Below are 280,000 nucleotides of genomic sequence, written 5' to 3' on the forward strand. Positions count from 1 at the left end.
GAGGGAGATAGTGTGTGTGTCTTCCACATGTTTAGCCATGATGCAAAGCAGCTGATAAAAGCAGCCTGTACAAGGAAACAAAGACCAGGAGCATGATGCAGGGACAGACAGGAAAGATAAATGACACACACACACACACACACACAGATCTGGTTGTTTGTTTGCGTGTGTGTGTGTGCGCATGTGTGTTTCTCTGTCCGTCTGACAGCAAACGGCCAATTACTGTCGAAAGTGGCGGGATGAGTCCTGCCAGACCATAGCTTTCCATTAGTGCATGCCAGCTAAGCGTGTGTGTGTGTGTGAGCGTGTGGGTGTGTGTGTGTGTGTGTGTGTGTGTGTGTGTGTGTGTGTGTGTGTGTGATGGAGTGAATGAGGGGATAGAGGGAGACAGAAGGAACAAGAGTGGAAAAAAAGTGGGTGTGTCTGGTCCCAGTGTGTGTTTGTCTCTCTCCTCTTTGATAAAACACTTTGAAAACACATATTTTCCTCTCAGTTTTGGTCTTTTATCCACAATAACGCAACATTTTCCACTCTGAAAAACTGAGCTTATATTAACAAAATGCTCTCTGTGGAGAGTATGAAAACTCAGTTTGTATGAGAGATTTTTTTAAGAGTTATATTCACAAAGTAATAACATTAAAAAAGGACTTTAAGCAGCAGGAAACTGCTAGCTTCTATCAAGAAAAGGGGGAAAAAATATGAACTCAGCTGGAAATTTGTCTTCTTCTCCTGCTGCATTTTGTTAGCTAGCAGGCAACAGCCACCAATGCATCCAAGAATCACCCAACTGAAAATTAAATATCTGTTTCTTTATCTGCTGGATGCTCCACTTTGTTCACCATCTAGTCACTAACTGTGTGTGTCTGCTGTTCAGTGTTGGGCAGATAGTGTGTACAGCGGGTTATCACAGCTTATTTGCTGGAAACAGCTGCCTGCTGCTGCTGGAAACACTGAGACTGGACCACACAGTAAATGTCCCATAAAACCAAAACTACATCCTAAAAGAGGCTAAAACGCTTATTGAAACTCCAGAGTTGGTGATAATTGTCTGTAAACATTAGTACTTTCTTAATTATTAATACAAAACAATAGGAAGAAGGATATAAATACAAAAGACACAATTTGTAAACAGCTTTTAAGTCGGTGGCAGACAACGTTTGCCTTTTTAGTGCTAAGCTAAGATCAATCTCTATAATGGACATGCAGAGATGGAACTGATATACATCATCCGCATCTAATTACTGATAAGAACACAAATAAGCAAAAAATGCCCCTTCAAGAGAACAGCTTTCAATAGCCTCCAATGAACTTTCATTGCTACCCGTCAGTACCGACATGACAACAAATGGGGATCCAAGTAAACAACAAACTTGTTTGATTGGCCACATGACATTTTAGCAACTCCCACAAAAACAGGTATCATCCACTTTTGGGGCAAACAACTCCGGTGTTAGATGAGCATTGCCGTCAAATTTCAAATGGTATCTTACAGTGTACTCTCATTCTACGGTATTTGTATTAGGCTGAAACTGTTTTCTGCAAATACAAGTGCAGATGAATTGGAACTACTTTTTCCCCAGGTCTACATTCTTGTCTCTCGGCACCAATTTAAACAGCTTTTCCAGCCATTCTGTGGAAAATGAGACATGACATCAAAACCTGAAACTCTGTGAAACCTCTCAATCAGTTAACAATATGCTTACAGACAGAAAAATTTGGGTTACAGGGGATGAAACTATGTGCTATTTGGACTAAAAATAGGACGAGGCAGCGTGAATTTGTGTCAGTAAGACACAAGGAGAAAGGCAGTCTGGGCTTCACTCACGACTACCTAAACACACACGTGGTCTGACCCTTTGGAATACACACAATGGGCTGACCCATCTGAGGAGACGTTGTCCCATGCAGGGACCCTTTGGGAGACTATGGGTGTACTGGTTTACCAAACATTAAATAGCAAGTGGCAACACACTACAGCACACTCACACATGAGGCTGAAGATGGCTTCCAATTAACAGCTTCCATTTCTCAAGTTCAAGGGTGGAAACTTGAGGGAAAATATTTGTCACCTTAATTTGTAAAACATGTCATATATATCATATTTTTATTCATTTCTATATATAATACAATCTAAAACTATTTCAAATCCTCACTCTGATTCTGCAAGCTTTTACTCCATTTGTGAAAACAGAAAATGTTTTTCCTCCCCACGGACCACAGACAGCATGTGGTACACAGAAAATCCCCATCAACCTATTTTAATACAAATACAGTAAAGATTTACATCTCAGATAAAGACTGTCTGTGGGCTCTCATGCAGAGTCTTGTAAATGTTCTATAGTGGGTGATAATGCATAATTCAGCAGGATTATCTGCAAACAAACAGTGGCAGATGCGGATATATTATTTAAGGAGCAGTCACTAGCTATTAGGCATGTGTCCATCTTCCATGGCCTGTGTGTGTGTGTGTGTGTGTGTGTGTGTGTGTGCGTGCGTGACAATCCAAACATATCAGGGTGACAGACTGCTCCATCGATCAGATCAGTCAAACTAAAAACAGCATCCTCCATCATCAGGTCAGACTGAAAAGACAGAATCACTCTGCTTTCTCCTTCAATCAGCGCCCATTCAGAGTCTGAACTGTCTATTAAATACAGTAACATGATGAAGTCTCCTCCATTCAATATAACAGGACAAAAAAAACAAACGTTCAAATCAATGGTTTTTAAGCCCTACAAACCACCTAAACTTTTCATATTCAAATGAAGGACAAATGTGCTCCAGATAAGTAACTTAAAGGGGTAAAACAGCTGAATCGGATCCTCATCAGATCAAGAGGAGCCCTAAATGTTGCTCTATCTGTGCCTGGCAAAAACCCTCATATCGCCAAGTTTAAAGGAAAGCTGTGTGAAAAACAGCCTTTTCAGACCATCTGCATGTTAGAGTTGTATCCAACAGCATTACCTATAAAGGGAATATGCATGGGATAAGTAAGTGGCAAAACAGCTGAAGATGATCCTTTAACAGACCAAAGTGAAAACCTCTTATCTCCAAAACGTCGGTCTTTAAGGACAAGCTACATTTTCAGCACCTGCGTTTTGAGTTTTTTCCAGCTGCATTTAAAAGCTTTCAGTCAAAATCTGTACCACCATCACGGGGGATTTTCACAGGACAACAGCGCCATGCTCCAGCTTTTAGAGTACTGATTAAGGGGTTTAATTAACCCTTAAGTGCGTTTAAGGGACATTTAAGGAGGCATTCGTTCAGTAAGGGGCGTGTGCCAAAATGTAAAGATGGTCAGAATGTTTTTACGCATTTTAAAATGCAGTTTTTCCATTAGTGCCATTAGTGCGTAAAGCTCTGTTTGTATCCTCCCCCTTCTCACCCCACTTCCCCCGTGAGTGAGTGAGTGAGTATGTGTGTGTGTGTGTGTGTGTGTGTGTGAGTGTGTGTGTGTGTGTGTGTGTGTATGTGTGTGTGTGTGTTTTCTCCTGTCAGCGGACCTCGCCGTGCTCCATGTGAGCGAAAAAAAAAAAAAAAAAAAAAAAAAAAAAAAAAAAGACGCAACTACACGGGGCCGCTGCTGCCGCTCCGGAGCGCTCTAGTGATGCAAAACACTACAAACACACGCAGAAAACAGCAACCAGCGCACACATGATATTTCACCACAGTTTCTAACCCCTCCAAATTCCCCGGAAAAGAAGAGAAAACGCATCATCTCTGACCTGCTGCCAGTTCTCCTCCAGGGAAGGCATCGCAGAGAAATAACCAGTGTCATGAACGAGTTGGAGTTCCTGGAAAATACTGTAATTCGCCAGCACATCCATGCTTGACGCAAAAAAAGGAAAACTCAGTAAAGAAGTCCGGAATCCAAACGATTAAAAACGCACTTCTTCTTTGCTCCTCTCAGACTTGTCAAATTAAGAAACAAATTCTGGGGAGAAAAAAAAATCCCAGCTAGTGCAGATGAGCGCACCTGAGCACTTTAATTAAAAAAGAAAAAACAGCTCACAGGAAAGAAAGAGTTGATTATTTTATCTTTGTCAAAGCAATCCCCTCTCCTCTCTGCTCGCTCTGTCACGCCTCTCTCCTCAGTCCGGACTCGGGGGTGCCAGATCTATTTCCGCATTGCCAGATTGCCAAGCGGTCTCCGTACACGCTGCCAGGTTGCCAGGTTTGCTCCTCCAGCAGCAGACTGGACCCCGCTGCAAGCCAGGCGACCGGCGCGAGAGGGGAGGGAGGCAGGAGGAGGAGCCACCTGTCACTCAATTTCATGCGTGACCTAATAAGGTAAATAGGGTTGATGATGTCACTGACGTCCAATTAAGGAGGCGCTGAGACTGAGGGAGCGGGCGGAGCTATCGGGGATGCAGAGGCGCTATTGGCTGCAGGAGGCTGTCAGTCCGGCCCTAGATGGCAATGAGGGGTGAGTTATTTTTAGAGGCCTATATAAAACCAGCAGCATTCCTCTCTCAGTCATTACAGGCTGCACAGGCAGAGAGGAGAGAAACCACGAGAGCTGCTGCTGAGGAAATAGTGACTAAAACGCGTAAACAGTCGTATGAACGCGCAGAAAGAAGCAGCTGAGCGGTAGAAGCTGCAGCAGTGATGCTGGAGATAAGAGGCTGTGTTGTTTTTCTAAGGTGTGACAGCTTCACCGCAGAGACTCCTCCATGTGGTTTGCATGTGGTGATGTCTGTGCGGAGAGCAGGGACGCAGTGGAGGGAAGAGCTCAGCACAATCCTCCCACCTGTTCAGTTTACCAGAGTCTATCCCCCTTTTGGCCATTTTTGGAGCACAAATAAATCTGCATCCATTTTCATTTTCGTGCTGACACACAATTAATGTACACGTGCCAAATGGTACTGTATAAACTAATAAAGTGGCTATCGTGTACTAATGATCAGTGGCTAAAGAAGAGTTCAGATACTTAAAAAAGTAGCAAAGCACACTGCAAAAATACCTAATCACAAGTTCAAGTCATTAGTTACATTCCACCATAATAATGGTGACAGTGCACTATTATTATTATTCTAAAAAAATATAATAATAATGAAGTTATGAAACTGTGTGAACAGTAACAGCTGCCAGACTGAGATTTTAGAACGCACCTCATACTCTAAACAATATCATTTGCATTGTGTGTGTGTGTGTGTAGTAGCCAAAGAGTTGTTAGGTAGGTTTTTGAGACATACAGAGACTCAGATTATGTTTTGTCATTTATTATGAGAAGTTTAAAATTAGATGGTGACTCAGTGACCATAATTATTGTTGTGCAGTGAGACACTCAACATAGTGATGTGGTGAATAAGAAAAAAACAAATGTCAATATGTCAGTGACAGTGCTCCTTCATTATTACAAAAGCCTCTAACCTGCAAACAGAATGGGAGTCCAGTTTCACATTCAGTTATATAGTTTATATGTACACATGTGTATGGAACAACTCACTGTCTGCTAGTTCGATAACACACTTGGATGATGTTGTTGTAAGAGTTTGACTGTTGCAGATACAGTTCAACAGTGACCACACAGTTCTTACTAATCCGCCACTCATTGTTCAGTCATGGTGCACCAAACTTGCATGGTTTAGCTACCAATACCTTGACTCCGATACCGGTTCCTAAACGATATTAATTTCATAAAATGAACACTATACATTACAGTACAATTACTGATGAGGAAGCTGTTCACAGACCTCAGAGCCGCAGTTGGAGAAACCCTTACTCTGTGCACTTTACTCGACCTAGATAATTGGGATAAAATGATCAAATAAAACTGAATATATGAATAGTATTGGACTAATTGAAAACTATAAAGGACTGTCAAAGGAATATTAATACATGGTATGGCAGCAATATGTCTAATCTAACCCAAAGAAGAAGAAGAAGAAGGGAATGACTGTGTGGGGGACATTTATGGTACTGGGAAATAGTGGAAGAGTAAGACCTCTTAATGTGTCTTTGCCAGAGAGCAGCTACTTTGGGTCTGAGAACAATCCACTGTCATCAGCTTTGGTGTGTTTCTCTCCTTTTACCTGCTGGTCTGTAAGCGAACACCATGCTGTCTCTAACACTCCGAGAGGATGCGATGAGGTAAACAGGCTCACAGACGAGCAGATACAGGTAAGCTACAAGCAGCACACAGTTAACATAGTTGTCTGTGTATATAAGCAGCTTGGTTCAGTACCCAGCCCTAGATCAACAACGGACAACAACTGACCCAAAGTTTTCCAAGTGAAACTTGAACTTTAGAATTAGCACATGGTAAACACCAGTTGTGTGAGGCCTATTCAGCAGTAATTATTTGGTTCACGGGTGTCATGTGTCTGGACTGATTCCCCAAAAATCTGGCTGAATACACACACTGTTACAGCCCTATTATAAAATTAACTTGAACCTAATTTTACATCATCATACACCACTTTAAAAGTTACGTCCTAAAAATCTAATTTTCAGTGTCTTGAAATAAAATGATTTGTACTGGAAACAGTTTGAAGTAATCTCACCCAGTTTTCTGTTGTTACGATGTTTGGTTTGATGTTCTGGGACAAACTCAAAATACAATTGACGCTTCTGATAGTTTAGAGGTTCAGATATGTTCTGCAAATGTAGTGTCTTAAAGAGAACCAGCCTTCAATAATGCACTGAATGACTGTTAGTTTAGATGTTTCTGTATTGCCTGTTTATTGGTCACTAATATGATGGATCAGTGCTCAGCCTGATATGAACATAATGATCATTGAGCTTGACTGACTGAACCCAGAGGACAGACAGGCAGACAGACCAGGATGGTTACTCTGGTTTGTTATAGAGAATCATAAACCCTTTTAAAGGATCAGATGTCAGGAATAATTTCCAACAGGCTCTCTAAACGTTTGATGGGCTGCTGAGTTGTATTAAACCAGTTTTAGTAGATTTTTGCAAGAGGATCGAGTCTGTAGCTTCTCTGCTGCTCACACACTTTCTTCTTCTTCTTGCTCTGTTCCTATCTTTACTCATTTTCTCCTTCTTTTTCCTATTCTTCACCTCTTGTCATATTCTTCTTTCCTCTTTTCTTTCTCTTTCCTTTTGCTTTCATTCATTCTTTCCTTTCTGTTTTCATTTCTTCTTTTGTTCTCAGTACACTTTATACTGCAGTTTTATAGCTAAATCATCAGTAACTTTCTGCTCTGTGTGATCACACCTCATTTCCTGAAACCTGCCTCCACCTCTGACACTCTTAGTGTGACCGACACAGACACATCCAGCTTCGCTTACAAATGACATTAATTCGTTAACGAGGATGCAATAATAAAAGGTCAAAATTTGAAACTCAAATGTGATGTCCCAGACAACAATGGTCTAATTTTGACAAGAAACCTGGCGAGTGGTTGTTGTGCATTGAACAGAAAGGCTTGACTACTGATGGAGGTGGTGTTATTAAAGGTCAAAATGTCACCTGAGAGACATTAAAACATCTCCACCTGCAGTCCAAGTTCAGCAAAAGTTAAGGGAATCTAAATTCTGGTCTGACTACATGCAAAAGAAGAAGTTGTGAAATGGTAAATTAAGTTGCTGACTATCACACACACAGATGACTGAAGGACCAAATGTTCTTGAAATAAGCTTAAAACAGCGTTGACAGTAGTCTGTTTATCTTCTGTATGCTTCCACCTTTTTGTCTCTTATGTAACAGCCACGCGATGTGTAGCCCACACTGATGTACGTGTTATTGAGTTAACACTTGCTTTGTGTTGTTGTGTGCTTGGGCTTCTTCTCGCTCTTTCTCTCAGCTTCTTCTCTGTGTGTCTAGTCCCTGGGGGACATACTGCAGGTCTCTGAGGACAGCAAGGGCCAGATGGCTTCTAGATCTGCTGTTCCAGGACATTTTCCCCATTGATTTTTACAGCTCAGTCTGCCACTGGAGGAACACAGGAAGAAAGAGAGGAAGGAGGAGGGAGATGGAGTAAGGGAGGAGATGAAGGAAGTGTCAGTGTGTGTGTGTGTGTGTTGTGGGGGTGGGTGGTTGAAGGAGTATGGATCAATACTGCCACTGATTGCCTATAAGAGGCCCTTAACACATTCACATGCAACATCCGAGAGATTCAATATTAAACTATATAAATAACAATCGTTATCATGTTTTATTCTTATAAAGCCAGGCCAACCACTTCTTTAATTAACAGTACTTTATTACTCCTACTATATCTACAAATACCTTTACTTATATCTACTGCTACCCCCTCCATTACACATACTATTACTAGTTCTACTCCTTCTCCTTCCCTTTTATTACCTACTATTTTCCTGCTATGGCAATGACTGCAGATGTAGCGGCCACTCAAAATTGCTATACTTTTGTTTAATGTGTATTTTTTATGCTTTATTGCAGACTTTATTGAATGGTGTCTTATTGAGTTTGATTTGCAAACCAGAATTGTTCAAATCAACTGGACCAGGAGATGGCAACAGCTGTGCATCCAGAAGCTGAAGGTGATGTGTTTTTTCTTTTTGGAAAACTGTCCAAACTGAGTATTAAGAACACACCATGATATGCATAAAATCTCAGCTTTAAAAAAAGTTTTTTTGCAACCATAGAACAGTGCATACACTGCAACATCATAGCCCTTAGTTTACATTTACAACGCTGCTATCCAGTGGCTGTGGGTTTCTACACAAAAATCGATCGGGTGCTTTTGAGAATTGATAAAATATCATAAAACAAAATAACGCAATATGATATTTTTCAATATTTTCTGGCCTAGCTTGGACTTTAGGCTGCTCCTGGCTATTTTGTCAAATGGGAAATCAGAGACTGTTGTGCCCACATCTTTACAGAAACCTGCTCCATCAACATCCTGGATCAAGCACTGGGTGGATATTATCATCACAATCTTGTTGCTGTTTACATTCCCCCAAATGCAAAAGTGCACTGCAGAATAATTTCCAGGGTGTATATATGTATATAAATAAATGTATATATTATTTTATTGCATTTTATGTTATACTAACTTAATTATCGGTTATGTTCTATGTGTGTAGCATAAATGGACATAACATTTCTTCAAGCTTGTGTTGTATAATGACTAAATAAATTACCTTGTTCCTTGTACTAGTCCTCCTCCTCCTCCTCCTGGTCTTAGTCCTCCTCCTGCTCCTACAGTTCTACAACTCCTCCTACTACTACTTCATGTCTTCCTCCTACTTGTCCTTTTCTTCCTTCTCCTCCTCCTACAACTATTCATAGTTCTACTACTTGTCTTCCACCACATCCTACTACTTGTCCTCCTCCTGCTCTATGAGTCCTCCTTTTTGTTTTGTTTTTCACCACCAACTCAGCCTTTTTTCTTTCTTTGTCTCCTCTGTTGTTGCAAGTAAATATTGAGAGAAAGAGAAAACGAAAGAAATTATTTAAACAACACAAAGAGGATTAAGAGAAAAGAGAGTGAAAAAAAATTCACAGTAAAATGGATCACCAGTGTAATTCCATGTTTTCAGTTTCTGGCTTAAACCAACGAACGTAAGAGGAGAAGCTGTGTGTGTGTGTGTGTGTGTGTGTGTGTGTGTGTGCGTGTGTGTGCGTGTGTGTGCGTGTGTGTGTGTGTGTGTGTGTGTGTGTGTGTGCGCGTGTGTGTGTGTGTGTGTGTGTGTGTGTCTACCACACAACCTTTTAAAATTTGTGATTCGCTGTCCAGCTCCACACACACTCAGTATTGTAATCTCATTGTTGTGTTGTGTTGTTTTGGCACAGGGGAGGATTGGAGGAAGAGTAGGAGGAGAACTGTGGTTCCATCATTTAATCAGGGCTGCAACTTCAGGATGGTGTAATGGAAATTAGGATGACATGTCTACTTACTACTGAAGAATACTAATATTAAGTTTTCTTTTTTTATATGAAACTATTATATATTACACTCTTTATATGGAGGACCACATTAAAATATGAGCACAGGGTACACAATATAACCTTCTTGATGGCAGTGAAGTGAAACTGCGCATACATAAAGTATAACCTGCTACAAGTCCTGCTTTTAAGTCCTCTTAAAACCATCCTGGTTAGGATACATTGTTTAGAGAATACCATTTGTGTTCTCACATGTAATCATTATATCCTGGTTTTGAGAGATCTGCTGGCTCGGTAACTCAGAAACAAACAGGGAAACTGTGCTATGTAAACATCTTATCCAGGTTTCTGATCACTGTCTGCTGCAGTATCTGTGCAGGTGCTACTAGAATAGTTTATTTGATCTTCAAGACGTATCAGTGCGCATCCTTCTTCAGTTCCACTGGTTGGTGCAGAGCCCCGGGCTATGTGAATGTTTCATTTACAAATCTCCACACTCTATTTTAATTATTTCTATCTTCAGAAAACCAACAGAGGAAAGTGTGTTTAGATACAATATGTGAAAGGCTGACTGAAAAGATCTGAGGCTTGCAGTGTTTTGTAGTCAAGATGGTGGCAGGTTGAGAATATGTATTATTGAAACATAGACACTCCACACTTAACAGCTATTTCCATCAACATGTTTAGCCTTGACATTCAAAAGGAACACATATTGAGCGACTAGGACAACACACTGTCTGACAGGCCAAGAAATTATCCATCCACAGGATTTTATCCTGATTTAGGATGTGACAGATCAGATGAGATGGTGAATGGAAACACATGGGCAACAGGGGCTGCAGCAGAGAGATGTGGAGTTCTGCAGTGAAACCTGAATTATAAAATTGAAAAATCAGTTTTTTACCTGTTGGTAAAATAAATCTCTCTGGCTTTGTGATGTTGACTGTCCCTATTCTAGTTGTAAATTTTAAATAATCTTAATGTGAATAACAGTCAGCATCTGAATGAGAAGACCTACATTAAGCATTCTTTAACCAGGATTTTATCTGCACAAGAACAACAACTGGCCAAGACTGGACAAGTACACCTTGAGGTTCAAATCTCCCAGCTTCAAATTATAACAAAAATTACTATAATCATATTCAGAGACATAAATCTGTCATGTTTTACATTTTTCTGTGTCTGAACAACCGAGTATTGTTCCTGTCCTGTGGGCTTGTGAGGTTAGTACAGAATGCACACAAATATACCCAATAATGAGAGAAAATCAAGTCATAGTTTATGTAAGAGTGAGCCTAAAAAAGTTTTTAAGATATAAAAAGTGGGGTAACTGAGCTGAGTAATACCCTGAGGCCGGCCTCCTCCTGTCTTCAGAGAACATCACAAACTCAAAGTCCTCCTCAAGACAGACTGAAGTGATTGTAACCCCAAACTCCCTCTGTCTCTCTGGCACTGACAGAAAGAGGCGACACAGACACCATGTTCTGCTGTGTGAGTCACAGCTGGATCCCCGAACTGCACATCAGGTTGCAGCAGACAAGCAGAAAAAAAAAAGGTGAAACTACAAGCTGTGAACCATGAGCAACATGCTGGACCCATAGGTCCTGAAAATAACACAGGAACAACCCTGCAAACAGCCCAGTAACAGCAATGAAAAACAACAAAAATAGTGTTTAGTAGACCTGTTGTAATAATAAATTACATCCTTTTGCATGTGTTCTGACAGGATCTTGATTTTGAGGGCAAAAGTTTCATTACACCTCCACATATTAGTTAAATGAAGCCAGACTTCATTGAGTAGGTCCTTGGAAATCAGTGGAAAATGGTCTTTGGCCCATCTGACAATTTATTAAAACATTAAAGCACACAAGAAAACAGCATTTAAATATGTATCAACAAGTTTTACACAACTTAAAATGGCTTACAATATATCGACTATAAATTAAGCATATGTGTATTAGTTCTTCTACCTTCATAGTCAGAGCTGAAGTTGCAATATGCTAATAGAGCCAGTCAGTGAGGGACAGATGCTGTCATAATTCACACCACCTCCACAACATCAAGAACAATACTCTCACACAGCATATAGACAAAGATGCATTGGGTCGCCCGTTCACAAACACAAAGTAACACCTGCCTTCCTACCAATAAGCAGAACACATTTCCCAACCTCCACTTGCTAAACATGTAGCTGTGATATTTCCTGTCTGCTCCCCTCCTCCTCCTCTCATGTCTGTGATATTTTTAATAATGGAGAGGAAGAAGCAATATATCCTCGAGCTGAGGGAGCGATACAGGGTTAAGCATATTCTGCCGCTAATTGCGCTTTCTGGTTTTTAATAAAGAAAAACCACATGCCTGTAGGCCTGTGTGTGTGTGTGTGATGTGTTTTCAAACCAGCACAAGGCATGAGCAAATAGTTGAAAAGTGAAATATCTTTTGCATTTGTATGTGCAGAAACTGTACTTTTGTGTGTGTGTGTGTTGGATTAGTTCCATCACCTCCGGTCTATTGATGGTCTGTTAATCACCTCTCGTGCTCCACATGTTGGGAACCACTGATATTCTCTCTTTTGTGTGTTTACATAGAAAAAAATATGACTCAAATGTTTCAATTTTGCAAAAATGTTGCAAATGTAGTGGTCAGTAAAGGTCTATTGTGTAACATTTATGAGGATCTGTTGGCAGAAATAGAATATAATATTCATAGGTATGTTTTAAATAGTGTATAACCACCTGAATATAACAATAGTTGTGTTTTTGTTACCTTGAGCCGCTTTTATATGCTTCATGAATCTCACAAAATTCATCATTGGATGTGTGAACTCCATTTCTCCCCAGTCATTATTCATGTGCTAGAACACACAAGTCATTTAAGACTTCAATTGCAGAAATAAAAAATTGTGGGTCTTCATGCTAATATTTGTGTGGGTTGTAATGCAGCTGCAGTTTCACCTAAAGGGAATCCTGAGAAACAATAAGGGAGAGAGGCAAGTGTGGAAAAGGAAACGCCATGAAACTGAATGGTGGGTGGATGTTGGACGAGCCTATGGAGACATTATGCTCTTTATGAAGCCGTAAAACAAAAGGCTGCTGCCTTTCCCTTCATCCCGTCATCACAATGACCTTCGTTTGATGGCTGGCCCTTGTCACTGGAACTTTAAAGGTTCAGGTAATGGATGTTTATACATACCAGACATATACTACCACACATAACCACATCATCATCCTTACACGACCACGACGAGCTGGGCAATAATCTGCCTCGGGCTCCCGGGTTTTATGATTGATAGAACAGAATAAATCTTCTCATTTGGATATGCTGTGACAGGAATTAATTACCAGGCAATTGTGTCTAACATATTAATTTAGAGGAGATTATACAATGCATTAGCCCGGCACTTATTAAGCATGGTTATGTACGCCTGCGTTTGTGTATTGAAATCGCACAGGCGGAAAATTCAGTCCAATTTGCCATGCTTGGCTCCCGTTAACACACTGCTGTGTCTCTGAAACCCTCCCTCCTTCCTCTCATCCTCTTCCTTCTCTCCCTCTTCTCTGTTCTCTGTTCTATCATTGTCGTCTTTCATCTGACTGATATAAGTGTGGTGTAACCCTGGGCTCTAGCGCCATATGCAAAAAATACATTTTGGCAAGGCTTGTGAACAAATGGAAGGAACTACTTTTTTGTTTCTCCTTTCAAAGAAATAGCCAACATTTTAGTCTTTGGAGCTGTCATTATAGAAGGCAGACATCAGCCACACTAACCAGCTCTATATAGTCATGGTACCAAATAATTGTATGTAGATTAGATTAGATCATGCAGATCAGTTTCTTCTTAAATTATATTACGACCAGACACATGGAACAAAGGAAAACCTAGGCCTGGTCTAAGCTCTAATTAACCATATCATCACTCAAAACTGCACCCCAAAGTTGACAATCTTTTATTTAAAGCTCAAATGTTCTATTTTAAAATCACCTTCTGGATACACAAGGATACGCAGTATTTTATTTGCCAATTTGTAGTTTTTGTGACCACGTCAGAGGTTTAGGACTAAATTCTCACAATGTGACTACTACTATGACCCACAAACCCAAATGGCTAGAATATAGAATGAAGTGACAGAGATTGCACTGGCTGATGTGACATTGGTGGTGCCATATAAAAAAAACCCACAACAACTGAGTTGTGGCCAAAGCTTGTTTTTGTTTTTGTTTTTTTTGCATTTTCAAAGCATGAGAGCGATGCAGATGGATGATGCAAGCTGATGGCGTGTATTTTTATTCTATTTCCAATTTACTCACTGTACATACTTAACACAATGTGACACCCATTGTGACCAGGATCTATACTGGTCCCGCTGGCCTGAAGCCTTTTGTTCCAAAGTATAAAGCTACGTTGTATGATATCTGAAGAGTGGCGCTGAGGTCTGATGCTGTTGTAAACTGTAAACTATCGAGCTGCCTTTCTGCTGGTTTTTCATGTTGACTTCAAAACAACTGACAAACAAATGAAGGTATAATTGGAGGCTCTGCTCACGCTGAGAGACGACTGCTGCATCACTGAATAGATTAGCTGTTTGCAGGCTGTTGCTATGGTGTACTCTACTGGGATGTGTGTGAGGGTGTGTTTAGTGTTTGTGACTTGCCTATTATGGAACTGAATGCTTGTTTTTTTCCCAGAGTATTCATCTGTGTGTATGTGTTCTGATTTTGGGGCATTTCTGTCTGTTATCTTTATGCATGAATACGTGTGTGAGTTTTTCTGTCTGTCTGTGCGTTTGTGCGTGAGTTTTTCAGTGTGTGTCCCTGGTGTGCTGCTGGTAAAGCGTGGCGTGTTGCTCTAACAGGCTTGTCCTCCATTAGTGGCTCAGCGCTGGGCTTAAAACTGGGAGGGAGGAGAGAGGAGGGACGATGGAGACACACACGTACACACACACACACACACACACACACACACACACACACACACACACACACACACACACACACACACAAACGTACAGGCCTACTTTTTAAATTATACTTGGATAGAGCTTAAAAATGACACTTGGGAAATTGGACCTCACTGCAGTTGAGCTTTGCAGTTATCTTTTCTGTGTGTTGCAGGTGATGGACAACAAAGACTAAACAAATCTATCTACCATCCCTCATGAACCAGGGGCAACAATATGTCATAATATAAAGAGGTTTGTTAAGATTTAGACATCATTATATTAGGATAGGGTTACAAGTTTGTTTAGCCACAGACGAACAAAGTTATTAAGATCTTAAATACATAATTAAATATGAAGTAAAATGTATAAGTGTACACAAAAAAAGAACTGACTTAATCTTAATTGCTCCCCTTCTTTCCTCTCATAATCCTCCCTCCATCTTTTTCATAAACCATGAAATCTCCTTTGAAACACCACCAACCAGGAATGTAGAGACCTGGTTCCGATTGTATTTAGTTCCTTTTCTTAACTACAAGAAAAGGCAACCCACAAGTTATGTGAGTGCTACTCTACAGTGCAGGAAATGTTGCCTTGACATTAAAGGCACACTATGCAAGATTTTTACCTTAATATAACAGCTTCAAAATCATTTTAAACGAACTCGTAGTATAGCGAATCATCCCGATAGCAAAGCAGGAGAGGGACGCCGTTGGCAGAACCAGCAATGCAAGTCTGCAAGGTGGCGCCCCGCCAAATCGAGAATCACGAATTGCTTTACGGCGTGACGTCACATACATCGGCGACATAAGAAGCAGCCTCAATGGAAGACACTAGCAGGCATTCACTCAGACGTTACCTGGTCAGTAGACATCTTCGGAGTCTATCTTTGCCTGTTCGATGTCCAACGCTTCCATCCTACTGAACATGTACCGGTATACAGGGGGGAGGGGATCAGGCCATGAGTGCAGAGAAGCAGAGCCGTATATAGAGACGGCTCTGGTGAGTGGTATTTACAACAGTTAACGTTAAATACAAGTACTCCGCAGCGACTCTAGGGGTAGCTGTTTGACAAAACCGGAAAACTGCATAGTATGCCTTTAAGATATCACAAGGAAACAGATTAAGTTACATGTCTCCAACCGGAAAGCTGAATCATCTTGATTCTCTAGTATTTGAGTAATAAATAAATAAATGAATTGTTGTGTGTGCATGTCCACCAGCCTGAGCAGAATTAATGCCAAGATTATTAAGATTTACACCGTGTACAGAAGTGGGCTGTATAGTTCAAGTTGAAGCCAAATAAATGTGGAGTGGATGGGTTTGATGACAGCGAAATGTGTTCTTGCATGTGTTTATTGCAAAGTTCTAAATTTGTATTCACTAAACCAGCTTAACACACCCTGGACCTCTTTGTATATAAAGGACATGAAACTGATATCCATCATCATCTAAAACCAAGCATGTTTCCCAAATTAGTTGGCATGTTCCTTTAAATGCTTCCTCTTCTGTCACACTCTGCCTCTCCCTGCGGTCTAATCATCTGTAGCTGGTTGTACTGTAATCCAGTCAGTCCATAGCAGTCCATAATATGGGTAGCCAGAGTGTGAGGAAAGTAACACATAAATATATACAGTATACTGCAGTGCCTCAGGCCAGTTACTGCACTCCATAAATTCCCATATTTACTGACAGTGAGGAAGCTGTCAGTCAGACACACAAGGACAGTTCATCACACCAGTAGAGACACACTGACATCACCTGCTGAGTGTGTGTGTTTGTCAATGAATGGATGTACATGTATGAGACTGCGGTGTGACTTTAGTCTGAGTTTGATAATGGTAGGAACATGTAATTATAATCTCTATAGTTCCAATTCTAGCAGAGTGAAGTGAGACAAAGAACCAAAGAAAGACATATTTAGACCTTTGGCTGTGTGAGGTTTTGGTTGTTGCAGCTGTTCTGTTATGATACACTATATATACTGTAATGCCCACAGAAGGGATGAGCTAATCTTTGCCAGAGCCTCCTCTTATCCCTTTGCATAAGCTAACATGGCAATTCAAAGATGATATTTATTGATTGATTGATTGATTGATTGATTGATTTATTGATTCTTTTCCACATGTGATACCAAATAATATATTAGAATTATATGATCATTTTTAGGGAAGAAACTGCACACATAAATGCATCTCTGAAAAGAAAAACAGGGGAGAGAGTGCTTCTTGCTTTGTTTTTGGTGCCCGGAGACAGGTAAATGCTATAGAAGACAGACAGATGAATGAGGAGAAGGGGACAAAAATTATAGAGAAAGAGGAGTAAAGAGTTAGAGGGAGGGGAGAAAGAATTTGACCTGTTTCTCCTCTAACCCTTGCTCATACGCACTCTCTCTCTCTCTCTCTCTCTCTCTCTCTCCTCACTCACTCTCTCTCTCTCTCTCTCACACACACACACACACACACACACTTCCCAAAGGTTAATGTGATGCTAATGTGGCCTATATTGAGAGGGTGATCATTATTTTCAGACCTTTGCTGTGAACCTCACCTGTGTATAAAAACTGTTTGCAGAAGCTGAAAAGGCGTTCACATTCCTGACTGTAGTTATAGTTGGTCCGTCGGGTAGTTCAGTCAAAAAGCCAAAAAAGAATAAAAATAAAAAATAAAATCAACAATGAACTGATCCTGTGTAGCCAACAATTTTTGATAAAAATAGTAAAAACAAATGAAGGAGTCACGCTGCTGATATGGGGCCAAAGACTGCATGTTCTTTTGAAGAATAAACAGTACGAAAAGCTTGTTTCTGTAAGAACTACTGGCTTTGCAGTACTAAAAATGGCAAGGTCACTGCTTCTTTTATAGGCATCGTAATTTTAAAATATATTTATATGCTGCCACAAATTGATTTGCTCTTATACTGAAATTTTGTAGTAGGTTGACAATTGCCCTCCACCCTGCCCTACGGTGATTTCAGTGAAGTGAGTCCACACAGCACTATCCATAATATCAGAGTAATTTAACTGAGCAAATCAATGCAGTGCATTCAAGTAAAGTACTAATAATGAGAATTACGATAATATATCAAGTTAATTAGGGTTTGTACAAATTATGAAATGTGACGTGCAACACATTAGGACAGTGTGGGAAAACAAATAAACAACATGAATTCTTTCATCTGAAATAATTAAAATGTGGGAAGTAGGTTAGTCTAACAACAGCACAGGATGTTGTAACGCAATTTTTTTGTCCCTGTATTCGTTCTCTCTTTTTTGCCTCCCTGTGTGTGTATGCTTGTGTCGGTTGTGTTAAAAAAAGAAAGGACAACAAAGTCTGCAGGTCTGACATCTCAGCAGCTGGTTTAATCGAATCAATGAGTTTCTACCGGGACAGATTGTTGACTGTATAAAGACTGACGACATGAAAAAGTGAAGCCAAAACATCTCAATCGTCTCCTGGTGGTTGGCTGCAGTAAAGTTTATAAACCCGCCCCCTCCACGTTAGCTATTTCACTAAGAACGGATGACATGAAAGCAACACACAGAATAAAGCAATTTTCACTGGGATTGTCACATTTATGCACAACAATGCAACAAAGGCAGGACTGAAATGTCTTTACAGTTCATCATTATCACCACGTTGGAAAACAGAGAGTAAACAATGGAGAAAAAACATACAATTAGAGTAGTAAAACTGCAAATTTGCACCAAGAAAAAACAATTAGGTTAAGCATTTATAAGTGTTCTAATATGTACACTTCAATGTTCTTTATTGAACCAATTCAGATTTCTAGTATGTCTGAACTTCCCTCAATAATGAAAAAAATGGTGTCACCAAAAGAATCCAAAAAAAGTATTTTTGTATTTAATTCCTATAATAGCTGCACATGACAACTATATTAAAGTTAATGGCTGATTAAGGTGGGGCGACTAAAACATTTATATCATTGCAGCCTATATATATATATATACAAAAATGTATATACTTTATTATTAACAATATTTAGTATTCTGACACAGGACATGAACACCAATCTGTTGCATAATTATTTTCCCGCTCATTACATAAACAATACGCTGATCACTGGCTTAAGACTGCCTATAAAGCACAATAACCAAACCACAGTTTCCCTCATCACTTTATAAATACTTTTTTTTACCGACCTTAATACTTCATTGCTTGTGTGAAAGGAAGCTTTTTCACTGTGTCATATCCTGGGAGGTATTGATTTATCCTCCTGCTCTAATTGCTATGCAACTGCCAACTGCTTCAGTGTTTGAGTTTTGTACAGGAGGATAAAAAGACGGTGGCTCTTGATTTGGGATTTGTGCCTCTAGGCTGTGAATATGTTGACATTTTCCTTTCAGTTAACCAGCCTTTAAACCCTGTTATAACCAATAACTTTTATTTTTCATGTTTATTTTTAATGTTAACTCCATGTCTCTCTTGGCTGGGTGAGATCTGTTAGAGAGTTGGTGACTGGTGCGCATAAGGCAGTGCTGTCTGAAAACAACGTGGCCGATGGGATATTATAAGCAGTGTATATGTGTCTTCATCAGAATTTGAAAACACTTTGTGAAATTGCTTTTTCAGTCATTTTTACTCTTAGAAACACAGCAAAAAATCAAGTCCTTCCAAAAGAGGATTCTAAATACATAACCATTTGGAAAAAGTTGTTTATGATCAAATTCTTATTCAGAAACTATAATTCCACACTCACAAGTCCCAGCTAGTCTATACTATCCCAGGTCCACCTGGACTCTGCAGTGAGGCTTTTAACAATAGCAGCTGCTTCATTTATGCTCGCCATAGCGTTAAAAGACTTGCATGCCAATCGGCTTTTTTGTGTTGTCACATGTTGATAACGGCCTAAGTCTCGAAAATTACGCTTGTGATCTTTGGTTTCATATTACGTACATCAACCTACATAGACTGACCAGCACAAATACACAAACCATTACAGCTCTAAATTGCATCGTTAAAAACATAAAAAAAACAGCTCTATAAATGTTATATAAGGAATGAAATGCATTCAGCACACTAAGAAACACTGAATGTTAACATACATTCATACTCCAACTCTCAATAGGGAAGGGTACCTTATGGGCCCCGTCTTTATTCATATTTAATAATGCACTGTAACTCTCCCGAGTTAATAAGGTTATAGTTAACTCGGTGTTAACTCGGTATATTGGTAACTGTTGTGGCACTTACCAATATACTTAAAATTCGTAGTCAGCGCCCTCTCCTGGCAGATTCTTATGCAAATCCATAATGTTTCTAATTAACTCATCTGAGCTCAGTTGCTCATTGCATCCTCATTTGCTTAATATTATAATGTCTGATTTGTGTTTTGTGGGCATCTAATTGAATTGCTTTGATGTGTTTATGTATTTTATCAGATGGGAGAGAGAAGAGAGACCTGCAGTTATTACTGAAGCGTTTTATTGTGGGAAAGGACACTAATTGCTAACTAAGAGCCAGTTAGTGTTGGACGCTAATTGTGAAGAACACTAGAGTTAACTGGGGAATAGAAAACTAGGTTAAATCACGGCATAAATTGACTGAAGATAAATATGAGCCAGAAAAGAACGCAGGGTGATTTAGTTGAATTCAGAAACCTGAAATAACTAGGCAACAGTTATACAGCGCCATTTTAAACTGAAGAAATAGATTAAGTATGAACACTTTGGACATTAAAGATCGAACATACGTGCAGTAGATTATTGTGAACACACCTGAAAAGAGTGACTACCTTAGTAAAACTGAGAACCTGAACATAAGAGTCAGTGAAAAAGAGGGGACTACAATGACATACATTCACAGATTGAGGAGGAAATAACTGACAAGAAGTAAACTGTAGAAAGCCTAACAAAAACAATAAATACATAAAAAGTACAAAGAGGAAGCGACGGATTTAATATAAGCCCTCCTTTAGTTCAGTCTAGTGTGGTAGATCTGAGACTTGGACGATGTAAGTCATTGAGTGGTTCAGGTAAGGCCTGCAGCCTTTTTCTGACCTTGCAACCAAGGCATTCAGCATATGCTGGGACTTGTTTTTAGCTGGTATAGCTGGAAGGTTTAGTAGTAATTGAATCCCCTTGACCTAACAACAAATACTGCTACCAGTATACCTGTACTGTAACAGCACCATGAAGCCTACACAAAAGCACATAATCACTATGGCTTAAGTCATTGTTTTCCAATGCAGAGAGGAGACGCTTAGCATTGTGGGAGCAATACCTCAGCCTCTCAGACGTCACCCTTCGCCACTGCAGTTCAATCATCACCTTTGACCTTGTTTGTAGTTGAACTTTCACAAAAGAATCCGTGGGATGCAGCCTGAGTTTGACCCCTGATAAACAAAAGGTTTATTCCCTGTCACAGATTTCCCAGAACTATACAAAACCGCCATTAAATCTTACCATGATCTTTAAAATAGGGACTATACAAGCTTGAATGGCAGCAGTCAGACAGGGCTACCAGCTTTGTGATAAAAAAAATAGTAAACAACAGTGTTTTCCTGCTACTAACAGCTCATTGGTGACATAAACCTTCTCTACACCTACCTGCTCTGTGCTCTACACCCCACCGTGTAGTGAGCACTGCTCATATTGCTGATTATGTCTGGAGGGCCCAAGGTATGAACAGACGATGAATCCTCTGTTGACTGTAGAATTTGGGGGGATATGCAGGTTCCGCTCACTGACCTTCAGCCCTCTTAAGGACAGGCTGCATCCTTCGCAGGAGGAGGAGGAGCCTGAAGTAGGGCACAGCTGCAGCCACTCTGTATAAGAGCAGTCCTCATTATGAGCTGTCTCTCTTTCTCCCTGCAGCTTTGTGTCACTCCTCAGGTTTTCTTTAGAGGGGAAAATGGGGGGCTTTCCAGTGTTTCTGTCCCTAGGGTTTCCAGATGCTAATTTGGTGTTGACATGCTAGCTGAAGAATGCAGTCTCTCTAGTCGCTTCTGCAACAACTAGAAAGCTTAGCAACTCTTGGCATTCATCTTTGTTTTCCTTGAATACATTAATGGAGCCCTTCATTTGGAAAAAAACAACAACACTTTTTTGCTACCTTACCGCCCCCCCCAAACCTTCACCCTACCTGACTTCTCTGAAATGAGAATTCAGGACTGTTGGCACCTTGGCCTCTGTGAGCTGGCAGTGCAGAGGTGTTTTGAGTGTTCACCAGGTTGGGGAAGCGTCATTAGCATTGACATTAGCAGCTGCCGCCTCTGAACTATAAAGACGGCTGAGGTTCAAAGACTGCCTCCATAAACAGATCTTTGAGGAAGGGGGGAGAGTTGGAGAGAATATTTGAGAGAGATTAGGTGAAGGAGAAAAAGGGCAAAGCTGCAAAACAAAAAAGGAATCCCAATGGTAGCACAGGGGAGTGGCTGCGTTGCTTTTGTATCTCACATCCACTTATCCTTCCTTTTCTCTCTGCTTCTGTTACATCTCTACCAGTTTGACTAAACATTGTTTTCACCACATTTAAGAATTTTACTAGATGCTTGGGATGCTAAAAAACAACCAATTTCATCAAAATGAAAGAAGAGTAAATTGATTTAACAAACCTTATGGATTTTTAAAGACATTAAATCAGGCAACACACATTCATATCACAGATTTTCCATTTTCAGTACACACAAAGATTGGGATGTGTTTTGCGATGTTGTTGTATGTTCCTTTACCAGTGCCATGATGTGCAGTGCAGGTGTAGTTTGATATAGTATAGTTTGGTATAGTTCCCTTTTGCAGGCTACATTGATGTCAGTGATCTTGTTGGATTCTACCATCATGGCCAGAAGACTGTCTACATATATATATTTACATATATACATATACATACATATATAGGTTTCAAACAGTTTCCAATATAGATTAGTAGAAGACTGACACATAAGGATGTCTTATGAGAACTAGATACTGGATTCCAAGGTGGTTCCCATTCATTCCATGTTATACAGGCAACCCATGAGATTACACTTCACAGATAGAAAGTTAATCCAGGGTGCTTTAGGGGTTGATCATGAACCACAACATCAAATCTGGACCTTTTTTGTTTCCTGACATTGATCCTACAGTTTAGCTGAACAAGTCAAATTTTTTTGCTAACTTATGAGCTAGATCTTTGTCTTTGTTTCTTTCTTTTTCTTGGTCTTAAAAAGGTGACAGCCTAATGGTGTGGTCCCACCAACTGCGAAGCAAATTTTTGTTTCGTACTTTGTATGTAATCTACCACCATTAGATCTCAGTATCTTCCTAAATGTATAGAACATACATATATGTAGCTTATGAAATACACAACATTACCTTGCTTTAGATCTTAAGTCATTTGGAATTAATTAAATTTAACTTATAACTTAAAAGAAATTCAACTAAATTTACTGAATCAGCTATGACTCTGTATTCAGCAGTTATGGCCTTATCCGCTTGTGTTTTACTTTCTAAACGTTATTGTTAATGGACTCAATGTTTCTGAATCAATATCAGATCAATGTTCTAATCCGTCTACCTCTTTGCAAGCCAGCAAACAATCCTATTTTGAAAAATGTCCTTTGAAGCGAGCAGAAAACCCAGCCTGTGTACAGTGGTAGGAATGCTTGTATATGCCTGCATGAAGCCACAGCAGCTGTGAGAAGAAAGTGGGATTAACAAAGCTGATTTAAAAGGATTAGAGGGTCCAACAGAAAACAGAGGACCACCAGGACACCTTATGATCCACATAGGCATGCGCATAGACAGTCAGACACACGCACACACACACACACACACACACACACACACACACACACACACACACACACACACACACACACACACACACACAAATGTCAAGTATCCTATAATCCTTTTCAAGTGCATTGTCACAAATTGTTTGCCCCCATATTCATTGGGATTCAATCCATAAAAGCCAGTGTGGTTGACAGATATGAAAGTGAAGGAAGGAGAGGACAACACACATGGGGAGAGATTACTGAGGAGAATAAAAACAAAAATCAATGTGACCTGAAATGGTGCAAGATGATCACAGAGAAAACAAGTGCTGCTAATACAGCCTCTTCAAAGTAAATATGCTCTGCTATTAAACTGTCACAATACCTTTAGAATGACTACCGGAAATGTCTCAAGTGAAATATCTCAAATGTGAAATCACCCCTATGACTGACAAACCCAAAGCTCATGGCGCATTCGCTCCTCTGGAATCTTTCCATGTGGACACCCCTGCCCAGATGGCACTACACCCCTTAGTTGAAGGGAAATCTTAATGCTGGACCGTGTGCTTCTTTGCGTCAACAGTTGTGATCCCTTTCTTGCTTCAACATGGCAATGCCTCAATGCATAAAGCTAGGTCCATAAAGAGATAGTTTGTTGTGGAAGAACTTAACTAGCCTGAGCCCTGAACTCGACCCCATCCAACACCTTTGGGATGAACTGGAGGACTCACGGTGAGCCAGACCTTATCACCCAACATCAGTGTTAGACAACACTAATGCTCTTGTGGCTGCCTGGGAGAAAAATCCCTGCAGCCACGCCTGTAGCTCATGCTGTAGCTGCCAGTAGTTCCTCAAAGGATGCTGATTGGTCCGGTACCACTCCGACAGACACAGGTGCATAGCTTGAAGCCTGGCAAGATGGAGTGTGATTTTGTGATCTCAAATCCGGCTGCCTCAAAAAGTTAAGGCTGTTGTTCCTGCTCCCAAAAGTTTCTGCTCCTGAGGTTTAAGTTCACAATGATGGAAGGGCTCACTTGGTGTAGTCTACAGTGATGATCCCTGCTGAGTGATCAAACAGAAGCTTACAGACTGCAACAAAAGCAACAACACATGTTTCACTTGTGAAGTATTCTCTTTGTACCATGCAAAGCTTGCAGACCTCTCTCCCAGATTAAAGCAATCTTTTCATCTGACTCTGGGTAACCAAATTTCCCAAAATGCTGGAGTGTTTTATTGAAAGCTCAGAAAAGATTTTTATTTTAGGTGATTTTATATTTATTGATCAGCCACAGGAACAAAGCAAATGGTTCTATTTGTCATGTTTGTACTGCAAGATTCAATGGTGACACAATAGCTGTTTCAAGACCTTCACAATGAATGCAGCCACTTAGAAAAGCAACACACACACACACACACACACACACACACACACACACACACACACACACACACACACACACACACACACAGCAGCTTCACACCCAATTGTGCTGAGTGGCACTTAAGGTGTTCACAGTGCACAAACACATTTGTGGATATTATAGAAATTCAATTATTGAACAAAAACAGTGTTCAGGCACCTTCAGCTTTTCTAGGTTTTGTTGTGTTTAAACCCGATTACCATTATTCTCATTGAAATACTGAAAGATGCCAAATCTCTCATTGAAGACACTGAAGAGTCTTTTTCTCTATTATCTTTGCACTTCTTTTGTAGATTCTGCCTGTCTCATTCATCCTCAAAAATCCAGATGACAGTATTGTGGAGCGGTTGGCCTTAACCTCTGGTACAGACTCCAAAACCCAGACTTCTCACCTGAGTTTCCCATCAGCTTTCACACTTCATCAACCATGTCTCCTAAAAAGGACATATATTTATATTCTACTAATCTGCAACAGCAGACTAATGCATTTTTTTTTTTTTATGGTTTTTTACTTTGGAAAATCAATGCTCTTGGTTAAGGTTCAGGAAAGACTGTGGTCTGAAATACTGGAAGTTCATGCTGACTTAAGAGCACAAGACACTTTTGTCTGCTATTGATATATCAGTATTTAACCAAAATGACAATCTACCTCTCACTTTCACCAAGTGTTTAAGTAGCGTATACGTATCTATACACACAAATAGCTACATAGTGGCGACTGGTGATCATTTACCTGCGTGGAGCAGACATCTTTTGCTTTTGCTTGTTACACTAAGTTTTGACTTCAACTATAGAAGACTTACATTTACTCAACAACTGAATCCAGCAGCTCAGTGTGGCTACTTAATAAAAATCAAAATTCTTCCTCATAGTGATGATCACCACTTAAGTAAAAGTTTAAACTGTCCAAGACTATCAAAAAAATAGAGCCTGTAAACAATGAATATTTGTTTTTCAGGACTTTAACTAAATTTGCAAAGGCAACGTTCAATCAATTCTTAGTTGGAGAACCTATGAAGTGGTGAAGAGGTTTGAGTTGTCTGAGGCTGGGGTGATTTCTTTAAAAACATTTTCTAGTGTTGCAGCCTAAAGGAAGAATGGATTAAATCAGAAATGTATAGCCTACACACAAATATATACACACAAAAAATCATGAGGGACCTAGTCAAAAGCACATTTTTGTATTCTGGCATGTTGATGTGAGGTGGAACTTTATATTTTGGTAAATGACATCTTAACTGTCAAAAAGAGAAAATCTTAGTATTAGAAACCCACTGAGTCAAACCCATAGATAATTTTCACACTGCAGGATTTGATTTAATTTAACTTTGATTTGTTTTTCAAGTTCATTCCTAGTTGATAAGATGTTGATGTCGACATTGATTCACAGAAAATGAACCATTTGAAGACAGAAAAATAACATGACCTGACTGAAGCCTGGTACCTGCAGCTTAAAGCCTGTACCTTAAATCATTTAGAACAATCACTACTGAACTGTATATTAACACACAGACACACACTCAGTGACTCTCCTCATTGGCTAACTGCTGCTTGACAACCAGGGGAGACCCGAGGGAAAATCTTCTCATCGCCATGGCTACAGGGACCGGGGATGACGGCGGGAGCGTTAATTATTTTAGCATGGGGAGCGACTGAGGTGGGACGGCAGTGGAGTGTCAATAGTAATTAACCACTGCCTGCTCTCACGTGTCACTTCCTGTGCCCGGGGTGTGTAAGCAGGAGGTTGTGATGTTCTTCTGTAATTACTGCATGTTCAGTTTCTCGTCTTTGCTCTCATTAGTTTGATAGCTTGACTAAAATGATCAGCAGTGAAATCAATTGAACAGGTTTAGGTGTCAGTATTCTCTGTTTGATTGTTTTTTATTTTTTCCATTTTTTCTAGATCTTTATGGTTTTTGTTTGTTTTGATGAGGCAGTGTTAGCATTTCAATCCTTTTGCACCTGCACAGCTTGGCCCTGAGCGTGATTTCACATCACTCATGGATAATTTTATGATGCCATTGTTGTGCCAAACTAAAATTAGTGAGCTGGCTGCACGTCATGCTTCCATGGTCATTATTGCATTTCTGTGAGTATGTGTGTTTGGCACTGGTAAACAAACAAAAGGCCTATTTAGCCAACCAAAACCATGTAAAAACGCATATTTTAGTTTACACAGCTATAAAAAGAAAAAAAGGTTTTATGCAATTACAGCCCCTAATAATATCCCCAAATTTCCTTCCAGCCCACCGTTGATATTTTCAAACAGTGAAAGAAAGTTTAGGAGTAAGACAACAGTGGAATACAAGCTGAAAACGTGCTTTAAAGAAATATTTTTGGAAATATGCTTATTCACTTTCACGGGAGATGAAAAGATCAATACCACTCTAGGACGGCGTATTAGGGCTTTTGTAGGTTAAAAAAAGTTGAAAAACGAAGCCAGGTATGGGGTGATCTCAGAGAATATAAATATAAATAAAGGTTTTTTCTTGTAAATTTACGACTTTAATCTGGGAAAGGATGTTTTTCCACAGAATATTACCCCCCTCCCCTGACTCTGTACATTTTTTTTAACCTACAGTGGCTTAGCTTAGCTTAGCATTAAGGGGGGAAAACAGTTAGCCTGGAGTTCTGCTGTTGAGCACTCTGAAATGACATAATTAGTGTATCTTTAAGATTTGATGATGGGTTATGAGTCATTCTATATGCGTGTGTCTTTATCAAGTGTGTGCTTAAGTGCATATACCGATCTGTTTAAATGAAGTCATAGTATATTTTTAGCTCTGATGTGATATGGTGTGATGACACTGGCATTTAAATCTTTTTTGTGCTCAGATGAAGATTTTTCCTGTAAAACGATGAGATCATTCCTCCAACAGAGAACTCTTGCTCTACTCAAACATGTTTTATTCAGAGATGACATCATGTTACTGGAAGACTTTGCTTCCCTTTTTAGTGAAGGTCATGTGAGGCAGAAACCAAGCTGAGAGCAGAGTGTGTGTGCTTGTAAAACAGCTACATTTTATTTTCAAATCCTCTAAACTGCAGTTTTCTAGTTTGTGCTTCTGGTGATTTTCTCCAAACTTCTGTGAACCAGAAGCCTTATCACACATACTGTATCCACCCACACACGCTCACAAACACACACACACACACACACACACACACACACACACACACACACACCAGTTATGAGCTTTCCACATGGATATACACGACGTGAACACACATGCCCAGTTGCCCCTCTGAATCTCTCCGCTGTGCAGTCTGAAAGTTCTCAAACTGCTTTCCGCCTCCTCACCTCCTGTCTGTACTCCGTCTCCATGTATCCTTCCATCGTTCCGTCTTTCAATCCACCCATCCCTCATCTGTCCTCCTCTTTCTCGTTAGTCTCTTCTCCCACTTTGCAAGGTGCTGGCATGAGAGCTTCTCCTTGGATTAAGAACTTGTGGAAAGCTCTGTTGTGTGTCTGTGTTTAGTAAATGTGGAAGGAAGAGCAATGGAACGAGCGAGGAAGGAAGAGGAGGAGAGATGTGTTTTTTGGGCAACAAAGGAAGTCAACAGCCCCTGTATGAAACCGCAAGAGAAACAGAGAGAGGTGGGGTGGGGCAAGCTGGTGTGTGTGTGCAGCAGTGTGCAGTAAGAGACAGAGGTGTAGGTGCATGTGCCAAAATCCAAATCCCAAAATTTAAAAGTATCGTTGACATTGTTGTCATAGCAACATTAACCTCCAGAGGAGGAATGTGTGTTGTTGCCGCATTAACATAACAGAGAATCAGCTCCTAAATCTCATATACAGGATGTGTCTAATTTTTTCTAGGAAAATTCTGTAAATGTAGGTAGTTGTACATTTAGGTGATTAAATTTATTTTGTTATCAGCAATCATTACGGACCTCTGACCTTGAATAAACCCTGGACTACAGCCATGCTAGAGGCGGCTCTGCAATGCTGTGCGTTTATTAAGTTCACAATATTAGTTTAGCATTTAACAGGCTAAAATTTGCTTTCAGCATGAAACACAAAGTACAGCTGAGGCTGATTTGTTATCGCAAGTCATCCTGAGGGCGATATGCATGTTTGAACCAAATTTCACGGTATTCCACCCAATTGTTGTTGAGATATTTCACTAAAAACTGTTAGTGTAAACCTTAGAGTTAGACGAAAGGTCAGGGGATGACCAGAGTCAGCAGAATTTAATCATCTTGGTGCCACAGATATCTGTACTAAATGTCATGGCAATCCTTTCAGTAGTTATAGAGCTATTTCAGTCTGGACCAAGATGTTGCAAACAAGATGTACCGTACGTTATCATGGAGTCAGTTAGTTAGCTCGTTGCTTTTTGTGCCTTGTTTTTTTGTAGCTTATGTTTACATTTTAGTGAATCTGCACCATGAAAATCTGCATTACCCCCTAGTAACTGCACTCTAACCCTGGGTGTGCAGTTACTGGGCAGACAACACTCACATGAATTGGGTTTTGATACTGAAAGCAAAGTTTAAATTAAGTAGAAGAAGACATACTTTATTAGCTTTATTTTTTAATTTCACACACAAGGGCCTGAAATACACACACACACACACACACACACACACACACACACACACACACACACACACACACACACACACACACACACACACACAAACAGGAACCTTTACACATGCATTCATGTGATGGAGCTGCCATGAAGTCAGGCAACCTGAGCGGTTAAGTGTTAAACGCCTTGCTCAAGGGCAACCCGGCAGTGCCTGGGAGGTGAATTGGCACCTCTCCAGCTACCAGTCCACACTCTGTACTGACTGGTCCGTTCTGGACTTGAATCAGCCACCCTCCCACCTGTTTTCAAATTTGAAGTTCAAGAAGTATAAATATTTTTGATATGATTTTTAATTTGATTTATGGATGTCAGACCAAAAGAGTTGAACTGACTCCAGCATGATATCTGTGATATCACACACATACCGCGTTTAAGTGAGTCATGACCCTAAGGAGCTCGGTCTCATCAAACACAATCAGCGGTGTTCACAGATGGGAAGCTGGTGGGAGATCATATCCTTGCCTCAGCAGTATTGACTCTTTCTGGTTGGTCTGATTGCTCCTGGTCGAAGCAACATGGATTGCATCACAGGTCAATTAAAAAAAAGGATAAAACAGGATCAACTTAAATGTAGAGACAGCTTTTCTTAGTATTGTTGACCTGGGCATGCAGCTAACACTACAACATCACTGAAGCCTGAAGTAGCCCTAAAGAGTGGTGTTGTATTGTTCATGAACTTTTTGTTTGAAAGAACAAACAAATCTTTTGAGTGAACAAACTGTCACTTCCTGAAATGATCCGTTTTCCATCAGTTCAAATCAGCACTCAGTCAGACTCAGTAAACGTACTACACACAGCGAATGTGAGCCCTCAGGGATACATGGTCGCTCAAGTCTTGATGTCTCGAAGTAGGAAATTTTATTTCATAATTAGGTGTCAAAAAATGTGTCAAAAATATATTTCCATTACTATACGTGCATAATGTTACTGTCTTGAAAAGAGGACAGCTGTAAGAATACACTCACTGAACGGAGCAAGTGTGTGTGTGTGTGTGTGTGTGTGTGTGTGTGTGTGTGTGTGTGTGTGGTTGTGTCACTGCTCGTGATACCTGCAGTATGCAAAAATGTGTAGCTGAGCCTGGCTGCTGTCTCGGATTGTTTCACTGTGAGGGAAAGGTCATAGATTCGTTTACTGAACGTACTACACATTGAACGTGAGAACAGTGATATGCAGATGCTCCAGTCTGCCTCTCTTCCTCTCTCTCCCTCTCATAAACTCTATGCTCCCTCTCAATTATGTGTCAGAAAAAGTGTCCTACCTTATTATGCTGTATATAATAGAGTAGGACTTGAGCTTTCAGTTTACAAACTGTATCTTTATCCAACTAAATTCTTCTTCTGTCTCAGTTCAGTGAGTGGGACTACGCATTCAGAGCTCAGCGGTCAGGCACTGAACGATTCTGTGAACACGTCTTTTGAACAGATCTTATTAATGAACTGCATGTGTACTGTATCAGATCATTAAACTATTAGGTTCAGTATATCCTTGTTTAAGTCCAGCAGCTTCCAGAAAAAACACATTTGTTCACAGCTCCTCAACTGTAAAAATGAGAAGAAAATACTGACTCTTGAAGCAGTAACAAACATTATTGGCAGCTTAATTTGTTGTTGGCACAAAGCGGTGAAGATGATTAAAGGTGGCATGAAAGAGAGAAAACTGCTGATATCATCAGAGCCAAATCAGTAAAGTTTCAGTTCTGTACTGAATTCTTACATTGGTAGATAACTATCTGCTTAAAACTCTACTGTAATAGCTGTACCATTCACTGTAAATCAAGGATGAAATTGTTAGAATTCCTTCTAAATTAACTAAAAAGCATTTGTCATGTATTATTCATTTGTACTGAAATGCATGTCCTCTACGGTGTAAAACCAACAGTCGTTTCTGTCCTCTGAACCGTCCACCAACACACTGAGGTGTTTAGATCAGGACACCAAACAGACTCCACATGGAGTTTCCTTATCTTTCCTCTCAGCTGCTCCTCTATCTGCTCCGCACCATCTGTCCTTCATTTGAATAAATGCCACAGGTAGTTAGCTTGTATTTTTTATATCTCAGCCTGAATATCTGCCACGGGTCTTTTGGATCTTGTCGTCATGTTTGAATACTCTGAGGAAGACAGTATCAGGAAATAAAACAACCATCTGGTGTTCTTTCACAGATGCAACACATATGTACATCACTTGTACAGTGGTGGCAGCATTGGTTTACTTTCTTACAATTAATTTCACAATTACTAATAACCAGGACTTATACCAGTCTAAAACAACGTATCTCCGGTTGTCTCCTGGTTCAGGTACTGCAAAGGTGGTACGTTTAAATGAAATATATATAAAGCCGGTAAACCTGAAATCTCTGACTTTACAAGTAAACGGCTTTAACACACCTCCAGTTTTGGTCTGTGACATTAGGCTGTCTGATTTTGGGAACAGAAGCAAGTACATCCCTCTTTCCTCCAAGTCTTCATTGCCTTTTTCAATGGCGGCCTTTGACTACAGCCTGAACTGCAGCATAACTACTGTTACCTTGCTATATTGAAGCTGTTGTGTGTTGAGAATAGACAACATATTTGGTCGTATGTCTACAGTAAGTGTAATTATATTTGAGATATAAGCTGGCAGACTGAACATTCATCTGCCCAGCGGTGATATCTGCAGTGTTTGGTAGCCAAGGATTCATCAATTAGGTATCTGTGTATGTATGTGTGTGTGTGTGTGTGTGTGTGTGTGTGTGTGTGTGTGTGTGCTGCCTGCTGTGATGTACCACAGGCTACAAAATCTGTCTTGTTGGATGGATGGCTGCAGGTTAAAGAAGAATCTAAAACAGAAGACAGAAAGCTCTTTAATTCCATATGAGCCAAGGCAGGAGTGGTATTATATTTCCTTCGCTGTTGTCCCCCAGGACTTCACCATTGAAATCTGTTTCTGTGTGTGTGTGTGTGTGTGTGTGTGTGTGTGTGTGTGTGTGTGTGTGTGTGTATGTGCGCAGCCACCTGCTGAGCAGCGCATAGAAACTAGACTGGGATTTTGGCGTCAATACTTCAGGGTCTGTCTGATAAGCTTGGCCTAAGGGGAGAAACCAAACCAAAATAACAACCCAGAGATGGAGAGAGATTTACTGTCAAGGAAGAAAAAGCATGTTGAGGGACAAAGATGACAAGACAGCAACACAGTACAAGAATAGTTAGGTCCAGGGGTGCTCAGATGATTTTTATTGTTTGTCATTCGAAAAACAAAATTTCCAACTAAAAATAAAGAAATTCACCATATTATTTATAAACTGTCACATTGGTCCAATCCAGCACTCAGTAGGTTGGACATTGATTGTTGTTGCCCTCCAGAATGACACTTAAAACCATTTCCTTATCTGAATCCCCTTATGGCAGGACAACATCATTTGTCAGTGCACAGTTTAAAACTGTTGCAGATCACTGTTGGAAAAATGAATCCCTTTCATGGTTTGAAAATGCGTTAAATTTACCTTTGTTAAGGTTAGGGAATCACTGTGGTCATGGTTACAATAATAACCACAGTCATTACAATGGTAATAGTTGAAAGAAGTCGATTTTGATTGTTGGACAGAAACAGGAAACGAACAACGATCCAAGTCCAAGTGTTTGTTGACCCATCCATCCACCCTGACCTCCTCCCTTTGTGGATATGTTGCTCAATAAAATGTCACCTGGCTTCCTCCTAACAGACAAGAGACATAATTCCTACGGCTGCTGGAGGCCGTTGTCAGTTTGTCGTTTTGGGGCTTTTGCTGAAATTACTGATGCTGTTGTTTTGTTTGGCGGACATCGGGGTAAGAATTGGCACGGACAATGATGAACGACAGACGATGCTAACCAAAAAAGGCTTGTTTGAAGAGTCTACCTGTCAAACAGCACACAAACACTGCATCCTGCTGGCTATACTCTCTTTTAATGCAGCTGTTGTGGTTATAAGGGTCTGTGGAGCAACAAAGCAGGGCTAAGCTCTATAGACTGGAGGCACACACTGTCTACACATCATCTATCATTTTTGCATCACTTTATGAGAGACTTGCACTTTAAATGTGCAGGTAAGGTTTAAATGTGATGATCTGTGAAGTGATTCATAATTTCTACTTTAATCTACTCCAGTCCTGTGGATGGAGGGACAATGTGTATGTGTGTGGGGTGTGTGTGTGTGTGTGTGTGTGTGTGTGTGTGTGTGTGTGTGTGTGTTTTGGCGGGTGGGGTGATACTGAATAATTCAACTGTTCTGCCCAAATTCTGTGGTGAAGCCAGGCAGAAAGAGGACAACATGGTGTGTGTGAGTGTGTGAGTGTGTGTGTGGAGGGGCAGCAGAGAAGGTCAGACATGTTGGGGGGATTTAAATGGGATTTCTTTTCCTTCAGCTTTAAAAAGGTGCAGTGGAGACACAACACTGAAAGTGGGTCAAGGAAATGGGTGAAGGTGAGTGTACCCCCTACCAAAACAGACACACACACACACACACACACCTACACACACACACACACACCTACACACACACACACACACACACACACACACAAGGGAGGTCTGGAGGAAGCCCATAGAGTGATGGAGAGATCACCCTGAAAATGGTCTCTCTTTTTTGGTTAAAATGGTAAAAGAAAAAATTCGTCTGGAATACTTAATGTAAGACTCAACAACCCTAGATGGAGGTTTTTTGTAGTGTAGCTCAGCCTAAAAGCTCTTACCCCCATTCATTTTCAGTTTTTGTTGAAAACATTACATCCTCATTGTACAATACAGTAATGTAATAAAGCATTTTCCCTGTTACCTAGCCGACAGTATCCATGGATGCAGTTATACGCGCTTGTGGGGCTCTCTCTTTGTGTGTCTGCTTTGTGAACTAAAAAAAAGAAGAGATGAGCTCATGTTGAGATCACCAGGAAACAAATGACGCTTACCTGTGTTCTGTACTAAATGTACTTTGTTAATGAAGAGGGCTGAGAGCACACAGAGGACCAGAGGCAGTGATGTGACATCCAGACAGAGAGTTTGACATTATGGACCCTTCAGTCAGACGCTGGCGAGACAGAGGAGACACCAAGTCTCTTTAGCTGTATGTTTATTTTGTCAGACAACTGCTGCCTTCAGATAGCCGTAACGAGAGTCAACAGAGCAAAGGAGAGGCCTTCAGTAGGTCTATCGGCTATTAGCAGGCTTTAGAAGGATTACAGAGTAAGAATCACTCATTAATCTTAATTTTGTCTGGCTAGCATTAATCCCATAAAAAACATCTGTGATCTCCTGTAAGTGGGTTGAAAAACGTAGAATGGAACTGGAAAGACAGAAAGTTAATGTGGCCACACCTGTCCTCCCACTTCTTCTTCAGACTTCTTCTTCTTGTATTTTGTTCCTAAAAAAGATACAAAACGGTGTGCTTCTCCACTTCAGATCATCAAATTATGTTTAAGGCCAGGTAATAACAACGCATTGACATATTTAAATGCTGCTGAAGCAAAAGAAGGTGACTTTACAAGAAGCTCTATGAGGTTGCACACAGGCTCAGCAGAGCTTTGAACTAAATGCTAACAGTGCAACATGCTAACACGCTCACAATGACAATGTTAACACGCTGATGTTTAGCAGGTTTAATATTTATCATCTTTGTTTAGCACGTTAGCATGCTGAAGATTGATATTTAGCACTAAAAACGAGAGCGAGGCTGATAGGAATGTCGTAGGATTTGCAGGAATTTGGTCATAAACCAAAGTATTGCACAAATTAAAATGTTGATCTGATGGTGGTGCTGGATGAAAAGTCAGACAATCACCAAAGTCAGTTGGGCTTCATCCTCAGGGGACTGTGGATGGCTGTACAAAATGTCATGGCAATCTATTCAGTCATTTTTCGGATACTAACTCTCATTGCCATCCTCACAGCTAGGGATGGGAATCGAGAACCGGTTCTTCTTCAGAACCGGTGCCCAGTGAATCAATTCCTTGGAACCGTTACATGCCTGATTCTGCTTATCGGTTCCGCTCGTTGCAAATGCGTCATGACGTCACACACGCGCTGCGTTGTTTTGGTTCAGAACGCAGCACACATGGCGTCGAGGCAGAAGTGCTCTAAAGTTTGGTTATATTTCTCGCGAAAAAGACGACAATACGGTCACTTGGAACACTTGTAATGTTTCCATTTCGTCAAAGGGGGAACTACCTCAAATATGCAGAAACATTTGGCCAAACAGCATGCAATTCATTTGCAGGACTGTCGTGTGTCACTACTACGTACAAGTGAGTCAAGCAGCAGCGGACCTAACGGGACGCCATCTGTTATTAATGTCAAAGGTAACTTTAAACTCTCCAGGCAGGACAGGCCCTGTCTACTTAGTTAATGTGAGCGCCATTTCATTGTGTAAACTTTTACTATACGAATAATCTCCATTGTCATTGTCCATTGTCATTGTCATCATCTAAATTTGATGATGACGGCCAGAGTCTGGCTGGCTCAGAGGCTGGCTCTCACACTGGCTCAGAGGCTGCAACAAGTAGCTCTCATGCACCTCTAGCTACTCTGTTCACAGAGACAGGGAAGAATAAAATGACTGATGTCAGAATGTCACCGAGCAGAGACTAAGTTTGTGGTAAAGGGTTTGCACCCGTTTGCCACAGTAGATGCCCCTGAATTTCGGGAAGTTGTCCAGCATGTCTTTTCAAATGAAAATAACAAATGCATGCACCAAAGTTTCATGTTTTTATGTCAGTATAGTGTTTTATTAATTCCTAGTCCTACCATATATTTTCTGTAGGGAGATTATAAAGACTCTCAACCCAAAATACAATGCCCCAAACAGAGACAGTTTAACAAATCATCTGATTCCTGCTTGGTATGGGGTTGAAAGCAATCTGATCACAGACCTGACACACGTCACAAGCTCACCTACTTTTAGGTTTGTTCTGAGGTTGCTACACATAATTTGTGTATACTCTGTGCTGTGTCTTCTGATCAGATATTAAAGCGAGTTAATACAAACAAACAAATTGTACTTATTCCCTCATCCAATGAGAATCGATAAGAGAATCGATAAGGAATCGGAACGATAAGCAATAACGATAATGGAATCGGAATCGTTAAATTCTTATCAATTCCCATCACTACTCACAGCCATGCTGCTAGCTTGTATAAAAACATATATAAATGACCTATTCCATCTAAAAAAAAACCCATCACACTTCAACAAAATGCCCAGAGTTACCCAAAATGTAACCATCAAAAAACCATGAATGGTTGCTCTTGTACACTGTTCTTATAAGTAACTCGGCTCATCACAAGAAACACTAAACTGTTTCTAAATTAGGTTGTGTGAGTTTGTGCACAGACCCTTGTATCTTTGTTTAGCTGTGTGTACTTGTGTCTCTACAGTGTGTTTATATGTGTGTGTATTAGTATGTATTTTCCTTTGCGAGTGTGTGTGTGTGACAGTGACAAATGGAAGCAGTCTCAGGTCCATCAGTGAAGTGGCTGCTGCTTTGTGTGGCTGATAATAGCTAACAATAACTGCTATGAGACTTAAAATGACTTGTAATTACATCGTGCATTTCATAACCTGGTCCTGAGCTCGTTACATGGCGAGATTTGTTTTTAAGTCACGTTAACATCATCACTTCTGTGGCACTGACAAATGACCGAGTCTGCAGAACACTCAGCATGGGCAGCATCAGCACGAGGTCTAATTCAATTTAGTCCAAATTTGTTCTAGCGAGCTGCTCATTAAGTTGGAGGTTTGTTTGTCTTCAGAAAACATTAGCTGAAAGTAGATCTATACGCTGTAATTGAACTCCTGTGTAAACCAGGCGAACGCAAACTCATCATTCAGTGTAATGACTTTCATCCATTTCACTGATAGTAATAGATAAGACAAACAGGAGGGGACACTGGCATATGAAGATAATTAATGTCCCCTCAGAAAACAGTGTAGTGGTCAAAAACTCCTGCTGAACTGTACGTGTCATCGCCTACAAGTTTCTGTCTCTCTCGCCAAACAAATTAAATTAGGGAGTTAGCAAGCTATTAAAAAGGTAATCTGGGAGTTTTAGTTTTTTTCGCTGATGGATTGCATGTCCAAAACAAGTTTCAAGTCTCTAAAAGTTCAGCAGTAACGCAAAGTGACTGCAAAAACCCAGGGCCCTATCTTGCCGATCTAAAACGCAAGTATCAAACGCAAAACGCAAGTAGCTTTGTGGGCGGATCTCGGGCGCTGTTGCTATTATGCCGGCGGGATAAATGACTCTTGTGCCCGGCGCAAATCTAAAATGGGTTGGTCTGAAGTAGCTACATTAGTCATAGGTGTTGTTTGGGCGTAACGTGCAATAAACCAATCAGAGCGTCATCTTACATTCCCTTTAAAAGCAGGCGCGCTTGTTCCATGGCGGATTGCTATTATAACGGCAGATCTGCCAGGAGCGGTTCACAGCCGAGGAGACCGACGTTCTCGTCAGGGCCGTAAAATACAGAGAAGTGACATTATTGACATGAAATAAATGTAGCACAGCCATACAATAAATCAAAACAATATAACGCAGCTTTGCAGGAAGAAGACCCTGGCCTCGGGAGCAGTGCGCACGGGCCGAGCAGTGCGCAAGGGCCAGCAGAGGATGGAGCGGCGCAAATACCAAGGATCCAGACCCACTACATGCCGGAGGACCACCCGTTCCTGCAGCAAACCGGGTTTGACATGCTGGAGCGGGAGTTGTTCGGGATGCGGCAAAGTATTAATGCCCTTCCTGACCGGGCGGCGATGTTGCTGCTGCCTCTCAGGCGCATCCCCTCAAGTCTGCGCCATTAAAATAGCATCTGAATAAGCGCCACTGACTTTAGACTAAGTTTTTCCTGGTCTGTGGCGGAATTGTTTTCTGAAAAAAATGGAGCGCCCTAATTGAAGGACATGCATCGGAGGAGGGAAAATTCCAATGTGCGTTGAGTGCAAAATAGGAATTATACAAGTGCCAGTGTACAAAGTCAATTGCGCTGAGTGCAAGATAGAGCCCCCAAATTGTAGCAGAAAGAAAACCCAATCAATTCCGATACCTGAACTTTGCGTATTGATACATGCATTAAAAAATACAATATATATATTATTTTTTTAACAAGCGTATACTACTAAACCTGTATGACTGTATGGTCTGGCTCATGTTACGTAAATGGCATTTTGGGGAGGTTATTACATGGTAAATGGACCTGTTGCCTTTCTAGTCTTCCAACCAATCAAAGCAGCTCCCGATTAGTGGCGGGAGGAGCCGGGGATCGAACCAACAACCTCCCGATTAGTGGACGACCCGCTCTGCCTCTGAGCCCCAGTCGCCCATTGGTATCGGATGTATACCCAATACTGCATTTTGGGCAGTTTTGGAGGAATTTCTGATACAAGTACCGGCATCAAAACAACCCAAGTTTAAACCCCAAATTTCCTCAGACTGTGCCACCCAATTTGCCACTCAGCTTCTCTTTTATGTTGTACGAGGGCCGAGGTCACAAACAGTGCTAGGCTAAACAGTATCTCTTGTATGGAACTGTTATCAATCTCCTCATTGAACTCTCAGTAAGTTCACAAATACGTAACTTTTTCTGAATTTTCTTAGTATTTCTTTAGGTTTGTGTGGAGGGATGTTTATCACCATTGTTCTTTCCGGAGGTTTTATTTCTCTCAGGACATTATTATGTACACAAGAGTGTGTACATAATAATGTCCTGAGAAGGGGCCTCAGTCCATTTACAGTCCATTCAGTGGTGGCTACCAGGCAGCAAACATTTTATCTGAAAAGTATGAACAACTCCTACCCACTCTCTCCTGCTGCCATCTCTCCTGCCAACAAGTAGCAACAAGCAGAAGGCCAGAAGACTTTATGTTAGGAATGACGATGTGCTTCAGCTTCTCTCTCTCATAATTTACACCCTCTTGTCTATCAGCAGTAAAACTAGACTGGATGTAATATGCAATCACTGTCTGTGGCTGAAATTAATTATTCCATGCTATGAGAGATTAGTTTAAACAGGCCGGTTCACCTTAAAGTGGTGTTTTTTCTTTTTTAAATATTTTAATAATCCCCCCGATGCTTTCCATGTTCATCATGGCAGCTGTAAAACAGAGCTGACCAGGAGTAGGCTTCAATCTGAACTGCAATTGAATGAGTGAACTTATTTTTAAAACTAACTAACTTTATTAATCTTGACACATTGTTTTCCTGACTACATACACTGCATTCAGCTGCTGTTGAAGAAAGGGACCGCATTACATTAATAGTGCAGTGTGTAACATTTAGGAGGATCTATTGGCAGAAATGGAATATAATAATCATAGGTCTGTTTTCATAAGAGTATAATCACCTGAAAATAAGTTACCTTAGAATGAGACATTTTTTATTTATTTATATTGCGATATATTGTGATACTGTAAGCAAGATAATTATTAAATGAGCAGTGAGATATGCATTTGTATTAATCACAGTCCATGTAACATCCAACATCATCAGTTTATAACACTGCTATCTAGCGGCTGGAGGTTTAAACCTAAAAATCTATAATGTTTTTGAGAATAGATGCAATACTGCAGTACAATATTTACTTACACCTCTAGTATTTATCTATTTTCAAAAGCAGTCCAGAACGGACAAAGTAAACACTGACTGTAGGAAGGGCTTTTCGTGTTTTTCTCAAGTTTTACAACCACTGTAATTTCTCCAGCGCACTTCACAGCCTGTTCTCATTCCCATGTTGTCAAATACAGACGCCAGCGGTCTTCAGTTATTTGCAAAAGATGCCACTAAATTATACACACTGGACCTTTAATGACACTAAAAATATGTAGGTTTTTCTTTTGTCATTTACACTACGTAAATAAGCACATTCACACATACACACACGTATTTATCCAGCCCTAATTTCCCTCCGTCACTTAGGACTCAACTTGCAACACAAACTAAAGCCGCCAGCAAGGTCCATTAATCTGTTCGAGTTAGACCACTTCCTCTCTCGCTCTCTCACTCTCTCCCTGTCTCTCTCTTCTCTCTCTCTCTCTCTCTCTCTCTCTCTCTCTCTCTGTCTCAGGCAGCTGTGTGTGTGTCTGCTTGTATTGATCTCTGCTGCTCTCTGTGTCCATTAGTGGCCCAGGAGGCAGACGCTCTGTCTGTCTGAAGTGTGTGTGGGTCCGTATGAAGGTCTGTTATCAGACACTCATCAAACACTGCAGAATCTCCACAGCAGAGGCCTCGTATGTAAAATGTCACAGTTATATTCAGCTGTTTGAGTCAACCATATTGTAAACATTATGCACATGTGAATGTAAATGAGAGTAATATTGACATTGATTTATGATGATATTACATGCACATGACATCTTATATGGAGCACATGAATTGAAACAGAATCGTACGGACTGATGCTTATATTAATCTATTGCTCAACAGGTATGAACAACAAAGAAAGACAATTTCAATCCATCATACCCGGCTAAAGTTACAGGGAATGGAATTCATTTTTTTTCTGACGTCCCCTGTCAGTGAAATATCTCGTCTGACAGCATGACAGATTGCTATAACTTTAACAATGAAAGAGGTTTCTGCACAGTGTGTACCACAGAGCAAGAGGTGCTGGGAACTGCAAGATGAACTTGAAAAGTTTGTGGTAATGACTCCACACTCCATAAAAAGTTCATGACAGTTCATGAGCCTGATGAAGCAGTGAGTGAACCCGGTTGTTCTGGCCAGTGTTGGTAAAAGACTGCAGATTATAGACACTACTCACAAAAAGTTAGGGATATTTGGCTTTCGGATGAAATTTCAGAATGTACATAAAATGCACTATAACCTTTCCAGGTGATCTTAATTTGACCTTCTACTTAAATGCCCTACTTTCATGATATAATATCACTGTAGCATCAACTTTTTACATTTTCCATAAATTTCACCCGAAAGTGGAATATCCCTAACTTTTTGTGAGTAGTGTACTTTTATGGAGCGTGCATTCACCATTGGTAAAAGCACTTTTTTTTCTTTCTGAGATTCCCAAAACACGTTATTAAGATGAGCAAAGAATCACCCAGAGAGTGTGTACACCACCCCAAACCCAATGAGAGTGTTCCTGTAAGTAAATGTATCTTACTAGTGGCTCTCTGCCAGAAACAAGCGGCCGCTCTTAAGTGGACATGATGTTTTCCCTTGACCTAATATCACTTGTATCGACCAACTTGCCTATTTATCTGAATGCACCAATGTCTGTGTGTGTGTGTGTGTGTGTGTGTTTGTGTGTGTGTGTGTGTGTGTGTGTGTGTGTGTGTGTGAGAGAGAGAGAGAGAGAGAGCGAGAGTGAGAGAGAGTTAGATACAGCACTTAAAACAGCAAATATTCAGAGCAGCTACAAGAGGCTCATTAAATTTTGATACTCTCCTCTCTCTGCTGCTCTTATCCAAGGTAATGGAGGCTAATTAGTGCTCACACATACACAGTATCGTTAATGGGGAGTAACAGAATCTGTCCTCTTGATTCTGATGACTCTCAGTGCTTCCTTTACTGGAGGAAAAGAAATTAGTGTTGAATGCCTGAACTGTGTCCACCAAGGAAGTACTGTGTTCAGACACAGAATGTGTGGATGTTTTCTGCAAGTAAACGCCGTACAAAGGTGTTCCTTCAGGCCACCTCAATAACCTTTTCAAGCAATTGTGTTAGGCACAGAGGAGTTTTACCAGAATTTTGATAGCAGGAACGGAGCTGCAATCCAAAACATATCTTCTCCTGAGGTAGTGCTTTCTCAACTGGGTTACTGGAGTACCCTTCAAGCTAGGGTAGGTAACATTGGAGAAACTTGCTACAGATGGTTCGATTTTTAAAGTATACAACCAAAAAAAGGTTGTGTTTTACCAGACGAGACGCCATTGTTTCCTGCTACAGACGAGTTGAAACTGTGCTGCTAATGAGAGAAGCAGCTCAACTTGCTGTTCATCACCTCTGCTGGCTCCGACAAACGGAGGTCAAATAGGTGGGCCATAAGGCGGTACTGAGTAAAACCTGGAATACCTGGGATATATGGTATGGTAAAGGTTTGGGCAAGATCGGCTTCATTAAAATTAAGAACTAACAGTGAATGTTGTTGCAGACGGAAGATGAACAAAGGTTCCTGTTGAGTATATCCCCATTAAGGTATACTTCCATCTTTGTTACTTGGAAGTTATGTCTAGTATTCTACAGTCTTTCCATTTAAGGGACTTTTTGACACAACATCTAATGGGTTTGTCACCAGTAAGCTCACTGCATGCATTTGTTCACATTAAAGTTTAAAATTTAAGGAGGAATTTGCGTCGAACACAACTCTCCCTGCTTGAGCTTCTCAGTTGAGAAAACCTTGTCATGTGATTTGATAAAAGCATTCAGACACGTCTTTCATGTCTGCTCAGAGAGTCCAGACCTGAAACGTCCTGGTCAGGAAAACACAAATCATTTTAGATCTTGTTTGACAACTTCTCACCAGCACTGGACATATTTTTTCTTTCTTTCTTTCTGACTTTCTTTTCTTCTTTCTGTCCTGCCTTCCTCTCATCTTTCACACTGATTTTTTTTTTTTTTTTTTTTGCAGCCTGAGTTTTCAAACAGCTAAGCCTCTGTCTCCCATCCTGCTATTTCACTCTCATTACTGGAATTACTGTCATTTTCTGTTCCAGCTTGCCACAACACAATGATTGCATGTAGGGCTTAGAGACAAAGCAGCAGAAGAGCTCATCTCTGTCTTTCCACTGATGGCTACATAAGTCTTATTTACTATTGTGTATTGTTTGTGTTTCGTTTTCATCTTGTTTGTGATCCTTGGTTATAAGTATGGACACATGAAATATTATTGTACCCACATGTTTAACTACCTTTGTCTTGACTTTGACCAAATACATGCTGATATGTGCATTATATTCCTGTTTATAAGCATTTTGAACAAGCCCCCAGGAAGAGCACCGGCCTCAGTTACAGCTACTTTTCCCCGTAAGCGGACATTGTGAAAGAAGCAGCTGTACAATGGTGGTAAAAACATTTTTAGCATCACATTCTTCCCAAAATGACAAATTTCACTATCAGAATCTGATCTATTCAGTCTGATAACTTTTGGAAAATCTAGAAGAGCCGCACAATTAAATCATTTTATCTCCAACTCAAGTTAGCAGAGGCTAAACCAAAAGTTAGTTGGATTTTTCTTCATCCAGGTAATTTCTTTACAGTGGGAAGTGGCCTTTTTTGACCTCATGCACAACTGGGTAGCTGTAATAAGAATGATCGAAGCGCCTCCTCCAGCGCTGTATCCACTTCCCCTTAATACATCCTTGAGTTTGAAACATCTCTGAAGTGAAAATCTAATCTTGTCAGAGGAACGAGGATCAGACAGTTTCATCACACGATGTCATCATGGCTCAGAACTTAAGATCAATGAGCGTTGACATCTTTTGCCTGAACTCACCTTTACTTCTATAAAATCAATAACTGGGGCTAAATACACTACACATGTTTTGGTAATTATATGTTATGTTATTTATGTAATTTTATTCTGTTTTCATTTTTTGACTGGATTTTCTTGCCCAAACATTTGGAACTCTTTTGTATTCAGGTTATTTAGTAAGAATGAGTTGATTTTAATACGCACTGCTCATCTAAATGTCAAGCAAAAGTTGAAATGTAAAAAGTCTTAGTCTTCATTTTTGAACCCATCACATTTTTACATATTGGACACGACACAGTGCCTGTTGACATCTTATCTTCATGTCTCATATTGATGTTATTAAGTTAGTTATTTAGGAAATGTCCATAATGTGGATTAATGGCTTCCTAACCCATATCCCCATGCAAACAAGAGACATATCCAGAAACAATCTCCTCATGTTTCATCTCAACACTCAATTATTTCCCACCGTCCAAAGACATCCAGGTCAGGTTTGTACCTCTGATGGGTTTTGAGTTGTGACGTGTCGTGACAGGAGTGTGTTTGTCTCTTTCCCACTGCACAGGAAGAATTCCCTGTTCACTTCTCTTCCTTTTTTATCATCCCTCCTTCTCCTTCTATCTCTCTTCATTCCCACCTTTCTTTTCTCTAAACTTCACTAAATTTGACTTGATCACGTTTCACGAATGAGCAGGTTGAATGGGTTTAGCTCTCTTCATTAGCCTCACTAATCCAGGATTTCTAAACCCAGAGGAGAGAAGCCCTCCCTGAGTTTCCATGTGTAGAGTCGTTTAATTCAGTTAAGCCTTGAAATTGTGATGACTTCTATGTGAAACTAAGCCACACAGTCTAAACATCACCATGGTAACAGTAGACAGTAGTTATGTCCTGCATTTGTTTTCCTCAGATTGGACTTAAAAGGATAATAGGGAATTTTGGTGATGCACTTGGAATTATGTGTCTGAATTTACAATGTCCAACAAACACACTCACTCACAGTGATGGCCACATAGCTGTCAGTAAAGGTTGGCCTAGCCTTCGGGATAAATTGGGGTCTCGCTCAGGGACATGGGAAAGTGGAGCCAGGTATTGACCACCAACCCTGTGGTTAAGGAACCACCCACTCTGCCTCCTGAACCACAGCCAACCCATTTTTTTATTGGCTGACAGCGGACTAACAACAGAGGAGTTAAACACCTTAATTAGTTGGTTTCTTAAAGTATAGCACAACCATCTGAAGATTTATCCTATGTCGGAGCATGTACTTGTTTCTTCTTGCCACAAGAAACAACTGCAGTTAATCTTTTGAGAATTCAGTTTTCTTACTTTTTACAGTACTAATGTTTATGATATCTCATATGTTCCTTTTTTTGTAATCACTGTAATGAATCTGTTGTGTTTTTATCCAATATACTACTGTTTTCACAGTTTCAGCACGGTTTCCAGTTAAACCATCAAAGAACTCCTTTCCTTGTTGCTGTTCACCTACATACACACACACACACACACACACACACACACACACACAGGTCCGATCAGGAATGTACTTAAACATATTTTTAAAGGAGATTATGCAGAATTTTAATTAAAACATTCAAATTCAAAAGTCCAACCAATTGAAATAATAACAGTTTACATGACCAACCAGCAGCCCCAGCCATTTATGTACCTAAAGAAATGAGAGTGAGTCCATGTAGCGTCCAGTCTTCCCTCTGTCCAACATTTGACGATGAGAAAATGGCACTTTCCCAATGGCAAGAAACAATGTTCAGTGGCAAAGAAAGAAGTGACAGAAATAAAACCAAAACAAGAGTTAACATTGGTGTGGCTTTCCACCGCTGGAGACAGCTCTCGGTAAGTAATAGGCTAAAGTTTGATGTTGAACTCACAACATTTCTGGACTGGTAAGTAAAACGCAGTTAATTCTACAGCAATAGCTTATAAAGGTAACTCATTTGTTAGCTGTTTGTTACAGATGGAGCCTGTACATTTCCTCGTATCCTACGATAGAGGTGGACTCCCCAACTTTCTGGTGATATGCTGCCCCCAAGATTTGTTTTCCTGAGTATGAATTCGACAGGTGGCCCGTTCTTACATACAGCTCCTTTGTACCATACAGCTGTATATGTGGTGGCATGGCTCTGTTGATCACCAGCTGAATCACACAGGATCCTAAAAGTTTTGGCGTGTTTTTTTTTTTTCTATATCTGTCCACTGAGGACAGCTGCAGTGTCTCAGCTCTCCTGTACATAGCATGTCCATTACCCAGTGACCTTCCTGTTAATTGATTTACCATGTTCATAGATAGCCAAATGAACAAAAACAAGTCAGCCGTGCACAGAGACCGAGTGACTGCTGTTACACGCTATTTACATGGGACATTTGAAAAGTTCAAACATATCCCTCAGTGTGTTTTTGTTTGAGATCAGATGAGCCCCTCGTTTTCTCACTCATCCCTCCATCTGTATCCTCTCCTTATGCATGTGTCCTCAGTGCTGTCATGGTCTATGGAGGGTTTTAAAGATATGAAGTTATGATCATACATTCTTTTATTTTACCATCTTCCTTATTTGTGCTTTGTTCTGAAAGACTGCTTTCCCATTACATAGGGTCATCTGATTAAGTATGAATATCACAAACATCACTTGTGGCGATGGAGGAATATTGTAATGAGCGGGTCCATGTTTTGTTTGTGTTTGCGCACATAAACATTGCATGACCTGTAGGCTGCCTTCAGGTGATAAAATAAACATTCCTGCTGATAGTTTCATGCTATTTCACTGACTGAAAGCTGGAGGAAAATATACTAGCTAACAAACATTCATCTTAACAGTGCAGGATTGAACAAAAAAAAATCCAAGGCAATGCATTTAACACATTTAGGAAAAACGTACAATGTATTTTGGTGTAAACTGTAAACACTTACAAAACACGCAACACAAAAACAGGATGCTTTTAAAGGATGTTTACCCAATTTTATCACTTAAGTACAGTAAAACATCCAGCAATAAAACATGAAATACATTTTAATTGTGGCTTCAGTAAGAAGATTTAGCAGACGTCCAAGAATTACATCTTGTGGACGTAGTGTTGAGGTGTTTTTCTTTTAGTAACAGTACATAAACTATTATACATGAGGACATGTCCAAACTAAATGGAGCCACTGGGGACACATGCACACGTGACAGTCAGGACGACTTATTTTTACTCCTTTTTCACCTCCCATTCATTTTTCTTGTTTGTCCTCTTCATTGCACCGTACTCTGCACCTCCTCCTCAGTCTCTCACTCTCTCTCTCTCTTTTCCTGTCCTTTCTGGACCTCTCTTCTCTTCCTCCTCCCCCTCTTCCTTTCATCTGTCTCTCTCTCTCTCTCTTCCCTCAACAGCCTGTAACGCGATTCAAGGTGACGAGTTCACATCGTCTTCTAGGGAGCCCTTCTCTCCTGACCTACTTTTACTGGCTGCTGCTTTTACACTGCAGCGCACTTACAAACACACACACACACACACACACACACACACACACACACACACACATAGCTACTTCAGCACCATGGACACAAACACACAGACTTAAAAATACAAAGTAATTGTATCCATAACAGTAATAAAACTTATGAAACATACAAGCATTATCATGCTCTGAGACAGAAACTTTCACACACACATGTACACACACACACACACACACACACACACACACAGACAAACACACACTGATGCAATAAGAGGCAGGGATGGAGCTCTAATAAAAACATAATTTCATGATCTGGTTGCTTCAGGTTGGTTGTTTTGTTTTATCTTGCAGTCTTGTGAATGTTCAGCCTGTTAAAAAACACTGCATGGGTTATATACTTTACATTAAATTATGCATGCAAATCAAGCTTGTGCAGGTACGAAGTTATAAAATACATTCATGAGTATGCAGGAATAAATTTAGTTTTTATTTGTATATTACCTTTCACAAAATACTGTTTTGCCTACGCAGGAAACTCTATGTAGAACAGATGCTACAAGGCAAAGTTACATAAATATGAGCGTGTGACATATCTATCTATAGATTATAGCTCTGTCTTCTTAGTCATTGGGGTAATTTTTAAAAGGCGCACCCTATTTTGATAATAACACAGATACAATGCACAGCAGAGTATGCAACTGAAGCCTTTAAAATACAGTGTCTCCTTACCTTCAGAACAGTCTGACAGTCTGTCATAAAATGTATGTATGAATTTATCACATCAAAAAATGAAACTGAATAAATAATTACACAACAAAGAAAAAAGAAAAAGAAAAAACAAACAAGGAAAAAAACAATTACTCCAAACAAAACAATACAACATAGCACAAATATTTTTTTCCACAGACTAAAAAGGTATTGTTATACGCCTACGCTTTGTACATTATTTGATCACTTATTTGCCCATTTTTTTCTTTACAAACAACAATTTGTTTAAATTTAGCCAGAGGTACGAGGATGAAATGCCAGGGAAACGTCACAGACATACTGAGAGAAATAAACAGAGAATTCTATCTGAGATGGGCGGCACATGAGACTAACATAAACCAAAACAAAACAAACACAAGTCACATTTTAACAAAAGCCTACAAACTAGAATATAAAGAGCTTCATAACAAGTGTGATAAACCAAAGACCAAAAAAACAATATTGAGTAAAACATATTCACAGAAAATGAAAACTGGAATCACAGCCACAGATTTGAACTTTCCTGGTGTATGAAACCAAAAAACTGGAGATCAGATTTGTACAAAAGCATTACTCTCCCCCACACCAAGCTAAGGGGTAAATGTATGCTGTTCTCAAAAACATCTCCCCCTCCTCCCGCAGCATTTCTCTGCTCCAGCGGGGACATGCCTCCACACATCGGGGCCCCGGTGCCTGAGGGACGGCCGTTTGCTGGTTGGCAACAGCAGCAGCAGCAGCAGAGACACAGTGATGCCAGTCTACAGCAGGCAGGCCGAACCAGGCTAAACCCTGCTGGCAGCGGGCTGTGTAGTGAGACGCACTGACCTGGAATCTGGGATGTTAGACTAACACTGCTAAATGATTCATTGGCAACAATGTCGATTAGAGCGACACCTTCATCTTTATTTGATATCAAGGCCAAGGAGAGTGGGGGGGATGGATGAAGAAGAATGAAGGGGGGGAAAGAGACAAAATTATGCAGCTCTTGTCTAACCCCTAACCCAAACATCGGGGGGAAATGGGAGCGTAGAAAGTGAAGAGAGTAGGTCAGCTTGAGCTAGACACTGGCTCCAAACTGCTCCGGCTCCTCAGTGGCTCACACCGACCACATTACAGGACTGTGGTTGAACAGAGCAGCTACACCCACAACAGTCAAAGGTCATGGTTCTACCACCAAGCTGTGAAAAAGTGCAATACATGGTCATAGCTAATGATTACTTTTATATAAATTGCCAGTTTGAAGATATTCAATTCACAATGTTATAAAACAAAGAAAAGCAGTAAATCCTCATGTTTCATGAGCTCGTACCAGAACATGTTTTGATAAATTAAATTGAAAGTTTAGTTATCAAAACTACAAAGTGTGTTTGATTTTGTTTAATTTCTCCCTTTTTTTGCGATGTTTTGACTGCTTCCCTATTTGCAGCCAATTGCACAGACCTCAGTATGTCCATAAGGTGAATTTAAACAGCTCCGGGATAAGCACAAAACTGTCACTCAAGATGAAACATTTTTTAATTTATGCAGACGGGTCTTTGCCTTAATTTGTGCCACCTACAGTGAGTCTGCATCTGTTCATGTCCAAATTTGTTTTTCAGTTGACTTCATGTTGAGTCTGAACATGTTTTCTGGCTGTATGATCATTCAGAGATCTTTCTAGGGCTGTGTGATTTCCTCTTTATGTCTCCTTATAGGAGTACGCCCTTCTGTGCATTGACCTTCAGAGATGTTTAAGTGTATCTCTTGAAGACCGTTATTTCAGCTTTAGGTCTCGATAAAAGAGGAAAAAGAGAGGAACAGAATGTCACAGAATGGATCGTGTTATGCTAGATTTGGCTCCATATGACAACCGTTGAGGTTTTAGATAAAACCCCTGTAATTCACAGCACTCTTGGTCTGTCTGACTGAGCTCCACAAAGGCCAGTAGAGGTGGTGAATGTGGCACAGAGGCAGCACTGCTGTGGGTCACAGCTGTAAACAAGCTGCGAGAAACCTGGCAACCAGCAACACCAGCTGGCAACCCAACAACTGCATCCAAACATACACAAACAGTTCCCAACAAAACTGTGAGCGGGGCGGATGTGGGCATCTTCATGCACAGTTTCTATTGTGTGACTGTCGTGTACCCAGCACGCTGTAGGCCATGTGTGACTGCATGCCAGAGCTGTGTGTTGATATGTGTATGTGCAGCACTGGGAGGCAGACAGACAGACAGAGAGAGAGAGAGAGAGAGAGAGAGAGAGGGAGAGAGACGGGGGGTGAGGGAAGGGTCAGATGAGGAGGAATAAGTGGAAACTGTCTCCTTTTCTCTATCAGTCTCCGGGGAGATTTCAGCACTTCACTGTCTGATTTCTTTCCTCTTGTCATTTAGTCTCTGAGGCAATGTCCACGTTAATGTGGATAAATATGAAATCACATCTTTTTCTCACTCCATTTTAGCCTTTTGTCCACACTAATGGGAGCCAAAAATGCTCTTCAGAGTGGAAGAATGTGAAAAACAACAAGCAACATTCACAGACATGGCTGAAATGTGCAGCAGCAATATAAGAGCCAACTTTCTGTCCTGTCAGAGTTTTTGTGAACTCACTTTCTCAATCAAAGCCTGTCACATATTAAATCAAATGGTGTTTTGAGGGTCTCAATACAGAAATGAGAACATTTCCCACAACATTCATGAAAGCTTTTACAGAGCCAAGTAGCAAAGTTAAACTAAGATGGTATTCAAATATTTATTCTTCACATTTATAAATCATGAAACATGTTACAATAATCATAAATATCCTCATGCTCAGCATCATCTCTGGGTCTGTTGTCTAGTACAGCAGCATTGCATTAGAAAGATACAGGAATCGCTGAGGCCATGTTCACTTCATGTTGGAGCTACTTTAAATACCAGTTTCCCACTTGTAAATACCATTCATGTCATAGTCTAATTCGTAATTACAACTGGGACTCTCACATAGATCTGACTCCTCGCCAAACATACAAAAAGGCCTGAAAAAGCAAACAAGGATGCCTCATATCAGCCAAAGCTGGTCCTTTAAGGTAATTAAACGCAACTGGATATAGTGCTATATTGACCATGAATGCACAGTATTTTCTCCCACACAACCAACATCCTTCGTGATGTGGACGTGATTTAAGTGCAGGTATAACAGAAACATCCAAATCAGCATCACCAGTATTCCTCCCACACAGGCAGTGGGACTGCAGTCTGAGCTGGACCCAGACGAGCACCACATGGATATGGTTATTCTCTGCTTTATACACACACACACACACACACACACACACACACACACACACGCCCACTGAGAGCACCCTGAACTTGAACACATGACAGAGCTAATTACAGGAGATTTGATTTGAAGCGGTGGAGCCACAGATTGAACAAACAAGCAGGTCTGCTCGGCTCATATCTGCTGATAATACAGCAGCATCCACTGAGCCACTCATAATACTTCAGCAGACACACACACAGACAGGCACACGTTTGGACACATGTTCACACACAGATTCACAAAGGCTGGATGTGACAACACCTAACCAAGGCAAAACCAAAAGAAGTTTTAGGGAGAAATGGGACATAGCAGGATGAGATCAAGCAGTGCTAAAAGGAAACTCAGTTTGACATGATGTAAACTTATATATGAAAAGCTGTATTTTTTCTTTAATAATATGTGTCTTCCTGTTAGAGAATGGATAAGGAATGTGAAAACAGACAAGCAAAAAGTCATTTGAGGGATTTTTTTTGAGAGGTTTATGTTGGAGTTCCACCAGGTTTGTGGTGCTCTGTGCGCTGTTGATCTGATCCAAGAAGACAGGCAGCAAGCGGCATTAAATATTGTAAATCTTGACGTTGAAATTGCAGTGCACAGCTGCATTGCCAGAGACATTCCCCCTACTGTGAATCTCCTCTCACCGCAGCACACAAGTCACTAAAATACCAAACAGGTGCAGGGAAAGAAAAACATTTGCTTTGCCTTCAGAAAATATTTCAGTGTAAAGCTTTGCTGAGCTCTCTGCACCCAAAAAAAGATAAAAAATAGACATATATGGCATGAAATTGAAGCGCAGTTTGTGCAATAAGTTCATGAAGGTGCAGTACACTGGATTATTTCCGTCATTCTCTGTAATAATTTAATAACTTCAGAATAACTTCTGCAATACCACACTCTTTAAAAACTTACTACTATTACTCATTTCTGTCCGTCACATACTGAGGCATACATAACTTTGTATATATATTAGCATATATATTGTATATCTTTTATTATTATTTCTATTTTTATTTATAATTTTTTTTTACTTTCTCAAAATAAAATTATTCCTTTTATTCTGAAAGTTGTAAAATTTAAGATTTTATTCTGTCATAGCCATTCATGTTGTCAAAGGCAGACTATTAGCTATGGTACGTTACAAAATAATGTGGGTTAGTTTGGCAGCACTGTAAAGACATACACTGGATGCTCTTCTGTTGTATTTCTGACAAAATACTGTAGCTGCACTCAGAGTGCTTGCTGTTACCATGGTAACCAGAGGTGTCGCCAAATGAACCAGGCTTAAATCTTAAAGTCCCTCCAAGGAACTTTGATTTTTTTGTTGATTATGGTGGCCCCTGTGGACAAAAGCGATGATGTTTAATTGATTTCAAGGGGGAATCTGACCGAATCCAACCAAGTAAGCATTAAGAATAACTATAGAAACTGATGGTCTTATGTAGGTCATATAAAGGCATCAGTATTGCATTGAGACTGTTTAATAACTAGTTTAAAACTCCTTGTAGTACGTTTAATGACTATAACTTTAACATGGCAAAATCAGACATTATGCCAAACACAAGATGATTATTGGCCTGGTTTACTTTTCCCCTTGACCCAAAGATAGTGATATTGATGTGTCTGAGCTGTTTTGGGGTCTTTTAGGGCAGTTTTTGCTGGCAAATGTCCAACTTTTTGGGTCACTGCTTTTGGTCCCTTCAAAGCATATAGTGTTTGTTTACTCCTACATAAGTGACAGATTTCACCCAGTGCTGTAGAATACAGGACAAATCACTGCAGAAATCCATGTAGTGTCATTTTGTTCTGAGGCTCTTTTCAGAGTCTGGACTCCAGTTCCAGGGAAGGGAAATCTTTATGTTACAGCATTCAGTAATATTTTAGACAATAATGTACTTCCAACTTTGTGGCAGCTTTGGGAGGTTGAAGTTTGACAATGTCTCCAAGCCAGGTCCATGATGAAGAAATCTGGCTCAAGTCAAAGAGTGTAAAAATGACAGAGAGAAAGAGAGTGGCCGAGCATAAAAATAAAATTAAACAGAAACAAAAACTTTACTTACCTCACTGATAACCTAACCAGTATGATGTTGTTGGACAAATGACAGGGCAGATAAGGAAGTTCACTGTTATTAATTTAAAGGTCCAGTGTGTAACATTTAGGATGATCTATTGAAATGGAATATAATATTAGTATGTTTTCATTGGTTTATAGTCACCTAAATATAGGAATCATGATTTTATTACCTCAGAATGAGTCGTTTATATATACAGACGCCGAGGGTCGCCTTCAGTGGAGTCTGCCATGTTCAGCGGCAGTAGCCTACAGTAGCCCAGAGGAGACAAACCAAACACTGGCTGTAATAGGGGCTTTTTTAATCACCGTAGTTTGTCCTGCGCACTTGGAACGGGAGGGTGAAGCGACAGAGTTGCAATCTGCAAAGATGCCATAGATTCCTACAGACTGGACCTTTAAACTTCAGCTTGTTTTGCATCATCTTTGTCTTTGTTGCTAATGGAACCTTAGCAAGCTTTGTGGTGCCAGTTCTTCTGGAGTAATAAATTATTGCTCAATAAAAATGGATCAATATCATATCAGTGCTTCTTGTTGGTAGATTGGTTTTCAATATTGCAAGAGTGGAACAGTAAAATAAGATGCAGCCACACAAGCTCTGATCCACGGGTCATACAGTGCGGCCGCATGGGACTGAGCTTGCAGTGACTGAACTGGTGTCCACTCAGGCTCTCTCTTCCTGCTGTACTCATATTATGTTACTGAGGAGGTGAATAACAGCAGATCATGTGGAGAAACAAACCCAAACAGGAGGCTGATAAAGACTGTTCACTGGAAAGGTTGACTGTCCCCTAGGGTGTAACTTACACACGCACACACACACACACACACACACACACACACACACACACACACACACACACACACACACACACACACACACACACACACACACACAGTCACCTCGTGTTTTGGACAGGTTTGGAGAGAGATTTGTCAGATTTGCTGCGTTCACACCTCGGATCAACACGACAAATTTCTGTGACGAAAGTGACTCTGACTCCTGATGCCCGCCTCCTCCTCTTTCTCACCTCCCTCTCCTCACTTCCTCCCTCTCCTCCTCTTCACTTCGTCCCACACTTTATCCCTCTCTTTTCTTTATGCTCCTTCACCACTCTCTCTACTCTCCTGCCCACCTCCTCCCGTTCTTCCACTCTCTACCCCATTTCTTCCCACTCTTCGTCTCTCATTTTTCTCCTTGCCTGTTTTTAGGTTACCTCCTTCTCCCCCCGTCCTCCTCTTCCTCCCACTTGCCTCTTTTCTTCCGCTCCTATTCCCCTCCTCCTCCACCGCCTCTTTCTTGTCCTCCCCTCCTTTAGCCTTCTTGTCCTCATCACCTCTTTCTCGCTTAACCTCCTCCACTACCTTTCTCTCCTCATCTTCCTCCTCACCTCCCGATCTCCCTCACCTTGTCTTTGTCCCTCTTTAAGTTTTTCCACCTCATCCTTTCTCCACCCTCCTTCATCTCACCTCCTCCAACCTCTCCTGTCCCTCTGCATCTCCTCCACTTTCCTCACCTTTCACCTCACCTTCTTCCCTTCTCTGTCTCCCTAACTACCCTCTTACTCCTTCCTCTTCAATCCATTTTTCGCCTCTCTGCTCCTTTTTCTCCAATGCCCTCCTTCCTTCCTTCCTTCCTTCCTTCCCCTCCTCACTTTAATCTTTCCCTGTCCTCACCTCCTCCACCCTTGCTGCATGTCTGTCTCCGCCTCATCATCACCTCTCCCTCTGTCACTTCCTCCTCTTTCTCCTCCTTTCCTTCCTCCATCCTGTAACGTTACGGCTGTAACTCTTTCACAAGCCACAGCTACATGAAGTTACATAATGCATGAACTCACCTCCTCCCCTTCTTCCTCCTCCTCTTCCTCTTTCTCACCTAATCAAACACAGAGCGGAAACTGTCGAACAAGTCACATTGTTAGTTTTAGAAGCTGTACACTGGTTTGGTTACATGTTACATGAAAGCACCTCCTACCAAAATGTTTTAATATGGAAATAAACGCTTTGTGTTGTCTTCGGTGTAATGAGCTCCCTGTGTGCCACCACCACATCTGGGCCATTAATAAAGAATGGGTGAGGAGGGGGGGTGGAAGAGGGAGGAGAGGAGGGTGCTGGGTGGAAAAATAGAGGACACATGAAACACAAAGCAATACAGCCGACAGCGATGCCACGCTTTGAAGCATCTCCCAGTGGGGGTGTGTGTGTCTCCTGGTGTGTGTGTGTGTGTTTGTGTGTGTCTACCTTAGCTTAACGACACACACACACACACACACACACACACACACACACACACACACACACACACACACACACACACACACACACAGCACCCACAAATGCAGAATAAACAACAGTTTGTCACTGTCAGCTGCTAAATTCACAGAGGCAACCGGCTCCTTGCAAGTAAGAGTTCCCAAAAAAGACTGCACACACACACACACACACACACACACACACACACACCGCCCAATGCCATTTTGAGGATTTGATTTTAAATTTTTAAATTTTTATTTTAAAGGAACACTTTACTAGCATTTTACCCAAGTAAGCCAAAATGGCTTGTCCATACAGTGGTCTGAATCTCGTGCCAGACTTGTGATGAATGACTCAGAATTGTCCAAAGACAGGGGACGACACTGACCCAAGGCTGACCCGAGAGTTACTAACTGGAGCTTATTCTTAGTTTCCATTTCTGAAACCTAGGCCGATATTCCAGCTATATTTGATCCTCCATGCTACACCCATCCACAGTCTTCTCTTGTTCATGTTTACAGTCTCCATACTGACTATAACTATAATTAAGTCATTGTGGCCATTTAATTTTTGTCTAATCATTATTCCTCCTTTGTCATTCATTATAAAAATGTATTGTCTGCAACACATTTGTTTTGGCTTCCTCTGTAAGGTAATCTGTAAGGTTGGGATCTATGAACAATTTTCACTGAAGGTTTTCTTTTAACAACGCCTTTTATTGATGTACTGGTAGATGCAAAGACGAGATAGCTGACAAATTAGTGATGACCGTATTGGCTGTACCTGTTGGTTCCATCTACTACTGCAGCATCAAGTCACCACTGAAGATGGACTTCTGTTTTCTTTTTTTAAAGTTAATTATTTCTACTTACAGTTATCCCCAAACTGCTGACTTCATCACGTCCAACAGATCTAAATTGATTGATTTTATCCATCCAGTGTACTATCTATATTTTGGATGTGGAAGAATTGAAGGTACACTGAATCTTCTGAAGCATCAGAGCCAACTTGCTTAACCGTGCAGAGCTTCTCTTGTCCAGCAATCTTCTGTCATTATCCAGCAGCTCAACCTTTCAGTGTGAGAGAGCAAGTCTGTGTCTGAGTGTGTGTGTGTGTGTGTGTGTGTGTGTGTGTGTGTGTGTGTGTGTGTGTGTGTGTGTTTTGGTTGTGGATATAGGTCCTGCCCAGCATCTACAGTATCCAATTAAAGACCAGAACCCAATTTACATTCTGCTGCTGCCTTGGCCAGGTGGCTGAGGGGAACGGAGCGGGGGAGAGAAGGGCTGAGAGGAAGATAAAGTCCTCCCCTCTAATTAAAACTGAAACATGGCTGCAGTCTGAAGGTGCAGGGTACTTTTTCTCCAAGGCTTTATCTAGGTCAGCACGGTTGTAAAGTGACATTCCCCAATACAACCAATGGGGGTATTTGATCTCAAATTTAAATTAGAATAAGAATAAGTCTCTTGCTTAGCACAGTGCAGTTTACCTGTGAAGCCCAAACTCTATTTTATGCACAAGCGTGACATGCATACATTGAGATTCATATAGTTCTACTACTTCTGCAGTTCATTGCACAACTAAGAAAAGAGTTTTTTGCCTATATACAACATATTACTTTTACATGACTTAAATGCCTCTTTTTCTTTTGCTCTGATTCTATTTTCTCATTTTTGTTCTTGTAGGTAATGTGGAAAACTTTTTTTCCCCCTTAACATTGAATTCTCAGTCACAGAGGAATGTTAAAGTTGCACTGATCAATATTTTTTATACCAACAATAGAGCATCTGAACTCATTGTTTTGGTTTTACAGCCCAGAACTCTTTGTTTCAGTCTCATGCAGGCACACTGTACGCTACCTACCCAGCAAGAAATGGCAAACAAAGATAGCAACTAGCTGGTGAAGAAAGTGGAACATCTAGCTGCTAAATAGACCGATATTTCCCTCAGCAAAATATGACCATAAATAAGACCAAACCAGAGCTAAAAGTGTGAAGTGATAATGGGTCAATGTGTTTTGTCTGCCCCATGTGTCCAGAAAATTACTTACAGAATAATGTCATCTGCATGAATTGATTATGATACAGGGACTGTCAATGAAACTTCTTGATTATGATTGGCTGGAATGTGTGTTTAACTTTTAGTATCAGTATAACCAGAAACCTATGTGCAGTTTTAAATTAATGGGCCACTATTAAACTGTACAGTTTTAAACACATCATCTAGCAGGATGCCACCTCATTCTCTATCCTTATACGTTGAATATGGAAATGTCTGTTTCTCTAAATTTCTCTTTGTCATTTAAAATTTCTGGCTCGTGAGGCTCTTCCTGTTTAACTAAGATTTTCCTAGCAACGCTAACGGAGAAATTCTGATGTCTAGGAACTAGTATGTTTATTATGTATGTAACAGGAAAGCAAGCACCCAAATTCTTTTCTGAATAAATCAGTGACTGATAATCTTTACTGTTAAATAAACCAGGTTACTTTAAAATGAACCCGTCACTCTCTTCAGCACCATGGACAGCAACATTTCAAAGCTCTTAACGGTCAAGTGTTTTTTCGTCTGCTCTTAACTTTATGAGTGTTCATAGAGAGATTCATTGAAAATCTCAGTACACTTTCCCTTTAAGTTATGAAACCGTGGTGTTGAAACTCTCCAGGGAATTCTGATCTTGTCAGCTTACATGACATGTATCAACATGTGACGTGGTCTCCCATCAGAGAACCTGCTGTGAGCGAATGTTTTGTTTTGTAGCTGGCTTCCTGTGTCATCACTGTTTTAACATAATGAACAAATATCTGTCAGGACTTCAGCTGCTTTTCACCCTGTGATCAAGTCGGTTTTCCGCTCTGTGTTTGTGTGTCTAAACTGCTGTGTACTCAATTTAAAAAGCCAGAGTGTTGTATTATTTATCAGCCTGGGGAGAGGTGCTGTTCACATCTCATCTCTCACCCTTCATGTGTTCTGATTGTCTCTGCTAATTCTGGCTTGTTTAGGCAGGTGAGATGCAAATGCAGTTTCTCTGATTTACATGTTCGCGGAACAAAAGTGGAGGAAAGAGAAAGAGGAAGTTATTCAATATATGTAAGCTGTGTTACTGTAGGTTACTACTCATCTACTTTATTATATTCTGTGTTCCATTATGAACTGTTGCAAATATACCCTGTTTTCCATAGGAACCTCATCTAATCCCATTAAATCAAATGTCTGGTTCAATATACTCTCACCCTCCCTCTTTGTCCTTCACATTATGAGTTAATCTTTGATTGGTTCACACTGTTTGTGATTATGTTTGGTATATGTTTATGTTTCTTGGTCTCATTGTTACCATAGGGCAGTGAGTCCCAGTCAGAGTATGTGTAGCCCAGAGGGTACTTCTGCAGTTGCCAGATTAGCTGAGCTATACATGGAGTAGCAAAAATAGAAATTTTGATCTAATTAAAAAATATATCAAAATACATATTTGTGCTCAGGAGAAAAATAAACACATACATATGATTAGAAATAGGTTTGAGGCTGTTCTAGTGTATTTAATGTCACAATAAGCAATAAAATACCAGATAAACTTGCTGCACGTCTCCCAGCCTTACTTTAACACCACATGCTGTGAGTGAGTGTGAGTGAGACAAGCTCAGAAGCAAGCAGAGAAGTCATTATATATTAAGGTAACATCCAGGTTCTGCCATTCCAACCAGTAGTGCATTTCCCTTATATGATTTTTTACATAATAATTGTGTTAAATAACATCCATTTTAAATATATCAGTTCAAATGAATACATCTTGAACACTGGATGGTGCTGATGAAGGTGTACTTGAACTCATCTGAATGAGCTGTGGGGGAGTGAGGTTGGGGACTCCTGCAATGATGTGCTCCGGATGACTAATAGTCTGCAGGTGATTTCCCTCAGTGAAGGGACAGCCAGGTAATGGAAAATGATAATGAGTGAGCAAGTGTACAGTAGGCTACAGGCAAGTAATCTTACTTGTATTCTCACATTACCATGCACTCACCAGATGACAAAAAGCATGAATTGTTTCTGCTTTTTTATACACTAGTATTACTGTCTATGTATATAACCAGAGACAGACGCATTAGTAACTCATCTATAGTCTTTGTTGAGATATTTGCATTTGATATATATATTAGTGAAAGGTGGCAGGGATTTGTCCCTCCCACTGCAAATCTAATGTTATGTCATTTCTGTTTCTATATTTTTGTGGCTTCATTTAGGAATTTATATCAAATAGCGAGCTGAGCCAAGGTTTGTAATCATTTTTATTTTTTTACACTGGTTTGTAGGCAGATGGATCGTTTTTATTACCTCTGAGGATATTTACGCAACAAAGTTTGACTCCAACATGAAACACTAAATTAAGACATAACATTGACAAAACAGCTGGTTAACCTTGAACCATGTGACTGACACATTCTGTAATCTGTACCCAGGGGACACATACAGTGAAAATAATAAATCCTATTTTCAAGGGTGATTTTCTTATGAATATGCTGAATGTGTGGCATAGAGGACAGCAGCCATCATTTTTAATATTTACGATTTTTTTCAACATTCAGAACAAGTTTGTAGGCTACATGTTCCGTGCAGAAACTAAAGTTATCAACACACTCTGCAGGGAGACTGTGTGGTGTGTATGTGTTTTTCTGTGTGCGCGTGCATGTTGACAAGCTAACAAATCTACTTTGATTTTACAAGACACATTGGTCACCATGTTAAAATCTATTCAGGTGCTGAAACACGCTGATGTGTTTTTACCAGGTTCTCTTCTCACTTTTTCTCTCGTCTGGGTGAGTTATGATCACACCCATATGAACACAACTATACACAGACATCCCATATGCACACAAACACACCTCAGCCTTGGTCAAAGCCCCAGATGGCCGTAAATCGTCTTTTATGAGCAGGACTTGATGAAAGCGTTTCCCTGGACACTGGGTTTTTTTGCCCTCTGGCAGGCTGTTGGTTTATTTCTCCACACACCACCGCCTTTATGTGCCATCTCTATCATTCTGCTCTGACAAGGACCAGATACAAGCAATAGACCACGTGAAATGTATATGAATTATTCTGATTTGGCTGAAAGCAGGTGCACAGCTTGACGCAAAGTTTAAGAATTTCAATATTTCAGAATTATAAACCATGACAGCAATATCCCTGATACTGTTGATATAGGGATCAATTCAGTAATAGCTTCTTCACTGATACAGTACCTGTCCTTGATGGCAATACTGGTAGCTGCCATAAAAAGCAAACTTACCCAAACCAACAAAAAATGTATCCTACTGACAGATATGTGTGTAGACAAAGCCTGATCTTATTCCTCTGTGGCGTAGACCGCAGCCACCGCTGTCCAAAGCATATTAGGAATTAGCCACTGCTAAAGAGGTTAGCGTAGCATCAGTGATATCATAGCTGTTACTGGAGAGCAGTGTTCATTTCATTGACGAAAACAAAATGAAAAATATTCGTCAACAAACCTTTTTCACGGATGAAAACTAAATAAAAACTAAATAAAAAGTCAGATATGATGACGAAGACTGTGACGAAATATAACTGACACTTTAGTCAACGAATAAAAATGACCCGAAGATGTTAGGGAGGGACGAATGGAGAAGAGATCCAATCAGAACTACTCTTTTTGTTGGACAATCGCTGGGAAAAACACCACCAACTTGAAGCGACATTTACAGACGACTCATCCAGAAATACATGCGAAGGTAAGCATACACGCTAAGGTTATTTTATCAGATAAACCACTGTGTTTACGCAAAACTTGGAATAAAATAGAAGCTAAAGGAAACCACCTCTGAACTGTATTGATTAGACGATTGTCTCGCTGAATTAATGAGTATAAATATTCAATGTCCCTCAAATTGAATCAAATGTGTACTATTATAGTAGATCACTGTAGATTTAGTCGACTAAAATCTGCTAATATTTGGTCTACTAAAACTAGACTAAGACTAAAAGATTTCAGATGACTAAAATATGACTAAAACTAAATGGTGTGTTATTTAAAAGACTAAGACTAAGACTAAATCAGAATTTGCTGTCAAAATTAACACTGCTGGAGAGTATCTCTTCATTGAACTAAGAGCAGACAACAGGACTGAAGGCTTTTCTTGATGGAAAAGATGTTTTCTCCCGACTGGCTTTGGAAAGAGTTTGACTATGTTATATGGTTCGCTGATCTGATTGGTTGAAGTTGGCCTGTGATAAACCTGCCAAGTATTTTTTTGAAGGTGTCTTCCCTTTTCCAGTCAGTTTCCAATGTTCCAATGTAACCATGTAACGTCGCTGCAACGGTTCCTGTAAATTCCCTTATCTGCGGGTCTTGAGTCACTGCCATCTGTCATTGCTGCAATGACTTTTTGACCACAATATGCAGTAGTGAGCATGTCACTTGGAAAACTGAGCTCCCACTGCTCCCTCTGCTGATTTGACAACTCTGAGAAGAAAGACAGGAAAGAGGAGAGTGCAGTAGGGAAAGAGGCTGATGGAGACAGAGAGGTCTGCAGTCCCTTGAGACTCAGCTGTGCTTCAGACAAGCTTTCAGAGAGGAGACAGAGATAAAGAGAGGAGAGAAAGATCGAGATGGAGGCAGATAAACGGAGAGTTTGGGGGTATGAGAGAAGGAGTTGATTAAAAGAAGAAAAGGGAGTAGTGAGGAAGAGATAAATTTGGAAAAGAGAGAAGAAAAGTGCCCCTAAAACATTTTTAGGGCACTCCTCTTTCTTCTTCTTTAATTTGCCAGCAGCTCTCTCTGACATTGACCCAGGGGTGTAAAATAATGGTGCTTTGTCTCTTTCATTCTCTTTCTCTCCCTTCTCTGCTGCTCTAATAGACCTCTGAACAGACCTCAACACATAGTGTTTTAGATGGTCAACCTTAACAATACTGTTACTGACAGGGACAGAGATTGTGGAAATACATTCTGAATAAAAGATAAATCTGAACCTATCCTACACTATGTATGTCTGCTGTGCACTGCAGTCAGGTGAAATCTGACATCAGTTAACTTCAGTGATGTTGTATTTGTCATGGTCTTGGATTTCTCCAGAATTGCATACCCCACCTTTAACCAAAAATGTTCCCAACCTTTATATAATTGCTTTTGTTACCTAAAACAAACCACAGACAGGAGTCTGGACGCGAACCTATAGTGGTGTGACAGTCCTGCACTTTGTCTGTCCGCTGTCTACCCCGAACACCTCCTTGCAAGTCTAGTACAGTACAGTAGTATTTAATTCACTCAAACAAATGTTGTTTCTGAATATAATCCTGGCAGGGATTATCACATCATTATTGTAAAAACAATGTCGTAATATACAAACATAATGCTGCATTCCATTTACCTCGGAAGTCTAAAGTCGGAGCCGGGAATGACATCACACCCGAGTTGACAAATTTCCAGTCGGAAAACCAAATGCTGGCCCAGTTAGCCATTAGCCATTGTTAGCAATACCAGCAAACCAACAAGGCATTACGGGGTATTGCATGCAAACTCCGTAGCAACATGTCCACAGACATAGGTTGGACAGTACTGTGTGTACAACTGATTTAATGAGACACAAAAGACAAAGGTGCTAATAAACAGAATATTACTACAACTTTCACTTAGTTGACGAGCGGAGCAGCTTACTTTGATTTTGAAGCTAAGGTAGTTAGGTTCGTCTGACTTTCCTAGTTGGAAATCCAACTTCAAGGGTCGTTCCAGTTTAAATGTCATACTGGGAACTGAGAAACTCTGACTTTCCAGTTCAAATGGAATGTACAATAATTTCTAGTAGAAAAGGCTGCTGGGTCTGCTTCTCATCCTCCTCTGATGGTGAACTAATGGTGTGTTCAGGTGGTCCCCTTCAGCTTGTGAAGTTGGAAATTACCATGCTTGCCACCAGGATTTTGGCTTCTTGCAAATAGCAACATCAGCGAATGAGCAACAGTGGAAAGGCAGTACCAGGTGTTACACAAGTGTGTCTGTGAACTCCTGTTTGGTGTCTGCATGTACCAGTAGGCCTATATACTAGTGTTTGCACCTGTGTGTGTGAGTGAGGAGGCATCCACAGTGGAGCAGAGCAATTCGTTTTTGTGATGCGTGACCTGTCACAACATGAGGCAAGCAGAAAAGCCTTGGGCTGAAGTCGCAATCCAGCCCTTTTTATCCCATTCTCACTGCGCCTCTAGTCTCTAATTTCAACAAAATTATTCCATGATGCCTATAAATCGTATATGTAATAGCTTTGTGGTGAAGGCAGGGTGTTTTCAGCGCTGTCTGGAGGCATAGAGGGGAGATTTGGTTCCTTCTGTGCCCTCTAGCTTTTATTATTTACATCCTGCTGTGGCTTTTTCCTTGGATCAGTTCATATGATGTGATGTGTTTACCAGTGACTGATGACCACCTCAACACAAACACCTGGAAAATACAATGTGGTTACATGACAGTATATCCTGAATAAAGTAAAAAAAAACAATGGCGAAGAACTGCGAAGAATGTGGAGCCTCAATATAGACGGCTCATATCCATGTGTTACTACATACCTGTCAAACATATCATATCAAATAACTGAAATCACAGAAATATCTGCAATAATGTCCCCAGCGCTTTTAAGGTAATGGATTAAAGACGGATCCGGAATACAGGCTTTATGTGATATTGTGTAGATTTGTGTTTTGCGAGTTGTATTTTTATGAATGATTTTGTATTTTTATGACATGTCTTATGGTGAAACTGAAGACAAATTGTGAACAATAAAGTTGTGGTATTCGTTATTTTAAGCTTTAAACTCTCTACTAGACTTACATTACCAATGTGCAGCGTACAACCAGGCACTTTTATTGCATTATGTGTAGAATTACATAGTCTTTTTTATAGTTTATTGTTGTATTATGTTATAAACTTCCTTCAGTGATTTTAATAAAGTTGAGGATATATATATAGCTTTGGCTTGCGTATATATGAGCGGGTGTATCTGTGTCTGTGTGGAAATTATTTACATATAGCCAATCAAATCGTTTCACCTACCACCATCAGTCAATCACTGACTGTGTAGTCTTCCTAAGCTATGGAAGATAACACTTCAGGTCTCCCAAAAAAATTTTCTCACAGTGGTCTTAGGTCTCGGCCCACGAGAGCACATACGGAGGAACCAGTTCATGCTGCTAAATGGTGTAGCCCCAGATTATTTATTAAACTGCTTCCAGCAAGTCTGAGAGGCTCACAGGCACAACACTATCTCCAGTGTAGTAAGTCTGATGCTTCTAAGAATCCATAGCCAGATGGGTAAAAGTTATTTTATGTACTCTGGTGCCCAGGACTGGAATAAGGTTCCTATTATAATAAACAGACTCCAAACACAGTCACATTTAAGACAAAACTGAAACACTAGCTGTTAGATAACATTACCCTGTAAAGACAGTTGTGTGGGCAGGGTTAAATCTAGCTAATTTCAGGGAATCATTTTAATAGAATATGAAGTGTTTAATTTAAACTGCTGTCAGAATTACCCAGTGTAATGTCAATACTTCTTGTATATTGTTGTTTTCTTGTGCTTTTATGTGCTGCTAATGCTGCACCCCACTATCTCCACATGCAAGCATGCATGTATTCACACCTCTATGACATCTAACTTCAAAGAAGACCCCAATGGAAAAAAAGTCCTGTGACTTTCTTGTGTTATCCTAAAGGTTCTTTTAACTGTGCAAGTACATTGGTGTTGCAACCATGTACATTTTTTATCAGAAAATTTAAATGAATTGTCAAATAAACAAAACAAACAAACCAAAAAGAAAAAACAGGCACACAACAAACACAGAATCAGTAAAAGACTCACCAAACCGATACCAAAACCCACATTAGCTTTCTAATGTCTCTTTCTCATATAAAAGCATTGACATATATCTTGTGTTGCACCTTGACTTGGTCATTGAGCGACCCAACAAACATCCACTAGGGAAAAAAGTGCAGTATCCAGTAACAGCATCAATTACTGTATCAGTCTGGAGGCTAAATGCACATATACTTGCAGCTGTAACAAGTTAAGCGGCTTAAACATCATATTTGCAAACGCCAGTCAAGTTTAGACTCTAAATGCAACCCTAATGAAAATCTTTGTTTTTAACGATATATTTGAAAATGTCTTGGAGAGTTGATTGCCATGAATACAAATTCTAGCACTTGTTCTATTCTATCTATTCTCATCTCTCTTCTCAATGTTTCTATTTCTCAGAGGTGACTGAGAAAACCTGGCAATGGGTCAACAAATTTTATACAGGAGGGAAGCTATTCCTCTGAGTCTCTCCCTCCCTCCGTCTCTTTGTTTTAGTAAAGGCTAATTGGGCCTCTCATTAACAGTATAGCAACCTTCAGCTGTTAATGATGTGGAACTTTTTGATTTGGCTACAGGCTCAACGGAGGAGTTGGGAAGTTTGTTTGTGACATCGGGATCAAATTAGGGAGGTGTGGACGCAGTGCTGAGGGGTAGGTGGCGATTTCCTCCTCATTTTGTTGTGTTTGCTGTTTGCTGCCATTAAAGCATCCCCAAAGGAATTTCACTGAGATGCATTATGCAGGTTGCCCTTTAACTGAGACAGTTTTTAATTCTGTGCAACCTACACCGGTCAAACAAAGGTTAAATAAGTTCAAATAGAACTGAACACTGTCTTTTATTATCAGTGCAAGTGTTAGGAAAGGTGCTAAACAGTAGCAAACAATGTGACCAGTTTATTATTTATATATAGAATGAGACAGTTATGGCCCTAACTGGCCTAAATTCAGATGTGTCCGTGGGCTGTCCAACAATTTATTAGGAACTCAACAAACTTTCTGAAAGTCTGCTTATAGGATGTAGGCTTCACCAGACTTTGCTTGGAAGATTACACAGCATTCATAGCAATATGTATATGATGTAATAATAATATTAATAATCATGACAGCAAAACACATTTTCAAGACATTGTCCAGCTTTGCCACATTAACTTTTAAATATAAGTGTTTCTTCATTTTCAGGTCATTGATGTAGTGAGATTTTGACACATGCATTTTAATGCACACACCAAACCATTTGGATTTATTTGTTATGATCTGCAGAGTTAGGCCAGCAGAGGTTTGTTTTAATCCAACTCAGAAAAACAAATTGGAGATCCTCTGATGTGAGGATCCCCAGCTGGGGATGTGATGTGAAAATAATATTAGAAGTGTTAATGCTCCATACCAGAATACCAGAATGGTTGAAATGAAAACTCTCCGTTACTGTTTCCATGGAGGAGGCATTATCATTAATTTATCCTTTAAGCTTTATCTCTTATGCTAAAGCATGCTGCACATATCTGGCGGTCGGCTGACAACGAAAACAAAGAGATATGTCAGTCAGATCTTCAGTCTTGTGTGGTCAGCTCGGCCTCCAGCTGTCCTCCCTCACTTTGATCACCCTAATCAACTGCAGCTGATTTGTAGTTGCCACAGTGTGTAGGTCAGAGTATGGGGCACCACTGTTACTAGTAACATTAATGATAGCTCTGTTCTATTTAAGTGCCAGTAAGTCATGACAATGTGACAGTGAGCTAGCATGAACAATACTGGGAACCTGAAACTGAAACAACTAAATGGAATTCAGCCATTATTAATGTTAATGTATTACTGTGACATGCTAACATATCCTCTTGTCAGCTGTGAGTTATTCTGCTTTTTTTCAGGTATTGTCTGAAATTCTCTGATAGTCAGTCTACTTCATGTCTGGTGGCATCCCTTCCACCAGTGTTCTTCGCTTCTTCTGTCTCTTGGGCCTATCCTGCAGTCAGCCAGCCCACACTTCAGTATCATTTAATGCCAATCCGTCCCCATCAATTGATACAGAGAATTTGATCACTGAGAAGCTTCCTAATGTTGCTGGCACAGTACCCTGTATCTGACCATATCAAACATCAGCATTTTTAGTGTGGATGGAAAGCCAACAATGTAGTGGAGTGAAGGTATTTGCAGACCCCAAAACTCATACTTGTCTCACAATCCTCAATCCAAAACAACTCGTTTTATTCTTTTCTAATATGAAAACCTCCAGTAGAGCATGTTGTGTTACCCAGATGTCCATCTGTTTGTAGCGCTGCACTGACGGTGATGTGAAGTCTGTTAACACCCATCACACACTTCAGTGTGAGCACTCTTCAGAAAATGACTGGCTGCCCTTCTGCCCACTCAAACTGTCAGCTGTAATGACATTTAACCATCCAGCTGAATGGGCCTGTCGGTGTGTGTGTGTGTGTGTGTGTCTCCATGCAGGTGCATGTGTGTATTATCAGTTTGTGGATACAGTGGCAGTATTTTCAAATATTTATAACATGTACTAAGTCTATTCTTACATCTTGGAACATATATTAAGTGGTTCTTGACCTTTCAGGCTGGTAAAAATGAAACCAGCAGCCCATTCATGTCCTTTTTTATTGTGTGAAGCATATTGTATCTTTCATCCTTTTTATTGTTACTTGACATTTGGCTGTTTCACTCTTGAGAGGTCAAGTCATAAGTGGCCTCAGTGTTCACTGTGAAGGTCGGAGCCACTGAAAAGATTTTATCCCTTTCTATTCAACTCTTTTTCTCATCAAAACTTTGTGATACAATTACGCCAAAAATACAGCCAATGCAGCTGCTATCAATCAATTGTGCTGTTTGGTCCAACAGTATCTGAGGTCTGTAAAGGGGCCACTCTTAGTCCTATTGACTGCACCAATGAAAAAGGCACTGTAGCATGTAAATAATGGGAGTCAGTTTGTTTGTGTGTGTGTGTGTGTGTGTGTGTGTGTTTGTGTTTGTAACCATCTAAGAATGTTAAATATACACACTTTAACATTACTTTATTTAAGTTAACCTTGTAAAAAAAAAAAAAGGTGAAAAGGTGGATGAAGAGTTGTGGTCAAGAGGCGCTGTAGAGACTGATAGAAGCCCTGCTTTGAAATCTAGATTCATTATAAGATACAACTCTTTTCCTTGTGGTCATTTGCCATTTTGGGCAGTTTTTTTTATTGTCATTATTACTTCTCAGCTTTATGACAGTCCTTCAAACAGTTTAAATGAAACATGTAAAGGTCCAGTGTGTAGGATTTAGTGGCATCTAGCAGTGTAGTTGTGCAACTCCATCGCTTCACCCTCTCCTTTCAGGCACAAAGGAGAAACTATGGTGGCCATTCTGGTCTATGTTAGAAACATAGCAGTGCAACATGGCAAACTCCATGGAAGGCATCCTGCAGCATCTGTAGATATAAACGGCTCATAATTGTAATAAGAGGATAACAATTCCTATAGTCAGGTGATTTTACACTAATGAAAACTGCCATTAGATCCTCCTAAATGTTACACACTGGACCTTTAAAAGATTCAGGAAACAAACAAGTGGTATCATTTAACAACATATACTGGTTATTTTATCTCAACATGCACATGACCAGACTAAAACATACTTGGTCTGATCAAGTGTAGATCCAAATCAAGTCATCACAATCCGATCTCCTAAAGATAACATTTATATAGACAGAGATCAGGGTTTTTTATCAACATGAGGAAACTTTTTTAAATCAACATATTAACAAAACCGACAACATAGTCGTCTTTATTTGAAAATCTGGTAATGGAAACTACTGTATAAGTGTTGTTGCTCATGTTAAGCTTGCTCAAAGCACTTATAGGGAAAGATCGTCATCTTGGTTGCTACGAACTATGATCCTTTTCTCGTTCAGTAATACATAAACCTGATTTTTAGGAGACTGGGTTAATAATTAGCCCAGGAATCACAATGTTTGTCCACCCCTTCAGCGAACACATTTCAGGAGCTCTTTGTTCATGGAGTAATATTCATGATGATGAAGGTTGTTGAAGTTGCTTTGGATAGACACCTGCAGTGCAGAGTATTCTTTTATGACACCATTAACATAATGCTGGTCATTAATATGGAAGACTCCAAGACGCATGTAACAAGCAATAAATCAAAAAACGACCTTGAGAGGTTGAGCTGTTGAGAGTCTTCAGAAGACTTCACAGGGTCTGAGCTGGCTACCTGAAGCTTTTTTACCTTTTGGATTTCATCTTGTTGCACAACATCAAAATGCTCCTGTTTGTGAATTGCTTCTCAATTACTTCTTAATAAATATATTTCCTTTGAGGCTTTATTATTTGGTTTGGAGCTATTTAAATTTCAACTAAAGGGTACAATAAACTCTTTAATTAGTCTCTCTACAGTTCACATAAACTCCTAAATATTAAATATCAAACTAGATGAAGGCTGGAGCTTTAATCTGTGATGTTTTAAGGGCAGTATCTGAAGACTTTTTTTTTTTTGCTCATTGATCCAAACATCCCATAGCATGACATCACTTCTATCATCACTTTGTAACTTTGTAAAATTGATTGAGATTGTGGTTCAAACTTTCTGACCTGTTCAATGTCACGGGAACAGCATGCATGAATTACACTTGATAAGAACTGATCCTGGAATCTGATGATTAAATTCAAGCTGATCTTTGGTGATTTGACCTCATAAAATAGTTTAAAAAAAACCACAAAGCCCAAGGCCAACAGTTAAACGGGACAGGTAAGAACCAAATTCAGTCTTTATTTTTTTTACCACTGCCATTTGCAGTTTCTCATTCCCTGTAGATTTTTAACATTTCCCCCTGACCTTTACAAAATGACCAGGAAATGGGAGGTGTATTCATTTCCCTTTTCTCATTGTTGCTTCTTCCTCCAAATTATCATTTGACCTTCACTGCTGTCCGATTTCCTCGCCACAGCTCGGCAAGGATGCTCGATTGCAGTCGACACACATAAAGTTGAAAAACTGGACTCTAAGTATTTAGTCTGAAAATGTGAATAACAAATAGAATGACTGTCGTTCTCAAAAAATGTCTTAATGGGAAAAATAAATAAATACTATATCTAGAATACCTTGCTAGCATTATCATCAGTTATCAGTTAAAGTATCACACTTTCTCTCAGTAGTATAAGTTGTTCTTTGGATGAACATAACTCAAAAATGAATCGTTAGAGCACTAAAATTTGTGCAGTATTTTAAGCATTGGTGATATAATTCCAGTTTGTTCCATTGACTTATTTCATTGAGGTTGACCTGAAACATTTTTTTTGACAGGTAATGTAATAATTTGCTTTAGAGGAAGAAAACTGAGTAAATTCAACTTAAGTGGTAACATTTGTATATAGAAGATTCATTAAAGGCAGTTTTACTTTATTTAGATAAATAACACATCTTAAATAAGTTTGGAGAAATGCTGTGTACTAGTTTTAAGTTCAGTTAACTCACTAAAATTGGTACAATTGACTTTACCCAAGTTATCTAACAAATACTTAAATTACTTGTACTCAAATCAAATATTTTTACATGCTTAAATTGTAAAATGTTTTAATGATTTAAGGCAATCAGTTTCCTTAAACAATTTGAGTTAGACTAACCAGGTTTTACTGTGCATATTCTACATTTCTTCAACGGTTGCTCTGTTATGTCTACGCATTGTACGGTTATGTTCAGTGATAACACTGTCTGGGCTGTTGGTGTGGCACAAAAAAAAAGAAAGACAGTTACATTTGTATATATTTTTGGCTGAGATGTTTACATGTTGTTATAAAGAGGAACTCCATGCTGTTGGGTGTGGTCTCTCATATTCATAACCACACTGTAACTGTAAAATATAAGCTCTGTACTGCACAGTGGGTGTGGACAGAGCAAGCAGCAACCATGAAACGACAGAACAAGCAGGATTATCATTATGAGCCTGGGTGTGGTTGTTCTTTTAATCCTAAACAATCTCTAAGCAAACACACGTGACAACGCCCAGTTTAAATTGGAACAGCAATTGTTAGTTCTACATACTGAATGTGCTTTCTATTGCCTTTAGATGATTCAAGTTCAAAAAGATTGGAATGACACATGAGTAATATATATGCAATCTTTGGCTTCACAGACATTATAACCGTTAGGCTGAACAGATTTAAATCGTCCTGTACAAAATCTACCTAAAATGTGGGAAAAAAGAATCTAAGACTGACTGTATTTTAATTTAACATCATTGTTTGTAGGTGCTAGCCATGAGATTTAATATCAGCTGTATTAACTGTTCATTTTGAAATGGTTAGGTATTGTATTTTATAGTCACCACACTCATGATTCCTTATTACTTATCCTATGAGTAAGGTATTAGTCTAATTTATTGCTATTTAGACAGAACCATCCTGGAGACTTGGACTTGCATTTGGTGACTTATGAACGTCTGAGAGTCATAGCTGCGTTGTGATCAGGATTTATTTCCTCAAATGTATTGATGCCCTGTGCGACCAAACCCTTCTTAACTAGTATGACCCAGCACATAGCTCATATTCTGGTGAGCAGTAAAGAAAGACAGCTGGCATTACAACATTCCTCTGTGGAAACACACAAACACTCACACATACATGCATGCAGGCAATGTGCACACATCTCCCCGGCAACTGTCGAGGGCTACTCTCCTCTCTCTTGTTCTGCCTCCTATAATATATTTCCAGGCTGTTGTGTCTGCACCCACAGGAATCATGTAATAACAGCTTGTCAAGGCTTTTTGTGCCGGGAAACATTTGCATATTCAAATGTGTTGAGGAGTGAAGCTGATTTTCAAATGTGCATATTCACATAGTGGGTTTGTATTCATGTTCTGCACAGCTAATGGACGCATCAGTCTAAATGTTTTCAGCTTTTTTCTGATTTTCACAATAAAATAAAACGGGAGAAAAGAGCTTGCCTGAATTTGTGTTCCTCACCTGCATATTTATGCTTGTGTTTGTGCATGTCTGAATTCCCTCATACCCATGCACAAATACAGTTCTGATTTACAGCCCGTTTATTCCCTGCCAAGAGACACTATCAGCCTACAAATAAAAGATAATGGAGGCCAAGTAAACACTGGGTGCACTGAGATCATTCCAACTCCGCAGCTTTATCACATCCACACACACAGATGTAGAGATTTCCTTTAAGGGCTTCTCAAATCACACCAAAAACATATTTTACCACTTAGCCTCAGTGGTTTCCACTTGTACAGATACTTCTACTTTTATTTGCAGTTTAAGGTTTTCAGATAACCGTCTCTGAGACTTGTGCCACTTCCCCATACAATGGAGCTGAATGGGATTTTATTTGCATTCAAATCATTCAACATGATGTTTAAAACTCAATGTTTTCTCTTTTCAGAGACAATGTTCCATTCACTCAGAATAATCTACAGACCTTGCTAAAGAACTTTATCAGAATAAATGGGATATCACTCCTGGAATCACAAGCTACTGTTTAGTATCTCTCCAACAAGTGCTCACAGTTAAAGGACAAGATAGTCATTTATCAGTCACATCACTTATTATTGCTCTAAAAACACTTCATATGCAGCACAGTCTCCCACCAAAGCATGTAATAGACCCGCTGATCCACTAGAGGATACCATGTTAGCTTTGCGTAGACATGAAAAGTATACATGTGTATAAAGATATAAAAATATAAAAAGTGACAGTCTGCATAGGGAGGAGGTCAACAAACAGGATCTTTCATCCAGGAGACCACTGTTCAGATCCCTTATGAAACCAAAAGTCACTGTTGATTTTTCCGAGATGTAACTTACAATCTTTTCCTAAAGCTAACCAAGTACCTTTTGGCACCTAAACTGAACCTCAGCACACTTTATGAAAGTGTAACCGAACGTTGCATATTTGTTTCTGCTAACTAATAATTTTCTGTTCATCCAATGCAGTGACTGACGTTAGCTGTAACTGTTAGCTAGTTACACATCTTTTTTTTTATATATCTTTTCATATCATAAAGCTTCTGTATAATCTTAATTGTTTTGTTGAAAATGTTTCGTTTTCCATTGAGTTTGTATGCAATCATGCTGCCTCTAAAATTATCTTTAACCTGAACACACCATTAGAGGTTTTGCGCCTGTATAACTAGTTCTGACTTTGCTATGTAGGCAGTCACACAGTGGTGTGTTCGTGAACACAGGTTGTTTGAAGCACAGTATGTATGTATTTTTGGTTGTTTTTTTATGGTTTATGTCAGTCAACAGGGTTTCACCATGACAATACTCCCATCAACAAAGCCAGGTCCCTACAGTGATGGTTTTCCAACCTCTTTCCCCTTGTGGCTGACGGAGAGTTAATCCCCACAAGCCAGGTCCCAAAATCTGAAACCAGAAGAGTGGATGCTGTAAACGGAAAATGAGATGTTCACTGACTCACATAGGTCTAATGTTTGCGTATCAACACAGTGTGTCTGTGTAACTCTGGTCAACCGGCTGCTTCAGAGAATTAGTTATAGCCTGTCAGGTCTTTGGAAGCTGCTTTAAATGGACTTGTCAATGAGAAAACACATAAACATTTATATTGCTTAAGGCTGAAATATGGGATGCAATGAGCCTTTCATAAACCCAATTGCTCTCCTAGTGTTGAGTCATCACACACATTAATGACAATTTCAATACCTTCATTAGCACAAGTACACGCACACACAGACGCACACGCAGACACACATAATGACAATGTGTGCATTTGCAGCAGTTCTTATATTTCTAACCTAATTGTAATGGGGGATGTGACTCGTGGCTGTTTAGAACTATTGACTGGAGCTAAAGACACACTGTTTGTTTAAGTCATCATTAACACAACCTTCAATAAGGGTCACTGGCCGCAAGTGTAACACTGATTAGTGTGTGTGTGTGTGTGTGTGTGTGTGTGTGTAGAATGTGCTTGAGTAACAGTAAAATGAGTATATTTCTCTGTGTGAAAAAGACTGTAAGTCTGTAATACAAATACATTTTAAAATATTTCCATGTCAAACAAGGTTTTTATATAACTTTTGATAAAGGAAGGATTGGATGGATAAACAGTTGCGACAGACATGACCGGATACTTCAGCAAATCAAACCTCATCCCCATCCGTCATCTTCAACTCTATACGTGACTGATTGGTGACTTTGGCGTTAAAATAAACATCTTTATGTTTGGATTTTAAATGCACTGTAATGCAAGTATAAAATAGCTATTTGAATGGTACATCTGTCCAATGAGGGTTGGAAGGGTTGATGTTGATGTCTTGAGTGAAGCAGAAGGTCAGTCATCTGTGGTACAGCCTGCTTATTTTAATACGTATACTGTATTAGAATGGGATAATGTCTTGTTGTATATGATGGATGGGATGCAGTGTATCGGATTACATGTATAGGCTACTGCAAAACTGATCAATACTTGAGTGGGTTTACATGGAAGACCTTGACCTGAAATTGATCGAGGGACCTTTTTATCAGGTTCCACTCGCAAAGCATTAATGTTTAATCATTTTTAAAATCTGGAGACAATACTAGGTACATTGCAGAACTTTATTGTGTAAAAATGGTACAGAAATCCTCATAATGTCTGTATTTTGTGTTTGTTATTCAAACAGGTGTTGTCCTCATCTTTGACAGCTGTCTACCAAAAATGTTTGCCGAAAACACTGGTGTAGCAAATCCAGAAAGCCTCCTCATGTTGTAATTGTGAAGAAAAAATATCGCTATAGTTGCATATATTTATCTAAATCTGAACGACTTGCCGTTACGGTGCATGCAATTAAACTTGAAGCTCTTTGGTTGGATGTTTCACACCAAAAGGCTTCTTTTACATCCTTTATTTCAGTTTTTATGTACAAATCCTCGTACTAGTGATGCTACATCCGTGAACAATTTGATTATTTTCAACAGACCTTACCCTATCATTATCCTAGTGAGTATTTCGAAGATAAACTTAGAGCCCAAGAAACATGAACAAGCCATTCTTTTGAGCGGCTTTTGAAAAGGAACAGAGCCATGGGATCCCTCTCCCTTCAAAGCTCTAATTCCCACCGCTGCCTTGTACCTTTGACTTTTTATCGGGAGAGCCACACATATTTTAACACATTTGTTCATCTTTTTTGCGGATGATTCAACCAGGAGAGTTACATGTTCAACTATCTTTGTCTATGTACAAAATGAATTGGACTTCAGGAACCCAGGACGCCTGAAATAACTCCTCCTCCGTTGTCACCACAGAGTAAGTTACATCATCTAAAAGCTTCCCAATCTCTGCTGTGCCGTTTTCTGCCCCATGAACTCCACCACCCCGATCTTTCTTTCAGCCTCTTTGCTTCCTCCATCATTATTCTTCTCCCTCTCCATGTCCCAGTTCTCTCTCCATTCCTCTGCTCTCCTTTCCCTCCATCCCTCTTCCTCCCTCTTACTCCCTCCCTCCCTCCCTCTGTCGCCTCAGGAAGAATTCCGCACCAACTGACAGTCTGATTTAGTTCCAATACCAACCTCCCATCTCTCTTTCTCTCTCTGTCTCTCCCTCTCTATTTCTCTCTAGAGAGAGGGTGTCGCACATAAATCTCCTCTGTAGCCATCTATTACCTTCTACATTCGAGCCCTGACCTAATTCCTTCCCGTCTCCAATGTGTCAGTAGGTCCAGGATATAGTGGTGCCAACGTGGTCCGTCTACCGCTCTCTAATCCAGACTAGGACTCCTCTGTGTTTTATGGTTAATCATTTTACTAACACTATCTCATATTACCTCACATCACTAATGTAATATGACAAATTGCCCATATATAGTTCATTTCCCTAATCGCCTCTTTTTTTTCTGTCTCTGGAGGTATTCAGAAGCTGTGTGTGTGTGTGTGTGTGTGTGTGTGTGTGTGTGTGTAAAATGATGACAATATATATCTCTTTCTACCTTATTGAAAATTATTGCATCAGTACTGGAGTTTAGCCGCATGATAAATGGGACAACTTCAGCCATTTTTAAGAGGTCATTATCATTCCTCCCGAGATCAAGATTTATTGTCCATCTCATTCCTAAACCTGACCGTCCTTTGGGTCTAAAGCCAAATTTACCTCTGCTAGTCACTGATAGCGATCTATTTCCATCACAGAATCTCCTGCACCGTCACAGACCGATATATTGAGACGGGCCTTTGTTACAACCTCTGGTCCCCAAGAAACAGCTCACCTGGGGTTTCTGAAACAGTAAATATTGCCAGCCCTGGAGGCCAAAAGCTGGATATGGGCCTTTTCTTACCTATGGCCCCCACTGCATGGAGGCGCTGATAACTTGTCATGTGAGGACTTTTATTGCACTACTGAGACTGCAAATGCAATTCTAGCTAATTAGACAATTCATTTTAATTAACAAGTCATCGTCAGTTAATCAGAAAAGCTTGGTGGATCAGTAGTTAATGTTGCCCCATCACAGAATAAAGGCATGCAGGTCAGGTGAATTTATTTAATCTTTTTTCAAATTTACTGGCAAAAACTGTATCTCGGCTACAAAGAGAACAACAATGATATACAACAACATAAAGGGCACAACACTGTAAAAAATATATAATCATGTATATATATAAGTAAAGTAAAAAAATAATGAAAATAAATACTTTTCACAATTATTACTCATTTACATTCACAATTCCAGAGTATGAAGACCATAGTAAGGCAATTAGTGGTCCTTCACATGGTTTAAAGAGTACAAGAGACTCAATGTGATCCAATATAAAGACAGAGTCATACACGTGGATAGACACGGATCTTCAGAGGGGAAGAATTCAGTTCTCCTTTCAGATGGGTAATTATTTCCAAAGTGTCCTTAAAAAGGATCCCATCAGACGCAAAAGCCAGAAGGGACTAAAAAGAAATGAAATGATCCGTCTCAGGCTGCAGTGGCACTGCGTTTGTATGTGGTAGATGGCAAACTGGACTTTCAGTGTCAGCAATAAAAGGTTGGCCTGAAGGTGCTATGAAACATGTTGGCCAATAAACATGATTGAAGGGACAAGTTAAATGTACACATCAACATTCATTGTTTCCAGCAAGAGAGAAACAGTCATCTGGAAGTGCAGTGCTTTCAAATGTAACAAACCAACAGAGATCTTACAACCAGCAACTGTCTTAAAATGTAGGGCTCAACACAAACCAGATGTTGAAATGACTGACAAATGTTAAGACATAAAAATACTCCACTAAAAGTAAATGGTTACATTCAAGTTTGCAAAAGTAAAAGCAGTACTATCAGCAAAATGTAGTATAAAAAATAAAAGCACTGGAGAATAATCCAGTTCAGTGTTATAATGTCATATACTGTATTATACAAATATATATATTGGATTTTATGACCTTTAATCTTAATATGGAAGTAGCTTTTTAATGTTGTAGCTGGTCGATACTACTTTGGATAAAGATTGGATAGTTTAATCTACACAAAATGTATCATACTTAATGAAATTATGTTATACTTTGTATATAAAATATATATTAATCTGCAGTGTATCTAACTGTCAAAAAATTTGAAAAATGTACATTAATTGGCTCTGAAATGTGTCTGAGCAGAAGTACAGAGTAGCATGAAATGGAAATACTGTTGTAAAGTACCTCAAACCATACTTAAGTGCAGTGCTTAAGTAAATGTATTCATTTGGTATCACTGTGGTACTATTTATGTTAAATGAGAGGTGGACATTCCTTTTTAGTCATTGTTAGTCATTATTATTGGGCAAGTTGTCTAGAGATGGTAGGTGGCATCTTAAAGTCCAGGTAAAACAGAAATCAGAGTGCTATTGGTTCCGCTCATTGACATATAGGCTGGGCAGCTACAGATCGACTTGTTGCGGAAGTATTGAGGTGTTTAATGGCCGGTTTTGGTTCCCGCCACCCCAGGTCTAAGTTGTCTAACATTGGCTGCACAAACTAACACCATCTAACATTACTTTGGCGACAGTTTGCTTCTTTTAGCACTGTCGTCAAACTGGCCTCCATCTGCCTCGGAGGTTGTGTTCACTGGGAGGCTGCTGAGCCCCATTCTGTTGCACGCTAACGGCAGCTACATTAGCAGTAAGCAGAGATGAGGCAGAGCAACAATATTAAATATAATCAAATTTCAGCCAAATTACAGGTAAAGTTGTGCTTTTGTTACAAGCGATAACACTTTGTCTTTGTACAGTAATCTGTAATACTAAATCAGTTAGTTCCTGCTTATGTCAGCACATGTCACATGTTGTTTTACAGGAAGACACAATTACCAGATTCTGATGTGAAAATACTAAGAAACTGAGTTATTTGACATTCTTTGATCATGTACAATATAACAGAGGATCTTAAAGGGTTCAAATGGCATTTTTCATTTCACCTGGACTTTAACATGAATGTGTTATCTACAGGAGAGGAAGCAGAAGAAAGAATGTCCAAGTAAAAGTATAATTTCAGAAATACTTTTGACATCTTTTTTTCTATCTCAGCCAATCTCAAAAAAATGTGGTGATATTTCCCTTCATGGTCTCTTATGCTTGAACTGAAAATGTATATTGACGTGGGTGGAAACTCTCCACTGACATGACTTTCCTAGTGTGAATTTCAGGTGAGGGTAAAATCAGTGCTGGCATGTGATATTTCAGTAGGTGGAGGAGAACAGAAGGTATTTCTGGACTTTGGAGGAAGGTTTAGAGGTGGTTTGAAGGTTGGCGGATTAGAAGGGAAGGAAATAGGTTGACAGGGACAGAGGGATAGGTGGATAGGAAAAATGAAGGAGGAAGAAGAGGAAAATGATTTAGTTTGGGTGAGACAAGCAGATGGAACAGAGGGGAGTAGGGAGAGAAGGATTTAAGGTGAAATGGGAAGGAGGGAGAATCAACTCAGCACAGAGCGTAATGATGAAGGGGATGAAAAAGAGCTGATATTTAACTTTGTCTCCTTATTTATTCCCCTATGTGTGCTGTTGTACTTCTGTCTTTGTGAGGAGCAGTTTGAGTTTTATACCTTGGACAGATTGGACATTAAGGACACAGTTTGTCTGGTCCTAACTTCTTTAAAGGGTTCAGTTTTGGGTTAAGGGTTAAGGTTAATTGCTGTGTGGGCATGTATATTGTCAGAGATGGTCATCAGAAGTGCAAACAGGTTTAATGAAGCACCGTCTGTACCATGTTCAGTCTTACCTGCCAGTCATTCCCTCCTCTTTTTCTCCTTCTCTTTTCTCCTCTCACTGTTTTCTCTCCCATTTCCTTCGCTTATTTATTTTCCATCCCTTCTACATTCCTTGCTTCCTATTTTTTCCTCTCTCCTCTCCTCACCTCTCCCGTGGCCTTCATCTTATATTCTCTCCTGTCCTCACCCTTTTTTCTCTCTCTTATGACCGGCCTTAAGAGAAATCTGCGTACAGGGTCATAACACTTCCCTTTATGATCTGATATTTTTCTTCTCCACTCCTCTTTCCTTCCCCCTTTCTCCCGTTACCTCGCTCTCCTCCACTTCCTTCATTCCTTCTCTCCTTTCCTTTCTCGTTTCCACACATTGCTTCCTCCCCTCTCCTCTCTTCTTCTGGTGTGCGTCTCTCTCTCTAGCCTCGTTTTAAATTTCCTCTTTTTGCTCCCCTTTCTCCTCTCTTCTCTTTGTTTCTACCCCTTTTTCTGCTGGTTTCTTCCCTCTGCTCTGCTCTGCTCTCCTCTGCCCCTGCTGTGCCCCCCCCAGCAGGATTATTGATGGCCTCCTATTCTCTGTGGCCGGGCAGACAGGAAACAGAGACCCCTGCAAAGAGTGAAACAGCATCACAACCCCTCAGGCAGGTGACCAGGTGAGTGACTCTATATGTGTGTGTGTGTGTGTGTGTGTGTGTGTGTGTGTGTGTGTGTGTGTGTGTGTGTACATGATGGGATTTGTGCCCCGGTTGGAGTTATGGTGGTTGCACTGACAGAGGCAAAAAGGTAAAAGGGGAAAAAGAGGAAAAGGAGGAAAAGAATTCATTTTCTCCAGTAGGATGAGAGAGTTGTGTGTGTGTGTGTGTGTGTGTGTGTGTGTGTGTGTGTGTGTGTGTGTGTGGAGTAACAGTGGACTCCTGCTACCTCCAGCCCCACAGGCCTCTCAGAATAAATGGATTTTCTTTTTCTATTCTAGGACGCACTGGACCTTATTTCCTTCTCATTCTCCTCTCTCTTTCAATCTCTGTCTCCATCTCTTTTCTCCCCAAGCTACAAGACCATGCTCACAGATGTTTTAACCCTCAGCTCTATTATCTCGTAGAGTACCATTAATAGACTTTAATTTAATTGAATAATACTTTATTACAGTAGACTATAAAAAGGAGCTGAACCAATCAAATCAAGGCAGATGTCCCACTGGTGCTATAAGTAAAGATAAGGGGGATCAACAAAACGCATCTGTATCGTTGCTATGGTTACCAGCTGGTTAATACATTTTACACACTGATTCAGAGCAGGTTAAACTGATGACTATGCTTACTGTAAGATGTTCCAGTATGCAGTTTTAACAGACACCCAATCAGAAGCAGTGAGTCCTCTATTGTTTTCATGTTTCGACTATTTTTTTCAGCAGTAGGGGGGAAGGGGTTTTGTTGTACATGTGGCATTCGAGAAAATATGGTCTGCAATGGTGATTTTGTTCAAGCTAAATACTAACTAGTCAATCTGCCTCCAAAGAAGGAGTGAGAGCCGCTTCCCAGTGACAGACTCTCGTTCAGCAGCACAGTCCACTCTCTGAGCCGAGGAACCAGTGAGAGGAAAAACAGCTGTAGAGCCAGAATACTTTCACATCTATGTCAGTCAATTAAGGGATTACTGGACATATTTTCTGTGACTCCACATGGCCCCCTAATGTTAATGAAATACTTTGTAACCCAAACCAAGATGTATAAGCTTGACCAAGCAGTTATTTTAGTACTCTTTCCCTAAACGAGCCGTGTTTGTGCCTGAACCTGGCCAAACCTTAACCAGCACTGTGAGATCAAGAGACTGACAAACAATCCTGTCAATAGGTACATTGGGTCAAAAAAAGTTATAATTTTATATTTTATGTAATTATAAACAGCGTGTTTGTCGTTTAAATTGGAGGACTTGTCGGTTCCAAGATGGCGCCCCATTCATTCTATTAAAAGTTGTTAAAGTTATTCAACATTTGTGGGGCCATAGCACCTAGACTTTAGAGTTCTCTGAACAAATGAACGTCACAAAATACAGCTCTTCAGCATGTATCACCAGCATTATCAGAATGTGTGTGACGTTAAACCTGCTTCTTTTGTTGTGTGTCTGTAGTGCATGTTTTTTCTGGAACATCAGGTGAACTGATTTGGACTTTTGGCTGTTACACCTAGACCAGACTAGCACTGCTGTGCTTTACTACTAATTAGTCTTAAAGGGACATTGTGTAGTGTTTTAAGTATTTTATTAGCTAAAATCAATGTCTTCATTCATAAATGTGGTGTAAAATTACCTCTGCCAATGATCTGACTTATCCTCATAAGCGAAGAATTTCTTATCTGTATATACATTGGACGGGCAAGTCCATGGAGGCTTCCATGTCGTTCCGCCATTTTGAAAAACTATAATCGCTGAGAGGGACATAAAGCACTAGCCTACCTGTCTAGCTAATCCACAACGCGTTTTCGTTCAGAGCCAGCGTCACATGACTGAAACTAACTATAACGGAGAAGGAGATCAGTGAGAGGTGCTTGTCACTGCCCCGGCACAGTTGAAAGTCTGCACTGCACTTTAGTTAATAATGGAGGATCATACTTATGCCGAGCCACAGGAGAAGGAATCCTCGTCGCCAAAAAAGCGAAAAAGGGAATTAAAAAGGCAACGTGACCGGCGAATTCAAAAAACGAGGGTAAACATGGGGGTAGCTTTTCCCAGGTGGAAAGAGCTAATGAAGGAGAAAGACTTTCAAAGGGACGCTGAAGTTTTCTGCTTTCTCCTCGACAGGTAGGCTTCTTGGTACATAACGGCTACCGTAGTTGCAATACGCATTTGAAAACGCGAGGCACTAGAGAGCACTATTCGTTTGAATGCAAAATACAATTTCACTGCTAGATGGGAGAAATTCCTACACAATGTCTCTTTAAAACTAGTGCCTGAAATGGGCCAGTACTCGCCAGTACTGAGCGCTGGTGATTTTTGTCCACATGCATTCTCCCACTTCCTGATGGGTCTATGCACCCCTAAACACCTGTAACACTTGATTACTTTTCCCGTCATTCTGCGTAGACCCGCCCTACTCTGCCTCTGATTGGCTAGTTAGTTTGTTTGGTTCGGTTTAGGCATGAGGATTGAGATGGTTAGGGTTGAAAAACAGTCAGGGTCAGAGCGAAACAGAGGCAGGACGGAATATGGGTGCGGGGACAATCCACCCTGAACCTAAGCTTTAGAAGTGGACTCACCAGAAAGTGGCAGAGCAAACGTCTTTCATATGTTGCTGCATTTACAGGCAGAAACACTGCCTAACACTATATTACTAGCAGTAAAGCTAGCAAGCTAACTAGCTTATCTAAGTAAAGCAGTATAAACAGTGCAGAATATACAGTTACAAAATGTATCCAACCTGAAAGGAAACCGATCCACAGGGTGGACTCTGGACACCCCTCAGATGTCACCAGTGTTAAGGCACTTTGCTTTTACAGGCAATGTCAGTCAAAACAAAAATACTGTTGAATTTTATTTTGAAAACTTGTCATCAGCTAGTGAACTGCTGAGTCCTTCAAACTCACTGAAAAATATTGAATGGTGCATGAAAAACAGGATTCATGTTCAGCAAGAAATCTAATAAACCTTAAAGCACAATTTGTCTGATTTTCCACCAACTCCAGATTGGTTAAATGTTATTTGAGAAGCCCACACATCTCCTCATATTGAAGTCCCCAATGTTGCTTATATTCTCCAGCTTACTTTACCTAAACAGGATTAGCTTTTGTGTTTTATTGCTGGTTTCTGCCTTTGTTCTTGTTGGAATGACGTCTCCACACTTGATCAGCATAACCTCCTGCCACGAGCTGTTTAGTTGAATTCACTGGAAAAGGTGTGTATATTGCAGCTTTACATCAAGTAGTGCTCTTTCTTGTTTAAATAATGGTCCGATTAAAGGTCTTTTTGCTAACACAAAGTTGCTGAGCTGGTGTTTCTGTAAGCTTTGTCATTTAGCATTCCCACTGTTCTTTACTGTTGAAAATCCTGCCCTTGAATTTGTCTTTTTAAATGGTGGTGCAGGCGCTTAGGAGCCGTCCATCTGCTTTGGCTCTCAGCAGCTCTCAAGCCTGGAATCAAATCTACAGACAGAGAGATACAGAGACTCTTGACATTGTCCAGAGAGGGTCCATCTCCAAGTGATCTCCATGGTGATAACTGTATTATATCACATCTTACAGCTGCAAGGGAAGCTGTGAATGGAGGAGGGAGGCAGAGGAAGAGATTCAGTTTCACCACAACATGCACATTTAGACACGACATACAAGTAAAGTAAAAACGCACGTATATGTTGAATGTATAAATATAGATAATAGGTCTATGTTAATATTTAATATATGAATGATGTTTACATTACACTTCAGTACAGTAAAAACACACTTCAGTGATTGACTCACAGGTCACACATCTCAAACATCTGGTCAGTTTGCTTCAGTTTGCTTAAACTACTGAATAAGTAAAGCATAATCACCCACAAAGACTGGCAGTAAAAAACTGCATTCACTTCAACTTCAAATATATATTCCTCTCAATGCTGCCTTTCCCTAATCTGGAATGGATGTTTTGGCGAGCTGTCATGTCATCCATCTTTATATATGTTGATGGTCTCTCATGTCAAAACAATGGCAAAAGATGTAGGAACAAGGTAATGTATTAGTTTTAGTTATGTTACTTTTAGCCAACTTCCCTCACTCTCTGACGTATTTCTTGTTATCTCCCTGGAAGTTACAGCAACCATAGGGAGTAATGGGGCTATGACCCCATTGACAGGGGACCAAATGAAATGCACCATTACCTGAATACAATTACAGATTTATCTGGGTTTGAAAATTGTTGGCGACAGGACCTATGGAATCTCTGGAAAAACAAGCCTTTTTTTGCTCAAGTTGAAACATTTTTTGACTCACATCGATGCATCTTCACTGTAATTTGTCCCACCAAGAGCATATCTGTGTCTGAGTCTTACCAATGACTCTGTATTCAGTTGCACCACCTGCTCCACATAAAGTAAATATGTGTCCAGATATTTACTTTCCCTTTGGTCATCAGTTATTCTGAGTTATTCTTACTGTCCATGCTGCTGTCAGAGAGCAGTCTTACAATATGTCTAAATTAGAGAAGCTGAATTACAATAAGAGTACAACAAGGTGTGTGATTTAGACATACCAGCTCAAACAAATATGTAGGACCATTCTAATCTCGGTCTAGGTGAGACATCTGATTAATTCCGCCCTCTCAGGTTGAAGCTCTGCTGTTCTCTGAAATCATCCGGTTCTCTGTGGCACACACAGGCTTCGAAAACAATCATGTTCAGTTTGATTGTTTGCTTTAAACCTGCCAAGAGCAGCAGATGGGCACGGATAACTGATTTCAAGATAGACGTTCATGTTGCCTTGGGAAAATTCAGTCAGGCCGGAAAAGTCATCGAGAAACTATTTTCTACACGCTGTGCATGTGGACAAAGTGAGTTCTCGTGGTGTAAGTCCCACCAGCGCAGCTGGTGAAGTTAAATCATCAGTCCACATTCAACACAAGTGCAGGGAGACTGTGGGATATAATTTATGGCGAAGGGTTGCATTCTCTTATCCTTGTAGAAGGAAGGAACAATAAGGGAGCAGGAGCAAATTATCACTTTATTTTACAAAAATGTGAACCAAATTTTACACCATCGACAAGAGACATAATAACTTCACCAGCTTGTCTTTGCTTGCCACAGGTTTTCTTAATGACGCTGGCTTTCCTTTCCTTAATAACTATCAACGATAGATATAGGTCCTCCCATGAAGACTGAGTCAGGACAGGATCCTCTTTGGAGTCTAAACACTGGTGGTGGAACCTCGTCGACTGAAGGTGTTGAGGGAGGTAGAGGGATGGAAAATGTTTTGGCTTTGAAAGATATAAAGAAAGATATTCAAAGCTGCACTAAAACAAATTCTTAAACAGTAAATCGAAGACTTAAATGTAATGAGAATGGCTCCTATGTGGTGACCAACCAACAGATGATAGTCCCTCGACTCAGTTTCCTTCGGCTGTACAGATCATTTCCAGTTTTGATCTTAAGGCACTGTATGGTTCAGTCTCAGTGCTCTCTGCAGCAGCAGACACGCACAGGCTAGCTGGTGAACAAAGTGGAGAGAGAGTGTTCTACTCAGGAGGTGGTGGAGACCAAACCAGAGCTAAAAGGAGAGTGAAACTAGGCTTACATTCATCAGGTGGACCAGTGCCAGACTGGCAGAAAATACAGTGAATATGGTGGATGGAAAAATACTCTAAAATGCTAATGTTGCTCGGTGTGTGCTGTAAATTAATGGGCAACGCATTCACCATAACCACATTATAAGGTGACAATACATCAGTCTTGTGTTTACAGCTTGTTCTACTGCCCCCAAGTGGCAAAAGAAAAGAAATGGCTTCTTTAAAGATCAGATCCAATAAATGATTGGTGTCTAGAATACTGGGAGGGGGGCAGATTGGTTACTCATTAGAAATGGAGAATTAGAGTTAAAACTTTTTAAATTGTGGATGACAGCATAGAAATCATAAATGATAGACACCAGAAGTTTTGAATGAAAAGGGGGAAAAGAGAGAGGAAACAATGAAGTTGTGCAAATGATCCTGAAAGCCTCATTAGAGCACATCATTAGTTCCCTGCTAGGCGGGTATATAAAGGTATTTCATGAATGTTAATGAGGTTGTTTCAATAGTTTAACCAAGATGTCTTCACTGGATTTGCGCAGTGTAAATGAGAACTGTTTATCAAGTCTGCATATCAGTATTTATATCATATGCCTATTAAAGGTATAAGGCAACCTCTCTGTGGCGTTAATATTGTCACATTGGAAAACACACAATGTCAGCAAAAACTAAATGTGGTCACGACCTAACTACAAATCGGTATCAACAAGAGGTTGGCCAGGTAGGTCCTTTCTCTGCCTGACTGGTCGTGTTTCTACAACAATTGAATTGGATGACAATTGCTGTATTAGCTTCTGTACAGACAAAGGAAAGGCAGGACATGGGCTCTGGTCAAACTTTGTGTGTGAACAGCAAGTGTATTTACATGTGTATTGTACTATTAGAAGAAGACTAGACAACCCCCTTCACTGATGTGGTGCAGGGTGTTTCTGTAAAACAGCTTGATCAATATTCCCTGGAGAAATAAAAAGGTTAAAAAAAAAACACACCCGTTTTCTTCCTCAGGGAGTGGACGGGTGATCATTGCCTGCCTCCATTTGTCACCGACCTACAAACCAGATGCTCCTCAGGCCTCATGACAGACATTTTTTTTCTGTAGAGTCAATTTTCTTTCTCTGAGGAGAAATTAATCACTTCTTGGTGTATGCTACTGTAAGCTTGTGTGTGTGTGTGTGTGTGTGTGTGTGTGTGTGTGTGTGTGTGTGTGTGTGTGTGTGTGTGTGTGTGTGTGTGTGTGTGTGTGTGTGTGCGTGTGTTGGATGAGTTAATATTCAGGTTGTGGAACGAATGCTAATTTAATCAATATGCTGTAAATCCGACCGGTTGCTTACTCATGCTGGTCTGAGAGTCCCAGCAGGGGAAAAAAAACACTGAAGCTGTGTGTTCACCAGCGCACACACACACACACACACACACACACACACACACACACAAACACAAAGTTCAACGACTACCAGATCTATATATAGGTCTTTCCGTCTTCTCTATCTGTTGTCTCTCTGGTTCAGGTTGTTGCTGTGTGTTTGCGACGATCTGAAAATGTTTCCTGGCAGCAGTTCACCTCCATCACCTCAGACTCAGACAGGCTAAAGCCTCATTCAGACAGGATTTATTTCAGGGGAGGTTCTGCTTTAATATTGCATGTGCTGATCAGTGATTTTAATCCTGTCCGGAGCACATGTGTGTGATTTTTCTCGCCTCATTTGTCTAAAATATGTAAAATATATTATTTTTGTTGCGTCCCCCAAAAGTACCAACAGTGGTTCTGCATGTTTTATTCCATTTACTAAAACCTCAAATGTACTATGACAGTTAATAATCAGTTTGTAAACCATGCTGTTGTGTTTTAGATTTTTGCATGGCAGCCGTTGTTTGCCATTTCCATATAAAAAAATGATGTGGCACACTCATAAAACCTGACAGATGTTATAATTGATTATATTATTGATGATCCTACACAACCCAAACACATTTCAGCCTGCTAATTGATTTTAATGCAATATCGGAGGGAATGGAAATCTATGACTGCTGGATAAACAGTAATAATAAAACAACATTTAAAAAAAGCTGTAAAATGAAAAATAATGTGGGCCAACACTGTTTTTAAAGCTGCATTTTTTACCTTTTGTGCACGAGGAGGTACTGTCATAGAGTTTCATCAGCCTAGCCCTTACTTCTAAATTCTGTGTTACAGTAAAAGACCTAGAAGACCTTGCAAAGCTAATGCCACCTTGTTATCACTGACAATCACAGATCCATTTGTGGACAAAGAGACATTAGGAGAACAAGACCTCTCCCACTCATTAAGAACATAATTTTGCCGAGGTAAAACCCTTCCTGTAGTTTTTTTTCTTTCTTTTAAATGCCTATCGGCACACATTCAAACACTTTGAGTATTTATAATTGCCATTGTCTATTAATTTGATATTAAATAAATTGAATTAAAAAAGTTATGTTAACATAAAATAATGTCATATGTTTGCTGGTAGACTGGCAGGCTCACTTAAGTGTGTTTCCATCCACCAGTTTTATGAACATTTTCAATTTGTGCATGAAAAACGGAAACACCAGACCAGACCAAAACAAAATGCAACAATTGAGTGCGATGGGCGGCTTACTGAATTAATCATGACATACATGCAAGCATGTGACTTATTTGTCACTTTGAATCTTAAAGGTCCAGTGTGTACCATTTAGGAGACAGAAATGGAACATAATATTTAAAGGTATGTTTTCATTAATGATTAATAACCTGAAATCAAGAAATCATTTTGTTTTCTTTACCTTAGAATGAACAGTTTTTATCTACAGACGCAGTGTGTCAGCTTGCATGGAGTCGGCCATGATGAACTGCCATGTTTCACAGTAGCCCAGAATAGACAAACCAAACCCTGGCTCTAGATAGGGCCTTTCACATTTTTGTGTGAGTTTCCTGGCCACTTTAGTTTCTCCTTCAAACTTGGAAGGGGAGAGTGAAGCAAGGGGGTTGCAATCTACAACTACATGGCCAGATGCCACTAAATTGTACACACTGGTCCTTTAATACATGAAACAAACATAAATGTTATACTTCCATTGTGTTTGTGTGTGTTGTGATTTTCCATCATTTGAGGTTTGACTTGGCTCTGTTAATTATGTCATCTTGTTGTGCCCTCTTCCTCTGCGGTGCTTTAATGGCCTCCGACTGGAGAATTAGCACCACCAGCTGTTTATCTCAGTGTGCTCAACTTCTATTCACATAACAGTAGTGAATCGAAACGTAACTTAAACTTGGTTAAAATTTGCACTACATTTGAAGGGAAACCTGATCAGTGTTTTCTTGCACAATATCCTTGTCCCTCACAGAACCACTTCCCGGCGAAGCATACAAGAGTTTGAATTATTTTCATTTACAGAATAAACAGCGTGCAGTGAATCACGATAAGCGGTGTACTACATCATTTCTCATGTTTGTTTCAATTCTACAAGTTAACAGACGCCAAAATAACCTCAAGTCGTTTCCTAAACTGATTTGCAAAATTAATTCATAGCAACCGGAGATCAACTGAGCCGATTCACCCTGCAGCAATTATATAAATGTAGGTCAAGACAGACTTTACACTTCATGTCATAGAGACGTCTCACTGGACAAAAAACATTCGTAAATATGGCAAAAGGACGTATTAACCTGAAGAGGGTCAGTGACCTTAAGAGTGTGCTGTGTCTAACTATCTTACACTGTTGTTAGATGCTCATTAAAATCATATTTGTGTCAGAATTAATGTGAATGTGTTGAGCTGTATCAGCGTGAAGCCGGAGCTCCGCCGTATGGTTTGTAATTAAATACTCCAACTGCCACAGCCCCTCCCACTGTGAACACACACAGACACACACCTGGACACACACACACAGATGCAGGCTTTAGGGTCAGGGGTAATGGTGTCACCTCTGTCTGCTGTGTGTCTGTGTATGTGTCCATGTGAGGTGTTAAAGTGTGTGTTGGTGGAACCTGCTGTCACCTCATTACAGGACGCCGCCAGCCACAACTCACGCTGACATCCAGGGGCCGTATTCACAGAGTATTTTATTTTACCACCAGGAGTTCTGCTAAATGGCACCGAAAAGTTCTGAGCTAAGAGTTTTTCCTCTTAAGGCCCATTCACAAAGCTACTGGGAGCAGCTTTTACTGGAGAAAACTGCTAGAGTGCAGTAAAAGATACCCTTTCTATGTTGTTAGCCTTCTAGCTACTACAAGCTAACCCTTCCAATGGTTAAAATCACACTTGAGCTTGTTAATTGTTGGGCATAGTAGCTAGTAGAGTGATGTAATTGGTTTAGAGGTCTGAATTTGGATTAGAGGTCTTCATAGGTCCACTCTGTTCCCAGAAATCAAGACCCAGCCCAGACCTGATTCAGGCCTGATCATTTAATTGGGTCAGGTAGGGTCTAGCTCTATCACTACAGGTCTCCGGTCTGTGTGTGTGTCTGTGTGTGTGTGTGTGTGTGTGTGTGTGTGTGTGTCAATACGAGACTCTCTATCAGCTCTGTTTCTCAGGTGCCACTTAGACTCACCTGGAGTTGCTCAGTGTCCTCCTGGATCCACATTCTTCACATATATTTTATAATCTACATGTATCAGAAATTCTGCCATCGTAATTTGTAAATTCTGTGATATTTATCCTTATTTATCATTGCATGTCATTCCGTCCTGGGAGAGGGATCCCTCCTCTGTCGCTCTTCCTGAGGTTTCTTTCATTTTTGTTTTTTTTCTTCCTTACCCAACAGAGGGTGTCGTACACTGTACATATTGTAGAACTCCCTGAGGAAAATTGTGATTTTGGGCTATATAAATAACTTTTTATGCATATTTTTTTTCAATTTATGCATGTCAGGTTGGGTGAGTATTCCTTGAGGCCTCATTCAGATCCAGAATTTTAGAGCCAAGAAGACCTCTAGTTTTGGCGTCAGTTGGCAAAAACCTTGTGTGCATTTCCTAAAATGGCCAGCACCGCCAAAAAAAGCACCCCTCCATAAAAGGCTGGATTCATTCATTTCTTCCTTCTTTTTTTCAGGTGATTACAAATTACTTTTACAATTACTATTACTAATTAAAAAAATATCCTCCTAAAATGTATACACTGAATCTTCGCCTGTATGTAAGGTCGCCTGTATATGCTCTCGCCTTCTGAAGTTATGTTAATATGTTAGCAAACTGCCTATTTACACATGCAGCAGACATAGATCAACATTAGCATTCATCTTGAGTCGTGTTGTCCACCTAATGAATGTAAGATCGATATTCACTCTCCTTTTAGCTCTGTTTTGGTCTATAGAAGAACTTTGTCTGCTCTTTGGCTGCTAATGTTGCACTTTCTTCAACAGCTGGAAGTCAAAGTTGTCAGTTTTCCTGAGAAGACCTGTCTAATGCAACGTTTGATGAGATTGAACTTCTGAGTTCATCAATACTAGTGATACCTTTTAAATTACTATATAAAGAAACATATATATTTTTTGAGCTTTGAACTTTATAATTTCTCACCCAACCCTTTTGGGATTTTTGTGGGAGCACGACGTACCATCTGGTTTAGTTTGCTGCTGAGTGTCGGTTCATGTTCCGACATGCAAACATGTGTATGTGTGTGACCGAAAGTGTAGGTTAGCATGTTAATGACAGAGTCTTGTGTTACTGGGCAGGATACACTGTGATTCCATTATCATTGATTAGGTGACAGTGTGTGTGTGCCAAATGTATATGAGTGTGACAGAGACTGTAAAAGGATTAGAAATATGGGAGCCAAGAAGCGTGTGTGTGTGTGTGTGTGTGTGTGTGTGTGTGTGTGTGTGTGTGTGTGGGGGTGATAGAACATTAGTCAGAGTGCTTGTCGTATTACTGTACTCACTATGGAGGTCAATGGAACGATGAGTGTGTGTTTGAGAGAGAATAAGTGCCTTACTGTCATCTTTGTCACTCATATGATCATCTGCTCATAATAAAGGTGCTGTAAAATGTCATAGTCAGTGCTGGAAAGGAACTGATTACATGTAATCATATTACAAAAACTACAATCAGATTACATTTTGAAAAAGTTTGTATTATATTATAGTTATATTATCATGGATTACTTGATTACATTTTTGATTATGTCTTTAAAATATGGCAATTTAATAAATTATGATTACTTATTATATTTTGCTGGTAACCAGTGCTTTATGAACACTTCTGAAGATGTGAAGTAGAGGTCAGTACAGGGGATATAAATGTGGGGAAGAGGAGAGGTGGATGAAGAGGGTAAAGGATAAAGTAAAACTTCTTTTTTACTCACGGGAAAGAAAAATAGATAACTGAATATGTAATTTATTTTATTCCTTACATCATTTGAGTTTATTGCTTTATTGACACATTCATTATGACATGATAAAACCTACCATTGAGCCCTACACACACACACACACACACACACACACACACACACACACACACACATCATACCCTCACTAAGATTCACTCCTGATGGGCTCTGCAGTGGTCAGCTCACCGACTACCCACTGCTAACCAGCTACCTCATGCTGAGAGTATTCACACACACACACACACACACACACACACACACACACACACACACACACACATACATAACCAGTAGGTACAAAGACAGCTACAGCAGCCAATCAGTTCTAGACTAAGCTGAAGCCACATTGCCCCCTGTTGGTTGATAGAAGAATATTTCCTCTTAATGTCAGACATATTAAAATCCTTTATAACAACAACTAATTCCTCCACTCGAGTAAAAGTAAACAAGCATTTGTATTAAAATGTATACATATGTAGTGTCAAAGTGATTCTCCTCGTTATGAAAAATGGTTCCTGTCAGTGTTATTATTTGGTAACCCAGTAGTAATACTGTAGCTGATCCAGGTGGAGTTGAATCTTCTTCTTCCTTCTTCTTCTCTTTGGTATATCAAAAATGAATTCATAATATGTCCAAGCCCATTCAGTATTTATTTTTATGGCTAAATCTTATCTTGGAAGTAAAAGTATAGAACAGTATAATTAATCTTATAATTTAATAAGACGTGCAATATTCTCATCTGAAATGTAGTAAAATAGCATAAAATGTAATAAATGTAAACATTACCAATAAAGTACAAACATCTCAAAATTGGTTTTATGTTCAGAACTTAAATGTGGTTACTTTCCATTATTTTCTGGTTTTATGTTTTGTTTTTAATGACTGTTTTATTAAACGTCATGCCTTCCACCATAGGGGTTTTATGGAGAGTCAGAGCAGCAGCAGATTCCAAAGTGTTGCATTTTTACATTTGACACCGTTTTGTGTTAATTATTACATATGAGCAATAACTTAAGACCCTGTGTAATCAAAAATAAAGAAGTTAAACATTCAAAAGGTGTATCTCAGTTGTTTGACGTAAACGACACCGGAAAGCGGACGACTAAGAAGCCACAGTATACGGCCAAAAGTATGCGGATAGTTGAATATCACACCCCTATACTATTACTGAACCTGTCATTCCCAAACCGTGAGGATTAATCTCCTGCTATAACCACTCTTCCTCCACTCTTCCACTTTTAGGCTTTACACCACATTTCTGAATCTGCAGGAATTTGCTCCAGTTCAGCCACAAGAGCATCAGTGAGGTCCAGCACTGATGTTTGGTGATGAGGTCTGGCTTAGTGTCCCAGTTTATCCCCAAGGTATTGGATATGGTTGAGGTCAGGGCTCTGTGCAGGCCAGTCAAGATCAGGTCTTCCCTGAACTGTAGCCACAAAGCTGGAAGCACACTAATGTCTAAAATATCACTGTATGCTTTAGCATCAAGATTTCCCTCCATTTCCTTCTCTTGCAAGGCAGTAAGAGCAGACAGAAATTAATAGATTGACTGGAGACAGAAATACAGATGGACGGAAGAGGCCACATCCAGTCAGGATGTCTGAGTCATGCTGGCTCCATCTCGACTGGTATTGATTATTCATTTCTCACTGACTGTGCACATGTGGGAGAGTGAAGCTGCAAGAGAAGGAAGAGAGAAAGAAAGCCAAGCTATTATCCATTGTGTCCACTAACATCTGAACTCATGACACCGGTCAATGAAAGCACAGATTTCACAAACCTGTGTGTGTGTGTGTGTGTCCATTTGTGTTATTTTTAGTCAACAGTGTCACAGATTGGCTCAGGGAATGTTAAAAGTGGAGTCCATGCAAGAGATTTACTTAAAACAAGAGTAATGTATTAAACTGAAGGAAACAGAAATCATAAGACAAGGCAAAAGACAGTGATGTATGGTTGCCAGCTGTAGGAAGGGAGGGAGTGAGCTTTTACAGGCCAAGTGTCCAGGTGTGTGTCAGTCGACAACCTTCCCATGTCACCCAATTACCCACTATTCACCACTTTACTTTAGCATGTTAGCATGCATGCTTATATTTACTAATTAGCAGGTGGGAATTTGTCATGAAGGAATCAAGGAGGCAGTAGACCTTTTTCACAGCAGCCATTTTGACATGAAATCGCAGGTGTTGCCAGTGATACTAATTAAGGTTCTGTTCCATTTAGTGTAGCAGAGCCTTTCAGTGAGCCAACATGTTTGACCAGAATGGAACTGAACCGTAATTAGTATATTTGGCACCACCTGTGTTAACCCTACTATTTCATGTCAAAATGGCTGCTGTGATCACTGAAGTCATTCGGATTCATCCTCTGGGGACCTTGGTTACCTGTCCCAAATCTCATGGGAATCGAACAGGTATTGAGATATTTCAGGACCAGGTGGTGGGCCGACCAGCACTGCCCAGACCCATTGTCCTAGACGCAGTGACAAAAGCGTCACCTCTTTATCTTGTTTCCTGAGTGTTGAAGAAGATCAGGTTGTCCCCAGGCATCGCCACCAAGCTTAATAATTGAAGTTATCTTAAAGTTATCCAAGTGAGGATTCATCTGGGAGGAGGAGAGAGGGCCAGTGCTTTAGTTTTAGAGACAGGAAGAAAAACACTTCTGTGAGTCTGACTGTTGGAGATACAGTAGAGTGTGTTGTGGGCCCCAGAGGGTAAAGTGGAAATGACTTTGTCTTTGACAGCAAAGTGCTGTTGAACAGCCCCAGGCTTCTTCCTTTCCCCCCACTGCTCCACTCTCTCTTGTTCATTCATCTCCTGTTTCAGTTCACTGATGTTACACATCAGAGGACAATAAGAAAGCATGATGATTAAGAAAACTGGCAAAACAATAAACAGGAAGGGATGAAGAAAGGGATGCAGCAAAACAAAAACCCTAATGGTACAGAAAATACTTCACTGGTTTCAGATCAAGCATCTTTTAATAATTAGAGATGTTTGGATTGATTGTAGTCTGTCACCAGTGCAAGACAGGGTTATACTGGGCAGCTCCCAGTTTGAAAAATATCCCACATTGTTTTTCTGCTTAACTTAAGAATAAAAAATGCAATTAAATGACAGTCACATCTTTTTAATCCCACTAATACTAGAGTGAGAACTAAACACATAATGTAAGTCATATAGTCTATGTTTCAGTGAGAGGTAGGTCCTAACTATATACTACAATATTAATATTTAAATGGAATTGAAACTACAATTAAAATCTAAACATGTTAAAGACACTGAACGTTTTAAACAAACCTACCCCACCACCTCCAACATCATGCTTCCTTTTCACCAAATGATCTCAACAATGCTTAAAAAAGGCGTCTCCACCAATTTTAAATATGAAAGTTAGTTTACCGGTCATGGTCAGTGTCACTAACCCTATCAGTTGCATTATGGTTAACGTGGAATACAATGTTGTTGGAGCTTGACCCATAGGCACTAAAAGTCTCTTGTGAGCACGTCAACATCGAAGTGCAGTATTAACACTGGAGGGGCCTTTTATTGGGTTGTGTGGATGTGTAAAAAAACACAACCAAAAAAGAAACAGGGAGCAGCGCCCTCTTCTGGCTCTGCTTTCCTACTATCAATGCTACCATTTTAACATTTTTAAATTATTCCAGTGTTTTCAGTCATATTCAACATTTTAAACAACTTTCTTTTGCTTTTTGTGCACCTGTCTACACTTCATTCAACCAGGCGTAGTTCAAACACAGCAGAACTGCAATTTTAACATGAGATCATCCTTATGACGTAAATTAGTGTTGTTACATTTCTTCCTGTCTTGAAGTTGAACAGTCATGTCTGTATTGATGTTAAAACAAGCAGCGTAATATATGGCAGTACTGACGGTGTCCAAACAGTTTTTTCTATATTTAAAGGGGAAAATCTAAAGTTTAACATGTTTTTAATGTTTTAGAATTTTTCAGAATACCACTATAGTGACCAATAATGTCCTCAGGAACAAGACTAGGATGTTTTTTAAAGTAACATTACCATAATAAGCCACTGGGAATGTTGGGGGAACAGTCTGGGAGCCAAATGCTGATTACTGGGTCTCTTCTTCTCTCTTCCTTCCTTCACACCCCAAACTCTCTCTGTCTCTCTCACTAATTACTACAACCTGTCAGACTCTCCCGGTTGCTGTGGCGACCGGTGGTTGTCATGGCAACCCCAGTGGTCTGTCTGGCTCAGTGAGGGAGGTGGTGGGGGTGTTATCAGGCAGGAAGGTGAGATAAGAGTTAATTTCTCCTTTAGTAGATAAAAGAGTAGCTGGTCGCTGTTAGTGAAACGTGTAAACCACAGGAAAACAGTGGTGACATGAAAAGACCAAGACTTGCTCTGTGCTTAACAGTATGCATGGATATCGGAAAATGTGCTGATGTGGATATTTATGTCAATACGAAGGTTTAAGCTGCAAAAATCAACAATAAGCAGAAAAATATGGTTACATGAGTATGTATTAAGCTTTCTGATATTCTGTTTTCTCTATAGTTATTTGAAATGAGCATTGGTTTTCCAAGAAGATGCAAGTTTTATCTTCAGGTTACAATCATGATTTCAATAGTTTATCAACAGAGACTCTTCAAAAGTGTTAAAAATTTCCTCCGCTTTCAGTTTCTCTAAAGGGAGATTTGCTGCCTTCCTCTGTTTCTCAGCTTTCTTTAGGTGTTTTGACTAAAAGACACCATACCAGGCTCTCGGAACTCGTGACCATTTTATTTAACAAATGCACTGAATCACCAAGAAATTTGACAGTGCACAGAATCATTTGTTGCAGCTCCAATTCTGCAAAACTTGTAGTGAAATGATCAGATTTGATTTACTGTATAAATCTAGCATACAATTTCCTTGTAATTAAGTCAAATAGTTGAGAATCCTATAAATAATTCTAAGTTATTAGAAAATATAGTGTATAATGTTTTAACTTTGAAAGTCAGAGGACTTTCATCTGCATAGTAAAACCTAAAAAAGCAAGGCTGCAATCATATTTCCAGTCTCATTCTATAAAAAGGGTAAAGTCTTTGGATGATAGGAAAACTTTTTTGTGATTAAAAAGATATAAAAAAAAACAAAAAAAAAAAACAGGGAACATGAGAAAGATCTCCTTCATTAAAGACTAAAGGTTTTCCTCCTCACTCACAGACAGTATTGCTTCAATAAAGCTTGAAAGAAGAACAAGATATTAAGAGGCCCGAATTACAATCACAGACACAACAGGGCAAGTGCAAATGTGGAGATGGAGGAGGGATGGGCTGCCAGCGTCCCGGAAGCAGTGAGAGGTTCCGTGCCTTGCTCAAGGCGGGTCCGGGTCATTTGATTTTCAGACCCCTAATCTAGTGTGGATTAGTAAAGAAAGCTCTGCCAAAATTAGTGACTGAAGAAAACGTTCAAATTCAGTCCTCCAGTGTGACCTTATTGCAATTTTTATTAACATCAGCCCTCACATTAAAATATATGTCTACATTTCTGTGAGAACAAACAAATACACATTTTAATTTCTTTAAAATCACTGACTGCAAAGAACATTGTACACTGACAACCGGATCTGACAAATCATCAAAAAAGAAAAAGACTTTGAGGAGCTTAAAAAGAACTGGTGGGTGTTTGATAGTCAGCAGCCAATCAGAAATGTCCCCCAACCTCATCGACACCCGCACTCGTCCACCACCATGTCCTGGTAGTGTCGAAGCACCACGTTGTCGTTGTTGTCGTAGTAGAGCATGGAGATTGGGGAGAGGCGGATGGGGACACAGCAGGGTTGCGGTGTGCCGTGCGGGTCCAGGGAGTGCACCAGGGTCTGCAGGATGGCGTGGTTGGTGCCGTTCAGACTCTCACTGAGCGGGAACGGGCACTCGCCGTGGCAGTAGTTGGCCATGTAGCCCTGCGGTGCGATGATCCAGTCCTGCCAGCCCACGTCCTTGAAGTCAATATAGAGGCGGCGGGCCTTGCACACGTTGCTGGGTGTCACGGGGAGGTGGATGGCGCTTCTTCTCTGTCTGGAGCGACACTGGTGGGGGTTGAGGGACACGGCCACCAGCGAGGCCTGGATCAGCGGCAGCGTGAGGGCTGGTTCCAACGGGAGCGAGTTCCCAGGGTGAAAAGGGAGAAGCTCTTCTGGATCCACGCTGAGAGGCAGCAGCTCCAGAACCAAACCGTAGTTGCGTCCCGGTTTGCGCCAGCTCTCTGCCAGCGAGGTGAGGTCCATGGTGATAGAGCTGGGTTCGGGCTGCAGCCGGACTGACTGGGACAGCAGGAGTCTGCGGTTGGCCTGGGGATTGGCTCCCCTCAGCGTGGCTCGAATCACTTTATACAGAGACACACTGAGGGCCCGGGGCCCCTGCAGGAGCTCTGCAGATCTGAAGGGCTTCCAGTGGAACTTGATTTCCAGCTGAGCCAGAGACAGCAGCTCCACAGGCTGGAGGACGGACATGTTGAAGAAGAGCTGCTTCTCCAGACAGACCTGACAGCTGCTGCTCCAGCCAGACACCAGCCGGCCTGCCAAACATCAGCAGGGAGACGAGCATTTTAACCAGCACGTTACAGTTTATCAAGGCTTTATCTGTTTGTTTTTCTATTTATTTAAGGAGAGATCGGTTGCATGATAGCCTAAATCATGGAGAAGAAGAATTTGTCATGACCAATTACTTCTCTCTCTCTCTCTCACACACACACACACACACACACACTGTGGCTGCACTCACTCTGCAGTACAGCTGGGTTTTACTGAAGCACACTGGCAGCATGATTTAGTGTACAACAGCAAGAATTTGAGCTCATGAGTAGGGATGCACATTATCGGTCAATTAAGGGAAATTAAATTATTGGTTGATAATAATAATACATTTTGAATTATTGTGCAAAATGTCTGTTAGGCTTTATGTTCCATGAAAGCCAAAGTAAACTTTACTAGAAACTTTACTATTGTTCTGCAATACTACTGAATAACACATTGATCAATAAATGATGGTGTGTATTCTCTCCATCTCTCGCCTGTGTGCAAATATAAGTCATTACTTCACTTTCTTGGCACCATAGGGCCAGGTACACGTTTTACAATTCAAAAGTTTATGATTTAAAAAACAATATGTGCCATTTGTGCTACAGGCCTTTAACCATAGAATGTTATTAAAAGAATCAATTCATTGATGCTTTCTGCTTGAACTTCACAGGACAGCTGGTTGGCCTTTCCCAACCACAGTGAATCTATGTGGCCACTGCCTACCTTGGTCTTGCACATATCGGATGATGTTGCCGCGGACTCCGTACTCAGACACCGTACAGGGGTCGCTCTCCTGGGCCTGCATGTTCTCGGACCTCCGGAACATCCTCCAGAGAGCGGAGGGGACGCGGCGCCGGGGCTGGTGGCCCCCTGCGGGCCGGGGCCGCCCGGAGAGCCCCAGGGAGCTGAGGAAGAGCCGCTCCTGGCTCTTCATCTCCTCCACATGTGAGAGAGCACACACACCGAGGAAACACACCGCTAACAGCAGCACAGGAGCCATGTTTGGCCTCATGTTTGGCCTCATGTTTGGTCGGACTCCGGCTGGCTCCTCACCTGAAACGTTGCTCCCGAAGAGCGCGGGACGTTTGTTTTAAGCTGTGGAACCTCCCGGTGTGCAACTGCATCATTATGTTAATGAGGAGCGGGCAGACAGACGGAGATAAGGCGGTGGGGGGTAGTGATCTCGGGTCAGGTCAGGTTTCTGATAATCCACAAAAAAACGCGGATATGGAGTTTACCTGTTTTAACATTGTTGATTAAATAATGCTTTTGTGAATACTTATATGTATCCTAAAGTTCATTGGCCCCTCTATAATGTCCCCAACTTGCCCCTTAAAGGTGCAATCAGTATTTTCTCGCCATATGAATGTGAGGTTCAGTAGTTTGAGTAGAAGATGGAAAAATGAAAATAGAAAGTTGTTTGACTGATTAAAGGGTCATTTCATCCAAATAATAACATTTTGAATGAATGAATGAATAATATAAAACTGCCACTGTGTGTCCTGAGGAGATCTTCAGTCTAACAGCACAGTGGCCATGAACTCAATTTCATTTTCGGTGGTCAGAACAACAAATATTCTATTTAACAATGTCAAAAGCACCGATACAGATACAGTTGTGGTTATTCAGCGCAGTCTCAGGACCTCACTATGAACTGAGACTGCTGTCTAACAAAGGAATGAAGACTCTGATAACATCGAGGTGTTAACGCAGTTAGTGGCACTACTTGAAAGGTCAGGAGAACATCATTATTCCTTTCCCAAATGTGGTGGCAATTAAACTTTTTAACGATTCCAGCCACACAAAAAGAACTCAGCAACAACATGCACTGACTGTCTTACTTGCATTTTCTCTCCTTTCATTTGTTTTTAACAGTAATTCACCCTTTGTTTCACAAACTTAGAAAATTTAAAATTGTGTAAAAATAGAATCAGAAATTAAAAGAAAGAAAAGAGAGTAGATACTTTGGCTCCCCCCAGTGGTAGCTATCAAACATGCCACTGTCACAGACCATTGCACACAGCACGCCCACGCCATGTTCATCTACAACTGGAGTATCCACGGCACATGAGGAGAGTGTAGCTGGAAGTACACAAACCTAACACAACAGAAAACAAGGCTCAAATATAAATGAGCACTTAGATGAGAACATGTCAGACTGTTGACTTAGTGTTAATCACCAATGATCCAGAGTCATTACTGAACAGAGTGCACAGCACTGTATCTGCTCCAGCAGTGAGTTTATTACGCCATCTAGTGTCTATTTTAGGTACATTTTTGGCTTGTGACACCGTATCATATACATCTCTGGAGGGGACCTTTAAAGTTTTTCTGAATATAAGACACCACCACTTCCACAGTACTCCATTTATTCTGTACGTTTCGTCTTATTTTTTGTCATATGTTACAAAAGTCTGAGACCCCTGTCCACATACTAAATACTACAGCATACAGTAATATTTTAGACCATAGAGTTCGTCTGGCTTTTGTCTCGTTCTTCAGCATGATATTCCCACCCCACCCCCATGCACAAAGCCAGCTCCATAAAGAAATGGTCTTCCCAGTTTGCTGTGGAAGAACTTGACTGGCCTGCACAGAGCTCTGAACTCAACACCATCCAACACCTTTAGGATGAACTGGAAGACCGACTGTGAGCCCGGTTTTTAATCACTCAGCGTCAGTTTTGGACCTCATTAATGTTGCTGAAAGGGAGCGAACCCCTGCAGCCGGGCTCAGAATCTGGTTCAAAGCCTGAAACCAGAAGAGTGGAGGCTGTTGTTGACATTACAAACACCATACATCGAGTCAGTTCCAATGATTTTTTAATATAGTTGGCAATCAAAGATGATTTTGATTTGAATCATTATTTACAGATCAGTATGTACAGTGGTCAAAGAAGAGCAGGAGGCTGTAGTTACTCTGTGTGTGTGCGCCGGGGCAGGGGGAGAGTAGGCAGGGAGTGGGGAGGGGGGCAGAAGTAGCTGACATTCATCCTTTGAAATAAATGAATGAATAAATCAAGTAATGACTTATTTCATTCATCTATTCAACACCTAACGGTATGTGTGCATAGCTCGGACACGGATTTGGCGACGCACACACACCCCACGCGCACACAGAATAAATATACACACACTGTATATGAACAATCCACTGGTAGGTAAGACAATAGATAGACAATAATGTGCACATCCTTGTTTAAAAGTCTCACCTGATCTCTCACACACGCTCTCGCACACGCACACACACACACACACACACACACACACACACACTCGTAGAGACACGTCCACGTAGACCCTCGCACATACACAGAACCACAGCTGAACAGATACACACAACACACAACACACACCGCTGGACTCAGCCTGAGCTCCTCGTGTCATCCACACTTTTATATTTGAGATTTGTTTTGCCGATTTTTGCATTTGAGTCAGAAAATAATGTCACTGTTTTTGTTAAAAAAACATAGATTTCATAAATATCACAGCATTTTTTTGAAGATATATATCCATAATCCAAGACTTTTCTATCCAGCAGGCGCAAAAACTATTCTCTTAGCTGTAAACTTGTAATAAAACTGATATTTAGAATAAAGTACGTAGTATAGTAATGAATATTTCACCTCAAATTACTTCAAATAAATGTTTTCCCAAAACTCTGATGGATGAGATAGATGATGATATTCCAATGATTTATCAAAATAAAACCTCACTACAGGAAATAGTGTATTGTCTATTTTCTAAACTGCAGTTATATTTCTATAGACTGGCCGTCTGTGAGGATTATGAATATGTCTCCAAAGATGCATTCAAGTTTGTTAACCTGCCTCACTTTGACTTGAGAGAAAAAAAAATAGCAGCTAATTTCGGCAACTTAAACGTAATCGTCAAGGCAAAAGTCTCAAATGTAAAAGTGATGACGGGAGGGGCTCGGGAGAAGCACTTACAGCGGGACACACTCAGTCAAAGTTACAGTACTTGAGTAGCTGATCGAGGCGTACACACATGTAGGGCTTTGGTGCATCATGGGACAATCAGGACTGTTATTCTTCAGTTCGAAGGAGCACGACAGGCGCCGATCTGATCGATCGGTCCATATATATATTTATATATTTATAACTATAAATCCATCCAATGAGCTATGTACAAAGTATGGCAAAGAAAAATCTTTATTTCAATTTTCAGCAGATGTCATTGGCTCGTCACTGTGTCTAGTCCATAATGTCTCCAGTGATGTGAACGTTTCATGCTTAGGGGTGAGTCCATACCGGCAACCTGCAGCGGTCTCCAACATGGACTCATGGACCCGATTTGCCCCGGAGCAAAAGCTCAGCAGAGTCCGTCCAGGGCCTGGGTTCAGTTCTATAAGAAGGGGGCGGGTGGTCTCGCCACCAGGGTCATGTAGCGTTGACTTCCATGATGTGGTCGTCGGTGGCGGGAAGCACCAGGACCTGCTGCGTGTAGCTGTGGTTGAACACCTGTCCGGGGCTGAAGGGCTCCAGACGTGGCATGGCCACACCCTTCTGCTGCTGGTCGCCACTGCCCACAGAGTGCACGCTGCCCCGACTGCGGATGCTCGCCGTGTCCCCCTGGTCGTCCAGTGCCTTGTCCAGCAGGGACAGACTGTCGTTCTCCACGCAGCTGTCTGAGGATGACAAGGCAACGACAAACAAGTCAGCAGAAGTTTTGTTTGGAAATGGCTTTGATGATTCGTGGCTGTGACCAGTGTCCTTTCTGCTTACTGTTGGTTTATGAATTGCCCAAAGATAAATATAAAGTTTGTCCTGAATTATAACTGAATCTAACCTAACAGGCAGTGGTTTAGCAACGTTGATATGTTTTTTCACCCAATATTTAGCTGTGTTTTCATCATGCACAGTAAGTAGTGTTCTCACAACTGCTGTTAGATGGTCAGCTGACAGAGATTCAATATCCTACCTGCTGCTTGAATGACATTTAAATCGTTTTTCCTTCTTTTCCAGCTACATAATGCGGAATGACCGCAAATTCAAAAAGAATCCATCTACTGTTTTCTACAAAGTTAAAGTCTCCGTTCCCTCACTACGGAATAAATGTCTACAAAGTTCTGTGGTTTTACGTTTGGGGGGGGTGTGTGTCTTACCAGGGTCTGGTTGGATGGCCACTGCTGCAGTGTGAGGCAGGTACTTCAGCACTTTGATCTTGGGGAAGGGCAGGTGTCCTGCAAACAGAGGCATCACCTCGATCTGCACCTTGTGGGTGGCGCTGGCCGCCATAGGCATCGACACCATCCCTGAACTCTTCCCACACACCGCCCAGTTACTGCTGCTGTCAGCCACTGTGGACACACACACACACACACACACACACACACACACACGCTTAAGTCACACAGAACGGATGTTATGTTATATCTCTACAATACATTACAATCTACTCATTCTAGAAAGATTTGGGTGTCTGAAACTGGGCTTTAGCTGTGTTTATAGCAAAAAGCTGACAGAACAAACAGACGTTTTACTTTCAATTTAGTCTGCAACTGATGATTATTTTCTTTAATGATTAGTCCTTCAATTATTTCTTTGATTTAGCGGATTAATTATTTGGTCCATTAAATTTCAGATATTAAATGAAATGAGAACAAATGGCTTACTGCAAGAAGAAAAGCTACAAATAAACACATGGGAGAAGCTGGAATCTACAAATGTTTGGCATTTCTATTTGAAAAGTTGTTTAAACAGGAAATCAATTATTACAATAGTTGCTGATTAATTTTATGACGACTGACTAATCAATTAATCAACAAACTCATTCAGCACTAATTTAATTCTCTTTTTGACTCAAGTATGTGGTTCTCATATATTTGTTGAACATGACTGGAATACTTATTTGAATCTTTTACTTTTATCGTAAGTGTGGCAAATAATTCATATTTTCATAACCTTTTTATTTAATTATATATATATATATATATATATATACACACATCTTTTAGCAACTGCTGTAATCCCCAATTCCGTCTCAGATTTTATTTATCCTTTAGCAAACCTGGTCGATAAGGTGTTGTACATACCTTCATACATGAGTTTGGTGGTTTTGAGACCATCAGTGTCAGTCTTGCTGTCCTCTGCCAGTTCTCCCTCTGCAGGTTCAGTCAGTCGTGTTATACACACCTCCAGCCCGCACAGCAAACCAGAGCGACAGTGCTGCTCACCAGCAGGAGGCAAGATATCCGCTCTCACACTGTACAACGTCTGACAACATCAAACAGAGGTTATTTATGGTGGGGACATCTCTTACTGTGGTAGGAGCGCTTAGATAAGAGATAGATAGCTCAAAATATAATATAGCATATGCATTAACTAATGCAATGTTAGCTTAATCGCACTGTTCGTGATATTAATATTTCGCCTCCTCCTGCAAAATCACTTAATTAAACCAGGAACATAACTGACAGCTGCCCCATATTAAGACATGTTTAATTTGATATTGGACTTACAGTGACTCTCTCGAATTGAAACTGGTAGTGGAAGGGTTTGAAGGCAGAAATGTCTTGGTTGAGAGGAGAGAAGTCGGCAGAGAAAACACACTGGAGACAGGAGGGCAGGTCATCCTTCCACCTCACCTCCCACAAGCAGAACACACTGTGCTTACTGCACAAAAGCTACAAGAAAAACACACCAGACATAAAGATGAATTCATGTTGTTTGAGTTTTGAAAAACCTTACTGCCCAAACTTTAACCAAAGTAACAGATCAAAAACTGTCAAATATTCCTCCCTGTTTCTGTTGGAAACTTCATTTTGGCTGCTTGTAAACACAATGATTATTTCTGTGACTACCCAGAGTCCCTAAATGAGGCTTACAACATTGATCAACTGGTAAATCGAGAGCTTCATCTTCAGGCTCAGCTCCCTCAAATGGAGTGTATTTTCATATTTATCATCAATAGTGTGAACATGGCCATAGAACACATCATTTTAATGTCTATTATTTCCCTATGATTACCCATAATTATTATAAAATATATATATTTTTTTTCAAACACTGAAGGTTATGTACTGATCAGTCCTGTAGTCAGGGACTGTGTAGTTGTTTTCTGCTCACCTGTTGTGTTTTAGTGTTGAGGGACTGCAGCTCCAGTGTTGCGTGCTGCTTCTCTGTCAGCTTCACTTCTGCCAGCGTGAAGTTCACATCTGACACATTCTGCACACATACCTGGATGTACTTCCTGCAGGGTCAGGTCAAAGGTAGCAGATCAGACGTGTTGCACACGTTAAAGAATGCTATGTAAATATTAAATAAGTAAACTATAGGTTCTTGTATTTTGAGGGGTTTATATTAAAGATCACATTTCCCAAGGACTCCCAGACACACCGCGTGTGTTATTTGTGACACATGCAGGCATTGCTATGAGAACGTCAGCTCACCTGTTACCAGCAGAAAGCAGTGAGTGTTTGGTCTTGAAGGGGATGTAGAAGGTGAGGGCAAGCAGCGTGGAGTAGATCGACCACGGACAGTCGATAGACATCTGTGGACAGACAGCAACAAGACTTTACTATCACATCTCTTAAAGTATCATGTGACAAGACGGCTAACAAGCCCAATTACAAGAAGTAAATGTCTATCTGAAAATTGAAGGGTTGCAGCTAACGATTGTTTTTGTTATTGATTAATGTGTAAATTATATTCTCAATCCACTAGCTAACATTATCTTATAAATAGAGTCCACTAACATCTACAAATGGGCAGCACCCACCACAAAAGAAAGTCCAACACAAAGTGACACGCCTCCATCCCTACCCCCTAAGTTGCACCTATCTCTGAAAGTGTGTAACTGTGTGAGCGCCTCACCCTCTGGTCGATGGCGGTCATGGGCGTGTCAGGGTGACTGTAGCTGCGTGGTCGGTGGCGGACCTCGCCGTTGGTCAGCCTTTCGTTGGCGGGACGTTCGTCCCCAGACGGGATGAGACAGAGAACCTCCAGGTGGAACTCCAGAGTGTGGTAAGGAGGGGTGGGGGGCAGGCTGATGCTAGTCACCTTCTCAGACGACTGAATGGACAGGACGCTTTCACCCACCAACTCTGCACACAGGAAGAGAGATTCACAGCAGAGAGATTGATTGTCAAGAACTCTATCCTATCTAAAATTATTATTGAAAATACTAACTAAATAAGTTGAACTAAATCTAAAACTGCAATAATTAAGTCTACTTGTAAGTGTCAAAGATAATCTCTTTAAATATTTGAAACCTCTGATTACAATGTGCACTGACCAGCAGCAGGGTTGCTGATACGGGCGGTGCAGCTGCTGGAGGGCAGGATGGGCATGGTGTCTGTGTTGCTGAGCTGCAGAGCGTCTCCTTTCTTCACAGTGTAGTGACCCGTCAACAGAGTGAACTTCACCATCTGAGGCAGACCTGCCAACAGTGGCTCTGAAAAACACAAACACAGCCACAGTGAGCCCCACACACACACACACACACACACACACACACACACACACACACACACACACACTGCATTGAGGTTTATATATGATTGGAAACTTATGGAAGTAATCAGAGCAGTAGAAACACGTCTGATGCAAGGTCAAAGAAACATGATTTGTAATTTTTCCTCTGCCAGCTGCATTTTTGGCAATAAGAGAAACCTGCGAAAAGCTGTGCAGCCCCCCAGTGTAAGCACTGCAAGGGACTGATAACACGTTTTTAGAATGTCTATTTGTTAAAAGAAATCAATTGGATTGTGTAAACGTGTGTAATTTTAGTGCTTCACAAAATGAACAGCAAACAAACCTAAACATTGCAACCAATAGCACAACGTCGGATATGAAGCATTCCTGTCAACCATCATAAAAAAGATTCAGACCTGAAAGAGGCTCCACAGTGAGTTGGGGCTCCTGAGAATAGACTTCATACTGGACTGACGGGTAGATATGAGGCAGCACAAACTGCACCTGACCCACTGTGGCATACAGCTGACGCAACGTGTAAGTACCTGGTTGTCCACTCTACAGAGACAAACAGAGAGAAGACAAGAGTGGCAGGAATGTTTATGTATCAACAAAGGTTGAGAGAGTGAGAGATAAAAATACAAATTAAAAAAACAATCAACAGATACATATCAAATCTCCCTTTAAAAAAACATAACTAGTTAACCATTTTTGTTTCTACATTTAAGGTAGCAACAAAGCGTCTCTTACTGGTGCTGTGAATATGATGCTGTTATTCCCGGGCTCTAACGTTACATCCTGCACTTTCAGCATCTGTGCTCCTTCTTTCATGGCAACAGCAGGAGGGCTGACACAGTTGGGCGTGTCCGGCGGCGAGTGGCTGTCATGACGGCGCATGACCAGATGAGTGTTTTTACACACCACTCCTGTGGAGTTGAGAGAATTGTCCGAAGGACTCCTGTCCTGAATCTCATCCAGTTCTAAAGGCGGACCAGCAGCTGAGGAGGAGGGGGGACCCGCTGACGAGTTACTCTGATGAAACTCTACCGTCCCTGGGTTTGTTTGTCTCTGAGTTCCCTTAGACCTTCCATTAGTCCCTCCGCGCTCCAGGTCGAAGTGAATGCTAGCAGCTAGTTGCTGTATGTGCACTGATACGGGCATCAAACATCGCAGAGTGAGCTCCACCTGCAGGACGGCTCCAGAGTGCACCGAGGCTGTGGCTGGACGGAACTGAAGCCGTGTGAGCTGAGTGAAAACACCCATGCTGAGAGTCACTTTCTGAGCTGTGTAGGAAGAAAAGAAAACGTGGTGTTAATGAAGAACAGACTTCTGCAGTTAATGCCAATCCAAAAAATACAATAGGTGTCTCAGCAAAGCAATGAGTACGTCAGAGATAATGCACTATGAGGTGAGCTGATATATTAAAACAAAGGTTGGAGAAATTGGTGTTTTTACTTGTACCAGTAATGAACATGATCACTTACACTGATCTCCAGACTTGCCGGCAAAGGTCAGAATTTCCTGACAAAAGTGCTTCCTCTCCTCCGTGGTAAGGTTAACATCACCAGCCAACAAGGCACTGGTCTGCAGGTAGCTGCGGTGGGTTGTAAAGGAAACCAAACACTACAGTGTATTGGTGCAAGAACACCACCTTTATCAGCACAGGAACCCCCTGCACTCATTTCCTCCAGATTAAACTACTGTAACTCCATCCTCTCTGGCATAAACCTAAAGTCACTCTGTCGCATCCAACTAGTTCTGTTTAGTATTTATTATTTTCATATTTAATTATATTTTATGCATCATGGCTATCATTTTGCTTTGTCTGTCTTTAAAAGGTGCTACATAAATAAAGTATTATTATTATTATTATTATTATTGTTACAGCACGTTGGACACGATTTTGTATCACCAGTGGGACAGCCTACTTGGCACAATATGACTGAACTAACTAGAATCTCAAAGACATACTTTCGATTCAAGTATCTCTTATCTTATGTACAGCACTATAAAAGTTTAGTGCCAAAGGCACAGAGTATTGCAAAATGTGCAATTCTTTATAAAACAGCACCTTAACCATCCCACTATAACATCTTTTTGCTGTTAAAAACAAAATGCACCTTGATGGTTATTTCCTCTTACAAGTTTATCTTGGCACTACTGGTTGATGATTTGAAGGATACTCTTCAGTTCTGCCCAGCAGTTTCTGACACGCAGCAATCTGTTTCCTGGTGTGAGTGACAGGGAGGCTCCATCCCTCTGATACGTATGACTTCAGAGCTTCCTGTAAGAAGGTTTCTGCTCGCTCAGGGTCCGCCTTCCTCCTAACACACACAAATGCATCACCTTGTTTTTCATATCTATAGAAACAGAGATTACTGACAGACTGTGTACCTGTCTACAAATCTTTAAATGCTACCAATGAAACTAATTTAAGACCAGACTCTTCATGTGTCAACAGATACAGATATTGAGAATTATTTAAATATACTTCTTTCTCTAGTCTTTCGTCTGTATCATGTATGTCTGTATGAAACTGTGCTGCCACTTAGCATAAATGCTGTTTTATTAACTTCTGTAAAAGGTATTATTTTTGCAAATAAAAACATTTAAAAAGCTCACATCTGCGGAATAATAAACTATCCCTCATCCAAATTTGACTGAAATGTTACTTTCAACTGCACTTTTATGGGCCTGTCACGCCCATCGTATCACATTAGTGTTTTCATTTATTCTGCCTGATTAGACCTCTCCTCAGGAGTGTGTGGGTGTTTACAAGCAGTCAATGACTGACAGCTCTGGGGAAGAGGCCTAATCAGCCAGAATAACTGAAAACACCAGTGTGGACGTGCAGAGCCTTTAAAACTATTTTTAGACCCAATGGAATTAGCAGGTTTTCTTACATGTAGAACTCAGCCAGGCTCTTTCCAACCAGTCTGGCAGACCTCAGCCGGCCAATGGCCCTGTACATCTCCATAGCAGCATGAGAGAGTTCCTGATGCAAGATGTGGCCAACGTGGTGGTGGTGATGGTGGTGGAGGAAGAGGGTGAGAGGGAAGAAAAGAGGAGAGGAGAAAGATAATGAACTGATCTGTTTCCACTGAGGTTTCCAGGGTATTACATCAGAAAAAATATATGTAAAAATCTGCACAGGAATTAAGAGAACTTCCTGTTTTGCCAACTACTGAAATACAACACCAAGCTTTGGCAAGAAATTCACTTACGAGATAGTGCCTTTCAAAAGCTTCCACGGACGACAAGGCTTCTTTCAGCTTTTTGTACGGGCTCTGCAAACTGTTGACTGCGGAGGGAAATTAAAACAAGGCACAGAGTTATTTACTGTCTCAAATAAGAGTCAGGCTTCTTCGTTACAACTTAATCAACATCATTGGGCCGAACAAGCCCACACTTCTTTCAGTGAAAAGGAAATTCCAGCCCCAAAGGCTCCGATACACTAAGCCGACTTAAAATAACTTGTCAACATGGAACAACAGAGGTTTTGCTTTACAGTGCGTCTGCAGGAAAAAGCAAACACCCTGCAGACTACAGCAGAGGGACACTGCAGAGAAAATATATTATATGATACTTGATAACAATTCGATACCACGGTAAAAAACAAAAAACAAAAAAGAAATCTAATGTATTTAAAAATACACTCCTTTTCCTAAAAACCACGTAACAACAGTGGCCCCTTTTCTCATAGATGTTTTCTTATTTACTTATTTCACATACTACTTTAATCTGCTCATTTAGTTTTATCCTTCAGTTCCCTTTCTCACACACACACACACACACACACACGTAATGAGCCTATCAAAATGATTGAAGCCAACGTTTCAGATGTGTTCACTGCTGTTCACTGTTGCTTTATCAGGTCCGTGCTGGTATAATAAACACTGTATCTGCGCCAGAGAGTGTCTTCTTCTGTGCTTCTCTGCAGAGCAGTGCAACAGTCTTTAGACTGTACCAGAGGTGCTCTGTCATGTCTGGAAGAACTGATTCCCCGGTACCTGCAGTACTGTAGAAAAACGAGTAGCAACGCGTTTTTAAAACATTGGCACCGACTTGGTACCAAAGTATCAGTTCTCATGACATCCCTACTGTACAAGTGTTTTCAGCCAATGGCTGTTTGCTTGTGGAAGAAAAAAGAACAGAGGCAAATAAATACAAATAAACTGCACTTAATAACAGATCAATCAGGAGTCAGACCTCCAGTCAATCCTGAATCAGCTAAACTGCTGCTGACGAGGGCCAATCAGAGCCACGAAGGGTCAGGTCACATTGTAAAAGCTACAGGCAACAGACAGTGCGGAGTCTGGAAACTCACCAGTCTCAGGCCTCTCATCCCCCAGTCCGGCCAGCAGATCCACAGTCCTGTTCAGGTCCTCAGATGTGGGTTCCTTCTCTGACACCAGGCCACAGAGTTCCCCCAGGGACTTCAGCTGAAGATGGCAGAGAGGTTAACAAACTTTATATTATATTTTCAACCTAATATTGCTTGTTCTTTACATGAATGAGTAAAAGAATGAGCAAATCATTCTCTAACATGCCAGAGTCAGACATTTACTTCAGCCATGCAGCAGTACAAATGATAAAATACTGTAACATTAATTGCTTTCTAGACTTTCCAGTGCTCTAATTTCAAACTGACCAAACATTGACAGACACATGGTTTTAGCATACAGTAGAAAATGATGTACAAATTATAAAATAATTATAGTCTTAACAGCTTGACAGAATGAGCCAAGACCTCACAAAAACTAAACCAAACATTTTAGTGTAGTGTAGTGAGAGTTTAAAGGTCAATGTCTAGTAGTTCTAGGGCCCTGTTCATCAAATGTGGCTTAACTAATTCAGGCTAAAATAATCCTATTTATTCTCATTCAGCTAACAGTCAAAAGTATCTCAAACTGTTTTTGGTTTGGTTCTTTTCTTTTTTATATTCAGTAACTCTTCATTATGAAATTGTAACAGATTATAGTGATTTTTTAAAAACCTCCATGTTCTTCAAATCATCATTATATCAACACAGGGAGGCATTTGTATCTGAAAATGACTTCTTGTATGGAGTTTACCATTTAATATCTTGGTCATGACTTGACACTTTTAGATTTAAGGACTTCTTTCTCTGACAACAGCTCCAGATTAATGAACCAATGGATCCAGGCTCCTGTCAAATTGTCAACATTATAATCTGGATAACTCTATTATCCACGTATGAAGAACAAGGTCCTAGTCCACTGACGGTATCATGACACCAGTAACTGAAGCCAAAGCTACATGATTCAGTATTTTTTTGTTACCTTGTCAGTTGCGTAAGCCCACAGTCCAACAGTATGGGAGCAGTTTGCAGCTAACTGGGCCTGGTCACAACAGCCCTCGATCCTGTGCAGAACCTCCAAGCAGCTGAGGAACACCCAGCAGTCAAGCGCCCCCTCCAGCACCGACACCTGAACAACAGCAACAACATACATTCAGTTCAGTCCATTTAGGTTTTCGATACAAGCTTGTTGTTCATCCATCACAATTCCTAATTATTTGGTCCCTTTACCAAATCTAGATGATGATCACTTTTCATTTCTGTATCCGAAGAGATGGAATTATGTAGGTTCTATGCAGGAAAACAAGGAAACATTTGTACATGAAGAAAAAGTGGCACTGTAGTCAGTGTACCTCCAGCAGACGTAGTTCTTGGACACAGTTGTGCAGCAGCTCCAGGGCTCTCTGGGTGACCTCCCAGGGCCTCTGGAGGAAGATGAGCAAGGTGCACTGGCGGGAGAACAGGTAGCTCCTCAGATCTAACAGGCTGGCTTCCCCACGTTGGATCCCATCCCTCTTCTCCATGTCAATGGGCCGCCGTAGCAACAAGCCGCTCCAGCTACGCACCGGGCGCAGAATGAGCCGAGCCAGTTCGCCGTATCTGTGGACAGAAACAGACCCAAAGCTAAACTAAAATAGACCTTTGATCTTGGAAACAAAAATATTTCTACTTGAGAGGACTTCTATACTGAAACCAACTGTAGTACAAGGTGGCGGTTGCTTACCTCCAGCTCCGAAGTTAAGGACATATTGGGTAAAAAGAGCATCTAGTTCATCATACTGGACCAAGGCATCTTCAAACTGCTGCAGCATCTCAAAAACAAAGGCCAGCTCCTCCTGCACGATTACACACACATACACACACTCACATGTGAGACACTGAACTGTGACATAATGCAAAAAGAGGCAGAGGATAGCATCAACAAATCCGTAGTTGGGGGGTAGGTGATGGAGCATTCACGTTTTACGCCTTTTCAGACCGTTAAGATTTGTGACACAACATCTCCTTCTCTTTCTTTGCAGACAATCCCTGTGCCTGTTCTTTGTCTAGTTACCTGGACCATGAAGTATTCACAGAAGCTCCAGCCGGGCTGGGTGCGTTTCTCTCGGAGCGTGCGCATGTCGTCTTCAAAGCGACCCAGGTTCTTGGTGAAGGACATGAGGAGGAGAGTTCGCAGCTTGAGCAGCAAGGAATTCCAAGATTCCTGAGACCGAGAGGAGTCCTTCAGAGGATCCGAGAGAACCACACACCTGTGTCAAAGGGGGAATGACATTTGAATCAACATGGTTTCTTATCTTCAGCAGGTATTGATTCATTGCCTGCTGGGAAATGAAAAGGGCAGGAATAAATTATAATTAAATTATTTTTGGTTAATGTCACAAATATTTTTCAAATTAACTGCTTTACTGTTTATTCTATAAAATTGCTTGTTTTGTTTGATCTAGAGTCTAAATGCAAATATTCTATTTAATTCAACTTATACAACAGAGAAAAGCAGGGAGTGCTTACATTTAAGAAGCTGAAACCAGAGAATATTCTGCATTTTTCTTTGCACTATATGATCACATTTCACATCATTCTATATAGGAGCAGAACAATCACCTTCTACAGTTTCTGTAGCAACAGGAGGAACTGGGGATTGGCAGTGTCTTGTGAAGGACGCCAGTATGTTACCCATTCTCATCGTCTTCTGCTCATTTCATCTAAATCAACTTGTTTATGGGGGGGATTGTCCTCACCTGTCATTCTGTTTGTTGCAAAAATCGCTGCGGATCTTGTCCACGATGGATGACCGAGGCAGGATGTTGGTCTTGTTCTTCTTCTTATTATCGTTGGTCTCCACGACAATGATTACCCAGTCTGCTGAGCCGTGAGCTCTCAAGCTGTTCTGCCATCGCAACATGTCCTCCTTCACCAAGCTCTTATACACCTCTGTATCCTACAAGAAAGTGAAATAAATTTATTATTCAAGCAAAATAATTATTCTTTACAGCAGGAGGTTATAAAAAGCTCTGATTGCCCTCCCAAAATTACCTTAAAACATTAAAATTATACACATGAATGAATACTGCATGTAAAACTGTTGATGCTGGAAAATTGGATAAACAGACACATAAAAATTATAACTGAATGATGAAGAGAAAAATGATGCTTCTCCTTTAAGTAACCTGCATGTTGTACCCAATGAGGAAGTTTCCACATCAGAACATATCAGATAGTAAAAAAGAATGCTGGCCAGCAAGTTTACATTTCATAACTCAACCTTTTAGCCTGTAGGCTGCTGATTTCAATTCAATTCAATTCAATTCAATTTTATTTGTAAAGCGCCAATTCATAACAGAAGTTATCTCAGGACACTTTTCAAATAGAGCAGATCTAGACCGAACTCTTTATAAATCCTTATGAATGTTGTGGGATTTAGATAAATACTGCTACTTGAGGGTACTGTTTGTTTGAAATGGGCTGTAACTGAGTAGAGCTGGGATATAATATGACAAGTCAGTTATTATGTAACAGTGTCCACTGGCAGTGAGAGGAACTGAAGGCCTGACTGTTGCACAATGTTTTGGAAGTAAACTTGTAGTTTGTGGAATCATTTTTGGGTTGTGAATGTTTATCAGCTGAACGAGACATCACATGATAATAGAAACCACTTAAATTAAATCTCTGAAGCTTAAATATAACTGTACCAATGACAGTTTGGATTGATTTTTGTACAACATAAGACTTTGTTGAAGGCCGTACACGCCCATGTAAACAAACACACAGGTGTTTTCAGTTACACTGACTGATCGGCTCTGACTGACTCTCCTTTCGAAGGACAGCCTGACCCAGTTCGACAGGTGTGCCACTGCCTCCCACAGGGCTGATTGTGTCTTTCCTGCAGTTTGTGTTCACAAGTTAAACAGCAGAAGTTGCATGCGAACAGTTTCATTTTAGCAGCATTTGTATTATTTACATACGACACAGATGTGAATAGTTGGTGCACTGTGGTTTTATAACCTGTCCAGGTCACAGTTATGAACAGCCCACCTGTCCTCACCACCTGCGATATGGTCACACTGTGCGCATAAAATGTGCTGCTCCTGGTAGAAAAAGATGGGGAGGGTGCAGCCCTAACCTGCTGCTACAGTCAGTCTGCTCATACTGTCAAGACTGTGTTGATGTGTACAGACTGTGTTAGACTGACATGTCCCTGAATCTTCTTTTGGCTTTGTTACACCTCTTCCAGCAGGACAACCTGTACCTTTTTACGCCCCACAGTTTACCCCCTTTATTTACGCCCTTCCCCTTTAAAAAGGAGCACACACTACTGCTGCAACTGTGACAAAGGACTGGTGGGGAAAACCTGGACAATCTAATACAACCTGTACCAACTATAGGTAGGGGAAGTACGTGAAGGTTAGGGATTTTAAAGTGCCTTTTGCTTTGTGTTAACTGGAGCACCTTTAATGAATAAGCTATGAAGCTAAGCAAAAAATGGAGGTATTCATTTCAGAAGTTTCAGTCAATAGATGTATCAACCGTACTCATGAACTCATGAATGTGACAATTATACATAAAGATAAAAAGAATCTGACAATCTGTTGCTATTCAGCCCCTTTCAGATGGTGGTGGTTCAGGATGTGGTGATTCTCAACAAAAGCAGTGTAAATTCCACAAAGCTAGTCTTTATTGCATGTCTGTTGCACTGAATTGTAATACTGTACAGGTGTTAATGTCACTGGTTCTATACTGCATACACATACAGGCTCACTACTCCCGCACTAGAGGCATAGACCTTAGGAAATGTCACGAGTCATAAGCTGATGACAGCACTTCCTTAAACTAACCAGCTGCTCAGTCAGCAGCAGCAGGTTCCTGCTTCCCTTCTTGTTTTTCTCCCGTCTGCTTTCCCTAAGCACTCTTGCAAAGTAGATGTCAAGTTCAGTTTAGACTGGTGTCTGCAGGCTCCTAAAAGTGCACCAAGTAAGGCCATGTGCACAATAATGCAGATACATTTGAAAATGTATTCTTTTCCTCTCAAAGTTGATCTGTTTCCACCAAACTGACCTCTCAAAGAATACACTGCAACGTAGATGCATTTGAATAATAAAGCTTTCCAATGAAACTGATGTATGCAAATGCTATGCAACAATGATCTGAACTTGCATAACTTGTATCTCTCGTTAGGAGTTTGCATATCTTGCATACAGAGCTGTCTGCGACTTATTTTTGCCCTGATAGGATGCCCAAAAGTATTCATCTATTCTTATAGTGTAGACAAGCAGACATTACCCATCCTCCTGAACACATTCAGCTCTTGGGACTTCCTGGACACAAGTCGGACAGCTGCAACATTAAAAAGCAGACTTTGTGTTGCAGCCACCGCTCTCTGTGATCAATCAGTTTGTACATAAACACAACTGATCACACAATAAAAGTGTTCTCATTGATGTGTCTTAATATTTATTGTGGCAGACAACTTCATGATCACCATTAAACAGTAATTTAATCCAAACTCTCACTGCAGCAGCATATTGTTCACTACTCTTCTTTATCAGGAAGCTGTTATGACCACAAATTAAATGACTATCTATGAAATTGTCTGACAACAAACAGAAAATGATCACAGTGATCACACTTCATTGTGTGTGTGACTTTACTGAAACACAAAATCAGTGTTCACAGAGAGTTCTTTCAATATAGATCTTTAAACCAACTGGAGGACGCCCAAAGAAAGGCTAGGGTTGTCAACACAACAGCACTTGAATCATGGCCAGCAAGATAGAGAAGAGCTGAATAGAACAGTCCTTTATTGTCCCATATAATGCACAATGCAATAATTAATGTTCCCCAGTACTGTTAATTAAATTACTAGGTGACTGAATGATTGAGGTTGTTTTGCATAGTGTGTGTTTGTGTGTGTGTGTGTGTGTGTGTGTGTGTGTGTGTGTGTGTGTTACTTACACAGCAGTCAGTCCAGTAGATATGAAGGAAGGGGAAGGTGAGGAGAGCCTTGTTGCCCTCCTTGGGGAGGAGCTCCTCTTTAAACTGTACAAAATTAGCTTCGAGGTGAATCATTTTTGGTGCACGGCCATACGTCCTGGACAGAAAAGAAATCAGTCTTAGGAGGTGATCAGGTGTTTACGATGAATATTATTTTCCTTATTGTCCAATGACAAAACATGTCTACATTATACCTATGGAATACCCTGTTTTATAAGTATATTTCTTCTTTCTTGCTGAGCAACAAATCCAGTAACTTTCTGTTACAGCATAACATTGACGATAAGAGCCAGGGTTTAACATTACATCCTTCAGTACAAGAACCCCTGGGGCTGTGTTTATTCACCGTTGTTAATCTCACTCTCAAAAAACCACCACAGGTGACAGTGTACAGAATACAGACATCCTGCTAATGTACAATAATCTCCTTCTAAACACATCAAAGAAGTTGGATGTCACAAACATGAAAACTCTGATAGTCATTTCTAATATCCTTCTAAGACTCATTCAAATTTCTTGCCACTAATAAGCAATAGCCTTAAATGGAATGTAAAATAATATTTAAAAAAAGGCAGAAGAACACTTTTACTCTCTCAGCTCCTAAAATTCAAGGGGAGACAACATCTCTTACTCCATTTCCCCCCAACCTGCAGTGTATTACTGCACTGGATCGTCACACCTACATTAAACTCCAGCATATTATCAATAAGTCATCCAAAATCATGCTGCATGGTGGTGTGATGTTAAAAGCTGGGCCACCTGTACCGAAAAGCATGACCACTGAATATCAGTGGACAGAGATTAAAGAGCAGCCTCTCAACTACACCCTCCTCTCTAACCCAGTACTAACAAAAGCTGAAAAGGATTTTTATTACTATGTTTTTCCATCATGCATTCACCAGGGAAGTACTCACCTCCTCCACTCCATTGGCTCCCTGGGAAGTTGTTGGGCCAATGAGGTATACAGAGATGTAAACAAGCTCTGGTCTCCAGCACCTGTGATAAAAGGGGCAGCACAAAGAGCATTTAGAAATGTTGTCATTTGTAATCATTTTACTGTAAATACAAAGAAAATATCCCCAAAAAGTGGGGTACAAAGTGAAAAGGGTACGAATGCTACAAAGAGTACTTCTAATGAAAAATCTGACTGACAGAAAAGAGAACATTTGCGGACAAAATGAAAAGCAGGTTTTATGCAGAACACAACACCAGAAGTCTTGTTTTTGTTAAGTTCCAAAAACAACAATGAGTCTGGAAGAAATTATGGGATTGCGTGGCATTACAGGGGGAAAACTGTGTCAGGAATTGTGTCTATTAAACAGCCTTCTTAAGAACAAACTGAAGTGAACAGCTACTGCAGTGTAGTCCATACTATACACTTTTAAAGCACACAAGTGAGTCCAGAAAACCTCAGACGCTCAACTGTCTCAGAACACAGCAAACATACAAACAAGGTGAGGCTGAGAATCTTTGAGAATGTAATAAAGGATGTTGAGGTTTTGCCAGAACACTCTCTTCTCAAACTTTGGACGGGTAAATGACTCTTTATCTGCCCTCTCCTTTTTAACAGCCCTGTAGATCTCCATGATGTTTTTCCTTGAAAGAGTAAACTTGTTTAACCGTTGATAGGGGTCTACGTAAGGCCTTCCAGCACAACTGTTTATCTCTTTCCAAAAACGCAGAGATACTAATTCTCTACTTCTCTTATGTATGTCTGGGGAATTGGTCAACGCTTTACTTTTCAAAAATGTAATTGCTTTGTGATTTACAGCAGAATAAAGGCTGCAGACTAATTAACTAAATAACACTGGGAGCACCAGTAACTGTTAGTGATTACTCACTCATTTCTGTCTATTCTGCTGTCAGACTGGTAATAGCCTGCTTCTAAAAGCTTTGGATTTTAGCCCTGTATGTGTCTGGGCACATTTCATGCTTTCACTGCTATTATGCTTTAGGGAGTTTCATGTTGAGTTGATTGTGTGGCTGAACTGACAAACCCTTTTCTGCAGCTGTTTAAAACCAGTATAAACTAAAATAGCCACATGTGTGGTGTATTATATATCTCGAGATGTGTGATGCATCATATCAGTCAATCTTTTTTAAGACGCAGGAATCAAATGTATGCCGTATGATGTAATCACTGCATTACGAACAGCTTTCAGTTTCAGAGGACAGCTCAACTCAAGTCATGACATTTATGTCTCAGAATCACAAGTTTGCCCCAGAGGGCTTTTCAATCTGCACAGCATGCAACACCCTCTATCCTTAGACCTATCCTTTCATCACCATGTGATATCCACGTATAGTATGTACCCAAGTGCACAGAGTCTGAGTCATTTTAACACACAGCAACAGCTATAAAAGATTTAACTGTCAGAAAGCATAATCTCAGGGACACAACAAAAAGCCTCCTGTCGCTCTAAAGAGCCAGGACTTTCAATCAAACACTGTCTATTCTCCTTTACAATTACAAACACCTACTATGGTAGTATGTTGGCCTAGCCTACACAGAAGCCTCACATCCACATTAACTGTATCAGCCTTGCTATTAGAAAGACAAACATTTGTTTTTTTTCATTTTGGCACTTGTTTACGCCTCATCAGTGCTTTTAAAAATCCACCCATCGCGGAACCCCAGGTTTGATTCCAGCCTTCAACCCCCTCGCTCTCCCCCATTCCCGTCTATCTTCAGCTATTCCTATAGAATAAGGATCTTAAAAGCCCCCTAGACATGTTTAAAAAAATAGAACAATCCACCCCTCAGTTTATCTCATACTGTTAAATATGGAGAGCAGTCCTTAAGTACTGCAGCAACAGCTCTGTTGTGGCACTGCTCTCAGGCACATTGCATATGAGTATGAGATTAAGGTGATGACGTTCAGATTGAATTTGAGGGGTTTTACATTTTAGGGACTCAGCTGCTTCATTTGTGTAAATGAGAGTCTGTGCTGTGCAGATATACCTATGAGGTCGGTCCTTCCTCAGAATCATCACCAGTCCTGTGGACCAGCCCCTCACTTTGTCATCACCTATGACTCCTGGAAGAATCCCCCAGCCCAGCCCAATGAAGTGGCTTCACTTATCACAGCCAGTGCTCCATTTCAGAAATGTTCATGCTGCCATTCATGGTAGCTGCGTGCATTTTGATAAACAGTCACTTGTACGACTGAGGAGCTTGTTCAAGCTACACTGGAACTGGGCCACATCCAATGAACCGTGTAAAAAGCCCTTTTTATAAATACCCCCAAGGGTACAGGACTACTAGTCCTGTACAGTTCACCGAGTGTTAATGTAAACATCCTGTAAGACGACCGTCAGCACTTAAACCTCGTAGTGAGCTCTATTTGAATCCTGTGTGCTGGAGTTGGGCCAGTGCATTTCCCTGTGCTGACAGTCTGACTGCATCGTAAATCAATTAGCCTTGCTGCCCACTGTTTAACACCTGGACAGATCCAAAGCATCACTGGATGTGGATTTTGCTATGTGGCATATTGCGTCATGTGTCATAATTCAAAAGAATCGAGCAATTTGCATGTACAATCAGAAGGGTGACAAAATATGAACCGGGCATCTTTACAGTTCATGGCTGCTGGTAAGTACTGTAATTTGGTGATATTTATTATGAACCCGTGTGACCTTTTGATCTGAAACTGCACTGCTAAAATGAATGAATATACACATTTAGTTCATATGTGCGTTAGTTGATTTCATTAATCCTTCCAGGGTCTTAAAGCTCCAGCATGCTCCAGACAAAACTGAACTTTGAATGTTCACAAAGACTATCAAAAACTGCTATCAAACACAACGCTGCAAAGCAAACACCAGTAATCCCTGTGACCATGTGACTCAGTTTTACACCCAAGGTCACATAATAGTAAAACTATAACACTGCTCATCTTGTTGGGAACATAAGTAAAACAAGAAGTAGCAACGAGTTGCACATTCATAGGTCTGACTCAAGCTCTTCATTAATAAATCTATAAATCAATGATTCAGCACATGGTGACATCTTCTTTAGAATAAAGCTACACTTAATCTAAAGTCTGCAGGTGATTCAAATGAATGATCTCACAGGTCAGTCATCAGAAACACAGAAGAAGAGTGTTAACAGAGGTCATTCGTAGCTAAGAAAGGCACCAAACATCTGTAACCTTCCTCACAGAACTGTGGTGTTTTCTGCATCCAACGTTAGGCAACTGGTTACTTACACAGGGAACCGAACAATAAATTCACACAGTCTAAGGTAAATGCTCATGTCAGTTTCATTCTGACTCGCAAGTATCCTTTTCTACCTCAGCCTTGGTTAGTGTCTCTCATGTTACATACCAGTTACAGTTCCGAATTTGCATTAATCATTATGCTGGACTCAGAAATAAGCCACTGTTTGGCAGGTTTTCAGTTGTTTTTTTTTTTTACAAATATTACTTGTAATCTGAGCCATTGATTGAATAAACAGGAAAAAATGTTAACATTGCAGGTTGTAATCTTTGCTTAGGTCAGAAAATGCAGCATCTAGAGAGATAGACTGATGCATCACCGTACCCAATGGTTACAGACTCTTTTAAAGGAACATGGAGGTACCCTTATGTTTGTTGTACAGGGTTTACTTGTGAGCAATTCTCTTTCTGCATCTAATCATCAATGCAAAAGTCCCAAATGTAACAAGGAGGATTTCAGGTATACACCTGACTATGGACACCTGATAACCCCACAGGAAACCCAGGAGATCTCTCACTCGGGGCAACCTGTGACCACCAACAAATAATACATATTAACTGTCACTGCTGCAATTTCCTTTAAAACTCCGACCTCACAGAGCCTCTAGATTCACCTGCCTGTACTGGAGCACATTTTAGACCAGTCCGTCCTAAAACTGGAGCAGCCTGCGGTGTGAGGTGAGCCTGGCACCCACTACCAGAGCCGGCTCCTAAAATAACCCCAGTGAGAAGCTTCCATAAGACTCCAAGGGATTTATGAATGGCGAACAGACCCCAGCGCCCCGTACATCATATGGCGACTAATGTATGTAGGCTAGCAGAGTGAGCAGTGGCTGGCCAGCAGGGAACAAGGTGATATCAGAGAATAGACGGGCTCTGGATGATTTCAGAGAATAGACGGGCTCTGGTGATATCTTTCCCAAACTGCAGCACCTGGCCGTGACGTTATATCGTTAGCTGGGCCTGTGGCTACGAGCTAGCTGAGAGATATACCGTCTTCCATGGGCACATTAAGCACAGACAGCGGTGCAGTATGCAAGTATGAACACATTAGAGCCTTGACAAGTAGACATTGAGCCGCCAGTCGCCACACAGACACGCAGCGTCTCCGGGCTGGTCACTATAAGGGTACGAGCTAGCTTAGCTAAACCGAGCTAATGAATATAGCTAGCTTGCTAACTGTCAAGACCAGAAAAAAATCCGACTGACCGTCTCCTTTCAGTAAACACTCACATGTCACAATCGGCTTGTTTTCCATAGTGTAGATTATCGGCTTTTCCTCTTGACACTCCATATGTGTTAGCGGTAGTACTCCATGAAAATGACATACAAACAGAGCTTTATTATTAGTAAATGCTTATGTATGCAGTTGTGTTGAATCGATGGGGCCTGTGTCCCACTGCACTTCCGGGAAGTGCGTAAATAGTGCGTCAGTAAAGGGGCAACCTGTGCTTTTTATTACAGACACTACAGGTTGAAAGGTAAACTAGTAAGTCTGTATTACTTATTGAATACGTCTTCAGATATTTTCCTTTAATAAAAGTTTGTTATTATTATTATAAAATTAGTACTCAGCTGGCCAATAACTGTAATCAGTAAACCGTTCAATCAAATGTAAAATAAGTCACAATACAAAAGAGTGGCCCCTGTTATATTGTTAGATATTGTAATATTGTACAGTGTATACAATCACTTGGGATGTGGTGCATGAGGTATTTTCATGGGAATCAAATTTTAAGTAATCAGACTGGTCAAAAACCTCTTCTGCCACAGAAAACAGAAAACACAATTTGGCCACTTGGTCTAGTGTTACACCCTGGTGACGTTAAATTACCCTGTATCAATCTTTTTTTTGCAAGGTATTATATAAATTATATTTGAACACATTTTTAAATTGCTCTTTGATAGAAATCTGATTTTAAAAATCCTTACTGCAAAAAGGTGAGGGTAACCGATGACAACAATCTAATATCTAAAAACATGTTATTGTATTTCATTTTCTTTACACATTGAATTGAAGAAGTTATTTATAGCTGTAATCCTAGAATGTCACTGCAATTTGTCACTGTCCCAGAGCTTGTTAACCCCTAGCAGGTTTATAGTTTTCAGTGGGAAGTTTAATGGTCTAAATGCTATTTGGGTTTTCAGTCCTGGTTGGGTGAAACACATACGACCATTTTACCATATGGTCAGACTAATGATGATTAATACTAAACATTGCTTATTAAGGGTTTCAATCAAAATAATAACATCTGTTCTTAATAACCTATATTTTCTTTTATGTGTTAAATAAAAAAAAAAACTAAATAACCTCATCAGTGTCACAATGAATATACATTGGTCTATGTAGCATTTATTCATTCAATTCATTTAAAAAGCAGTCAGCTCATCAACACTCAACCAACAAAAATGTCATGAAGTATTTCATCAAATAAAAATAAATCTGTCATGCTGTTTCATGTACATAGTGAGGGATCATTGACAGTATATGTAAGGAGGAATACAATTCTGCCATCTAGAGGTACAAAGTTGTATTGCACAAAGTGTGTCAATGAGATGTTGAGGTTTTCAGTACTTTTATTAAAATAAAACAAACGTCTACAGACAAACACAAACATACAAACCTTTGTTCATTCTCATTTTCAGTTATTTTGCTTTTCCATTCATTTTTTCTGCCCTTCATCTTTCTGCCCCGCCTCCCTTGTTTCTGAGTCTTCTTCAGTTTTTTCTCTCCCCTCTTCAGATTCTCCTTCTCCACTTTTCTCTTCTTTCTCGCCTTCAGGTTCAATCTCAGCTCCATCTCCTTTCCCAGGTCTGTCATCTCCTTTCTGTCTGATTTTCTCTTCATCATCTTCTTCTTGCTTTCCCTGATCATCAGGGTCTTTCAGCCCAGATTTATCTCCCTCCATCATCCTTTCCACATCCTCTTTTGTACTTTTGGTGCTCTCTCCATCTCCCTCTTTGGTCACATCATTACTATCGTCTCCCTGTTTTTTTACTTTTGCATCTGAACCCTCCTCTTCCTCTCCCTCTGCCTCTTCTCGCTCCCATCCAACCTCCCCTCCCACCCCCTCCCCTCTTCCCTGTGCTCTTTCTACTTCTTCCCCATCTTCTGGAGGCTGAGACTCTAGTGCTGCCACCTCCCGCTCCAGCTGCTCCACTCTGGTCTGCATCTTGCGGTTGCTGGACTCTAATTCCATCATAAGTCGAGCTAGTTTTGTTTGTAGGATTTCCAAGTTCCTCTCCAGCCTTTCTATCTTGGTTTCCACTTTCTCTACCTCTACCTCCTCTCCCTCCCCACTCTCCTCCAACATGCCCATCTTAGTGAGGATCTGTCTGCCTTTCTCTTCCAGGTGACGTTTGGCTGCAGGGAACTCAGATAGCACGTCTGTCAGGTCTTCTTTGGACAAGCTGAACAGGTCAGAGTGGCCAATGCTTCGGATGTTGGCGGTGCGACGATTACCTGACTTGTTACCTAAAAGAAAACATGGTGTGATTTCAATAAAAGTTTGGTGAGATATTTAAAAAACAAAAAATTATCAATAGAAAAAATATGAACTGTTATCCAAGCAAGCTCATTTCAGAGTTAAAGGTAACATTAGGGATATATTCTTGCTGCTAACCCTCTTTAATGAAAGGTCAGAATTATTAGAGTTATATATAAGGAGTTAATTAAACATATAGTTGTTTAATTAACATTTTCTATTAAAAGATTAACATTACAGATGTTAACATACTTTATTAACTCTGCATGGCTAATGTGTGCAACATGGGATTATTAACAGTACTGCTCACTGCTTTGTTGCTTTGCAGTGAATAATGCTATTATGTTATTGCACCAATGACTTGCTTTGGTGTCAAAAATTAGCCAGCTAGTTATCAGTAGCACACTGGCATTCGTGTTGAATAGTGTCCATTGTCCAGTTATGCACCCCGTACAGAGATAAAACCAGAATGTGTTTGCATAAAGACTGGAAGCAGCAATCCTCAAATGTATTTGTTGTTGATAGCTTGAATAAAGTAATTAGTTTGGCCTGAGGCACACATGCTGTAATGTCATGGAGATAAGTGTAAGACAGCACAACCATGCTAGAGACCCCTCAGGCCTAAAACATTCCTGGCCACCCCAGTTTGATGTCAAATGCTGTCAAATTGAACACATACACAAAAATAACGCGTTAAAAACAGAAATCAATTTAATGATTAGATTAGTGATAGAAGTGATAAGTTTAAGTTAAATAAAAAAAAATACATATTTACATATATTATTTGGAAAAATAGAAATACATTTGGAAATAAAACAATTTATTGGTTTTTAATGCCACTTTTAGATATTTCTGTGTAATGCTTTACTAATGTGACACAATAATGTAATGTTTTTGAGTTTAAGTATCTTCATTTAGGGGCTTTTCCAAGCAGGTGTCGATATATGTGATTATATCAGCATATATTTCTGCCACCCTCTTGGGTGATCATCTCATACTATCACACACTCATACTGGTGTTGTACAATACTTCAGCATTCTGGCTTTATGGCCTCACTGTTCCACCTCAGAGGACTTGTAATTTCCTTCATTAACCTCATCCACAGGATCTTCTCATGCACATTATCTTTGACAAATTTAAGGTAAGGACTAACCTCCATGAGTACAAAGCCACTAGTGAGATCCAAAAGCTCCACAGAAAGCTGTCTCTCTTTGCACCAAATAATATAATGATAACGTATATTATAATATATATATAATATAATAATAGTCTCGTATATTACCTTTTTGCACTGTTCTACTGGACACTGGACTCACCTTTGATATTGAGGATACTAATTTCCCCAAAGAAATTCCCTTCACCCAGTACAGCAAACTCTGTGACACCATCATCTGCTACAACTGCAAGTTTCCCCTCTCTGATGATGTACATTTCATGGCCCACATCTCCTTTTTTGCAGACGTACTCTCCTGGACTGAACACCTGCAAGGCAAAAGGCAGGAGAAACCTCTTCAACCTTAAAACAATTCCTTATTATCTAATCCGATGGATTAGATAACAAACTGGCCGTAGCGAAAGGGTTGAATTTAAATTTATGTGACAAGACTATTCCAGAGAATCCAAAAAGAGGCAATTAAGTTACAACACAACACAAATTCAACTATTTTCTATATTTCACTGTTGTTCTGTTTCAAATGGACAGGGGCTGCTCCTTGTTTTCTGTCTTATATTTGGGATGGTTTGGATGATCATTGACAATGACAACAGAGGAGATGGCGTGAACTTGTGCCTTGTGTGTATTGTATTTATTGTATTTGTTGTTTTACTTCTGTATTTATTATATGTTTGACTGCTGTCTATAATGCACATTGACTTTTTCCATTTTATATACTATTGCTCACACCCAGCAACATGGCTTTTGGTGGGGCTAGCTGTCCAATCCCAACCCAATGCCTTTTACTCCTGATTCCAAATAAAGTTGCTTATCACAGAGTTTTTACCCAAAGACTATTGGTAGGTCTACCCCTAACCACATAGGCAACATTTTTAAATATTTAAATAATAATGTTGGGGCTTTGAACCTAAATATTAATGAACTGTCACGTGAACTCCGCAGACTTTCTTGTCCAGTCCTGAGCCTTGGTTTTCCCATCCCAATCCCACGATGAGTTAGTGCTACCATTACAACATTTTCTATTAGACCAAGAAGCCTACAGAATAAAAATGACAATGGTCAGTGACAGTTGGTTCATCATTTTGTAACCTCTCATATAATGTTCCATATATAATTGTCATTGTCAAATATAAGTTTAAGCACACGCTCCAATTTTGTATTTATATATATATTTATATGCATTTATTTTTTCACCTATGCAGATTATAGTTAAATGTTTATGTTACCTATCTTTCAGCTTTGTTGTCCTTGTTTTTAGCTGTGTGTCTACTTTGTCCGGCTATTTCCTGAAAATTGTTCATTTGTAACATTGAAAGCTACTTAAAACTGGAGTCAGATTTCTTACATATGTATAAAGCTGATCAACGATATCTAGCAAATACTGATTATTGACTGACTGACAAATCTGCACAAACATGTATTCTTGGCAGATTGCTGTAACAAAAACATCATTAAGTCCACTGTTAAAATCACATCGTGATAGAGGATAAAATGATGGTCATCCTGTATTAACAACTGTTTGATAAAACTCATGAATGTACGATATCAGACTAGACTTTAGCTACATGGCTACACACCACCACCAACCCAGCCCTTTGCAAGTGCTATTTTCTGTTCTCAATGCACACTAACAACATTGCTCACCAACCCAAACACCCTTCTTAACTCCTTGAGCCACCTGTACTCTTTGGCTTCGTTCATACTACAAGTTTTAGTGCTCAATTCTGATTTATTGCTCGAATCGGATTTTTTGGTTTGTTTGGCTGTTCACATAATTTGTTAAATATGTCCCATGTCAGATTCACAGTGTAAAAAGGTCACAGAAGGTCGCATTGCGAAAAATCTGACCTCTATCTGATTTGGTCCACATATGAAAGCGGCCCAAATCAGAGCTGAAAAGATCATATTCAGTGTTATTTGTGCTGTTCACACTGTTATGAACAAAACAGATGAGTCACATATGAGCAAAAAAATTTGGGTCACTTGTGCCTGCAGTGTAAACATAGCCTCAGACTGCCATCTTTCCCACCCCTACCTGAGGTGTTAGTTTAAGCACTAGCTCCTCCAGCAGACTTTTCTCACAGCTCTGGAAGATGGTGACTTTGGAGAGTGTGGGAAGGTGAACGCTGACAGCGATCTCTGTCCTCAAGTGTACGGGCAGCTGCTCCAGGATTTCATTCTCTCGCATGATCTTCTTGTTGATGTGAAGGTGCTGGTACCAGTTGTCGATACGCTGTCTAAGCTCCTTGCTAATGTGATGGCTACGCAGGTATGCTTTCACCTGAAAGAGGAAGAAAATAAGTAGAACCTAACCAAAGAATGGAGTTAAACATGAAGTCATCTCCCAGTCAGTTCACCTGGTGCCAGACCATATAGGTTATCAGATGAAAGACTCATCTTCCAACTTACCAGCTCATGGTTAGGGAAGAAGACATTGTCACGGTCCCTTAGGCTTGTGATGACATTGCCAACATTGCCAACAATCGATGCAAACACCAGCACAGCAATGAGCAGGTCTGCAATCATAAACAAGTACTCCTCTTCTCGTTTTGGTAGTGGTGTGTCGCCTACTGTGGTGAAAATCTGGGCAGAGAACCAGAAGCAGTAAAAGTACTGACGACGCATGGAGGCAAACTCTGGGTTGGTCATGTTGGGATATACCCAACGGTCACTTCCAAAGCCGATGTAGCTTGACAGTGCGAAGTAGAGACAGGCATTCCAGTGGATCAACACAAAGATGTAGATCATGAGCTTGGAGATACGGAAGGTGTTGGGGTAGGAGGTTCTCGTCTCCATGCGATCCAGGGCCTCGTTGAGTCGTGGCATTCGCAGAAGGCGGTTGATCCTTACCAGCGGAGTTTGGATGCCAAAGACAAAGTAGAGGAAGTCGGTGGGCAGCAGGGACATCATATCCCTTAGGAAACGTGTTGAGTGCAGGTAGCGCTTCTTCAGATGAGTTAGGTCCTTGATCAGGATGCCTTGTTCCAAGTAACCTGGGAAGGGAAAATCAAGGTTTAAAAGGCCAGAACACAGTTCACACATTGGTACAATGGCTTAGTCAGAGCATAAGTTGGCACTAAACACTGGGGAGTATCAAATCCTTTTGATTTGCAAGAGTTAATATTACTTTCATATCATAAATGGAAGGTAGCAATAAGAAAGATTTCCATGTTTATGACTTCATCTGAAAAAGCTCATGTGTGAGTTAACATGGTCATGGTTAACATCCATTGACTTAAATTATAGCCAAGATTGCTTTTTCGATTTAACTTGGATGTTGACGTGAACAGTATTTACATATTTTAACTCAACTCGCAGCATTAATGCTATATGGCTGATAACTGATAAAAAACCAAATGCAATTTTACTTCATTACGACAAGCCTGAAAATCTAAGTATTAAGTTCAAAAGTCAGAACTCTGAGCAATGCCTTGTAAAACCTTACTTTTGATCATACAAGTAAAGATCAGTATTATTGTAACTGTGGTTCTGAGTTAGCTTGAACGTATTCTAAAAATCAGAAACTTCCTTTAACCCTAGTGTTCAACCACAGACCATACTAGCCTCTGTGGAAACCCTATATCAACCAGCAGGACTATAATGTAATTGTAATTAAAAAATATAATTGTCTATATGTAGGGCGACCAAGCTGAATGTTTGTGTTTTTAACAATATATCATAACACGCATTTTAGACTTGTAGAGATTCGTATATAAAAAGGAACGTAGGAGTTCTACAGGTCTACAGTTTCCTACATGTAGGAAATTATACACAAAAATAACCTCTTTATGAAAAAACGTTACCTTCATATAAATGTGTTTAAGGCTCTTTAGAGTAAAGTCTGGCAGTTTGTAACTTTCTCAACCTAGAAAGGTGTAAGTACATTACATAAATTGTGAATATAGTCTGATATATTTACCTGTATGAAGAGTGATGATCATGTCAGCCATATACATGAAGTCTGACAGATAGTCCAGTGTAAGCCACACAGGCAGGTAGCTCATTGCAATTGTAGTGAAGCACGTCCTGAGAAAACATAACCAATGACATTGGGTTGCAAGGGATGTTAAATGATTACAGATTATATGCTTATATGTATGATTACTATTTGATATTGATCATATTACATGTTTTTACCTCAAAATGATGATCACTGTGTTGTAGACAATGGGAAAGATCATGACCTGTAGCCAGACATAATAAAACCTCTCTGCTGGATCAACCAGCCACTCTTTCCAGCTGAGGGGGAAATGATGATGAAGAGAAAGAGAGAGGGAAAAGAGGATCAGTCATGATGATGTCGATATGTAAATGAATAAAAAACAATCTGTCACAGCAGGACATTGTAAACATTTGCCTGTAACTTTAAACTGTGAGGTTTCGTTTTTTCTTTAATCCCCAAACAAATGAAAATGCAAAATCAAGAATATAGAATTTAGAAAATGCTCTTACTGTGGATAAAAATACTTATTAGTATCCAAGAGGCTTGTTAGTTCTTCATCAGTTAATAAGTGATTAAGTCTGAATATGTCATCACACTAAATCTAATCTAATCTAATTTCTTCTTCTTTCGTAAAAATGTATAGTCCAACTATTAATTACTCACTTAATTTTCAACTTCTGATCCAGATTACGTTTCCCTTCATCCTTGACTCCATCTTCTCCTTCCTCTTTCTGCCCCCGATGACTCTTGAACAGTCTCTGCCATTGGTTACCTTTAAAACTTACTTCACCAGTTTTATCCATTCTCCAAAGTGTAGCCTTGGACTAACACATTTTTCTAAATGAGGACGACCTGCATGAGTGTTGAACTTTTTCAGACAATAATTCAAACAGCCCTGTTGACTTGCATCAGGCAGTACTACGCGGTTCACCTAACAACAAACCCAGGTCTACCTGAGCACTGCCTGGTGATGCAGGTCTCTATGGAAGGAAACCACAACAGATGTCATGGGTCCTCTGGGAATTCCTTCTTCCCCAAGAAAACCAGCGAGGTCTTCCTTTACACAACCCAGAGGCTGCTGCAGTAGAGACAACAAACCACTGGAGTATAGAGCCCAAAGTACGGAGAATGTGTCACTGTCAATAAACATACAGATTCTACTGTATTGTACTGTAATATTAGTATTTCACATTAAGAGAGAAAACCGAAAATTGAAAGAGACAATAATATATTTTTATTCTAATAAGAGAATCTGACCAAAATTAAATTTCCTACATTTGACATTTAAATGAAAAATGTAATCTTTAAATGGCAAATTTGAAAATAACTGTAAAAAAAATGCAATTTCAATACCCGAAACAGAAAGCTCACACAAACATGCTAGAGTGCAAATGCACAATTGATCCTAAATGAAATGTTTTGAATACATCTTGTAACATCTTGAACTTCCCCCTATTTTTCACTTTGCTCATATCTGGCTTATGTTTCATTATTATAGAAAATATCATATCTTATATTATTATCTGCTACTAACTAAATAACGCTACATTAACTTGGTAAAATTCATCACCTGGACAATACAACTTTACTGTTTTTACACATGTTCATACACAGTTAGTTTGTTTCAAGGATTTAATGTTATTTTATTGTCATTTACAACACAGGGTTGTAGAATGAAATTTACATAGTTCCCATTATGTTACTTTTAAAAACAAACTAAAAATTGATTCACAAGACATAAAAAAGAGACTAATTTGTATGATGAATTGTTGAGGAAGAATTTCATTGGCTCACAGCCTGGGAGAATCTATCTTTAAGTCTGGTGGTATGGCAGCAGAAGCTTCTGTACCTCTTCCCAGATGGCAGCAGGGTGAACAGGCTGTGGCTGGGTGGGTGCTGTCTTCCCATGGGCTCTGCTCAGGCACCTCACCAATACCACTGATGCTTCTTCTTCTGGGTAGTTTTAATTAGTCGCTGCAGAGTCTTCCTGTGCACATCCCATGCCAGTTTGTGATGTTTCCAGCTTTCTATGGCTCCTCTGTAAAAGTTAACAAAAACTTGGCACAGGAAATTTGCTTTCTTAAGTTTCCTTAAGAACTACAGTCGTTTCTGTTCTTTCTTAACCAAGGAGATGTGAGATGACCATGACAGGTTCTCTGTGATGTTGATTCCCAGGAACCTAAACCTATTCACCTGCTGCGTCTCACTGATGTAAACAGGGGTGTGTGTCTTTGCCTCTTTTTGTTCCTAAAATCAACACTCAGCTCTTTGGTTTTGCTGACATTGAGCAGTAGGCTGTTTTCTGTAACCCACTCTGCACTTTGTTTGTCACAAGGAGTGTTGGGGGTTTCAATGTAATGGATTCAATTTCTGAGGCAAGGAGGGTAACGCACTGTAAAACAGTGGTTCCCAAACTGTCTCCCCCACAATAGATGCACATTAGACCACGGACCCCCCAATTTGAGAGTATTTTGATTCTTATGGAAGGAGGTCTAATTTTCATTTTTAGGTTTGAACAGTCCTCATAGTCAATGAGCTGATAAAAGTTCAAATATGCTATTCCTCCTTTTGGGACCCCCTAGCACCAGCTCAAGGACCCCAGTTTGAAAACCACTGCTGTAAAAGACCCTGTTCAGTTACATTAGGGTAGATGTAGGATGCAGTGTTTTTGGAGCTTGACCCATAGGGGCCTGCTTCAATTCTGACCATTCTGTATAACCCCAACTCTGTATTAAGCCAACATGGGATGAGCAAAGTCATATGGATGAGATCTCAACTGAATACATCTCCATGACAACTAAGCAAACTGTTGATCAAACCTACTATTTCCAAGGCCATGAATGATGCTCGTCCATCATGAGCTGGTTTCAGAGCTGATCTCTCACCATTCATCAGTTTCCCTGTACTACCGGGCCCTATCAACATTAGTACACAATGTTCACTTGGCAGTGTTTAGTATGGAATTGGGTCACAGTCTTTGCTCCTTAATTTCGGCACTTTAAACCCTTCATACAGCAGAGGGGAGCAGCGTCGCTGTGGGTGTGAGTCAGAGAAGTCGTGTGGGAGGAGTTAAAGTAAGATGGCTGCGGGAAAGAGAAGAGTGTTTGAGAAATCATCAAATGGGATGTTTATCAGTCGCTAACAGGATGCACAGCAGCCCGAAAGAAGGAGTGGTTCATTCGTTAACTCCCCCGGCTCAGTGTGGTCTAGCTCGCCAGTTGTCTCCCGGTTACTTGCGTGCTGGTCGTCCGTTTACTGCTCTGACATTGTGGAATTCATTAGCTGCTAGTCGTTAGCAACCCACTGGCGCTAACTTACTAGCAACCAGCTAGCAGGTATCCGTGGAAATCTGCACCTCACAACAACTGTTGAGACTCCTAGAAATATCCGAGGTAAGCAACAACCGAGTAGCCTTACATTAAAATCACTTCAACTTGATGAATTAACTATATTACATGCTTGACGTTTCTAAGCTAGCTAATTATCTTTCCATCATCAACTAGCTTGCCATATCATCTCGCCATTGACTCGCATTGATTGTTGTTTTCCGGCGGACCGTAACGTAAGCCGCTTCGGTTGGCTAATGTGAGATCAGGGTCAGGATGAGGACTTCAAGTATCTGTGTAAAGCCCAGATACTATTAATATACCGTTAATTAGCCAATCAGTTTAAAAGCAAGGTCGTAACGTTACTATTAGATGGTTGCAGGTAGGTGCGCCAACAGTGTGACAGACCGAGCAGGACACATGACCCGAAACACCGCAGTGATTGATGTCTCACTTTGTATGATAGCATCTGGGAACGTCCTAAATGAAATTAGTACTGGGCACTGTTCTGCCTCAAAGTCACTCACAGAGAGGGATTTGGTTTTCTGTACCTTGTCAGCTGTGTCAGAAACACTTGATTCTGCAGTAATCTGTTGTTTAATACACCTAATAAATAGTAGTTGTTGATCAAAAGCAAATGCTGAAGTTACATTAACCAAATGCATGGCACTTTAACAAATTATATTCTGATAGAAATATGAATCCACTCACGTGTACGGCTGGGTATGGTTGAGTGCTGACAGGAATGTGTCAGTGAAAATATTTAAGTATGGAAATACTTTTGAACTTTTTCTTTGAGGACATATTTTTGCTGTAAATCAGTATGAAAGGACTTTGAGTTCCTTTTGTCAAACCCAAGGTCCGTTAAAAAGCATCTCACAGCTTTCATTAGCAAGGTCAAGACTGAGCTTCCATGCCCACATATTTAATATTGCATTAGAGGTGAAATGGCTAATCAGTCCGTATATTATCCGTATATATTTGTTGGTTTTCTCAATCTCGGCGATGGTACATTAAATACTGTTGGGTTGGTCTGACAAAACAAGTCATTTAGATTTGCCACCTTGGGCTCTGGTAAATTGTGATGGGCATTTTTCACTATTTTCTGACATTTTATAGACCACACAATTAATCCATTGATCTAAAATAAGTTTCAAAGCTGCAGCCCTAGACTGTATGTAGGCAACGTTCTTATACAGCTTCATGTTAAACCAAAATGACAAACTGATGCATGTGAAGTTTGTTCTGTTTCACTTGGGTACAGTCACTGACTTCATCTCCACAGAACTGATGTGAAAGTAAAGCATGACAATATTAGTCTGAAGATGTGTTTTGTCTGATTAGTTCCCTTTTCAGGCTGAAATCTACTCTCTCTGAATATGTTTGGATTACAGATAAAAAAAAAGTTATACATGCTTTTGAAGGTGGGTTGCGAAGCTGGTTGTCATAGCGAGGGGTTGTGGTTACAGAACGGATGTGTTTGTTGGTAGAAGCAATCATTAAATAGGCTAGAGGAAATACAGTATTGCATTTATGGTTGGCACACGGGTGCATTTTCTGGTGTGTGTTTAAGATCAGCTTTGCCGCTGCCTTGAAAATGCCCATTGGATGAAGGGGGAGTCTGTATCAGCTCACTGTCTGTCACAGCTGCTGTTCAGAACTTGATCTAGATTCATGTCACATTCGTCAGAAGTGATCAGTGAAGTTCAACAGCAAAAACAGACAGGAGTTAGAAATGTGAGGAATGTGAAGGACAGTATTTGCAGAGACCTCTGCCCATTGTCACACCTGTGTACACCTGGACAGTTCCTGCAGAAAGCAGGTGTGGCTGTCAGTTTGGCCGTTGTAGGGAGTCAGAAACATTGGAAGCCTTTTCTCCACTTTCAGTCTGTCTGAACTTCTTAGAGAGTGTATTTTGGCCTGTAGACTTTGGTGTGAGATCATAACAGTCAAGGCAAGCTGTGGTATGGTGTGTTTGATCACTAACCTTTGACAAACTCTCTTTCCTTTATGGAGGCAGCCTCCCTTGAGTGGAGTCTATAGTTGAACTTTGAACCTGTTTTATGAGTCTTTATGAGACGCTGTGTGTGTGACCTGACACATTTAGAATTTCCGTATGCGAGTCCTGAATGTCACAATCAGAAAGTTTTGCTGTAAATACAGAGGCAGACTGGCTTACGCGCTTTTAAGGTAATCGCATTCCTGGTGAATCATAGGCATACTTTATTTTCTGGTATTTTGATGATCTCTCTGTTTTGACTCTTTCATGTGGGTGTGGATTCATTTAGTGCATTTACAGTAAGGACGGAATTTTCTCAGAGAGACAACAATAAGTATCATTAACTCATCTGCTCAGAGCTGGTGAATCATTGAAGTGTGGATGTTACATTTTACCTGCCTTCTTACGGTCCTGTTTGTGTTTAGAGACTCTTACAGCTGCTGGATGAAAAATTCAATAAAGAATAACACAGAGTCTCATTGATTTAGGGAAGTCTAGTCAGTCAGAAGTCATCAGATCTCTAAGTGTCTGACCCAAGTCCAAGTCATATGACTTTAGTCCGTACCACCTACTTTAAGGCATATTTATCTACACTACCTTAAAAACAGTTTGGCATTAACCTTTTCAACCACGCCGGAACAATCAGAGCAGTCTTAGGAATTAAAGCAAACACTTCCACAGGAATATGTTTTAAGCTCCATTTACCAGTGCAGTTTTGAGTGGGTGGCAATTTGTTTTATTTGAATAGTTATGATTCAAACAGTGAATTTACAATCGCTGTGGGGTAAAGTCACCCGTGTCAGCTGTCTAAGTAAAGCTTTCATCGGATAAAAGCATGCGTCTCATATTTTAATAAGCTTAAACGATGAATCTGTCGTTAACCTGGCGGATGATTGAAGCAACATAATTGCCTGAAATTTGCATCCAGAACAGACAGTTACTCCCGTGTTAAGCAGAAGGTGGACTGGCCGTAGCGTTTCCACAGAAGGACTGAATGGTTTCCCTGGCAACAACATACTGTAGAGGCTGACTTATGTTTGTTTTGGAAAACACAGGAAAAAGACAGACGCTCTTCAGCACAAATGGTATATTTCCCAATGAATGGGTGTTTGAGGTAACTGTCACTTTAATATGTCTGCTTGTATGAGACCATTTCAGGCTAAACTTAATTAATTAATGAGTAGGGCTGCTGTGAGGAAATACTACATTATAAAAATGTTAAATTACATTTAATTTCCAGGATTAGCCAACATTCCCATCATGTTATTTTATCTATAGAAATGTTAAGAGGGGGTGCTCTGTAGAGCGCGTGCCTCATGTACCAAGGCTAAGTCCTTACTGCAGTGGCCCTTTGCTGAATGTCATCCCCTCTCTCTCTCTGCCCCCTTTGTCCTGTCTGTCTTTAGCTGTCTCTATAAAATAAAAGGCATAAATAAACCAAAAAAAGAAACCTTTAGAGAAAATCACAAGATGCGAAATTCAAAATACTGTGAATATTGAATATTTGATCCATTTTCCACCTGCAGGCATGAATAATACACTTTCAGAATTTTATTGACATGGTGGGCTTCAGGCATGTTTAATTGTAGGGTAAAAAAAAGCCTGTTGCATTACATTTTCAGAGCCAAACTAAGGGAAGTACGGGAAGATATTCATGTAATATACACATGGAAAAAACTTGTGTTCAGGTTGGCATGTTGATGTGGATGTTGTGTTTTTTTGTTTTGTTCACACAGCGCAGAGTGCCCGTCCTGACTGGCTATGGAGTGGTGTTGGCTTCAGACTGGATGACAGGGTCTACAGGGAGGACAGGGTCACACAGATTCTAAAGCAGCAGCGGGCTTTTCCTAGACGTACACTGACTGGCAGTGACAGCGCGTTTGCAGCTGACCTCCTTCCCCTCCTTCTCTCTGTTTGGATACACTTTCCCTCCCCTTTCACCCCCTCTTCTCCCCGTCTCCTCCTCCTTCCCTCATCATCTTTCCCATTTATTCCCCATCTAATTTCTCTGTTGCGTCTATATTCTACCTTTTTTTTTTTTTTTAACCTTCTCTCGCCTTTGAGTTCTTGTGACCTCTCACTGGGTCCAGTATGAGCTGGCTGAGCAGGTTGAATCCGAGGGGTCCTGGGAGTCGGTCTGGCCGGAGTGCCGCCCCCTCCAGCCCCTGCACTGCTGACCCGGAGACCTGCCTCATGGTGTTTGAGAACCACTGGAGACAGGTGAGCTACAGACACACCGCTTCTCTCGAATCTAGATAAAATGACACATGTTGTTGTGATAATATAACATATCGTACACAACCTCTGGGTACACAGCATGTCTGCTATACTCTGATTTACCATAAAGTGCACAGGGCAACCACACTTATTAGTACACAATATTATCCTAACCACTTAATTGATAGTACTTACTGTAACTGTGTGCATGCAGTAGATCAAATAAGTAGTTTGAATTCAAATAGGCATTACATTATTTTTTTTATGTAAATGTCTCACTGCTTCTTTGTTGCAAAGCTGTTGGCACCAATATTGCTGCATTCCCTGACTGCAGGGAATTGAGTGTTTTTTGTTTTTTCGTTCGTAAGCGTTAGAAATAACGACCAAAAGAGCAAAGTCAAGCCTCAAACAAAACAGAGTGTCCATTTAACCCAGAGGATTTCAAACTGTGAGGCTTAACTCCCCAGGGAGAGCTGTCTACTTCACACTCCTTCTTCTATGAGTCATAACGCATTTCAGATCTGAACACTCACACATGAGGATTTCAGCGGGTATCATTATTGCTGATGTTATGGCAAATAGACATCCATAAATCCACTTAGAATTTGTAGATAACTAGAAGGGCAGTCAGAGAGCACAGACCTCCAGCAAGGTGTTTTGTTTCTACAGGGATGTTTGAATCGGCTGTTTGTATTCTGTTGTTGTGTTGTATATCTAGTCACGGCACACCATTCACTTTAATTATGATGGATTCGACCATGGATTCAGTTCATTTTGCCATAGGGTGTTACAATTTACTTAATGTTAACGAAAGTGACTAAATAATTTGTGTGTCTGCCCCGTGGTCTGCCCATGCTATACCCTCCCACCAAGTTTGATGAATCAAGCCAGGAGTTTGTCTGTAACCCTGCTGACAGATAAACAGACTAAACAAACATAACTTCCTTGGCGGAGGTGAAAAGATGTACTTTCCTGAGAATCATCACAGTTTTTTGTTGTTGTTGTTGTTTTCTTCAGTATCTAAATAGTCCAGTGATCGTCATCTGTACATTAATGGCTACCCTCTGGACTGGTTTTTCTAATAGCTAGCTTGGCAAACTTTTAATGTTGCTGATTTGCTAAAATGTAAAGGAAATATAGGCTGAAGGTGTCAGTCACCGCTGTCTTGGTTTGTCTGTGGGGTGAGGAGGGGAAGGGGTGCCTGATTAATGACTTAATCAAGGAGCAAAAAAAGTTTGACAAGTGAAGAATGATTTTCTTTTGATAATTGGTTAGTAATTCCTGCACTAAACCTGTTACAGCCCTGTGCTACCAAAGTCATTTACAATGGTTGAGAAAATATTTGCATGTTTTGTGTTGAGCAGCACGCAGACACAATGTTAATGATCACCTTTGGTTAACAGTAAACGATAACGAGACCAGTCAGAATTTTAAGGCTCTTTCATTGTTTAGTGAATGATTTTCTGTCCAGACACAAAGTGTGAATGTTCACACGTTCAGTTGGCTGTTGCTGATGAGAGTAGTCAGTCAGTCTACTTTAACAATGTGACTGGCTTGTGTCCAATCCCTAGCTGGAGGTTTTATAGGCTACAGAGCCTTGCCACTGCCTGACTGTTGAATTTTCTCGGAGGCAACATAAGACTGAGTGATACTTATTGGTCTGTTGTGGGAGGTGGATATGTTGCAATTGAATTACAACATATCCACAAGATAGAAAAGCACTCCTACATCTATCTGCAGGATTCATGGTACTGTACCAAAAATGCATGTGTTTGGGGTGAAAGAAAACCATCAATATTTTTAAAATGTTTACATAGTTTTTAAAAGCAGGGTATAGGTGTATGTCTCTATTGTCCAGCTGCATGTTAAGTGAATATGAAGCATAAAAAAGAGATGAAATGGAACATGTGTGTGTACACAAATATGAGTTGCGCAGCATCCACCAAATTGGATCCTAGCAACATAGTTCTTTAAGTGGGCTCTGGCTTCCAGCTCATACATTCACGACACACTTCAAGCTGCTGAAGCACAAAGGAGCACATCTCTTATGTGCACAAGCCACTCACATCTGCAAAATCATCATTACCGTAGTCATGCTGACTGATCTAGCTTGTGATAAATGTTGTGAAACCTCTTTTTAATTTGTCATGTTGTTTATTTTCTAAACCACTGTCACGCAATGATATTAAAACATTTTTTAAATAACCGTTGCAGTGCCAGTGATAACCCTTTATGGAATATATAATATTAGTCAATGCTTTTTAGGTTTCAGTAAATTAATTCAATTATTTTGTAAAGATTTAAAGTAGATGCATCTATAATTTCTAGTTTTCTATATTAAGGGTAGAAAATACAGCCAACACATTTTTCACAGCAGCCTTTTTGACTTAAAAGAAAAAGCACAGGAGTTACTTCTGATATGAACAAAGGTGTGTTTTAATCAAGAGGCTCAGTATGCCATGGCATTAACTGCCTCCAAAATCACCCCCTTGTTAAGTTGTTCATTCATTCACTTCTCCCTGTGTAACATTTAATAGTTAAATCATCATCATTTTGTGTAATCACTGACAGCTGTAATATGCATCCAGAAAATGCTCCACGTTGCATTTTTCCCACTGTGACTTGTCAAACTGTCCAGATTAATGAACGTAACGTCTAATAAGCCTGAATTCAAAGCCAAGTCTGAACTGAAATGAACTGAAATGAAATGTCTGTTAGAGGTCACACACCGCACAGAAGGACAACAGTGTAAAGACCTCATGTAAGCATCGCACTAAAACGCTGTTCCTTTATCCAGGTCTCTTGGGTGTTGGAAAAGCACGAGCCCTCGTCCTCCAGCGATGACCTAACGGCAGTGAGGAATCACACCGACCAGATGTTATGTCTGCTGGCAGAGGAGCGACCTGCCGAGAGCCCAGAGGGCGGCGGCGTGCCACCCATGGGCCCCATACTGGAGCTGGTGGTTACTGAGAATATTCTGGAGTGCCTGGTTCAGTGGCACCTCCGCCGCGGCCTGGATCCAGACAGCCAGGGGGCGCTGCTCAAGCTGTTTGAGATGCTCATCGGCCAGTCCCAGCAGCCTCTGCTGCAACACACAGCCGTCCTCCACCCCCTGCTGAGGCTGCTGGGAGCTTGTGCCGACCCAGAACTTGGTTGTCCTTCAGCCCTGGAAAACAGCCTGGTACTGCTGCTCAATCAGGTATATTCAGCTACAGTCTGTATACTGTGTGTATATATAGTTACAAACTACATAAGACATAAGCTTGCTTGTTGTTGGCCTTAGAGCCAGCTAAATGCAATCTAAAGCTTCGATTTGCACTGCAGGAAGTTTAATTCAGCTGCAGTGTGCATGTAAAAGGCAAAAGGAAAGAAAATTTGGTCATACATTTTATACAAGCTTTGCACTTAAACCTGATGAACTGAATTATGGAATCATTTTCATTCACGGCATACCGCACTATTTTTTTTTCTCCCACTAAGTTAACTGCCCCAGTTCCAGCCCTAAAAATCAAACTTGTTTTAAAATGATTTTTATGAGGGTGAAAAGCAGCCTCTGGAATGATTGAACACCACTCTCTGATTTTATCTCTGGACTGTCAGCACCAACTCACCCAGACTGGAACAGACAGTGTCCAACCTGGAATTATCAGATGTGACAGCCAAATAACTATCATTTGGCTCAACAATCACAATGTGTGTCCAGCTAACTTTAAGGTCTCCCTGACTTATAAGTTTGAAACTGGGAGCTTTGTTAAATTCAGGAGAAAGTGTTCAGATGTTTTGAATGTTACCCTGTCCTGCTTGCATCCCTAATTCAGTTACATAGGGGCTATTGAAAGTGCTTGTTTCAGATTGGTTGGCTTTCTGTTAAAATCATATAACAGGACACCTTAAACATCGTTCTGCTCACAGAATATTACACTGCAGGTATTCACAATGGCCGTGCTTGTTACAGTTTTACACACTAACAGTTAGTTAAAGGACCAGTGTAGGATTTAGTGGACTCTAGCGGTGCACTTGCACCCTGTTGTGTCCCCCTCCCCTTCCAAACATGAAGGAGAAACTACGCTGGCTGTGAAACGCCCCCATTTAGAGCCACTGTTTGGTTTGTCCCTTTTGGACTACTGTAGAAACATGGAAGGCGACCTGCAGCGTCTGTAGATATAAAAGGCTCAATCTAAGGCTGACATAACCATGGTTTAAACTTGCGGCTAACTCACTTGAAAAATTGATTATTATTTGAAAAGGTTATGGACCACACTTTAGCCGTGATTTTAATTGTGACTTTGTAAATCCCCACGAGATCTGTGTGTCCATGGCCCGGCAGCCGGTGGTTCTAGAGATGTTGTTCCGGGCAGCACCGGCTCAGCAGGGCTCCACCAATCTGCTGATCTTCTCCCTTCTCGTGCCATTCATCCACCGGGACGGAGCCATCGGACAGCAGGCCAGAGACGCGCTGCTGCTGGTCATGGCGGCCTCGGCCAGCCACGAGGCCGTTGCACGTTACATCGCTGAGAACTCCTACTTCTGCCCGGTGAGTGATGGTGCTCATGAAAACTATATAGTCAGGAAAAGTGTTGTATTTTAGACTGTGGTTGGTAGAGCTAGGGTAGGTTAAGGATGTGGTTACAGATGGTGTTGTATTTTCTATTACAGTAATGCAGGTGTGCTGAGGTTTTGGGGGGACGGTTAACAGATTGTAGGCGATATCAGGCTTTATAGAAAAATTGGACTGGAATGCATTGTAACCGTTTCCTCCCACTTAGTTATATATTTGTAGTATATTTTGTTATTTTCTGAATTTCAAGTGAAGTTAAAAGACAATACAAATAATTGTTTATGGCAGGTAGATATTAAAATGTACATGTATACACCACAAACAGTTCTAAATATGTGAGTTATATCAAACTGCAGGTAATCTTAGCCACACTACTGAAGCTTCATGCTACAATATGAGCAACCTTACCGTGGTTTAAACTGAATCCTTTGTATTGTCATTAGATGATGATTGGTCATCATAATGGACTACACCAGGTCCATTATTTTATTCAGAAGGAAACTGTGCTTCATTTGGTATTGTGGAGATTCTTTTAAAAACCTGGACAACTTGTCATATTGCTACATTATTTTCAACATATTTCTTACTTTTGAACAAAAACCCCCCAGAAAGTCAGTGAGAAGAGGAAATATCTGGAAGTATAGGCATGTCTTTCTTTTCTCTTTTACGCTGTGTTATACGGTCATAAACCTTTTTTAATTCACTCTTAGCTTCGTTGACTTAACTGTAATTCACATTCCTATGCAGTATTATCTATATAATATCAAACTCAGCTCATTATTTATAGTCAATTTCAGCTCTTACAGAAAAGGGCCATTAGTTTTATATACAGATGAATATGACCTCCTCTTAAATGATGTGAAAGTTGAGGACAGCTCATAATATTATAAGCATCCTGGCATGCTTTCGACACTGCTTTTAAGAAAGGTGTGTGTGTGTGTGTCTGTCTGTGTGTCTGTGTGTGTCTGTGTGTGTCTGTGTGTGTCTGTGTGTGTCTGTGTGTGTGTGTGTGTGTCTGTGTGTCTGTGTGTCTGTGTGTGTGTGTGTGTGTGCTGTCTAATTCTGATGCATCAGTGATGGTGTGTTATAATGGAAGAGGAAGGACATGATAATGCACTCTGACAGACCATTCTTCCTTATCTACATCCTCTCAGCTCTCTCTCAACTTAGAAGGCTTCCTGCCGGCTTCTTAAAAAATAACCACTTCACCTCACACAACATCACATGTTAAAGATAAGATAAACGGATACACTGAAAATCACACAGACCCCTTAATGCTGCTGCTTTACACAACTCATTAATGTCTAAACTACCGGGATGGATAACAAACAGATTTAACTGAAACAACATCACATGATAGAACCTAGCACTTCATGTAACAAACTTGTTTGTTTCTACAGGTTCTCATTTAGTTTGCAAATGATATAAAAAGATATAGATGATTGTGGAGGAAGACCATGCAATTGTGTCTGCCTGTGTTGTTGTAGTTTTGTCCAGCTGCCACTAGGTGTTATTAAAGACCCATATTTTGCTGATTGCACTTTCAAATTAATGTCTACTAATTAAGAGTGTATTTACCCACATAGTTTCATTTGGATAGTGACACAGTGTGCGAAGAAAGTGTGTGTGCATACATTTCAGGACCATCGTTCTAAACAAGTCTGGTCACAAGTTGCAGCAACTGAGTGACGTTTTAGCTTCATTAAGAGAGTAAACGGTGTAGTGTGGTGAGTATGTGTGTGTATACCATAGTTTAATGCTGTGGTCAGTACCCTTATCTTTTCCTCTGCCTGTTCACTCTGGTGTTAAGGAGCTGGCTCAGCTATTTTTTCCACTCGTCCTCCTTCGAGCAGCTTCAGTCTGACCTACTTACAGGCTAGAAGGACCAGTGGAGGTGGCATCAACGACCAAATGCTCCTCTCTGCCAGAGTCTCACTGTTTTCTGCCAGTGCATTCTCACACATTTTAATCAGCCGTCATTGACATTTTTGGATGTAACAATAGATTCTTAGACAACTGTAACAGCACTCTTACTCTGCTATAACAGTGATCTTCACAAACACACTTTTCGTAGCTCTTTCTTAATAAATTGTGATTAATAAATTGTTTGCATTTGCTTAGTCGGGCAAACAAGTTCAGGTTTTTCCCTGGTACAGCAAGCAAACGTGGTAAATGGCTTCAAAATGTCATCGGCTTTTGTCAAAACACTAAGTTACATGAGGGCTTTTATCTCGCCTGGTAAATTGGAACCTTTCCATCATGTCTGTGTATTGTAATCATTGCCTGTATTTTTCAGACTGTAGGATTTGTTATTGAGCTGCAATGTACTATTGCTTTAATTAATAATGAATCTGCTGATTATTTTCTTGATTAATCATTTGGTCTCGAGAGCTAACACTCACCACGGTTGATGGGTGTAGTTCAGCAGAAAGAAAATATTTCCTACATGAAACTGCTTACGAGAAGGACTGCAGATTATCTTGAGTAACTGGGTCATGATTTCTGAAAAGAGACATTGCTTTTGAGTTTTATATTATGTTAGTTATGTATTTGTTACTCTGAACACCACAAGCCAAGTGCCATCTGGTTCCATTATATTTGAATGAAGGCAGACATCTCCACGGCCTATTTCTCCAAAACGCAGCAGGTCACAGCAAAACAATCTAGATGTATAAATAGAACTTGAGGTAAGAGGAAAATGTGTGTTTTTGATTTTGGGGTGAACTCCTCCTTTAAGCTATTAGTTGATGATCAAAACTCAATTAATCGACTTATTGTTTCAGCTCTCGGCTGGTGTTTAGGGTTGCTTTTTTTCCTCCATTCGTACAAAATTGAGTAATTAATCTGCAAAAAATAAACCTTGTGCTCTAAGGATACACACATATTTTTACCGGCAAGCTTTCCAGCACCTCAATCACCATCTGACCCACTTGGAGCTATCATCTTTGAACGCTCTTCGTCTCTTCTCAGGTGTTGGCGACGGGCCTCAGCGCCCTCTACTCCTCTCTGCCCAGGAAGATCGAGGTCCGAGGAGACGACTGGCACGCCCTGCGGCGCGAGGACTGGATGTGTGTGTCATCGCTCGTGCTGTTCATGAACTCGCTGGAGTTCTGCAACGCTGTGGTACAGGTTGCTCATCCCCTGGTCCGCTCCCAGCTCCTGGACTACCTCCACAACGGCTTCCTCGTACCAGTCATGGGCCCCGCCCTGCATAAGGTACAAAAGGGATGTGCTGCAGCACAACAAGACCATGGTTACTCTGGGTAATCACTGACCAGTAACCTATTAAGACTGAAACCATTTTATGTTAGAAAATAGTTCCCATGGCTTTGAGTACCACAAACTATCTGCATGGCCAGACACTATGAAGGGTATGTGGGGAAAACTGTAAGGTTTTTTCTTTTGGACCAGATGAAAATTGACCACTCGGTTAAGGCTCCTCTTGGGTTACTGGAAAACAATTTTATTGTGTGCTTGAAGTGAATTAGCGGGAGACTGAGAACAATTGTGTGAACTGATTTGTTTACTGGACTTTGTTCAACAGATGAATCAGAGCATGAGTCAAAGCAAAAAAATTACCAGTAGATGTTGTTTCATTGCCTGTTTTTAATCTTAGACTTTATTTTATTCATAGGACAGTTGACGCACTGTCCTCTTTGCAGTTTGGATGCAAATTTCTGTGTGCGTGTGTGTGTGTTTCCAGTCGTCCGTGGACGAGATGATCGCCAGCACCGCCTACCTGGACCTTTTCCTGCGCAGTGTGTCGGAGACTTCCCTCCTCAAAACCTTCCTGCGCTTCATCCTGCTGCATCGTCACGACAATGACACCATCCTGGACACGCTGCTCACACGCATCAGCAGCAATTCAAGGGTATAAAAATATGGATGTGTTTGTGTGATAGAGCCTCAGGGCCCTCATATGAACTCAGTTGTGTGGGTGGTGAGTGGGCTGAGAGCAAAAATTGATTGAAAGAGACTCCAGTAGAATACAGAAGTATCGTGTTGCAAATTGTTTGTAGTTGGTAAAACAATCCACAGTGAAATGTGTCTGATCTTAAATTCCCTCCCAGAATATATTTTCTGTCACACTGAGACAATAGTTGTGTTTAGGAAACAGAACCAGGATTTCATCACTTTGTTCATCTTTGTTGTAGTTTAAACATCATTTCAAAGAGCAACAGTGAAAATAAAACTGAAAGTCAAGATTTGGGCTTTAAAGAAAAGCTGTGATTCTTGTCAACTTCATTCTTACGTTTGTAATTTTGGCCATCACTCACATAACATTTTAATACAGCAGTTTTTCAATCCTGGAACACACAGAGGAGAAGTGAAGTGTGTCACATTTTTGTAAATTAATAATGAGGATTTGCGCTAGAATTCCCGAAATAAGACCCAGGTCATTTAAGATGTCCATATCGATGTAAATTAGCATTCATATTGGATAATCACCGTTTTCTAACACACGTGTGTGTGTGTGTGTGTGTGTGTGTGTGTGTGTGTGTGTGTGTGTGTGTGTGTGTGTGTGTGTGTGTGTGTGTGTGTGTGTGTGTGTGTGTGTGTGTGTGTGTGTGTGTGTGTGTGTGTGTGTGTGTGTGTGTGTGTGTGTGTGTGTGTGTGTGTGTGTGTGTGTGTGTGTGTGTGTGGCAGCTCTGCATGGTATCGTTGAGCCTCTTTAGGACTCTTCTCTCCCTGAACTGTGAAGATGTCATGCTGCAGCTCGTTCTCAGGTATGTCTGCGCACCTCAGCATGTTTTCCCAAGTGTTATGTTTTAAATATGCTAATTTATTATGCAAAACGCAGATCTAGTGGTTCATATTTTTCTCTATGATCAGTCAGAGTAACTGAATGTTAATATGTGTCACTATCTGTCTTTTTTGGCCATTGGAAGGTATTTTTGCCCATGTATCATCTGTTTGTAGATGTACTATCTGGGTCCTGTTCAATGAGCAATATTTTATTTTCCTACATATTGGCAAAGAAACACTGTCCTCCTTTCTGAATGTTGAAAAATTCAACAGGGAGGTAGTTTTGTTTTCCTCTGTCCCCAAACAGTCACTGATAGAGAACATATTGTGCCCACATTTAAATTTTTTACAAGCATTTTGTGAACTTCCAGGGCCAGTTTTCCCTCAGTTGCCTCTTCAGGACTAAAACAGCACATCCAGCTGCCTGTGACTTTGTACGTCTTAGTATGTTATCAGCAACATGACTGAGAATCTTGATTAACACATTATCTAAAGTTCTTAACTGCAGTGTTTGACCAGCTGGCCTGTCACAGCAAGATAAAATAACCAACATTGCCAGAGAAAATGTGGTATTGAAAAGGACTGAATATATTGGTTTAACCAGAACAGAAACTCTTTAGGTTTTCCAAATAATAATGTCTTACAGCCTGAATACTATATAACGTGTTTGTGTGCATATGTGTGTGTTTGTGTGCATATGTGTATGTTTGTGTGTGTGTGGGTGTGGGTGCATGCGCCTTTTTCTCCCAGGTATCTACTGCCCTGTACTCATGTAATGCTGAGTCAACGTCGTGCTATCAGAGACACTGACCTATATGGAAAGTCAGCGGACAAGTTCCTGTCGCTGATCCCAGAGTGCTGTCGGCTGAATGCAGCGCCCTCTACAGAGCGGGACGAGGACAGTGCATTCTGGGGGAAAGGTGAGCAACAAACGGTGGAAAAGGAAAAGTTCACACTTACAGCTGTGGTTATAAAAAGTGAACAACTATGGACATGTGAACACACAAAATATATTCTGTTGTGTAGTCTTTTTTTCTTTGGTCTTTTTCCATACTTTGTGAGGACCTTTAGGTATAGACTGAAAATGGTAAACCTGCCTACAAAGTCCTGTAAGTGTTAGGATTAATATTATACATATTATTATCTTATCTTTGACATCCCTTTTACATTAGATAAAATGTTTACAAGATTTATCACGTTATGTTCAGTTACTTTCTGCGCACAAATTACGTAATTCAAGAGCACAAATTATTGATTTAAGTGCGCTTTTTTTTTTCTTATGACACCTGCTGGGCCCTGTAGAAAGACCAATCAAATCAAAGACAAACGTAGGTAAACGTTTATTGTGTTATGTGTGTTTATGTTTTTTAGCCTCGTAAAGCCAGTAAATTTGATATGACGTGAACTCACCAGTGGTGTTAGAAAGTTAACTGCTTGCATCTGTATTTTGTCATCCTACAGTACTGAACAGTCCCAGCACAGAGTCTCCAGCTCCACCCAGACCCAGTACTCCGTCCCGCTTAGCCTTTTTCATCCGCCAACAAAGCAGTGGAGGTGGATCAGGAGGAGGGGGTCCCTCTACCCCCACTGGCATGGAGCCACTACAGTCGGGTCCTTCCAGTTCCCACCCCCTGTCCCCCGACAGCCCGATGCACCAGCAGCAGACTCACACAGAGTGTCTGGACTGGGATTCGGGTTACCTGGAGTACCTCAAAGATGCCCGGCGGGGCATCGAGCATTGCTCCTGGGCCTGCCGTGACTGGTCGGCGCCCTACGATGGAGAAAACCCCTCCCCGAACACAGTCCCTCCACCCCCACCACCCCCTACCTCCAACCCCTCCATGGCTATGTTCCCTGAGCACTTCTCTTTCCAGCAGGGAGGAAGCAGCAACACTCCTCCAGGCCAACAGAGGGCGGCCATTGTGGCTGCAGCACGATCTGAGTGGAGCAGCTCAGAGCGGGACAGCGGAGAGTGGGACGTCACCATCGGCAAAAACAACTGCATTAGCCTCACGCCACGCTCCAAGAAACGCAGCCTGCAGAGAGAGGAGCTCCTGCCAAAGGCCGTACCTCGTCTCGTCCCCTCCTCTTCGTCTTCAGCCACTCCTTTATCGACTTCTCACCCTGCCTCGTCCCCAGCTCCTCACATTCCGTCTTCTGCCATCACTGTTAGCTACCAGGCCATGTATAACGGAACGATGGGGCAGGGGGATGGCTGCTCAGACAGTCGGGACAGAGGACTGGAGGTAAAGAAAGTGAAGAGAGACTTGGGGGAGCAGCAGTATTTGGATGAGAACGCAAATCGGAATGGATCCCTTGTCACCTGCTCCTCCCAAAGCTGCTCCCCTCTCCCACAGTCTGTTTTTAACAACAGTGAAATGAGCGATGAGAAATCTCTACGCCCGAACCAGATTCCCTCTCAGAGCTCCATCCCCAAACCAACGTCCGACACCAAACTGCTGACCAGCGACACCTCAAACCCACACGGTGCATCCTCAGATCTTCCAGAAGCCAACCAGGCGCAACAATCTGTAGAGAGTCTCATCCAGGAGCTGCTTGAGCAGGCACCAGGAGAACCACAGCCCCCCGGAGACTCCAACGGCCAGGGCATCAGCATCGAGGCCTTCACACAGGAGCTGAGGGAGCTGGAGGACCGGGTGAAGGAGCGCAGCAGACCAGCCTGCCAGGAGGAGGACACTGCCAGGGAGTCCCTATCCGCTGAGCGGCAGGAGGAGGAACAGCAGTTGTCCTCAGCACTGGAGGTGAAGCTGACAGGTGACACGAAGGGAGAAGGAACTGTTGTGGGCCTCTGTAGTCCTGCGAGACCACTAAATCAGCCTGCCTCTCAGCCGTACACAGGTGAGACATTGTTGATGCTTACTGGGCTTTGTTTACCTCAGTTCCTGGGTCAGTTTCATCTTGACATTGATATTCCTTTAGTAACGCTGTATGGGTCATAAAACAGCACGAGGCTTCAGTAAGCTGGAGGAGTTCAGGGGCCAGTTGGAAGTAGCTTAAGCTGCTAACGCTAGTGTTCCCACCTTTTGTCAACTGCTTCTCTTGGTTACTTTACTGTCTGCGCACACGTCACCCTCCAAAATAAGAAGCGTACGGTGCTACCAGTAGATCACACCGTTGCACATTTTGAAGGCTGCTTATACAAGTCTGAGTACCAGCTTCATGCTTCAATGACACTTGAATAACATTCCACCGCAAGACTAAATGATTCTAATAATTGTAATCATTTTTATTTATAGGCACAATTTTCCATTAAGTCAAAGTCCATAATTCATAAGGGATATATTTGAGTTTTTTACCTAACCATTTAACCTCTACAAGCACCCTGCTGCTACAGCCTCTACACCACCATGTCAGTTATCTAAATAAGATTTCAAACACGCCTCTGGTTTCATCCCCAGTTTGTTTGTGCAGTTGAGCTGAAGTTGTGTCTTGTATCTCTCCATTCAATGATCCATCAATCTTTCTCTGTGCAGGTCCATTCATGGTGGTTCTGTTTGCCAAGCTGGAGAACATGCTCCAAAACTCGCTGTACGTCAACATCCTGCTCACGGGCATCGTGGCCCAGCTGGCCTGCTATCCACAGCCCCTCCTACGCTCCTTCCTGCTCAACACCAACATGGTCTTCCAGCCCAGCGTCAAGTCACTGATCCAGGTACACTGCACCATGCACAGCCTGTGATATCCTGGCCCTAGGAACGCTTTGTGTTGAACTTAACCTTTGTAAACCAGGTGCTCAGTACAAAGTGCAGAAGATACTTTTTTTATTTCTACTTTAAGTGATGACAGTTTAAGTCTCCTGGTTTTAGGCATCGTTGTCCACTTGCAGCCCACCTTACTTCTGTGCTAGCTTCTCTTCCAAAAGTATCAGGCCCACAATTTATTTGCATAGCGTTTCTTTTCCAGATTCCATTTATGTCCATATTCTAAGATACTTTAAATAAATACCTAATATTCGGCTGGACAGTAAAATTTTTTTTTAAAAATGCACTTTTTTATGAACACATTCATAATCTTAAGGAAGTAATCCCTTTCAATGTAATGACCCAATGGCCTTTCTGTCACTCGGAGCCTTTTGGTTGTGGTAATGTTTGTCCTAAGAAGAGCACAATACTAACTGTTTTTTCATTCAGCACTTTAATACTGTGGATTGTCATAAATATTGCAGCCTCTAGGTTAGCGCAGCCTCGGACTATCAATGCTTGATTCCACTGGGCATGGCTGCACTGCATTGAGGCTGTGGCGTGGCCACTGGAGCTAGACAATGCTTGTGACTCCACCAGAAACACTGCAGCGCAATTCAGAAGTGTCCAAAATATGCACTAAGTCTATTTTTGACGAAGCCACGTCAAGCTGCACAGAGCAGATTGAGCCGGGCAAGAAGTCAGACAAAGGAAAACCATCCAATTTTCAAAATAAAACACCCTGTGCAGACTCACAAATGTATATGATGACAAACCATTTAACTATGTAGCCTACGTAACCATGGTAGAAGCTCAAAAAAGGAGAAATTACCAAATCAACAAGAGCTGAGCAGGTAAAAAAAAACTGGGCAGGCAAAACACTACAAAATTGCGTCATAGAGCCATGCCCGGTGCATTGGGTGTTTTAGTCTTATGCTCTATGTCAGAAACTGTCACTAAGTGAAATTTACTGACCCGTCAATTTAGCAAAACAAGCCAGCTGTTTTTGAAAATACGTTTTTTTCCCTGACTCATCTCAGGTCCTAGGCTCTGTGAAGAACCGCATCGAGGCGTTTGCAGCCTCCCATGAGGACTTCCCGGCCATGCTGAAGAAAGCCCAGCAGTATCTGGTGGCCCGAGGCAAAGTGGACTGGACTGACTCGCCTGCAGCAGTTCCTCCCCTGCGGCGCTCTGATTCATTAGGTCAGGACGGCAACAGCAGAACCTGCATTTACACACAACTGTGTGTGTGTGTGTGTGTGCGTGTGCGTGTGTGTGTGTCTTATAGTCAGGTTTTGCCTTTTTCTGCATATCTTCCTATCTAAGAAACCTCTTTGCAGTTAATTACCCTAGATCAGAGTGGATTGTCATTATTTCCACCCACAAATCTATAAAATAAGTAATTTCTCTCCTTTATATAGTCTAAAATCTATAGAAATTACAGAAAAAAGGCAAGTTAATTAATATAGCACCATTCACTCACTGGAGTAGTTTTTACATGCAATTAAAAACACAAGAATTATTTTTAAAAGAAAACAGGAATATTTAAAAATATCTCATGTAAAAAAAAAAAAGAGACAATCACCTTAATGAAATTATTCTATTCAATGTCTTCTTGTTCCAGTGAAGAGTCGTAAGCCATCCCTTGGAGACCTGATCCTTCGTCACACCAACAGCCCGACCCGGGCTCGGCACGCCGCTCAGCTGGCCCTCGCACACGTACGGGATGGCGGCCAGTCACTGCACAGCGCTCTGTTCAAGGGGAGTGCAGGGGCCTCTGGCCTGGAGAAGCAAGCCGAAGCACTCCGAGTGAAGAACGCCGTCTACTGTGCCGTTATCTTCTGTGAGTTCCTCAAGGAGCTGGCTGCCCTGGCTCAAGAGCACGCCGTCTCTCTGCCTTTCCCTCACAGCCAGGAGGCAGAGGAATAGACGGTAGACTCCTCAAATCCAGCTCTAAGCCTCAATTTCTTTTAGTTTAGGCTGTAAAAAGAGTTCAGTAAGATTCTCCCATCAACAGACAGACTGGAGCACTGAGACTTTTCTGTCACTGAGGTGGGTCATCTGACAGACAGAAAGCAGGATGAAAACAGTGGCGTTTTTGTACCAAAATCATTATAGGATACCTATAGGACTGGAAGAATTTTCCTCATCTGTAAACTTATATGATATTGTGCATATCATGTATTATATTTACATTCTATACACAGAAAATCTCTGTAAATGCTTGAGATTTGGGAGCTTGTACATACACATACACATACCATGTCATGGTATAATGTGACACAGTAAAGCCACAGATAAAAGAAATAGGTGCACATATTGGTGCTAGTCAATACTCTTTATCTTTTAAGTTGAAAGGGTGCTTTCAGGTGGCACAGAGGAGACGAAAGTTTTGTCCTCAAAAATGTTGACAAACACCAAAAATCGTATGGAAGGAATACACTTTGAAGTTGATTGACTAGCTTACACTTTCAGTCATCTTCGGCCATCTCTGTCACAGAGCTCTTCCTCTATCAAGGACCGGCCAGTAATGAAAGCCGTTCCTAATAACACATCTCCAGTGTCCATTTTATTTTCAAGAGGCTGCACTGCTGCAAAGACTAGTCATCAATGAATGAGATGAAAACTGGAACACGCAGGTGAGCTAGTGCCATTTTCTCTCCCGCGAGTCAGCACCACCGCCACAAATGTACTGGAAAAACTTTGGATAATTAATGGCATTTTTAAAAAATATTTTCTTTGAAACGCGCTTGTCTTTTGCATTTGCACCATTTTCTAGACATATCAGCAACACGCGGGAGCAGGTTCGTCTGTCGTTGTGTATGAGGTGACACCAACTCTTCAGTAAGCCATTCACCTGTTGCCATAAAAGAGGCTGCGGCATTGAAAAGACAGCAATGCTTTACAATTCATACCTTTCGTGTGTCATTTAGTCTTTTTAAAAGACCCAAGAGTCTGCGAGAAAAAGGCGAGAAGGGAAGGAATTTATTTCTAGGGAGCGTTGGCACAATTTCCATTTACTTTGAACTGACAGTTGAAAAAGGTCCTCATGAAGCATTCACTGACATTGCTTTAAACAGATCTTTGTGAGCTGTGAGCTAAAGATGAGGCTTGTAAGGAGTGATCTCCTTCTCAGTTTGTTTCAGTTTTTGTTTTAGTTGGCTTCAAAAAATTGTCTCTTTTGGGTGAGACGGGCCAAACTGAACATACAAACTGTTCAACTAGGAACTTAACATGCTGCTATTTTTTTAACACTAACACCCATTTTTATTATTAGTGTAACAGCTACTATCTCTTCATTTCATTGTTAGGTACCAAGTATAAATGTGTATGTGAGGATGTGGAGGAGTCAGTGCCAGTGTTGTGATCGGCATTTAATTTATTCTTTCTTGCGTCTGAGGTCGAATGAAGTCGCAGCCACTCAGTGTTAAAAGCTTTTGCCAAGACAAAATTCTCTTTCAATTCTCTTGTTTTTTCATCAACGTTATTGTCGTTGGCAGTTTTATAAGACGGCCATTCTTTATTTTACAGGTCTGTCATTTCAAAATTAAATGCGTTTGTTGTTTTTTTTTTAAAGAAAGGAAATTGTGAGAAAGTTATTAGCAACTGAAGAACCTGTAAAACGAAGAGTTCACTGTATGACTGCAATGCAAAGTCCATCTATGACCGCGCTTTTTGTGAAATCCTTTTTCTGCACATACTAGCCATTCTCTCTCAACTTTTAGCAGTAGAGAAACTGCCCATAATGCAAAGTCTTAATATCATTTTTTGACAACGGTTCCATCTATTCTCAACTTGTCAAAGCCATAGTTTGTAAATGTAATACTTCATTACTGCTGTAACTCACTTTTCTATGGAGGTTTCTAGACACATTTCGTAACACCCCAGTTACCCCCAGTTTGTTTTTTAAATGTCATTACTAAAGAGTTTCTGCATGCCATCTGAGGCCAGGTTTATAATGAAATAATAATTAAGTAGTGTAGAGTAAGTTTTCTTTGGTTTGTGCAATAGTGCAGAGCTTAAATTAAATTCCATGCAGTAGGTTTTAGCGGTTAGTGAGTCATCCGGGTGCCTGCGGAGATCAGCGATGGCAAGAACACGTTTCACACTGAATGTTTCCTCTCGGCTAATTAAATTGGTAGAGAAATCACTTCTGTTTTTGACCCACTGCCATCCGTCCGTCCATCTGTTCACCTTGTCTGCTGTACATCCGCGTGTGTTCAGAACGTGATTCATGTTTCCCTTGCACAGAGAAAAAGGCCAGAGGGTCTCATTCCTCACCAGGTTCATCTACTTTTAGACTCAAGATTGTGTTTTTTTTAACTAAACTATTTTTACTAGCAGTTCCGTTAAAGATGGGTCGTAGTATGAGAAAGGTGGTAAATGCTCAGCTTCTCAGTGCTATCACTGACTCAGTCAGCTGGTCGTTGAGTGTAATTTAGTTTCAGTCAGTTGTCTGTATTTCTTCGTGGACACCAAAGACAATCTCTCTATGACAATACCCCAAACTCCCAGTGTCTCTGTTTAAGCAATCATACACAGTTTCATGGTGCACAATATGAACACTGTAATAAACTATTACCTGCTTTCAAATAACCCCACAAAAAAGGTGCCAATTCCTAAAATATTACAGTTAAAAGGCCATATACACGGAAACTGTTGACTGATGGAGATGATAAAGTTATCACCAAGACTTTGTCAGATGATAGAACCACTGGCCAAACATATGAATCCCAAGCTTTTTAAACAGGAATTATCCTTAAAAAGGTAATTATTTTACCAGCTCAAGCTCATTGGACAGGGCGAGGTGTGTTTTTGAGATTTAGAAAAGGGAGCTGCTCAACTTTGAGTTGCAAAACCTAAATAGTTGGCATTGGTCCTCTGTGACTCTTATTTGGGACTTTATCCCCCGCACACCTGTCTACACTTCCTGCAGTCATTTTGCACTGCTTCATTTGTTGTATCTTTTTTTTTTTTTTTTTCATTTTTAAGAATACGATGATGTGCCAAGGTTATCTTGGGGTGTTTTATAAAGGATTATTCCCTACAAGGGACTTCAGCCCGAAGTTGTCAGATGGCTGGACGTAAGCAGAGATGAATTTAGTGCAGCGCTGATATAAAAAAACCCAACTCACACACTGTGAAGTAAAACGGGGAATTAGACAACTATAATCAAGGCTGCATGTTACTGTGATGGATTACCTAGCTTTATGGAGGTTGTTCTTGATGCTCCACAAGAATGAATGGCAGCAAAAGGGCTTTCTCTGCTGGTAGAAAAGTGAGCCCTCCAACTGTAGGGATCGTGGACAGACAGGGGAACAACTTGTTTAACATACACAAACACCAAAACTGATTTTAAAATCTTAAAATTTACATTTGGGAAAGGGATTTTAGTTTTTGAAAAAGCAGCAACTACCACGGCTGCTAAAGCCAATGCAGTTCATTTAATGGCCAGAAAACCAAATTAATTAAAAAATGAGTTAAATGTGTGTATCTGTTTACTGTCAGGAGATATAGCCTCAAAATATATCCAGTCTTACGTTTGTGAATGCTTGATAAAGAGGCGTCTCTGACGTGTTGGCTGCTGTTTCACCTCAACTCTACTCAGACTCCATTTATGTGCTTTTCTGACTCTGTTAACTGACAGAAATGGTGGTAAGCTTCAGACCTTTTTGTGGGACTGTATTTTATTTAATTTTTTCCTCTGTCTGTTTCAGACAGATGCACTTGAACACTACAATTAATCAATCAATGTCAATGAGTTAAAATCTTTCACATCCTTCAACTTGAGTTGTTTAGTTGTGTCTGAATTCAGAGCATGAATTGTGTTATGAGTTTCTGTGTTTCTATATTGAAGTTTAGTGTTCAGCTGTCACTGACTTTCATTTGAATTGGAATTATGTCATCCCCCTTTTTGTTTTTGGGTTGTTTTATCACCAAGTAACACAAAGATATAAAAAAAACTGTTATATTTTCACATTACAAGCAGCAATGCAACTAACAGCAGCAGAGTGCCACATGAGGCTTCCACTTTAACTTTGTAACATTTTAGTTGCATGTACGGTTCATTCAAAGTTAGACGGTTAATTTCTGCAAGTGATCTTGTCAGTATGAAAACAACAACTGCAACAGTCTGGGCTATTTAACTTTCATCTGAAGGGACTCATCTGATTTCTGAACACATTGTGTACACTTTGTGCCATGTTTGAAATAGATTCCTCATGTGTTGATTTGTAATGCCTATCACGGGATGTACAGTATCTTCTCACTTTTCCTTTTTCTTTTGAAGTTTGACTTTTGATTTCTCCCCTGTGATCTATGCAAAACATGCTCTGGTGTCCCCCGTTTGAAACTGAAAGATGATGTGGATTTAATGTGTAAATACTGTAAAAAGCAATGGGTCAAAAATGCACAGGTATGTGAAATAACCAACAGGACAGAATGAAAATCATGCTAAAAGTAATGTAATGATGAATGTTGTCAGAAATATTTTTCTATATTTTGAAATCATTAGAAAAAAGGACAAAAATACAAAGTGGGAAAAAGCTGTCAGAAGAACACTACAAAGGGAATGTTTTTATTAATTTATAAATTCTTTGCCTAGCAATATCGCATTGGTCCTGGTGTCCTTTCTTTGGTTGACTTGTGATTATGAATTTAACCCCAACACATCTCCAGCATGGTAAATCTGTGGTTTCCAACCTTTTTGGCTTTTGCAATAAGCAACATGTACTTGTGACCTCCCATCAAAGATTATGTCTTTAATATGAACATAAGCTAAAGTTAAAGTCAAAGAGGGAAATTCCTGCTTGAGTTGTTCAATTTAATGATTTTAGAGGCCTGAAAAGGTGAAACTATTCCACAGCAAGAAAGACAAGACAAGAAAAACAGCAACAACCAGAAAAGTGAGCCTGAGCCCCAGAAAGTTAAAGACAGGAAAACCCTCAGAACAACTAGAGATCATGTAAACATGCTCACTGCACAAATACTAAGCAGTGTTTATTTATTATTTATCCATTTGGAGGCCACATCCCAGCGTGTACTGAGGATGTTTACCTGCACACTACCATGTCATTTTCAGGTTTATTTCAGGAGAATCATTTATATGTTTACACATCCTGGTTTCTGGTCTTTGTCTTGACACTAGAGCTATATGATTAGTCAAGTAATCAATTAGCTGTCAACAATTAAATTAATTGCCAACTATCAATCTATATCTAACTATAATCAATAGTTTTGAATATTTTTTTTAGGAAAAAAGGTCAAAATTCTCTGTTTTTAGTTTTGAAATATGGTAAACTGAATGTCTTCGGGTTGTGGACAAAACAAGACATTTGAGGACGTCACCGTGTGCTTTTGGAAACAGTGATCAGCATTTTTTGTACCATTTTATGACATTTTATGAACAAAACACTCGATTAAATGAGGAAATGATCGACAGATTAATTGATAATGAAAATAATAATTAGTTGCATCCCCAATTGACACTGGTAATGTGGTGATGAAATGAATAATTCTTGTCCTTTTTGTTCTCCTCTTTCATTAATGGAGATGGAGAATAAAACAGCTGAATGATAAATGCAGCAGTATCAACTGTTCAGGAAACATTAAACCAAACTGAGTTCATCCATTCACTACAGAGAGATGCTGGACTGATGCCCATATGATGAAAAACCTGGACAATGTTTAGAGCTAAAACAAGTCATTAGTCATTAATTTGTTTATTCCTTCTACAACACAGGGTTATATAACACACGCAAGTTGTAGTTCCTTCAAAACAACAATTATATAAATGGATGAATTAATAATCAGTCACAAAAATAAACTTTTGTGGTGGCTTGTGCAGGATGAGTTGAGGAGTCTTTTAGCCTGAGGAAGGAAGCTGCTCTGTAGTCTGATGGTACGGCAGCGGATACTTCTGTATCGCTTGCCAGACGGCAGCGGGGTGAGAAGGCTGCGGTGGGTGCCGTGTCTTTTAGTACCCTTTGGTCTCTGCGCAGGTACCTCACCAATATCACTGATGATACAAATAACTGTTTAAAAATATCCCATATTCTCCAGTGTGAGGATGTGCTTTCTGTGTTTGATATCGTAAAATGAAGATCTTCGGGTTTTTGACAAGCAATTTGATGACATCGCCTTAAGCTCTGCCAAGGACTGACAGGTATTTTTCACTATTTTCTGACATTTTACAGACCAAATTATTAATTAAGAAAATAATTAGATGAACTGATCATCACTAGCAGCCTTTATAATGTTAGAATTGTGTATACAGGGATATTCCAAGCAAAACCCGTGGTCACCAGTAGAGCTGGGATAATCCATCAATCAACAGAAAATTAATTCTGATAATCAGCTACTTATTTCAATAATTTAAGAATAATTCAAGCAAAACTGGTTCCATCCTCTCTAATGTGAATATTTGCTGCTTTGTGACAGTAAACTAAAAAACTTTTTATGGACAAAGCGATTAATCAATCAATCGAGAAAAATTATCTGTACATTAACTGACGATATTAATAATTGTGAGTTGTAGCCCTAGTCACCAGTACATCACAGAAACATGGCTTAGAGCACATAAAGTCTGTGCAGAAAGAACTGGCTCAAACCCAGAACTGAACACTAAGATAACAGACCCTAGAAATCAATATTTAATGCAAAGCCCAATAAATTAGCCATAACAGGAACACTTCTATGCAGTTGCATCATACAGCACATCTAGACAAAAGCTCATAGGTGTATTTCACAGCACAAAGAAGTGTCAGTTCCTCAGGCATCGACCTGTTTGGTTTGTGTTATTAATGAATTTACTTCCCAGACTCTTTTATTATTTCAAGGTAAAGCATAAAGTACACAACTTGAAGATCAGAAATATATCAATTGTGGATGCACGTTCTGAGTTTGCATACACAGGAAACTGGAGTTGGCTTGGTGGTCTCCTAGCAACAGCCAATAAGAGGGGAAATGGCACAAAGGGACGGCCAGAGGTTGATGGTAGAAGTGAAGGAGTGGGGACATGCGGTAACTAAGAGCAGAGCATGGGGTCGTAGCAGCACTGGTACCTGACTACAGGTAAGACGCTGATGGATTTTTCTTTCATTCTACAAAATCAGATTTTAATAGTTTTATTATAAAGTACATTTTGAGTGTTTCTTGATTTCATTCTTTTTTGTGAAAATGTGAAACTGAAAAGTGTTCAGCAAGGTAATTTGTTTGAAGATTTAAATTTGTTTCACAGTTAAATTACAATTTTTGATTGCTTCTAAAGTTTACTCATTTTTTGAGACAGACATGTAGTAGTAACACAGGTTTGCTCATTGACTGTGTTTCTAATGTGACCCAGTTATCCCACAGCACTCACAAGATGGGTAACTGGACCCTCCTCATCTATAATGTAGTGTGGTAATGTGAGTGGAAACCTGGTCTGTGACTCAAAGAGATAAGACTGGCAATGTGCCTCAGATACACCTGTCACTTATCTCCAACATGAAAATGAACAGGAATAACTTCACTGGCACTGGCTGTGGAAGGAAAACTCAAACTCTATTCTTTAAATACAAGTAGCTACACCCCAATGGATAAAGTCCACTACAGCTCTGAAGTTCTGTATTGATTATTATGCCAAAGTATAAGACAAAAAAAACCTTCTCAAGTATCAAAAGTACATGTGACTTATGTGAAGAATAGATACTTTCAGAATCTTTAATTAGTAATGTGTTAAGTAACTTAAGTAACTGCAGCAAGTAGACTTACAGTGGTCAACAAATCCCAGAACAACCAATAAAGTTTCGTACATTTTTCAATACTTTTCAGACTGTAAATCTTGGTCACAAATCATTTTCCATATCGGTCATACAGTAAAATTAAATTTTTTAAAAGGATCAGGAAATATTGTATTTGTTGGGGACTATTTTCATCTGTGGATGAATACACATTTGATGGTCCAGTGAGTAATTGCATCGTCTGGTCGGTGTGTGTGGGATTAATTCAAAATTAACTACAGAGTTGTGTTAATGGCAATGAAGGAACATGTCACCCAGTGCAAGCTTATTGATGTATTCTTAATAGTTTTGGGACAATAATGGAGGTATACTTTGGTATTAACCTGGCAAAGATGATTAAATAATAATATAATAATAAGTCAGTAACATTAATTTTTGCTGCTAATTTTGTCTATTACAATGCAATAGTAAATTATCAATGTTAAGATAAAATATCAGTTACGTGGCTACAATTTGACAACAATCCCACCCCCCCTTATTTAATCACTTTAGCTCAGTGGTTTAAATCTTTTCCTGGTGTGCCCCCCTTCAGAAGCCAAACATTCCACCTCACAATTTTTATCAATCATTACCAATGATGCAACTAATAAAAGGTCAGCACGATAGCATCTGCAAACTTTTGTTTATTTTCCCCCCATAAATCACATTCCAATAACTTAATTTCATATATTTTTCCCCTGGTCATTCACGCCCCACCTGCAGTGGCTCCATTCCCCACCAGGTGGGCATGCCCCACAGTTTGAGAACCACTGCTAAGTTTGGCCTCCAAAAGCTAATGCTAAAGTAAAATGACTGTGCCATAAATAGCTTCTAGCTTTGGTAATCACAAGTTAAAACAATTAAGATAAAATCATTGGATGTAGCTTATTGTAAACAAAGCAAATATAAATGACCTAATGTTATTTACCTTTTAGTATTGGTCACTTGTTATTAAAGCTATATTGAAACTACTTGTTGAGCTTCAACATACAGGTTAAAACACATATGCCTCTGTAGCACGCATGAATTATAAGAATGGACCTTTGTGGGATGTGTCCTAACCACTGAGTAATAAAAAGTGTGAGGTACCAAAATATTTCTGAATACTTGATCATTATTTTTCTTCGTAACTTAAATAGATATTTTCCAATTTTAATCATAATTTGGTCATTACAGACTGTATTTATTACAGGCAAAATCCTTGTACATCCTTTTTTCCATTTTAGAAATACTGAAGTAGCAAAAAGCATTAGGCCTATATATTATTCATGCATTGGACTGTGCCAACTGTGCCCATTCCTATAAATGAAAAAAATGTTTGGGGCCATAAACTTCCTAATGTATTCCCGGTAAGATTGCTACTTTCTGTTTATTATATTATGGCTCCCTGGGGTTTCAGTATTATCACAATACATCACATGGAGGACAGACATCTCTCACTGCCATTTCTCTACATCACTTTGTTCTGCTCATGAATAAAATATCAAAGTGGGTCTGTTTGCAGAACTGGGGAGTTGAGGAGTATTGTTGTGTTGACACTTGGGCTGTCTCTTTACCTCCCACTCTCGCCCTCACTCTGGATGCTTCTGGCTGTCTGCTGCTATTTGAAATGCTAATAGATATCTCGGTGCAATACTCAAAACTTTCTTCCTCCTCTATGCTATTTCTTTCTGCCCACAGCCTTGTCTCTCTTTTGGCCTCCTTTATAACTATATCACCTTTCCATAAGCAGCTGTTCACTTGGCACCATAGAAATAGCTCTAAAAGACATATCCGGTGCAAGTAGTAAAGTGGTTGCTGAGTTGTCTGTCACACATTTCCCCATAAATAAAATCTAGTCGGATAACATGTAATTTTCATTGTGGTGAAATGTTTAATATTTGGATGACGCCACCACAACCTTTAGTACAGGTACACAGGTCAATATTACTCTAATTACTACAACTACACAAGTGACAGCCTCAACGAGTACCTCAAAAATTGTTTTCATATCTAAAAAATGAACAAAAAAAAAACGTTTAATTGGATTATATAAGAGGGCCACGCCATACTTTATGTACCGCACTGTTTTAAATGGACATGAACAGGAATCGCTAGTACATGGTGAGATTTAAAGCATACATTATTAATTAAAGCATAAAGTCAATTGCAAACTATAGACAGGAAAAACATTTAATTATTTAACATTTAACATCAATTATAATAGAAATGGATTTACTCAACAGATTTGCTGATGCTAATATTGCTAAAGCTAGCGTACTGCCTGCTTCTGTAACTGTTAAGAATACATACAAACTGGCTGTTTACAATTCAAACAGCTTCAAAATATGTATTACAAATTATGAATGATTGTAATTCACAGAGTATATGTGTCATGTCATGTAATACAGTATTAGAGAAATGCCTTTGCTAATGGCAAATTAGGGGTCAACAAGGCTTAAAATGTGTGTCACCCTGTTCCTTGTTGGGTAGTCTGTAAAATGGGGAGGAACTCCTTTGGTTACAGGAAGGTTAATTACTCTTTATGTTTAAATCTTCCTTAGGCATTATGTTCATGAATCTCTTGTTGATCTTCCCTTTCCCTTCATTTTGTCTTTCTGCAGAAGCTCAAATTGAATGTTAGAAAATACATAAAGATCCATCCATCCACCATGATGTATGTGGGAAGTCCTTTGGGGAGCAATCCCACCTCCCCTAACCCAGCCCACAGCCCTAGTCCTGATTGTCAGTCAGATGGTCCTTCTCCTGCTTTCGTGCCTCAGTCCCCTCCATGCTGGGCAACACAGGCACGGTGTGACCTTGCTCAGGCAGAGGCAGAGCTTCGTCGCCTACAAGAGCGTCATAAAACTGAGACTGAATCAGTAAAGCGGGGTGTAGAGCGGGCAATTCTGGGAGCACGTAGAGAAGAGCGGCGCCTGCTAGAAAGGGTGGAGCAGGACCATCGTGACACTCAGCAGCATCTGGACCAGATCCAGAGGGAGAACTTGGCAGCAGCCCGGGTGAGCCAGTCCCTTCTGGACCAAAGATTCCATAAACTGACTCAACTTCAGCAGCAGATTCAGGAGGAGGGTCAACAGTCAGGTCTGGATGAAAGTAGGCTTAACCAGAACCTGCTGTTGAAGGAGGTTGCAGAGTTCCTACAACCCTGGGAAATATCAGTATCCCTTAAAAAAGTGAACTTCAAACCCAGCTCCCAACCTAATGCTGTTGCCTTTGGAGATATTCGCGTGCAAGAGCAAAGTCTGTGCCTGCATGTTGGCGGTTGTGGACCACAGGGCCAGCTGTGCGCTCTTCATTCACATGAAATGAAATGTGAAGACACAAATTATCAAGGTGCTGGGGGAGAAAAAAACAGCCTAGGACAGGGGTGGACCTCACCAACAGGCAGGGTTGTGAGAAAGATCAGCCTCTCTAAACCGTGTGATATGGAATCAGAGGAGGAACAAAAGCTTTCCTCAACAAAGATATCTCGCTGGCTTCCAAAGTGTGAACAGTCTGACTGGGAGTCATCCCAGGATGACGAGATGGAATCAGCCTCCTTTCCGCCACAAGGGGAGGACGTATTTCTGACTGTTCCTACGGTACTTAAAAACATGGATACTGAAGGCAAGGAGCAGGTATACAAGGTGAATAGCAATGGAAAACACTACTCTCCCAGGAATCAGAGGAAGCTGCTTACTATGGTCTCTGGTAGAAAGACCTCCCCCTCACCTGAACGAAGACGGGAGCATGCTAAGCTGAGTCACTGCTTGAGTTTAGACAGCCAGGAAGTAGATAAAGGAAGATTGAGTCAAGAGTCCAATAGCAGACTTTTGAGGTATGGCAACAGTGGTCTAACATCTCCTAGGATGACTTCAAGAGAGCCACTGACCAGCCAAAGCTGCCTAGACCTAACCTCCAGGGGTCGACCTCACTCTTGCCTCAGCCAGTCCTCTGATGAACACTCTCTAGGAACCCATGGTGACTCTGGTCGAGCACCATCCCCAACAGACAGCCTTGACTCCAGCTATACTTTCATTGTTAGCCCTTCTCATGACTACAACATGAGTAGAGGCTCTTTGAATTACAATTGCCGTCTATCAAAGTCTACAGTTGACTTGACACACAAGACACGCCCGTTGATCAGTGGTGAGACAAATGAGCATGTAGGAGTGTGGAGGGTGAAGTGTGGCAACAACTCAATCTCACCAACTCTCAGTAGGGGGTCAAGGGTCTCTGACATGGGACAGACCCTTTCATACCCTACATATAGAAGTCATAATCATCTGCAACAGCCACAGAAAAAAATCACAACTGGCTCAAAACAAGCCCTGGTGGCCAGGTCTTTATCCATGTCTGTCATAGATGGTTCCTCTCAAGAGCCAAAGAGAGGCAGAGGAGAGAGAGGAGAGCCCACCCTTGTGGAGTTGGAGGAGGAAGGAGACCCATCCATGACAATATTACACTCCAGAGGAGTCCATTTGATCAGGCAGTTTGGGAAACAGGGCTCAGGTCGGGCTGACCTTACCCTGCCAAGTGGTATCCATGCCACACCACAGGGCCAACTCTTTATAGTGGACTGCGGAAATGCACGTGTTCAGGTATGTGTTAAACATCTTTCAGACATGAACAACATACAGATTGTGTACCATAGCAAATTAAGTTGCCACAGATTTTAAAACTTAAACTTAAATTTTAACAGATAACTGACCCTCGGGGCAATGTCCTCCAGCAAGTGACCTCCCCAACTTCTGATGGCTCTGCCAGACGATGTCGGAACTACTTTGACATTGCTGTCAATGCTAAGGGTTTGATTGCACTAAGCTGTGCAGCTGAGCGAGCCCTACTTGTGTTCAGCCGGCACGGTCGCCTGCTCCAGACCTTTGGAGGGTCAGGATTTGGATCTGCAAAAGATGAGCTTGAGGCTCCCAGGGGTGTGACCGTAACCAGGCTGGATGAGTTCTTGATAGCTGATATCCGGAAAGGTACCCTCATTGCCCTAAAGCTTGACCCTAAAACAGGCTCACGTCTTGAGCGCACTGTAGTGACCGGATTCCACCGTCCCTACTTAGTGGCAGCCTGTTTGGGCTCAGGCATGATAGCTGTGTCCGAAAGGGGCAATGAAACAGGTCATCTTCCTTGCATCAAAGTGCTTGAGCCAGGCTGGAACACAGTGAGAGTTCTGGGTGTATGTGCTGGTATGGGACCCGTCTTGGCCTGCCCCTGGGGCATCTCTATAGATAGAGATGGTAATGTGCTGGTAGCAGACTGGGGGGATCAGCACAGAGTCCTGTTCTACCCAGCACAGGGAGTAGGGTGGCCCATAGTAACCCAGGGCTTGAGTAGTCCACGTGGCCTGACCCTGCTACCTGAGGGCCAACTAGCAGTGTCTGATAGCATGCACCATTGCATTAAGATATACCAGTACAAAGCGATCCAGGACTAGGAAGAGTGAGTTAATGTTTAATAAAGATATGCTATGAAAGAAAGACAACTGTGGTGAGGTAACCAATCACACCTGAGCTCTAGTGTGTATTTATATTTTAATAAAACTAATGCAGGTAACTTTACTGCTGAACTACAATCTGATGTAGCTGATTCTGTAAACTTCACTTGTAGAACCCAACTGCATTGACGTGATGATGATGGATTGGTGTTTGGTCTACTTGAGTCATATGTAAGCCAAAGGATATCTATTCATTATGAAGGCGAAAGCTATGAAGCTAAGCTATAGAGACAAAATCTAGTTGGTGCTTCACTGAGCAAAAACAGTGCTTACTGTTCTTAACGGTTCAGTATAAAACCATTTCTGTGTGGGCAGCCCTTAATTTTCTCTAGGACATGCTACCTGCTGTCAGAGTTTTAACCCACAGCTGCTAATCTCCCGAGATCAGCGCTGAAAAAATCCAGTCTGAACAGTATTCACTTTGTATGGATGTAATAAATGAATCAAGACCGAAGATAATATGAATGAACACATATCCGCTATCATAATATAACATTACAGTTAAAAAGATAGAGAGAGAGAGAAGTGGCAGAGATTACTTAATTTTCCAGTGCAGCATTTTTATTTTGATGAATTCAAGGGAGAATGGTTGCTTCAGTAATTCCTGAAAATTCTACAATTTTTCATGCTGTCACTGATCTTTACTGACAATGAGATGAGCTTGGTGGCTTTTTTCAGTCCTCCCACTCTTTACTTTCAGTAGCACTGTCATGTATATCCACCACTCTTTATTTAACGTGGATATGCTGATGCCAGAAAGTCACAGGTGGGTGAATTATCAGCAGTGAAACCAGACTGTCATCCAAATTGTGAAATCTGTCTGTTTATAGTAGATGTTTCCTGCAGGGGACCAGTGAATTATTTGGGATCAGGCAGAGGTGTAAAGTTACTTAGTACATTCACAAAAGTACAGTATATTTGCATTCATTTTACTTAACTAGAGTACTTTCTTTTACTGTACTACAAAACAAAGATTTATTTTTTACCCTTTGCTGATATACATTAATCTGACTGCTGTGGTTACTCATTACTTTTCAGATTCAGATCTGAAAACTTCTACATAAGCCTTGTTTTAGCTCTATTAATGCATTTCTGACATTATAATCTGTGTTAGGTTTAGATTTTTATTGTATGTGTGTGTTTGACTGTCTTTGGTGACTATTAAAAAGATTACCAATTCTAGTCTGTACTTACCCAGAATAAGCTTTCCCTGTAGTTTAGGTTGTCACCATGAGGTTTCCACTACAGGGCAATGTGTTAGATATGGAAAGAGGTTAGATCTAAACTTACACCCCCCCAGCAGTATAAGAAAGTAGTCAAATGTAGCTCAAATACTTCTTAGATGTTTATCAATAATGTAACACTATGACAAAGATCATTCTTCATTTAGTACTTTTACTTTTAATCCTTCAGCGCCTTTTTTTACTGCTAATACTTGCTATCTTTGCTATCTTTAATACAAGACTTTTACACGTAATGGAGTCTTTTGTTTTTCCATTGTGGTATTGTTACTTTTACTACTTATTTTTTGATTATTATGAGATATGATTACGTATATTTGTGGAATATCTACTGTTGTGATGACTTGCATGTTAACAGTAAATAAAAACAATGTTGGTTGAAATCTAGTAGTCTATTGTGATCTTTCCCCAGAAATACATTGGTGGAGTCACAACAACATAAAAAATAGCTTAGACATATCTCAGTTTCTGTGTAGCAAAGACTGTCGACATTTTCAATGAATAAGTATTTTTCCGAGTGTATAGGTATAGCCTATATATACCGCTTCATCAATTAAACTACTGAAACTACAGAACATTAAAAACATATTTCAAATGCCTTTTGGAGGATTGAAAGTATGGAGTATGAAAAATGTGTATGTTAATTTGTTTGTGGAGTCGTCTGAGTATTACTATATATGAATATTGCGTCTACAAATTAAGAGAATGTGGAGAATGTGTTTCATGTATTTTATACCACATAACCATTACTTGACATTAACTTAACATTTGTCACTTATTTGAGACAATATGCCAGCCATCTCTTGTACTAGTGGGAACACATTAGTTACATTATGCAGTAACCACAATCACAATTTTTATGCAGATGAAAATTAATAACCACGAGATGAACTTGCACACAGAAAGAACTGAAGGAGGAATCTCTTGGGTCCAACACCCACTTATATCTCATATCTGTTGCCAAGTGAAGAATAACGTAAGAGCTTTGTTTGCATTTTAAGTCAATTTCCTTCACATCTGAGAGATTCATAACAACCTCTCCACAGAACAGTCTTTGCAGACTTTTCTTCATCATCTACGATGGTGCCTTCAGGATCTGGGCTCATGCAGTGCGGGAGTTTACAGGACAATATCTCATGACTAGTACCGTACAGGCTCATGTGTAACAAGATATATATACAATATATTATGTATCAAACACCAAATGGGAGTTATGAGTTAAATAGGAGCAGTGTAATTGAGAGCTTCAGTGTAAAGCCAAAAAATATTGTATAGTCAAGTCATTCTTTGGGGATTGTGATACATTTTTTGTTAACCTTCTTATTACATGCAGGTCTGACCCTAAAATGAATGTATGGTAGTCGGTCCCTTGCATTCTTACCATATCAAAATAGCACATTAAACGAGATTAAATTAATTACAGTCTTCCTCCTCAAAAACGTTATGGTTTATTATGTTTAGTTAAAGGTCCAGTGTGTAACATTTAGGAAGATCTATTGGCAGAAATTGAATGTAATATTTTCATTAGTGTACAATCACCCAAATTTAGGGATCATTGTGTTTTTCTTACTTTAGAATGAACCTTTTTATATCTACAGACACCGCGGGTCCCCTTTCATGGAGTCCGCCTTGTTGAACCAACATGTTTCTACAGTAGCCCAGAAGAGACAAAGATAGTTCATGTTTTTTATGCGTTTTGTGGCCACTGTTTCTCCTGCATGCTTGGAAGAGGATAGTGAGTTGCAATCTGCAACTACACCACTAGGTGCCACTAAAACCTCACTGACTTACAAACACTGAAAAACCCACAGGATGCCAGAGGGCTACCAGACCTCCAGTCTGAACCTCAGCATGAATACCTTGGATTTCCGAACTTGCTTACTCCTGGACCAAGCAAGTCCGTTTTTTAAGGTGCAAGCAGAAATATTAACTGGTTGTTTGCGGCAAATAACTGTAACATATTATCTTGCATATTAGCATATAGGTAGCTGCTGAAATTTCAAACAAAGACTGACAGCTCACCCGGCTTATGTATTTCCTGGGAATTGCTCTACATCTCAGGTTCCCAGAATACTCAGTTTGCTCTTCACATGGTAGAACTGATGTTATGTTTGGTGGACAGGAAATCAATAATATGAAGTAGCTATCATTAGCCACATAAACTAACAAGCTTAAGTTGGTTATTGCTGAAACATAGCAATGTTATCTCTACAACATCTCTAAAAAAAATTATAGAATTTTTTTATACATTATACAGAAATTGAATACACTCAAGGCTTGTTATCTTTAACGTTCACACACAGCTCAAAAAAAGATATATTGGGGAAAACCCCTTGGGTGGTGCACAGAGAAGGTATATTAGTGTATTTCCTGCCACTGCCACTAGGTGTTACTAAAGGGACATATTCATTGGTAAGCCATGCCGGTGCTGGCTCTCTGGAACTTGAGTTGATCCCGATCCCTTTTTTGTTGTCTGGGATCATTTATCAGCCCTTTTCACTGTAAACTTCATCTTCCTCTCTGCAGAGCAAATCTTCCTGTTTCCTGGTCAGCGGGTCCACCTGTTTCCGATCAGCTGTTTCCTAGCTAATGACCTATCCTGTTTCTCCATTGTTCTCCAGTCAGCGAGCCTTCTTGTTTCCTAGCCAGCTGGTCATCCTGTCATCCAGTTTTTTTATTCCACTGGCTCTTTAGTCTCCTTTTCACTTGCCCAATTCTTTTTCATCTACATTGGATGTCATGGTTCTTTCTCACATACCTAGCAGAAAACCTCCATGTCCATTCTTTTAATATATTAGCTTTCTTTTCTATCCATGACTCATCACAGTTGCAGCACTCCTAATGAACAAATAATGATACCAAGGAAGAGCAATTCTCTCTCAAGCTGCTTAAATTATGGATGCTAAAATTTGCAGTTGATTGGATATTGAAAACATAACTTCATTATCCACCCAGTACATTATGTCTTCAAATGACAGTAAATACACCAATCCAGTTAACTTCATACTTGTTCAGTGAGTCTGTTAGGAGGAATCCTTGTTTAAATTTCTGAGTAATGCATTTATACAAGAACATCATAACCTTGCTCCCACTGTATTCATTGATGAGCTGTCGAGGAAGGATTATGGAAGACTGGCTCCAACCCACAATACACTAACATAAAATACCAGATGATTTACAGACTTAAGTGCACTTGTACAGTATAAGAGGCTCAGTCTCTGATTCTCATGGTGTCAAGCAAATACCATACAAACATCTGTTCTCCCAGCCCCTGTTGCATTTCTCCAGTAAGTCTGTACACCTGATATTGCCTTTGGATCCAGTCTACCAAGCAGGGCATGTAATCCTTTTCACCATGGGCACTGGAAGTAAGGGTACTCCCCCTAAAATCTGTCATAATGAAAACCTTTAATTCATACAAATGTTTAAATTTATAATCACTTTTTACTGGGATTCACATGTGTAATAACAACATGGTATTTATGGCAGGAAAGAGGTTTTGTCTTAATTTTTATCAGTTTTATCCACAAACAAGTTATAAAATTTGGGTAAATTGCTGTTAACGATTATAAAATTAATCTCAAGCATTTAGCATGACGTCATTATACAGACTCTCTCCCAACTCTGACTTTCAGTGTCCCTACTTTTCACAAACCCATTTTTCCTTTTGTACTTACCTTAAGCTAAAGACAGTGTGTAGACTGATGTTTCTTCCAGAGAGATTAAAGAGAGCAGAGTTGTTGAAAGCTACTGCCAGCTTGTCCTTATGAAAGCAGTAAGACGGCTGTCAGTAAAATGTGCCTATGCATGCAAACATATAGCATGTACCCAGTGCTATCTCTTTTTTAGTCACCTTGGTGACAGTGCTGACTATGGCACTAAAATAAAGTTAAGTTACAGTGCTGGATGTAGAGTGCAACCTAAGTAAACACTTATGTCTTCACTAATGCGTTTGATTTCAAAGCACATCTTTTGCTCTTAGCCTTCCTGCCACACCAAGCTGACATTTTCCTTTTTCAGCTTTTCAAAATGCTCTTCAGAGTGGAACAAAAAAGGCAAGAAGAGCTTTTTGAGTATTTCGATGTGTGGCTGTCAATCTTCACAGACATGGTTGAGAGTTTAGAGTATCAAACAGACACATTCTGCCTCCAACTTTCTGTGAACGCTCATTTGTCCAGTTGTCCGACAACAAAAACACAAACATACGTCAGTGACAACAACTGCATTATGTGCTTGGCTAAAGAATACACATCTGGGTTAGCTTTTGTTTAATTCTATGCAGCTTTCTCATAGAGCAGTTCTTCTGGTCAGTCTTCCTGGAGAGCAAAATTTGAACCAAAGAGCCAACTGCTTGGACACGAGAAATGTTAACAGAACATTAACAAAATAATTGTCAGTTAAAATTATGAGGAATTCAAATTTTACTGTCCAGTAATGTAGTAGATACACCTTCAGCTTTGACTTTTACAAGTGTTCAAGAGGATAGCTAGGGGCTATGAAGAAGGGAGGCATGAATTCTCTATAATGAAACACGAAATAATCAGAGTTGGAGGTGACAAAGGAGAAATTTAACATGCTGAGAACGAGTATCAGGCCATGTCAAGCACAACTGAATGAAAAACTTTTGTGCAAAATGAATTGTACTGTAGATTCAAAGTAAATTTGTACATTTTAGTTGAAAACTCGTTTCGAGAAGATTGTCACACTCACGACACAATGCCAAGGTGAAAGAAACCTCAAATATGGATAAAGAAAGGCTCTTTGCTCCAAAGTCCAACTCAAGCATTAAAGAATAAAACCTTTCAGGCACTAGACCTGTCAGGGCAAATGCTGACTGACCTTATAATGAAATTAAATGCAATTCATATTGTACTTCCCAAGGTCCAAATTCCTTTCATTTCAGAGATACAACATTATCAGAAAAATGGAGGATAAATCACTATTGTACTGATCTGCAGAGCACCCCTTTCTCAAGTTCCAAAATTGCTCAACAGCGCTCAGTCTTTATTATCCCAGGTGGCCACCGTCAGCCCGCTGCCAGACTTTCATCTCTGCGTGAGGCTGCCACATCAGAAGCTATCCGTGGCATTTAGTTGTAGAGTGCATGAAATAAAACATTTAATCATGTACACACACATTCACAAATAAGCAGAGCTAGACAATTTTATGGTACTGTTTGTCATTTTAATGAATTAATGTATTTAAATATGAATCCAATGAAAAATGATAAAGAACTAGACATTTCTTTAGGCCACACACAAGTTTGGAATCAACAACCCTCCTACATCCACCCTCAGTTTTTATGGTCCAGTTTTCACTTTCCTTCCTGCCTGCTCACAGACACACTGTGAGCGAGCCAAGTTGGCTGTTTTATAGTTTGTATCATAAACCCCGCACTGGGTCAAGCTTTGGTAGGCTTGCTTTGCTGCAAACTGTTTTTGGTTGTCAGTGATGGACCTATGGGGGATGAAGGCCAGTTTATAGTAAATATCAAAGGCTTCAATAAAGATCAAGGCCACAAGCTTAAAGCTCTTAAACAAGGTTGTTTACTGCTTAAAAAGGGGATCTTTACTTGCAAAAAATAATTTAAAATACAACCCAACATACACTTGTGTTTCATAATAGGGAGTGTTTTTCACTGCAAAGCCAATAAAGTCCCAAGCACAATGGGAAAATAAGGTCTGAGTTGAAAGTGAACACAGTTATGCTTTCCACTTTAAATGAATAAGCATGATCTTGTCTGTGAGAGCCCTGCTCAACACACACACAACAACGGAAAGGCAGGAATGCTTTCAGGTCATTCAGTTCGTTTTTTTCTCTGGGTTTCTCAAGGGGTTGGAGAAAGGAATCACTGCCTCTCTCATCTGAACCTAGAAAGTCATTGTACACTGTGAAAAGTGCCTTCTCCTTGAACAAAAAAAGAGTCCAACTCCACCTAAAACAAAGATGTTGTCGTTGGATTAAAATCTCTGGGAATTGTATAAATGAATGCCAGCAGAGACAACTACTTTCAATTTGATAGCACAAAGTAACCTGTAATTACCAACACTGGGGCTGCAAATAGGGATTTTTTCCATTATCAAGTTATTTTTCTCTAAATAACTAAATGACTAAATCATATTTTAATTTAAAATTATATAAAAAGAAAAACAGCAAATCCTCACACTGAAGAAGTTGGAACCAGAGAGTATTTGGCAGCTTTGCTTGATAAATTACCTTCTGTAAATTACTGTATTTACTGCTGATAAAAATAGATGATAACTGTTTCAGCAATACCCACATACTGTAACAAACAAACAGGTTTGTGAAGAAAGTGTAGCAATAGCCAACTTTGGTCACATACTGGAGCACCAGTCACAAGGGTGTCTCTCTCTTGTATAAGGCTGCACTGGTGGGACCCTCAAACTGCAGTTTGATGGCCTGTTTCAGATTAAGCTGTGGGTCGGTAGTTGTCATAACTTCTTCTGGCAAGGCACTACAAGGTGGGACTGGGGTAAAACTGTAACAAGCAGGTGACATAATGTTCTTCTGGGGAAGAGAGTCCCAAGCCTCCCCTTGAAGTGGGCTCTGTAGCCTATATGGGTAGCCCAGAGGAGGACTCTCTCTGTTTTTAGCAGCTGTTGCAGGACTGTCTTGCCCTGGCATTATCCCAAGGGAAGCCATGACTGAGTGCCATTTACCACCAGCGTAAGTAGTCCTGTCAGCCTTTATTAAGTTTGAGTTTTGTTTGTTCATTTTGTCGTGATATTCAAGTCCAGTTGACAAGCCTTTCTGAGTCAGTTCGCAGTTGTGCACCATAGCGGTGACTGTGCAAACACTTGGGGGAGGGCTGCCTTTCTGATGCCTCTGGCTGCTTCCATGGAGGCTGCCCAAGCCAGAGCTTCCTGGTGGAGGGAGGGTGGAGGGGCGGCTACGACTGCGAGGCAGTGAGTGCTGTTGGATCTGCTGAATAAAGCTGAGGCTGTCAGCTGGCACTGTCTGCACCGTGGCCAGCGAGTGGCACGTAGATGAAGTTTGAGAGCTCTGTATGGAGTGGAATCGTTCTGCAGTGGAGCCAGGAGAAGATACTGAAGAGGAGGAGGTAGCAACTGAGACTCCACCACCCTTACTCTCTGAGATGCCTGATGAGAGGATCTTGCTGGCTTTTGCAGGGGAGAAAGCACTAGCTGAGTTTGTCAACAGGCCTACATATGGCTTGGCTCCATAGCTCTCTAAGAGTCTGACAATGTTAAAGTGCCCATGTTTCCCAGCCACCTTGACTGGACTACGGCCATATTTATCCATGTGATTGGGATTTGCACCTCTTTCTAGAAGCATTGCAACAATATTAGCATGTCCCTCCTGGGTAGCGATGCTCAGAGCTGTTGCCCCCTGGTAGCAAGCAAGATCTATATTGACACCACTGGCTTCTAGGAGATGACGTCCGACTTCAGCATGTCCTGTCCAAGCCATTGAATGCATTGGTGGTCTCCCCTCTGTATCCTGTGCATTGGGGTTCGCGCCATGCTTTAAAAGTAGGTCTACCATCTCCACACATCCCTGCCAAGAAGCCACATGAAGCGCTGTACGGCCCTCAGAATCTCTGGACTCCAGGGGCACCCCTCCTTTCTCTATGAGAAGTGTAGCCATTTCAAGGCGACCCTCTAACACCAGCAGGTAGAGAAGAGGCCTACCCTCTGCATCCCGGACATCGGTATCAGCACCTCGCCTCATAAGCAGCTCTGCAACCTCAGCATGGCCCTCCAGGAGGGCTGCACTCAGGGCAGAATGTCCATCGTATGCCCTGTGATCAATGGGAGAACGTCGGTCCAACAACAGCCTGACAGTGCTCCAGTGACCTTCCTGGGCAGCCAGTATAAGAGGGGTGCGTCCTTCAATGTCCATCTCTCCGACACGTGCCATGCTGCCTCGTTCCGTCAAAGCAGCGCACACAGCTCGATGACCTTCACAGGCAGCAGCGTGCAGTGGAGTCCAGCCAAGGTCATCCTTATGGTTCTCATCCAGGCCTCGGTCCAGCAGGGCGCGGACAACTTCAACGCTGCCTCTTGCAGCTGCCAGGCAGAGTGCCGTCCTACCTTCACAATCAATGGCGTCCACAGCTGCTCCCCAGAAAAGTAGCCGTGACACTGTCTTCATGTGTCCCATTGCTGCAGCCGCCAGCAAGGAAGTAACAGCAGCTGCAGCAGAGACGTTGCCATCAGGGCCAGCAGTCTCATCTATATCAGCACCAGCTTCTAACAGAAGTTCCACTACGTCATCATTGCCCTCATAGGCAGCAAGAAGCAACGGTGTCATTCCATCATGGTCTCTGTGTCCTGGATCTGCTCCACGCTCCAGTAGCAGACTTGCTACCTCACCAAAACCTTTGACCCCAGCTGCTGTAGGGACACAGAGGGCAGCGACTGACAGAGCAGTGCGCCCATCTCCATCAGCCAGGTTAACTTCAGTATTGTGGTCCAGCAGTATTTCCACAGCTTCATGATGTCCCATATAGGCAGCAGCGATAAGAGGCGTGCGGCCCTTGCTGTCAGCTTTGTCAACCTGTGCCCCATAGTCCAGCAGTGTCAAGACAATTTCTTCATGACCCCCCCACGCAGCAGCTCTAAGGGCAGTCCGGCCATCGCTGTCGCATCCATCCACATCTGCTCCTGCATCCAGCAGAAGCCGGACAGCCTGGCTGTGTCCTCCCCAAGCCGCAGAGCGGAGTGCTGTCCAGCCTTCATTGTCAACATGCTCCATCATCCTTACTGCAGTTTCTGGCTCCTGGCTCTTGGCCCACTCCAGAAGTGCAGACAACACTTTGACATTACCCTGCCTGGAAGCCAAAGTCAGTGGCGTTTGACCCTGATGATCACTATCCAGTAGATCAGATCCGTGTGTCAGGAGAAGCTCGGCTATATTTGCTGAACCCTCGTGGGTTGCACTGGCAAGCAAGGTCTGTCCATCTGTAGAAGCAGGCTGGTTTACAGATACCACTCTGTCTAGTAGCTTCTTTACAGGCACCTCCCTTTCAAATGCCTGTTGTACATTAGCTCCATCTTTGCCTACACAATGCAGTCCAACACTTGGGTCTGAATCTGAAAAAAAGGAAGCAGAGACAAGTCCACTCCTCATTAACAGCTGAAGGACTTCCTGACTGACCAGAACAGGAGGCTGGGTTAAGGACGCTGTAAGGGCAATACTGCCGCTAGGAGTAAAAGCAGGCACACCTATCCACAGCAGCCACAGTGCCAGTAATGAGGGGTTATCTTTATGGTGACCTGAGCAAACTAAATGTGTGGCTAGCTGGCAAGTGTTGTCAATGTCCAGGTTGGGTCCCTGCAAAGACAGGGCCATGGCAAGCATGCTGTGACCTTCTGTTCTGCTACACAGGTACTTCTGTGTGCAATATTTAACATCTGTCAACCACTCAGCAAAGCTGGCATGGAAAAGTAGTTTTGTGCTCCCAGGGCCATTGATCAGGAGAGGAGAGAGGGTTCGGAGCTTGTTCTGGAAGTCCTGGAAGCTGAGCAAGTTGTCATGTGTCCAGGCTGCTGTGAACAGTTGCTGGGGTGTAAGTGGCCTGGGGGCAGCCAAGAGGACATTAAGGAGAGGCCTGACATAGACAAAGAGCCCCCGGGGGAAAAGTCTTTGGCACAACCACAGGTAGAGGCCATTGAGAGTCCCAGGGATGTCCCGGATCTCCCTGAGACCCACTAGTGCACCTGCCACGCCATCCATCACACGCTCAAGGAAGAGCAAGCACCCGCCACTCTTAATGTGCAGGAGATTCAGCATGTCAGCTGTATCAGGGGTGAGCTGACGGCGAAGGGCTGCTTCTTCATCCAGCCGGCAGAGGATGTACTGCTGCACATCACGGACCGGTGGGGGCTTCCGCAGATCATCCAGGCAGAGCCTACGAAATCCTACAACACAGAAAGAGATTGTGCTGTTTTTTAAACCCAATACAGTTTTGCATATTTGGCATAGACTTTATGATTCCTATGTTATGTAATTTTGGTTCTTTTCTCTCCATGTCTTACACTGATTATCAACATCTGGTACTGTGATAACTAAATAACCAAAATAAGACAGAAAACGGATGGCACAAAGAATGCTGAAATCACTGGGATCCACTGATGTAATAGCACTGAAGTTTCTTGTCTGCCTCCTCTTTTCTCTTCCCGCTTTGTCTGACTTGTCCATCCAATACTTTATCTCTATTAATAACCATCTACTGGTATTTTCTTGTTCTGTTGTTCTCTTTTGACACAACAGCATGTTGTTCTAGTGTTGTTGACACATACACATCTAGTATTCTTCTTCCCTTGGAATGTATTACATTGCACAGTGTTTATTATAGATAAGACGGATTAAAGAGGATAAGGGGAGATACATACTGTACTGTATAATTAGGTCATTCACTGCTATTAAACAACACCTCCCTCCTTCAATTATAATTTGTTAGTAAAATGAAGCTGGAGTGTAAAAACAGAGCACTCAACCTAATACAAGCTTTCAACAAGAGTTACAGTCAGAAATCCTTTTTGCTATAGTTACATAACAACATGTATGCTAATTTCATCCACTGATAACAGAAAATTGTGTTTCTTAAATGACAGTTACTTTGTCATTGGCAAAGTAAAATTCATGGTTCAAAATTAGGGGGATGATGGAAAACCATTTCCTAGATTACCTGTAAAATCACCAACTTTACTGCAGACAAAACTACTAAACTAAGCTGTTTTCATCTCAAAAAATAAAAACTCTCCCACACACACTCAAATTTACAACAGCAAAATATCTTAATTTAAAATGTCCAATAAGATGAGTTATTTTTTCTTCATACCTGAGAACATCTTGCACACAGCCTTGTTGTGGCGGCGGACGGAGCAGATCAGCAGCAGCCAGCTGGGCAGAAGGTGTTGAGTGGCAGCCAGGAGCTCTGCGATGGAGCCACTCTTCCCACTTCCTTCACCTGCCCCATATCCTACATCCAGGGAGTCCACCACCACCATCAGAGTTTGGGCAGGAGGAGGAAGGTCCAACAGGGGTCCCAACACTGCTCTAAGGACACGTGAAAAAGAGACAGACATACAAAGGAAGAGATTGAATTTAAGACAGCTGTGAAGAAAAGAAGATGTTGTGGGCAGCTGAGTGAGTTGAAAGCCAGTAACAGTGTGAGCATTTTCTGTTGTATTGACTGCAGTGTAATTACATCACAGATAAACACAGCAGGTCAAACTCTTCTGAATATAAATCAGTGACACTAGATTAAATCAATGACTTGAGGCAATTCCAGCTTCAGAATGAAATGAATTAAAATGATTTTGTTGAGTTTGAGCGAGTGCTTTTGTTTTCCATTTAACTTGTTTTAGAAACAATCTTACCGTACCCTCAGGCTTTTAGACACACTGTCAGTTCAAACAGTATAAACAAAACTTCTTAGGTTTACTTGAAAGGAGTTTCATCAATATGTAAAAAAATTCCTTTTGCAAAATGGAAAAAACTATTTTTTTATTTGATCTATTTATGAAAAGTTAAAGCAACCTTCTAAACATTTATAAGATTTTTGCTGATGATGCTAAAGGATGTCAGTATCCATTATATGCTCAGTCAGTAATCCAATAACTATGGCTTCTTTTAGGTTAAACACAAGTCTGGCAGTGCTTGGCTTTGTTAGGATAGTGTGAACACGGATTTCTATAATAAGTGTGATTACTATACAGTTACAAAACTAAAAGCTGACATTAGCAGGCAATATAGCCCAGATCTGGCACCCACGTTTTTCCTCAGAACACTGTAATATTAAGACAGCATTTACCTTGAACCTTTCACATTGAAATAAAGTTGCAATTAGGAAACAAACATACAATGTGTTATGTTATCGACATATTGGTACAAAGTACGGACATAACCTCAAGAATGTTTGCTGACCTCGATATTGCCTGTTATGTCTGCAAAAATGTAGGTTTTCCATACCATTGGGTGCAGCCCACTAAGTGTTTTTTTCAAAGCACTAGAAAACTACTATGCAAAGACACGTTTTTCTTCTCCTTTCAGGTTGTGCTGGTGGCCTTCTTGGCCAAAGAAAACAAACAAACTGCCAGTCCAACCTTGTAAAACAAAAGGGGAAGATCGCATTCTGGAGAAAAGAAGTCTGCTTATACTCTTCCACTACAGATATGTGGTCAAGTTCAAATATGACCCCATACATTACATTGTTATGATTATATCAGTGGTAAAAATGGTCTTTAAATGACAATAATGTTGTTTATTGCAATTATTTCTGGGACAATATATCCTCCAACAAAAGTAGTTATCTTGACAGGCCTATATCTTCTACTTCTACTGGAATATAATGTTGAACAGTAAAACGACACTAAACTGAAAACCTAAATCACAGTGTAACTGTTCTTTAAAGAGCAAAGTCAGCAAACACACCCTGCTGTGATCTGCAGGTGATTCAGGTTAATGGAACTTCTGAAATTTCCTGCTCCACCCAGGGCATGCTCACACACACACACACACACACACACACACACACGGGCTGATGTGTGCAGACAGGTTACACACATACACACAATCCTAACATACCTAAGCATACCTGTACATTTCTCCTTTCACTGACTATAGTCATTTCCTGACCCTTAAAACATCTCACTGTAAAATGCCTGACCTCTGAATCCAATTTATATTTATTCTCCTTTACTCCTGACCACAAAAGCGATGATAGTAATAGTAACAATTGTGTTTTCAGCATAATTCCTTCATGCAGAGATGCAACCTAACGCAGTTTACATCTGTAGGCGAACTATCCAAATAGTGGCTACTACATAATGCATCAGATAGAGCAGAACAAATGTCCTACACGAGGACCTGAGCCCAGCGTGGGAGCATAGATAACAAAGGTTTCTTGACCCCGATAAACCTCCAGGCTCTTATTCCTGAATCTAGACCCGAGGCAAGTTTATCTGAGGAGAGTGAAATACTGCAGTCAACACAAGGTTCAGAGCTGCTGGAGCATGAAAACTTCATAAAGGAAGTGCAAGTTGTATGAGGGAAGCTGGGGTTCTTGAGAGCAAAGTTGATGTTACCAGATGGCTACTGTGGCTGCAGTGAAAATAAGCCTGAGCCAAAGACAAAAACAACTTTCTGACACCTATAATGTATGGTAAGTAATTCCAGTTATTATAGAAATCCATGTTCACACTGTCCTAACAAAGCCATCAGTGCTAGACCCGTGTTTAACCTAGAAGAGAGGGTTGAAAAGCTGTTGTTATTGGATTGCTGATAATGGATGAGGACGACATCTTTTAGCATCATCAACATAAATCTTATAGATTTTTAGAATGTTGCTGTAAAGACCCCTTCCATCTCAAAAATATGTGATCACAGCTGGATGTTTGAGCTTCAATGTGCAGAATACAGAGTTTGACACTAGAAGAAGGTTTTTTGCTGAAAGTGGAAAGTTTCTCTGTGCTCATTAAAAATCAGATTTTTAAGGGGCGGGGCCTACGAGCATGATTTGTGACATCACAAATAATTTGGAAGTCAAACCTGGCTCAACTCGTAACTTCTACAAGTGTGATGTAGAAACTTGAAGCCACCAGTGCACATACATTGAGAATGGACTTTACAGTGAAGGAGGAAAACTTTAGAAATGAACAAAAATTGCATATTCATAGATTATGGATTGTTTAATGAGGTAGAAGGAGAAGATGCCGTGTTAAGGATCTTACTTTGGAAATGATACTTTATAGACTCTTTGGACTTGTTTCTGTTTCTGATTAAATTTTCCAACCTTTTTAAGGTCAGACATGGCTGCTAGTATGCAAAATGCATAGTTAAAAGCAATTATATCTCCAGCCTCTTTTTTCATATATACAAAAAAAAAAAAAAAAAACATTTGGAAAAAAAAAGTATGTCAACAACAAGTTTAGTAAATATATTTGTACCAAGTCTGGTCTAATTCTGTGTTTGTACAAAGCACACAGACAGGGGTCTTGTTTTAGAGGTGACAAACAGTGATTAACCTGTGACAGCAGTCTGGTTTGAATGGGTCACACAGAGGCTAAACTCAAGTCAATTACCCTGCAACAAACACAGGGTGTGTGTTTGTGCATGTTCTGTTATTAGTGTTAATGTCTATGTTTAAGAATGACCAGAAGGCCCTGTCCCCTTTAGTCTCCACACAGGTTTACTTTAAACCTTTAAGAAAACCTGCATGAAAAAAAACCCTTTATTTGAAAAATCTAGTAAAGAAAAAAAGCAAAATAATAAATGGTATTTTGTGTATGTGTTTCTCGTGCCTAAAAATAGCATATCAAGCAACGTTTCCAATCTTGTAAAAGCAGTATATGCTGATACCAGGCAGGAAACAGCTTCAGAAGTGTTTATACAACCCTGGGAAGAGGTCATTCAACCTGTAAACAGAGCTGTTATGCTAGAAATGCATAAAAAAGGCTGTTTAACAGAGGAGCTTGGCAAATTAAAAACAACTGAAGTGTGAAGTTGAAAGAGTAACTTAAAGCAGCAGGGTCACTAACTGAACACTGGGGTCAACAACAAAAGACCATTATCAGGATTAACATACGCCTAGGGAGTGGGGTGTGAAATTTCAACATCAGAGAAATTAGTCATCTGTAAAGATGAGATTTTGGTAGATGATGCATCCAACAAAGCTGACCTCTCTGAGCTTCTTCTGAAACACACAAATGAACTAGTCCTCCCTTAAACTGTCTGTAAATGATTATATATCGTCCTCATATAATCGACATTTTAACCAGTGTTACTTATTAGGAGGTGCTGCATCATTTATTTACTGACAACATGTACATTAGTTCAGGCTGTGTGCCCCAGGGAATTATTCAGCTGAAGTGGTAAGCCACCCACACACATCCTGACACATACTGTATAGATGACAACATATATGACACTTACTGTGTGTGTAAAATCTCTCCAGGGCTACAACAGTAAAGTAGTAGCCCTGACTTATGTCATCGAACACATCCTGTAATTAAAAGCAGATCTAAACCCTGCCCTGGCCATGACAGCACCAGCTTATCATACCTCTGTGTGCTTTAGCCGTCTGATTAAAGTGACACTCCCTCACCGGGCACACTTTCAGTTCTGCGGAGGAGGAAGTGTAATGAACATTTTATTCCCGCTTAAGGTTTTCCGCTCCATTAAGCCAACATAGTCCTGGGTAGAGGTCTGTGGATGACCTTTGACCCTGAGCTCTAATTGGACTTGTAGAGGGGAAGCATGTCACACTCCAACCTACAGTAATTAGGAGGTTGCCTCAAAATATATTACTCCGTACTGAAATCTCTCCACTGGTTTTCTGACCTGCACACAGGCTCCAGTCCAAGCAGACCTGCCAGGCCATCAGCTGCTGCTTCTCTGACTGAACCTCTAATAAGACCAACCACATGATTATAGGACAGTAGATAAGGGATGTTAGCATGACCTCAAAAGCTAAACTGCTATTCCATCCATCTGTTGATTGTGAACTGTCAAGCACACCATTTGTTTAAGTAATATAAATATATGAATATCTAATATGCCTATATATAAATATGAGAAGGTAGTAACCATGGTAGCATATGAGTGTGATATTTTCCCTGATTTGTCAGAAACTGAAAAGGACCTTGTTAGTCCATATGATGCATATGATAGGTTTACTCCACTAAGTATGTTTGTAATAAGGTCATGTATACATGAAAAGGACCAAAGCTAAAAGGCAACAGTGGATAACTCTTTCCCTGGCGAGGTGAACCCAACTAGAAGAAGCTAAAACTAAAAGGCATCCAGTTGTTTCTGAAGCTATGATGTAAATTCCCAGAAAGAGACCAACTTTGTGAACCTTAAATCTAGCTCTTTAAAGGTTTCAGGCAGAGGGAGCAGAACCACATAAAAGTTCAGCAAGGAGCTAATGGCCTGCTCACTACAGCCTGCTACCAGCTGGTTCCCATGTATGCCCTTTCACTGCCAATTCAGGCCCATGTTTCATCAGTTTGTCTACGGCTGTTCTCACATGGCAACGTTTCACCCACAGCCACTTTCTCTCACCAGAGCTACAAACGCAAACAGCAGCTGGCTGCGAGCCAGTGTGAGGGGAATGTGGAATCCAGCTCGGTACTTCACACCAGAGGTAAGCAAACACAGGAGGAGTGTAAAGGGACGCAGAGTCAACACACCGGGAGAGAGCGAAAAAGTCCTGGAGAGGAGGGCGACCTCGCTGACTGGTGCCGAGATGGTCACTGGGGTACTGGAGGCATTTTTCACGTCTTTGTTCTTTTTTTCTACCCTGAAAGGATGTTGTGTCGTAAATAACACTGTAGCATTCATTCACAGTGGGGGCCCATTGTGTGTGCTGTGAATGGGCCGCATTATGAGAGGAGAAATAAATATAAGACGAGGGAGAATAGCTGCTGCCGTCTTTTTCCTGTGACTGTCATGGCTCTCTCTTTGCTTCGGTGATGGCCGCACGGTTTTACATTTGGAGGCTTTAAAACTCTTATTGTCTGTGGACAGTGTAAACACCTGCAGAGAGTCACCCCTATTTAGAAACAAATAGGTGCAGCCTTAAAGCTTTCATGGATCTTTTTCCCACAACATGAGCCGGAGCTGCCACTGTGTTTGACTCCATCACTCATTTTTCAAGGCAGAGTGGGGAGCTCTTTATATGCATATGGCTGTGTTATTTGAGTGCTGTTGACACTGAAGCTAGGGCTCATAATTCAATATCATTGTTTATCAACTGCCAGTGGAATTATATCATTAAATCATTATTTTATGTTGTCATCTTACAAAATTAGGCAAATGAACAAAACAACTGACAATTGTACCAAGTATCAATTTGATTGATCTTGCATACACATGCTATATTGGGTTTACTGTCTAGACCAATATCTAGGTGTAGGTGATATAAAATCCTCACACAGTAAATGTGATTTTATATTGGGATGTCCTTGTATATGACACAGTACATTTTAGGAAAGACAACAGATAAACTGTGTATGGATAGAATAACTGGACAGAAGTGTGTGTTTTCTGTTAATCAATTGAGTCAGACACTCACCAAATACATTCATTACATCACGCTGATGCAAAATCATATGAGAACATCTGTCGTCATGTAGCAGTCCCGGCCTAATATAGATATTCAGAGGTTATCGAGAGATAGTATCATCAAGAGTAGGTTTGTTTATCATAGTTGACAATGTATTTAGTCTCGTGGTTTATACGGTCATAGTACACAACCCCACTGATGGTGGAACTATATTGTGATACCGATCAGTGTGTCAGTGGACAATTTACAAAACAAAAGGAACTTGTGGCACAGGTTTTCACCAGTGTCTCAGTTCTGACTAAATCTGAAAAAAAACACCTGCTGACACATGTTGGTGTTCAGCTGCTCCTGCTTTCATCAACAATATCACCATTCAAAGTTTGTGATACCACACATACATCTTGCTGGGATGTTGCTCTGTTGAGCTGGGAATGAAGCACGCTCTTGAACATGCACGTACATGCAGAGCGCCTGGATGGGTTTCATGTTTGTTACCATTTGTTAACTTTCCTCTCCCTCACATTTGAAATTTCCCATGAGATCAACCCTCTTCAGAGCCAGTGAGACTGTCAACCCCCACCAAAAATCTAATGACAAAATGTGATACAAACCTCTTAAAGGTGTCATGAGGGTCTCTTTGACAGGTGAGGGGCTCCAGAGCAGAGGATACAGATGGGCTGCTGAGGATCTCTTTGTACCCCGGAGCGAGGAGAGGTGAGGTCATCAGCTGCTCCACCAGGCCCAGGACAAACCTCCACAGCACCGTACTCCTCTGGTCCTCCCTCTGGCAGAAGTGCGATGCCAGGCAGCGCGGTGCCAGCCCGACTGCCAGGCCTGCCTTCGAGGTGGGCCACACCACCTCAGTGCACAAGGCGGTCTTCCCAGCGCCAGGGCCCCCCATCACCAGCAGCCCCGGAGGCTGTCCTGGCACGGAGCGGGTGTCTAGGCAGCGCCGCAGCTTGTCCAGGGCCCATTCCCGGCAGTAGAAACGCCGGCCCTGGAGCAAGCTGGAGCTGCTGCCAAATCCACTGCAACTCATTTGTTCCTGGGGGTCTGACATCCAGGGGACAACTCAGTGCTCTGAATGCCACATCCCATGCTCCTCCAGTGACTTTACTCTTTACTTTTTTAGGTTGAGCTGCAGCTGGTGACACCTCTGGTTTGTGACAGCTCTGGGCAATGCCTGGGTATTTCCTCACACTGTCAGTTCCTGAAAGTGTTGCATCAGGCGATTATTATCAGCTGCTGCTTCCCCAGCAGGTCTTGAGGTGTGAGGCCGACAAGAAGAGGACTCGGAGTAAGATTAAGTCAGCTAATGGTTCACCTCTTCATTTTCTTTTTGCGGATTTGCGAGGATTTTCTTGTTGCTCGGTTTTAACGCCACAGCGAAGAGCAGGATCCATGGTTACCACCGTTCATCATGATTCTCCTGGAGATCGTGGAGCTGTTCAGTCAGATATCAGAAAGAGGGAACAGGAATGAGTCAAGAAAGGAACTGACAGCATGTTTTTTTTTTACAGATATAATAAATTTCACAGTATCTCACCCCTCCCCTGACTGACTCGTCCTCCGTCTTCCAATTACAGCTACAGTTTTCCCTCCTCTCAGTTTCCGTCCTGCTTCTCCTAATATTTCCAGCATTGATCCCAAACTGCAGCTTTAGCATAAAATTCCCTTTTCCTTTCTCACGCCCTCAGCTCTTTACAACTCTCCGTTCATACCTCACACCTCCCTCTCCCTGTATCTGTCTCTCATGCGCTCCGGTTTTTCTTGTTTTTTTTTTTTTTCCTCTGTCTCCTCCCTCCCTCTCTGTTCTCTCGGCATGTCAAGACATGCACAAGAGGGCAGAGAGAGAGAGGAGAGGGGAGAGGGAGGACTCATGTGGCCCTGAGCAATTCTACAGCTGACAGGTGGGAGGGGTTACCTGGGGTCAAGGTTCAGTCACAGGGCAATACTACACCTCATGGTGTAGTTGTAGGTGATCTGTCCACATAAAGCCACGTTATGCTACTGAAGCTTTGTTCCCTGAAAATCACTTTTAATTCTCAGAGCTGCTGTCATCACGCAGCAGACATTTATTTGATTCTGACTTACTTTTAGATGATTAATTCGTGTTATGTCTACAGCTGAAGCAATAAGTCACTGAATCAATCAAAGAATAATTAATTGAAACACTTTGGATACATTTTTATTTTATACATTCTGTGGTTCCAGCTTCTCAAATGTAAGGATTTACTGCTTTGTCTGTTTTATATAACTGTAAACTAAATATCTTTGAGTTTTGGACTGTTCAAAAATCTAAATATTTAAAGACTTAATCTTGGACTTTTTGGTTCATTTTATGTTGTTGTTTTTTTTATATTTCCCCCTCTACTTAATTTATAGGTCCACTGTGTAATATTTAGCAGGATCTATTGGCAGAAATGGAATATAATGTTCTTATATATGTTTTCATTAGTTTATAATCACCTTAATATAGGAATTGTTGTGTTTTCGTTACCTTAGAATGAGCTGTTTTTATCTACAGATGCCACAGGTTGCCTTGAATGGAGTCCACCATGTTTACAGTAGCCCAGAACAGACAAACCTAACAGTGGCTGTAGAAAGGGACTTTCATGTTTTTGCAAGTTTTGTGGCCACTGTAGTTCCCCCTACACACTTCAAAGCCGGTTCTCATTCCCAGGTCATCAAGTATTGACACCAATCTGCAACTTCACCGCTGGATGCCAATAAACCCTACACACTGGTCCTTTCCGTTTAAGTACATACAATAACATGAAATCCATGTTTTTTTGTCCAAGTTTGGTGATTCACAATACTACAAAGTGTCACCATCTTGTAAGAAATTCCGAGTTTCAGGGGGTCCTGGTTGCTCACCTGGCACAGCTGGCACCCCATGTACCTGTACCCGTATCCATAAACTGAACCCATGGCCGCTGGAGCATGGACTGCAGCTGCCATGAGTTTGAGTCAAACCCTGGTTTTTTTGAGTGTGTCATCTCCTCTCTCTCCTCCTTTTGTATTTCCTTTCTATCTTGAGTCCCCCCCCCTCCACCCGAAAAAAAAACAAACAAACATAAAATTCAGTTTTTCAAACTGATGAAAAGCTAACTGAGCCACAATAGTCCCACTGTGCCATTTTGTGCAAAATGGAAATGGAACAAAGGCATCTTCTGTCAATAAAACTCCTGCCAATATCAAATATGAAGATTCGGTTTTACAAGCCACAAGTCTCACCGTCCTCCACATTTCTTCCACACTGTATAATCAGCTATGAATAACTGTGAGCAATTTTCACCATGTGTTTCATTCAGGTAACACAATCAACAGCACACTCAGAATCCAATTAATTTTAGACTACATGCTACCACTTTCAAGTGTATTTCATTTTGTCATCTATCCATGGTGCACACGCCGGACACCCATAACACATACAGCGAGCCCTGTGACATACTGTACATGAATCACATGGTTATAATTGAGGGGATGTGATAAAAGCCTGCAGGATGAAACATATCAGCATCCACACCTTGTTGCTAACGGTTTCACACTGTAAGTTCATTTAAAGAAAAAAAGACCACACAAAAGGAGAGAAAATAAAAAAAACCTCTGATAAAAACCCTAAAGGAATGGAGACGAGGAATGTCAAAGGCTCCTGCGGCACTGCTCTGCATTTCAAGTCAGTGACTAATCAAACATCAGCTACCCTAAGCTGAATCTGTCATATTATAATTTAAAACTTGAGGGAGCAGAAAAAACCCTCACTGCTGTGCACATCAACTACAATGTGATAGCCTGGTGACAGTATGATTCAGAGAGCTAATTGGAAGCCTAATAAGTAAGCTCCAGCCAGCCTAATTTTTTAGAAGCTAATGCATTTTCACATGTGCAGCATTTAGCCTGTGTGCTTCACCACTCTCACAGATATAGCCTCCTACAGGTGGATGACACATGTTGTACAATGTCAGCTGAGTAGCGCTAAGTACTGAAAATGAACTGGAGAATGAAGAGATGTGTTGTTTTAGCAGGACACTGAAGACACTAATGAGGAGAACTGACAGCAAGCAGTGAAGTTGTCTACATTCTTTTCATTACTTGTGGTATTTACAAAAGCCCTCTAAACCTTGCAAGTAGCCTGTAAAGACGCTGGTGCAGCAACCACAGCCAGGAGCAGCGTCTGTATAGCGTTTCACTGACATGCCGTCTGTGCAGAAGTCAAAACATGTCAATTTAATCTATATAGCCCTAACAAGAGCCAGGCACAGTGATTTCTTGAAGTGGTATGGTCACAGTGTGGGTGCTTACATGCATAAAAGAAACCAAAAAAATGTCTTCATGTACTGTCTACAACCAGGCAGTAATCAGATTTCTCCCCAAACCCTAATCTGAAGGCATTATTTATTTGACAGTAGGCTACTTCTTTTAATTTTGGTAGTTATATAAATCACTGCTTCCTAGTCCTCATAGCATGAATGTGTCAGAATTTAACAAATAGCCAAATATTCACTGGTGGAAATAAGTTGAGACTTCTAGAGGCTACTATGTGTCCGTTTCCATTTATGTCTGAATTTGGATTACATTGGTTACAATGATGTATCTCTACTTAAATTCTGCCGCCCTGCTGTTATGGCAATACTTTTTCTGTCTGACCCAGATTTTGTCAGGCACATGCACACACTAAAAAGCCAATAAGAAAACTGGTAAGGAGTACATGGCCAAGAGATAGCCACACAAAAGGTTTCTCTAACCTCCATCATAATTCTAGAAAATGAGTTTCTCGTTCACATCACGTTTAAGAAAAAAAAAAACAGAATGTAACCCGATTCCTTCAGCGCGTGTAAACACACTGAATGAAGTTGCTAGGCAACAAGTGAGGATCGTGCACAGAAGTACTGGGAATGTAAATGTTAATTTAAGATTTTTGTCTTTACATTTATTTCCTTAAGTAGTTGTGCGAAACACGTATTTGCTTTTATGATTTAAATATGAATACGCCTTTCAGCCAGCAGCTGGTTAGCTTAGCTTAGCAAAAGACTGAATACGTGCAGAACTGCTAGTCCACCTAGCAACACCTCTAAAGCTCTCAAACACATAACGTCTTGTTTGTTCAATCTGTACAGAAACAGAAGTGTACAAACAACAATTCACTGTTGTACAGGCCAGATGTGCTGACTATTAACTTCCTGGAGTCTCCACTGGTTGCCTGTCAGCGAAGTTTCCCCTCCTTCCAGTCTTTATGCTAAGCTAATGCCAATGGCTAGCTTCACATTCAAAGGAAAGGAAGTTTGACATTTTGGGAAAGCAATCGTTCATTTTTTTTCCCGCCGTGTGAGTTAGTTGAGAGGATACTGCTCCAATGTCTGTGCACAGCATGAGCCTAGAGCCGGGAAGCCATTAGCCTAGCTTAGCAAGAAGACTGGAAGCAGGGGGAAACAGCTAGCGTGGCTATCTCCAAAAGTTCAAAAACACATCAACCTTCCTCCTCATAAACACACAGAGATGTAACAACGTCCATTAGGGGGTTTTCAGGGGGAGTTACACGCTGGAACAGCCAATTTCTCTGTAACGAAACAGGGCAGGGATTTTGAAGAATCCACTGATGTTGCCAAGCAACCAGCGGAGACGCTGCACAGAATGAATAAACTATTGTTTGTCGAGAATAAACCATTACAGCAGGAATACCTAAAAACACTAAATATCATTTGTGGAAAGCAAATAGGCATATTTCCCCAAATAAATGTAACAAATGACTTTTACTGTATAGGCTACTACTACTACTATTTTACATGGAGGAGTGTGATTGTCAATTAAGATTACATTGCATGTTTAGGTTTTAAATGGATTTGTAACCACTATGGGGTGAACTGGGTCTGTTTTAATAAAGAAGGATTTTGTCAGTTGTGGTTTTCCAGCTCTTCCTGTGGTCTCATTGTCTCTCAGTGGGAGTCTACAAGTGGTCGGCTGCAGGCTGTCGGCTCTCCGCTGTCCACCTGTCTGCTCTGCTGCAACTATGTGATCCGTCCTGCAGGCGTACATCATCAAACTATAATCTACGTACTAATGTGTGTTTTAACTGACCTCATTCATCAGGCGCAGCGGTCGACGCCATCGTAAACAGAAACACAAAGCGCTGCCACAAATACTTTGTCGGTTTGTTTCCCACAAAAGCTCCGAAAGTCACAAATAGCTTTATTCTTCCCCCGAAATACCGTGACTGAGTTTCAGACCCTGCAAACATGATCTTACCTGACAGAAACGCTCTCCATCTCGGTCTTCCTCCTTGACTCTCCCTACCGACAAGCACTTTACCGGATTTAATCACGTGTATCCACTCCCACAATCCTCTATACCATCACATTAAAGGTGAACTTAGTGTTAATTCTGGTGCAGATGTTCTGCACATCTCAGCCGGCATTTTCTCTCGTTCCGTCTCTGAGGGGGTCTGCTCTCTCTCTGCTTCCTCGCACACCGGCCCAAATGTTCGAGAGAGAAAAAAAAAATGTAAGGACATCCTCTGCAGGGCTGGTTTCACACAGATCTGTTAGGCTGGACTACAGATTTGTCTTAAGTGTCCTTTTATGAGTGTGTGAGCATGGAAGTCCATTTATGCCAGAAAAAGACAAAAATAGATGAAATGTTTGGAATGACAAAAATAGAAATATTCACCTATAAAAGATAACAAAATGCAAAGTCAAGGAATTTACTTTTGATTTGCCTTAATTTTCTTAATCCTAATTTTTTTTAACTTAGAAAATCAGTGTTTGTATCTTATAATATTTACTTCACTTTTATTACTATGAAATTGTGATTTAGTATCTCATAATTTGGACTTTTATGTCATGTTTTTGGCTTACAAAGTAAAAATTTTGATTTTCTATGTCAGAACTTTTAGATTATGGGACAAATTATAAAATAGTGTCTCAAAATTTGTATTTAAAATGATCAGTGTGCAGGATTTAGTGGCATCCAGAGGTGTAGTTGCAGATTGCAACTCACTCGCTTCACCAAGTGCAAAGGAGAAACAAGTGGCCACACAACACACCCCTATCTAGAACCAGTGTTTGGTTTGTCCCTTCTGAGCTAGATTGAGGTGATTATGATGAAAACTATGAATATTATATTACATTTCTGCCAATAGATCCTCCTAAATGTTACACACTGGACATTTAAAATTGTGTGTAGGATTTAGTGGCATCTGGCAGTGAAGTTTCAGATTGCAACCAACTGAACACAGCTAACCTTACGGTGGCCTTGAAGCTAGTCTAGAGGAAGGATTTGTTTTGTCTGTTCTGGGCTACTGTAGAAACATGGCAGTTCAACATGGTGGACTCTGTGGAAGAGGACCTGCTCCTTCAGTAGATAAAAGCAGCTCATTCTAAGGTAACGAAAACACAACAATGCTTATTTTCAGGTGATTAAACACTAAGTACCTGAACATTCTGCGATATTCCATATTATGCAACTAGAGTGACCTACATTTTACACACTGGCCCTTTAAATCAAAATAATCTATTAAGTGACCTAGTCTCACAATTTTTGATTTACAATGTGTAATTTCGTTTCCAAGTGTCCATTCTTTTTCTTCTTTTTTTTTAACTTGTAGAAATTGGCCTCCATTAATGAGGTTAAGTTAGACAACTTCACCCCTAAAAAGGTCTGGCTGATTTTAAAGGCACAATCCATGATCCAAACTATGAACAAAAGCCTCACCACCAAAGAATCTAACTCTAAATCTAATTTTAGTAAGAGTGTGTTGTTACTTTACTTTTGCTTTATGAAGTTGTGGGTAACCACATCAATTCTGCTTTAAGCTAAGAGGAGCCCCAAAGTGTCCCAGAATTACAACTGAACTCACAGTGGGATGAGAAATGACCTTTTCACCCTGTTTGCCAATTCTCCACATTCTAACATACTCTTATAGACTAATAAATACCACAAATCTCTTCTCTTAAATGACTTTGATATTTCCCACTAAGGGTTTTGTCATTACAATACATTTTACATGATGAGATGATGAATGCCATAAATGCAGCTCATCTCTGTGCAAAGCTACATCGAGAGACACCAAAGATAAAACGAAAATAAAAAAATGACAAAATGACCTGGATGCTGCTATGACTGTAACCAACTCTAAAATAAACAGCACATTTTTGGAATAGTTTTTATTAATGATGTCTCTCTCATGTGGAGGTCAATCAGTCTTCTATATTTGCAAGGGAGACCTCTACTGGATGTCTGTGCTAATCACACATTACATTTAAACATCTCATAGAATATGCATTTTGGGAAAGACTCTGGAGCATACTTTATTTTGTAAAACAGTTTTGGTCACAAACAAACTGCATTCAACACAATTAATGATTTTTACAGATATCAACACATGCACAATTATTACACACAATATTTTTTATTTTGCTGCCTTAAAAGCTGTCAAATTTAAATATAGGCCTACTGTATCTAAAACAAATTGAATGACCCAATTAACACCACTTGTATTTTTCTCACTGTAGAATGTAAATCCAGGTTGTTAGAACTCCCAGATTCCATGAAAAAATGCAGAGGACGCATGACCTCAGTGTCCTCAGTTAACTGCAGCTCTACACACATGAACGTGCATAAACAATTCAGGGTATCAATGCCATAATGAACTTTGAGAGGTGTGTTTACCCTCTACTCACCTTCCACTGAGAGTTTATTGTGACTTTTGCTTGACAACACACAAAAACAGTGAACCCTTGAAACTTTAATTTGTACAATTTATTTTCAGTTCATACTTTTTTTTTGACCTGCATCACAAACAAGATTAAATAAAGAAACACATTTGAAAAGAAAAGAAAAGTAATGACGCCAGTACACAGTTTGGGCACTATGTCAAATTGGCTTCAAACCCCAGCCCTCTTCCTTTGGGCTTAGTCCTCTTAGTCCACCATGTTTAACTGCCATGTTTCTACAGAAGCCCAGAATGGACAAACCAAACACTGGCTCTGGATGGGGCCTTCTGCATGTTTGTTACATTGCTCAAAACTGACTTTGCAGACTCAGGGTTATGCTTCCTTGTAAAATCCGTCCTGGTAATTATCTAACATACCGGTAGTTGTTTTAGGTGGCACTAATTTTTTTACCATACAAAAACAAACAAACAAAAAAGAACATGTCATTCTCAGAGACGAGGATTCTGACCTTTGAAGCAAATAATCCACATTGTGTCACTGTTTTGAAGACTCAGACCTGGTCATTTCTTTTATAACTTAGTCAATAACTAATGAAATCTGCACTTTGTGCAACAAAGGAGGAGAAACCTGGCAGCTCACATTTGTTTGTTCTATTTCCAGACTTTTCATGGACCTGCCAGACGTAAATCTGCTCTTAGGCTCTATGTTGCCTGCTGTTAGTACAACATGAAACTGCCTGTTCTGTGCTTGATTGCTGCTCTCATCTTTGCTTGGATAGGTACTCTTACAATATGATTTGGACTTTATTTAACCAGTACGGACTCTTGTGTTTGAAATGTCTTCTTTTGGTCTAAATTGCAGTGCAGTTCTGTTATGAAACCCAGCACAGACACAGACATGAAAGGAGAGGAATAGAGAGGGAAGCATAGAAGCAAGGTAATGAGTCCTGAACAAAATAAAACGATTTCTGTCCATAAAGTCTCCATGACCTGTTTGAAATCATTCAAATGTAATCAAAAGGTATCTAAATACACACCTCTTGAACTTGAACTTGTGCCTCTTTGCATTGCAAACACAGGCAAAGGTAACCCTTGTTATTCACATCTTTTATTTGCCCATGAATGTCAACAGCAATGAAGGCCAATAATCTAGGCTCAACTGAGTTCAGACAGAAATATCACACATGAACTGCACTGAACAGTACAATGATTCAACGTGAATGACATAATTCTATAGATTCTGAATTATTCTCATTATAACATGGAAATATTCTGCTACCTGACTTATTTTACAAGGTTTACAAGGTCAGAGAGGCCAAATCAGTTCATAAGCTCTGTTTTATGTGATCCTTTGTGCACTTTTTCTCCACAATTTTGTAATATTATTCTTTTTATTGATTTTTTAAAATCAGTAAGTCCCACTGAGATCAAAAATCTCTTTTACAAGAGACACTTGGCCAGGGTAGCAGCCTTACAAAATCACAACATATTAAAATACAACATAAAACAGAATAACAATAAAACACAAACTATACAAATAGGCTACAACCACATCCCTCCGTCGCCATATTCTTTAGGGTGTGCTTAAATTCATCAATGGATATAACTGTGTCTAATTTTAGATCTGTTTTGTTTGCCCCCTCTATAAAGCCTGTAGTAACCACTGCTTTGAAAAGTATATAGCACTGAACAAACAACACAGTGGATCCAAAAAACTTTACAGCACAGTGAGGTACACAAACCAACAGCTTCCATGCCAAATCTATTCCTGCTCCAACTCTTAACTGAAGTTTTGCATACAGGTAAATACAGCTATTATTATTTCAGCAACAAATGGAAATTCATTATTAATATTCGTAACCAGGGCCACATTATGGATCAAACTGTGACGTACTGCACGGAGGAAAAGTCTCAACAAGACTTATTATTAACTATTAAGAAAGTCCTGAAATGACAACACTGCCATTGGTGAAAAACAGCACTGCAGCAAAAGTACAATACAAATGCAAATGCAAAAGAAACAACATAAATAGGTTTAGAAAACTGTCACTCTCTGTACACAAGAGCGTAAAAACAATATCCAGTTAAGATGCACATACATGTCTTACATGTGTACTGGTAAGTGTTGTATGGACCCTCAAGCAGGATGCAAAGGCACAACAGGCAAGGTAAAAAAGACAGTTTACTTGGTCTTGCTGCAGAAAAAGATTCAGCAGAAGGAAAGGAAGTTAGTGAAGAGTCCAAAAAGGGAGCAGCTCAGTTATCAAAACCAAAAACTAGCATACACAGGCAGACACACAAACTAGGGCTGGACACTGTGGCTGCAGCACGACAGACTGTGAGCTGCTGGTGGGCTGTTTATATTCTTGGAAGATGGGAATAAAGGGCAGGTGTTCAGGCAGGTGATCATGAGGTAGCTGCAGGAAGAGCAGGCCCCTCCCCAGAACAGCAGTCGTCCAATCATAGCTTAGCAACTATGGCTAGGCACAATGGATCTGTGAAGCTTTGATTTTCTCCACAGGTGGAAGCACAGCGATACTCTGTATTTAAAGAGTTTGAAAGGTAGTGCCTTGTTTTTAGCCTTTACAAAACCAAAAACACAAACGACAAAGTAAAAGAAATGGATCAAACAGTGACTTTATTCTTTTAAGCTGGAACTGTAAGCATGTTTGGCTAACTAGTTTAACTAGTAAGTAATAGGCTGACAGTCTCGCTAGCTATGCCATTTCTAAAAAGACAACATTTTCCTGATGTAGGCTATTCAAAGAAAGAAAATGCTCTATTTTCAGTCAGTTTTAAATAACTGTAGAATAACATTAATGACAAAAACATTGTGAGTGAGTGCAAAACAGAGTAATCCCCATCTGCAAATCAGGTTTGAGAGCTTGAATACATTTTTTAACAGTGAACAAGGTTTAAATTTAAAATCCTGATTTTGTGGGTGCTCTGTTTAATCACTGTTGTGAAATATTGGATTGTGCTCAGGATGCTGTCTGTGCTCGCCCACAAAACTTGTTCTGCTGTTACTAATCTGTACCCGGGAGCTCTGTGTGCACATTGATTTACTCTACCTTAACAGTTCTGTCGATAATGATCTTCCATAAATTACTAGCTCAAAACCTTGTGTGTGTCTGTGTGTGTCTGTGTGTGTTCATTTCTATATAGGGAATCATTTTTAAATAGTACTCCAAATGTTCTGTAGGCTAAGTTCAAAAAGATTTGAAAGAATCTACTGCAGAATGTTACATTTTCACCTAATGATGTCCACCTCATCACCACCCATTGTATAATCTCTGGATCAAAAGTGGCTCCAGTAGCAGCATCAACAGCTGTGAGGTCTTTGTGACAAATGAAGAACTGACTTTTCAACAGTGAAAATATGACTGGAGAGCAAATCTGAATGCCATATTTGTCAGTGGGACAAAACTAAACAAATTAAACTAATATCTTCAGTTTATTGAACTTATTTTCTCAAATTCAGTAAACTTAACTCAGGTTTTGCATTTAACTAATTATTTAGTTCAGTTAACTCCATTTTTTTAAGCAGGAAAACATTTCAGATTGAACCAAATGTTTACAGTGTAGTGCAGCCTACTCTGGATGGCTGGTCTCTGGTGGTGAGAAACATGCACTGCAGTAGATCGCCTTAACACAGATTTTAATTCAACTGTCTTTTGTTTTGTTTTTTGGTGAAGTTCACTTGGTTCAGATGGCTTTATTTCATCATCAATTGGGAAATGTCATCCATGAAAATTGGCTAAAAGTGAGTTGGCCAGTCTTCATGCCCTTTGACTGGGCTGGGTAGCTGACTCCCTGTCTGTGTGCTGTACAGTGATGGCAGACTAACACAGGTCATGTCAGGTCAGGTTATGCTGGTGACAGGAATAAAAACATGACACACAGAGTAGGAATGTTTTTGAAGCAATTTAATGGCAAAGTTGCATACCTGAACGTGTCTCTCACACAGGTAAGAGTGGGAGGGTAGATTGAGGTAAATCAAGGTCCTTTAGGCTCAGCTACCACTATCATCAATCACTACAACATCTTGAAGGGCACGCTCGGTAATTATTGGTGTCAATCATCGGTGCATTGCAAGAAGTAAACTGACTGCACACCTCAGGAGCATGCTGTCCATCTGGAGGTTTAACACAATGACATAAAAGGATGTTTTCTGTTCTTGATACGTTTAAATTTAAAAATCAGAGCTTTAGGCGCAGTCAGGAATGAGCCAAAACTCACCTGTGAGACCCTTTTGTTGCTATAGTTGAAACTTCCTGCTGGAAGACTACTGTTTTCACTACATTTTACATGATTTGCTCAGTTAAAGGTACAGTAAGTGATACACCTGGTTAACAGAGTTGACTATTGAGCTCTCTGTACCATAAAATGTATTCTTTGTTTACTGCAGGAAGCTATTTAACACACGCAAAAAATATTACTTAGAACAACTTTAATAGAGGCAAATAAAATGGCAGCACCAAAAAGCTACTGGTTATGTTGCTGATTAGCTGGAGACCATATGGCTTACTAAAACAATCAAAAGACCTAAGGGCAACGTGTGTCCTGCAATGACTTGTCAAATATTAACAAAAAAGAGCAAGACAGTGATGCTATTTATTGAAAAAGCACTTCCAAAGCATGCAATATGTGCACAACGTGATGGACTTTTGTATGAGTATTGTATGACTTAGTTAAGGTTAAGGTTCTGACCCCTGTCAACACTGATTACTCCTGTGTACAGTCCTCTGCATGTTTGTGTTGGTCGCCCCCATCTTGGCCAGCTGTAACCATTGGTAACCACTTTGACTACAAAAAAACATCAATCTTCAGGGTGAGTACATTGTTGGAAAAGGGTTTCATTTTTAATAAAAGACTATATTCTTTGTATATTTCAAACACATGAACAACATCATGGACACCATCCCAACATAGAAATGTGGGACAGAGCAAGATGATGGGAGAAGTAGAGCTTGGTGTGAGTGAGATAATTGGGGAGTAGATGGGAGGAGAAGGGACAGAGAGATGCAAAGAAAGAGGAGTTTTTGAATTCCTACCATGGAGCTTCCAGAAAGAAACCTGCTGAGTTGTGCTGCTACTATCTTCCACTGACTGAGACTAAGATTAAGAAAAACATTATGAATGTTATTTAAACTGCCAGACTACCAAAATTACAAAATAGGTCCAGTTGTATGTCCAGACATGCCGGTAGTTTTGGGTTTGGGTTTTATGGTTTAGAAATATCCATCTCTGAATCTTCTGCCGTCACCTCAGTAGAATAGATACATTTCAGTTACATTCAGCAACACTCAGGGGGTGCTCTGGTAGAGCTGGCTCCCCAGGTACCAAGGCTCAGTCCTTGCAAACCAGCAGCCATGGGTTGGAATTTTTCATCGTGTTTTAGTTATTTCAAAAAACATCTATCTTCTTGCTGCTCTCACTTTTTTCACTTGAATGTTATTCCTGCTGTACCTGAGGATCTTTAATGATATTGTCCAAGTATGTTGTGTCCTCTTTGATATAGTATCCAGGCAGGATAAACAAGAACTCCACAACAAGCCAAGAAACACACACCTCTGACTTATTTTTGCTTTATTAAGTTGTTATGGCTAACATGTTAGCACACAGTTGCTCTTACGGGCTAACTCAACTTCCGTTAGTGTCTGTTACACCTTCTTAGTGGGCTCCTTTTTATCTTTCGATCTGAAAGATAGGGTTTTCTGTCCATAGTTTAAACTAAATGTGTATATAATACTGTACTATTATTATTATGATTATTATTTAGTTTGCATTCAACAACTACACTTCATATTCTTCTCATATTATACTGTCAACTTTACAGTTATTATATTTTAGTTTATATCCCTAATAAGTAGTATAGTGTATAAGTATAGAGAACTAGTTTTTTATTTTGCAAATGCAAGCCAGCACATACCTGCACACTTTTGATTTCACTGGTATTACATATAGGTCAATTCACATTCTGTTAATGTTCACCATACAAATGTTATACAACACTGGTTTTCTAGGCCTGCGAAGTGCAGTAGTCAGCAGCTTTTATTTATTTTTGTTGGTGTACTGGGTTAGTAACCTCTCAGAGTTGGACCAGAACCAGGATGGCGATCCAGCTTTTATCCATCTTGGTAGACTTCTGGAATGTTCTGGAATATATCTGGTACATATCTGGTATCTACTATCTATATACTGTAATGCAAATAATACAAATTAAACTGTGTATGTTTACATTAAACATTCTAAAAGAAAAAAAAACACTTCAGTTTTCTTTGTCATCATCTTCATTATCTCAAACCTAATCAATCTTTGTTAGAATAGAAAACTTTAGTTAGCATTTGTTAGCCACGTATATGAAGAAAAAGGGAAGCATGCAAATTCTCTGAGGTACCAACAGCAGGTCTTTCTATTGCCATAGATATATTTAATGGTAAATCTATAATGCATTTATTAAGAATGTGCTGGTATATTATGAAATGTTGAAATGTGACAGTTGTTCACAATCGAAATCATTGCTTCATAAACAGCTGATGCATCTTCAGCAAAGTAGTTCAAATGTGACAAAATATTTGAGGAAGTATACTTGTATTAGGACATAGTGTTATTTAAAGGGACAACAGATACGCAGCTATTGATTACCCTTCTAAATTCTATGAATCTCTGCTGCCCCACGTCTCACTTTCCTGGTAGCTGGTCTGAGCAGTGCTGGGGTAGAGCTCTCTGGGGCACGTCAAACATTGTGGGCGTCTTAGATAAGCCCTGTGTGGGTGCACATTACCAGCTCCGCCTCTTCTGGTACCCAACGTGACATGGCCCACGTAACCTGGCCTATAATATAAATGGTTGCTGCAGCAGCAGCAAGGGTACCTTTTGCCCAGCTCTGCTGTCAGTTCAGGCCCGACCAGTCTCTCCTGGACCAGAGGACTGCTTATCATGAAGCTGCTTGCCCACATCCTCTGCCTGGCCCTGGCCCTGGCTTGGGCTCAGTCGTAAGTATTCTTGCATTTAACCTGGAGGGACAGCACCCATAACTGCACCCTCTGAACAATGAATAGAAGATCTGAAATGAGAATAATTGTCTTCTTTTGTCCTATTAAACCAGGCAGGAAGAACATGCAGCTGGTGAGTTGATGCAAAGCATTCACTATTTTTACACTTTGGTCATTAGGGAGACATTTCTCATGATGTATGTGAACACTTTAAAACTCTCTTTCTAATTACGCATGACCACTATATTCTGCAGCTGTCCTTGACCGTTGTAAAGGCCTTGAGATGGACGCTGTTGCAGTTAACGAAGAGGGAATCCCATACTTCTTCAAGGGTAAGTCCTTACATATTAAGGAATAATGGGTAGGATTCATCCCACATTAACATGGCCTTATGTACTCAGAATAAATCACACTTCAAAGTCCATCAACATCATACTATGTATTTCCGATCAGGTGACCATCTGTTCAAGGGCTTCCATGGCAAAGCAGAGCTGTCCAATGAGTCCTTCGCTGAGTTGGATGATCATCATCACCTGGGCCACGTAGACGCTGCTTTCCGCATGCACTACGAAGACAACCCTACTGACCACGACCACATGTTCTTTTTCCTGGTACGGCTTTCTCAATTCTAAGATTAAAAGGATTCCTTCCTAAAAATTAACTCTTCGGTTAAGGACCAGTAGTTACTCAAAACTTCTAGTAATGTTGGTAATGGCCTGTATACAATACCTGCATTAGGTTGGTTTGGAAAAGAAAGATTGATTTGACTATTTTTGATCTCATCATCATGCACTCATCAGGGGTATAGCAGAAGACATTCCCAAAGTCTCCCTTCCTGCATCCTCGTCAATTCATTCTGCTATCTTTGAGGGCCCTGTATACTCAACCCCCCCCCCCCCCTTTTACCCCCAGTCCTACACCCCTGGCATTATTTACTGTAATGTAACAGAGGTTTATGTCCTCAAGTCAACCACTTTTCTGTAAAGAAAATCAATTTGGGCAGGCAAGAATGATCCAGACAGAGAGAGTAAATGCAAAACAAATGAGATAAAAGGGGTAGTAGTAGTAAAGAATGTGAGGAGTGCGGAGGTCAGCTGATGAGGCAAGTGGGGACTACTGATTGACAATTGAAAAGTATACACTTGCTGTCATCATGAGATCATTGCAAACATCCGGTTTTCCTGCACTACCTTCCTTTAAATAGGTCTCCTGGGGTATAAACCTTATGAAGTCACCATAGATTAATACATTTCTGTTATTTGAAGTACATATCACTTGTTTAATCTGGAACTCGTGGCAATCCTTTGATACAGAACAACAAGGTGTTCAGCTATTACCAACACAAGCTTGAAGACGGCTACCCCAAGGACATCTCCGAAGTCTTCCCTGGAATCCCTGACAACCTGGACGCTGCTGTGGAGTGTCCCAAGCCAGAGTGCGATGAAGACTCTGTCATCTTCTTTAAGGGTCAGTGCACATTCTTACCAACCTCATTGCAAGAAAACTTGTTTGCAAGTATGTATTGTACTGTATACATGCAGTAAGTCCCCCAAAGGTAAAAGGGGCTAATAGTCCTTCCACTGATGGACTTGGTTGCCCAATGTACAAGAACAGTACACCATATCTAGGGTGCCTTGTCTCCTTTGTTTAAGAATTATGTTACAAGGCCATTTCTCAATTTCTTAAGCATCTGAAGAATACCTTCAAAATAAATCATGTGTCATTTTTTTCTGTAGGAGACGACATCTACCACTATAACGTTAGAACCAAGGCTGTAGAGGAGAAAGAGTTCCAGTCCATGCCAAACTGCACATCCGCTTTCCGCTTTATGGAGCACTTTTACTGCTTCCATGGACACATGTTCTCCAAGTTTGACCCAAAAACTGGCGATGTGCATGGAAGATACCCCAAAGAGGCACGTGACTACTTCATGAGATGCTCCAAGTTTAGTAAGTGAAAAATCAATGTCAGTGATTCAACAATCAGACATCACTACAAAAGCAAACGTATAATGTTTGTATTTTGCAAGTCATCAATATATCAGTGTTCAATTGATGTGATATCTTAGGGTAATCACTGTAAACTCATGAGACCATGAGTTTCTGCCCACCCTCTAGCACCCTCATGTCTTTGTCTTCATCGAATGGGAATTTTAGTTGGGTTTCAGTTGGTCTTTCACTCCATCCATTATCTTCCTTTGAAAAATGTCTATTGCTGAAAAGCATCTGTTGTTGTCTATAAAAAATCCATTTGATTTCCCTTTACATCAGATGTTTAATCCACTGTTTAAGAATGATAAGGGTGTCAGGATTAACAAAGTGATGATAAAATACTCTGCAAAGCAATGCTGAGCAAATACAAAGTTATAAATATATATTTAATATTAGCATTCTGTTTGTTTGCTGTTCAGGTGACGACAGCGACCATGTGGAGAGAGAGCGCTGCAGCCGTGTTCACCTGGATGCCATTACATCTGACAACGCTGGGAACATGTATGCCTTCAGAGGTGAGATTTGACGACAGACACATTGCTGATATACGTAGAGTTTCAGCAAACAAAAATGTAAATGTCCACAGAAACCACTCCAGCATCCTCTTCTCCTATGTCCACCTACTTTACAAACGCTTATTTTTATAATAAAAATATGCCAAAATATTTATACTGATAACAGCTAATTCTGCCAGCAGCAAACTGAAGCTATGTATGTAGCCATATTTTGGCTAAAACATCAGATTAGAGAGAAATGTGTTTTTCTGTCAGCCACAAATCTACTCACCACATTACGCACACTGTTTCACCAGCCAAATAATAGAATATGTCCACTAGCCTTTAGAGGTCTGCGGGGGTTGGCCTGGTGCCCAAACCTGACTGGATCCAGAGTTAAAATTCTATGCAGTTGAAATTCAATAGATTTGGGTAAGATCCTGTTCTACAGCCACAGTGTTTTCTTTGTTAATGTGTAACACCAAACAGCATCCAAGCAGACTCTATCAGCTCGGTTCAGGTCAAATTTTGGATTGCGTCCAAATTGTGTATTGTTAGGTGTACATGGACCTGGTCTTCCTGTCCTTAGTTCAGATTGTCTCTTATTTTGGAAAATAATTTACACACATCAAGTCTGGGTAGGTATTACAAGGATTATTTTCAGATCGTGAAGACCAGCTACTCTGACTAAACAGGATGAGTAGAGAGTCAGCTGAACTGTGATACATTTCCAATCTTACTACAGTGTTACTGTTTGCAGCATCTAAGAGGTTCCCTTGTCTTGCAGGCCACCATTTCCTCCGTAAAGATGAGGGCAATGACACACTGAAGGCTGACACCATCGAAAACGCTTTCAAGGAGCTGCACAGTGAGGTGGACGCTGTTTTCACGTATGAGGACCACCTTTACATGATCAAGGTAAACTACTACAGGCAAGCACTCACACATCATGTTGATCCTGTCATCACCTTTTCCTCAAGGCTAAAACACACATCATTTGTTCTTTCTTTGTCCTCAGGACGACCAACTCTTTCTTTACAAAGTTGGTGAGCCCCACACCCACCTGGACGGTTACCCAAAGCCTCTGAAGGATGAGCTGGGCATTGAGGGTCCCATTGATGCTGCATTCGTCTGCGAGGATCATCACATTGCTCACCTTATCAAAGGTAAACAGACAGTGTCTAAAATGATATGCAAGGCTAATGACAGTCCATGAAATAACTACAGGATAATTTTGAGTGTTAAATGAAAAATCTATAAAGTAAATAATAAAATATATGAAATATAAAGTATATGAAATAAGGAAAAGGTTATGGGGGTGGATGGACCTGTAGCAGCAAACAGCATTCACATGAATGTATCAGCATGGTAATAGTGACATACCTGTCAGTGCCCAATCCGTACCTCCTGCCTGATCTGTACTGCGATCGAGCGAGTCTAAACAGGTATGAAAAGGAAAAAGGATGTCTCACTCATATACTTATCAGCTCAGGAAAAAAACAGTATGTTATAATGCATAATTTAGTTTTTTGATGTAAAATGTACTTTTCAGTATCAGCAAAGGTGCCACTTTGGCTAACATTAGCTAAGTTATCTGAAAACTGCTTGTTTTTGCTACATATGTACATATACACATGCTTATAGATGTAATGTACATATAAGTACATTTTGTTGAAACAATAGTTAAATGTAACCCTGAGCTTTAAAAACTTTTTATCTAGAATTAGCCCATATTTGACCTAAAGTCTTTCGACCAGCATATCACCAAATCAATACTTACTGGGAGATAACTTCACTATATTCTCAAAAGATATCCCTTTTGGACAGATATTTTACCTGTCTTGAGCTTTCTACAATTGATAAATTAATACAGTGCCCACTTACATCTCTTCCTACCTGCTGTCCTCCAGGTCAGAACATCTATGATGTGGAATTGAAGGTCAACCCTCGTGTTGCAGGACATGAGCGTCCGATTTCCCTCTTCAAGAAGGTCGACGCTGCCATGTGCAATATCGAAGGAGTTAAGGTGTTCGTAGGCAACCACTTCTACCACTTTGACAGCGCCATGCTGTTTGTTACTTCCAGGGCTCTGCCTGAGCAGCACAAGGTATCCCTGGAGGTGTTCGGCTGTGATCACTAAGATGCTTGCTTGACAGGACTAAATGGACTGTGCCAAATGTCACATACAACACGATGAAACATGGAAAAACAACAGCACCAACAACATCACGCAGGAGGCGCCTAATAACAAGTCGCTAAGCTTTTGACAACATTTACTTACAGACAATGATGCAATGCTTCATACCTTCTGAGTCTTACCTCAAAATAACCTTTTATCTGTTTTACTTCTTTTTGGAAGGGTTCTTCCTTTTCGTAACTCAGTGGTCCTCTATGTCAAGTGTGCTATCAAGAAGGGTATTACATGTTTCTCTGTGATTCATTGTGTACAGTGTTGTTGTGAATAAAGTGGAGAGGCAACAAACAAAGCAGAAAGTCTACATTTTCTAGAAAGGAGGATATTATTTTGTGGCTTTTCATTGTATAAGTTTGTAAAATTACCAAGACAGATCAGCTATCAGCTAAAATACAGACCTTTTTGACACAGTTACTTGCCTACGCAACTAATTAATGAGAGAGCTGCCAGGTCATAACAGACATACAAAAGACATACTGGCACTACAGTAGTAACACAAACATTTGTGTGCCAGACGCAGCCGTCATGCGCCATAGACACCACACGCTGCTCAGAAAAAGTCTGTTACTGCAGGTTAAAAAATAAAATTATAAATAATAATAGAACAATATCTTAAAACTTATGTTAAAAAATGCAACAAGTATTACAGTTACATTTCATTGCCTGGTGTGTTGAGTTTATAAACTGTTAACTGTTATTACTGGAAGATGCTTGAAGACACATTTTAATTGCTTCTTACTTCTTACTAAAAGACCCTGCAGGTTAAGTTAGCAATTACCTTGAATTAATTAATTAATTCAATGTACTGATTGAACACTGTCTCTATTAGTGAGTTCCTCTAGAATTAATCTTAAATGGGACCTTATTAGGCACCCTTGTAAAATGCCAGAACAAGCACAAGTTCTGGCTTTACACCAGTAGAGGGCTCAAGAGTTCCACATGAGGAACCAGCTTCACTGTCACAACAGTGAAACTTTTGGCTTCAGTCTGTCTGTATGTCTGTCTTAGTCTTGATTCTCTCCAGCAGAGCAGCACAGATGCAGGTGTGATATCATTTTATTCCTCTGAGGCACACACTGAGGCTGAGATTTGAGTTAACCACAGGGAGCTGAAATGTGGACGATGTGAATTCATCTTCATTCATCACCCCCACAGAAAACTACAGGTTTCTGCCAGCTACAGAAACCTGTAGTTTTCTATTTGGTGAACAGTCTCAGCAAAATGATTATGATTTAACTACTTATACTCTCAAATACCTGCTGGTGGTTTGGATCAGGCATTGCTCAAACCCACAGAACTCAATTTACACTTCTAGGTCGAGATTCAAAAGACCAATCTTAAAGATTCAATTCAATTCAGTTCAGTTTTATTTGTATAGCGTCAATTCATAACAAAAGTTATCTCAGGACACTGAGACACACAATAGAGTAGGTCTAGATCGTACTCTGTACTCTGTACTCAAGTCTCCATCAACAACATTTAAACATTTTCCTTTCATGACTAAATTTTAAATATTTTTTAAGGTCCACGTCCTTTCAGTGCACAGGCCTGATAATAAATATTGACTTGACTTGAATGTTTTTTCTTTCAAGTCAAGTCTATAGAAAGTCAAGTCTAAAGTGAATTCTAATTTTGTTGACTCTAGTCCATGTCTCAAGTATCCAACACGCTCTGCTAATTAATTTGAATTTGAATTAAACATTAATTTGATATGAAACTGGGTGAAGTGCCTTCTTTTGCTACACAGAAATGACTTTTCAGCAAAGCCAGGCCGAATAAACAGAAGAAGAAGACTTTGATCATTAACCACACAGGCTTTCCCTCCCGTCCTCAGTGACCTGTTGTGCATCATCCAGCTCTAAACTGAGGCAATGGGGTGATGTCAGCTTCATGACCGGGGCTGAAGTCTCTGATAACAGCACGCTTCATTGGATCACACAATCCCTTACTTCACCCAACTGCCTGCTGGGATATGACAATGGAGGGAGAAACACTGAGTCCCTTCTCTAGCCCTGGTATGATGCCACAATCAACTACAGAAACTGCCAGCCCAGCAACACACATACATCAAATCTGGGTAATGTGTCTAATGAGGAGAACGTGTATTGAGATAGAAAGTGCAGTTTCTTTTAATGTTAATTGAAATTCTTTTAGTCTGTAATTAGATTAAAGTATTCCTCTGATGATGATCAGGCAGTGCAGATGCTTGACAGGTGATTATTTTGTCCACCCTATTTACATCAGTGGGGGTACGTTAAATAACCTCTCTGTATAATGCAATACAGTTCAACAGCAGCACAAACTATATCCTCCATTATAAAAATAAAGTTGAATCTGTTTCAACAACAACAGAACATTATAACCTTCATGAAGGGATTTATTGAAGAATTGTTGTGTTAGGCTGCATTAGTTTTAGATAGTTACCTAATAAACTGGCAGTGAGTGTACCTACTTGAGAATTGACGGAATTATTTGTTTCCATGAAAATGTTGTAAATCTGTGCAATCAAAGACCCATTTAACCATATTTGCAATATGACATAATTTACTCTCACTAGTTTTGACACATTTAACTAATTAAAACAAATGACACATCATAGCATTTATTTTCAACCCTAACATGCCATTTGTGTTTTTTTAATGAATTAATTTGTCTGTTGTGATCTTCAAGCACCTGCTGTTGTTTCTATCCACCATTGTGGTGGTAAAGAAGGAGGAACATGGAATGAGAGCCTGTGTTGGTTATCAAACTGTGACGTTGCGGTTACCTTCAACCACCTCCACAACCCCCACCATGAAAATGCAAAGGTGAATGGAAACATATAGAGTATGTGAATTGGCCAAACTTAAAAATGAAACTTAAAACTTTTTCTGTTAGCTGATGTTTGAACCACCATGTTTGACCGTCTCCCAGAGTAAAACTCTGTGCTGTGTTAGCAGCTAGATAAGACAAAGGGCTACAAGCTAGAAAGCAGTGGTCAGAATCTTCTACTTTAAACCTTTTGTAAAGCTTTTCCTGTCACATCAATATTTTAAACTCATAACCTCTGAACTGTGGCTGCTTTAATTTTCTTGTGCTCCAAGACCACCTTCATTAGCCTGTCTGCCGGCTCTCCAGCAAGCCAAGCGTATTCCCCCTCACTCATCCACCCAGCTCCAGTCTCTCCAGGCATCGTTCCCCGCCCTGTTTCGTTGCCAGGTGCCTCCCTGCTTATTCCACCTACAGTCTCCGCTGCCCTTTCAATAAATTCCTTTTTATTAATCCACTCATGAGTCTGTGTCTGCAAAACCATAAAACACACAGGATACCCAGCATTTCACTTAATGACACTTGGCTCAGTCATAGCTGATGGCTCAGACCTGCTTTAACAATCACCATTAACTTTCACTTTGTTACATCTTTGGTTGCAGCTTTTGTGTGACACATGTGCAATAAATAATAGACACACACACACACACACACACACACACACACACACACACACTGACTTTGGGGCTATCCATGCTTATTCTCTTTTGCTCTCCAAAAAGGACAAACAGCCGTTGGACTGTTTGTGGGCATGTACAGAGTTGATGTGTGCGAGAGTGTGTGTGTGTGTGTGTGAGTTGTCTCCTTGCTGTTTGTTATGCTGCTTAATTAACTGGACTGGGAGGGTTGACGGACATCTGCTCTCAGCCTGTCGTTTAGGGTAGCTTGACCCTCAGTGTATGTGTGTGTGTGTGTGTGTGTGTGTGTGTGTGTGTGTGTGTGTGTGTGTGTGCGTGTGTGTGTGTGGGTGTGCGTGTGTGTGTGTGTAGAACAAGCAGGTATGGACATTGGCCAAGACAGTGCCAGATAAACGTTGGATCTCATGACCAGATGGTGCCAGCTAGCGTCCCCTCAGTAGACTGGTGACCGCTAAAAACACTCCCTCAGATGTAACCCCGGTGCCCTGCATCAAACTGTCAGAGAGAGCAGCGAACCCGTCTGGTAAAGACACACAGAAAGGACCAAAACACACACATACACACAGACACACACACATACACACATGCCTACACTACAGAATTATGTGGAAAGCGCTCAGGGAAAAGGCCCTTTAGGCCAGTTGTTCAGTGTAGTTTCAGTGTAGTAGTTTAAGTGTGTTCTTTTATTGTGGTAAAGACATGGCTTGTTGATGATAAAATCCATATTAAAAATGCTGTCTGTAAAATATGATTAAACAACAAACAACTGAACAAACTGATTTGTTTTTTCTCCCATAAACGCTTCTCTGATATACAAATTGAAAGTGTCCTGCTTGTAGGTTACAGATACAACACTCCAAAGATAAGAAGGAAGTTATATCCACAGGAACGCTGATCACAAAGGTCTGCCAACTGTTGGGTTTTGGCTCGCATGTCCACTTTGAGCTGTCTTTGAGTCCAGCTAGCAGTAAAAGCTCAGGTTAGCCGGTTCATCTATGAAGCATGTTACACGTTCAAAGCACTGAATTTTTTCTCGGATCGCTTGCTTGCCATCAACTGTTTCTTTCATGTTTCACAACCACTGGTGCATCCATCAGCTCGGTAGATTTGGCTGCCACCTGATTAGTAATTGTCAATCATGTTCATAGAGGTGTACAGCAGCTTTATATTTACAAAAAGCTACTGCAGCTCCCACCACCAACCCAACCACCGGCTTACCTTAAATGTTTCTGGTAAATTAGTCCTCTCATTTCATGGGGAGCTTCCTCAAAGAGCTGAACCTTTCAGACAAATCTAACGTAGTAAGTATAATTGACTTCAATGCTATTAAGACATGAAGTTTGCTATGTTTCATCAATACTTAAGAAACAGTATGTTTTGAGGACAAACTTTTAATTTATCCCATTGGCCCATATATATCTCATATCCAAACGTCCTACCCCCAAAAATTTTTTTCCCCCCCGTCTCTCCTTTGTCTTTTGTTACCTCCTTTGCTCCCCTATTCTCTTCACCTTCCTCTCTTCCACTCCTCCCTCCTGCATCTATGTACTTTACTATGTACTTTATACTATGAACTTTTTCTCTGCCTTCCTGTCTGTCTTAATCTGCCTCTCTCTGCAGTTGGCAGTGTGCCTGGACTTTGGTCTGCTGCTGTTCTTGCTACCTTGCTGCGAAGCAGTCTCCCACTCCCTCCCTCCCTAAAGTTGCCACCACCTCCACATCCTCGCCTATCACCTCCTCCTATCCTGTATCTCTCTAACCGTCCTCCTCCCTCTCCCCCTCCTCCCCCACAGTGTCTTGTGGATTGGGTTGTGCGGAGCTGTCAGTCCCTGGCTGGGCCTGCCAAGCTGCACGTCCCGGTCAGAGGGGAGGCTGGGGCAAATGGTCGGGGCGTCGTTGTGGGTCCGGCCGACCTCCCACCACTGAGCAGCGGACCCCCTCAACAGATTGAGCTTCCAGCTGGCCGGCACGGGGCCCGCCATGGCCCCATGCTGAGGGCACACATGCCACAAAGCACAAATTCCCACTTGCACACAAACACGCACACATACACTAACATGTGCATGTATGGAGACACGTTCTTTCCTAGAAACAAACACACAGGAAGACACACAAACACCAATTATTCTACTCACTCGCTTACTGAAGTTTAAAAAAAAGTCCTTAAACAAAAGGGTATCTCTTTATACAAACTAAAAAATACTTTACTATATACTGTATTGCAGTTCATTTTTGAGTCATCTAATCAGTCCACTCAGGGTCTCACAGAGTTTTGAATTGAATTTGCCACAATTATCATCTAATTTATTTTAGGAATTTGTTAAGATCTCTGTAATGCCCTGCAACACATTGCCTGGGTGCATGATCAGTAGGAAAAAGTTATTTCCACCATAGCTACAGCAAGGTTTATGTTTATGTTTATTAAGTTTTTTTTTTGTTTTGTTTATTTTCATCCTTTTTTTTCCCGGTTTGAGATTAAATTGCCATAAATACTGTCTAATTGTTTAAACAGATCTCATAAGATGGTTGGAAAAATTCCCTACCCCTACATGTTATACTGCTCTAAAACATGTTGTGCATACAAGGTTTGTTCAAACCTACACAATTGTGTTTTAATGGAGATGTTCCGAAGATAATATGTATAACAGGTCATATTATTTGTGTAATGCACAAAACTTAAATAATATTTCCATTTGATATATTGGTCTACTGATAAAAACATGGCATCATGAGTATATCTATTTGATAATACAAGAATCCCTGAGATAAAGAGATGGTAAATATGTGATGTTTCCATACAACTGGAATAATGATTTTCTAAATTTACAGAAATTACATGTGAAGAAGTGTGAATGCAGAGAAGTCAAACAGACACAGGTCTAATCTAGGGATTGAAAGAATTGAGGCAAAGATGAGAAATCTTGATTTTAGCTTCTCCTGATTAGCTTCTGTATGATTGAACATAATGAATGTACTGAGACGACACAAACAATTAAAATGACTGGAGAAAAATGTGTTAGTTATTGATATAGCGTTATTGTCTGTTTATGCTCTGTTGCTGTATTGTGTTGTTATAAACATAGTCATGCTTTGTCGGGCAGCCACTGTACCTATCTGTCCTTCCTCTCATTTACAGTCGATTCCCAGTTTGCCTATGTTGAGTTCACCACCTATCTTTCTCCCAGCCAGGTAAAATTCTCATCCTGTCTTCATTAGCTACACTTGCAGAGGGAGATTTCCTGCCTGCCAAGGTCCTCCGAGCCCCCAGACACCAGTGCAGAGGCCTCCAGGGGCCAGAGGAGCCAGGCTGCACACTGTCGGTCTGCAGTCTGTTCTCCAGTTGTGACAGCGAACGCATCCTTATGATGACAATTAGTGGCTGTTAGAGAGCACAGATGAGCAGGGGAGGCACAAGAGAGAGAGGGAGAGAGAGAGAGAGAGAGAGAGAGAGAGAGAGAGAGAGAGAGAGAGAGAGGGAGTTAGGGGAAGGAGAAGAGGAGGAGGAGAGAAAGAGAGGGGCGGGGGGAGGGGGGGGGAGGGGGAGGGGCAGGTGGTGCAAAAAGCAGGACACAATTAACAAACATGGGAAAAATACCCGCTAATGAGGACGGGCGAAGCTCAGGGGACCTGGAGAGATGGAGGGGTGAGGGAAGGGAGGAGGGATTATGACTTTAACTCTACATCAGGGGAGCAGGGGGGAGGAAGGGGGGCGTCAGAGCAGGATTTACTTTGTGACAACACATGTGTGAGGTTGAAAGGCTGAAAACAGGACAGAGAATGTTCTTCATGGGTCTTCACAGGTCCACTTGGAGCCTGGTAACTGACACCTGACCTGGGTTGAGTCCAAGTCATATTCAGAGTATTGCTGCAGGTCTCAGGTCTGTGTCAGTATGTCTAATAGTTTTTTATGAACTCTGATCAGACTTTTTGCTATGAGTATGAACTGTGAAATGGATGCAAAATGCCGACCGTCTATCAAGAAGAACAGGTCGTTTCAGCAAGTGCCCCAAATCAGTTAGACCAGGAAAAGTTTCTAAGTGCCGCTCTTGAGGACAAATTACGTATTTTGTCATTTAATTTATAGGACTTCATAGGACATCCTGTCGACTCAAGGACACACACAACCAACGCAAGCCCTCTATGGCTGCCAAATCACGACCAACAACTTGCTGGAGTGAGACAGTGAGAGTGACAGTTGAAGTTATTGTCAGTACAACATCATTGAATTTATCTGTGAGAAAAGAGACTGATAAATTCACATTGAAAACAATGCACCATTACTTGAAAGCGAGCCTTCGCGACTTTTGAATGAAGAAATAGCATATACTTTCTCTATCAAATGAAAAAGTGAATTCATAAGCAGTTAGACACACTTACCTCAATATATTCAGTGGTTTCTTTGATACAGATTTTCAGTGTCAAGTATTCTCCTGTGAACCCTAACAACCATAATATTGACTTCTTAATGCACTTTACACCTAGCATTACTCAATTTCTAACTCTAAAACCTAATTGAAACATAAAAATATCCAGTATGGGTGCCTATTAAATCTAGTCCACACTCGTGGGACTATTTCTCTCAAATTTTAATGGGGCATTTAGGAAAAGAGACTCTGCAAACATTTTGGCCTGAGGCAATCACCAGTGTAATTTAGAAGACACTTGTTTATAAAGAGAGGCTCGTTTCTGTGGCCTTTTAACACACCTATAATTATACAACAGGTTGACACTGCAAGTCAATAATCTTTGTTTTTCTTTTTCACCCATTAAGAAATTACTTCCTTCCACTGCAAATCCCTCGTTAGTGAGCAAGCCTTCCTATAAGTATAAGATTCTTTTCATTCTGGCTTTGGTCTTATTTTTGTAGTTTCCACCCTCATTTCTGAACTGTCTGACTGCCGTTTTTTTGATGATACACTAATGAAAACATACCCATGAATATTATATTACATTTCTGCCAATAGATCCTCCTAAATGTTACACACTGGACCTTTATAGGGAGCCTACGTATGTAATGTCTTGCTCTTCGGTGGCAGTTGTGGCCTCAATTACGGGATAATGCTAAATGTTTAAATGTAGTGTAGCAATAGTGTAAGCAGAACAATGTCTTAAAGTCAGCAATGTCACTCAGTCGGCTAATAACACTCAGAACTATCTATCTAAAGTTTTCTAAAATTGGTCCCAATAAGTTATGAGGATGAGAGGTGTTTTTTCCTCTTTTTCTAATTTTAGTTCCAACTTCAGTCTCCAGCTCTGGTTTAGGTGAACTTCAGTTTGGGCTACTGTGTCTGACTGTACTGACCTGGTTTGGCATCCCCTAAACCCAAAGTACAGAATCTCTACAATTCCACGACACCATCATACCCCATTTTCTTCCCATGACCCACATCCAGTCTGTGTATGAGCCACACATCCTCATCACGCACTGCATCTATTGTCTCCCAGCCAACAATGCAAGAGTTACTAACTGGCTAACCTAGAGAGGCGTGTAGCTAAAACAACAATAACAACAACAACAACAACAACTCACAAAGCCCTCCCTCCAAAAAAAGAAAAAAAAAAAAAAACTGTGACAATGATGCCATCCAGGGAGCACAAGTGCTCCATTGTTGAGGGCTGACACACCGTATTGTGCCTGGCAGACTACATTGCCTCATAGCAGCTGGGATGTGCTGGCAGGGGAAACAGGCCTGACTGTCATCAGCTGGGGGAGATACAGTGTGATGCAAGCAGCATTACATCACATATGATCCTCTAGGCAATCGCTTCTACACCGCTCAGCAGTGTTTGACTGGCTGTAAGAGACTCTATGGGTTCATCTGAGGACTGAAAACACAAACCACTTGTTTTTATTTATCCTCAAAACAGCATCGAACAAATTTCTGAGGCACTGTGAATGTGAATGTTTGATTCAGAAGTACGGAAATAAAAATAACAATTAAAAAATCAATAATTATTGGGATATTGGGAAATTATATTAAAGGTCCAGAGTAAGTCTGTTTTTACAATAATTATTAAGAGTTTTCCAAACAGCTTGCCAGTTAAGGAAAATATCAATGAGGCTTTTCAAAATAGAAATTGTGATCATCAATTAATATCAACGGCAGGGGCGGAGCCAGATGTTGTAAACATTTGGGGCCGAGCCCAAATCTTGGGGGGGTCTGAGATTTTTTCCTATTTATTGCAGCTATATGCACTGTTTTTCAAGCCATTTGAGTTAATAGAATGTCTAAATTCTATACATCACTTGGGAAAAACACAATAGTTTCCCAGGAAAGAAATCATCCCAATGAGCGTAAACCCTATTGTTCTCCAACTGTTTTCATCATTCTGAAACAAACATAAGTCCCACTACCCAAAAAGTTAAGTTAGCTAGCTAGCTAATGACACACACAAGACAACAATGTGACAATGTGAGGGCAGACAGCTAATGACACACACAAGACAACAATGTGACAATGTGAGGGCAGACATAAAGATGGCGATATTTCCCCAGTAGATTTCAGCCTGGATTTCTGTGATAGACTGGCTGCCTGTCCAGTGGTTTAGCTCTAGCCAATAGCTAGTGTGATGGATGGAATAACAAACAACCTTTAAAGGTCAGAATCTTACACTTAATCTTAACCGTATATGTATTATGTACTTAATATTGTTATTTTCTTTCTCCATATTTTAATTCTGTTTATTTTACAACACCTATGTCTGTCTGTCCTGGACTCTTCCTGAGGTTCCTCCTATTTCTGTCCCATTGAAGATTTTTTGGGGGGCAGTTTTCCCTTTTACATAGTAAGGATCTAAGGATAAGGGGTGTCATATGTTATTAACTATATGTTATGAGGAAAGAGTTGCTAAAATTATGAAAATAAACTGCAACTCAAAAGTTAACAAAGAATTAAATCATCTTCAGATAATCAAACACAGTTTTTATATAGAAAATAATATAAATTCTCTTCCCAGTAAACCCACATCAACCCAACTCCATGACAGTAAGGTCACATTTTATTGTCTGTGTGTGTAAAAATACCCCCATAGATACTTAGTACTGGTTACAAGCCTTGTAAAATACACAAAATTTAATGTCTAACAAGTCATGATGCAATTAAAATAATGTCACCCCATTATCTGTATGCAAACAAAATTAGTTACAGGGCTGTTGTGTCAGTTTTGAACTGATAAAAATGTTGACCTAATCGCTGCACTTACTACACACACACAAACATGCACAGATGCACACAGACAAACAGACACACACACTTTTCTCCGGCAGGTCCTAATTGCCTATAAATGTCAGTGTGAGTCAGTGTGCGATTGTCTTCTGGTAAATTAACTGGTGGGACTGGCACCTCCTCATTAGACAAGAGATACACGACACAGGGAGAACACAACACACTGGTCAAGTTACTGGCTGCAACCATGAACTCCCCAGGGATTTTATCAAAGACAAAAAGAGATGGTGTGTGTATGTGTTTGTGGCTGAATGCATGTCTGTGTGCATATGTCTGTATGTGCGTATACATTTTGTATTCATGCGTTTGTGCCTGTGTGTGCATCTGAGTCCTCCTGAGGGAAATTAGTCGTCTCTACCCTGCCCCGTCTCCAGGTTCATCCCTGATGTTTTCTCTCTCTGCCAGGACACTCCCACTCCCATTGGGCCACACTGCGACTAATTGCTAAATACACTGGCTGTTGTTTCAGATGTTGGCAACAGTCTCTGTAGAAATGACTGCCGTTCTGGCTAATTGGGAAACAATATCCAGACATGGGTCTCTATAGTTTTATGCTGTCTTTTACAGAACAAGTGCTGACCTGTCACTTACAAGTCGAGATGATGTCGAGGTCCATGTTTTTGGTCCCATTTGTTTAACTGTTTTTGTTTGTTTATTAAAGGAATATCAAACAATGTGTCCAAATATTTCCAGTGCGTTATACTAACATCAGCATGCTAACATGCGCAAAATGACAACGTTGGCATGTTGATGTTTAGCAGGTAACATGATCACTATGTTCACCATTTCAGGTGAGCATGTTAGCATGACACCATTGGCTTATTAGCAGTATCACAAAGTGCAGCTGAGGCTGATGGGAATGTTGTGCGGATATTTAGTCATAAACCAAAGTGTTGGATAAAGCGGTCTGATGGTGGCGCTAGATGAAAAGTCAGGGGATCAACAAAGTTATTACAGACATCCTGAAGGGAACTTCATGGCTCCATACAATAGTTGTTTGAGATATTTCCCTCTGTACCGACAGGTCAGCAGTGCCATCCCTAGAGCCATACATTGCTAAAAAAATAACTCATATAACCCTGTCACTGTCAAACTAAACATGTTCTATTATTACTATTATTTATACATATATTTAGTGAACATACACATTCTCTTTGTATTGCAGGACATCTTCTGCAGTGCAGGTTATGTTGCCTGGGGATGTTTATGTTAAATCAGGCATATCTCTTGATGCAATATTTGTTTTATGGTTGAAGTGGTGTTGTGAAAACTGTGATGGGCTGTATCCTCAGTGCTGTATAAATGATGCCTACATGCAGACTATGTATGACACAAAGCATTATTCATATCAGTGACTGAATGGATCTACAGCTTTTCTCCTTGACCAGCATCACTTTGTGAGAGCTCACACAGAGCGCACTGCCACTCTTCACAGCGCTCTGTGAACTGTAGTCAGATGTTTCGCTCTCTAAAGGTGTTAAAGGAGAGCGAACTGTTGGGAGATTTAATCATTCCACTGCAGCTGTGAGCACATGAGTGTCTGCAGCTTTCAGAGCCCTGGAGAGAGAGGGAGAGAGAGAGAGAGAGAGAGAGAGAGAGAGAGAGAGAGAGAGAGAGAGAGAGAGAGAGAGAGAGCACATAAACACAAAAGGAAACTGAAGCCCTTTTCAAACATGCAATGTGTATCATTGTGTCCATGTTAAAGTGATGACTCTTTGTCATTCAGACTTTGTTAATGTACGTTAATGTTCCTTACACCTTCATTTAGACATAAACAACGCATTTATGGAGTGAGCAAAGAGAGTTATCTGCTCTTTCAGGCTCCATCACTGATGGATTTTAGATTATTTTGTCTAAGTCTTAATTAATGATCATCATGAGCATGACAGTGAGTCCACTGATACATTTTCACATCAATATCAACGGACTTTGACTTAGTGTCTATGAGCCCAAATGTCACACATTGATAATACAAGAAAGGCCTGATTATTACTGTGGTTGTATTTTTTTTCCTTTTACTTATTCTGCCCCATCACAAAATAGTTTCACAGACTGATCTGATATGAGAATAATCCTCTCAACAGCTTGACCCTTTGAGTGTTTCCCAGTTCATTAAACTGATTTTGACTGTAAGAGATGATGATTAAGATTAATTTATCACAATTATCTTTTCATTTAACCTCCCTCTGTATGTTCCCCCTTGTGTTGAGAAAAGCATTCATGTGGATCATTTTGTTGGTCTGCATCACTTATGACTTTCTCCCACGATGCACTGAATGTTAGTACACAAAAAGTAAATATCCTCCAAGTAAATATTTTAGAAGGGCTGACAGAAAAGAGATTGATATTTAGTGTTGAAGCTGTAGAGAATTCAACCATTTTCCTTTGACCTTGTAGCTGCAAAGGAAATGTCTCAACATGATGTCACATATAGCTTATTTGGCCAGGGATAATAAAATTTGCTGTCAAATCAAAACATTGGACCAGAAATGTATATTTGATTTTTTTTTGTGGTCATGTTTCAGGATTTCCGAGTATTACTTGTTCTGTAACTGTTCCAATTCCCGCATGAGGCCACCAAGGAGAAGATTTTTTTATATTTTTCCAACTGAAAATGTGTTTTCTGTCATTTCTGTGTAAAACAAACAAGCATTGAAACAGTTGCTGCTCCTTGAAACGTCTGAGTGTGAGAATAGAAGGCTTCCAGGCTCAGCAGCATGTATGAGCCATCTGTTAAACAGTGAATGTGTCTCTGCTTCCTTCACTGTGACAGCACTCACTGTGATTTACACTGTTACCGCCAACTGTCTCTCATACTGAAAACAGGGACGTCTCTGTATACAGTATGCTGATGGTACACAGATTATAGTGGGTCAGCCTGTCGCTCATAGTCCAAGAAAGAAAGAAAGAATTAAAGAAAGCCAGAAAGAAAGTAAAGAAAGAAAGAAGTGACACCATTCAGACTGTCACATGAGTGTCTCCTCTGTGGGTTTGGATGCAGGTGTGTGTTTCGTCTCCCAGGCTGTGTTGTCTTTGTCTTTGTATGACACACTGAATAAGAACAAAACACACACATGCACACACACAAAACCAGCCTGTGTTCACTAGTCAAAACCAGCATGAATGACCCTACTGAGAAAGATGTAATCTAATTAGAATTTATACACTTTGGATCCAGTCGATGTCTAAGCCTTAATAAGCACGGTATAAAATTAACATATTTGTCTCATATATATGACTGCTTATGTCATGCATTTAAAATTAAATAGTTTTGCAGGTTTCCACTGATCTCAGTACAACCTAGCAGTGCCATTGTCTTCTGTTAGCTGTGGCACCAAACTAGGTGAAGGGCTACCTTGGGTAAAATTGCCAACGAGCGCTTTGCTTTATATTAAAATAATTTCAACTTTGACCTCGGTTGCCACTGAACGTTCAAAGCGCAACCAATGAGATAACAGCTGCATGTGATGTGGCCAGAAGCTACACCAAACACGGGAGGTAGAGAGCAGAGAGGGATGGAAGAAATCTATAACACAACATTCAAAACATACCACGATCTTGCCAGAAAAAGTAATGCATGGCGAAATGTCAGCAGACAGATGGGACTGCCGGCTTATAGGCATTTATGAATTTAGCTAAATCCAATAAGGGTTTGCTTAGCTGTTTATGTTTGTTAGCTATGCTTTAGCTTATTAGTTATCTGGTAGAAAGTTATTGTCCATATTTTGCCAATTTTAGTAGTATCTGCCCTCGTTTACATGTAAATGCCAATAATGCAATAACAAGCTGCCCCTTTGTCAAATGTGTGTAACAGGACATACTGAGGAGTAACAGAGTAACTTGTGAAGCTTGGCTGTGTGTGTGTGGTTTGTGTATTTACTGAGTTTGAGCATTTAACTACTTTTAGACTAGTCGACTAGTCTACATTAACATTTTTAATTAACATTTCAACTCTAGGTAGGGCCGTTCATTTGCACTATAGTTTCTTCTTCAGGCTTAGAAGGGGAGGGTGAAGCAAGGGTGTTGCAATCTGCAACTACACCACTAGATGCCACTAAATCCTACACACTGGAGCTTTAGACTTGCTTAATGTATTTTATCACTTGTATTATTATTGGTTGCTGATTTTAATGTGTTATTGCCCTTTTTTTTTTTTTTTTGTTATTTGGTTTTTCTCTTGGTTTTTGTAGTACTTTGAGATTCTTTTATGAAAAGTGCTTTACAAATAAAATGTATGAATATTATTATTATTAATTAATGTTGTCTTCACTCGCAACAATCTCCACCGCCATCAGAAACTAAGAGAAAGCACAAGTTGACCAATCATAGTTCTTGTGGTCCAGATGTGCCACTGGTGTAGCCAACACTGTAACCAGCCTGTGCACATAGCCACCATAGCTACAGCGTAACAACTCAATGCACAGTACAAATCTCATGTCATGTTTTTATTATTTCACACCCAAGTGTTTTCTCCCAGTGAGTCGGTACGAAGAAGCCCTCCCTCCTTCCCACCTAAGGTAATTAATCTTGTCTGAGTTCCTCTGAAATGTGATATGACCATTAAACATTACATTACACAATTACTGACTTAATATTCAAGAATATTCAAAAAAGTGCACAAAGAAAGTAAGGAGAATGACACACACATGCAAAGAGACACACACACAAAGCCTCAGACAGAAAAGGAGGATGTGTCTGAAGGCTACAGACTTTCTTTCTTTATTCTTTATATTTTTTGTGTTCTCTCCCTCTCTCTCTTTCACACACACACACACACACACACACACACACACACACACACACACACAGAGGCATCTCTCTTCTGCAGCAGCCTTTCAATACTCAACTGTCGCTGAGACTGTATGGTGACCTGATCTTATTCTGCTGGTATAACCGCGCTTGCATACACAAACACATACACCCTTTGTCCCAACTCCATATATAGACTCTTTAAATTTAAAGTGTGTGTGCATGTGTGGGTTGTTGTTATAATGTCAATGTCTGTGAATGAGATATAGGTGCAACTAATTATTATTTGCATTGATTCATTTATTTATTGATTCATTAATTTTTCCCAATTGTCTATGATATTAAAATCATTAATCATCTTTGTCCGTTCGGTTCTGCACCAAGTCATTTTTTTGTCTTTTACATTTTCCTTTCTCTATAAAATATCAGGAAATTTGTCCCAATTTGTCTCAGAGTTGACCAAACTTGAGTCCAAGGTAATGTCAATAGTCCAAAACCTAAAAATATTAAAATAACTATCATATAAAACAGAGAAACTGAAATAAACAAATATTGGACGTTTCACATTTGCCATATGAGCCATAATAACTTATTGGCTATCACAATTATTGTTTATTCATTTTTTTCAACTGACTAAATGTTTACAAAAGAGGAAAAACCTCCTTAAAGGTCCAGTGTGTAAGATCTAGGAAGATCTTTTGGCAGAAATTGAATATAATGTTCTAAATGTTTTCATGATAATCACCTGAATATAGGAATCACTATGTTTTTGTTACCTAAGAATAATCAATCAATCAATTCAATTTATTGTCCTCCAAGGGGGAAATTCATGTCCACATCACTGCACCATACCAACACCATACACTCAACAAAGAAACACGCCATCCACAATTAACAAATCCACAAAGACAAACAATCAAATAAATAATACAAGCAGTTTATAGCTACAGACACCTTCAGTGGAGTCTGCCATATTGAACTGACACATTTCTACAGTAGCCCAGGAGGGACAAATCAGACACTGGCTGTAGATATAGGGTGTTTGCGGATATGCAGATATGCAACTACATTGCTAGATGCCACTAAATCGTACACACTGGACCTTCAACTTAACTTAAAGCCTTATAATGCTAATTATATGCAATTTAGCGTAATATAAAGACTTGAAAATATGAAAAGTGAGCCCTAAACTTTTAATATCTAAATCACTTGGTAGGATGTATATTTCTGCACTGTGTGAGTTAACACATGTCTGACAGTGGGGTGGCTATGTGTTTTGGGGGTGGAGCAGTGTGTGTGTGTAGCACAATGTTTGTACTGTGGGGGTATGCAGACAGATGGCCAGGACACTTGTACGTCTGTGGTTGAACAGTCTCACCATTGTCTGTGTCACAGAGAGAGCGGATTGTTGTGGCGGCCCATCACACTGTAGTGTCTGTAAATCTCACATGTTCTGAGGACCAAAACTCCCTCCAGCCCCCATAATGATGCTGCTGCCTCCTGAACAATCATGTCAACCGATAAAGGATGTGGCATCTAGACAGATAATCTATCTCCTCAACTTTATTCAAAATTTAAGACCTAATTTTTAAACCAACCCTATTTTTTACATTAAACCTGAGTTTAACAACCAGTACATTACTTGGGGTTTTACTAACTATCTCTATCACTCAGGTTGTCTGTATGTGAAATTATAAAGGTTTTATACAGGTTTTTATAAGTGATGAGACATACATTACATGGCTCAGAGGCAGAGTGGGTCGTTCCCTAATCGGAAGGTTGTGGGTTCAATCCCCGGCACCTGGTGCCATATGTCGAAGTATCCTTGAGCAAGATACTGAATCCCAAATTGCTGTGAATGTGTATGAAAGGGTGAATGTGGCACGTAGTGTAAAAGCGCTTTGAGTGGTCGGAAGACTAGAAAGGCACTATATAAGTACAGGTCCATTTACCAAGTATGCGGGTGCCTGAAAATACTACACCAGAACATCACACCCATATCAGATTGCAAAACCTTGGGTTTACACTAGGCTTAGTTCCAATGAAAGGACATCTTAATGCTGCAGCATACAATTATATTTTAGACAAAATTGTACTTCCAAATTTGTGGCAATAGTTTGTGTTTGTCCATTTTTCTGTTTTACCATTACAATGCCCTTCTTACCAGTTTGGTGTAAAATAACTTAACTGGTCTGCACAGAGACCTGACTTCAACCCCATCCAACACTTTTGGAAAGAACTGAAACACACCAGCCAGGATTTATTGCGCCAGGATTTATGTGCTTGGGTGCAACATCACTGGTTTAATTCCAGTATTAAAGGTATCCTTGGCAAGTAGTCCACTTTACTCTCTCCCTGTGTTTCCTTTTGTTTTTAGCAGTTAACTATCCAATAAAGACAAAATGCAACAATAATTATAATACCAGAAGACATCTCGAATGAGCATTTCAACTCTTCTACAACAAACAACCAGTTAAGACTAACATGAGACATGACTGTATCATTACATCCCTAATTGTCATATCCTCCGTTGCCACAGCCTTTGTGTTCCACCTCTATGCTGATGATGCTGTGCTCTACCGCTCCACATAGACCCTCTCTACTGCCACCTGCTATGGCCTTACCACCTGCCTGACAGAAAAGATGCAAAACTGGCTCAGCGTTACACCCTCTCTCCAAGACTGCAAACTTGGAGTTAACAACAAGCCCCACCCAATATTTTCTTCCACAGATCACCATTTACTGTTGCATCCATGCTTTCAGAACATCCAGGCTTGATTACAGCAACAATATGCTCTATGGCAACACTACCAAAACCCTTAACAAACTACTGTATGTTCAAAACACCACTGGTCATTATTGAACCCATACACACTTGAGAGACCATTTCGCCACTAACCAATATACTTCTTATGACCTTTAATACCCCCCAAAACTCAACGGTGACTAGTGTCTCCCAAGCTCTTTGATCTCCTACCAGTCTACCACCTCTTGTTACCTCTGGTCCAATTATCATCTTCCTCTTGATGAGCTACATAAATGTGATTTATAAATGTGAATTATTTAAACAGTATGTGTACTCCTAATCTATCTTCAGCTTAACGCCTCGATCACAATACTTAGTTTACTTCTTGACCGATTTACATAAACCTAATCCTTATGGAGGGTTCACGCAGAGGGACACATCATTCAGAGGTTCAAAGTGAAATATGAGTGTGAAAAACATTCCATTCCATTATTTTCCAGAACCAAATATATCAAGCTACAGTCATCTGTATGTTTGTTGCACTGAAAAGAAACAGACATGTTGAAAGTGACACCTCAGTCTAAAAGTGTACAGATGGGATCCAACACAAAAGAACTTTGAACCAATTATCATAATCTCTCTTTCTCTCTCTCCCTTCATTTCTCCTCATGATTAAACATGGGAGAGTTAAATCAGACGATTAGCATGCTGTCAGGGAGAAGTCTAACTGCTGTTGTGTTTCACAGTGTGAGAGACAAAGCGCTGGCCTGCACACCGACAAGCCTCCCCGGCCAGCTACAGTAAACTGGTAAACACACGTCTGTTTGGCTCAGCGGGGGATGACAAACACCCGCCGAGGAGGCAGAGATGAGAGGGCGGGAGGAAATGAAGAGAGAGCCCGTTTTGACTCTTTGGCTTCTGTGTCTCTTGGCACCTAATGTCCAGAAATCTGGGGCCAAACAAGTCATTGTGAAAGGTCCCGACACAATTGCCAAAATGGATGGAGACAGAAGGAAGCAAGAGGAGGGGGGTAAAGGGCAGTTTATTTTCTGGACAGTGGACTCACCTTCAGTTTAAGGTTGGAGGAAGGAAGTGGGTGTACACAGGAGAGAAAGCTCCGATTAAGGAAATTCCTAAAAAGAAAGACCAAATTCTGCTGCTCTTCTGCCAGTGGATGTCTTAACAAAGATGGTTTTTGCTTTGTTTTTTTGCATAAAGTTTTTTTTTTTTTCAGCAGAAAACATTTATCAGGGTTACAAGAGAAATATACAGGGTATGATATAATACATGCAGAGTTGCACACAACACATCAGAGACTAAAAGATAAGGCAGAGGCATAGAACGACATTTCCTCCAGTGATTCCTCCAACTGATTTAGAATTCAAATCTTGGTTAGATATACATATACACCCCCCAGGAACTACTGGGGTGGAGTTTGATGTACAGGTTTCATTTCATCACGTTACATTTATTTGATTATTTGTCTAAAGCAACCTTCAATACGTCACTTGCAGTGTGAATAAATGTGCATCAATTCAATCTTAATCTCCTATGAATCACATTCTTGCAATACAGCCACTATGTTTTGGAGGAAGCTTAAAGCTGCCTTGATTACATTTTCTATTAACATAATGAATTATGTTGATATTAATAAACTTATCTGTCAGGTCACAGAATCTTGATACTGACACTATCACATACGAACAATAGCTGCTTGTAGCAAACTGCAAAATTATTAAATGTTCTCATAGTTATGTTTAGACACTCACAGTGTTGATTAAAGATCATAGTCTTTGTACAATATAGGAAAAGCCGACAGTGATGCACAAGACATAAAGTGTTTATGAACATATCACCAAAACCACAATCTGTTACTAACCTTAACCAAAGTGCCTTTGCTGCCTAAATTTAACTGCAGACAGAACTCAAGATATAAACCACAGTCTCTAGTGTCAAGTTCCTATGCTTTGAACGCCCCTCCAACTACTCCCAAACCACCTCCATACAACATTTGTTTGTCACCCAACATAATTGGGAAAACAGTTATGTATGATATAAACATAATTTCTAGAACACAGGGTTGTGCAGACAGTTACAGTCTCCCTTTCCACTTCTGCAATTTTCCTTTTCATTGGAATGTCAAAGTTGACAACAGAAAACTATGTGATGATTGTGTTGTTGTCTCATCTAAATAAGGGCAATGCTTCCTGTAACTGGCATAATTTACCTATTTCTTGATGTTCATCAGATGTGGTGGACCAGCAAAGCGCAAAAAGGACTTGTAGTAACTAGTTTAGATCCTGGTACTATTTGGCTGTAAAGTGTCTCTGCATTGCTGTATACTAACATACATGCAGTCTTATTTTTCCTGCCCTCACTCAGTGACATTTGGAGGTCATTGGTGTGAGTTGACGTCTGTCTGCTGAAAGACGTCTCCCTGAAGCCTTCACTGTGGCTGGTCGGCCTGGCCACGAGCCTGCCGCGCCATGCTTTACCGTGCCGTGTAACCATGCCGACAGGATTGGGCCGGGGTCCAGGAAGACAGTCGGCTCTGGAAGCTGTCAGCAGCAGCTCCGTTTGACAGCATGCAAATGTATGCAAATGAAGAGGTCCAGCCATGACACCTGCACACAGGAGGAATGGACCATGCCCTTCCCAACAGAGGACTCAGGATGGTGGGTATACTGCCCAACACACACACATTCGTATAGGCAGACAGACACTGCAATCCTTCAGTGCCCATTAGTTCCCGCCTTTACTCTGAGTTCTTTATTTTTGACTCACATTCGGTATATTAGTACAAAATATAATGCTTGTATTAATAGCCCAAATCCAACAGATCTTTAAAAGAGATAGAAACCTTTTCTGTCTCAGCAAAATAAAAATGTGCATTCAAAAAAACAACTACCTCTGCTTTCTGAATGATTTCTAGTTTCAAAGTTTAAAGTAGTCAAGTTTCAAAGTTTCCAAAACTCTTCATAATGAGTGCTACCATACAAGTGTGTCTCCTTAACTTTAACAGAGCCTGTCATCACCAGAACAAATATATAATAAATATATATTAAAATGAGTAGGCCATGTAGCTAGTCACACCAGAAAAAGTCATTTGGGCATCCTCATTAAAAAAGGCCAGAAGCTTTGTGGTGACCTGATTTCATGTCATGCAGTTGGTGATGGGTAGCTTTGTTTATGAGAAAAATGGATCCAAAGGGGAAAGTTCTATTAGTCTTGCTTCTCATTCAGCAGAGCAGGGTTATACAAATTGGTACGATACAGCTAATATGATAGCTTTTCTTTTAAGATCTTAAAAGATTAAGATCTTATTTGGTCAGTAAAATGAATGTAATGAAATGCACTGTTGAAGCTGTTCAATAATATACTACCTTACAAGATGTAAGCTGAGCCTGTATTATGGTTGACTGGAAACAGTGCTGATTAGAAATACACTCTCATTGTATAACTGTTGAATATCATTCTGTTGAACTCCACTTATAAGATAAACGCACTGTTTATCAGTGTTCAAGTGCATCCAGGAGAGTTTTTCCCTCATTGTTGACCTCTAAGGCAGCACAGCCAACACACGTTCTCCACCTTTTAACTTACGGCAGAGCTTTTTCCAGGCTTCAAAGTAAAGTCATTTCAGTTTATTGTTCAATGGGTCAAAATCTTGTACCTGTGTGATAAAAATGCACGACGCTGCTTGGCCTCTCCTCGTTCCTCTGAAGTGTTTTGACTCCTTCACTGACCCTGCCGGCTGGTTTTGGCATTCCAGCAGGCTGGAGGAGAGGACGAGTGAGCTGTGGCCCCCAGCAACTCCTGCACACACACAAACACACACACACACACACACACACACACACACACACACACACACACACTCACACACCTACACACACACACACACACACACACACACACACACACACACACACTGTCCTTGGGTTGAGGCGTCCAGGGTTTCTGCTGGTCAGCAGAAAGAGAACGGCTGTCTTTGTGTGTGTTTGGGGGGTATGTAGCTGTCAGAGGAGCCCTGTGTGTGTGTGTGTGTGTGTGTGTGTGTGTGTGTGTGTGTGTGTGTGTGTGTGTGTGTGTGTGATTTAAAGGTAAGGAGGGGTGGGGCAGCCTCAGGGAGGGAGCTGAAGTCTAGTGGCTCTGGTCCAGACCTTGTACCATGTAAACTGACTACACACCCAACCCTTCAAAAACCTCATATTTATTTTATAACACACACACACACACACACACACACACACACACACACACACACACAAACAAAGAGTCTCCCCTTTGCCCTTGGCTGTCGGTTTTGGTGTGTGCGGGAGCAGATGGACAGGTTCATCGACCCTGAGGGAAGAGAAGAGCGTGCTTCTATAGTCACAAAATACAAACACAAAAAACACACAACAAGAAGATTAAAGAATAATAACACAATTAAAACAATAGAAGCAATATTGTTACTTTGGCCTGCGTTGTTAATTTTCAGATATTAGAACTTGCTGTCTTTGCAGGAAGATGAATGGCAAATAATGAAATATTTATTCATTTTATCAGAGACACCAAGAATTCTACTATAATACAAAATTAGGTTTATACCTTTATTAAATGCTACTAATAACACTGTGTTTTGGAATGGAGTTCTTCATTTTATCACCTTTACTCTGCGGTTGTGGTGGGGTGCACAGAGATAAATAAATAAATAATGAATAATGTGCAGGGATATCATGTATTAAGTACATCTTAATCATAGTTTAAAAATCTAAGAAATAATATTAGGCCTGAGTGGATTATAATACAGCTTAATAAACTTAATGAAAGAGACATTCTCTTTTATCCCCATAGCGCTCACAGCAAAATCAAACCATAACTGATCTGAATAAATCGGGCTAGGCATTATAGGCCTGTCCTGGATCCAAACTACCTGGTTCTCTTCCAGAAGTTGACTGTTTTCATATAGAAATTGGGTGACGCAAATGCCTGGAACAATAAATCACACAGTATGAAGGCAAGTTACAACATGCGACATACAATGTACAAAGTTGTATAATGAGTAAAGGAAGTTATAGCTGCAACAACCCCCTAGGATGAGTCACTTAGTATATGCTGCGGGACAATAAAATCCTAAATCTGATGATTGACCACACTAGATTCTTGTTATTTTAAATCCTCAGTGGGTCATTGTAGCACTAAGCTCATACGACTAACATGCTCATCAATGTAAAAAAAAAGTGAAATGAGAATCCTCCTTTGCATCTCTCTCCCGCTCTCTGTCTTGATGATTGATGACTCCACACACAGTCAGTGTTTGCCTTCTTCAGACCACTCTACACTCTCGTATAGGCAGAAGATATTTATGGGTTTGCTGAGCACTTAAAACTGAGTAGACTCTCTTGTCTCTTAACAGTCCAAATCTCAATAATGGATGCAGCTGTATTTTATTTCAAAATGTCAAATAAAATGCATTTTAATTCAAATTCAAATTGTAATTTTAATGTTTTTTTAGACTGCTTTGTACTCAGCATGACATTGGGGAAAATGTGATGTATGTACTGTGTCGTGTTATTTGTAAGTTAAGGTTACAAACGGAATGAATGATGTATTTTCTGGGTTGAGAAGGCAACTTTTTATGAGCAACTACAAAATTTGCAAGACTAAACACAGGCATATTTTCTTCAAATATTAGAAAAAAAGACGCTCATAATATTTCCTAAATTTTACTTGAGCTCCCCCCGTCCTAATCTGGGCCATGTTCACTCATGCAGTAGTAACGGTGAAAAACTAACCCGTCTCTGGGAGCACAATGGCGGGTGCCCCCCTGCCCCTCAGACTCCCCACATAGACGGCGCTGTCTGACAAGCCCGCCTGCCAAACAACTCAATTAAGCAGAAAAGGAGGCAAGAAAGAGGAGCCTAAACAGAGGAGCGAGAGAAAGGAAGGGAAGAAAGAAGACAGGAAAACAGAGGTGGGAGAGGGCTGGTGCCTGTCAGGCCTCGTCGACACCCAGCCGCCGTTTGGCGAGAAGCGTCAAAAACACAAAACGAGAAGAAAAGAAAACTGATCTGTGATGTGTTAACTGGAATTCCTGCTTCCAAGGCCACCGAGGGTTCAGAGGGCAAATTGAGGGCCAGGGGTTCATTACCACAGCGACAGCGACACACACTCACACACATTTAAAAGGGCCATACTTGCGTTTTCACTCCTTTTAGTTTATGTTCAAACTATATATGTGACTTTTCTGTCAATTTTACAAAGACTACTCTAGACTTTTATATTTCTTAAAAGTTTTCTTCACTTATCATTCAGTTCCATTCACTGATGTGTAGGATACAGCACTTGTATATATTAATGTATGAGGCCATTCTGGGCTGGCTAACCATGTGTATATGCTCTTAGTTTGTATTTGTACATAATACCTAATCTTAGATAAATAAAGGTGCCACCTGTGAGAACTGAATCTGTAAAAAGGTCTATTTTATTATGGTCCTTGGTATTAGAATGACCTGCTGCAGTCTAGTCCAGTTTGAAACAAAAGAGAAAGAAGTTTTTGTAACAAAATGTTCTTGCTACAATAGATAATTCATTTTGTCATTTCATTTCTGTGTTCTTTTAACTCCTGCGGTTGCAGTGTAGATATTAGCTCTCATCTTATGCACTATTTGTAATGTATTGTTTTGTAATATTTTGTATGTATGTAAATGTGCAATCAATGAACTTTGCTGCCTTTGAAAAAGAGATTTTATCTCAACTGATTAAATAAAGGTTGAATTAAATAAATAATTAAATAAATTGATGTATGGTATCAAAATCTATTGCGGAGACCTGCAACTTGTACGCTTGTGGTGATTCATCAGAGCGAAGCAAGTTACATTATAATGGTAATCAATGTTGTTAGCCTAAAGCTTCACCAAACCAAATACATTATGTAAAACAAAAAAATAGATATTCCAAATTGAAACATGATTGAGACATGATTTCCTTTTTTATTGTTTTGTTTTTTCTCAGCAGCACAGAAGTAATCCATTAATTGGCGGTAGAGTACTTTTGCTGTCCATCATTTAGCACATGCAACAGTTTACTGGACCCAAATTGAATCCCAGAGGCAATACCAGTTTGAGGTCATCAATGCAAATAACAGATTAATGGTCACAAAGAGAACACAGTGTGTGACATCATATTATACGATATAATCCGCAGCATGTGTATGGTCTATGTGTGAAATACCTGAGACTGATGATTGAAGTCTGCCCTTTTTTGCATTGGCATAACCATTACAGAGCACTCACATGAACTACACTGTTTGCATGTTGAGCCCCCCTTTCACACTTTAATCCCCCAAGACCCAAAACAGGTCTGGAGAAAATCAGGTTTACAGATTTTATTCTGATATTACATCCTTCTCTTACATCCTACTTTTGATTTGGATCGCTGATTTAATGTTTGGTGTCAGAATATGGAAGTGCAGTTAAGACTGTCTACAACTAAAGGATTGATAATCTGATGTAGTCCGTACCCTGCCCCTCTATCTGGGAAAGGCTCCAGTCCCCTGAACAGCGTATAATCAGAAAAAAATAACCTCAGTGGTGATGCAGGGCAGACTTCTTACATCAACCTGCATTATTATTGAGCAATAATAATGTATACATCTGAGAAAAACAAAAGCAGACATGGTGTTTAATGGTGACTTAAGGGAGACAGTGGTGGCCTAAAGGGACCTCAGCACCAAGGTCCTCAAAATACTCTTGTGCCATAATTTTATCTACTTAAAGCTACACACCCTGATATTGTTGCAGTGCTCAGTAATGCCTCAGATATTAGTGAGAAATTAAAAGGTATTTGAGAGTGCTGTAACAAATTCTGAAAGGATGAAAAGGAAAGTGACACATTTTGGAGTTATAATACCAAATGTATGCATGTGGGGTGGTTAAAGCCCTGGGCCCTCCTGTACTGTCCCACCCTGAAATCCCCCTGCTATTTGTGGGTTCCTAGGGCCCCAAAGAAGACTTGGGCCACTTAATACAACACGTGATTGCCGCAATGGCTCCTACCCTGGCTCTTTTCTCTATCCTCCTGGTGTGACAGCTCCGCCATAGTGGGCTGGTCCCACTGATCCGGCTGTGTGGAAGGTCTGCTGTTCTTTAATCCAAACCCTATCACCTTTTCCTCTTCCAATAAAAGTTTGAAGGAGCTAGCCTACCAGCCACAGCATTTGAGTGTGTAGCCATTGCCATAGTCAAAATCTCCTTTTCCAGTCAATTTGAACAAACCCCAGTCAGACATAATTCAATGATATTTTGAGCAATTACATATTAAAACAAAAATACAGCAAGTTTTGAAGTAAAAACAAAACATTCAACTGATTCAACTTAAAATCAGCCTTATATCACCCCTAAACAAAATAATTTGCCAAGCCTCAGAGATAATTTCAGACTGTGTAAAGACAATACGTCTCCTGTGACCACACACCATCTCAGCCCGTCTTTTAGCCGGTTGATAGGGGTAATGAGGTGACGGTTGATGGCGGCCTGTAAAGTTGTAATGAGGACGGCGGTGTGAATAGGACAGAGGGCTGGAATGGGTGGGAGAGAACACGATGCTTAATGAGCGGGCCGGCGGGCTCAGCAGTAACCCTGTTGTATCGGCTCGGTCTGAGAAAGAAGGGGTGACATAGGGGATCGGGAATTTCAGGGTGGGACAGCACAGGAGGGCCTGATGTTATTTAGGGAGGGAATGAATAAAAGCTGGGTTAGAAAGTAAATGGGGGTCCTGACCAGCCCCTGTGCTCTGCTCATTGTGGAGATGAAATTTATGGCTCAGGACTTCCTAAGCCAAGGACTCCCCACGTTGACTGGTTAAGTGCTATGAAACAGCGCGACAAAGGCTGGAGGCAAACAACACTCTGAGATGAGAGGCTGTAGGAGAGGGAACAGTGGAGGACGATGTGTATGTGATCCACATTAGAGACACATGTTGGAGAGTAAAGTGGCTGGTGGGATATACAACAAGATGCTTCAATCGAAATCCAAATGGATACATAAAGATATCAGCAGTGCTTTTCAAAAGTCAAATGTGTGTATGAATGTAAATTCATCCAGTGTTAGGGTAAAGCTCCACTCCTGCTGGTTCTGTATAGCTAATGATTTACTGAACGGTATAAAATCTGCACATGTAAGGACTTATATCTGACAAGAATATACTACTGCAACACATAAATTCTTTAACTGTTTCAGACTTTGTGAGTAAAAAAGTTGTCATATGTACAGTAAGGAGTAATGTACAGCAAGCGGGTCGTTATTGCAAAATAAACCTTGACAGGGTGATGCAGAAAGGTCTGTTGTTCATAGCAGTGGCTATTCAAAAATAACAGAGCATAGAACTCTGTTACTTTTTTTACTTTATTACTCTACATAGTATTGGTGAATCTTAACTGGGTATTATTTGTTTGTGTCCCATTTGAAACTTTTCTTTAGAAGTGCAATGATTAATCAATTAGTTGACAACTATCAAATTAATCGGCCACTATTTTGAAAAAGTATTAATTCTCTTAATATTTTCGAGTGTCTTTACTCAGTAAACTGAATATCTTTGAGTTGTGTACAAAACAACACATCTGAGGACATCAATGTGGGGTTTGGGTGACACTGATCGCTTCTCTGACGTTTTATGGACCAAATAACCAATCGATTAATCACATCACTGTTCTTATGCTGCCCTGTTGGCCAGGACTCTAAGCAGATTTCAATCTCACTCAGATATTTTTTATCTGGTTAAACAGAGGGAAAAGTAACATCCCTAGAAAACAATGACACAGGTTTTGGATGTGCTATGCCTTTAACGAAGAAGTATTCAGTGCTTAGTCTGCTTTTCTGGTCGTTGTCCACAGGGAACAGTGTGTGTGTGTGTGTGTGTGTGTGTGTGTGTGTGTGTGTGTGTGTGTGTGTGTGTGTGTGTGTGTGTGTGTGTGTGTGATTGTCTTACGAGCTCTCCTCGCTCCATTGAACAACAGTGATGAAATGGAGATGAGTTAAAGTGCTAACACAAAGACTGACCAGACCCCTGCGTCTCTGCAACAATGAAACCACCAAACATGAGAAAGTGAGAGCCTCTTGGAGAAACAGAGAGAATGAGCAGAGAATGAGAGGGGGGAGAAATTAAGGAGCAAAACTTTAAAAAAAAGAAAAAAGAAAAGAAGAAGGGCTGAACCATCCTGAGAGCAGGAGGAAATGGACGGTAGGCAATAGGTGGCAGAATAGAGAGCAACCCGGAGAAAATAGCAAGGTAGCTAATCCCTCCAGAGATAAAGCAGCTATATGTAAATGAAAGACGTGAAGTTTGGCCATCTTACTTTGATCTATGAATCAGGCCCTCCCTCTCTCCCCCTCCTCTCCTCCTTCACTCTCACCCTCTTCTCCTTCCTCCTTTTTCCTTGTAAGAAAATCAAGCCTTATTTAGCTTAATCTCACTTAATGGCATCCAGCTCCTCTTTTGTCCTCCCTGTTCCTAATAGATTCCCGTCCTTTCACTCGCCACTATTCACATATCTACCCTCCATAATCCTCTTATTCCGGGGTGGCAATTATTTTGAGTATTTTATCAGCATTATGATTATGATTATTTTCATTATTATTATTCATGCAGGCCGTTCTAAGGGCCAGGTTGTGGCTGAGAATATCCTCCCTCCTACTAGCGCCTCTTATTCTCGCTCAGAATGAGGCTGCCTGCTTTCTTCCAGAGGGGTGGCAAGTTTGCAGGATTGAACCCCATTCAGCGAGACACATTTTCTGGGCGTTTGAACATATTGTGGAGTGAGTGTAATGAGTAGCACCAAATCACCCATCCCGGCTCCTTAACACGGAGAAACATCAAGAATTTGAGGATGGAGGAGAGAGAGGGGGCTAATAATCAAAAGGCCTCCTTTCTGCGGAGCAGTAATTACACGGGTGGGTTTTGATCTTTTGCTTGTTGGGGCTATGAATAGGGGGAGAGATGAGGACTGTTTCACTATTTTCGGGTGGCGTGGAGGGTGGAAGGAGCTTTTCAGCTCAGCATCTTGTCAGCGGCAGCAGTGAAGACCCAATTGACGTGGTGCAGCACGAGGAGAAGTTTGCCTCCATTCATTTTCTATAAGTGAATCACTTCTCAAGGTATTGTGGGAAAGCAGGCAATGCAGTACTGACCAGAGAAAAGAGAGGGGTCAAAAGTTGAAAATCTTTAACCTTGAAAATGAGGGCAAATAGTGTTAAAAACTGGCAATTGGCAATCAGGATGACGATTTTATCAACTTAATGATGACATTTTGTCTGGCAAGTCACTAAATTTTCAAATATTCCAAGAAGAAGTTGCCTATGAACATAATCCAGGAAGCAATTCTTATTATTCTCATCAGAAAAAAAAGAGATTGGGAAAATAATTTAGTAGTATATAAACATAATTTCTAGAAGACAGGGTTGGTGGGGAAGATCATAATTGTAGTTCTGGGATTCATCTTGATGCTTTCTATCACAATTACAAGTAAAAACAAGGCACTTATGACAATTATGAATGGTTGATGAAACTGATTTCTATTTACACAATGATTATGTGGAACAGAGGAAGGAGGACACATATGTTGCACACAGCTGTATGTTGAAGAACACAGACACTCTTACACACTTCCACTGTGTTTCAGTTTCTTACTATGTACTAAAATAAAGTAAAAAACAAAAGGTTTTCCTAAAGATTTAATAGTTTTTTTGTCTTCTAGTAAATCTCTGGTTCTGTTTCACCCCATTCCACCATTTTCTTTTCATTTTCTCTTTCATTTCCTTTAAAAAACAGTTAAAATTACACTCATAATCAGGCATTTTAGTATGTATCCTAATTTAGTATATTTAATTTTGTCACTTTTCCAGAGTGAAGAAATTATTTTGCCCTTAGTTATCCAGGCATGTATTGCTGAGAGCTATCTGATCATACTCACCTGGAAGCAGTTGGGGGTTCAGGGCCTTGCTCAAGGGCCCCTCAGCGGTGGTAAAAAGGGAGGGACAAGTGCTCCTCTTTCACTTTCCCTTCTCATATTATCTCGCTGGTACAAACATCAAACCAGTAACCTGACAATACTGCTTCTCTGAACTTCACACCACCAGTGCTCCAGGAAGTAGACTCAGTATTTGGTATAAAATTGAGATTTGTCTGAACACACACCTGCATGCTCTCTACCGCTCCCTCACACACACACACACACACACACACACACACACACACACACACACACACACACAATCTTTAATATAAAATACTGAATATTAGATAAGCAACAATTAAAGTAAAAGTTAGGGAAAAAACAGGAAACAAACACACAATCAAAGAACTGTCACTCTCAGAGTATATTGCTAAATTGTAATTAGTGATTGGAAAAACATGACATCACCATTTTATAACACAACCCTGCACACTTCAAACCAGTGAGAAGTGCACAGACACACAAGACAAACTACTTTGGCAGCTAATAATGAGTTCAGTAGGATATAGTAAGAAACTGAGAATAGGTTTTCAGAGGTTTTAAATATTGTTTTTTTTAATTCAAAGGCGTCCTTGATTTGGTATCTTTCACACAGCAGCACAACAATCAAACACTGCAATCAAATGCACCACACACACAGCCATTACACCTCACACTTTCTACAAGAATCATCAAAGTTGTTTCTCTGTTTGTGACATATGCAACTTATTTCTGAAACATAAAGGAGATTATTAGATTTACTTCATTACCAACTACAGCATAGATCCATTGTGTTTAAGAAGATCAAACTATAATCGTAAGTAATTGCAGTAAATTATTATAAACATGTTAAAAATGTTAAATAGCAATTCATATAAAAACCATGTTGCATACATGTAACAGTCATCAAGTCCGTTCTTGGGAAATCCTCTTCAACTTTAAGGTGTCACTTTGGGAATCTTGGGGCCGGAGTGGAGTGGCTAAATCTGGGCAGTCTGCAGACTCCACAGGGGCACAGGGGCCCTCCTGAGGCCCCTGCAGAGCTCCACTGCACAGGGGCCAGCGAGGCCTCCATGGGGCCCGGCGACAACAGGGGACATTTAGCAGCAGAGGACGATGAAGTGGAGGAAGAGGAGGAGGATGCTGCTGAGTTGAGGAGGGACTCCTGGGTGAGGAGGAGCTGACTGGGGCCAGAGATGAGGGGCCACCCTCCAGTGAGCAGCAGCCGGGGGACCGGTCCTGTGTTCACCCCCATCCCCACGCTTACCTCCCCCAACAGCCGCCGCATCTCCTGCAGAGACGAACCCAGGAGTAAGATGTAGTTCCTGGCCAGAACCAGGGTGGAGATCTTTGAGAGCCGGCGGCCTGGTGGAGCTCCGGGCTGGTGAGACTGAGAGGTGGAAGCAGAAGATGGCGAGGAAGCGTAAGGCACCATGACCTCCCTGAGGGCATCCATGGCGATGTTCAAGTCCTGCATCCGCTTCCTCTCCCTGCTATTGATCTTCCTCCTAAGCTCCTGCTGTTCCTCTGGGCTCAGCTCTCTCTGAGGTTTGGTGGATCTTTGGCCACTCTGGAGGCCAAGCATGGGTGGAGGATTTAGGCGAGAGCTCAGGTTGAACCCTGGAGGGCAGTGGGGTAAATCCTGGACAGACCCGGGTCCACAGAGAGCTAGAGACTGCTCCTGGGCCCTGATCACTGGGTTTGACAGCACATTCATAGTCTCTTAAGAGGTGTGCCAGTCTTCTTAATTTGTAGTTCGGTATCGTCTTCCTAAAACTGTATTTAGTAAAAGGTAAAGCTTGAGAGACAAATCAAAAATAATCAAGGAAAAAATATAGTTCTGTTTTTAAAAGAAAATCCACAAACTGCAAAAATCAAATCTTCATTGCCTCCACCTGTTGATCCCCCCTTTGCACGCAGAATACAGCTGCCATCCAGCACAATGACAAGTCTCCAAAGGCTTTTACTTTGGGGCTTCAGAGGGTTCTGGCTGCACCAGTGAGTGAGAGCTTCCTAAAGTGGCCGCTCAGTTTTATCTCATTTCCACAGCTGCGTGCGGCAAGAATGACAGCACACACAGTGGAAAAGTGAGCTAAATGCTCCCCTCACATACCCCCACCTCAGCTGAACTCCTCCCAGACACATGATGTGCTCTTTAGAAACACACATATGCACGTCTGACCTTTTTCATATTGGACAGCTAAATGAGAAACAACTGGTAGAAGGTGGTAAAACCAGAAGAATCCTATTGAAAATTGTGACACTTTAAAGCAAGGTATTAAAAGAAAAAAATCTTATTGAGATCAGGATCTCTGTTTGAGGAGTAAGACTGTACAGCATGAAAGCATTAGACATAAAAGCACAATTCAAACATTCCATTAAGAATTGACAATTAACTCTATGGTAATCTTTTATTTTGTAATTTTGTATTATTCCATGTGTAAGAAGCATCAGCATTAAAACTGGTCTTACCAAGCTCAGATTGAACATTTGCACAACTAAAGATAAAAACTCCCATGAGCTGACGTTTACGGTGTTTTTGATATGATGAGACAAAGTTTTTCAAGCAGAGAAGAGGATGATCCTTTTTCTCCAGGCTGTACTGTAACCTCTATATTGTTCTTTATGCCATGCCTATCTTTGCCTGGACATTGCTGTAAAAGAAAAATTTAAATCAAAGTGAAAGTATTGTACAGTAGTGTATATGGGTTATAGTGGAGGAGGACAGTCTGACAGTGTCAGTAAAACAGGTGGCATACAATTGTGAATAAAGGTAAACAAGGACATTGCCATTGCTCTGACAAGTGTTTTTTTATTTGCAAGATAACTTTTACTGTGACGTCCTTCTCTAAAATTATAAACTTCTTTATGGTAGTGGTAATTCCACCACTTTTGTTAGAATCTGAAATATCTATTGGATAACAATCAATGTTGTACATTCACGGTCCCCAGAGGATGACTTCTAATGACCTTGGTGATCTTGGGACTGTTCAACATCAAAAAATTAGCATTGTTATTGTGAGAATGTTAGCAGGCTGATGTTAGCATTTAGCTCAAGGCACCCCTGTGCCTGAATGAACCACCAGTGTAACTGTAGACTCTTGTTAGTGCCTGACAACATGAGTAACATTTCCTTAACTTTTTCTTTGTGTGAAGTTAATTGAAAGCACACACAAAAAACACAGCATCATGGGCTTAATGGAATGCACCACCACAGTCATTTAACAACTTGGAAGCCATTAAATAAATAAGTAAATCATCTGTACTTTGTTATGTGACAGAGAGCAGGTATTAGTAGTAATAGCATGGGTATTAATCGTGTCAGAGTACAGTTTTGGCAAACAGTGAATGGATACATCATTGTGTGCTGGAAGTTAATTGATGGTTTTGAGGTGGAGGTTATTGTTGCTCAGTTCTGAGCAGCTACGCTAACCAAATTGGCTGGCAGAGAGCTGGGCACAGTTCCAGACAGGCAGACAACAGGCCAATTGACTCCAACCACAGGTGAAGCTGGCTTGGGGCACCGAGCAAGGCTGGAAACCTCAAATGTGCCATTCATGAGCCACAAAAAGACCTCAGCATCACTCCGTTCACAGCACAGTGTGCCTGGCCGTCCTCTTTTTGCACTCCCCCCCTCCCCCTCCCCCTCCTTGTAAAGCCCATCTGAGCGGGAGAAAAGGAAGGCAGGGGGAAGAGGGGAAGGACAGCACCGTTACAAACAGAAAGCAAGTTGTTTACGATGAAAGCAGAAGGAGATGCAGAGGAGGAAGACCCTTTCTTTTTTCCCCAGCCGCTCTTCTCTTGTCGTTCAACAAGTGAAAGATGTGTGTGGAGGCGCTTCCCTTCCCTGCCAGTGGTCCGGTGGCGTCCGGCTGGTGCTGTGATTGAAGCTGAATGGACGGCTGCAGACGGACAGGAAAGGGAGGGCCTCATGAAAAGGGCCAGGCGGATGGGCCTCGCACCTGCAGGAGAACAGAGTGCAGGCAGCCAGGATGAATGTGTGTACGTGTGTGTGTGTGTGTGTGTGTGTGTGTGTGTGTGTTAATGTGCGTGCCTGTGAGCTCAATTTGATTTCTAGTGGCTGTCGAACAATGAGAGGTAATAAACTGAGTAATGAAAGAAAACCAGCCCTGATCGTTTTGACTGTATTTTGGGATCTGGTTTCGGCGTCAAGAGAGAAAAAAGGACACCTGCAAGGAGCGACACATACAGAAGTCAGAAAGGAGGAGAAAGAAAGAAGCTGGTGTCTACCAGAAAAGTGCACCTCCCCCACTTTTTTTATCCACCACTTACAAGGGAAAGAAAAGTGAGCTTGATTTGGGGCGGCAGCCCAGCATATCCGCCTCCCAGCTTCCAGGCTCCTTTTGATGAGGCTGGACCAGGGCAGGAGCACCGGTGGCTTCAGGGCAGGGGGAAGACTAGTGTCTTTATGGTGGAAGGAGTACTATCCATCTGGGCAAGGCCGTCCAATGGTGGGTCTGCACCTGGGAGCTAAATGCCTCGTCTGTGTGGAGCCATTTCCTGTGGCTGACAGACAGGAAGACACCTCAGCCAAACTCCTGGGTCAATTTATCCTCCAATACAGGATGAAAAATACACCCAAAGTGATACCACTGAAAAAAAGGTGGTTATGAATTCATTTTTTTTTTGGGGGGGCATTCCTGAAAAGGACTGAAATAAACATAACAAAATGCCTTTTTAATTTGCATTTTTCTTTTCTTCCTGGTTTGTTTGTTGTCATTTCTATTTATGATTTTAAAGTCTTATTGATTTGATTTTTCTTTTTTTTTTAATGTCAACAGAATAATTCCCTGGAGTTTTTAAAAGCAGCAGATTAGTTCAAACTGATTTTGTACCACATTTTTCATTGACAAGTTTCCAAGTTTCCAGTAAATAAGGTTTATGGTAATAAGGTTTTGCAACTTTAATGGCCCACCGTTTAATTGTGTTAAAAAATGGGGGAAAATGAAAACGGGCTTGTGATAATTCACCAGCTTCTCTCTAAATAAATGCAAAGTAAAAACAATAAATTGTTGAATTACAGGGGATTTGCAGTGCAAATTGCATGTGTAAAAATGTTACATTTCAAAATATTTACCCCAGATTATGGATTATGGTTTTCTTTTAATAATAAATATATAAATAATCACTGATAGATTTAGATATTGTTTTGTGGAGAAAACACTGAATCCTTGGTTTTTACCACCAGCGCAGAACAGACGTTTCCTTGTTGGCTCATCAATTGAGTACAATTTGGCATAATTATGAATCCACCTCACTGGATATAAAGAGACAGTTTCACAAATGAAGTCAAGCCACAGACGGGACACAATCTTGACTTAATGGAGTCAATTTACATCAGGTGTCTGATTGAGCTCTTTTGTGTGTCACTTGATGGCGTATCGATGTGTTTGTTGCCTTATGTCGTTAATGTCTGAAGAAGTCTCCCCAAATTGGCACAATTACACAGCTATTTTCTGTGTCCTTATCGTTCACCAACTGTCTTGCTTGTTGCTCAGAAGCTCCCAAATGAAACAAAGTTATAAAAAAACATTACTCTGTTTAGCTTGCAGTTCCTTGTTGGCCATTACTCTCCTCTTGATGTAGTCACACACATATATATATATATATATATATATATATATATATATATATGTATATATATTTATATATATACATATATATTCCATTCTATAAAATCTATTCTGAAAGATGATTGCAATGTTGTTTTAAGTATTTTAAGTGATTTTTAAGTACCATGATGAGTAACCACCATGATGAATGCAGGATGGACAAAAACAGTTGAACGAAGCATGCTTTGTTGGACAAGAGTTGTGCCACATGTTCACTTATAAATGCAATTTAAACAAGGCCTTTTATTCTTTGGTGCCTGGTCATGATAAGCTTACTTATATATCTTGTACTATATCAGCATGGTGTGCTGATATAGTACAAGATATAGTATATAGATATATAGAAAAGAATGGACTGGTGGGTGAAAGGAATCAACTACTGTAGTCACCTCAACTTCCTTCATTGTTTTCTCATCTTGCGACACCTCACTAAGGTTGAATGACAATCCTATAAAAGTGGTGCTTAGCCGCTGATTTGACTTACTTCTTAGACTCTTACATTGGGCACGAAACCTACATAAAGTAACCCATCAGAAACTATAACCTGACAGAAGAAAGGCCATAAAGGAGTGACAAGGCTGTAACTCAGCTGATGACAGCCTTCTTTAGGACATAATACATATGAAAGTGCACATACAATCTGTATGTAAACAAGACTAATAAAATGTGTAATCCTGAGATTAAATAATGATCAGATAAAAAAGGCCAGGAAAGACTTTTGACCATTTAAGAGCCCAAGTCAAACCTTAAAGGTCCAGTGTGCAATATTTAGGATGACCTATTGGCAAAAATGTAATATCAAAAATACAGATTTTTGTTCAGTTAGTTGAAGTCTACAACTTCCCTGCTAGATGCCACTAAATCCTGCACACAGGTCCTTTAAAATAACATGATGTTTGCAGATTGCATCAGAGAGAAATGAATGCTAATTCACTTATTGTGTGTGTCAATAATCACAATCAGACCCAGTGTGTTTGGATTAATAAACAGTATTTCTGGTCAGTTTTCTTTCAGAGATTTTTGACAGAGCAGCTAACCAGAATGTTAAACGAGGAGGTGCACCTGCCATAGGCCTTACACCCCAAACTGTCTTCTGTTTACAATGTGCAGAGAGAGTCTAATGAGAAATTAACAGTTGCCAGTGACTGATTTTCTCCATGTGTCCCTGTAGGCAAACAGGTGCAGCAGCAACAATGGAAATATAACAGAGCAGGACTTTTCAGAGGGAAAATGCTGCTCTGCATCAAAGCAGGGACAGAGAACACACTCGTCTATCCGCCCTAACTCCTGCTCTGTGAGGCCTGGCCAAAGACATGAGAAGATTACAAGCTGTTAATAAGGTGGAACCAATCGGCTGAAGGTCTGCTTTTGTCCTTCCCAGCATGCTTTGTGAGCGCTGGCCTGGGATAGTCGGCATTTGGTGCTGATCATAGTGTGGCAGGGATAATGAAGGTGGGAGGGGTGTAAGGTTTAAGCCCTCGGGCCGTTTGTGAAAGAGAGCCTAAATGCTTCACTCTCAATAGCAGCACACGCTCAGTTGGTCACAGTTGTTTAAATACAGATGGACATTTGCCACATTCATATTTCATGTGTCTAAGTGCTCCGCTGACGTTTTCTCTGTCACTGATTTTTTGCTTGTTTTGCTGTGTCTGATAGCTGCATTGCTGCAAGATCTAGATCTGTTGTTACTTTCAAATGAAAAGCCTGAAAATTCTCACATTTCAAAATGTTCTTGATTGTTTTCTAAAGTTTTACATTGACTTGTTTGCAACAGTTAGAGAGTGCTCTAATCTTTCACTGTGGTCATTTAAAATGACCCCAAACATAATCTTACTCAGTGATTGTCTATTGTTATAGCAGATGTTCCTCCATGAAACAATGCCACAAGGGATTTCTAGGGTGGCTGCTAATAGGAAAGTGTTAGTTAACCCGTCCCCCACAAACTATCGCTAAAACCCCTGATCCTATTTAGCCGTGACAATGATGGATTCACAGGCACTAAACTTCCACAGGAATCCTTGTCCAAAGTCAAACACAGAGCTCCTTCTTCTCACCAAGCGATCGAGGCCAGGAGCACCCCAGTTAAAGTCTAAATGTTGTGGGGGCGGGTTGAGATGTTTCTTTTTGGGTTTTATTAGAGGTACAAGGCCAAGGGTGGGTTTTCAGAGGTTATCCCCATCTGTATGGAGGGCGGTGCAGCGAGACCAAAGTCACTGTTAAAAGTGAAAGCTGATAGCAGTGTGATGGATGAGGATACACATCCAAGAAATTAGACTTAGACTGAATGTGTCTGAAGAAAGAGTATAGAATGAAAACCAGCTGCAGGGTTGAAATGTGGGGTTTGTCTTTGTGGCCCATTGGCAGATCATTGAACAACATTGGATATAGTCTTAACTTAAATATATAATCAAGCGACAAAATTGTAACAAACCTTTTCCTTTCTAATTTGTCTTGGTTTCTTAGTGTTGGCTGTTATGTCTATCTATATCTACATCACTAAAAAGCAGTCCGATCAAAGAAACACAAGCTGTCAGGAGAACAGACAGATAGTAAAAAAGGTTAGACAAACTTGTTTGGAAGAGAAAACCATGGCAAACAGTTCCATTATTACCCAAAGTCTAAACATCCATCACATTTTGAACCTTGACATACTGTACTTGCTGCATTTGTGATATTTTAGTACCCTGATTTTCAGTGTTAAGATAATAAACAGTTGGCTTGTCCTGTTTGATTATTTGATTGATCTTTTTGCTGGCCCCAATAAAACTCCCAAAGATCTCATTTGGAGAACATCTTGTTACCTTAAGAGTTAGAAACAATGGCCAAAACTATAAAACTGGTTGTAATAAATAAGACTATCCTTTAAGAATCTGATTAATCTAATGAGGAGCTAAGGTAGGATACTGTAATAGACTATCTGGTCTCATAATGCATATTTTTCTCTGGCCATCAATCCAAACAAAGGCAGCGATCTCTGAATACATATATAAAAGCCTCCGGTGTCGGTCTTGTAGTTCTCAATCTCAATCTGGTAGTTCTGTGTACAAGAAATCAACACCAGCATTTAACAGTATTTTTTAAAATATCCACATTTGTGTGGATATGTCCTGTTTGGTATGGTCGCTGGAGGACTCGCTTTGGACACATTTCACGCTCAGCCAGCTGGGAGGACACCACTAGGCAGAACCAGGACACGCTGCAGGGATCACATCTCCCAGCTGACCGGGGAGCAGTGAGGGATCCACCCAGAAGAGATGAAAGATACTGCTGGGTTAAAAGGTGTCTGCTGCTCTGATTGCTTTGGTTTGCTGCAACGTGAATGAATGGATGGTCATTGGATCAGTGGATAAATGAAATGTTGGCTCACAATAAGGCACACAACTTGCTCTGATTTTGTCATAGTTTGGTGTATCCCACCCATCCACTCGCTGACTACCACACTCTTTTGAACACATTTTTAAATGTCTAACTACTGTTTATATGTCTCTTTAAAGTGATCTGTTCATGGGGGGAAACCTTTTCTCGCACTTGTTCGAAAGTTATTTTGCACTGTAAGACATTGGTCTGATTTCACACAATCTTTCCATGCCAGGCTGGCAGATGGATGCAGTGGATGTAAGATGATTCTTTTAGGCGTTGATGGACACATCTGTCAGCCTACACCCTGTATCACACACAAACACAAACCCAGTTACCCCCCTCTTCCCTTGAGACGGCCCAGAATCTCTCTGCTATGCCTTACAACCTCCTCCTGCAGCTCATTCACCTCCCACTGTGCTCTTGCTCCTCACAGCCTCTCAGCACATTAAAATCCCAACTAAGACCTGAGAGATCAGACTGAAGCAGCAACCCCTCTCCCTTTCTATTCAGCCTCCACTCTGATTTAACTGCTTCAGGTTTATCACAGATGTTGTCCAAACTCGTGACTGGCCTCCCACTGAGCACTGTTAACTACAGAGAGTATGATAGCAGGTGATTTGCACTTTTTTCAACTGAATTAATTAAATAGTTCAATACAGACCTATAAAGAATAAAAGAAAACATAATTCTGGTATAGGCCTACTATCCAGCTTACATGTAATTCAGATGACAGCCATTCTGAGTGTGGTGCTAATTTGATTTATGAACCCCAGGGGAAGCAACAACTCAGAGAGCAGACATATGTTGCAGCGCAACGTGATAGCAGGCTTCAGTAACTTGACAAATTGGGGTTGTAGTTATTAAAACATCTCATGGTTGCATGGCTGCTGTGGAGGCAGAAATAATCACGGTGGACTGACTTGACCTCAAGCTCAAGAAAGTTATTTTCTGGTTAGAAAACAGTAAGGCCACGTGAAAAATACAAAGGGTAAGAGAGAAAGTTGTATTAAGTGGCTTTATAAAGCTGTACTACAGCACTGTGGTGCTTTTTAAAAAATCCTTATGCTATGCTAATGTCAGCATGCTAATAATTTCACAATGGTAATGATAAAGCCAGTGATTTTCCACTGGCTAACAAAAGCCCAGAGATCAGAGGCAAATTGGTGCTTGCTCGCATGACAACAATGAGAGCAAGTCTGTGAGAGCTCACCGATGCCTCACAGACGCCTGAAAAACATTTAGCAGGCCAAATATTTGGCCGTTGGGGAGTCATGCATTCATAACAAAATAAGATCGTAGACAAATTATGACTGAAAAAGACTTCTTAGACAAAAATCACGATTCCTTTTACATCTCATCAATTGGAATCTTCACATATTCGTATCACGATTGAACTGATTGATAATATCTTTACATTCTAATGAGTCGTTGTTTCATTAGGTGTGTATCTGATCCACCAACCACTAAATCAACCAACAATTTATTTTAGTGAGAAATGTCCACCTCCCATTCCCGCACTCATTTCCACCTGGAAGAGCGCAGCTACAACATAGACTGAGCAAGACCAAATGTAAACTTTGTACGGAATACAGTTTATCTTAATGCGTTATATTGATTCCAAATTGACAAGAAGACAGTCAACATATATATATATATATATATATATATATATAAGGGAGTTTGGTGCAGGCAGCTTTTAGTTTAATTCAAACTGTATATTGACGTCTTTGTCACCACCACAGACATGTAACGTTTATCGTTGTCACCATCTTAGTTAACACATAACTAACACATGTGGGTCAACAAAATGTGTGATTTTGACATTGTTCATTTTCTGTTTTCTACTTTGACTATGATGACAATAGCTTTGTAACTTTAAAGTATTTGTTTTTTAACCATTTATCTTCCTCTAACCCTTTTTGCCTAAACCTAACCAAACCTCAACTATAGTGGTGGCAGATCAGGAAACAGCCATATGCCATGGTTCTGCAAGGCCCCTATTGTTATTTTGTTTAATCTGAAGAACTTTCCAGATCACTGGGGAACAACATTTCCTTGTCTTGTTCATTGTTCTCATCAGAAACAGATTTTGGCTTTCCCAAAACTGGTTAAATCAGTGATGAGTGGCTTATTAATCTATGTATATATCTTTATTTATTCTTTATTTATATACAAAGGATAGAAATGTTGGCTGTAAAAGGTAAAAAAGTAGTCATCATATCTTGTTTTCACTGGTATTCAGATCTAAATGCTTTTGATTGGTGTGTTTAAGAGGTCTGAATACAAATCCTGTCAAAATTGATTTTTTTGTGACTCAAGTGGGAGTACAGTTACATGACTCTCTTTTAGCCAACTGAAGGACACACTATGTATGCGTGTGTGTGTGTGTGTGTGTGTGTGTGTGTGTGTGTGTGTGTGTGTGTGTGTGTGTGTGTGTTGCCCAGCAGCACTTTAGTTCCTCCAAATTCTGTCATGTTGAGTTTCTTTGTCCCAACGTCCCAGCTGCCAGCAGTCTGAGGCAGGACCAGGGGACAGGCGTGAGCATGAGCTGGTCAACAAACTGTATGGGATTTCATCCACATGGTATACACATATGAGCTTTACATCAGTGTGTGTATATGTGTGTGCGACAAAGTTTTACAGTTTTTTAGGTTAAAAGTTTAGGAGGATCTATTGGTAAGTTTTTGTTAGTGTATAATCACCTGAATATAGGAATTGTTGTGTCTTTGTTACTTTAGAATGAGCCGTTTTTATGCGTTTTTATCTGCCATGTTGAACTGGCAGGTTTCTACAGTAGCACAGAAGGGACAAACTAAACACTAGCTCTAGGTAGAGTTTATCTTATATACTTCAGAGCCAGTTTTCATTCCCAGGCTGTCAAATATAGACACAAGCGGTGTTCAGTTAGTTGCAGTCTGCAACTTCACCGCGAGATGCCAAATTTCCCTTCATTAGAACTGAGGGACCTAGTCCAAACAATAGAAAACAGGTCCAGACCAAAAGCATAACTCTCCTCCCCAGCAGCTCAACAGGCTGAGGGATGACAGTAATTACTGGACTTATATTGTATTATATATGTTTCTCAGATTGTGGGGCAGGTGCACACACCACACCATATCGCTCTCCTGAATGGCCTTTATGAGGCCCTCATCCTGGAGTCATTCAAAGTGCTGTCCACCCACCAGACAACTGGTCCCCGCTGGCCCCCAGCACACCCCTCTGAGACCTCTGTGTTTCTGCATTGGTTGATTCATGTCCCAGTCCTGCACTCCTCAGATTCACTTTGATGTTTAATCCCATCCTGACTGTGTCCTCCTTCAGTCCGCGGAACCGCTCGGCCAGTCATGAATATCCAAAGGTCTGCTTACTTGACAGGATTATCCCTCTTTTCAAAGGCACTGGGGACGATTCTTCAGCCACAAAAAACACACTCAATGGATCTTCTGCTCTCTTGCTTTGTTTCTCTCGCTTTCCTTTACTCTCTCTCTCACTCCCTTCTGTCTTTGTCCCTCTGGGCTTTTACTAAACACATTGATCCACCCGATCGAGGAGTTCATCTGCTGCTGTTCATAGATTATTGGACAGACACACAAACACACACAGATGTTAAGTTTCAGGACTATCCTGATTTATCTGCACCTCACATTTGCCCACGAGTATCCCCATCTATTATTTTAATGAACGTCACCTCACATGAAGCCAGTATGCACACAAAGTTAAATTAAAAAACAGTCCTTTCCTGAAACGGATAAGATAAGATAAGATAAGATAAGATAAGATCTTCCTTTATTGATCCTCCGTTAGAGAAATTCAAGTCAGACACAGCAGCATAGGGGAATGTAGTGCAAAAAGTACAGAAGTTTAAAAGTACAATAATAATGGTTATAAAGATATAATAGAAAATATGAGACTATGGTAAAATATATATATACACTATATGCAGTATGCAGTAAAATGGTGAGCAAAATATTTTAAGCTAAAACTAAAAACTAAAAACTAAACTGTACATATATCAGGACTTTCACCTAATGTAATTCAGCTGCTGCAACTGCCCACTTGCAAACTTTGGTTGCGAGCTGCATTGCAAATCACAAGGCAACAGGTTGTGCCGTCTTAAATGTGATTTTGGCAGCTCTTAAAAATTGATCAATGAAGTTCATGTTACTTGTATAAAGTGTCTCTTTTGGGGGGGAAAAGTATTGATCATGCTACAAAACCAAACCAACATGGAACCAATATTCCTTCATATCCTTTGTACTTTTTGCCACTATGGATGTGAAATGGGTCTAAAATTGACTTTATAATGGTCTTAAAAAGGTCTTAAAAGATTTTAAATTTTCCCTGATGAATCCTGCAGAAACCCTGGCAAAGCCATAACCAACCCAGCAACCAGTAATCTCTAAATCATTCTGGACCCAACCCAATCTGTTAAAGTAAGACCCACAGCACTGACCCAGACCTATGATCAATCAGGTTCAGAGCTGGCTGGCTGCTTTATAGGAAAAGATTGTGGTGCTGGGCAAACTGTATTAAAAGACAACACAGTGCTATATTGAGATTGCAGAGGCAAAAGTCCCTTCATGTTTTCAAAAAATGTACATTCACTTGCGTCTCCTCCTTGTATCACCTTCAAAATCCAGCTGTAAAAGTTATAAAAAATACACAAAGCGTATTAATAATCAAGAGAATTTAAGAAAGGCTCCCTCTACATGAGAATAGTTGGCTGTCATACACTCAAGAGTCTCCTACCGCCTCTTTGCTGAAAATCCTATATAGCACCATTCAGATTTTTGTGTCTGGTGACCCTTCAGATCTATTAGTTAAACCTTAATACCTTAACCCACACCAGTGCTGCCCTTGGTGTTTCTGCTTTTTCTGTTGGCTTAAGTGCAGGGAGGCTATATGACATATTGTATAGTGTTGCTTTGAGCTAAATGCAAAAGTGCAACTTTCTGACATGCAACAATCGTGTAATACATAAATATGTTTACAGAGGTATAAGGTTTATCGTGTTCACCATTTTAGTTTAGCGTGTTAGCATGCTAAAATTCGAGTCCAGCTGAGGCTGATGGGAATGTACAAATTAAAAATTTGACCCGATGGTGCTGGAGTTGAGAAAACCAGGGGATCACAAAGTTATTATTATCCCAAGGGGGACATGATAAGTCTGTACCAAATTTCATGGTAGTCCATTCAATACTTGTGGATATATTTCACTTAAAACCAGAAATGTCAACCAGAGCATTTGTCTGAGGAACATGAACGCATCCAAATGTTGAGATTTCAGTTTGTGGACAGAACTGACATTGCCATCCCTGAAGCCATTACTAATGCTTAAAGCAATATTTTGCTATTTTGCAGAGAGATTTAGAAGAGAAGATTAATACCACTCGTATATCTGTCCTGCACATACAAAGCTACAGCAGTCGGTTAGCTTATTAGAGCAGGGGGAAACAGCTGGCGTGGCTCTGTCGAAGGTAACATAATCCACCTGTAGCTCAATCATTATCACATTATATCTTTTTTGTCAAATTTTTACAACAGCTGAAGTGTTCAAACAATAATGTGTGGTTTTACAGGGGGTTAGCCAAGAAATAGCTCATCTGTTGTTGGCTATAACATGATATCAAGATCAATTATCTCATCTAATTTTTGGCAAGAAAGTGAAACACGTGTATTTCCCAAAATGTCCTGTACTCGGCAACCACTTGTTGCTTGTCTAGCCCATACAGTCAGTGTTTCTTTGTGTGTGTTGGAGTCCATCACAGTGTTTAATGGTGGTTAAGGGTTAGCAGATGAGGCTGCGTTGGAGTAAACATCAGTCCCATGGGAAAGAGTGACCTCTAAGGTCTCATATTCACCTTAGAGCTCCGTCTATTCCCTTGTAAGTGTTAAATCCTGCCTTTGTCTCTGACAGCTTCTCTGTTTGTTTATCTTCTCTCCCTTAGTCCTCCTTTGCTCCATCATAGACTCTGTTTCTCTTTCTGTTATTCCGCCACCTTTGATGCATCCCACCAATCTTTAATCCTTTCAGCTAACACAACATGATGTGCAGAGCTGAAAGAGCGTACATCTGTGCAGTGTTTTCTGGAAGGTTTAAATCCAGTTACAACAGTGTAAGACTGATGCTCCCCTTCTGTCCAAAGTTATGAATATTTAAACTGTCACAGAATCAACCTCAGACTCTCAGCATCAATGGATAAGTCAGCCTGCCACCAACAGTGGATAAGGAGCTGTTTATTCAAATCCAGCCACAGGCATGTGAAGCCCAGCTGCTATTGGCCAGAGTGTTCAGGCAGAGCTGAAAAGATGCTGTTCCTCTCTCCCTCTCTCATAAGTGTCAGATGTCATTGTATCAACTTATTACAAGATGTAGAAAAAAATCTTCACTATCTGAATGAATACAGCTCCTATAATCATTAAGGACTAAAGTGATTTTTAGTTATAAATGAAACCTCATTAGAATACTAAAAAGGCAACTAATTAAAAGTAGTAATTTATTTTAAAAGCCACAACTGCTGTTCACGTTGAGTTTGATAAATTAGTTGAGATACATGACAATGCTTGTTTGCTCTACTTGTCTTTCTTCCAGGCACACATACAAGTAGGGTTCCAAGTATGAAATGAATGTGTACTATATGCTGTGGCTTTTGCAGTCACCAGATCTCAACCAGCTTTAACACTATTTGTGTTATTTGCCAACCCTGCCAGAAACATTTATATATGAATAAATGGTTTTGCCAAACAAATGTTGGGGGAACCTTGTTATAGTCTTGTCAGAGTGAGAGTGGATGGTGGGAAATGCGTATAAGGTGCTTTGACATCAGAGATTGGGCATCCTACGTCTGATATGTTAGGGTTCAGGCCATTAAACTTTTTGGTTACGATTAGGAAAAGAACGTAACTTTTGTTCAATATTGGAAAAATAAACATGCCTTGTGTCAAGATTCAAGTCTGTGTTGGCTTTTTGAATATTTAACCACAATCACCAAGCAATGTGAGCGCCTAAATATAACCAGAAAAATGTACTTGTGCTTTAGTTGCCATATAGTAAGAAAAACAATAGAAAAATATATATAGTGTCACAGTGTATGAACAATACACAACTTTGCAGATGAGTTCAATAAAATAATTTTCCTCATTAAAATCTACTCATGTGACATTATGTATATTTCGTAACTACCTCTTATAGTTGCTGGAGTTCCAGAGACTTGGAGAATCTATGCCAAAGAGCACTGAAGCTGTTCTGGAGGCTCTTGGTGGAACAAAACTAAACTTTAAACTATACTTTAATTTATCATCCATCTTAGTTGTCATTCATGCAGTTTGCTGTGTAATCAAGACTTCCTGACCAGCAAAACTTGGGATTTGCATTTCTACATATCAGACTCATTAGGAGTAGAATAGACTGATGTTGAGATTTAGACTGAAGGGCTGAGACACCTGAGGTAAAGCAAATGTTCTAAGGATAATTATTCTACAATTTATGCCTTTATGTGCCATCAAAATGTTCTGTTAATTCTCAAAACAGCTGTTTGGATGATTTCATTTTCAGTCATTGATCAGTTCAGTCTGTTCCAGATGTTATTTTGTGATGAACTTTTCTTCAAACACCGCGTATACTTCTACTGCAGAACTTAGTCAGATACATGTCCTACTACAACTAGAGAGAACACAAAAAAATTACCAAAAGATACTGAAGCATTCAAGTTGGGAAGTAAGTTATTACATGAAATGGTGGCTGTGCTAAGTTTTCCCAATGTCCAGGCTTCTTTATGGGGACTTACTGGAGCCTCTTCTATGGTAAATGGACTGAACTTGTATAGTGCCTTTCTAGTCTTCCAACCACTCAAAGCGCTTTTACACTACGTGCCAGATTCACCCTTTCGCACACATTCACACAGTGATGGCAAAACACTGTGTCGAACAGAAACTAATTCATTCACTCTGGAGCAATTTGGGGTTCAGTATCTTGCTCAAGGATAATTCGACATGCAGTGGGGGGGATCGAGCCAACAACCTTCCGATTAGTAGACGACCCGCTCTAGCTCTGAGCCACGACTGCCCCGAGGTGACTTTTCTTTTCTGTGGACACAAAACTCTGAGATTTGACAGAAGGTCTTTACTCACTGTGATGTTTTAGATAAGTGGAAACTGTCTACCACACTCTTTTGGAGCTGTGTTGGAAATCTCTCAACATGATAAATAAGGTCAACATTTTAAGACAAAACCAAAGGAAAAAATAGAATAGCAAATTTTGTAGCCCAGGGAAAACTGTTAAAGAAAAAAAACACGAGTTAAAGGTGGCTTATGCAGTTCTAATCCAATAGCCTACACATCTTTTTGTCAAACTCAGTGATTTCTCCACCTGCCTTTAAAATATTATGTCATATAAACAACATATGTAAGTTGAGCTGAGCTGTGTAACTGAATTGGTGAATTTGCTCTATAATCTAAATACAAAGTACGATGTAGTAGAAAGTATATTATTTATTAGTATTTATGAGCAACCAATGAGTCCACCATTAGCCAGTTTGCAAACAACAGGTGTGTATGCTGTCACACTGTCATGACTTATTGGGAACTGAGGCATCCTTGATGTAACACTCAGGCTTGTCATGGTCTGCTGTAAAAAAGGCCAATATACATATTCAGGAGTAACTTCGATGATGATGACAAACTGTTTTGATTGTTTGAAGTGCTTACAAACCTGTAGAGGTGTTTTCACTTATTTATTTATTACAACTCTTCTCAGGATGGTGTGAGTTCAGACTGTGGCTGATGGTATGTGTCTAACTCTCCTGTCAGCTTTGTTGCAAACTGGGACAACTGACAGCTTCAGATGCAAAATGGACCAATTTGTTAAAATGGGTGTGAAAAATGTGAAATAAAAGTACATGTTTCATCGCCCATAAGACAACTGTTGTCACTGAGAAGACTACAGGAATTCAAGAGCACAAACCTTTTCACTTTGCTTCAACCTGCAGAGGTCTAATTAAATAAGTGAAGCCCCCTGTAGAGCAAATTCACACACTCACTCTCAAATTTCACTCTGCAAATTCATTTCAGGCTGTTTGAAGGTTCTCTCTCTACAATTATTGTCTTTTTCAAAACAAGGCCTATAAACCATTTGAAAAATGAAGGTTTGTGACTTAACAGGCTGCTGATGTGAGTGTCTAACATTAAACCTGCCTTATAAGCTGTTTCTTTTTCTCCTGCCCTGTCTCTAGCAGAACCAGCCAGTACTTTGACATATTTTAATTCACATCTGCCTTGAGAACAAATGGAGAAATGAGCAATCCCCTAGTGATGACTGAAAAGTGCTACTTTTGTGGTTTGCTTTGGTTGGTGACCTGTTTTAATGTGTCACCAAATATGAATCCATCTGACTCTGCAGGAGAGGAAGAAGTCTGAGAGAGTTCTGTCTGATAAGTGCATGCTGTGATGAAAGCACAACTGGTTTTGAAAATGAACAATAGTCACAAAAAGATACATTTAAAATGTGTCAATTTAAGAGCAGAGGAATTCCTGGGATTTTTGTTATGTTCTACATAGAGATTCTTATAGCTGACCTGTAAATAGACTGTATTTTTTTGTTGTATTGCACCAAATGACCTCTTCCTCTCTGAAACGTCCTACAAAACACTGAAGGACTTTGAATAATTCAATTCCAGTAATGAGACGAATAAACAAATGCGTGCATGAATATTCAGAGATTTAGTTCATATCGTTCCAGCTTCAAAAGCCTTTGGAAAACATTGCAACAGCATGCACAATCTGCTATGCAGCTGCTACCTTTTCCTAAAGTGTACGGGCCTTTACTCATCACTGGCTCCTTTCTGCCAGCAGAGCTTTTCGTGCGCGTCCTAAGCGGCTGTTTACACGAATATTTTGCAAAGATGGCGATTCCAAATGCAGTTTTTCGTGGTCGCCTTCTTGTCATAAATGTTAAAAAAATATTAAGGTATTCAATATCTGTAATATATCAATATTTGAACACATTACCACAGATACATTCTGCAGGACGAAAGTCCAGTTGGACATACAGGTGACTATAAAATGACACAGTGTGTGAAATGAATCTGATTCCGAACCAGCTGAAGTCCACTTGAGGATCACAAACACACTGGCTTTTTTTCTGTGATCTGAATATCATCCAGCAGGAGATACGAGCTCAAAGTTTATTTCATGAGGGCACAAATGCTATAAAACATTAAGATTATATCAAATATGGTTATTTTATAAATTAAATCTTAGAAATCTTGTTTTTATTAAAGCCCTCCCTTTTTCCATTAGATGGACATCATGTATTTTATGTAGGACTAAGGATTAGGTAATAATAAAGTTATTGTAAAGTCAAAAGAACCACACGCCTGTACTTTTTGTTTCTGGATAAATCTAAACCGTACAGACCATCTTAGCAGCCTTTTCTATGAAATCAAGTCAATTCTATTTACATGGCCCACAATTACAAATAGTCTCATTTATGGAATTAAGCTATTAAGCTTTATGCTATTTTAAGGTGAAAAACAGATGGGACTTCATTGCTCAGCTGTTGATGGTTTTTCTCTGGCTCATTTTTTTATAAACTGCTTGCTTCTAAATGATAATATGTATGATGATAAAAGTCAGCTTTCAAGTGAAATGGTTAAAACCTAAAGTAGGATTAAGTCATTCGACATGAAAAATACTGTTGATGTTTGTTTGAGGACACCTGTTCTCTAGGCCTACTGTTGGTGTTCAAGTTTATGTGATCTGTAGGCCTGTTGGTGTATCAGTGCTGCTTTATGTTCATCCTCCTATTATGTGAGATATACAAACATATTTAAAAAAAACATCACCAAAGACTTTTTCCCTTTTCAATTAATCGTCTTTATTTTACATTTCAAACCCCAACATAATCAGAGATTCGTCTGAAATTCCCGTCCAAAATAAGTAAATAAATATCATTTTCATTTTTTTATTAAAAAAATAAAGAAGTGGTCACTGTTTGCGCCGGACAGAGAAAAACAGCCTACTGAATAGGAAACAAGGAGAGAAGCATTGAATAAAAGACGGATAGAATAAAGCAGGTGCAATATGTGCGGGGTGGGGGAGTCTCCCCACACATTAACAAGACTCTAATATATAATATCTCCCGCTATTTAAACTGAATAATCAATCTACATATTTACACTCTTCCACCTGCAGGCCCACAGAACGGAAAAGCAACCAGCGACTCAATTTGATCTTTAAATAACTGTAGAGACACACAGATGCCTGGGCCATCAGAGATTTCCAGTAACAAGTTCAAGTTTTGTTGTGCTTTGGGAGCTCTGTGGGGGGAAAAAAAACACCTGTTACAATTGAGGTTAATTACCATAAAACACTAAGTTAGTTGCGAAACCCCAAAGTCCCTGTGAGGAAAACCAATGCATTGTTCTTTACTGGCCCCGTCGACACAACGGATTCAGCAACAAAGATAAATTAAAAGCGTAATAATGTGGGTAGAGAGAGTCTGTGATAACCCCAAAAGTTCAACGCCATTTAGATCGGAGTCACTTAGAGTCGCTGGTCAGCCTCGGCATGGTGACGGTGCTCATGCTGGACACATGCGGAGGCGGGACTTGGCACATGCTGCACGGACAAGGCATCCCGGTGCCAACGCCCCAGTGCTGGAAACTGCTGCCCAGCGGCCCTGCGCCGGCAGCGGGCGCTTTGAGGAGTCCGTGATGGGGTCTGACCGAGGTGACTGCGGCGATGCCGGGCGCGGACAGAGAGGCGGTGGAGACGGGCGGGAGGAGCGGGTGGTGCACCGCCGGGTGTGTGGCGTGGGAAGCTGCCGGGTGTCCGGGCACGGGCCCCGCGTGTGTCATAGTCCCACAGGCTGATGGGTGGAAGCCGCCGTGGTGTCCGCTGCTGCCGTAGATTTCGCTGACCAGCCGCTTCATCTCCTCCAGTGAGTTGCTCAGCATCAGGATGTAGTTTCTAGCCAACAGCAGGGTGGCGATTTTGGAGAGTTTGCGCACCGACGGTCCGTGCGCATAGGGCATGACCTCCCGGAGCCCGTCCATGGCCACGTTGAGATCGTGCATCCTTTTCCTCTCGCGGCTGTTGATCTTGAGGCGGATCGTCTGCAGTTCGCCCTCGGACAAGAGCTTACGGTCTTTCTTGGCCAGATGCAGGGCGAGGGACTCTTCGTCGGCGGCGGAGAGGCCGCGCAGGCTGGCGAGATCTGACGGAGAGTCGCTCTGTGTGGAGGACACGGCGCCGGAGAAGCCGTGCACAGACTTTTTTAGGGTTGACAGGAAGATGTCGTCTACTTCGGGAGATGACGGTCTGCTAGACACGCGGCTCGTATCTGAGTCCATGGTCCTGTTCCAGCACTGTGCTCTGAAGAGAAATACACATTTTTGGTTAATTTACTGAACCAAAATTCCACATCTCTGCCATCCCCAAAAAAGAAAAAAAATGACTGTTGATAAAAAAAAAGTTTGATGGTTAATTAATAGGCTAATTTAAAGTAGGATTATGTATAAACTAAATGTGGCTTTGGATTAAGCTAGACGGAATATTTATCCTGAATGCTGAAGTACTTTAACTTTAACATTTAAGCACGGCTTATAAGTGTAAATTTGCTTTATCTTTTTTTCTGTATATTGATATCGGATCATCAAATAAGGAACAAGAGAGCAATTATCAGTTAGTGCCTTTCTTTTCTACACAATTTCTACTTGCGTTTAGGTAGGCATAAATAAAGCATAGCCTAAGGAGAACATAAAATCTGCGTAAGGTTAAAGTAATTATCTACAAGAAAGTCTGGAAACCACTAATCAAACACTTACCAAGAGTGATTCCAAGCGCGATGGTGAGAAAAACCTAAACGTCAAATCCACTTGTTACTCCAAATCGCATCTGACAGCCCATTTGGCACGCCTGCGTGCGACCGCAGGGTTTTATAGCAGGCTGAGGCGCACAGGGTCCGGGTCACCAGGACAACGCAGTTTCTGTCCCGGCTGCCTCCCTGCGACCAATCAGCTCCGTGCAGGGAGGAGGGAGAAAGAGGGGGGAGGAGGGTGACAGAGGGTCCTCCAGCCTGATGTAATTACCAACACACAGCATTAAGTGAAATCAGACACACTCCCTCCTACATATGGCCCCTTCTTGTGAAAATGCTGGCCCGCGTGTGGATGGATTTTATTATAATAACACAGAGAATAAACCGCTTTTCGCCTCTCATAAGTGAATAGTAATTCGTTCAGGATCCAGAGACAGTGACAGGCAATAAATCAGAACACATTTTAATGATTTAAATAACTAATAATGCATTAGTTTTGAACCGAAATTGTGACTACATTTAAGAAAAAATGCTAAATGTCGAATTAATTATTTTTTGAATTTATTATCGTGCAATTTTCATTAATATATATAGTAATATTTGCATTATTTTGATTAAAAATTCGTTCCCCCTCTCTTATATTTTTATTTTGCTTTAGGCCCATAAACCCTTCTAGTTGGAGCCTATCCGACCATAAAATCCTGTCGCCCCTTCAAATGAACAGTAACAACGGGTCGGAGCCTAATAAGCAGCACAATATGTTTCCTGCTTGCAGTTTTGCTGTTAATACGGTGTTTTCCGTTTTTACCCGCTGTCGACCAGCAGCTGCTGTTAAAGTCCATCTTTAACGTTAATTAATGAAGTGTGCAAAATTGTTTTTAACGGTTATGATCCGTAACATTTCAATTAGTCTGCCGAAAGAGCGATAGCAGGGGCGGCCTGCTGCTGGCGCTCAGACGGCCTCTGACTGACAGAAGGGCCCAAACCGGCGATTTGCTGTAACTGAAGCTGACAGCAGCATTGTCCAGAAATATGAAGAGTTGTGCTGTGCAGTCACACGCAATCAGCGCTAATTGCCTCTAGCCCACAAGTTTATATGTTTTCACAAGACTGGGCTCGGAATAACCTCTCTGTATTTGTTTATTGATAGGTTAAAGAAATACATGAACAAATTCATATTTTGTTTGACCATAAATGCTCAATTAATAATTAAAATGTATCTAGGCCTATTTATTTCCTGTGGTCATCCGGTTAGTTACGAGAGTTAAAGATGTGCGGTTGCCATGGTTACCTGCAGTTTAATATACCTTGCGCATTGATTTAGAACGTTGGTTAAACAGATGACCGGAACTGTAGGTAAAATAGGTCTTATTCGGTTTCAACAGTCACCTGCCAGCCGATCAGAAACGAATATTTTCCGTGACCGTAACCGTCCGTCAGGTGTCTCATCGGTCCGCCAACGATGTCACAAAATCAAGGTCGTTACCACACACACACACACACACACACACACACACACACAGTGCCCTCTTTTTTCTCATCGTTATATTTGCTTCTTTGCTCCGTCCTCTGTCCGTTGCGTCCGCGTGTTTACTCCCGTTAAATAAGATTATGGTAATGAAGGCGGTTAAAGTGGCATTTTAAATCAGGAGGGCTGTATCTGTGCCACCACTTGCTTCATTAGACATTCCCACAGTCTCGCCGTTGCGCTGGATTCACAATGAGGCGCACAGAACAACTCTTCTTTCACATTATGCATCATTAGGCCTATTTTAAAAGTCAGTCACCACAATTAGCTAAAATTATTGATATCTATCGGTAGGCTAATTATGGAGGCTTTGTGGTAGTCTGAACCCTCACAGGCTCTTTTGTAAATATTAATAAACCTTAAAGATTTAAATTAAAAACGAGTTTCTCAACCTTGCATGGCACATGACTCATTTTTAGGTCCAAATATTTGATGTAGGCCTAATAACAGTTTTCTAGTTGCTACAAGAGAGAAATGCTTGTTCTCTGTTATTAAAATTCAAGAAGGAACTTCAAATGGATTAGGCATCTATAAAAAGGTGATAGTCCTATTATAAGCCTATATCAAATTAATAGAAGTATACAGCCAACAGTAGAAATATCCTGCAAGCACATATTGGGGTTCTGAAATTCACCTGTCATGACAAAAAATGATACAAAACTACTTTTACCCCAAATATTAACACATTTTTAAAAGAGGGAAAAAACTCAATGTGTGAATTTTCTTCAAATTTCCTAAAAACGTATATTTCAACCCTAACATCAAAAGCAGCTGTCACTGATATTAAAACTTAGCACCCAGTTGAGATTTTCTTTTTTTTTTCCTCAATCAAAGACTGACTGACACTTTTCTGTATGTTTCACACCAGCACTGTTTGCTAGAGAGTGCATTTCACCCCTCCATCCAGCAGTTTGCAGTAGAGTTACATACATATTTTCCAGATTGCTGACAACAATGCCTCACTGGACACAAACAATAAATAATTTATGAAACATATTAAAGAAAGTTAGAGGGCAAATAAGCTAAAAAGGCAGAGAGAGCCTTCATCATACAGACTCAGTGTGTATTTTTTATTTTTGGCAGGCTTATACAGAATAAAGCCTAAAATTGTATTCAATTCTATAATATCTCATTGTTTTTTCAAAAAAACTAAACAATCTTACACCCAGATACCCACACCATGGGCTTTCATCTGCTGCTTTCACAGCCTCCACTCTTCTGCTTTCAGGCTTTCCACCAGATTCTGAACCTGGCTGCAGGGATTTGCTCCCATTCAGCCACAAGAGCATTAATGAGGTCCATCACTGATGTTCGGTGATAAGGTCTGGCTCACAGTCGGTGTTCCAGTTCATCCCAAAGGTGTTGGATATGGTTGAAGTCAGGACTCAGTGCAGGCCAGTCAAATTCTTCCACAACAAACTGGGAAATTCCTTAATGGAGCTGGCTTTTATGCCCAGAGGTCATTGTCTTGTTGAAGCAGGAAAGAGTCTTCCCCAAACTGTTGACTCAACTTTAGAAGCACTATTGTCAAAGATATCATTTGTTTGCTGTAGCATTAAAATTTCTGTTAATTGGAGCTAAGGGGTCCGGACCAAACTGTGTATGTGGACAGCAATGTTTTTTAACATTGCCCGTTCCTTTCCAGCTTTGACTCTCACCAACTACACTCCTCACTGCCATCATCTCCATCTTTCTTCCTCTCTCTCTGTCCATCAGTCTGGGTGGCGGTAGGCCCGGTGCCGTGGTGAATACCAATAGTGAGGAGGAGCATATGTGAGCCATACTTAATCCTGCTAATCTGCCTTCAAAATAAAAAAGAAAAGGAACAAAAAAAAGCAGAAAAGGAGAGTAGGCTGGAAAAACACGAGAGAGAAGGTTTCTCTTTCTGTCTGGGGAGCTGACCGACTGAGGCCAAATGAACTGAAAGACATGAATAATGTCCTGGCTCTCCCCCTCGATCCCTTTCTCTGCGAAATCTTGGAACGAAATGAAGCAAAATTCTCGCTTTTGTTGAAATCTGTAGTGAGGAACGTGAGATGCCGCCTGCCACCATCACTGCTGTTACTCTGTGTGTGTGTGTGTGTGTGAGTGTGTGTGCGTAAGGTCTCCTAGTTAGATTCACATGCGGCTCTCCTAAACTAGCGATTTACAGTACGTTTAATGACAAGTTAAGTGACAGTACAGGAAGTGGAGTAATATTCTAATAATAATGATAATAATCATACATTTTATTTATAGAGCGCTTTTTAAGGAACTCAAAGACACTTTACATAAGTTAAAGTACATAGGTTAATAGAAGTGTCATTACATCATTGTCCAGAGTTTGCATCCTGTCTCATTCAAGTCATCAGAATTGTAGCTTTTAGTAAGTTAGAGTTGCAGATCTGATTGTTCTCTGTGAAGGAAAACACATTATGGAAGGCAATATGTTTCCCCTGTATTTTTCCAATGCAAACTAGTTGAATAAGCACATGGTTTGATGGAGATGCTGTTTCTGTGTTTGTAGTCCACAATTTAAGACAACTCAGGTGCCTGAGGTTCCAAGTTCAAAATCAGGAAAAGACCCACAGACTATGAGAGACAACATCTGCAAAAATGAAAAAGTGCACCAACAGAAAAATGTAATCAATCATTTCTGTTTAATCACCAAAAATTGGGAAAATCTGAGAAATGCAGTTACTATAGGACCATGATCAATCATTCTATGAGTGGAAGACGATCAGAGTTATGAAAAAATTACCACATCAAAATGAATGAACTTAAGTTAAGAAGAGAGTACAATTTCTTCTGCTGAGTCTAAATAGTCTTCCCCTCTTCTAGACTGATGCAATAATAATGTTAAATAGCAACAAATCTCTGTCAGGACTGTAGTGCAGGCAGCTTGCACTTCTACAACTGGTCTTCACCAGGTGAAACAGAGGATCAACTGGATTGAGGTCACGTAACTCACTCGACCAATCAAGAACTGTCCTAAAAACTCCTTGGATGTCCTGATGGTCCTCATGCAAGAACATTTTCATATTATTTCTTAAGGTTTGCTCACTCAAGTATTCAAAGTCAGATTCAGCAGACTTTCTTAATCGCAAAAACTTGTCGTAAGTCTCTTGCTTCAGCCTGATCAATACCACTTTTTCACAAGGTTTGACCATTAACATAATCAATGGCCTTAAAGTTGCCACAGAAGACTGCCTGTTCTACTGGGCAAGTTTCATTCACAAAAATGTCAGTGAGGAGAAAATAAAACTTCACACTGCACTGCAGACATAAAGATATCAGCATTTGCAGTGTCAGTATTAAACTACAAAATATTGACAGTATACAGCTGACAACAACAGCATTGTGCAGTGACAAAGAGGGAATGGTTGGACAAAAGTTGGACTCATCTTTTTTAATGCAAAGCGGTCCATAGCTAATATGGTCAAGGAGAAGGTGACAGTGACGGAGATAAATATTAAATATATTACGCGAGAACATTATAGCCTGCAGTAGGTGATGTTACACTATTGGATATTATAACAGAAGAGGATACCTGAGTGAATTTTACGTACTGAGTATAAGAAATCGGCTAATTAAACCATAAAGTTTATAAATCCTCTCAGTAAATTGGCCAAATCATGGTTATAATGATATATATGTGAATATATTAATATATTAATATATATGGTTATATGTGTTAATTAGCACTAAACACAAAGTGCAAAGTATTTGGTCATAAACCAAAGTATTGGATAAATTGCCTTTTTGATGTAATGATTGCGCTAGAGGAAATGTCAGGGGCTCACCAGAGTTATTACAATTCATCCTGGGAGGGAAAATTAGTACAAAATCTCATGGCAATCCATTACGATAGTTGTTGAGACATTTCACTCAAAACCACAAAAGTAAACCTCATGGTGGCGCACTGGCGCTAGCGGAAAAGTCAGGATCAGTCTGAAGGCTCTATCCTCTGGGAGCCATGAATGTCTGTACCACCTTTCAAGGGAATCCATCCAATAGCTATTGAGATAATTCAGTCTGAACTGAAGTGGTGGAGTTACCGACAGATATTAGAGCCCCAAGGCACACAGCCAAAACACATATGAAGGCATATAAGAAAATCTGAAAACGTCCTTTAAAATAAGTAATTTACAAACATTTACAGCTCAACCTAACCTGAACCGGGGGAGTTCTTCCAAAGTGTTTGACTGCAAAAGTCAAAACCTACCTCTTATAGGTCTGTACAGGTACATGTGGAGTGAAGAGGTCACTAATACAGGCCGGCACAGGCCATCTAACACCTGATGGACCATGTGGATCCTGGCTGTCGAGGGAGTCTTCAGGGCTCTGTGTCTTAGGGGCTGGACAGTGTTAGGTTATGCTGGCCGGGGGCTTTATCTCTACAACAGCTATTAGGAGGTAATTAAGTCCTAACACTGCAGAGCCTCCCATGGTTACTATAACATAACTGCAAATGGGAAGCTTACAAGCTCCTTTAGACGGCATGACAAATTGAATGGAACTCATTGGGCTTCGGCTATTATTCCAGCGGCCCCATCTGGCTGGGAAAAGATAAAGGGGATTTGCTGGAGGTTGTGAGGGGTTGAGCCTCCATGCTCGGTGTGTGTGAGTGTGTGTGTGTGAGGGATAAGGAACGAGAGGGGGGTCCTGGTCCAGTGTAAGGAGTGTTTTGAGGGTTCCAGGGGGATTTTTTTCCCTCCTCTTTGGTCTGAGCTTCAATTCAACAGGCAGCCTGAGATTTGCTTTGGCCAAATGTTACAAATGTTTCGACAACCTGGTCTCTGATCCTCGGGGGTCACCCAGGAGGGCACGGGGGTACAACGGCTTTACGCCCAGAGATTTAACAAAGCAGCATGAGGATGAATATATTCACACTTGTATTCACTGCCCGGGCCTCCAGATGCTTGTTTTAGGGAGACGGAGACTAGACTGAGACGCACACTGCGCAAAGCAGGCCAGCTGGCGGTTTGTGTCCATAGTATGTCCGTGACCGAACTTGTGTGGACACAAAAGTGTCACGTTCAGTGGACTGATGCTGTCAATTGTCGCCAGGAAAAAAGATGGTGAAATTATTTTAAGACTGTTGAAAGTTTTTTAAAGATGTTTGGAAAGCTCTGGAATATATTTAGTCTGTGACCTTTGTTTCCATGGTTTTAAGTGAACGTAGCAATTGAGCCACATAATAATCTACAGGCATTTTTTCTTCGACTTAAAGTATTTTGGATTGTCGATCATAAGTAGAAACTATTGTTCATTAATGGACTTATTCTGCCAAGCATCTAACCTATAATCTGATTTTATTGGTTATTTTAGGACGTTCTTGTGTGACAAAGCAAACAGTATTGACCAGGATGATGAAAGATACTGTAGATACACGGACATGTAAAATTTTTATCGTTGTTGTATTATACTGACAGGTATCTCTGTATTTTGTCCATCTCAGTTATATTAATGAGGGTAGGCTGTATAACAGAAACACCTCTGTGACAACACCACAGTCGAAAGTTGCAGAGAACTGTAGAATGTATTAGTTTTAACTAGATGTACCTAATAAACTTGAAACTTGGTTTGTGCCTAACTCAGTCTATATTCACAGTAATGTAGGTGAATTTGAACATGTCTTGTACCAAACTGATTTGATCCCAGGGAAATCTTGGACTTGTGTTCTTGCATCGTATACACCAATCAGCCATAACAGTATGACCACTTAGGCACCCTGGTAGCCATACTGTTATGCATCCCCATACCCATAAACTGTGATGCACTGTGCGTCTGTTGGATCGGACCACATGGGCCAGCCTTCGCTTCCCACGTGCATCAATGAGCCTTGGCTCCGGTTCACCGCTTTTCCTTCCTTGGACCACTTTTGATAGGTACTGACCACTGCAGACCGGGAACACAGCTGCGATTAATTAAATTAGGCTGAAAGTTCTCAAAGATTTATAAAATGTTTGGACTGACAATATGCATAGGTAGACATCTTTTTCAGAAGGATTAAAATGTTGTGCAGTGTTCCTGGATACTTTTTATAAGAAGATATTCTTTTTAAAAATGACTCAAATGACGAAAGTCTGTGCTATGGAATATTGCATTGTGAGTGATAAAAGTTTAGAAATGTATTTCTGCATCATCAGTTAAATAAGAGTCAAGAGTCTGTAAGAGGCATTTTCAAATTAATCCACCCTGGAGAGTGTTTTCAAAAAGTTTCCAAAGGTGAAACATGCTGGCTTTGTGTGGATGGACAAAAAGAAAATGTATCTGTTATTGTGGACACGGCCTCAGTCCTGCTGAAAGTCACTGATAGCCCTACAGTATCCTCATTGCTGCATCACAATGGATGTAAAAGGGTCTAATGATGGGGATCTGCCAGGCTTAACAGGCTCTCATTCAGATGTCGATTGTCAGAAGGCCAGAGACAATAGGCTGAGGAATAACAATGGTGTACACAAGCAGCCCAGGCCATCCCCGTTCTCCTGCAATTAGCGTCATATGGAGGGACTGAGAGGCTGGGTTACATTCCTTTACTCTCACTACCATCCTCCTGATCCTGTCACACACACACACACATACACACACACACACACACACACACACACACACACACACACACACACAAGCTCGTCATCCCTAACAAAGGGGCGGACTACTTTATTACCCCCCCCAAAGTAAAGTAAAAGCAAATTAGTAAAAGTGGTATACAGGGAAAAATTTTAGCATTTACATTCATGATCTGAGACTTGATGATACAAAAATATTAGAAATCCAACTTTCTGTTGCCATCTATAGCTCATTTCGTTTGTCAGTGTAACCCAGGGGTTAACAACCTTTACCGTCAAACAAGTCATTTTTAACCAAATATATCTTTTTGGAGCTGCAAAACATATTTGATCCTCACTGCAGATCAAGCATACAGGTGGTGAAAGCAAACAAATATACATACTACTCATCAAACTAAATGTTCAGATGTGGGGACTTGAAGTCATGTAAAGCTAACTTAACTGTGCCAGATGGTTCCCAGAACTGGGAAGTCACCGTTGGAAACATTTTGGAAAAGGGCAGGCAAAAAATACTACTTAAAAAAATTAAAAATAAACCATCTGTTGATCACAACCAATAAAATCAACGAACCATACAATGTGGTCAAACTCTTACCAAAGTCAGTGATCATCTTTTATTTATATTAGTATTAAAAATATTATATATTTTATATATAATGGACAGAGCTGCCAGTTCTGTGAAGTGAAGCCAACGTGGAAATGTCTTAAACCTGCACTCTATGTAAAGGCCAGCAGGGGGCAGCTCCATTGGCTGCAATAAAAAACTATACCATGCACTCTAATGGAGAAATGACCTGACATCTCACTTCATTTATTAGCTCTGTTTCCTAATGAGTTTATGGTCTCAATCGCTAGTTTGAAGTCTGCTTACATACATTATGATGTTCATTAAGTAAATCATGGTCAAGCTTAGAGTAAAATAGACGATAAAGCAGGCTATGCTTTTGGCTGTGGCTACCTTGACAAGTCACTCTCAGTGAATCTGTCCAGCACACCATACGAAACTCAGATCAAACTGTCAAACTAGGCAGTGCTGATCAAATATAAAACAAGATTCTGTGGCCTATTTCTCATCTAAAATCCGAATAGGCTCCAGCCCCCTGCAACTTTCATCAAGACAGGCAAGTACATAGGATGGATAGACACTGTAAACTGATTTCATGTTTGATATTCTGACCAGCACAAGAAAAAGCTTTTTAAAACCAATAAGAATAATGGCCAAAACTATGGAAAAGTGACCTAGATTGTAAAAAAAAGTGTAACTTTACTTATGGAGTACTTTCTTCTTAATGGCTCAAAGGCAAAACTGTCATTATCAGAAAGGTGGTAGCACCTCTTACAGACATGCACATATTGACTGTCTTCTATCAGGAAGAGTACCGTGTAACGTTTTTTATTACAGCCACAAAAACTTTTAGGGAGGAAGTTTGGGTGGATGGTTGGCATGCAAAGTGGGTGACTTGGACACCAAAGATTTAATTTTCATGTCCCATCTCCTGACAGAAAGGGTTGAATCCTTTTCATGCCCCTTTATCAGGCATCCCAAGTGTCCCTCTCCTACCAACAGTCAACATGTTTTATTTTAACCTTGAAGGTGATCTTTGCCTGAACTTAACCAAGTAGTTTTTATTTACCTAAATAACCACCCTTAATCATAGAGGTTGCTGGGCAAAAATTCACTCACAAGCACTCTGCTTTGCCCTTTGGGGTATGGGGACTTGTTGCACAGGCAGGGTAGGCCTGTTTGAATGCCATGGACTGAGCAGACGTTAACGGACTTTGGGACTGAGAGAATGGAAAGGTCTCCAGAGCAGGACCACGGGGCCAATGGAGCTGGAGAAGGGGGAGTGTTGGGGGGTGGTTTGGGCCCACTTGGCAACTCGACACACTAGCTCTCCTTCAATTCTTCAGCAATTACGCTGTCATCAAGCCGTTTTGCCTTTTTGAGAATGAAGAGAGGTACGCAAATAAGGGCCATGCTGGTTTAATTAAACTAATACCAATTCATGTTCCAGCACACTGCTTGAGGCATCATTAGGAGAGGAAGGACAGAAAGGGTATGTTCTTGTGTGTCTCAGTGCGCGTGAGTGTATGCATGTATGCCCATTATGTATGTGAGAATTTTTGAGTATGTGTGTCTGTGTATTTGTGAGTGGGTGTGTACCCTCACTTCCAGTCCATTGAGCTGTGGTGCAGTTGCATACTCTCTGCTGCCCTGGTTTTGGTCCAACAGAACAGAATGTGTGGAGGGAAGGAGGGAGGCAATGGGAGAAAGCAGAAAAGAGGAGGAGAAGGAGGAGGCGGGGGTCTGCTTGGAGGGGACTGTTTGTCACTGTGAATCGGCTCAGGGTGGTTCACATCATCTGGCCATTGATGGCTGCCCCTCCCCTGTTGTAAAACAAGCTCCTGTGGGCCTGCCTGAACACTGGGGGCATTGTGTCCCACCCTCGCAGGAAACATACCACCCAAAGTGCTGCTACCCCCGCCACCGTCCACCCACAGCATCCCCAGTCCTCTCTCTCTGTCCATCTCCATCTTTTTTTCTGCTTGCCCCAGGACCGTCTGATGTTAACCTCAAATTGGAGGTGAAGGAGAAACCTGGGGGAGCTAGACACAAGATGAGGGAGAGTATGACCATTCGAAAGCAACAGGTAGGACTAATGAGGCTGGACTGAAGGATGGAGGGAAAGGGTCCGCAGCAAGTGGAGGAGTCTGAGGGAGGTGCAGAGAGGAAGACAGATTTGAAGGGTTGGTGTAAAGGGGGCGTTCCCTGCAGTTTCCGTAATATGGAGGGCTAATGGGAAGATTGATGGATTGAGACAGCAAAACAAAACAAGGGGTGGTGATAAAATGTAGAGTGGGGGATAGAGCAAGTAGGGATTGGGCTGAATGGTGTCTTGAAGCTTCAATTCTGAGGATGTGTGAGTGTGTGTGTCACAAGGCCAGGAGAAGGAGGAAAATTTAGTGCCTTTGGGGGCAGGGAGTGGGTGTGACTCGTTCCCTAATTACCAGGGAGGTCTCGGGAGCTTTGGGTACAAGACAAGTGTGAAGGGTGGGAGAATGAGACAGGATACAAGAGGTTAGTGCAGGTCAATGCTGACCACCTAGGATGCCCCTTGCAAAAGACGTGGACCCCCATTCCATTTCAACCCTCCCAGAGTGCCCGGCTGAATGCTATAAATAAATATCGTGTCTTCTCCTCTAAAAGCTGATAATTTACTGCCCACCCATTCCGTTCTGCCCATCTCTTCTCCATTTCTCAGCACCGTTGCCAGGCGGTGAATGGAGCTTGTCCTTTGAGTTTGGAGGGCCAGCCCTGTGTTTTCTGGAGGGGCTGTCCTCAAAGTTTGGAGCACCCTGGAGTGGACACGCACACACACACATATGCTTACATGTTGAATGCCACACATGCTCCTTTATCAGCCATGTCTTAAACAGCTACCCACATGGAAAGAATTTGAGTGATTCTTATAGGAGTAACCTGTTGCAGGCAAAGAGAGCGTACTCTTTTCTTTCCTAATCAAATCTGAGACTAATAGTGCTTTAGGTTGATGCTTCTTAACTGTGGGTCAGAGTCAAAGACAGACATTTCAAAATCTGTGCTTGCTTCATTTTCTTGCATTGTTTTTTTGCATATTCCTCCACTTAGACTGTACTGGTCCATTTGTTCAAACAGATAAAAAATGACCCGTTTGCTTAAAGAATATTTGCTTCAATGTTATTGCAACTTATTGCAATATCATTTGCATTTTGTAGGTATTTTGTGGATATTGGCGTTTGGAAAACTCAAACATATTTACCAGTGCTTTACAAGAAGACAAGAACAAGAAGTTGAGTTTGGGTGTCTTGGTGAAGTGGTTAAGACAGGCCCTGTTGCAATGGCAATGTACTCCGTCCTCTCTTCTGTCTGCATCTCTACAAACAACTTTTCAATAAAAAGGCAAAACTGCCAAAAATATTGACAAAAAGTCAACCTATTCCTTGTGTTTCTTAATTTTTTTAATCCATGCTTCTACTCTGTTACTGCTCCAGCTAGGAGTCTAACCTGAAATTGGCAGATGTTCTTATATTTCAGCAACGTCAAAGGGAGGAGGTCAGAGAGGCTGGGCATCGAAAGTGTATCCTCCTAACAGTCAAAGTTTATGACCACAATATTTCACTAAACTTAAAGTATAATTCCAGTTTATTACAAATTGGATCTGGATCTGGGAACATGTCACCAAAAAGAAGTCAGGTCAACAAATTCCAAACTTATTAAGAGGAGAAAATGAACGCAATGACCTACCATGTAGGCAATCAATAAACTGTGATGTACTGTTGGGTCTCTGTAAATAATGTTATAAGGAGTTCAGTCTACACCTGCTCTATTTGGAAAGTGTCCTGAGATAACTTCTGTTATGAATTGGCGCTATACAAATGAAATTTAATTGAATTGAATTGATGGATGTTTGTAGTTTATGAATCGCCTACATGGTTCAAATTGTCACCTACTGTACTTATTTTAGTTGTGCACACTCTAACCTGTGCTGCAAAGGATTTTTCCCAACATGTCAGGTTATGTTTTGTCTGCTAGTTTCCCTAGGACTTCACAATGCCTCTGCATTCCCAGATTTCAGCATTTTCTGGTGAATACAATGATTTCATCTCTGATAGAAACAATGGCCAAAACTATGAAAACAAGACCCAAGTTATAATAAACTGGAGTTATCTGTTTTGTCATATTAACTTAACTGGACTTTAACTATAGAGGCAGCTGATGGGAACATATTCATATAGTCAGTTTCAGAATGGTCCTATGGGTCATTTTCGGTAGTTTAGGTATGAGGAGTCGTTGCTCCATCCCCCTATAGTGCTTGGTATTCTCCACAGGGTCCATATTTATTTATTTTTTTTATTCTACACTTTTTGCTTTCGTTCTCTTTCTTGAAGCCATCTGCTTCCCTGGCACCCTAGCCTGCATGACATTCACCTGGAGGAACAGCAAAAGAGGACAACAAAGAAAAACACACAGATAATGTGCAACTGAGACAGATACAAGTCTTTAACTGCCAGTGCTGCCATGGTGCCATTCACTCAACTACTGTAACTCGACAGAGATCTGAGAGTAAAAGACCAGAAAAAAAACAAGAATCAAAGAGAAGAAGAGTGTGCTGGCAGCTTCTCTCTGCCTCTGCTGCCATGGCAGAATCAAACAGACTCAGGAAAGATACTGCAAACCTCACAGGGGGCACAGAGAGGGCAGAGAGGGTGAGAGAAATGGGAGGGCGAGGGACTGTTGGGGAAGAAAATAGCGTCTGTACTGCCCAGTAAATCACTGTTGTTGAGAAGCTCAGGCCTCCCCAGTAAAGTGAAGAAACGGCAGTGGCAGCTGCACCCAGTTCAGTGCCTGCTGACAGAGAGGAGGCTTTTGTTTGCAGCACAGGCGGCACTGTGAACAGCATAGGGTGGCATGGTCTGGAATGTGACATTATTGTTTTTTTAACAGAGACTGGGTCAAAATGGGGCACACTGAGGGGGCAATTAAGAGAAACTTTTTGTTTGTGTATATGTGTGTGCGCACATATAATGCATGTGCGCCAGCCTACCTACAACCAAAGCCCAGGAAGTTTTAAGCTTATTCTTTTGTTGCCTATACATGCAGCTTGATGCATTAGCTAAATGTGTTACATTGTGTTAGTATAAAGTTAACACTAACCTCTACGTTGTAACAAGTTGGTTTCACACTAAACTCGTTACTTTGTTCAGTTGCCTCTACTTACACTATAACTGACCTAAATCAAAACAGATGAGTGACAGAAAATTAAGAGACCTACAATAGATGGTTTCTGTTTTATTAAGGAAGAGAAAGTTGTGTATGCAATCACGTTTACATGACCTAACATATATACACATATATAGTTTATCTGTTACCTGATTAATAATTGAATGATCTGTTATCGATTACTTCTATTGTACTTTTAGTTTTTTACTAAAGTGAAGTTGGCTGTGTCACACATAAATATTTGCATAAATAATAAAAACATTAACAAAATTCTAATGTAATGTTAAAAACAATGAGCACTACTTATAACATGAGGCAATAAGTCAACAGTCATGACCACATTGAACTAATGTCACATAATGCAATGAACATGCTTATGCACAAACACACACACTCACACTCACACACACACACACACACACACACACACTATTTTCCACTATCCGACAGTTAACAAGTCGACACCTGACTTCAATCTGGTAGCACCTGCAGTGTGCTTGTGTGCTCATAAGTGCGTGTGTTTACTTGTTTGTGTGACGTGTGTGTGTGTGTGTGTGTGTGTGTGTGTGTGTCTGCATGGATGCATGTGTGTGAGTTTAACAGGCAGGTGGTAATGAGGCAGACTGTGCTGTACTGGCTTCTATAATGAGGTGGCAGGCAGTGAGGGGTAGGGCCAGCGCCACTAATGGGCCCCTATAGCCGCTAATAAGCAGTAATTATAGTGTGTGTTTACCAAGTGGCTCCAACACGGTTGAAAAGGTTACCTTCACACATAACTACTCCACTGCTGGCCCTCCCACCCGGGGACACTAAGTGACAACACTGGAAAGTGCTTTGTGTGTATACTGTAGGTGTCTTAGAACTAGCATGTATGGTTATTTTTGTGGGTGGATGAATTATTATACATGTTATTTTTCAATGTCATATATTTTTGTTCATATACAAAGCTTAAGTCCTCCTGGTTAACTTCTGCTCCACTAGCCTCTGTAGATTAATGTATTTTCTTAAATTTTGTTCATCATTCTTTCTGACAAGTTAAAATATGATTCTGCAGCAAGGATTCTCCCTTAAAGCTTAGAAAAGACTAAAGATCTTACATACATAAAAAGTCAAGTCGCAGAGTCAACAGAAAATCACTGCAGCATTCAGACTTTTATGAATAAAAAGCTGTGCATTCAATGTGAATGCACTTTAAGATATTGCTGACATTTAATAACATTAATGTCAGATAGTAGTCCTCACAGACAGAAAGGAGAGACTGTTGAAACAGAAGTTAAGATGTACAGTATGATGTTACAAGGAGCACCATGGCAGCAAATTGGGAGCCTGTTACATACAAAGATTTTCACGGTCCTTCAGGTGATAGAGTTAAAAAGAGTATACAGTTAATTTCCAAAAAATAATTTTATGAACATTTGTTGGGAAAAACTGCGTCTCCCCTTTGGTTGCACTCTGACCTCTACCCAACCTCTGACTGACCCTCTGAAGACACTGTGCATTTTGGAGAAGCCCTCTCAGTGACCTCATCAATCACAACACCAGCAGCCAGGCAGCAGGTTCACCCTCTTTCTCTGGCTGCTGCTGCATTGTTTTCCTTCTGTCTCCTTCTCTACGTCGATATACCGCTCTTATTCTCTTGTTCCTCTCTTCTTTTTATTCTCTCATTGCACCCTCAAAGGCCGCTGTGATTTTGATTAGTGTACGGCTGCCAAACCTGACAAATTACAGTGTTCCTACATCAGGCAGCTCAAACGATTAGTATCACTGATGATCACCGCCTTGCATTCACTTGTTCAACCCCTCACCTTCTCACAAAACTGTGATTTGATGGAGGGTCTCAATGCAGCGGTGCAGGACTCATCACTTTGGACCTCCCTGTAAATACTTTTGTGTACTTTTGGTCTAGGGCTTTTTATGTGGTTTTGCTCACCATAATTCCAATTAAGATAAATCTTCATGCTACCTCAAACTATTAGATTTTAGATAATAATGTGCTTCTAACTTTGTTTCAACAGTTTGTGTTTGTCTCTTTCCTGTTTCAACATGACAGTGCCCCCATGCACAAAGCCAGATCCATAAAGGAGCAACCCTATCGCAACACTAGAATGTTGATATGTTTTTAAAATCCTTGTGTTTGACATTATCTGTGCTGGGCATATATAGTGCGGTTAAGAGGAACAGTTGTGGTTCTGATTAATTACACAACTGTGATTGGTCCCTGATTGGTCTGCTGCATGAAAGTACAATTTTTTATTTTTTGTGTAGAATTGTCCAATATGAATGTAATTCCTAGGATACTGGCCAGCACAGAGCCCTGACCCCAACCTCATCTAACACCTTTGGGATGAACTAAAGCACTGACTATGAGCCAGACCGTATCACCCAACATCCGCGTTAGACTTGCCCAATGTTTTGAATGGGAGCAAATCCCTGCAGCAGGTTCACAATCTGGTGGAAAGCCTGGAACCAGAAGAATGGAGGCTGTAGATTAATGGCCATGGTTTTGGAATGACATGGGTGTAATGACCTATGCTGTGTGTTCAGCTATACTGAAACAAAAAAGAGTGATCACAAGATTAGCGGAATGTTCTTTTTACTTGTAATGTGAATATTATTATATTATTAAGATAACAAAGATTGATTTGAGAAAATTTAAAATTACCTAAAATTACTTCTAGCAGAGTAAAATAACTATTTTTTAAATATTTAGTTTTAAATATTTATTATTTATTTAATAAAAAACAAAAGTGTGATCTTAATGCTAACTGAGAACAAGAGACGAATCACTCACGTGCACAATGGGGTGGAGATGTGTTAACATTCTGAGTTTTACAAGTAACATCACTGTTGGTTTAAAATCTGTGGAAACTCTGTGGGGTTAATGTCAGAAATCTGCGGGCGCAGATTCCGTGTGGGCATGGTAATCACTGACGGTTGAAGGTGACACAACAGTCTATCTGTCTTTGTCTGACAAGGGTAAACTTCACTATGACAGTAAGAGGGAGACAGACTAAAAGCCAGCTAAACAATGTCTTGGTTTAGGCAAGATGCATGTAAAAGAAAAGAGAACTTAGCCTGATCAGATATCAACAGTCACTCATAAACACTACACAAGCTACTTTCTACTTTTGGATCTCTAATCCAACTTTAGTAGCAAGGTCTTTGCTCTCTTCCAGGGTGGTATTCTTCTGGCCGTTGGGCTCATCTTTGATGTGGAGATGAATGTGTAGGATAATGTTGGTCCACTATCTCACTGGCCATTCACATGTCATGAGAACAGCAAACCAGTGAAAAAACAGGGTCTCTAATCTGGTGCCCATGCTGGGACAGGGCCACGAGTTCGCTCACAGCACAGTGGTAGTGCTGTGTGTGTCTGTCTCTCTCTCTCTCTCTGTGTGTGTGTGTGTGTGTGTGTGTGTGTGTGTGTTGATTGTCAGGGATAGAGGAAGTATTCGGATCCTTTACTTAAGTAAAAGTAGCAACACCAAACTGTGAGAATACTCATAAAGTAACATCAATATCAAAGGTTTAGAAATAAAACATGTATTTAGTATCAAAAGTGAAAGTGCTCATTATATAGAATGACCCTTTCCAGTGTTATATATTTTATAACACAATCTTTTCGCACAAAGCCAGAAAAATGGTGAAAGAAAGATTTCTTACACAAATGGCAGTAAGCGTGGATGAGATGGACACAGCAGTACAGGCTGATGTAAGTCAACTTACCACAGAAAAAACAACTCTTATAATACCAAACAAATGAAAGAACAGACTGTTCTTGCTTTCTTACTTTGTATAAAATCTCCTGCAATCCTTTTGGCTGCTACCAGCCAGGAGCAAAACTCCACTGAAGTGAAAACAAATGTTCAAATCTTCTTCTTACGTTTGTTAATCTGTGTGTGTAAGTTAACTTCTTCATATTTTAATGAAAAGAAATTTGTGCATGTGAGCTCTTAAATTATGGCTGTAACGATTATTTACAATATTGATTGATAAATTTAATTTCTTTTTACTATTAACAGATTAATAATTTGTCAGACTTGTTTACTTTGCTTGTTTTGTTCGATCAGTTCAAGTGACAAGTCCTTTAATAGCCATAGGAATTATGGCAGGAGCAAAGAGGAATGTCAGGTTGCAGTAATATAGAGCAACAGAGTCCTCAGAGGGAGGAGGTTGATGGATGGGTAAAAAAAAACCTCTGACTTTATCACAGGCCGCTGTTCATTTCCAGTTTTCAACAGACCCTCAACATTGGCTCCCTTTTACAATTGTTCCCTGACTTTAACCAATTTGTTATTATATATAGCAGTATAAAGTCGTAACAAGTGAAAATCATTGTATTTTCACTTGATATATGGTTTGAAAATACTTGAATTTGATATTTACTCAAGTATTGTACAATAACCTTGAGTAAATGTATTTAGTTATTTTCCACCACTAGGGTTTGTGCACATGTCCACCTCCTGCCCGTATTTGTGAGAAAAAAAAATTAGGCTACATGTGAGTGGTTATCACTGTTTTTCCATGACAATGAAAACAAATCCAGCTTACACCCAATTCTGTTTTCTCTCAGACTCTGTATGTGTGAGAGAAAGCCTCCCTCTGTCCTCACTCTATAAAGGCTTGATCTCTGCCTCTGTTGAATATGTTAATCCATCTGCTGCTCCCCTTGCTCTTTCTCTCTGCCCACGAGACCCCCACTGCCCCACTCTCCCTTCCCAAGTAGGGGAAAGGGGATCTGGGATCACTTCAGCGGAGGCTTGGTGGGCCAGGACTTCATCCCCTGGTTGATTATGTGTGTTGGACAGAAGAGGGAGAAGGAGAGGTGCACGACGTAATCCTATTGACCATCCCTGTCCCATATGGTGAACGCACTGGCCTCTCCAGTGGTACAGTCAGTGGAGTGGCAGGGCCAGCTTGCCTCTCCAATCAGGGCACATTTTCACTAAAGCTCCACATCTCACACTCTCATGTGGGATCACTGGTGTAGAAAAGACGAGGAGTGTTTTGTTATTTGTCGAGTCCACTGCCATCTGATTACAATTTAATTCTCCATGTACATCAGTCATGACCAACACTTTGAAAGACTGTCTCTCACCATTATATACATTTGGTTTTATTCCGCTACTGAGTGGCTAATGTATACTATTTTATTTTTTTACAAGGCCAAAATAAGCATAAACTGATGATTTTTAACAGGATTCATGTATTCTAACTTTTCCTTACTATACCCAATGGGTTTTAAAGGATGCACAAAGGATGCAGTATTGATGTAAAGCATTTATTAGAAGTGTGAGTGTGGTTAGAAAATAAACAGAAAGTTTTCCAATTTTGACTTCTTAGTTTTATTGTCATCTTGATTTAATTTCTTGTTTTAACTTTGCCTTTTCTTTTCCTTGTAAAGCACTTACAAATACATTTTATTATTATCACCAAACTAAGAGAGAAATTTGGTGCTAATTTCCATGAACACTGTTCTGATTTTGGACATTTACAAAAAATAAAACCAGACAATGGCGATCAAAGCGAGCAAAAATCTATTGATCAATGACGATGAATTTATCATGGAAGGCTTTGTTTTCTTCTGTCTTTATGTTTGTTTATTTATTTATTTATTTATTTATTTATTTATTTATTTATTTTTACTACACAAAATGAGTTAGCTGGTGTACATCATTACTTCTTATTACTTTTTCTTAGCAACCATCACATTGTGTAAAATACCAACTTTAAATTATATAATTACAAGCTAGAGCAATTTTGTATCTCATATCTGTACCAGCAGAACTGTCCTCAGAAGCCAACAGTAATGTCCTTTTGAGATGCATGCTGTTTAAATAAATAAAAGATCTAAAGACTGGATAACTATCAGTATTGAGTTTTCGGCACTTCCAGGTTATAATATATTTTTTATTAATTCAGTAACAACAGTTTTCAGCTCAACAGTGTTATTAATGAAATAAAAAAAAAGCAGCCATGTGTTTCTGAGTGTTTAGACCCTCCTGTATTTTGTCTTATAAAGCACCACAACAGTGAATGGCATGATGTTGCGAGGTACTTTTATTTTGTCCAATCCATCCCAACATCATATCAAAAACATAAACATCAGAGGCCAGTGGGGGACCAATATTGTGTGCGTGTGGGTGGCTGGATGGGTGGGGGGATCTGGCCTTGTGTCAGCGGCAGCCTGAACGTCTGTTCAGTTCTGGTGGAGGTGTGGGAGCCCGCAGGGGGCTTTTTGTCCGAGGACCACTGTTACAATCCACGTTGGCCATTCAGCCCCAGCCATGTCAATTGGCATATGGTTGATTCACCCCCAATGGGTTCATGTAACCAGAAAATGCTGCCTTTCAGGGACCTGCATTCTCCATCAAGCGGGTGAGATTAAGATGTAATGTCGCTCTCTCCCTGCACAACAGGGGGTCAGTGGAAGTGACGGGGAGAGGGGGACGATTTGGACACATGAGCCGGCAAAAAAACGCCCTTGGGGCAAAGGAGAGCGAGGCTAGGGGGGATGTTGGGCACGATGGTGTAAGTGTCGTGCTTACCACAACACAAAGACTGATAATCATACAATTGTGTCACTTGTTTTGATTGTTGTGTATGAGTCTATTTTCTAACATAAAGAACTGTGTACAACGACCGCTGTCATTCTTTACTTTGGATACAGCAGATGACAAACTAAACAATGTAACATCATGGTCATTTTTCTTCCTCTACTTCAACTTCTTCATCTCTGTTGATTATCGTCTGTCCTAAAACCAGCTTATAGGTGCATTATCGCCAACTGGTGTAGAGCAGTAGACTGTGGTGAACTGTAGAAGTTGTTTCTTTATTGTCCTGCTCAGAGGATCATATATTGTGCTGTGGACAACAAGACCACTGTTCTAGAGTGGTACATTTTTCTTTCATGTCAGAGAGTATCACAAGAGATGGATTTATTTAAAACAAAAAAGAACTTACAACATTGATGCTACTAAGCCTACCCTGATACCCTGACTTGTAGTCCCTATGAGTAAAGCTCAAAAACTCTGGATCCTACCCATAATGCAACTCAGTAGCATCTTTCGTCATCCACCACTATGTTTGTTTTCAAAGTTTCCTCCAGAGCTAACTTTTGTACAACTGTTTTTTCAGAGTGAGTAATACCCTACTTGACAGGTAAATCAGAATATTTTCAGTTCTCATAAAACAATTGAATTTCAAATTAAGCACTTTTTGCTAACATAAGCTAGCTGTAACATGTCACATTTATCTTTTATCCATCTTTATAGTGTGGTTGTCTTGTCAACATAGACGAGCCTAGCAGTAGCACATCTCAGTACAGGAAGGAGAAGGTTGACCCAGGTTCTGAGGGAGTCTTCCTCAACTGTTAATGGAGCACAGAGAAAAAAGGGGCGGGACTTAGGAAGGGTCAATTACAACCTGCTACATCCATGGTATTGACTAATACAACAGCTAGAGGTTAGGCAGACTGCCAAATAATAAACAAGATAAAACTATTCATAAAGTCAGTCTGAAATTGGATTGTGTGGTCAGTTACAGTTTGCTAATGTACGTAAACTTGCCAACAGAAATGAGCCACAACCTAAGTATGAGCATGCAGGCGTGCTTCGCTTAAACAAATGGCACTTCACCTTTGAGCGGAATGACATAGACCAGAAATGGCCATTTGATACCAGCCAATCAAGTCCACCTTGTGGTTCAGCTTGGGACATACCAAATGTTTACTGACACACCCAAAATGCACCTCTACCTCGCCTCTCAGTCAAATTTATCACACATTAGTCACTAAAGTGTGTCCAAACTCTTGTTTCCATTTCTGTTTAAATCTTTTCCTCTCCATCCCTGCTTTACTTTTCCCACAGTTCCATTTTCAGTTTCCCACCAATAGAGCCGGTATTATGAGAGCAGCTTATCAGGAAGCCTCATACCCACACCTGTTAATTTCATTGTCCGCCTCGTACACAACACTTCTTACCAGAACCCCTTGGACTGACGTGCCCATACAGACACACACTCAAACACACACATACACAAAACTTGTCACTCCCCTGTCAACCTAATTTGCTTCTAACATGGAGAATGGACACGCCCTCCTCTAATGAGAACAAATCACTGCTTTTTCTTATTTCTCTCAGTTTCCTTTTCCTTCCTTCATTCTCTCCATCTCCTAACCCCCCAGTCCCTCCAACCTTTGCTTCCTGCCTTTTGATATTGTAGCCATCTCACTCATGCCACCAATTAGCGACATAATAGACCAGCGGGCTGCTGCCTGCTGACTGCTTGGACCTCAGTGATCCACTGCTGCTGAAGGGACACAGGACAGATGTAAAGGCAAGAGAGAGGTGTTACGAAGTTGCAGGACAGGCAGGAACAGCAGAAAACAAAGGGTGTGGTCAAAACGTCCCCAAAAATATCCTTGATCTGTTCATAACCAATTTCCTTTCCACTCAATGGAAAATATATGAAGTCAGGGAAATGTTTGAGGGAGAATTAAGAGAGCTGAGTTCGGGAAAAACAACCATGAAGAAGATGTTGTTAACATGCAACGATGACAATGTCCTCATTAAACACCAAACTATTGCCCAAAATTCAGTAAAAAGCAGCAAAGCATAAATAGACATAGACATAAATGGCTGTCCCAGTGTCAGCCCAGCATCTCCCAGTTCTTGTTCAGGGCTATCCACTTATGCAGTGAGCAGAAGCATTTGCAGCAGAACCTATATAGAACAACATAAGGGGTAAAAAGGGTGATCTTACCACATCCTGTTTCTGGCCCTTTTCTGGCCCTCACCTAAGGAGCAACATTACCATTTATTTAGAGTTGTGATTCTGTTCACCTGATAAATATCTAATATTCACTCTATTTTACCTGTGTGTTTTATTATTACTGTTGTACCACTTTGTATGGTGTATATCTGCTATTACCTGCCTGGGTCTGTCTCGTTTGTTAGTTGTTGGTTGTGCATGGGGCGACCAAAAAAAAGTTAATCCAATCTTACCTCAAGTAACAAAACAAGACTCTATTTTCCATTTATTTAGAAACAAATGACAAAGTTTTGTCTAGGAATTATCTCACCAATCTGATCAAAATCAGGTGAAAATGTTTAGTTTCAAAGTATTAACTAAATCACATTGAATTTAAATTGAATTTAATCTAGTCTTCATTTTACATTTCTGGAGTGTCATTGCTTATATCAAGTCCCAGATAGTGTTCAGATATTGTCAAGTCAAAATGTATGCTAGTTCCATCAATTGACAGATGAAATGATGATGATTACACAATATTGTGCTTGTTTGTGAAAGGGATCTCCCCCCCCAAAAAAAAAAGATTAATTATGCAATCCTTTT

At 40.6% G+C, this 280,000-nt stretch overlaps 10 protein-coding genes and 2 long non-coding RNA genes across 16 annotated transcripts in view; 4 read left to right on the forward strand and 8 right to left on the reverse strand.

Annotated features, from left to right (window-relative positions):
* klf7b (Kruppel-like factor 7b) overlaps nucleotides 1–4,175 on the reverse strand; it is a 69,837-nt gene extending 65,662 nt beyond the window's left edge. Inside the window, exon 1 of the mRNA XM_051403160.1 lies at nucleotides 3,726–4,175. Coding sequence (XP_051259120.1) covers nucleotides 3,726–3,827 — 102 coding nt within the window. The 5' untranslated portion in view covers nucleotides 3,828–4,175. The remainder of the gene's footprint in view (nucleotides 1–3,725) is intronic.
* Nucleotides 4,176–46,897: 42,722 nt separating this feature from the next.
* LOC127365267 (uncharacterized) lies at nucleotides 46,898–55,530 on the reverse strand. The gene is made up of 3 exons (XR_007885165.1): nucleotides 55,450–55,530; nucleotides 55,313–55,372; nucleotides 46,898–53,723 (listed from the first exon to the last, which is right to left on the reverse strand). It is a non-coding gene; the product is annotated as an uncharacterized LOC127365267 (long non-coding RNA).
* A 5,870-nt stretch (nucleotides 55,531–61,400) lies between these two features.
* Nucleotides 61,401–88,518, forward strand: LOC127365266 (uncharacterized). Of its 4 annotated transcripts, XR_007885164.1 has the most exons (5): nucleotides 61,401–61,462; nucleotides 66,148–66,222; nucleotides 75,726–75,825; nucleotides 80,284–83,619; nucleotides 83,808–88,518. It is a non-coding gene; the product is annotated as an uncharacterized LOC127365266 (long non-coding RNA). The 4 variants fall into 4 exon arrangements; XR_007885162.1 differs by lacking the exon at nucleotides 83,808–88,518 and having other exon boundaries at nucleotides 67,437–75,825; nucleotides 80,284–83,703; XR_007885161.1 differs by lacking the exon at nucleotides 83,808–88,518 and having other exon boundaries at nucleotides 80,284–83,703.
* Nucleotides 88,519–97,738: 9,220 nt separating this feature from the next.
* gdf3 (growth differentiation factor 3) lies at nucleotides 97,739–100,015 on the reverse strand. Its single transcript, XM_051403156.1, has 2 exons — nucleotides 99,575–100,015; nucleotides 97,739–98,847 (listed from the first exon to the last, which is right to left on the reverse strand). Exons 1-2 carry the CDS (start codon nucleotides 99,873–99,875, stop codon nucleotides 97,994–97,996), a joined length of 1,155 nt encoding a protein of 384 aa, XP_051259116.1. The 5' UTR covers nucleotides 99,876–100,015; the 3' UTR covers nucleotides 97,739–97,993.
* A 1,641-nt stretch (nucleotides 100,016–101,656) lies between these two features.
* On the reverse strand, nucleotides 101,657–123,217 carry trappc10 (trafficking protein particle complex subunit 10). The gene is given in 24 exon segments (XM_051403135.1): nucleotides 101,657–103,498; nucleotides 103,976–104,170; nucleotides 104,906–105,086; nucleotides 105,332–105,496; nucleotides 105,939–106,062; nucleotides 106,262–106,362; nucleotides 106,686–106,915; nucleotides 107,107–107,265; nucleotides 107,702–107,843; nucleotides 108,036–108,568; nucleotides 108,770–108,879; nucleotides 109,469–109,609; nucleotides 110,189–110,280; nucleotides 110,510–110,586; nucleotides 111,613–111,727; nucleotides 112,589–112,735; nucleotides 112,959–113,176; nucleotides 113,179–113,205; nucleotides 113,330–113,441; nucleotides 113,660–113,855; nucleotides 114,345–114,544; nucleotides 117,556–117,691; nucleotides 118,509–118,590; nucleotides 123,045–123,217. Coding segments are annotated over 24 exon segments (3,792 nt in total). The 5' UTR covers nucleotides 123,106–123,217; the 3' UTR covers nucleotides 101,657–103,250.
* Nucleotides 123,218–124,370: 1,153 nt separating this feature from the next.
* On the reverse strand, nucleotides 124,371–131,382 carry cnga4 (cyclic nucleotide gated channel subunit alpha 4). The gene is made up of 7 exons (XM_051403144.1): nucleotides 131,078–131,382; nucleotides 130,609–130,710; nucleotides 130,391–130,497; nucleotides 128,881–129,464; nucleotides 128,507–128,752; nucleotides 126,614–126,779; nucleotides 124,371–125,286 (listed from the first exon to the last, which is right to left on the reverse strand). Exons 1-7 carry the CDS (start codon nucleotides 131,215–131,217, stop codon nucleotides 124,475–124,477), a joined length of 2,157 nt encoding a protein of 718 aa, XP_051259104.1. The 5' UTR covers nucleotides 131,218–131,382; the 3' UTR covers nucleotides 124,371–124,474.
* A 2,072-nt stretch (nucleotides 131,383–133,454) lies between these two features.
* fhip1b (FHF complex subunit HOOK interacting protein 1B) lies at nucleotides 133,455–157,570 on the forward strand. Its single transcript, XM_051403136.1, has 12 exons — nucleotides 133,455–133,806; nucleotides 137,476–137,959; nucleotides 140,754–141,155; nucleotides 142,260–142,490; nucleotides 145,485–145,730; nucleotides 146,218–146,385; nucleotides 147,162–147,241; nucleotides 148,011–148,180; nucleotides 148,722–150,119; nucleotides 150,755–150,933; nucleotides 152,002–152,164; nucleotides 152,586–157,570. The coding sequence occupies exons 2-12, from the start codon at nucleotides 137,831–137,833 to the stop codon at nucleotides 152,888–152,890; spliced, it is 3,471 nt and encodes a 1,156-aa protein (XP_051259096.1). The 5' UTR covers nucleotides 133,455–133,806; nucleotides 137,476–137,830; the 3' UTR covers nucleotides 152,891–157,570.
* A 6,531-nt stretch (nucleotides 157,571–164,101) lies between these two features.
* Nucleotides 164,102–167,703, forward strand: LOC127365249 (uncharacterized). Its single transcript, XM_051403145.1, has 2 exons — nucleotides 164,102–165,302; nucleotides 165,404–167,703. The coding sequence occupies exons 1-2, from the start codon at nucleotides 164,148–164,150 to the stop codon at nucleotides 166,145–166,147; spliced, it is 1,899 nt and encodes a 632-aa protein (XP_051259105.1). The 5' UTR covers nucleotides 164,102–164,147; the 3' UTR covers nucleotides 166,148–167,703.
* A 4,907-nt stretch (nucleotides 167,704–172,610) lies between these two features.
* Nucleotides 172,611–190,956, reverse strand: ankrd50l (ankyrin repeat domain 50-like). Of its 2 annotated transcripts, none has more exons than XM_051403134.1 (4): nucleotides 190,751–190,956; nucleotides 185,116–185,948; nucleotides 178,277–178,494; nucleotides 172,611–177,353 (listed from the first exon to the last, which is right to left on the reverse strand). In XM_051403134.1, exons 2-4 carry the CDS (start codon nucleotides 185,562–185,564, stop codon nucleotides 173,803–173,805), a joined length of 4,218 nt encoding a protein of 1,405 aa, XP_051259094.1. In that variant the 5' UTR covers nucleotides 185,565–185,948; nucleotides 190,751–190,956; the 3' UTR covers nucleotides 172,611–173,802. The 2 variants fall into 2 exon arrangements, with proteins under 2 accessions (XP_051259094.1, XP_051259093.1); XM_051403133.1 differs by lacking the exon at nucleotides 190,751–190,956 and adding an exon at nucleotides 186,051–186,273.
* A 9,069-nt stretch (nucleotides 190,957–200,025) lies between these two features.
* hpxa (hemopexin a) lies at nucleotides 200,026–205,144 on the forward strand. Its single transcript, XM_051403154.1, has 10 exons — nucleotides 200,026–200,173; nucleotides 200,287–200,306; nucleotides 200,428–200,505; nucleotides 200,627–200,784; nucleotides 201,487–201,640; nucleotides 201,910–202,122; nucleotides 202,584–202,679; nucleotides 203,446–203,576; nucleotides 203,677–203,824; nucleotides 204,569–205,144. The coding sequence occupies exons 1-10, from the start codon at nucleotides 200,118–200,120 to the stop codon at nucleotides 204,796–204,798; spliced, it is 1,284 nt and encodes a 427-aa protein (XP_051259114.1). The 5' UTR covers nucleotides 200,026–200,117; the 3' UTR covers nucleotides 204,799–205,144.
* A 30,397-nt stretch (nucleotides 205,145–235,541) lies between these two features.
* olig1 (oligodendrocyte transcription factor 1) lies at nucleotides 235,542–237,053 on the reverse strand. Its single transcript, XM_051403162.1, has one exon. The coding sequence runs from the start codon at nucleotides 236,708–236,710 to the stop codon at nucleotides 235,940–235,942; it is 771 nt and encodes a 256-aa protein (XP_051259122.1). The 5' UTR covers nucleotides 236,711–237,053; the 3' UTR covers nucleotides 235,542–235,939.
* A 17,781-nt stretch (nucleotides 237,054–254,834) lies between these two features.
* olig2 (oligodendrocyte lineage transcription factor 2) lies at nucleotides 254,835–256,909 on the reverse strand. Its single transcript, XM_051403161.1, has 2 exons — nucleotides 256,811–256,909; nucleotides 254,835–256,358 (listed from the first exon to the last, which is right to left on the reverse strand). The coding sequence occupies exon 2, from the start codon at nucleotides 256,334–256,336 to the stop codon at nucleotides 255,524–255,526; it is 813 nt and encodes a 270-aa protein (XP_051259121.1). The 5' UTR covers nucleotides 256,337–256,358; nucleotides 256,811–256,909; the 3' UTR covers nucleotides 254,835–255,523.
* Nucleotides 256,910–280,000: the final 23,091 nt, after the last annotated feature.

The sequence above is a fragment of the Dicentrarchus labrax genome, unplaced genomic scaffold, assembly GCF_905237075.1.
Source record: "Dicentrarchus labrax unplaced genomic scaffold, dlabrax2021, whole genome shotgun sequence".
Lineage (NCBI taxonomy): Eukaryota > Metazoa > Chordata > Actinopteri > Moronidae > Dicentrarchus > Dicentrarchus labrax.

Excerpts from the sequence above, each read along its gene's own strand:
- gdf3 (XM_051403156.1), bottom strand. The coding sequence starts at position 99,875 with ATGAGGCCAAACATGAGGCCAAACATGGCTCCTGTGCTGCTGTTAGCG. Across the intron at positions 98,848-99,574 it reads CCGATATGTGCAAGACCAAG|GCCGGCTGGTGTCTGGCTGG; the intron begins GTAGGCAGTGGC and ends GATGTTTGGCAG.
- cnga4 (XM_051403144.1), bottom strand. The coding sequence starts at position 131,217 with ATGGATAAAACTGGTGAAGTAAGTTTTAAAGGTAACCAATGGCAGAGA. Across the intron at positions 128,753-128,880 it reads TCTTCCCTAACCATGAGCTG|GTGAAAGCATACCTGCGTAG; the intron begins GTAAGTTGGAAG and ends TTCCTCTTTCAG. Across the intron at positions 125,287-126,613 it reads TAGTATCCTCAATATCAAAG|GTAACAAGTCAGGTAATCGT; the intron begins GTGAGTCCAGTG and ends GTTTTCTTTTAG.
- fhip1b (XM_051403136.1), top strand. The coding sequence starts at position 137,831 with ATGAGCTGGCTGAGCAGGTTGAATCCGAGGGGTCCTGGGAGTCGGTCT. Across the intron at positions 148,181-148,721 it reads CAGTGCATTCTGGGGGAAAG|TACTGAACAGTCCCAGCACA; the intron begins GTGAGCAACAAA and ends GTCATCCTACAG. Across the intron at positions 150,120-150,754 it reads TGCCTCTCAGCCGTACACAG|GTCCATTCATGGTGGTTCTG; the intron begins GTGAGACATTGT and ends TTCTCTGTGCAG.
- LOC127365249 (XM_051403145.1), top strand. The coding sequence starts at position 164,148 with ATGGAATCAGAGGAGGAACAAAAGCTTTCCTCAACAAAGATATCTCGC. Across the intron at positions 165,303-165,403 it reads GCGGAAATGCACGTGTTCAG|ATAACTGACCCTCGGGGCAA; the intron begins GTATGTGTTAAA and ends AAATTTTAACAG.
- ankrd50l (XM_051403134.1), bottom strand. The coding sequence starts at position 185,564 with ATGTCAGACCCCCAGGAACAAATGAGTTGCAGTGGATTTGGCAGCAGC. Across the intron at positions 178,495-185,115 it reads CCTCATGACACCTTTAAGAG|AGCAGTGTTGGGACCCCTGT; the intron begins GTTTGTATCACA and ends ACGTGTCCTTAG. Across the intron at positions 177,354-178,276 it reads TGTGTGCAAGATGTTCTCAG|GATTTCGTAGGCTCTGCCTG; the intron begins GTATGAAGAAAA and ends TCTGTGTTGTAG.
- hpxa (XM_051403154.1), top strand. The coding sequence starts at position 200,118 with ATGAAGCTGCTTGCCCACATCCTCTGCCTGGCCCTGGCCCTGGCTTGG. Across the intron at positions 202,123-202,583 it reads CATGAGATGCTCCAAGTTTA|GTGACGACAGCGACCATGTG; the intron begins GTAAGTGAAAAA and ends TTTGCTGTTCAG. Across the intron at positions 203,825-204,568 it reads CATTGCTCACCTTATCAAAG|GTCAGAACATCTATGATGTG; the intron begins GTAAACAGACAG and ends GCTGTCCTCCAG.
- olig1 (XM_051403162.1), bottom strand. The coding sequence starts at position 236,710 with ATGAATGTGCTGTCAAACCCAGTGATCAGGGCCCAGGAGCAGTCTCTA.
- olig2 (XM_051403161.1), bottom strand. The coding sequence starts at position 256,336 with ATGGACTCAGATACGAGCCGCGTGTCTAGCAGACCGTCATCTCCCGAA.